Source organism: Motacilla alba, chromosome 24 (assembly GCF_015832195.1).
Source record: "Motacilla alba alba isolate MOTALB_02 chromosome 24, Motacilla_alba_V1.0_pri, whole genome shotgun sequence".
In the NCBI taxonomy this organism is placed as follows: Eukaryota; Metazoa; Chordata; class Aves; order Passeriformes; family Motacillidae; genus Motacilla; species Motacilla alba.
In genome coordinates, this window is record NC_052039.1 from 4,325,564 (window position 1) to 4,608,156 (window position 282,593).

A 282,593-nucleotide genomic window follows, 5' to 3' on the forward strand; every position below is an offset into this window, starting at 1 on the left:
GCAGCACAGGAGGGGCTTTATAAAGCACCAGTTTGCATAATTCCAATTTACTGCCTTCCCTGGGAATTCAGGGCTCATCCTTGAGAAGGGCTGAGCCTGGAGCAGCTGGCCTGGGTTTGTTTGGGGTTTCTGCTGCGGCTCAGGGCAGTGGGGCCAGCAGGGAAGGTCAGGATTCAGAGGAATGCAGAGCACTCTGGAGCTGGGTTTATTTAATTTCCAGGTGATTTTCTGGGAGCTGCTGCCACAGAAAGCACTAAATTAGCCTGGGACAGCTGAATTTAGTGAAAATTGAAATTTCACTTGAATTTAGTGAAAATTCAAGCCTGTATTCAAAGTTTGCAGTTAAATCTGGTTTTTATTTTATAAATCTGTTTTATTTTTTTAATTTTCTGTGGGATTTGGGTTCCAGTGGGTCCATGTGCCACAGCCATAAACGTTTGCTTGTCTTACCCCAAAGATTTTGTGCAGAAATATTTTGGTAGCACCTGTAGAGGGGGAAAGGTGTCAAATCAGAGTAGAAATGTGAATGAAATTAAGATTTAGGATTTATGGAAGGGGCACAGGAATATAAGAAGAAATTAAACGGTATTTTTAGCACCTCCACTCTCCTTATATGTACATGGATATGATCTCTGCCAATATTTTGATTATTCCTGGGGAACAAAGCAGCCAGGGCTGGGCATTCCAGCTGCAGCCTCCTGGTATCTTGGCATCTTTGTGTTTATGGGTCTCACCCTTTCTCCTCGGCCCCCAGCAGCAATAAAGCCAGCCCAGATCCGGCCTTTTCAGAGCACTGCCACCCTCCTAAAACAGAGGGAGGGAAGGAGGGAATGAGAGCAGCTCCAGCACAGAAAATACCCCGGGTGCTCCTCTGAAGGATTTTCTGGACCTCCAAAGAAAACCTGAAAGAAATAGGGAGAAATCTGAGTCCTTCACTGATGCATGGCACCAGCCCAGGGCTTGGGGTCCAAGCCCTCTCTGAAACACTCCAGTTCTGGCTAGAACCCACCCCATGGGGGTTTTTGGGAGAATTTCACTGGAGAAAAGTTGCCCCAAATGTTATTTCCCTGGTTTATCCTCAAGGAAATGTTTTAGTTGCAGTGGAAAACAAAGGGCAGTTCACAAGCTGGAGGGCACCTGAGGTTCTCAGAGTTTCTCCCTCCCTTGTGCCACCTCTGCCAAAACGTTTTTTTGCTTCTGAATGGTGTTTGCTTATGAATTGATGTTTGCAGCTCGGTGATTTTGTGATTCCCTCCCCGAAATCCAGGTTTTGGCAGAGGTTTCAGCTCTTGCCTCAAAGTCTGGTGTGGGACAAGGTGAAAATTTCTGCTCTGGCCGCTTTGGTTCCCACTGAGACTCAGTTTCATCTGCACATCATCCTGGCCTTTATTTCATTGATATTTTCTCCCCGAATGCACTGGGCACCTTTGGAAATTAAAGAAAGGGAAAATGGAATAAATGAAATGCTCAACACCCTCAGGGGAGCTGCTGTGCAGTGGGAATTCTCCTTCAGACCCTCAGAGCGGTCGGCACTGAATCCAGTTCATGTTTCCTTGCTGTTCTGGAGGTTTGGGGTTTTTTTCCTCCTTTCCTGGGTGTCCCAGAAAGGAGTTGGGGTGCTCAGGTTACCCCAGAGGCAGCTGGGAGTCAGTGAGGGGAGAAAGCAGTCCCAGGGCTGATGGCAGAACAGCACCAGCACACCAAAACCCTCTAGATGAGATGTCTAAGGGGTAGGGGGAAGTTTTAGGACTGAAAATCATCCCATTAATGCAGCTGAGATGTTATTAATGACATTTTATCAACTAAAAACACCACTCTCTTTTTTTTCTTTTATTATTATTTTGGTAGCAAAATGAAGAAAAAAAAATACCCAAAGCTGGGCCTGAGAGGGATGGTTGCAAAATAATTTAATAGCTGAGGTGGCCTCTCATGTGCTCCACAGATGTGCAGTCCCAAAGGTCTGTTCTGGGAGGCTGATTATGGAATCCATGCATTTAGAGCTGGCAGCAAAGGGAGAATTGATTTCTTTCTGGAGCGGTGTGGCTGTTGCTGTGCTGGAGATAATTAAACATTAGAGCAGAAGCAAAGCTGAGCTGCCAAAGGAGCATTGCTGCCCCTCTAGGTGGGAAGAACTGTGGGATTGTCTGCACTGGGGTGGGCAGAAGTTGATTTTTATTCGAGTGGAGATGCACAGATAAAGTGCATTGAAGTGCGCGGAGCCCTTTGCGGTCACTCTTGCTCTTGGTGGGAGAGATTTTGTGAAAACTCGATTTGGCTCCAAACGAAATGGAGTGAAACCAAATTCACAGAGCCACTCTGATTGTGGCGTCCAAACAGGGTTTGAACAACTCTCAACTAACTCACCTCAAAATTAATTAATGTAGTTTGTTTATCTTGAATGCTCTGGTGCAGATGCTCAAAGTCCACTTTTGATTTTATCATTCTCTCCTTGCAGTGTTGGATTTTTTTTGCCTTGCAGACTCCAAGATAATGTGCTAATTTCAGCTTTCACGAGAAAAAAAAGGTGTTGCAGAGAACATCTTGGAGAATATGAACCCCAAAGGTGTCAATATCTGAATTCAGATAATTTTAGTGTAATTTTAATCTTGCTTTTGAAAGTTCAGATCTGTAAATGCTGGGGTTTATTCTGTGCTCTGGAGGGCGTGATGGGATTTTTGCTGGTGTCCTAACTGGGAATGTGAGTTCTGGCAAGTCCAGCTGGTGGCTTAGCACTGATGATCCCATCCAAGGAGGGAAAGCAGCTTGGCTGAGGGATATCCATGGCTGGGATGAAACAAAGTCCATGGAATGACAGGAGGGACCTTAAAGCTCATCCAGTCCCATGGCAGGGACACCTCCCACTGTCCCAGGCCGCTCCAGCCTGGCCTTGGGCACTGCCAGGGATGCAGGGGCAGCCCCAGCTGCTCTGGGAACTCCATCCCAGCCCCTCTCCCAAGATTTCTTCCCAAAATCCCATCTAAACATGGAATCCTGGAATGGTTTGGGTTTGAGGGACCTCACAGCCCAACCAGTCCCACCGTGGGTCCCACACCTCCCACTGTCCCAGGCTGCTCCAGCCTGGCCTTGGGCACTGCCAGAGACCCAGGGGCAGCCCCAGCTGCTCTGGGAATTCCATCCCAGCCCCTCCCCACCCTCCCAGCCAGGAATTCCTTCCCAAAATCCCACCTAAACCTGCCGTCTGTCAGGCTGAAGCCATTCCCTGTGTCCTGTCCCTCCCTGCCTTGTCCCCAGTCCCTGTGCAGCTCTCAGGGCCAGCACAGCCTGCAGGCTCCCTGCAGGGTGACCAGAGCCCCTCAGCTGCAATTAAACCCCAGAAATGTGTGAACCCCTGTGACGGACACCTAAAATTCTGCTGTTCCTCTATTTAAGAGTGGAGGCACTTCCCAAACCTGTGATGGGTTGAGGAATGAGAATTTTATAGAGATTGGGACCAGGAAAAGCAGGAGCCTGGTGGGTTTTATTTCCCCTTTTGGGGGGCAAGCAATTTAAGAGCTCTGTGTGTGTGTCTCAGTTTCCTCACCTGTCAGTGGGGGAATTACTTCACAGGGGACTGGAAATATCATTTTAATGATCCTTGGAATGTGCTTTCATATGCTGGGAAGGAGAGTGGGAGCGTTCACATGTACCAGAGAAAAGGGAAAAAGTAGGTTAGGCCTGTCTGAGCTTGTCATGCTTCTCCTGTGTCAGCAAACTCGGGGAGACAAGAGAAAGGAGAGGAAGAGAGATCAAAAGAATACATTAAATTAAAAGGTAAACAGGCAAAGTTAAACTTAAAGCAGCCAGGAGGGAGCTGCACGGCGCTTGGCTGCGTTCATCTGGATTCTCCAGCGTGGGCCAAGATCTTGGTCATCAACAAGAATCCCACGGAAATCCTGTGTGGGGGTGCTCTGCATGAGAGGAGAGGCCTGTGCAGGAAATTTGGAGGGGTTTTCCCCTGGTGATGGAGAAAGCAGGGCCCTGGGGGAGCTGAGGTGCTCAGAGCGGCACGCTGGCTGTGATGGCAGCCAAGGACAGGGGTGTCACACCTGTGCCTGCTCACTGGCAGGGGTGAGAGGCAATAAATCTATAAATGTGGTTTTTATGTCCTCCCAACTCCTGGCAAAATGGGTTTTAGGGACTTCCTAAAGCACAGGCTGCACCTGGAGCAGCTGAGCTGGACTTTAATGTTGAATTTGAGCTGGTCTAAGTGTCCAAGGCCATGTTGGACAAGGTTTGGACAACCTGGCCTGGTGGAAGATGTCCCTGCCCAAGGCTTGAGATGAGCTTTAAGGTCCTTTCCAACCCAAACCATCCCAGGATTCTGTGAGCAGACAGAGCCGTGCTTATGTTCTATTCCCTTTAATCTGTTCTGCCTGTGGATGAAATAGGCCAAGGAAGCTTTAAATGCAGATCTCTACAGTGAATTTTCCATATAAAGTAGGTGGAGGAGAACAAAAAGCACATGGGGGAAAATTCCTGACAGGAATATGGAGGGTTAGCTGTGTTTTTACAGAATGATAGGTCAAACACCAGGCTGCCAAAAGCAATCATACCAGTTGTAATCTTCTTTAACTGTATCCAGTCAGAAAAGATGAAAAATTGTTTTTCTGCCTTTGAAGAATGGAAATATCTTTTCCCATTCCCACCCTGACCTGTTTTACTGTAAGAAATTCTGGATCCACTCACTCAGCTAAATCATCAGACGCAGAGCGCGATGGAAACAAATTGCACCGCAAAGCTTGTCCTGAAACTCTGCCTTTTGCGCCTTCAGCGGCTGGGGAGGGGTTTTATTTTTGAAGAAAAAGTGCTCGATTTGCATGCTGAGCCTTATCTGTGGCAAAGCTGGGCACTGGGAGGCCAGCTTTGTGTGGCGTAATCTTATTTTTGCACATGGTGAGGCTGTTGGGCTGCGTGTCACGTCGAGTGCAGCCTTCCTTTTGGGGAACCCCCGCTCACCACGAGGTTCCTCCAAGGGGCTGCAGAGGAGGGAGTTTTTAAACGGATTCAAGAGAAACGGGAGCGGTGGGATGGGGTAGAAACCTCTTGGAAAACCAAAAGGGGAAGATTGCCCAGGCAGCTGAGCTGGTGGCACACCTGTGGAGTCCAAAATCAGGTGAAGCAAGCACGGGGAATGTGGAGGGCAGGATTTGAGGCGCTCACGCCCGAAAAACACGAGGAGCAGAGCATTTTGGTTTGTGTGTGCAAAATCCCTGCAGCGGGAACATCTGCCTGGTGTGGCACTGGCAAGGGAATGGGGCACGGAAAGGTAGGGAACTCTCTGCATTTGTGCTTCGATTAAAATTAAATGAGGAGTAGCAAAACCATGTTAGAGGTATTTTAGGAGATCCGTGCTGTGGTGGGGCTGAGTGTCTGGGAAGGTCTGTGGGGATGTTGTGAGGAAGTAATGGCAGCTTCTTCATCTTTCAAACCTTGCAAAAAGAGGTTATTTTATTAAAAAAAAACCCAAAAAAACCACTTTTTGGGAGGCGTGGAGCAGTCATCCAAGTGCCTGAGGATTTTGTGTGTGATTTTTGTGTGTTAGACTCACATTATCTGCAAGGTGACAGAGCAAGGGGGAACAGCTTCAAGCTGGCAGAGAAGAGGCTGGGATTGGATATTCAGGAAGAAATCCTGCTCTGCAAGGGTGGTGAGGCCCTGGCACAGGATGCCCAGAGAAGTTCTGGACACCCAAAATATCCAAGGCCAGGTTGGACAGGGCTTGGAGCACCCTGGGATAGTGGAAGGTGCTCCTGGAAGAGTCCGTGACCTGATGAAGGTGACCAGCACCAGTGAGACAGAAGCTGCAGCCTGAGTTTGTAGTAAAATATTCCCCCCAGGGCTGTCAGCAAGCACTGGAGCCAGCTTTAACCCAAATGAAAATCCTGTGGTGCTGCTGCTGTAGTGCAGTTCTGGATGGAAAACCCACTTGCACAGTTTTAATTGCTGCCCTCATGGAGAATAAATTGCAATATTCTGGTGCCTTTGCAGAACAGACTAACCCAGAACCAGCTCAGGGCTCCTCAGCAGGGTAAGCAAGTTTCAGGTGGGGTTTGTAACTCCTGCTTTGATATTTAATGCAAGTCTGAGTTCTAGCAGAGAAGAATATTTAGCTTTTAATTCAGAGCTGCACGTGGCAAGTGAGTGGTGTCTACTGCAGCAAAAGTTGGGGTTTTGAGGCACTCTCCAAACCCCTTCACCTTTTGATGCCATTCCTCGGAGTCAGCTCAGCTGGTTGATTTAGTGATGCCATAAAACAGGAGCCATCTCTGGTATTTACAGACTTGTTTTCGTGGTTCCCTGATGGTGCTTAAATCTTCCTACCCCTGGTGCCACCTTCTGAGAGTGTCAGGCCATCACAGCCTGGTTCTTGTTGCTCTTTAAACCCTGTATTTTTTTGCTTTTTTTGCAAACCCAACAGCAGCCACTTTCCCTTTTCCCAGTAGTCCCCAAGCAGTGAGGAATGCTGGCCACTGGCCAATTCATTTAAACCTCTGGAATAATAGTTTGCTCTCTAATGAATAGTCTGGCTTTAAATCTCTCCATTCAAGGGTGGTGGCACTCCTGAAGTTGACAGGTACTTATGAGACGCTGAGGAAAGGTCATTTGTTGGGTGTTACTTTCATTGATCTGTCCAGAAAACCTCCTGGTCATTCCTCTGTGCTCCTTGAAGGCAATAAAAAGAGGCAAAAAGCAGGCAGAAAATCCATTCATTTTCTCATATTTGCTTCTGAAGCCACAAATAACCCATTCCAAGTCAGCAGTTTCCTATTTAAATGTCACAGAATTCCGCCTCACAGTTGGCATCACCTTATTCTGATCAGGGAAACTGAGGCACGGAACAGGGGCATTATTTTTCCCTGGCCACCAGGTGTTAATCCTGGGCTGGAATCTGGGAGCTCATTGCTCTGGCTGGCAGAGAGCTGGAGGAACACCACTGGTGGGAGATTTATTGCTCATTTCATCCTTCTTCCCCCGCACCCATAAATCAAATGCTACCATTTTCTTCCTGAAGTTGGAGCTTAATGAACCTAAAAGCAATCTGAGGAAGTAGCACCAAAACCTGGCTGTGCTAAAGCCCTGGTCCATTTACAAATGAGAACCCAGAGCATTGGTAAAGCTATTTTTACTGTAACTTGAGTTTACTTTCCACAGGGGTTGCCAGACCCATATTTCAAGGCCTGGCTTCTTGATGCCCAGGAGAATAAAGTGACTTTGACATCTCCTAAACCAGGCTGGGAGGGAATGGCTCCCACCTGGATTAATGATTGTGATGCCTCAGGTTTTAGCTTTTATATTTTCAGATTCTGGGCTGCTTTAGTGTGCGGGGCTGGGTTCACATCAGGGGATGGTGAGCTCTCTGCACAGAGCAGGGAGACAAAACAATTCCTGCTCCAGCTGGGCACCAAGGACAAATGATCCAAAGCTCAGCCCAGGAGCACAAACAGCGTGGGCTGGAGAGAGACAAACAAGCAGGATGGGAGTGCCTGGGCTAAAGCTGGAACGGGACAATGAACTGCAAGGTGCAAATGGAGCAGAACTGAGCCAAGGGAGAGACCCCGGGAGCGCTCGTGCATTTTGGGACCATTTTGGTTCATCTTGGGTGCAGCCCTGGCTGGGCTCTCGTGCTGCCCAAGGTGCATCCATGGAGGCCTTTGAATAAACCCCTGCTTTATTCTCTAGCTCTGCCCAGCCTCTGCTCCAGGCCAGCCTCACAAGGCATCAATTGCACTCCAGGGGCTTTCCAACCCTTATGATTTTCTTAATGATTATCTGCTTGCAGTGGACAAGAATGGGCTTAAATCTCACCCTTTTTGCTCTAATTCTGAATTTTTATGCGTAAAATTTTAGTGTTTGGAGGAGATAAACATGACCAGTGTTTATGCAGGGCTCTCAGCATCCATTTCTTGTGGATGTGGAGCTCCAGCTCACAAGCCACTGGAATTCTTCTTGAAAAGCTGAATTTGTGCAAGAAGAGGGTGGTGAACTGTTAAAAATTAGGCCCTTCAGAATTAAAAATGAATAAAAAATCCTTTAGCAGGACAGGTCACCACAGCAGAGAGATCTGTGGATCTTGGGAGAGGACGTTGGTACAGAAGATCTGGAAATTGGGGTAGGAAAAGGGGAAAAAAGGGGTTTGGCGTTGTAGGGTGAAAGCTGAAGTCAGAGGGAGGAGGAGGGTGTGTGAGGAGCTGCAGGTGAAGCTGGGAAGGCTGAATCCCAAGGATAAGGCAGGAGAAAGCTCGTGGAGCTGTGGGCAGAGCGGAGCCTGGCAGGAACAGGACATTTCCCACTGCAGAGAGGAGCTGGGCAGCCCAAGGTGAGGAGTTCCCAGCCCAGGGAGGTTGTTCAGGGTCTGAATTCCTGGCCCCAGGACATGGTGAAGGGAGGAATGAAGTCAAGCGTGGGCCCTCACCATCCCTTGGCTGATATTTAATATTTTAACCTTTAAAAGTGGAGGGAACTGTGCAGGAGCAGCTCTTAAAGAGGAAGGAGCAGTCCCCAGTGATGCACTCTGTGCATCCTCCATGACTTTAGCTCAGAGTGATCCCAGCAAAAATGAGCTTAGACTGAAAAAAAAAATCTGGATTGATGCTTTCCAGTTGATTCTCCAGCCCTAATTGCTCCTTCTCTCCACTTTTTGCTTGGTTTTGTGGCAGTCAAGGACGGCAGAGCGTGATCAGAAGCAAAATAATGCCTGGTTTGGGTTTTGCTGTAGCGGTTTTATTTCCTAGAGGACCAAACCTTCTGTGTTATCCCTGTCTGACCGAGGGGAGTGGAGGACTGGGGAAAGGAGGTCACCCAGCAAAACGAGGGTGTAGCCAAAAAGGACAGCAAGGTCTGCTCCTGATGGAGAGGAGCTGGTCAGACTGGAGCATTGTGTTTTCTCCAGGGTACAGGATGGAAAACCTGCTTCAGAAACGGGCCACTTTGTACATCAGAAGAGGTTCTTTGGTAAAGAAACAAAGCATTGGTCCAAAGGTGACTGGAGTCGCTGGAATTCCTTCCATGGGAGCAAATCTTTGTTTAACAGTGGTTGGAAACAGGCAGGAAAACACCCCAGGAGCTGTTTCCCACCTCAAGCTCTGCAATAAATACTCCTCACCCAGAGCATGGTCAGCTGTTGGATTCCCATGTGGAAAATGGTCCCTGTTGGTGATGAAGAGGTGAAAGGCTCCCATTTTTTCACTCTGTCATCTCTATCCATCGCTGAATTCTTTCACGAGGTCAATTCTCTCCTGTTTGGGGGAGGAAGCAAGGAAAAAAATGGAGGTAAATTGCAGCAACAAAAGTGAAAGAGAGAGGAAGCAGAAGGTATTTACTTCTCACCTGCTACAAATTACCCTGCAGCAGAACGCAGGGAGGAGGAGGAGGAGGAGGAGGAGGAGGAGTGGGATGGTGCAGGAACAAAAGGCTTTTCTGCCTCGAAACGCACCAAGGTGGGAGCTCTGCGTTTCTCAGGAGTTTGGTTTCACCAGCCAGACACATCCTTGGGAAGGGCTGGCCCAGGGCTCTGGGGGCTCTTTTTGCTCCCTAATGACACTCAGGCTTTGTCCCCTGGCCGGGAAGCGTTTGGCTTGCAGGCTAAAGTTACAGTTGGAGCAGAACTCGTTCCATATTGGCGTTTGATCCTGGGAGAAGGGGAAAAATCTGGTCAATGCGGTTCTCATTAGCCAAAAAAGCTGTAACATGCTGGAGTCATTAGTAGTTTGTTGATTGAGTTAACCGTGCAAGGCGGGCTGCAATTGATCATCTGCATTCTCATTAAATATGCTGCAGTCTCGGGGAGGTTGTTATGGAACTGCTTGGAAGGCAGGCAGGAGGAATCTTGGTTTCAGCCCAGAGCACCGGTTTTAAAATCTCTTTTGACTTCAGGCTCAAAGTGTATAATTAATATCAGAGATGGGACTGAGGTGTGACATAAAAACAATCTTTCACTGGAGTGTAACTGCGCAGGGTCGTGTTTCAGCTTGAAACGGGGAGGGAGATGGAGGCTGAAACTTGAATCCAATTTTAAACTTTCTTAGTGCTGCAAGAGGGAAGTGGTGAGGGGTCTGTGGCTGCAGGATTTCCACTTGGCCCTGTCTAGTAGGTATTTGAAGGAAGGAAGCATCGCTGTGCTTCATTTAAAGATAATGAGGTCTAATAAACCCTAACCAAAAGTCAAATTCACTTCATCTTTGCCTTGCTCATAAGCGAGTCAATAAGTGAAAAAGATCTATATAGAGAGAGGTGATAGAATTTCACTTTCAAGAAATGGGTGAACAGGAGTTGCTGAAGAGTGTTACCTTGAAAATATATCATGATCACTTTAAACCTTGTCTATGTCTTTCAGCTTTTGAAATGCTGAAGATCACATCTTGAGGGAATTTGTTGGAGCCTTTGAAGTATTTTTATGTTAGGCCCCTATGGCAGAAGATTGTACAGATCAAGAAAGTACCGAGTAGATTTATTCACAGAAAATGCATTTAAATTACCCAGCTATACGGGCACACATTCTTCATTTATAGCCTGGTGTCTGGGCTCTGAAATCCTCCCAAGAACTGAGGTCATAGAATTGGAAAATGAGCTTCTGTACACCATCCTTCTGGCCTTTGGATGTAATGGAGTCTGCACTGTGTGCTAAATTGGACGGAATTCAGAGAAGAGCAACAAAAACAATTAAGGGAGGAGAGGAACTGACTTACATGGAAAGATTAAAGCGTTACAAATTTGTGGCTTGGTGAAGCACAGACTACTGCGAGTCGCTGGAAGTTTCTGGAGACAGGAATGCAGCTTCAAAATCCCTGGTCTTGTCTGAACATGGTTTTGTTTGTCTGTGTGTTTTAAAGGAAAATCTTTTCCGAGCAATATCCTCATCTGGTGTAGCTTACCCCAGTGCCAGTGAAAACAATGGAGCCGGGGGATCTGGGCCAAATTATACTGTCTAAAAATGTGGCCCTTGCACTCTTTTAAAACTGGCACAGCAGGGGTGGAAGTGGTAGTTTAGGGAGGCAACTGGTGTTTTAACTCCTGCAAGGTAGCTCCTGGCGTATGCAGAGTGCAGAAGGGTTAAATGTGGAAGGTTTTGGGACATCTTCCTTCTACAGCACCTCTGCAAAACGCTGGCAAGAGCCAGCAAGCTTAAAATGTTTAATGATATTGGCAAATAATGGACAGAGAGGGCATTTCTGTTACCTTGTTCTTCATTTGCTCTTGCAGAAGCACAGGCAGCTTTTGAACCAGCAGAGAAAAGTCTGAAACAGTCCCAGAAACCGTGGGATGAATTTCTGAGGGGCTGCAGGTGTAACCCAGCCCTGGCTGTGCGTGGCACGAGCCCAGGGGAGCAGCGCATAAGTACCCAGGCGCTGAGTGGAGCTGGCTGGGGCAGGCACAGAGGATCAGGTTGGCAGCCCCAGGAGCCCAGAGTCCTGTCCCTGCCCAGGGGATCGGGGTGGTGGCTGCTCTGCGCACACAAGGCGCGGATTGTTCGCAGGGATTGAGTTACGGTGAGGCCGAGCAATTAAAAACGGGGGCTGGCTCTGAGGAAAATGAAGTGTGAAGCCCGTTGGACTGAGAAACGGCCTCAGAAGGGAAGTGCTGGAGGCCCTGGTGCTTGGGAAGTGGGACTTGTCCTGAGGATGGAGTGTTAATTGAGGCATGGTGGCCAGATTTGAAGCGAGAGGTTAATTCCTGGCTGCCTCACCTGCTCCCTGTTCCAGCTGGGCAGGGACAGATCCCATCCCAGGGCTGGAGCCTGGTGAGCTTGGCTGCACGGGGACTTGAGAAGCTGCCACCTTTCCCATCAGTAATTGCTTTTATGGGATGGCTGAAGCTGCCAGGGAGCAGGAGGAGGAGATGGAAAGGTGGCAGCTTCTGCGTGGAAGTTACTACAAATATCAGTTTCCTTTGTAAGTCATGATCTTCACTGAGGGTGAAAGGAGCCAAACCTCTGTGATTAGGACTAATTTTGAGTCCTAAAACCGCAAAACCCTAAAGGTCCTGTTAAGATTGTGTTGCCATTACCTCCATCCGGATTGCTATGGGTCAGGAGTGGGGAGCAGTGACTGCCCCATCCATTCCTGCCCATCCCAGTGCTGCCAGCCCAGTGGGGAGCAGTGATTGCCCCATGCCAGTGCTGCCAGCCCAGTGGGGAGCAGTGAGGGCCCCATTTCTGCCCATCCTAGTGCTGCCCAGCTCACTGGATGAGCAGTGAGTGCCCCAATCCTGCCCAGCTCAGTGGGGAGCAGTGACTGCCCCATCCATTCCTGCCCATCCCAGTGCTGCCAGCCCAGTGGGGAGCAGTGATTGCCCCATCCCAGTGCTGCCAGCCCAGTGGGGAGCAGTAATTGCCCCATCCCAGTGCTGCCAGCTCCCTGGGGAGCAGTGAGTGCCCCATTCCTGCCCAGCTCAGTGGGGAGCAATGACTGCCCCATTCCTCTCATCCCAGTGCTGCCCAGTCCAGTGGGGAGCAGAAAGGAGCAGTGACTGCCCCATCTCTGCCCTTCCCAGTGCTGCCAGCCCAGTGGGAAGCAGTGAGGGCCCCATTTCTGCCCATCCTAGTGCTGCCCAGCTCACTGGATGAGCAGTGAGTGCCCCATTCCTGCTCAGCTCAGTGGGGAGCAGTGACTGCTCCATTCCTGCCCATCCTATTCCTGCCCACCCCATTCCTGCCCATCCCAGTGCTGCCCAGCTCAGTGGGGAGCAGAAAGGAGCAGTGACTGCCCCATCTCTGCCCCATCCCAGTGCTGCCAGCCCAATGGGGAGCAGTGACTGCCCCATCCATTCCTGCCCACCCCATTCCTGCCCAGCTCTTGGGGGAGCAGTGACTGCCCCATCCCAGTGCTGCCAGCTCCCTGGGGAGCAGGAGGGAGCAGCAAACATCACCCTCCAGAGCTGAGTGTCTGGAGGAGAGGGATTCTGAGTGTGAGAAGGAGGCAGCCAGACAGGAATACCGAATGTGGGCTGAGGATGCCGGGGGAATTGTTTCCATAGAAACCCAACCATGGAGGCTCACACTGCTCCCCCATCTCAGACTTACAAATTCATGTGATTGCCTTCATGGTCACCAGAAAGCCTGGAGGGGAGGTGGGTGATGAGGAGAATTGGAGTTTGTGCAGATGCGGGAGCTGGGTTCCCTGTCTGAGGGAACTCGGGGTGGCTCCTCTGCTGGGATGTGCTGCAGTAAATCAGGATGAACTCCTGGGCACTGAATGGTGCCCCACTGGTGTCAAACAAAGGGAATCAGGCCTCGTTTCTTTCAGTTAAATGAAGGAAAAAAAAAGGGGTTTTCATTTGTTTCTTGCTGCATTGTTCTCCCACCTTTGTTGGCCAGGCCTTTTGCAGACATCATCTCTGCCTGTAAATGCACAGCATTCAGCAATGCCTCGGGAAATGCTGCTCTGAAATGTCCTCCATGGAAGCACAGGCCTCTCCTTGCCAGGATTTACGAGGGGCCCTGGGAGCCTGTTTCCTTCATTTGTTCCTGGAAAGATTTCTTCTTGGAAAATCCAAGATGTTTAGGGCTGATTTCAGTTCCTCCAGCCCCCTCAAAGAAACCAGCACCTACAAGAGCTCCCGAAAACCTCCAAATGCAACACCCATGTGGGAGAGAAATTTCATGTGGGAGAAGAGGCTAAAGGTGGTCAGAGAAACCTCAGAAATGTGGAGGTGCCAAGGGTTAGAGTAGATGGGGGGGTTGGCTTCCTCTGACCATCTCCTGGAGTTTAATTTGGGCTCAGCTGATTGGGTCTGCCTGATTTTTTAAAGCAGCAATCCACAAACTTCATCTTTTATCCTCTCTTTAGAAGAGGCTCTGGGTGTGGAGGAGAAAAGAGAGCAGGAAGAGGAGATTTGGACAATTTTGGACGTGATTTGGCCACTGTCCTGTTCTCCAAGGAATGGCTCCACAACCAGAAATTTACGTGATGTTATTTTTCTGGCTGCACATGGTAGGGGAGGGAAAATGAAGGCTGAAATTGTGGGGGAAACGGCTCCCATCTCTCCTCTTGGTTTCCCCAACCTCTCAAAAAGTTGCTGGAGACCCTGGAAGCCTTAAGAGTAACCCAGCCCTGGGCTGATCTCTTGCTAACACAGATAATGCTCCTGCAGCTCCGAGAGGAAAACATCTGAGCTTTGGGAAGGGTCAGCCAGGAATGACAGAGCCGCAAATGTGCAGGGCAATCAAAGAGCTGCAGGGCTCCACCCAGGAGAGAGGAGAGCCCCAGAGACAGCCCCAAACCAGGATTTACAGGAAGGGATGCCCAGAGAGGAGCATTCTTCCTCTCAGAGTTGCGTGAGTTCAGCGTTAGCCCCACCCATGGTTCACTTGTTTTGTTTTGGAAATGCTCTCAGGACTCAGGGCTGAGATTGTTCTTCCAGGGCTCCTCAGTTGCCTGTTTTTTGTGGGGAATTGGGCAATATTTGATATTTTCCTTAAGGACTGGATTGTGCAGTGAGAGGGCAGTGTGTCTGTAGCTTTGAGGTGCCCTCATTCCAGCTGAAACCTCTGCGTGATGCCAAAATTGAAATTCTGGCTGCAGGAGAGTTAATTTTCCTCATAGAAGCCAGCATGGGGCTGTGTTTTGGATTTGTGCTGACAACAGAGCTGATAACACAGGGATGTTTTCGTTCCAGCTGAGCAGAGTTTGCACAGAGCCCTTTTTTGCACCTCACCCCACTAGCAAGGCTGCACAGGGAGCTGGGAGGGGACACAGCCAGGACAAGTGACCCTGAGTGACCACAGGGATCTCCCAGGTCGTGCTCAACTTAAAAAAAAAACAAAACTGAGCAGCCAGTCTGGATTTCCCAAAACAAGGAGAGAAAAGGTGCAGCCTGTCCCCAAACCCTGTCTCTGAGCAAACATCTGCTCTGTCACTGTTGGAAGGACAAAATTCTTCATTTACTGATTTTTTTTTTTTTCCCTATCAATTAGTGAGGAGAGCAACTTTGTCAAGCTTTTAATCTGGGCAGACTTTCTGCTGAACTGCCTCTGCATACGAGATGGAATTGGTTCCATTTCCCACCTCCAAGACCGTTTGGTTTGATTGTGTCGGGTGATCTTTGTGGAATTATTCCTTGACTTTTATCTGAAATCCATTGGTAATGGTTATTTAAGCTTTCCCTGTGCTCTCTGCTTGTTTTAATTTCAGGGAGTCCATTGAGGAGTTTAAGTATGTATTAGTTATCATATTGATGGATCAGCCAAGCAAGGAGCATTTGGAAATGCACATATTCCTGTTCCATTGACCTGTGAGATTTGAAGGATAAGGCTCTGCATGCCATTAGCTCTTGGAGCATCCATAAACATTCCCGGGCAGGTTTCCATTTGGGTTTGGGATATTTGCAGCGAGCACATGGAGATTTTTGTTTCCATTAATCCATCCAAGGGTATTAATTGGTTTGTTCGTCATTTGTTTCACATTTTTTCACTTAAAGGGGTGTTGGTTTTGTGCTTAGCAGAGTCAGGGCTCTGCTCCTGCTAAATCAACCCCACTGAGGGCAGATAAATCCCACTGGAGGCATGAACAGCACCAATGCTTTGCTTGAGTCTGCTGGGGGTTGATACAAGGAAAAAGAAGGCCAAAATTTGTGGCCAAAATTTGCTTCCCATGATCAGGTGTAGCTCCAGTGGTGATCTTTGACAGATATTGTGATTTTCTCACTGCTTCGCCCCAACTTCTTTCAGATGTTACTCTGCTAAAATAAGTAGAAACTGGTTAAAACTTGGTGACTTGATGAGACATGATCCAAGGAGATCTCCCCCGTCTTTAATTCAGGTGATCCAGGCGTGGAATCAATATTTACACCCTCTCTGGGAGTGTTTGGAGGCTAAATTCACTCGAGGGTGGAAATCACTTCGTGATATTCGGATTAAAAACATATAAAATACACGAGCACAGGCTAGGGGAGTGTAAAGAATATTCTTCTCTTTAAAATTCCACGGGCCCCCAAGGTCTCTGCCACAGCTCCTCTCCAGAGTCCTGGTGACTGCACCAGGAGTTAGATCTGGTCCTCAGGCAGAGAATTAATCTGGATTATTCTTGCAAAAGCCATCTCAAGTGAAACTTTTGCCGATATTTTTCCCAGAAGATTCTTCTCTTTCAGTCCAGAATTTTATCAGCAATTCTTATGCTAACAGGGGTCAGGAGATGAGATGTTTCTCACGTTACACTTGAAGCTTCTCATGAATAATGGCCTGTATCACCTCTATTGTCTGTCCAAAACATAAGCAAGCAGACATAAGGCCAGAGGAGAAATTTAAAGAGTGCTGAATAAGCCAGCAGGACGGACCAAGAGCTGAGATAGTCGGGGAGTGAAACAAATACAAGGTGGAGCAGATGGTTGTTTGGGGGAATATCCCAGCAGATTAACTACCAGGGGCTGCAGAATGGGCCAGGCTCCAGCTCCAAAGTCCCCTGAAATCTTCAGAGTGAGATTAACGGGAGCACAGACGAACATCACTGTAGCCAAAATAAATTAGAGGTCATTATTCCCCGGCGAACTTTCTTAAGTGTTAAGTAGAGCACATCAGGCTTTTCACAGAAATCTGAGGGGGGTTGCCATGCTTAAAACCATCACTTGCCCCTGTGCAAGGGCAATCTGTCCACTTGAAAACAATTTTTATTGTCCTTCTCTCCTTTCCCTAATTATTCTCTTTGCCTTTTTCGTTCTCACACATATCTGTGTGTGTGTGTGCATTGTGTAAAAAAAAACAGAAAAAGAAAGCTGCAGTGGGAGCAGGATGAGAATCCCCAAAATACGTGGCACTGGAAATTCCCATCGTGGAAATTTTAGTTCCCCCCAGGCCCTTCAATCTTTTTCCTTCAGCGAGACTGCAGCTGCCATCTGATTTGTATTTATATATGCTCTTTATAGATATTAATGCAATAACAGATTAAACCTAAAGTAACTGTTACTACACAGAGACATCTCAGGGGTCTGATCTCGCAAACATTAATGCCTCTGAATAACTTTAATCTTGTGCATTGTGTATTTGAATTTAATGGGGACTCTTGCATGCCAAAGTTTCTCACATTTGCAAATGTTTGCTGCAACTTCAGACTTCCCCCATATGTTGATGTCAATTTGTTTTTGCAACCTCAATACGGTTTAGAAACCTCAGCCTCTGATCACGGTTTGTGGATGGCTGTTTTTTCAGTTCTGCTGCATTCATTGGGGCAGATTTCCAATGGGAAAAATGGGGACAATGGGAAAAATGGGCTAAACCCTCACTGCTGACCCCATCTACTGAGACCAGGCTGTATTTCCCTCTCAAGGGCTTCTCCAGGCTTTACTTTTTTTTAGCAAGCCCCTAGGTAATGAGAGTTGTGATGGGGTAATGCTCTTTCTTCCCAAACCTCTTTCTGAAGGTGAATTCCTGAAAGAAACTGGAATGAAAAACTTGAAAATAGCCCAGTAAATAAATTGGGCTAAATTTCCTTAGAGGGGCTGGATAAATACCTGGAGTGTCCAGGACCCCAGGGCACTTGGCCTCTGCTCCCTGGGGAAGGGCTCAAGGTGAACACAACACTCCAGATCCTCTGCTGGATCATCTCTCCTGTGTTTTTAGATTGCAAGAACTGTTTAGAGGATATTATTTTCATTATCTTTTTACTGAATGTAAGGTTTTGATAACAAATCTTAAATAGGGTTCATCTGGGAATGTTTGGATGGGCGACCAAAAATCTTGACCTCTCCTAGAGGGGTGTTAAAGCTCCTGCACATCCTCCAGTGAGCCCAAACAGTTGAAATTCCTCATCTTGTGCCTCTGGAGCTCTGAATCCCTCTCAGAGCAGGCTCAGCCTGTTGGAATCCACTGCTGAAAAGCAGCGCTCACTTTGGAGTTCAATAATAATGGTAATTTTACAGCCTAATGTCAGGGTAATAAACTCTTCCACCAGGCAACTACTGTGACCACCAGGAAAGTTTTATTTCTCCAGGTTCAACAGTTTCCCTGTGACTAATGTACCCTTGGAGGAGAGGTGACTTCCCTCGAAAAGGAGCACTGATATGTCTGTGTTTGCAGTTAAGGCTCACTAACCACTGGCATCAATCTGATAAGCATCTGATAGGGCCCAATTATGCCATTCCTCAGCTTTGGAGTGAATAAAATTTATTTTCTAGCCCACAGGAATGTGAATAGATTGGTTTTATTCCTGTGTCCTGGCGTTATTTAAGGTTAAGCTCCTTTTTCTGTGAGTTATCACCATATCTGCCAAGAGCAAATCTATTTGTGTGTTATGTTTAAGAGTGTAGGAGAGGGGGAAGAACAATAAGAGGGTGAAAAGCAAGGTAACAAACAGAAGGAAATCATTAGACACTTGAATTAATGAGATTTTTGTTTAGCCAGCACAAATAACATTGCCCATCACCACTGTCCCCCAAGCTCACACAATTCAAGGAATTCCCAAAACTGAGCAGTCACAAAGTTGTGCGGGACGGTTAAATACTGGCCAAGGCTTTGGAAATTTCTTATTTTCAAATATCAGAGGAAATTCAGAACTTTTATCAGCTTTTTTTTTAGCCCTGTAGGAAATCCTTATGCTCCTCATCCAAGGGCTGCACACTTGGAGAGGTGTAGATGTAAATATCTAAACATTGGGAATGCTGCTGGTCAGTCAGAATCTGCTCAGCCAGTGAAGAGAAAGGGGCAAGTCCAGAGATGGAATGACCTGAACTGCTTAAAAATTAGTTTCTTAGAAGTGTTTCCACTCGTCTAGGGAGACTTGCTCATTTTGCATCAAAATCATGAGTACAGTGTCACCTCCAAACACGCAATGCCCAGAATGTAAAAGTTCAGTAGGTGGAAGATGCAGATAAAAACCTAAAGGCTGATTAGAGATTTTTTGTGTGTTTTTAAGTAGAGCCCATCATGCTGAAAATCTTTCTAGCATCTCCGGGCACAACTTTTGACAGAAAAAAAAAAAAGTGAAAAAATTATTTTTAAAACCAAGTTGGCACCAGTGAAATATTTTTGTTAATTAGATGACTGAGGGCATGGTGCTGATGAGGGAACAGGAGCTAATTGCTGCTGTCTGGCTGAGGATGGACTCTGAGGGCTGTGCAGGGTGCTGGTTCTTGCTCTCAGCAGGAGCAGCCTCCACGTTTCCTTGGGAATCCTGCTATGGTTCAGGTTTCCACCCCTCCAGAAGGAGGAATGAATCCCCTGGGTTCATTCACCCACCCCAAGCCCTGTGGCTCTGAGCAGAGATCCCCGCAGGGAGATTGGGAGAGGGCGATGAATGAACTCCTTTTTGTGCCTCTCCCTTCCCTCAGGTGTGTCCTGATCCCCTTCCAGGTGGGCCTGGGGAGCTGAGCTCATTCTGGAGCACCCTGGCATGGGCCGTTCCAGGCTGGGAGCTGCATTTTGGTGTAAACTGAGAGCAGAAGTGGCCCCCAGAGATCAGAGTCCCTTCGGGCCCGCCAAGAAAATCAAACCTGGGAGCTGCCAATATTTGGGGTGTGATTCCATTGTTTTACCAGGCTGTGGAGAGAGCCCAGACCAAAACTTAAGGGATTTTTAAATTTCATGGCATGGTGAGGAACAGGAAGCTGGGATGACCCCTACCCCACCCTTTGACTCCTCAGCCCATTGTCATTCCAGTTTAAAGAGTCCCCCTGTCTCCTTGAGGTGCCTAGAAAATACAGAATTGTCCTCACATCTGTCCCTCCCTTTATTTAAGAGCCTAAACCTTGTAATTCCATGCACATCCTCCAAATACTTTAGCACCTGGCTGACACTGAAGGTCCCTTTCCACCCAACCCAACTTGAATTCTGTGATCTCACCCACCTTCAGGTTTTCCTCTCATTTTCTCCTCTACCTTTCAATGATCTTGTGCCGTGAGAGAGAATTGTTTGCAAAAGGCAGACATTGAAATACTTTTATCTGGCTGGGAAGGGACGATTGCAGCTCTCTGGATGTGGAGAAAGCCGAGATGGGCTCTCAGATAAGGAGGCACCAGGGACATTTTACAGGTGCTGGCTGAGGAGCAGAGCCCTTGTTGCATTGATTGCTTTAATGCTGACCTGTAATTGTTGTATTAATCATGGGCAGGAGCACCAGGAGCCTGGAGAAAATGTCTTTGCAGTGGGAAGAAAGCAAAGGAATACTGACTATGGCAGTGCTGGGATTGCACCTTGGCAGCTGAGCTCCCAGAAATGCACAGGACAAAGGGCTGGCCCCAAAGCTTGGGCTTGGCCATGGCTTTGGGCAGTCCAGGGAGAGAATTTATTCTCTTGGGATTTTTGGCTTTGGCCAGTCCAGGTGGGGATTTTTTGCTCTGGGCAATCCAGGTAGGGATTTTTTGCTCTGGGCAATCCGAGTAGGGATTTTTTTTTGCTTTGGACAGCCCAGGTGGGGATTTTTTTTTTTTTTGGGCAGCCCAGGTGGGGATTTTGTTACTTTGGACAGCCCAGGTGGGGATTTTTTGCCTGTCTGCCCAGAAAGAAGGAGGTTCCTGGCTCTGCTGGCTGGGCCCCACAGTTTTTGCAGACAGATGCTTCACCCCACCCCAGAAGCAGCCTTTGCCCAGCCCTGAACAAGGCAAACAGTTAGAGAAGTTCTCTTCATCAAATTAATTTGCACCGATCACTCCCCGAGCTCCTTGGAGAGAGAGGAGGAGAAGGAGCCTGAGAAAACCTCCCAAAAGCTTGTCCAAACCTAATTTAAAAGCAAAGCACCCAGAAAATATCAGTGTGCAAGTCTGTGTGACTCTAGAGCAGAGGGAAGCAGAGGGAAGCAGGGCTGCCCATGCCTGGTGAAGCTCCTGGAAGGCAGCCAGGGCTGGAATCATGGCTGGAGGCAGCAGCACCCTTTTCTCCCAACAGGACATTTGGACTTTATTGAGCCTTGCAGTGTGATGGTTGGGAGTGAAAAGGTAAATTGAGGAGCATCTTCTGGATGTAGTGGAATGTTGAAAAAATATTTTTTTTTAAGTTGATGACAACAAGAGGCTAGTTTTTTTGGAATTATTGAAAGAGAGGGAAGTCTAGGCTGTAGAGGCTTTATGTTTTCTGTGATCTTGTTGATCTTCTTTAGGTCGTGGAGTAATTTTCAGGAATTAGAAGTCTTTTTATGAATGGCAAAACACCTTCTAATTATGATAACATAAATGATAACATCCATATTATCTCAACCCTTCTCATGAAACTCAAAATAAAATAAAGGTCGTTAAAACACATCTCAGTCACCCCACCTCAAGATCAGAAAAAAAATATTACCCAACAGCAGTGGGCAGGGCTCTGCTCAGAGCTGGAGGGAGATCTCCAGGCGGGGATGAGCTGTGGGAACCCTGTGTGATGGCAGGAACAGCCCCCCAGCCCTGGGACTGAAGGCACCTCCCTGTGTGGGGCTGCTGACGCACTAAACCCACCTGGGTTTGTTTTTCTGTGGGCCAGCAGTGGTGCTGTGGCTGTTCCTTGGAGGTCACTGAGGTGTGGGGGCTGCCCCCGAGCTCCAAAATCTGCTCCTCCAAAACGTTGTGGGATCCTGCCACACCTGCCCTTGTGTCTTTGTGTCCCCTACAGAGAGAGGACACGATGTGCTGATGTGCAACATAAATATTTTGCATTTGCCTTCCTATTCAAATTCCCTTCCAGCCTCTCATCCCAGATTTCATTTTTTCAGATTTCTTCAGCCTGCATTCAGCTCTCCTGTTCTATTGCAGAGGGATTGCCTCTGCTTCCACATGATTTATTTATTTATTGTTCTTTGTCTGGCCACCTCAGCCTGTGCTTGAGTTGCAGTTATTTTGCAAGTCAGCTCGTGGGCACAGTCCCATTTTGCTGTTGCTGCCCTGGAGTTCCCAGCTCCCATCCTGGGTGCTCAGCCTGTGTCTGCTCCCTGTGTGTGGCACAGACAGGCACACTCAGCTGCAGCGTTCACAAAGCTTTCTTCTTGTCTTCTTTCCTTTGTTTTTTAAATTTTTTTTTAAATTTATTTTCGAGCAGCTGCCGAAATTTGAAATTGCTGAAATTTGATCGTAAAAGATGCCAAGAGGCAAAGCCAGAAACGATCCTTTAAGGGCACTCTTTGATATTTGGGGAAGTGAACCTTGAAAACCTCCCTTGTTTCCTGTTGTTCCATTCCTTGTTTTCACTCATAAAGTTTTGGGTTTTTTTTCCTTTTCTGAAGACTTCCAAAGTACACAACCTCCCTGAAAGTCTATTGCTCCCAAAAGAAGGTCTTACTGTAGGTTTTGACCCAGGTCCATCTCCTATCCCAGCTGCAGCTCCTTTTGCTTTGAGGTGAAGCCAAAGCTGCTGAAATTCATGTCCGTGCTGGAGGCTGAAGAATTATCCAGCCCAGAGGAAGGGCTGGGGCTGCTGGGGACATTTCACCTCCAGCTTCCTGTCCAGGATGATGCAACGGGATCCTTCTGGAGCCAAGATTTGTCTCTCGGCACTGGAGAGCCACTCTTGTCTCCTCCACATCACTCCTTCCTTCCTCGGTGGTGAAGCCCCTGGGTTCGAGTTCAGTTCTCAGAGGCAGCATTTTGTAAGCTGGGCATTTTAAGGCACAAAATCTACCTTTAAAGAGGACAAATTTGCAAATTAGCTCCTTTTAATCACGCCTGTGTTCTGGTGAGCTGCACTTTTCCCTTGCCCGTAGCTCCCTGCTTCTCCAAACAATCCCCCCAGCGCTGCAGGAAGGGAATTGAAATGTGCTTGGCAGCTCCCTTCTGCAAAGCCTCGACAATTTTTTGTCATCGATCCAAAATATCTTATGCCACTTCACCGACGTGAGGTCACCCTGATTTCAACCCGGGGCTGCTGGTAGAGGGTTTTTTGTGTGTGTGTGTGTGTGTCCTGCCTGCCCTCACCCCCTCCCCAGCTGGTTTTGTTGGAGGTTCAGTCGCTGCGTGAGGCAGCTCCGTCCTCGGCGCGTGTTGTGATCTGGGAATTTGGTGGCTAATTACTGAATGACTGCCTTTGCCCTGCAAAACGAGGCTGCACAGCCTGCCCTGGGACACCCTCGACCAGCCTGCGAGGAGAACAGGCTCCTCTTTAGAGTGTCTGCCCGGAAAATGCTCGGTTAGCAGCAGAAAATATCTGTCTGCAAGAGAGACTGGGCTGCCTTGAACCACCAACAAAAAAACCTGCGTGGCTCCTGCTCTGAGCAGGGCTCGGGCTGACACCCAGCCTTGTCCGGCGTGGCTTCAACATCCCCCAAAATCTCGCCAGGAGGATGAAATTTTCTTTTCACTTCCCTTTCTGGTCACGTTTTAGCAGTGGAGTTACTCAGCGAATTAATAGGTATAGAAATGCAAAGCTCTTTTCTTATTACACGCCATCGATCTGATTGCAGTGTCATTAATTGAAAGACTCGGGAAATGTGATGGATGGTTCAGTTCAGGATTCCACATTCGTTTTGGCATAGCCCTGCAGGAGAAAAGCTGCATGAAGCTGATTGAAGGGCTCTTTTTGTCTGACATGAATTATTCTTTCATTGTCAAACCTTGTAACAGCATTCAGACATAGGGAGATTTACAATGTGAAATCCTAAATGGGGTCTATTCTTAAAATAAAATTAGAAAAAAAAAAAAAAGGAGAGAGAGAGCTTTATCTTGCAACGTTGAAAATAGCTATGTTTAAAAAAAAAAAAAAAGACAACCCCACAACTATTCCTCCAAATTAAATATCTTCTGCAAAACCCGAGGGGCTGATGTTTCTCACTTAATTTTAAATTATTCTGATGGTGAGGCCTTAAATGAATAAAACAATTGCTTTAATCACATAACGGTTGTCAACATTTTTATTACATTCAAATATATTTGTTTGTCTGAGAGGGTTTGTTTGTTCTCCCCACTGCTGTCATTTCCCCAGCTGAACGATTTGTCCGATGAGCTGGGAATCCTGCTCGTCCTGGAAAATTGCACGAGGCTTTCCCTTCTCTTCGGGGAAAACCTAGGTGGACGCTGCCGAAATGTTTATTTAAGGAAATCATTCTGCATTTTAGAAAACATTAAAAAGGAAAAAAAAACCCACAAAACACCAGCCCTGTGTGCAAAGATTTCAGCTTTTCCCAGCTGCTGGCTGCAGGCAGGTCTTATCAAACGAGCTTTGGTGGGATTTGGGTAAATAAACCCAATTTTTTTATTTTTTTGCTGTAGATCCCGTGCAGCTCCGTGGTTAAATTCTGCGGGTTCTTTTGTCTGCATCAAAATCCGTGCCAGGCTCTGAGGGTTGGGAGATGCAGCCACTCCAAAGCAGCAGAGAGGAGCAGCCCCGCTCCTCTTCACACCCCCAGATCGCCGCGCAAAGTTGATGAAGAGTTTGGAATGCCAAGCAGCCACCCAACTTGTAGGCTCATTTAAGAATAAAAAAAACACTGAACTAACATTATCCGAGATGGGAATCAATGTCATGCCTGTTACAAATGCTGGAGCTGGGAGAATAGCGAGATTACACAGAGCAGGCAGATTAGATGAAGAAGAGTATTCGATTACATTCCATCTGATTAGTGCTGTCTATTCATCTGCGCGGGGCTTTTTTTATTCTTAAAGAAAGCTGGCTTATTTTATGGGAACGGGGTGTGTTGAGAAAGCTAAAAGCTGGAAGAACTGGATGTGAAACAGTGGTGGGAATCGGCAGCTCTCTGTTTTAACCATCTTCCTCCCTCAGCTCCTTTCCCATCCCTGCATCTGCGTGCCGTCATGTCTTAGCAGGCAGATCAGCACAGAAATGACCATTTTTGACTATTATTTAACCACTTCTCACCCCCAGGAAGGCATCGAGTGATCCCTCTCTGCCTGACCCCTCAAACAAATGCCCCTTCCCACCTGAGCTGGACCTTTGCAGGCAGCCAGACCGGCCTGATGACCGAGAGGAGCAATTCCCATGAAAGTGGGGAAAGAGCCTTTTTTCCCCGAGCCTGAGGAATAAACGGCACTGATGGGAAATGTTGTCCTCATCCCCCGCCCCCTCCCCCTGCCTATCTGCATGGAATACCCTCCCGAACGTGGATTTTTTAAGGTCTCATTGTTCGGCGAGAGGGTTGAGATTATTTTTGTAGGTTTTTTTTTTTTTTTGGTTTTTTTTCGGGAGGGTTTTCCCTGCTCCTGCCGGGGATGCAGAGCCCGGCCACTGCAGGTGCTGCTCCTCCAGTTCTCCTGCAATTCCCAGCAGCAGAGTTTGGGAACGGAGCTGGGTCAGAGCACGACACCCACCGAGCAGCGGGGTTTTTCCAGCCCCTTCTTGCTTCATTTTCAGGCTCAGCTCTGGGATGCTCCCACCCAGGGCTTCTCAGGCTGTTCCTGCAGCTCTCCTTTAATCTTGAGCACCTCCAGTGTCGTTAGCAGCTCCAACCTTCCAGCCACTGGCTGTTCCTAAAAGGTGAGGGAGCTGGGGAGGGCTTGCTTTCATTAGGTATTTAAAATTGAAGATGATTTAATTTATTTTTTTTTTTTAATTTATGCTGTCTCAAGCTAAATAAACTGAGTTCCTCCGAGCCCAAAAAGCAGCGAGGATATTTTGCCTTTGGTGTCACTAATTAGCCTCCCATGGAAGCTGAGATCAGGAGAAAGGGACACAAGGAGAGAGTTTGTGCAGCCTTGCAGGACTCTGAGCGTATTCTATAGAAAGGGGGAAAAAAAATGTTTATTCTCAGCCCCAAACTCTGTGAAAGCGCTTCATTTTCGGAGTTCCCCGCGCTCCGAAATGCGGGCTGGATAATTTCTGCAAATTCAATTAGAGTTTGGAGCCCGTGGCCGCTCTGATCAAATCTGTGTAAATAACATTGTCCCCAGCCTGTGTTGTCACCTCTGAAATGCTCTCTGGATCGCAGCCTAGCTCTGTCTTTTCTTGTGGTGGAGTCAGGGTGGTGCTGGATTTCGGAGCTTTTTTGCATTTTATTGCTCTTGATGATTTTTTTTTTTTTAATTAATTTTTTTTTTAGGGTTTTTTTGTCTCGTTTCTTTCTTTAGTCCGTTTTGACTCTGACAGTTTTTAAAGGTGAGGCTCATTTTTTGTGAGGTTAAGAAGAAGGAGAGAGTAAAAGGTACCGTATCTTTCTTCTTAATTGTTTGGCTTAAGTCTGAAACATCTGAAAAAAAACCACCCTTAAAATGATCTTAGAAGTAACAGTCGCTTAATTAATAAAAAATAATAACAGATTTAGCTTACCCTCTTTATGGACTTAACTTCAGGAAATTAGGCATCCACTCTGTCTCCTCTGCAATAATCAGTTTCTTATCTAACAGATATGAAACGACCAAATACATCTTACATCATTCGCATCCTTTAACTCAGGAACAATTGCTCCAAAAAAAAAAGAGAAAAAATAAAAAAAATTGAAGCACTGCTACAGCTCAGAGCATCTTTTACTTTAAACCCTTTAAAGTCCCCCGTTTATTCCCATCCCAGCTCAGCTTAATTCCCTTTTATTGTGTCGTTGGGCTGCAAATATACAGTGCCATGCCTAATTGTGCTGCAATTCCACATTAATAACCTGGAACTTTGCATCCCGACCAGCGAGGAGCACGGAAAAAAGGCAGAAACAGATGCAATTATTTGTTGCTGGCTAAGTTACTGTACGTGACCCAGGTGCTGGAGGACTATTTGCATGTGTTTCTCACCTTTGTTCACCCAGACACATGGGGATCTCGAGCTATTGCTGACTAATTGATAGTTGTAGTAACTGCTATAGGCTCCTTAGATTAGAAATGCATGCAGACGTGTGTCTTGATTCAAACATTAAGGAACACACACACTCTCACTTACTTCCACGGGCAGAAAGTCTTCATACTATTAGAGGTGTGTGATGGAGATAGCAGGACATAAAACAGAAGAGAGAGAGACACAGGGAGAGAGAGAGAGACAGAGACAGAGAGATGGCATGCAGCATATATACCCCTACAAATAGTTCTAAAATGCGTTTGCAAATGCAGAAGTCTTCAGAACCATCCAACAGTTCAGCACAACCCTTTTTATCTCTTCTCCGCGGGACGTCTCCATCCAGATTACTCGAAAAAAGCGGAAAAGGTGAGAGCTCTGCCATCTTAGCTCTGAATTCATCTGATTTCCTTTTTTTTTTTTTTTTCTCTCTATCCCCCCCCCCTCTCCCTTGTATTCCTTATGCCATTGTCCATTCTTATGATGGCAGCCGCCCTTGCTCTTGAATGCAAGTGTCACAGCGGGAGCAAAAAGGGTTCAGGGCTGCATTGTCAAAGCCATGGTTGCCTATTGTTTCTTAGCCTTTCACTGCTCTGCTTTTCCGAGCCTCTTTCCCTATCAGTGGCCCCTGTCAAGGGGAGGAGTAGGGAGAAAATTGCAAGAGTTAGTCGTCCTTTTTATTGCACACTGTTATGATAAACAGCCCCAGCAATACATCCCACAAAATTAGGAATTATAACGACGGGACGGGGGGAAAAAGAAATTTCTTTGTAGGTTTGCGTTTGGCGCTGCCCTTATGTCAAAAGCTTGGTTTTCTTAGGAAAGACTTTTGTATTGGTGGTGTTTTTGGTTTTTGTTTTTTTGTTCTTTTTTTTTTTTTTTTTTTTTTTTTTTTTTTGCCCAGCAAAAAAATAGAGGCAGCTGCAAAGTGAACAGTGAGCTATTTAGCCACAAGGTAAAAATTTCCTGTTGCTATTTGGATACTGATGCTTTTCAATTTTAAAGGTGTGTGTGGGGGGGAGGAAGCATGACTGAAAGCATTTCTCTAGCTGTCCATCCATCCATCCATCCATCCATCCATCCATCCATCTCTATTTTATGTTTTAAAGCAATTGAAAGCGGGTTTTAAGAAGGCCAGGGAAGCTGTTTGCAAGTTGGTTTTCTTTGGGGGGGAAAAAAAAATAAAACAATCTCTGAGTGCAGAATGAGGTTTGTGTTTCAGCTGGTTGAATCTTGTGCTGGGAGATGAAGGGGGATCAGTGTCCTGCTCGTGCCAGAAAGTGCTGCTTTGTCAGGGCATTCCAAGTAAAATCTTGTCACAATTTCTTCCTTTGGTGGAGGGGGGAAAAATTAATACAGACATGAGTTTACTTGACATTTAAGCATGTGTTTGATTGTCTTGTGTGCACAGGCCAGCTCTGCCCGTGTTCAAAACTTCAGGGAGGTTACAAAGTCACGGCCTCAAAAGTTTTTTTGTTTTACTGCGTTTGAGATGGAATTGCTGAGAGGAGAAAATTATTTCTAAAAGGGGGCTGCCCAGAAGAGTGCAAACCTATTTATGCATTCCAGCTGTAAATATTTCACTCATTTCACTTTAATTTTTATTTTTGCTTGCGTTAAAAAGAAAAAAAAAATCAAACAAAGTGAAAGAGAAGCAAATGCAATTTGGTTTGTGCTTTTAACTGTTTCTGTAAATCTGAGCATCATCCTTTCAATCCTTACATTTTTGCTCCCTGCCCTCAGTGTACAGGATATTTAACAGTCTGGGGGTTTAATTTTTGCAAGCCTATTATGATGTTCTTTTGGCTGAGCTGTTACATGATCAGAAATTATTAAAAGCAAACACTGCAGACCGTTCAAATATGTGCTGCTTGAGGCTGAATATCTGAGCCATTGCAAACGTCTCGTGCTATTTTATCATGTCTAATAATACCAGGCACAGATGTAAATATGGTTTAAGTCTTAAAGAAGCTGGCAGAGAAATTCTCCTCAAACTGCTTGGGTTTGGTTTTGGTTCTGTGGCAGAATATCGAGTCGGCCGAGCCTTTCAAATGAGAGGTTTTGGTGGGAATTTAGAAAAGGGGCCAAGATATTTCACCTGGGTTCCCTCTTAACTCTCAGGATGCCGAAATAGAAGTGATTTGAGGACTGAATTCTCCCAGCCCATCCTGCAGACAACTGTCTTTGCCTTTTCTCCCCCGTGCTGGTGCTTTTTACACTCATTTATTGTCCCGCACCGCCAAGTTCTAGGTCAAGTATGCGCCTGTTTGGAATATCTTTATGTTTGAAACTTTTTTTTTTTTGAAGAAATGATGAAAGAACTCTGGCCTTGTTTTAAATCAAGCTCTGAATGCAGTCGAGGCCACCCTGGGAGCACAATGTTTAATTTCCATTCGACATCTGCCTTATATTTACCATTGCAGCCCAGGGTCTGCGTGGAAGGAGCACTTATCGTTGATAAAAAGTTTGGCATCTCTTTTGTCAGAGGTTGTAATTTCTGTTCTCTCAATCTGGACTGTCATTTTGTAAAATCTTTTGTCACTGGAGCTGAATGGAAAACCTGGAATGTGCGAGAGATTAAAGAAATGGGGGAAGAGGATTCAAATGTGCACAGCAATTCTGGTCGCTTCCCTCTCTGAGACAGATGGTGCCTAATCCTGATTTTTCCTTATTCCAGTGCAAATTCCGAGCTGTCCCGCTGAATCCACAACTGAATACTGATGAATCGGGATCAGGCCTGGCTCATTTCTTTGCTTTTTGAGGCTGTGGGTTTATCTGGCAGAGCTTTCTGCAGGCACAGCTCTGCTTTGGCACTCCTGCTGGGAGGTGCCCACTGAGTGACTCCACCACACGGGTGCCAGCCCCGAGTCCCATCCTCCCTCCTCCTCCTCCACTCTGACCTTCCAGATCTAGGAATAAATATTTGAACTGAGGTGTTGTCTGTAGGTAGGTCTGGGTAGGGAGATCTCAGAGTTGAGGGGGAATTTGGGGTGTCTGGGCACTCCAGAGTGCCAGGGGAGTGTGGTGCTGCTGGCTGAGGTGTCAGGTTTGCCAGGGGGGAAGAAGAAGTTTTTTCAGAGCAAAGGCAGAAATATTTGGCCCCAAGGATGAATTTTGCTGTAAAAAGGGTGATTCAGGGGGAGAGGTGTTCCAGTCTGATCTGTTTCAGGTAGAGAAGGGAAAACTTTACTCTCAAAATTTATTTTGTCTCATTACTCAAAACAACTTGTGCTCACGTTGCTTTTAATATGAGAATATAAAAATTTTTTTTTTTTTTTTTGCCCCAGATTCTGTTCTGTAATCTGAAGTTCTCTGTGTGGTGTCAGCTCAACTTCCAGGCTCCTATTTCACTCTTTCTTGTGGGATTTCAGTGAGCAACCCTTACAGTTCTGTTCTACAAAGAAATAAATATATCTCTTCTTGGGTTTTTTTTTTTCCCCTCTCATAGGAATAACTTCAGTGGGAATTGCTCATGAAGAAGAGAAAGGATCACCTGGATTCTTCTGGAGCTGGGAGTCAGGGCCAGAAATCTCCAGGAAAGACCTGCTCAAGGAACAAGAAGAGGATCCCACCTCTCCAGAGCTCCATCCCACCTGGAGCTCCAGGCAAGAACCATTTCCCTGCTTGGAGCTTCACTGGTGAGTCTTTACAGGTTCTCACACGCAGAAATTGTCTCAGGGAAGTTGGATTGCATTACGATTTGATGAGAATTTGTTGTGTTGATCAGGGATCTTGTCCCCTGCCATGGCCAGTGTGCCATTGCACACTTGTGGAGGGTTTATAGAGTCCAAAATGCAGCAAGAGCGACCTCAGAGAGCTGTCTCAGAAACAGCTGGACTTGGGTTATGAGCCTTTTGCTAATCCCAAATCCATCTCCTGTCACCACTTTAAATCACTGATTAGGCAGCCCTGTGCCTTTTCAGGATTTTGGGGGTTGCAAACCCCCAGAACTGAGCCCCTGCCATCAATTTTGTGTCCAGGTGGGCTCTGCATGCCAAGGGCAGCACCTTCCCAGGGGATTGCCACTGCTTTCCTTCTTCTTGTTCATGGAATTTATCCCTTGCTAGGAGCAAAGCTTGGCAGGTAGAAAAGAGATTCTTTAAAAGTGGAAGAGTCTGAAATCAGGCATGACAGAACTTCTCTTCCACTGGGAAAAGCCTGCTTGGAGAGACTCATTCGGGCAGGGCAAGCTGTGGGAGAAGCGTGGGGTGAAACACCAGCCAGGCAATTATCTCCTGATGGAGGAGATGATGATGTTGGTTTCCAGGAAATCAGGGCAAGTTTGTGGCAAACTCTGTGTGCTGGAAGGATTCAGGATGCAGGGGGTGTGCAGGGCCAGCCCCTCATCTGCTGGAAGCTGTCACAGCCTCAGCTGGATGGCAGGTGGAGTTCCTGAGTGGGAATGTCAGGGATCTGTCCTGCTCGGGCTGGACTTCCCCGAGTTCAGGCAGTTTTGTGCTGGCAGATTTCACTCCTCCTCATTCAAAGCATGTGCCAGGGTTTAACCAAACCAGAGCTCTGAGAGTGAGCACAGCAGAAAACTTTCATGTGACGATGTTGGCAAGAAAGAGAAAGAAGAGTTTTTGAATGGTTGTTGTTTTCTTTCCGACTCGGGCCAATTGCTCTGGTTTGGTGTTGTGGCAGAGGTGCCTCGTGTGCTCAAATCTGTCTTAATTCACATTTCAGAATATTATTTCCCTTTCCCACGAGGTGATTTGGGTGGGAAGATGACTTGTGGTACAACTTCAGTTGTATTTCTACACCTGCAATCTGCTCTACTGCTTTCATCAGGCAATGTGTGGAATTCCCACTTTTATTGACAGGAAAGCATTTCCTGAGCCCGGCTGGAAGCGTTGGGCAGCTCCTGAAAATTGTGGGCATTGCTTTCTTTCTTTACACTTGCTTTGACTATGAAGGGCTCAACCTGGGTGTGAGCTACAGGTTTAAAAAGGGAATTTCACAGATTGTGTTTCCACCTGGGTTTTCCAACGGTTTTTTTTTGGGGTTTTCCAACATTTCTTTGGGTTTTCCAACATTTCTTTGTCCATGGTTTGAGAAGGGGCACTTGTGTGGTGTTACCTTTCAGGGCCTGGTTGCTTTTTCAGTTGCTGCAGCACTTAAAGGCATTTAGAGACTTTGAGATGGGATTTTGGGGAGGAATTCCTGGCTGGGAGAGTGGGGAGGGTGCCCAGAGAAGCTGTGGCTGCCCTGGATCCCTGGAAGTGTCCGAAACCAGGGGCTTGGAACGTGCTGGGACAGTGGAAGGTGTCCCTGCCCATGGGATGAGCTTTAGGGTGCCTCCCAACCCAAACCATTCCATGGTTTCTGTAACTTGAAGAGGCCTGGCCAGGCCTTTATCAAAGCCAAAATGAGCTCTGCACTCTTGGTAGTTTTTCCCATCCTTCACAACTTCTCATTTTCTTGTCCAGCTTCATCCTGGTTCATGTGGCAAAACCAGGCAGGAACGAGAGGAAGAAGGTACAAACAAATCCTGGGTAGGACTGGCTGAGGAAACCCTGGCACAGGAGGGACCCAAGCCCTCAGGAATGTGCCAGTGTTGGCTTGAAGATCAATAAATCAGTCCCAAGCCATGCTCTTCTTCCTCCAGAACTGTTTCTGGTTCTCTCTGCCCCCGTTCTGCTGTTCTGATTTCCATCTCGGGTTCACATTCCTGCCTGTGCAGAGAAAATCCTGCCAGCTTTCTGCCAAGTCATCACCTTCCCGGCATGCAAATCCCTCTAAAACCTCCCTCTAAAACCTCCCTCCTTCAGTACTGACCGCGTGAAATGATTTATTCTTCTGAAGAAGCTGCGTTTTTGTCAGGGCTGAGGAGACATGAGCCATCTCCTGAGGAACTGGGTGGTATTTCCACCGTAACCATGGTTGTCTCTCCTCAGTTCTGGTTGGGTTGTGAAATGAGCTGGAGTTAAGGCATCGTGTCAAGGGATTTCAGTTATTCTTGGGACGCCTCTTTGAATTCTGCGTAAATAATGGGCGATTAAATAACAAAAAAAAAAAATGAAATTGATTCTGGGCTGCATCTGCAGCTCAGAATAAAAACACCCAGTTGGTTTTAAAATTCAAGAATGGCGAGGGAAAATCAAAATGGTGGTGGTGATTACCCAGAGCAACTGGTGTAATCCAGGAATTAGATGGTTTTTTAGGTTCTTTCCCACCTTTCAGGGATTTCATGAACACCAGTGGAGGATTTTCTCTTGCTGGGAGCCACAGGGTGGATGAGGAATGGGATAAAACCCAAAATAGTGTGGTTGGATCCCAGGAAGTTGCACCAGAGACCTCCTGAGGTCCTTTCCCACCTGATTTGGCTCAGAACCTTGGGTGGAGTCACAGAAATTATTAAATTAATCTGTTTTTTTTTTCTCTTTGGACAATATTCCTGTATGTAAAGGTCCTGAAATCTGCAAATGCCACACTGCTGCTGTCTGCTTGTTTGATAAAAATGCATTTTTCCATTTGCTTGTGTTATCTTTCAGTAGGATTTTTTTTTCTTTTTTGTTACTGCTTGTGTTCCTCTTTGAATTATTGGGCAACATATAATAACAATAATAACAGTAATATTATTATAATAATAATAATAATAATAATAATAATAATAATAATAATAATAATAATAATAATAATAATAATAATAATAATAATAATAATTTGGATATAAGAATACCAGGTAGCAGAAATGTTCTAGCAAACCCCAAATGTCTCAGAGAATCTCTGGCACAGATCCTATAGGACAAGCTGCAGCTTTGGGGCTCCTCCAGGAAGAAACTTGTCCAAACTTTCTCTGACCTGTTCTATTTTAGCCATTCCTACTAAAATCCTAAAACCCCAACCTCTGGAGCTGCAGAAAGTCCCTTCTGTCCATATTTTTTCTTCCTTTTTTTTTTGGCTGGTGGGATTATTGCTCTCTTTCCACACACAGGGGTGGGGAAGAAGGGGTCCCACAATGAGATTACATCTGGCAGGTTGCCTTTTATTTTTTTTATTTGTGACTTGTAGGAATCAGGCAGCTCAATCTTGCCTCTTCAGCCTCTGCTGCTTGGTGCAAAATGCTCAGATTTGGCTTTCTGGGAGAATTCCACTGTCACAATATCACAATTCCACAGTTCCACAACCCTCTGAGGCTTTAGGAAACAGGTCTGGGTCATGGAACATTTCTCCACTGTAAGAATATATTAGAATATATTTCTAGAATATATTTCTAGAATATATTAGAATATATTTCTATTCTAAATATAAATAGGATATTTTCTTCTTCTATTCTAAGATTCCCTTAGAATATATTTATACCTTTTTATTATTTTTTAATTTTTATTTTGCACCTGTAGAAGCTGTGAGCAAGGAGAAAAGGTTTGTGTTTAGCAGTGGGTTCAGTCTCAGATAAAATCTAAGCCCTTAATTTCAAGCAAAAGCTGATGAGGAGTTTTTCACTGAGACATTTTTCTGTTGAAAGCTGTAATGGCTCAGTGAGTTAAATCCTGGGAGAGGTTTTTGTTTTTTTTTTTTTTTAAATATCTCCTCGCAGAGAAATGGAGAAGGAGTTCAGTTCTGCTGAGGTTTTCAAAACTGCTGGAAGAAGCACAAATACTTTTGTGTCATCCCACGTGATTTCAGATGATCCCAGAGCTTTGTAAACTTTCCAGGGCTGACTCAACTTTTGGAGGTGCAAGGGTGTAAAGGGGAAAATGGGATGGGGAGACACCGAGTGGAAGGAGGTAAATAATCAGGTTTATAGTTGAATTCAGTCATTAAAATAATGGAAAATAAAAGCAGTGAGAGTTTAGTGTTCCAAGCCAGTGTTGGATGGGTGTTATTTAATTTTGTGACAGAGAAATCAAAACTTTTGGAAGTGATATTTGGGATCTTCTGGGCCATCTGCTTTGGGGGCAGTGTTGAGAGCAGCTCAGGCCCGGGGCTGGGTGACAAACCCTCGTTGTCCTGAGGTTTAAACCAAACTTGTTGTGGCTGCAGATGACAGGCCGAGCTTCCCAGAGTTCTTGTTGTCCTTTCAGTGTGTGCTTCATCAGCCGGGCTGTGATTAATTGCAGCAGAGCTGCTTTTAATTGGAAACAGCATCTCAGGCTGAGCTTTCCCTCGATGTACAGATCATATGTGGGCTGGCTGGGATTTGTAAAAAATATGTATTCACTGTACATTTAATTGTGGAACTAGATCTATCAAATACATCTATTTATGCATCGAATCAATAGATCTCTATCCATTTAAATAGGTATTTGCTCTCTGATTCAGCCAGAATCTCACCGAGCTCTGCCACGCGTGCCTGTGCTGCCGTGGCAGTCCAGCTGAAGCCCCAGGAGCTCTGTGTGAGTTCAGCTGCTTGTGGGACCCCCCTGGAACGTGCCTGATGTGTGTCCCCTTGTCCTGGCAGTGCTGCTGAGCTGTGTCCTGCCCTTTCTTGCACAAAACCAGAATCTGAGGCCTGTTTCTCCTCCAGCCTCCCCAGGGACTGCATTTGCTGCCCGTTGAGCTGGGTCTGACCCCTGAACCCAGCTCCCCTGGCTGGGGGGCTCCGAGGTGGGGAGAGCAACCTGGAAATGGCTTGGCTGGGATGCTCAGAGCAGGGCTGGTGTGGATGCAGAGGTTAATTACACCGGGTTAATTAGCTGTCTCCATGGAGCAGTGCTGAGCAGGGAGGGCATTGTCCCTCTGGGAGGTCACACCTTGAGTGCTGTGTCCAGCCTGGACCTGGAGGGGCTGGAGAGTGTCCAGGGAAGGGAATGGGGCTGGGAAGGGGCTGGAACTCCAGGAGAGGCTGAGGGAGCTGGAAAGGGGCTCAGCCTGGAGAAAAGGAGGCTCAGGGGGGATCTTGTGGCTCTGCACAGCTCCTGACATGAGGGGACAGCCCCAGGTCGGGCTCTGCTCCCAGGAACAGGGACAGGAGGAGAGGGAACGGCCTCAGGCTGGGATCAGCAGGAATTTCCCCATGGAAAGGTTGTTAAATACTGCCAGGGGCTACCCAGGGAGGTTTGGAGTCCCCTGGAGGTGTCCCAGGGAGGCCTGGATGTGGCACTCAGTGCTCTGGTGGGGACTGGGCACAGCTTGGACTCGGTGATCCGGGAGGGTTTTTCCAGCTTTCCGTGCATCACTGGAGTGCCCAGATCCAGAGGAGCTGTCTCTGTCTTGGCTCTTGGACTTGGAACCTGCAGCTCAGGCTGGAATTGTTGGTTTAACTCTGGACCAGTCCTGGGCCAGCTGGACAAAGCAGCTGTGACAAACCAACAACCTGAAATGCCCTGGGCTGCACACCGGGAGATTGAAACCTTATGAACTACTAAAATGATTTCATTTCTGTGACACTCCAGGCTGATTTTAAGAGGAAGTGACTTCAGACATCTTCATGAACCATTCCACCCTAAAGATGGGCATTGATGACGATGCTCACCGGGTTTTTTACAAGAGGAACAGAAACAATAACCCAAATTCTCATCTCTCACTGCTTTGTCCCCCGTTGTGACATCAGTTCAGTTCAGTGGGATGAAGCACAGGCTCTAGAACAGGGATATCCCAGTGATGGCAAAGGAATATACGATTTTGTGGATAATCATGGAACTGCTGAAAGCTGTGAATGTGTTCTTGGTGATTTCTGTATGGATTTCAGTGAAGTCCAAAACTTGGGAGGTGATTCTGGCTTCAGGAAAAGACTGACAGACACTGGCAGCACGTGCAGACCAGAAACACAGAGGAGGAGATTTGTGTCAGGATCTCTGTCAGGCACAATCTGAGCTGGGATGTTCAAATGGAATTAAATCGTTTGTGGGGGAAATTCACTACAGGAATGCTGGGCTGGGAGCTGATTTCACAGCCAACAGACTGCTGGGAGAATTTCAGGGAGCTCCAATGGATTTTTGGGTCCAACCCTTCCCAACATTTGCGTTATCCTACCTTCACTTATTGACAGTGAGATTTTCACCCCTCTAAAGAAGAAGCTGCTGGCAGAACTCAGCCCCTAAACGGCACAAAGTGAGCTCCCTGAGGCAATTTCAGTATTTTAAAAGTCACCAAGCTCTGGGTGACTTTTAAAATAGTTCCTCTCAGCAGCGTGGTCTCGTGTTCTGCACGGCTGCTGCTCCCAGCCTGGGCTGTGCCAGCAGAGGCACCCTCAGCTCAGCAGCTTTCATTTCCTATTGAGCTTTCTTGGAGAGTTCAGGAGCACTCACAGGAGCTCCAGGAATCCCTCAGCCCGTCCCCTGAGCTGGTGTGGCCCTGACAGAGGGGGGTAATTCCCTTAGCTGGAATTATGAAGGACTTTGTTACCATTTCAATGAATTCACTGAGTGCAGCGGGCTCAGGGATGGGGCTGGCTTGAGCAGGAGCCCCTGAGCACCGCAAACATCCTTCCTTCCCCTCTGCAATTTCTTCTCCTGCTTTTCTGCTTCCCCTTGACTCTGGATCTTCCATATTCCTCAGAACTAAGAATTAGCCTTGTTGATTTATTTATAGATTAGTGCAGCCCGGTTTTAAAGTTGGAGAAGGAACCAAAGAAGCAGAATTTGCTCTTCATCAGCTTGAATATCTCTTCCTTTGCTCAGATAAGCAGCTCAGCCACAACCAGAACAGCAGATATGGACATAACAGAATAGTTATGATAGAATTTATATTCTTATTAAAAAATGACAAAAAGCACTAACTAACCGATAACTGAACTGCGTTGCAGTTACTTTATAGATTAAAATAGGGTAGAAATGTGATTGTTTTCCCTTGGCTGTGGTCTCAGCACTGATCCAGGAGCTCTGCACTTGTTGCCAAGGCTTGGGACTGGCGCGGCTGGGATCTGGATGTGGTGGCACTGCAGGGCTCCTCCTCGGTGGCTGCAGGTGAATTCCTGAAAACAGCAATTTAAAAAAATGAGATTTAGGAACCTGTCCTTGAAAATAACACAATGCTTCAGCTCAGGAGATGGCAGTAATTGGGGGCAGCCAATTCCCATGGTGGCTTTCAAAGTTTCTTACTCTTTGTTGATGCTGAGCTTAGCAAATCACCCCCTGGTTGGGTAAAACACCCCCTGGCTGGGTAAATCCCCCCCTGGTTGGGTAAAACACCCCCTGGCTGGGTAAATCCCCCCCTGGTTGGGTAAAACACCCCCTGGCTGGGTAAATCCCCCCCTGGTTGGGTAAAACACCCCCTGGCTGGGTAAATCCCCCCCTGGTTGGGTAAAACACCCCCTGGCTGGGTAAATCACCCCCTGATGGGTAAAACACTCCCTGGTAGGGTAAATTTGCCCCTGGTAGGGTAAATCATCCCCTGGCTGGGTAAAACACCCCCTGGTTGGGTAAATCCCCCCCTGGTTGGGTAAAACACCCCCTGGTTGGGTAAAACACCCCCTGGTTGAGTCAGTCACCCCCTGGTTGAGTCAGTCACCCCCTGGTTGTGCTTGGTGCCTCCTACACGTGTAGGAGTAGAAGTAAAAAGCCCTGGATAGTTATGGGATGGGTCACAGGGGCTGTGTGCCCGTTTTGCAGGTCATTTCCAGTCCCTGTGGTATGTTTTGTACAGGCAGAGATGAAAGACTGGAACCTTCCCTGTCCCAGCTCCTGGGGTCTGTCCAGTCCTTCTGTCCTGCTTTAGTTTGGTTGGGAGCTCCTCCTGATGAGCTCCTCTCCATCCACCGTGTCCTGGGCTGGCTGTAGGCTGGAATTTATCCCAGCCTGGGCTGTTGGTAAGCTGGAATTTATCCCAGCCTGGGCTGTTGGTAAACTGGAATTTATCCCAGCCTGGGCTGTTGGTAAACTGGAATTTATCCCAGCCTGGGCTGTTGGTAAGCTGGAATTTATCCCAGCCTGGGCTGTTGGTAAGCTGGAATTTATCCCAGCCTGGGCTGTTGGTAAGCTGGAATTTATCCCAGCCTGGGCTGATGGTAAACTGGAATTTATCCCAGCCTCAGGTGCCCAAAGGGCTGCAAACTCTCCAGGCCAGTGGCAGCACAAGAAGCTCCTGCTGGACCCAGTGACCACAGCAGAGCATTTGTGAGGCCACTTTGGCTTTTGTGCAGCAGCAAAAGTATCAGTGGTATTTTAAGGACAAAACATCAGCAAAATTCCCCTGCACAAAGAGCCCAGGGAAGGAAATGAGCCCAGGGAAGGAAAAGAGCCCTCTTTTTGAAGCTCTGCTCGCTTCCCACTTTGCTGCTCAGGGCTCAGCTGCCTTCAGCTGCAGGAGGAGGAAAGAACTGAGAGAACAGGCCCTGAAATGATATTTCCCTCTGCTTAAAAGGCAGATGAGGGCTTATCCATCCTGCTAGGCCTCCAGGTTTTCTCTATTTGCACATTTCAAGTGCCTTTATCTGCTGTTGGCCGTTACTTCGGGTAGGTGCTACCTTTTCCTCTTTCCCAGGAGGTAAATTCTGCATAAAAGGGAGGCACAGCAGCATCTGGGGGCACCAGCAGCTCCTGGATGCTGTTGGTGACACACTGGTGGCCCTGCCTGCTGCCACCTGAAGGGCTCTTGACCAGCACAGCTTTGGGGACAGGGAGGGGGGGGACTTGGGCCCACAATATTATGTCACAAAATAGAAACCACCCGAGCCTACAGCAGCTGTAATGGCATAATAGGATAAGTGCAAGGGAGAAGCAGCAGGGTATAATAGGTACTCAGCTGCCTCTGAGATGGGGCCTCTGTATTTACCTGGCTAGAAGAAAGCTGGCAAACTAGGCCGGCGTGGGGACAGTGACAGTGTAAGTGCTCCAGGAGGTGGCTGTGGGTGAAGAGAAAACGCGGCAATCCCAGGTGTTATATAATAAATAATAATAATAATATTTGTGCTCGGGCTGGCTCGGCCTGAAAGGCTTCACCCAGCTCGGAGTGCTGCTGGGGCCTCTTTGGTGTTGGGTTTCCTAATTCCCTCTCCCCTCCTGGCTCTCTAAAAGCCTCTGCGTGGTGGTTTTGTGCTTTATCATGGCTGGAGCGGAGAGCAGCTTTCATCTGCCTTTCCCTGGGCAAAACCAGCCCTGGGTTTCAGCTGCTGGCAGGGCAGGGAAATGTGGGTGCCTGGCCAAGGCTGTCCGTGTGTTCCCCACCCCTGGAAAGGTCCAGGGCCAGCCCGGAGCAAGCTGGGACAGTGGCAGGTGTCCCAGGGGTGGGATGAGCTGAGATTTAAGGTCCCTTCCAACCCAAACCAGTCTGGGATGGGGAAACAGGAAACCAAGCAGGGGAAATCCCAGCATTGCCTTCCTCACCCTCCCACAGGAGGGATTTCGCTGCAGGTGGCAGAAATCTGGGCTGGGTGATGCTTTGCTGCTGGAGTGTGGAATCTTTCAGGCCAAGACATGACTTTCTGGCACTCATAACCATTTTTAAGCTGGGTTTTCTCTGCTGCTCTTTGATGTAGGCTCAGCTTTGCTCGTGGCTTTGTGGCTTATCTACGTCCCTAATTTCACTTTTCACTTCTTTGCTGACTCGGGTGAAGATCCTCCCGTTTAAGTGATGAGTCATTTTGACTTGGATGAAAATTTGCATATTTTTTTTTCCACAGGGGCACTTAGGAACAGGTTAAATGAAGCATTTAGATGATTGAGGGAGGGAGATGCCAGGGGAAGTGGAAATGTGTGCTCTGCTATCTTGTTCCTCTTTGCTTCAGATTGCTTTTATTCATTTAATTCCTGAGAGGGGGATTGCTGAGCAGTGCCTCCCTCAGCATTGCCTCCCTTTCCTGGATTTCTTGGGCTGAATTAGTTGGAATTCATTGATGGGTTTGAAACTGTGGTTTTCCCTCTAGTGCTGTGCCATCTAACAGAAAAATCCCCATCATAATTCCAGGAATTGCCAAGGTGGACTGAACTGTTGAACACGCACAGAAAGATGCATGTCGGAGCCTTTAGGAATGAAAGATGTGGAGTTAAAAAGTAGAGAATGAAACTTTAAAATGCAGATTTTGTGTATTTTCTCAAGTGGAGCCAGTGGTTTTTAGGAGGAAAATCTAGTTTAAAAAAATCCTAAAGTAAGAAACGTAATGAATGTTTCCAAGGGGAAGGGGATACTTCCAAAGCTTTTGTGGGGAAAATTTTTTTTTTTTTTTTTCCCATGATGTCCTGAAGTACAGGTGGTCACACAAGTTACAAAGGGAGGAGCTGAGGGGCATAACCTGACTTTGAATCTGAAACAAGGAAGGGAGATTTGTTCTTATCCCAAAAGATAATGCTGTCACCTGCCAGTTTGGAACGAGAGGTTGAAATAACTGAACCATTTTGAGTAAAGATCATTTGTAAAACTATCCCCAGGCCGAGACTGTCCTGCAGAAAAAGAAGGACTTGTTGAAATATCACCTATTGTGAGTTTGCTGCTTTTCACTCGTAGTTAATTCTGAGTAAATGGTGTATTAATAATTGGGTTAAACCAATTCTTCCCATGGAAATGTAGGTTCTTGCCTGGCCTATTTACTGCAATATCAGGGCTGGCCTATTTTCCAGGAGTGTTCCTCTCACAGGATGCATAAATCCTGTCTCACAAAAGGGAAACTGAGGCACGGAGGGGACAGGTGGCCTGAGAAAGGATCAGCAAGGCACTTTAGTGACTTGAAGGAGGAAAATCCCAAATGGGATTTGGAAAATCCCAAATTTTAGGCTCAAATTCCTCAGCTATTCATTCTTCCAGCCTCTGGCTTGCCCCCGGTCGTTGATGGATGATTTGGGTGGGGGTGAGCGCACACAGAGAAATGCACATTTAGGAGCTGGAACAGTGAGGGGGCACTTAGGGAAGCGGGGTTTGTTATTAAACACCCTCTCACACAACGAGTGCCTCCCCAACCCCGAGCTCTCCTCCCGTTTTGGGGCGCCCAAACCCAGCTCCATCTCCCCCGCCCATCCTCCAGCGCGCAGCGTCCCCACGACCCCAAAGCCCCGCGGCTGCCGAGGTGTCACTGGGGGGTTTTCCATCAGCTCCAGCCCTGCTGCAGCTCATTTAAGGGAGATACAGGCTGGAATTAAGGGAGATCCAAGCTGGAATTAAGGAGGAAGTTTTCCACAGGAAGAGTGGTCAAACACTGGAATCATCTGCCCAGGGAGGTGGTGGAGTCACCATCCCTGGATGTGGCACTGGGTGCCATGATCCAGTTGAGATGTTAGAACATGGGTTGGACTCGATGATCTTCAAGGTCTCTTCCAACCTAGAAATTCTGTGATTTGCAGCGATTTGCTCGGCGGGCCGGCCAGCCGGGGGTTTTTAGCATTATCGATCCTCGGGCCGTGGGGATGCGGGGGATGCCGTTGACCCTGGCACCTCGCCGGGGCAGCCCGGCCCGACACGCCGCGCTGCCCGCCTTTGTCCTCGCTCCTGTCGCACTCAGCAGATGGCTTTTGTTGCTGACAAAGATTGCTCATCCGATTGTCCGGGGTTAGCGGGTGTGCCCCATCCCGCCCCGGCTCCCGGGGCTCGGCCCTTCCCTGCCAGACTTTCCCCCTCCTTCCCCCAGGCTGGGAACACCAGAAGGAGCCTGCTTTGCTTTGCTTTTTCTATTTTTTTTTTTGCCTTTTTTTTTTTCTTTTTTTTTTTCTTCCTCCTCCTTCTCCCCAGGGGTCTGCCTGGATTATTTCTGAAGCTGCTTTCTTTCTTCTGTGAAAGTAAGCCAGGGAAAATAGATTTAATTTTTTTTCGGTAGCTTTTCTTGGGCAACACCTGGGTCCCACCTTGGCTAAATCAGCATCAATCCTTCCTCAGTTTTTGATGTAAATCTGGCCCACAACATCTAAATGAGGTTTTTGGGGGGATTTTATTATTATTTATTATTTTTTTTTAATTTGATTGCATCAACCTGCCAGAAGGGATGGGGAAAAAAATTGAGGGACAATGACAAGGATTTGCGTGGCAGCCTGCAGGATCTGGGTGCCTGATCCACTTCTCTCTGGCGCCAGAATCTGCTGAATTCAGCATTCAAAGGCAGAAAGGCAAATCCCTGTAAAGCAGGAATTGCACTCTTTGGTGGCCTTGGGGGTGCACTGCTGCCAGTGAGAATTTGGGGGCGCTGGAAAAGCAGGGATGTGGCGGCTCTGGGGTGTCCTGGAACGCCTGAGTGAGGAACGCGGGTGCAGGGGCAGGTGCAGGGCAGCAGACAGGGAAGGATGACTCGTGAGGCTGCAGCCTGGGGCAGGGAAAGCTGATCAATTCTTAATTGTCTCCTAATGACTACGGAGTTCAAGGTTTTCCCTTGAATTCCAGGATTCTGGCGGGATGATTTGGGACTTTTGCTCCTTGTGGGGTGTGTCAAATCCAGGCCAGTCCAGGGCTTGGCTTCTGCCCCACTTGAGGAAGTTTCTGCCCTGTTCTCTCTGAGTGCTGTGTCGTTGTTTCTCCCTCCAAAATTAAGAAAAAGAAGAATGGATGTGATTTCTGCACCAGCCCCCCCAGCCAGGCTGTTTGTCAGCATTTTGCTCCTTTATTGGAACTTGTGGAGAGAATCAGGTCCACAAGAGCTGCTCAGAGGCCCATTATTTTCCATTATTATTCCTTTTTTTGTCCAGTATTACTTTTTCTCAGGAAGCATTTTTTTTTAATTTAGTGTGATTTCACTTAAACCCACACTTTTCCTCCTAAAACCCCCATAAATTACTCTGTTACCACCTCGCCTCACTGACTGCAGCTTTGTTCACGTGGGATTCTTGGAGAGGAGGGGATTTTTTTTTTTTCCCCGTCACCGGTGGGAATTAGAGTGGGGAAAGGGCAGATTTAAATTAATAAAAAAATCTGTTAAAGGAAAACTGCTTCTGGTGCTGCAGTCACCTTCTGGTCAGCCCTGTATGTGATCCCCCTCTTCTGGCTGGCTGCGGAATTGGACACGGAGGGAAGCGGAGACGAGCACAGACAATGGGATTTGGGCAAATCCCGTCATTTTCATTCTGCAGGTCGAAAGAGCTGCCTGGAATGAGGGAGCAGGATGTGCTTTTGCTGTGTTTTGGATTCAGCCCGCTGTGAGATGTGCTCCGTGGGAAGCTCACCCCAGTTTTCTTTGACCTGGCTCTTTTTTCCGCGTCTCTTGCAGCTGGGAGAGGTCAAGGTGTGAGATGTGAAATGTGAAATGTGAAATACTGCCCACGCGGTTTGCTCGTGCTTTCCATTTTATTTGTCTGCATAAAAATCCTGGTGGGAAGGAAGCAGCTTTCGAGGCAATCCCTCTGAAGGGAGGATACCCTCAGGAGGGGCTGTGTGAGGCAGGAGTAGAAAAATAACCGAAAAAATAAATCCCCTCAGGTGCTGTGGATGGTGCTGGTTGCAAGGAGCAAATCTGTGATGGAATGTGGGGTGAGGGAGCGAGGTAGGACATCAGGTTTGGAGCCTCTGGGCTGGAATTAGTGCAGAATTTTTTCTGGGTGTAGGAACAGAGATTTTATTTCAAAGCCATATTTATATCCATGTCCCAGCCCCATCTTCCAGAAACTGAGCCTGATCATAAAGGTCATTAAGCTCAAACGAGTTCCTGACTAATTGAACGACATTTGCCATCTTGCTCCATGGTATTCCCTTTTTTTTTTTTTTTTTGCAGCAGGAACCACACTGGAGTTCATAACCTCTACCCAGATGTTTTTGAGGAGGCAGGAAAATATTCCAGGGAAGGTGTTAAATTACAGACTGGGGTTGGATGGGAGAGAGCTAAAAGCAGTGAGAGAGCTCAGAATTCCCTCCCCTCCCAGCTTAAGGAAGCAGCATTCCCTTGCTGCTACCCATCCTTTCCAGGGACAACCATGAGCTGAAGAGTTTTCTCTCTTCTTTTGTCATTCCTGGGCTCGATTTACTGCAGTTCCTGGTGCTCGAGATTGAATGTGGATGTTGCACCCACTGCTGAGCAGAAAACAAGCCAGGGAATCTTCCTGGAGTCCAGAATCTTCTGGGATAGAAAAGGAATAGAAAAGTCTCCTCTGTTTATCAGGGCTGTAGGCAATGCTGACCCTGGAATGGGGTGGAAGGAGGCTTCTCCTGAGGGCTGTAGGCAATGCTGACCCTGGAATGGGGTGGAGGGAGGCTTCTCCTGAGGGCTGTAGGCAATGCTGACCCTGGGATGGGGTGGAGGGAGGCTTCTCCTGAGGGCTGTAGGCAATGCTGACCCTGGAATGGGGTGGAGGGAGGCTTCTCCTGGCTCTCTGTGTGAGCTGCTGGTGCTCGGGGAGGTGTCAGACGGGGGAGACACGTTTTCCTTAATGCAGTGGGAGATGAGTTTTGAGATGTGTGAGTGCCAAAGCATCCAGAACGCTCTGCAAGGCAACTTTGTCCCTTGTGCCCCCAACAAAAGTGTCCCCTCGGCCTTGGCTGGGAGGAAGCAGCTCCAGGCTGATGAATGGACTCAGGGTGACGAGATGATGTCATGAACGTGTTTGACATCACCTCACCCCTCTGCTTCTCCTTCTCCCTTCCCCTTTCGGTGCCCAGCAACCTCAATAAGAAAATCTGGGCCAAACTGTGCCTCTGGGAAATGCCACCATGCCAGGAGCACTGGGGTCACCCTCAGAGCTGGACCTGCTGCTCCTAAATCAGGGGAGCAGCGTGGGAAGGGGCGACTCAAAACCCGCTGCAACCACCAGGAGATCCACCTCCCTTTCTGCTGGGAACTTTCCTAGGAGTAATGAATTCCCTCTGGCTGTGTGCTGAGTGCAGCATTGATCAGCCTGCAGGAGCCGGGGGGATCAATGGGGCGCTGGGAGCGCTGGAGGCGCGGGCAGCGCAGCCCAGGCATCCTCCGGCCCCTGGCCCTGCTCCTCCTCCTGCCCCGGCCTGCAGATGCCTCTGGAAATTGATTTTTTTATGAAATCCAAAGGTGAAGCGTGGCATTCGGCAGCTCGGAGCCATCTGTCTGCTCAGGGCTCCTGTTGGTGGGGGTTTTGGGGTGGATAGTTGTTAAAAAACCCCAGAAATTGCACCAGAGGTGTTTCCCTCTGCGTGAGGGAAAATTTCCTTTGTTTTCCCTACAAATCCCATCAGGTTCTCCTCCCCTGACGGGGAAATCAGAGCCACACGTGTGCCGCACACGTTTCCCAGCCACCCAAGAGCCAAGGTGCTGAATCATTCCCCCTAAAAACCCCCCAGGCACCTGCAACATCCCTCACCCCGCAGGGAGACAGCCCCAGCTCCCCAGAGCCAGGGCTGGCTTGGAAACAGACCCTGGAAATGAGAAAAGAAAGCAACAGATGCTGAGTCATCAGCCAGAACTGCTGCGGCACCGTGTGCACCCCAAAAAGCTGGGTTTGGGCTGGGTTTCCTTAACCTGGGAAGCAGGAGAGGATGGGAGGGCATGGGAAAAAAAAAGGGAGCAGAGTTAAGGTGGTTTTGGTAACCTCTGTGTGATTTTCAGCACTGCTTTGTTTTTGAGTGTATATATATACGCATATATTTAATTTTTATTATTTTTCTCTATTTTTTTTCTCCATTTTAATCTCAGTTACTGCTTTTTCGTTTTGTTCTTCTCCTTTCATCTTTTGCTGCAGCCTGCAGGCAGCCCCTCAGCCGTGGCACCGTCATGTAAACTGCTCTGAAGTTAAAAGCAAAAAGGGCTCACATTGTCCTCCTCCTTTATTTCACGGCTGCTCGCAATACCTTGAAGAAACCACCGAGTTTTTTTCGGAAGGGATTCAACCCCCAGCCTGCAAACGGGGCTCTTTGCCTTTCCAAGGGGCGAGCTGCATCTTCCTTTTCTCATCCCAACCTTGCACCTCTGTTTCGAGATCCTGACAAAGCCCCACAAGCCCCTCTCCTCTCCCCGAAGAATCAATCAACCCCAACTAATACTTTAATGACTCCCTTTCCTACCGAGGGAACAAATTCAGGAGCGCGCACACACACACACACACGCATGAACAAAAAAAATTCTATTTTTTTTTTTAAAAAAAAAGGAGCTAGAGGCTGAGGAGGACCTCGTCTGGTCAATGAAAGAAAGAGACGGATGTCTGGTGCCATGGCAATGGAGCAGGGATTACTTTGCACTGGAAAATAGGTTCTTTTTTTTTTTTTTTTTCCTCTTTTTTTTTTTTTTTCTATTCCAGTTTTTTTTTTTTTTTTTTTTTTTTTTTCTCAAGCAGCTAAGAGTTGTCACCGAGTCTGAGAGGCCCATTTAGAGGAAAACGAGCCTCTGAGGAGAATTGAATGCTTGCTTTCAGCGGCTGCTGCTTGAACAGTCTGCTTTGCTTTTCGGGCAAGGCAGGATGCAAACACCCAGATTTGTTTGGAGCGCTCTCCCCATCCCCGTGTGTGTGCATATGTGTGTGGAGAGAGCCATAAAAATCCCAGCAACTGGGAGGAACACACATTAATAACAAAAAAACTGCATTTCAGTGCAAAAGCTCTTTATCCTGCCTATGATTCCAGGAGAATTTCTCACTTGATTCTCGGATTTTTGGGGTGTATTTAGCATTTTCTTGCCATTAGGCTGAATTTTGACTGAGATTAATTCATTCCATTGAATAGAAGTCGAGATATTTTGTGACAAAAGGGTTTTTTTTCGTGGAAAAGGCAGATTTGTGGAGATTCTTCACTGGGAACATTTTCCTTCTGTGCTGCTTCCTCCCTACCCCCAACTCTGAATATTTGGGTGTTGTTTGAGTTTGTTTTTTGGGCTTTTTTATTTATTGTTTTGTTATTTTAACTAGCCACCAAGTTCCAACCTGAAGAAAATATTTTGGCCAAGACTCCCATTTTTTTGAAAATTCATTTTATTTAACAGAGAGATTGGCCGGTGGAAACAAACCAAAGGGATGCTATTTCTATTTTCAAGTGGGGTTTTTATAGCTGCCTTTTTGAATTTCTCAACTTTTAAATTTTTTTTTTTTTTTTTTGGCTGGGTTTTTCTCTTTTTTTTGGTTTTTTTTTTGGTTTTTTTGTTACCTCTTGGGGTGAAGGAAAGGCTCCTTGCCTGTCTGCCAGCCAAGAGATGAAGGTGTTCTCTGATCTGTGAATCATCCACCCACCAGGCTCCAGACAAGCAGATACCAAGTAGATTATTTAAAGCAGGTAAAATGGAATAAAAGACCTTTATGTGACTTTGCTGGGCTCGGCCAGGGAGTCCCAGGTGACACCTGAGGTAGCTCTTGGTGAATTCCCCTCAATTTCTCACCCCGAAATGTTCCTTGCCACCACACGTGGGGTAGATCAGGGGATAATTCCACTGCAAAATGGCATTTTTCAGTGCTTTGAGCTTTCCCACCTGCATTTGGGGAGAATTGGGTTGATTTCTCCCATTTTAAGCACCAGAAAGTGCATTAATTTTGCAGTCTGGATCATTTAAACACACATTTCACTGGCAGCAGCAATGACACAAAGTTGCAAAATATTTATTGCCGTGCTGAGGTGATGTTGCTTTTTCCCATGGTAAAGCTCGCTTAACAAATGAGCCAAAATATGTTTTTAAGTTATGTTAATCTTGCTCTACATGTGCCCTGCCTTTTGCCTGGCAGGGCCACATGAAAGCCTTGAAATCCTGAAATTTTTCGTGCTCTCTGTCCTTTCTGGGCTGAGCTCTGTTGTTGTAAATGGAACGTGTCTCCGTTCTCCTGTCTGCAGTGAAAAATAGCTCCTCTCTTTGATCTTCCCATCATTTGCTAAAAAGTAACCAAAAATAATCCCCCCCCCCTTTTTTTTTTTTTTATGTTGGGGGGTAGGTGGTGAAATGTGCCAAGATTTAAAAAAAAAAATAAATGTGACCCTCCTTTTCAGCGATTCCGAACTGTGAAACAGAAAATCTCTGTCCAGGTAAAAAATTTGAGTTGTCATAGCAACAGCAGGATGGCTATTTATTTTTGGATTTCCATTTTCACTGATTTATTTAACACATTGACAATCCATTTATAATGAAGAGGAATTCAAGAAGGTTTTTGTTTCTGCCCGGGTTTATAGCCAGCCAAGGTTGGCTTACTTTTCACCAGAGAAAATAAGCAAAGATAAAAGAGGTAAATAAAAAGGAAAGCTTGTGGCTTTTGGGGGCTTTTCTTGTAGGCAAATACGGGCTCACAGGCGAGTGAAATCATGACTGACTTGTTTATTTTGTCTTTTAGTGCTGTAAAACAGAACAAAGCTTTGAGCGCAGGGCAGCTGCGAGGCACAGCAGCCACAGATGCTCACCTCCACCTGCCCTTGCTGCGTGCCCAGGCTGCCAGGGAGAGGTCAGCAGAGCCTTTGGAAGCGATTCCTCTGCTCCATCTCCCTGCAGGAGCCACGGAGAGCCCCCAGGGCAGGGATCAAATCCAAATTTCTCCTCCTGGTGGTGCCCTCTGTGCTCTGAGAGCTCCCTCAGGCTCAGCCTTGCCGGCTCTCTGCAGTGTTTCTGTCCAGCCAAGGAGGCTTGGGAGGATCTGCTGCAGTTTGGGGAGCCCAGGCACTCGTTCTGCTTGGGTCCCAAAATTATCTAACTGGTCTTGCCTCATTTCGGGGTTTTTGTGCCAGAATGGGCTGTGCTTTGTTCTCAGGAGGGGACGGTTTGCCAGGCCAGGAGTCCCTCAGCCAGGGGATGGTTTTGTGCCTAAAGAGTTGAGCCATCCCTGGATCCAGCTCTGGATCCAAGCACCCACAAAGTCAGAGGAGCCTGGGGATTTTCCTGCCTCCCAGCAGTGTGAGAGCACCTGGGAAGCAGGGAAATGCAGCAAAACACCCAGGAAGTCCCTGGAGTTTAGGAATTCTGTGTACCTTCCTCCCTGGAGATTCAATTTCCGTGCATGTCCTTGCCATCACATTTACCTGCCACATTTAAACCAAACCTTCAGCATTTGGCGACTTGAAAACCTTGGAAGACTGGGAAGTTTGGGGCAGGTTTTGCAGGAGGGAGAGGTGGAATCCAAGAGGAATAACCCAGGAGAGCAAACCCAGCAGATTCCTGCTGCAGGAGCTGTCTGGGAGTGTGGGGATGAAGCAAATCTCTGCCTGTCCTTTCTCCCAGCCTGTGTCCCTGCAATCGCTCTGCAGATTGGCTCTTCTGGGATGGATTTGGGAGACTGAGATGGATGGCTTTAAAAGAGCTCGGTGGAAATTGTGGGATGCTGGGGGAAATCTCCAATCATTTTCTCCCATTATCTCTGGTTGTGGCATCAATCCTGGCTGGCTTTCAGGACAGCAGGGCAGCACCTGCCCAAAGCGTTGCACTTTTTGAGGCCAAACCTGTTCGTTTCTGAAACACGGGCTTGGTTTTGAACCAGACACTCCAGGAAAAGGTGAGGTTAGGAAAAAAAATCAAATCAAATCAAATCAAGTGTTATTTCTGGCTGGGATCTTGAGCCTGGAGGGAGGAGAGCGTCCATCAGCACTTCCCCCTTTTCTCCTGGCGGAGCATCCAGCTTGCAAATTGTCTTTTGGGGGCTGGCAGTTGTGGGGGGGAAGGGTGGGAAAACCCAAGGAATCAACTTCCAGACATAAATACAATATGGACAAGTCATAAACATTATTAAAGCAAGTCTATCCCTGCAGGGCAGGTTTTTGCTCATAATGCTTTCCTGATTGCGCTTCCGCAGCGCCGGGGAAGTGAATAGCGGGCTGATTATCCACGGCCTGATCTACAGCAGCGGAAAACTGCTCCCTTTGTGTGCCAGGGGGGAACTTTGCATATTTACTGCCAGGGAACAGCCATCCTGGACATCCACAGCGGGGCTGAGCTCAGGGAACAGCCGTCCTGAGCCGCCACAGCCCAAACCGGCCACGGGGGTTCTGGTGGGGCTCTCCTGGTCTCGCTCGTTACCCCAAAGCCTGCCAGTTTTTTTGGCAAAACAGTTTGTTTGGTTTTTTTTAAAACCTGATGCCTCAGGTTTTAGCTTTTCTATTTTCAGATTTTTCAGATTTTTTTCAGATTCTGTGCTGCTTTAGTGTGTGGGGCTGGCTTCACATCAGGGGATGCTGAGCTCTGCACAGAGCAGGGACACAAAACAATTCCTGCTCCAGCTGGGCACCAAGGACAAATGATCCAAAGCTCAGCCCAGGAGCACAAACAGCGTGGGCTGCAGAGAGACAAACAAGCAGGATGGGAGTGCCTGGGCTAAAGCTGGAACTGGACAATGAACTGCAAGGTGCAAATGGAGCAGAACTGAGCCAAGGGAGAGACCCCGTGAGCGCTCGTGCATTTTGGGACCATTTGGGTTCATCTTGGGTGCAGCCCTGGCTGGGCTCTCGTGCTGCCCAAGGTGCATCCATGGAGGAGATCCTTTGAATAAATCCCTGCTTTATTCTGTAGCTCTGTCTAGCCTCTGCTCTAGGTCACAGCCCAGGCTGGGCCACCAAACCCTTTGGATCAGTGGATGGGAGCTGTTGCTACAAAGGCAGAATATGGGGGAAAATAATAATAATATTCATCATCATCATCATCGTCACAATCACGATAATAATACTGAAAAAAGACTCTGTGACATATTAACAGAATTGTCATGAATTTCTTTTGAAAATCCCAAAACTTGGGAGAAATCCAAGTCTTTTTACATAACGTTTTCTTGGAGCCAGTTGTCCAGATCATCTGAGGTATCCTGGAATATCCTGAGTTACAACCCCATGGAGCAGAAGTGCCACTGATTTTGGTCAATATTCCATCTACAGTGTTCCACTTCTCACTGGGAGACTAATAATAATAATAATAATAATAATAATAATAATAATAATAATAATAATAATAATAATATACTCTGTGACCTAGTAACACAATTGACACTAATTTCTCAAAAAAACCCAAAACTTGAGAGAAATCCAAGCCCTTTTACACAACATTTTCTTGGAACCAATTGTCCAACTCATTTGAAGTATCCCGGAATATCCTGGGATGGAAGAGACCCACGAGGATCAAAAGTGCCACTGACTTGTTCAATATTCTGAACTGCTCCCAGGGGGAATCCAAATCAGAATAATAATTGGAAAATAATAATCAGAAAATATCTGACTTTATAATCAGGACAAATCTGACTTCATACAAAGCTTGGTGTTGGCAGAAATAGCCAAAAAAGACCCCTTGTGCTGGATCCAGTCAGAGCAGCAGAGAGTTTTTAAGCAGATGCTCAAGGTGCAGTCGTTTCATTATTCAATTATGACAGAATTCTCCCCAACAACTTAATGAACATTCATTTGTGATGTATTAAACCATTTTTTCTGTTGAACATAAAGATCAGTGCTAGGAGCTATACATTCTGCAAGATAATTGCACCGTGTAATTCTGGTGCTTCAACAATTTATACTGAAATATTGATGGATATGTTCCAACATTCTTCTTTTTTTTTTTTTTAATTCTTTTTGCGAGCATATTTCATAATCTTTTAAATATCTCTCCCCTGAAAACTTTAATGTAAAGTACAAATCCTCTTATGTAAGAGAGTTTAATGCGTCTGGATATTGCTAAGCAAACAAAAGTATTTCAGAGCTGTTTCTGTTCTCAGAAATAAAAGAAATTGGTAACAGAAGGTATTGTAAATATGAATTTATGAGGAATATGCAATAGCAGAAAGGCATGACTAAGAAAAAGTTCAGGGTGTCTCTTTAATGTCAGAAATACAAAATATCTTTTCGGGTTTTTCATTAGCATAACTAAGTAAAACACCCTTCCATTTTCAAATAGGAGTTTATGCTAAGTGACATTTTGCATAATCTCCTTAGGAGAGGCCCTGTGGAATTTTGCTTTGTGTGGTTCCAGCAATGACCCAAGACTTGAATCGAGACATTGAGATGCAGTGGGGCTGTGCAGAGCAGTGAGGAGCATCTCAGAGAAGGAACCTTGCTCAGAAATGGGGTGGAAGAGTTCGTTCAAAGGGTTTGAGTGTCTGCTGAAAAATCAAACTTCAATCAAGTTAATAAGTAGCCAGGATAAAGGATTTTGTTGTGAATGTATATAAAGTGTGCTGAAAACTCTTGGGTTTGCTCTAGGAGGAATGTTTTAGAAGATTGCTGGGAGCTTTGCTTTACCCCGGGGTTAATTGGCACAGAAAATTTGAGGGTTTACCTCTGACGTGCTCTTGGTTCCTGGTGTGGGAACAAAACATAAATTGGAGAGAAGGACCTGTGAACGCCACAAAATCTCCTGCAATTTGTCACAGTGTCCTGCTCAGGTGTGAACTCCCACCGCAGTTTCTGTCTCTGCTGATCTGGGTTTGTTGTTCTCCTGAGCACACATTCCAGGATGGGTTTCTGGGTGCTCATTCCCGCTTTTTTCTCTTTTTTTGGTGCATCTTTCCTGCACTTTTTCTCTGCCCCATCTTGGAGTGCCCAAGGCCAGGCTGGGTGCAGCTCTGAGCACCCTGGGCTATGGGAGGTGTCCCTGGCCAAGATCACCATTAAGGTCCCTTCCAACCCAGGCCATTCTGGGCTTTCTGCTGAGGATTTACGTACAGCTCATCCAGACAAAATTTCTGAACCCTCCTGGTTGTCTCCAGCCGTGTCCTGGAAGTCCCCTGGCTGACGATGAGCCATGGATCAGCCTTTTTTTCCCTTCAGCTCCTTCCCTGAGCCCACGGGGCTGGATACTCACTGTGAGGATGATGACATTCCCTCACCAGGAGCTGCCCCAGCCCCTCATTCCATGTCACACAGGTCTCCAGCAGGAATCAGATCCTAAAGAGTGCCAGACCAGCTGCAGTGTCCCAATCCCAGTGTCCTGAGCCCATTGTCCAACAGAGTGTCCCAATCCCAGTGTCCCGAGCTCGTTCTTCACCAGAGCTGCAGTGTCCCAATCCCAGTGTCCCAGTCCCAGTGTCCTGAGCCCATTCTGCACTGGAGCTGCAGTGTCCCAATCCCAGTGTCCTAATCCCAGTGCGCTGAGCCCATTGTCCAACAGAGTGTCCCAATCCCAGTGTCCCAGTCCCAGTGTCCCAGTCCCAGTGTCCTGAGCTCATTCTGCACCAGAGCTGCAGTGTCCCAATCCCAGTGTCCCAGTCCCAGTGTCCTGAGCCCATTCTGCACCGGAGCTGCTGGGCATTGCTGCAGCCTTGCCCTGGCAGCAGAGATGTTGCCCAGGCAGTGCCCACCCTGGGCTATTCTCCTCGGGCTGGCTGCCATCCTTTCTGGGCAGGGGTACAGATCATGTCCTGAGCTGTGCCAGCCTCGCCGCTTGTGCCTCGTTTCTGCGTGTGAGCCTGTCTGAACAGAAAAAGGAGCTCTCTCTATATATTTATATCCGTACCGGGGGGTTCATGGATCATCTGACACCTCGGGATGGTCCTGGGGGATGACAACGAGACACCCAGTGCTGCACAACGTGTTTTGGCAAGCAGGAAGGGGTGGGAACCCCGTGCCCGCCTTTCCTCCTGCAAGTCTTCGTGTTTCTTTTTGGCACATCCCCGCAAAGAGGAACAAGATGCAAAATCCTGCCAAAGCTTCTCGTGGAATAGATGACATTTATATTGTTATGCAGTTTGCTGATCTAAACATACCATTGCCTTGCCTTGATAGCCCAGGGCAAGTGATAATCAGCTTGTTTGGTGGGCACCCTGCCATCTGAAAGGGGGGACACAAATAGAGACAGTTTGTGCATCATCCACCAGCCTTGCAGGAACACGGTTCCCAGCTGAGAGCATGGAAATGTGTCTGTCTCCTGAGCGTGTGCATGTTGGCATGGAAAAGAGAAGTGACGGCGTTAAATAGAAAGGTTTTGGAATAAATCAGGGTTGTATTTCGTGGCTGCTCCGAGCTGGCTCTCACTATGTAAGCCACTGGTGGAAACGGTGGAAGATCTCAGAGCACCAGATTTGATCAGCTGGGCTGAGACCCCGTGGGACTGCTCTGCCTGAGGAGCTCTGCTTCCCTCTTCATCCTCTGGGGCATCTCCAAAAGATCTTTGGTCTCACAGGTAACAGGGGAGATGAGGAATCGGGCTTCCTGGATTCCCTTCTGGGCAGTTTGCCCTCTCTGTGTGCCTGGCACCACCTCGTGTGTGTTCCAGGACTTGGATTTCCCTGGTGTTTCGGGATTGAGGACTTGAATCAGGGTTTGCTGGAAAGGTCTGGATTGCTGGGATGGATGGATGGATGGATGGATGGATGGATGGATGGATGGATGGATGGATGGATGATGGATGGATGGATGGATGGATGGATGGATGGATGGATGGATGATGGATGGATGGATGGATGGATGGATGGATGGATGGATGGATGGATGGATGATGGATGGATGGATGGATGGATGGATGGATGGATGGATGGATGGATGGATGGATGGATGGATGGATGGATGGATGGATGGATGGATGGATGGATGGATGGATGGATGGATGGATGGATGGATGGATGGATGATGGATGGATGATGGATGGATGGATGATGGATGATGGATGGATGGATGGATGGATGGATGGATGGATGGATGGATGGATGATGGATGGATGATGGATGGATGGATGGATGGATGGATGGATGGATGGATGGATGGATACATGAATCCATGGATCCATGGGTCCATGGATACAACTCTTTGACCAAGGCATCCAAGGAAAACAAGGAGAATGGGCTGTGTTTTGTGCTCAGGAGGATCTTGAGGCTCAGGAGCAGAGTGGGGAGGGTGTCGTGGTGGTGTCACCTGTGAGTGACCTGATTGAGTGAAGCTGCCTTCAAACCGCAGGAAAAAACCCTTCTGTCACTCCAGGAGAAGTTCTGGTTGGGTTTAAGGAGAGGAGGACCCCCAGACCTGGGAGAGTGGTGCAGCTCGGTGAGGCTGTGGCATCTCTAACCCTAAGGATCTTCAGAGCTTGTGTGGACACCAGCAGATTCCATTTGAGTTAATCCATGACTTGAGTGATGGTTCAGGGGACTTCCAGACATCTTTTACACCCTCTGCACTTTTGTTCTACAAACCTCTGTGGAGATTTTCTGGATTTGCAGTCAGATGAGGAGGAGCCTCTCCATCTTCCTTCCAGCAGCATCTGAAGTGCCCTCAGTGCCATTCCCCATCTTTTTCTGGCTGTTTGATGCACATCCCTTCCCTGGTTCTGTGCGCCCCTTTCCTATTTGCTTGTTTATCCCTCAGAGTGGATTTTCAGGGCTGTGTTTTAGGGAAAACTCGCCCTGTGGGTGTTCCACGGAAGCAATTACCTTTCAAAACCCCTGAAGATGGGCTGGAAGTGGATACTTACATGAAAGAAAGGGGGACTTTGGGTGTACAAATAGAACTTGAGTTCTTTCTGGTAATCTGGCCCTCATCCCAGCCTTTTGGAAGGATAATCATCGTTCCAAGAGAGGTTTTCATGGACTATAGCATACACTTTATATTTCACTGTGTAATGGAACCTTCCCTACACTCAAGGAAAACAATTTCCAGAGCTAATTGCTGAACTCTGCAGATATAATCCTTTAAGTGGGTTCTGTTAGATAAGAGTTTATGTTAAAAAAGAAGAAACGTTCCGGAGGAAAATTATTGTTTAGGGAACATTGATTTGCATGAATTAATGTTTTCACTTCAGCTGAGAGTTAAAAATGGATACTTAAGCTAAGCCCCATTTCAGTGTAACATCAATGCTTCATTAGTTCTGGTGCGAGCTGAAATCCATTGTTTGTTTGCTTTTTTTGTGCCGTCAAACTTCAGCTGGCACGGGGTCAAACTGTCCCCAAGATTTCATTTTTTGAATTAAACAAGAAAAAAGAATAAAAAAATAAAAGCCGTGCATGGACTCTGAGAGGGGAGGATGGCTCAGAGCTCTCTTTGTTACTCACTGCTTCAGTTTAGACATTGCTCTCCACCCTCCTGTCTCAGCCTACTTATCAGGGAAATTAGGGGTGGTGTTAATGATCTTACCTGACACGGTTGTGGCAGGAATGAACTGATGAATATTTGCACAGTACAATATTTGTACAGAGGTGCTGCATCACTTGTGCTGCAGGAGCAGCCATCTGTCACATCTCTCACCTTAAAGTCTGCAAGGAGCCTTTGGGGCCGGGGTAACTTTTACGCCACTTGGGGTTTTGATTGCTGTTTTTATGGCTTAGGTTTTAATTCAGAGCTCAGGCCAGGTCTGAGCCTGCTGCCAGTTCTTTGTAGTCCCTAAAATCTGGGTTATGGCACAAAGTGAGCGGTTCAGTGCTGTTTAGGAGATGTTACGAATGAACTAGACACAGTATTTAATGTAATTTAATTTAATTTCAATCCCTTTTCTCCCATGTAGTGCTGGCGGCAGACTGAGGGAGAAGGAATAACCCCAGCCCTTCAAAGCCACTCCGTGGAACACAGGGTATGTGGATTTGTTCTCCATCGTTTTTTTTAATTATCCTGCAATTTCTGTGTTGTGCTTACCTCGGTTATATTCAGGGGAAGATTTCAGAATCAGGGATCTCCAAAGAGGAAGGAACTAAGGAAAATATTCACATTGAGGCCACTCCCAGCACGTGACCACAGCTGGGCTCTCCAGCACTCAGCAGCTGAGGAAAATCTGGAGTTAGTGTCTAATTCCACCATGAATTCCCTTCTTTTGCAGGGTCTGCCAGTGCTGGTGAAGTCTTTTTTGAGAAGCACACAGAAAATCTGCCATCCTAAATCCACCTCCTTCCCCCTGGCCCGCAGCCTGAGCAGGAGCTGTTTACAGGTGAGGTGCTCCATCCTGTCACCCGGGGGGATCAGCCCTTTGCTCCTTGTGCCAGCTGGGAACTGAACTGAGCGTTAAGAGCTCAGGAACTTTTAGACTCGGATTTATTTGTGTAATATTTGTGGGGTGAGATATCACACAAACCCATTGCTGCCACAGGTTTTTAAATTGAAATTAAGGGGTGTGAAAAGGGTAATCTTTAAGGACCCTTCCAACTCAGAGAATTCCATGATTCTGTGCAATTCCTGGGAATTAATATTAATTAATATAATTATATTAATATTAATTTCCACATATTAAATAGAAAGCAGACTCGAGTCTCACTGGGATCATTTAAATCTCCTTTTATTTTTTTTTGACACCCACCATCCTGCTTGGAAAACTGGATTTCTTTTTGAAATCCCTAATTAAGGGTGGGAATTTCATGTCAGGCAGACGCTGTCACTTTCTCCCAGCCCTTCCAGCAAAAATCCATGTGCATTTTGGTGCCTTGGGCTCTGAGACAGGTGGATGACTTTGAGAAGCATTTCCCTCCTGGGAGCTGCAGTCAGACGAGTTGCATGGGCCAAGTTTAATCCCAAAGTCACCACACAGGAAGAACCCCCTGAAAGCACCAGGAATTGCCACAGGATTTGGGCAGTAAACACAGGTTGGGACACTCTGGGTATTTGCTTTAACCCCCTCTGCTTCTATTTTGAATTTGCTGTGTTCTTATTCACTAAACCACTTTCCTTTTTGGCCCTGTTTGCCCGTGGCAGAAGGAGCAGGGATGTTTTGGAAGCTGGAGAAGTGCCACTAATTCCTGCAGGGTTTCTGCACCGAGCCCTGCCCCTCTCCAGCACTGACCCTCTCTAGGATTCCCCACAGAGGTTCCCCGGCCTCCCACGAGGCAGGTGACGGGTTTCAGGTTCCTGAAGGTCTGAGAGGATGAGGGAGTTGGGATTTAGGGGCTCCTGCTCCCTTAGGCTCAGCGGGAGGGATTCAAAGAGCCTAAATATTGTCAAAATATTGCCAAAATACGGCCAAAAAAGCAGGAGCGAGTGCGTCCTTGAGCTGGCTGGAGCTCTGAACAACCAGGGGTAGTGGAAGGTGTCCCTGTTATGGAACTGGATGAGCTTGGAGGCCTCCTACATCTATTCTGGGAATTCAATGAGCCTTGATTTATTATTATTTTTGTAAATTATTTTTGTTTCCTCCCAGCAGAATGAAATATTCCGAGGGTCTTGCTTCAGGTCTGCCACATGGTGTGGTTCAGCAGGAATTCCTGGGGGGGAAAACTCCAAACCTGTCACAGAGCAAAGCCTCTTTTTTGGAGGAATAAACAAATCTCGCTTCTACTTTTTTTTTTTTTTTTTCCTTTTCCCTTGAGCTGAAATTTGGGAAAGACATTTCACATCAGCTGGTGAGGCTTGGAACAAGCAGGAAAAAGAAAAACCCCTCTGGTGTTTCTGGTTTCTTAGGTGCACCACCGTGCCCGCAGCTCCTCTCACCACTCCCAGAGAAAGTTTGTGTGAGTCCTAAAATAATTCTGTGCCTCTGGCCCACCAATGTCCCCACTTGGTCAGCCTTTTATAGAGTAATTACTGTTTGACATGGCGCTGCAGCTGGGGCTGGGCTTATTTTGGGTCAGGAGATATAAAAAGCTGCTTGTGAAGAAAAACCAGAAATAAATAAGATGCCTGTGTTTGTTGATCTGTCGTCCTAAACAAATGAGGGCAGGGAGTTGTTTTTTTTTTTGTTCTTATTCTTACTCGCTTCTTCTTTTTGATTTATTTTGCTGTAAGGGTCATTTGTGTGAGGATTGGTTTGGTACTGAAGGTATCCAGATCTGTCTCTAATTACCAAAATTCTAATTACTCTAGGTTGTGGTGACATTGGGACAGTTTCACGGGGTGGCACAAACCCAGCAAAAGGGGTCAAAGCTTAACCACGGGAAATTCATTCTCCTGAGCAGGTGATGGGTGGGAAGAAGCACCTTGAGGGGAAGCTCTGTCCTCCAAATCCTTGGATTTCTGAGCAGGCAGCTCATTCCCACAGCTCTGCGTGGTGTCAGGAGCATTTTCTGGAGTTCAACATCAAAGTCCCTTCTCATTTCAATACCTTTGATATGCACTTGGGTGTTTATGCAGATGGAGTTTCTATTCTGGCCATGGATGGAGGTACAGGAGTGCAGCCAGGGAAAGGGAAAGCAGGACCATGCACAAACACGTGTCACTCCTTGCCTGCCCCCAAAATACAGGGGCCTGTGTGGGAAACAAGCTGTGAAGCTGTTTATGGGACCAGAGCTCAGGGAGTTGGGATATTATATCCCCTTTCACAGTTCCCATGCTGGGCTGGTTGTTTTGCCTCAAAATTTAGGCATCCCACTCGATTTCACAGAAGATCCCAATATTTTTAGTCATCCTAGGAAACAATGTTGTCCACTGGGATGGAGCGAGTGGCTCTGGATCAGGATCAGGGCTTTGATTGTCTTTTTTCTGCTGTTTTTATGGCCTGGGACAATGCTTAGCACTCTGCTGCACCTCTTTTTAACAGCAAAGTGGGATTATAACACCTTGCCCTGAATTCTTTCAAGATGAAATTGCACTTTGGAGAGATTTTGGCATCAGAGGAACGGAGCAGTTATGAGAACTATTCCTGTGGTTTGGCTCTATGAACCATCCCGGCTTCTTGAGGAGTTGTGTCCATGGAATGGGGCAGGGGAGCAAACCAGGAGCAGACAGGCAGGGATCAGATCCCTGCAGGGCAGTTACACAACAAAGCAAGGAGGGCTGCAGCCCTGGCTTGATTTGTCCTGTCAAAAATCCCAAAATTCACGTGGAAAACCATTTCTTAGAACAAAAAAAGACGAGACAGCTGATATTTCAACGGCTGTTGAGACACGGGGGATGTGAAAATAAATACGTTGGGATTTTATCTCTTGAACTGGGAATCTGGAAGCAGAAGGGATCTGGGAACAGTCCTTGGCTCAGGAATGGCTCTCAGGTTTCTTGGCTCCTGTTCTCCATCAGCTGTGCCAGGCAGGTGGGGAGTGGAATCCTGGAATCCTGGGCTAGAGGCAGATCCATCCTGAAAAGGGGAACAGAGCCATGGACACAATTTTCCCTCTGCTGGGTTGGGGTTTCCTGTCAGGTATCCATCACATCAGGTAATTATTGTCAATATCCATCACATTATTCCTCCTATTCATCTGCATCTCCTTGCTGTTTCTCCAGGTGCTCCATCCCAGCTCTGACTTCTGCTGGATATTTCCATATTCCTGGTAAGAATCTGATTTTTTTCCCCCAAATACAGCAAATCTAACATGTCCAGGTAAATGTTCCTGTAGGGAGTAACAGGAAGGAGAAAAATTTGCAGCCAGGCTGTCAGGGATGGAATCTTTTCCATCCTAAAATTACTCTGAGAGCTTTCATTTTATTTAAAAGGCTTTTATTGATCAGAAAAGCTGCATTCAGAGGCTCCGTCTTGAGTAGCTACAACAGGTTTAACTCACAATGAAGTTCTTATTCGAGTTCATTTTATCATCCTGGGTTTTGTTTAGTTTCATGCTTCTCTTCAAGGCAACAGGGAAAGCCTCACACAGTGCAGAGGAGGAAAAATAAGTGCAGCTTTCCTTCCAGCCCATTAATTCTCTTCCAGGGAGCTCTGCACCAGTGTGAGCACAGGACTGGGAGGAAGCACAGGGCAGACATCTCCACATTGCAGAAGCTCAAAAAAAAAAAAAAAAAAAAAAAAGTGGGTTTGTTTTGAAGCTTGGTTTAATTCGTTTGTCCGAAGTCGTGGCCGGTTTTGGGAGCTCAGAACATTCTTGCTGCTCTGCCTCAGGATGAAACTCAGATCATAGGAGCTGCAGAGAGATCCCAAAATATTTGAAGCTGTTGAAGTGACTGTAGACCTAATTCAGAGTTCTTTGCTGAGTGAGGCCAAGCAGGGATTTGAACCTGTTTTTTATGCGCGCTCTTTTCTTCTCTCTCCTCCTTTCAACTCCAAGTTCCATCTTATATTAAAGAAACCACCCCTGGGGATTTCATAAAAATGCTTTATTCAGGGCAGACTTTATTTTTTTTAACTGACCTGGTGTTTTGTGTCCAGCCACCCCCACCCCTGAAACAAATAAATAGGTTTAGCAGTGGAAATTTTCTGAGGAAATTTTCTTGTCTTGATCAACAATTTGTGTCATTTTACAAGCCTGGGTTAGAACTCTGCCTAACTGTGGAATATAAAGGACAGAGAGCAAGGAGAATGCCCAGGATGGGGAAATCTGGTATTTAGGGGACAGTGTCCATCCAATGGATGGCTCCGCTGGGTTCATTGACCTCTTGCTGTCCTGGACAGAAAAGGAAACTCCAGTTTTTCTTCCTTAGTCCGGATGCTGACTCACCTGAGTGGGGAAAGCAAACAGCCACAGGGCTGCTGTTCGCTGGTGTCCCAGTGTGCCTGGGGACAGCTCATCAGCTGCTTGGCTTTGCTTTTTCAGTTACTCACCCCTCTCCTGGTGCCCCAGGTCTCTGTCACCGCTGAGTAAGTTCTTTCTCCCGGTTTGTTCCAAAGCCAGGGGCAATATTTGGGTGTTTGGTGTTTCCTTGATGCCCAGTGTCAGTCCCAGCCTGTTTTGCAGGGTGCTGAAAACCTGTCCAAACTCCCCTGTCCCTTCCCTGTGCCTGCTGCCAAATCCTGAGCTGCTCTGGGGTGGATGGATGAGCTGTCCCAGTGCTGCTGTGCTTCGCTGCCCACCGCCAGGCTTTTCCTGTTCCCACCTTTCTGCAGCCTGGCTGTGCCCAAGCAGCACACACAGTCACCAGCCACCCTGGTCCAGCCAGGGAAGCCTTCTGAGGCTTTGGGGTATGTTCCCACACTCTCTGCTTGCTCCAGAAGGCTTCCAGGTCCCTTCAGACCGAGAAACTTCCTAAAATCTCACTGCAGAGGGCATCACTTTCGGTGCTGTGACACTTCCCCTGGTGTCCTGGGGACACCAGTTCAGCCAGGCTGCTGGGAAGAAGCTGGCTCTGAGCAGTGCCCAGGCAGGATGCTGATGGTCCTTGAGCCCTGCTGGCTGTGGCACTGCGGGTACCAACCCGCCACCCGTGCTGGCCTCCGTGGGCACGGCTCACTGGCGCTGCTGGGAGTGCAGAGACACGGGCGGGCAGGGCTGGAATGCAAATGCAGCCCTGCACAAACTATTGATTCCGTGGCTGGCTGGCTCTCCCCTGGTAATAGGCCATAGGCAGAAGGCAGCAGGGTGAGGAGGAGGAGGAGGAGGAGGAGGAAAACCTGTCACGATGGTTCGATGCGGCTGCGGAGCCAATGGGAGGAGAAAGCCGTGGATTGGGCTGGCAGGGAGCAGGGCTGGGGGGGCTCTCTTAGCAACAGCAGAGAGCAGCTCTGCCCCCTCCCAGCCTGCAACCAGGCTGGAAAGTTCCTGATGATGGCCCTTAATGTATTTGTCTCGCTCGTGCCAAGTCCGTACGTGATCTGGGTGACTTTGCTGGCTCATCCCTCTTCCCTGTGGCCCTCTGGAAAGGCTGGAAGGGAACCTTTCCTTTATCTCTCTGCTAAAACCAACAAGTGAGCTCAAGGTAAAGAGATCAGCTGCTGGATTCGCTGCTGTGTGAGCCCTGAGAACAAAAGGGAGCTTCGCATTCTCTCTTTGTGGTTGGTGTCTTCCTCTTGACACCTTCAGGGCTGTCTGGTGCCACTTTTGTGCCAGTCTCTTGTGCCAGTGGGAGCTGGACACCTGGACTGTGTTCCCATCTCTGCCAAAGAGTCCTTGCAGGAAGCCAGGTGAATCCCTACCCTTCGAGATCCAGGTCACTTTGGTCATTCTCAGTTAAACCTTCCCTGTGACCTGTGGGCTGACAAAAGCCCATCCCGCCCTGCCCCTCCTGTGCCCTACAGCAGGAATTGCTCTTTGTGTCCCTCTGCCTCTCCCCTGCTCAATCTACCGCTTTAACCAACCAAAAAATGAAAATAACAGCTGGATTTGCCCAAACCTTCGGAACATTTCTCAGAGACGGGCACTGGCACTTGCAGCACGGCGACCTTGGCTGTCCTCCCCTCACCTGCCGCCTCCTCCTGCTGCTCAGCCTGGCCACGTTTCTGGCAGGGTTTGCCGGCTGCTGGGGCTGGTGGCCCTGCATCTGTGCAGACGGCGGGGACAATAATAGCAGCACGGCGGGACCGACGGGGAGCGGCCCTCGGAGGGTGGCCCAGGATGGCTGGGTCAGGGAGCCTTTCACGGCAGGCTCAGGGAATTCAGTCAGCTGTCATCGCTTCTTCATTAAAAATAGCTGAGACTCGCTGACATTCCTGTGCTGTGTGCTGGCTCGTTTGCCACCTTGTCCTCTGCTCCGCAGCAAAGCCCCCGAACACCTTCAGGAGCAGGGAGAGGGGGAAATTCCCGTGGCCGGTAAGGGGAGCAGGCAGCAGAAAATCCATCCTGTGGCAGGTAAGGGGAGCAGGCAGCAGAAAATCCATCCCGTGGCAGGTAAAGGGAGCAGGGAGCAGAAAATCCATGCCAGAAGCTGCCCCTTGGGTCAGGAGTCGAGCAAGGTTCAGAGGGAATGAGGACACAGAATGAAATGTATATACGTTAAATTTATTTAGATGTATATACCCATTTTATATTTATTTATATACATAAAAGCTCCCCCAGGAGTGTCAGGAAAAAAATCATACTGTGCTGGGGCTACAGGAAAATTTCCTTGTGGACAAACCAACTTCCATTTTTCCATCTTGAATTTCCAGCATCTTCCTCTGGCTCAGTGCTCCCAAAAAAACCAATTTTTTTCAGCCCTTTCCTAGGTACATAAGTGACTGGATTCCTAATTCCATGCTAAATGGCATTTAGTGCTATCTGTGATTGCCATCACCTTCCAGTAGGTTTCACTGATTTGTCTGGGATGTTCCTGAGGGGACAGCGAGCTGGGAGGTTACCCAGAGGTTCAGGAGCTGCAGAGGGAAAGAAACAGCAGGCTGTGATATCATTACTGAGGGAAAATGTATCCCCCTCCTCCTGCCAAAAAAAAAAAAAGGATTTACTGCGATTCTCACTAATGCTCGGAGCCAGGGGACACTTTTGGCACGCTGAGAACTTTTTCTGGCTTCCTTTTTCCAAGTAAATCAGAGGTGGAAGGGCATGAGGCTGCCTGACTTCCTGAACTGGAAGTTGCATCCGGATTAGCATATTTAATTGCCTGGGATTGGCCTAATTTCCATGAATTTCACTAATCCATTTTGGAAGCTGGGTGTGTGTTCAGCCTCCACGGCCCTGGGCAGCGCTGGGTTCCAGCATGAAATGGAATATTGTTGGGAAAGCCCATCCAGGATGTCCTGTACAACGCCACCAAGCTGCAGGGAGGGAAGGGATGGCTCCTGGATTTTGGATTTGCTCATCCCAAACTGGGATAACTCCCCTGAACCTCCCAGGCTTCACCACCCAGTGACCAACTGGGACCAGTCTGAGCTCCCAGTCCCGCTGCTAAAAGGGGATTTTTCTGATTTTTTCTGCCCACCCAGTGATCCCCCTCAGTCCCTGCTGACTCGACTAAAGATCCAGAGATGGATATTCTAACACCAGTTTTATTTCCTGCACAGGGAAATTTCACATGCAGCTTGCGGGATACACCTGGTTTAATTAATTTATTATCTCCAAGCTATTTTGGTTTTTTTTCTGAGTCTGGTTCAAGAAAGCTGTGGAAGAGTTCGTAGGGATAAACAGGGAAGTGAACTGATTTGTTTGAGGATTTTAAGTTATTCTGAGGTGGGCTGGAGCTGAAAATCAGAAGCAACAGGTAAAAGCTCATTTGGAGCCCAAAGCTGAGGACAGAGCTCCATGTTAGTCGAGACATTTTCACTGCAGAATCTTTTATTTTTTTTTATAAACTAATTAAGCTCTGATGACTTCAGCTGTATTTTCAGCCTCTGATTAAGGGCATGATACTAATTAAACTCTTGAATTATTAAAAATGCAAATAGTCAGACCTGTGTGCAGCAGCAGACTTGCTTTGCCATGCTCCAGGACAGCAGCAGCAATATTTGACAGAGTCCCTTGTGGTCACAAGTTTTTCTTTTCTCTTTTCTTTTTTATTGATGGCTGAACTCCACTGCAGAACTAAAAAAAATTCAGCTGCTGGGGTGTAAATGTCTCCAGTGCCTTGCAGCTACAGAAAGAGCTTTGATGAAAACACAGCAAGTTTGGGGAGGAACTCCGGGTTTTTTGACATTTTGGCTGGATGGGCTGTTGGGATTGAAATGCCACCCAGCCCTTGGAGATGCTCCCAGCAGCAGCACTCCTGGAGCTGCCTTTAAGCTCCCACTTTGATGTCATTGTTCGAGGTGTGATCTAGCTGTCCCCTCAGCTCCTGTCCCCGTGACACACATGGATTTTCAGAGAGGTGTCCCCACCCCAGGAGGTCTCACTGTGGCCTTTCCTTCATCCTAGGTGTGTTTTAAAGGGCAATTGTGGCTTTTCCTTCATTCCAGGTGTGTTTTGAGGTCTCACTGTGACCTTTCCTTCAGCCCAGGTCTATTTTTGAGGTGTAAGTGTGGTGTTCCCTTCAGCCCAGGTGTGTTTTGAGGTGTAACTGTGGCCTTTCCTGCAGCCCAGGTCTATTTTGAGGTCTCACTGTGGTGTCCCCTCAGCCCAGGTGTGTTTCAGGTGTCACTGTGGTGTCCCCCCATCCCAGGTGTGTTTCAGGTGTCACTGTGGTGTTCCCCCATCCCAGGTGTGTTTCAGGTGTCACTGTGGTGTCCCCTCAGCCCAGGTGTGTTTCAGGTCTCACTGTGGTGTCCCCTCAGCCCAGGTGTGTTTCAGGTGTCACTGTGGTGTCCCCCCATCCCCAGGTGTGTTTCAGGTCTCACTGTGGTGTCCCCCCATCCCCAGGTGTGTTTCAGGTCTCACTGTGGTGTCTCCTCAGCCCAGGTGTGTTTCAGGTCTCACTGTGGTGTCTCCTCAGCCCAGGTGTGTTTCAGGTCTCACTGTGGTGTCCCCTCAGCCCAGGTGTGTTTCAGGTCTCACTGTGGTGTCCCCTCAGCCCAGGTGTGTTTTGGTCGTGGTCCTGCCGAGCAGGAGGGCTCTGAGGGATGTTTTGGTCTCTTTGCTGCCACATCTCAGCAGGCACCAAGCCCCTCTTTTGAGGAACCCTGGTGTACAAACACGTCCTAGGAAGGGTTTTGGGATCAGAAGTGGGGCTCCTCTCCAGGTGGAGAGTCCTGCAGGGGCACAATGAGCTGGGCTTTCAGCTGAGCTCGGAGTTGTTGCCCCTGACTGTCCCCGGAGTCACCCTGTCCCCAGACCACGGCAATTTCTGTGTTTATTATAAAAAATATTGTGCTGTGCCAGAGCCAGGAGCTCCAGTGCTACCTTGAGTGCCACTTCTGCATCTCTGCTGTGCCCTGGTCACCCCTGTGGGGCCGTGGGACTCGTGCCTGTCCCCTCCTGAGCCCTTTGCCACCCTGGAGGCTCTGCTGGCCCCGGCGGTGGCTGCAGCCAGGACCAGCGGGGACACTGCAGGCATTTCAAGGAGCCAGTGCAGCTGTAACCTGCCCAGAGGGGATTTTCTTCCTCCTCGTGCCTGGTTACTCCTCACAAAGACACAAAATAAGGCGCAGGGGGTTCAAATGCACGTCATATTTAATAACCTGGAAATCTCACCGGGGTGAAGTGACAACAAATTACTGGAGTCACTTAGCAGACAAAAATGACCCAGTGGCTGCAGCTGAGAGCAGCTCAGTGGCAGGTGAGGGGGCAAAGCCACGGGTTTTTTTGGTTCTCCTCCTGACTGTCCTTTTAGTGGTAAGACAAAGGAAGAAGTGGTCATTACTTCACCTATGACAAGGGGTTTTTTTTCCCCCTCCTCCTGCTCTAATGGGCTGCAGGTGTTTCACAGCCAGCCCAGGCTAATCAGGACAGACTTTCTGGCCACAGGCCAAAATTATAAAACTGTCCAGGGAGAGAAGAAAAGACAAGGGGTGGGGGGGTGTGGGAAGGAAAAAAAACCCAACAAAATAATAAAGCAAGTGAGGGAGTCACTCCATGCTGAGATTTTGTACTTTTGTGTCTCCTGAAGTGAATACATCAGGAATCAAAGGTTTGGAAAGTCATTCAGCCTCCCCAAAGGAGAGGGGAAACCATCTGCACGCCAGGATGGAGCTCCCTGCTCCCCGTGGCACTGGGGTAACCCTGGAGCAGCTCCACCAGAGCTCCCAGCAGCTCGGGGGTCTCACTGGCTGGGGTTTATGTGCAAATCACAGGCAGGACAGGACTGCTGGGAACAGGCCTTGAGCTGTTTGATTTTCCAGCATCAGCCCCATTGCACGGCTGTGACAACGGGAAGGTGCCAGCAGCTCACATCCCAGGCCCCAGACAAAGAACTCAATGTCACAACTCACTTTAAAAGTGTTTTGCCCAATCACACAGAGCAAAAGCACACTGACAGTGGTTCTATAAGCACAGGTACCTTCGGTTAAAACAATTCTTGCTTATTTTGAATACCATACCTGCTTGGGAGCCTTCAAACACAATGCACAGAGATCCATTATTAAGCTTAGAACTTCCTAATATCTCTCTAGATAGATTTTTCTGCAGCTTAGGGAGTTATTCTAGACAAGCATTAATACACAGACCATTGTTCTGTTTGTCCTTTTCTACTTCTTACATAATTTTTCTGCTGACCAATCTCACGGCTGCTGCTCAGCTCCAATCACAGCTCTGCTGCCTCTGAGGCCTGCCTTGTGCAGCTTTCCCAAACCCCTCTGATTTTATGGATTCCCGCAAGGGGGGATGTGGGATCCTGGCTGGGTGTGGGCATCTTCCTGCCAGGAGAACGTGTGGGACCAGCCCTGGAGTGCAGGATCTCCATAGTGACAGCAGAGCTGCCAGGGAAGCGCTGTGGGCTTGCCCACTGGTCATTAATTAATCCCTTTTCAGCAAAATCGGAGCTGCAAAGACGAGGCAGAGCTCTGCAGCTCTCGCCCTGCTGGATTTCAGTGCTGAATTGCCCTGAAGCCCCACACGGACAGCAATCCCCTGGTGTCTCCTGGAGCCTGGGGAAGGGAAGATGGGCTGTGAGAGGGTGGCAGCCCCTGTGCCCTCCCAGCTGGGCAGGGCTGGACCTTCCCCAGGTGCTGCGCTCTGGGGTGGGAGCAAGGAGCAGCCAGGAGGAGGGAGCCCAGGGAAAAGCTGGATCTGAGGCTCTGGCTGGCTCCCAGCAGTTGGTTTGCCTTGCCCCGAGGCGCTGTGGCTAATGCTGAGAGCTGGAGCCTCCAGAGGAGCCCCTGTGCCATTGTGGCAGTGCCCTGGGGACGCCCCTCACCTTCAGCTTCCTCAGGCAGTCCCTGAAGGTAAGTGAGATGTGTCCAAGCCTCAGGGCATGTCCATGGGAGCTGTCTGGGCTTGGGGTCTGAATAATGAACACAGCTGAGGGGAGTGAACTCACAGGATTCCATCTGACAGAGCCCAGCCACGAGTCTGTCACCCAGATCTGTTCAGGGCCAGGGTTTGGCTGGGGCCAAACGCTTTGTGCTGTTTGTTTATCTAAGATATGGGTTTGGATGCTTAGCAGGGAAAAAAAAACCCAACCAAACAACAAAACCATGAGTGATTGATGTGAATTATTTTCATTTCAGATCTCCTTTTGGCAGCTGGGTGAGGAGGGAATGCCAGGGAGGGATTACCAAGGTTCCAGCTGAATTCCAAGGGAACTCGAGTTGTGTGTGTCACCTCTGCACCAGGTCAGTGCCTCCTCCCTGGCCTCACTGCCAGAGCTCTGAGGAGCATCCCTGCTCCCTCAGGCTCTGGAGATGGTTTTAGGGGTGATCAAAATGGAAATGCCCTGGTGTCAGGAATTACAGAGTTGCAAGGCTGAAATGATTCAATAAATTAGATTAAAATTGGATTAGATCAATGGTTTTTTTCTTATAGGAAGCAAATGGCTGGTGAAAAGTTTCAGGAAGTGCCTTATAATCAGGCAGAGTGAGTCAGTTTTGAATTTTGTGCTTTTTTTTGCATTTGTAGTTGGTTGGAAAAGTCTGAGCTCTGGCTTGTTGTTTGCAGAGTGCTGAGAACACCGTGACTTTCTGAAAACGCAAATAATGGGGGCAGTGAACAGTAGCTTATCAAACCTTTTCTGATGGCTCAGAAATCCCTGGATTCTTTTATTCTCCACCCTCGGAGTATCCTGTGCTTCAGTTTCCGGCTCTGGGTGCCAGCAAAGCACAGCTGGGGCTGTGGAGATGGGACACAGAGCCACGCGGATTTGGGGTGGCAGGGACATGACTTCATGTTCCTTTCTCCTTCAGCTTATCTGAGGGGAGGAAACTGGGGACCTTATCTTTTTCTGAGTGGAAAAACTGATTTCAAGTGCACATGTTTGGAGCTGCAGCAGTGAGCCAGGTTGGCTCGACTAAACCACAAAATCTGACTGAGCCTAATTAGAAACCAGGATGCCTCCCAGCACTTAAAGGTTGCTTTCAAGATTCTGATGAGCTGACAAAACAGATTAGTGAGAGGTGGGATTGGTATGAGCCATGTTTGGCATTTTCCTGCTGCGTGGCAGCAACAAGAGGCCCTGTGTGCAGATCAGAGCCCCCCGTGCACGAGCCTGGGTGAATTCACTGCAAGAAAATGCACAAAGCTCCCGGAGAGGATAGGCTGGACTCAGCTGGACATGCTGCTGATCTTAGAGCTGGATGTTGTTCAGTTTTAAGCTACAGGAGGAGAGATTTAGATGAGATGTCAGGAAGGTGATCAGAGGGTGGGCAGGCCCTGGCACAGGGTGCCCAGAGCAGCTGGGGCTGCCCCTGGATCCTGGCAGTGCCCAAGGCCAGGCTGGATGGACCTTGGGGCACCCTGGGGTGGTGGAAGGAGTGCAGGGGTGCACTGGATGGGCTTTAGGGTTCCTTCCAACCCAAACCATGCTGGGATTCAATGAAGGGCAGTCCTGAGAGCCCAGGCTCTGAGAACTGATGCACAGAGAGCAGGCCCTGCAGCGTGCCAGCTCCTAAACCCTGCTGGGTTGCCTGTGAGCAGGGGGGAGGATTTTGGGAGTTCAGGGAGGGCCCTGCAGTATTTTCCACGCGTTTCTCTCCGGGATTTGTTTTGCAGTGCTGGATCCCTGTGCTCCCCACGCTGCTCATGGCGTGGCAGGGCTGGGAAGGGGCTGTGCCAGCCTGGTGCTGAGGGCAGGGCTGCTTTATCCTGGACACCACTGCCAACCTCCCAGCTCAGGGCCAGCAGGTGCTTTGGCCATCCAGGCCCTGCCAGGCTTCTTCCTGCTGCTCTCCTGAGCTCCAACATCCATCTTTGCCGTTTCCAATCCCCCTGTCCTGCCCTGCTCAGGGTTTGCAGTTCCCTGGAGCCAGGGTTTTCCCTGACGGCGCCCGCTGGCCCCGAGCTCGGAGCTGAGCCACCCCTAAAGGTCCCCCTGCCTTCCCTGCAAGCACATGATGAGAGGTTTGAGGCTGAGCAGACAGCTGGTACGCTCTCCCAGGGCAGCCTCCGTGTCTGGGCCTCCGTTGTTTTTGTCCAAATCCCTTCTGACTCCTTTCCAAAAGTGGTTCAGTCTGGAAAACCAGACCAGGTGCCTTCGGTCGGGCTCATTCCTGAAATACCAGCTAGGAGCAAAAAAGCAGCTTGGATTGTCTTTAAATAAGTAGGAAGTTCATTTCAAACTGGTTTTGGCTTTTTTTTTTTTTATTTTTTCCCCCCTCACTTAAAGCATTTGAATCTTTCCTTTCCAGACAGAAAACTGACCTTGCTTGGACCAGTCCCTGGTTTCAGACCTGATTTATTGCATCCTCTTTTAGGAGAGCTTCAAACTCGCTCAGTGCCACCCTGCAGCCTCTGAAACCTCACCTCTAAGACACATTCCCTGCACCTTGACCTCTCGGGTGTTTCACAAAGAGCAAAGCTCCCAGCAGGTCAGATGGGAGGTTTTGCTTTCCCATTCCACTCCTTAATTTGCCAAAACAGTGAGGGGGGGAAAAAAAAAAAAAAAGCCTAACAAACCTCAGCAGCCAAACTTGGTGGAAGAGTTTAAAAGCTCTGCTTGCCTCTGAGCTTTGGTTCAGTTCTGCATCCCTGCTCCCTGCCAGGCTCTGCCCCCAGGCTGCCCTTCCTCCAGACAGTGCCACGGGGCTGCTCCGGGGCTCTCGATGCTGCCAAGGAGATGGGCCCTGATTCGGGAGAGGAGCTTTGCCAACCTTCTGTGCCGGGGCCTTTGCAAACTTCCCCGAAGCATCTGCTTTGTTTCTGCTGCTGGGGCTGCCCTGAATGGTCCTTTTGTGCGCTCTGCCCGACGGCTCCAAGCGGCTCTGGAGGAGTCTGAGATAAATGTGACAGCTCCAGCTCTGGACACGCTCCCAGCGCGTCCCTGCCGGTGTCACCGGTGATGTTCGTGCTGCTGTGTCACCAGAGAGGGGCTGAGGGAGAGGGGACAGCTCTGCTGGGCCTCTGCTCTTGGGGACACAGACGGGACGAGCTCTTGGAGCTGTTTACCCAGGTCAGAGCCACCCTGTGCCGGGGGCTCATTGCAGGGGCACGCGGAGGTGTGTGTAATGGCAGCAGAGCTGTGCTCCTGCAGGCTGGCACTGGCTGCTCCTCCGCACCCCCGAGCAGCAGCTCTTTGATGCTCAGAGAAGGTTTCCATGGGATATTTTGGAAAATTTGATTACTATGTGAGCACAGGGTGCAGAAAGAAGTGGTTCTGCCTCCTGGACTCACAGAGCAGCTGCTGGAGTGTCCCCAGTTCCAGGCATCACCCAGAGGGAGCTGCCGGGAGCTGCCCTGGCTGTCTCTGGACAGTGTTTGGCTGCTTTTATCTCTCCAGGCTGTCTGGGGGAGTCGGGCTCTGTGCATTGCTCACATCTAATCTGCACTGCTGGACCCAGCAGGCTCAGGGGGCCAGCAGGGAGGGAGATAAGTGGGAGGGGGAAAGGTGGGAGTGGAAAATCCCATCTTTGAGGGGACAGCAGGAAACCTGGGCACGCTCAGGGAATTGGCATGTCTTGGGAATTGCTCAGGACGTGGCCAAGTGAGTGTTTCCCGATCCCCTCTTTTACTTTTTGCCTATTTTTTTTCTCCCTCTGGAAGACCAGGAGCAAAAGCTGCCTGGAAGGGCATGGCTGAGGGAATGCCAGCTTGGGGGATGACCTTAGCAAATGTCACTAGAAAGTGTCCCATCTAGGTGGAACCTTGATCCACCTCAAGGAAGATCAGTTGCAAAGATTTTCTTTGTATTCTTTCCCTTTTTACCTGGATTTCATCATCACCTGCTCAGTCCCATCCTTGCCTACACCTGGAGAGGAGATCTCTGCCTGGAGGATGTTTCAGTTTGTTTTTTGTTGCTTGCTTTTTGCTGTGGACAGGTGACTCCGGGGGGACACTAAATGAGGTTCCTCAGTGAGGGGAAGAAAGCAGGAAAAATTTCCAACAGATAAAAGACATTATTGCTGGATGAGAGGGATGGGAGGTGTTGTTTGAGAGGAGAGGTGGGGCCGTGGAGCAGGGCAGCAGGGGGAGGTGATCAGCTGGGCCCTTTCAAGTGCTCACCCTCCAGCATCAAAGTCCCCTCGTGAATGTGGATGTCACACACTGCCCTCCATTATTAAATGTGGGGATGTGCTCACCCTTCCAGAGATCAATAACCCCACACTCCGTGCAGGCAGAGCTGCGATCACAGGATGCTCGTGGCACGTTCCTGTGCTGCAGGGATTGCTGCTGTCTGTTCTTTGTCTGCCCTGGTGAAATCAATAAATGCCTCTGCAGGCACCTGTGTGGCAGGTGACGAGCTGAGCTGCTCGAGGTCGTTGAGGAGGGCACCCAGCAGCCTTTGAAAAAGAAAAGGATTTTGATCCAGAATAGTCCTCACGTCCTACTTTCCCAGTCCCTTGGGCCACCTTGTTCCTAGAGCAGGGCTCCGAAAGCAAAGAGAAGAGAATTGTCTCCTCCCAGGGATGATCTGAGGAATCTGGTGTTTCTGCTGCCTCCAGTCCTCTCTGTCACCTGTTTTGTTCCTCCTGTGCCTCTCGTTAACATCTCGGTGACCATTAGGTGAGGGATGGCGTGGCAGGTTTATGATTTAGTTTCTGGTTGCTCTGGGTGCTCAGGCATTGATGGAACTGTTGGTATTTGTGTGATCCCAGTGCTGCTTCATCAAGGTGAAAAGAAATTTGAGTTCAGACCCCTCTGCCTTCTGTCACCGCTTGAAACCCAGCTCGACCCCAAATGGACCCAAATTTTCATGCAGTACACATCTCCCCTGCATTCAGCCCAGCCCAGCAGTGGCACAGGCTCATTCAGGGCCATGGAAACAAATGCAAATCCCTGTGGCCTGGTTTGTGCTGCTGGATTAGCCCATTCCCCCCGGACTGATGCAGGGGCATTCGCAGGTGCTGTCTCTGCGGCAGTCCTGGCATGCAGGGGGTTGGAAGGGTGGCCACTGTGGGCTCTGGCACTGCCAAAACAAGGGTTTTTCCCAGGATAAAGGGGTGGATGCAGAATCCTGACCCTTTGGAGCACAAATCCCTCCATCCCTGGGACCCTTCATCATTCCTCCAACCTTCTTGCAGCTCTCGAGAATTCTCACCCTAAAATAAAGCAGCCCTGGTAGGATGGGCCTTTAAATTTTATTTTCTTTTATTTGATCAGGGGTATAAAAATCCTGGGTTTTTTCTTCCCAGGATAAAGGGGTGGATGCAGAATCCTGACCCTTTGGAGCACAAATCCCTCCATCCCCGGGACCCTTCATCATTCCTCCAACCTTCTTGCAGCTCTCGAGAATTATCACCCTAAAATAAAGCAGGATGGGCTTTTCAATTTTATTTTCTTTTATTTGCTCAGGGGTATAAAAATCCTGGGTTTTTTTTCCCCCAGGATAAATGGGGAGATGCAGAATCCTGACCCTTTGGAGCACAAATCCCTCCATCCCTGGGACCCTTCATCATTCCTCCAACCTTCTTGCAGCTCTCGAGAATTCTCACCCTAAAATAAAGCAGCCCTGGCAGGATGGGCTTTTCAATTTTATTTTCTTTTATTTGCTCAGGGGTATAAAAATGGTATCCTGGTTTTTTTCCCAGGATAAAGGGGTGGATGCAGAATCCTGACCCTTTGGAGCAGATATCCCTCCATCCCCGGGACCCTTCATCATTCCTCCAACCTTCTTGCAGCTCTCGAGAATTATCACCCTAAAATAAAGTAGGATGGGCCTTTAAATTTTATTTTCTTTTATTTGCTCAGGGGTATAAAAATCCTGGGTTTTTTTTTCCCAGGATAAATAGGTGGATGCAGAATCCTGACCCTTTGTAGCCAAAATCCCTCCATCCCTGGGACCCTTCATCATTCCTCCAACCTTCTTGCAGCTCTCGAGAATTATCACCCTAAAATAAAGCAGCCCTGGTAGGATGGGCTTTTTCAATTTTATTTTCTTTTATTTGCTCAGGAGTATAAAAATGGTATCTTTTAACCTGTCAGTTTGCATTTACAACCCAGCTGAGGTTTGAAAGAGGCTGTCCAAAATGAAACCCAAGAGTAATGGGAGTGTGTTGGGAGAGCCAGTAGGCATTGAATAGTCTCTGTGGTGGCAGAAAAGCCTTAGGCTTCAACTGATTGCTAATTATGTGGCTTTATTCCTTTTTAAGAAAATACCATGCAAGGTTTGTGAAGGAGGTAAAGCGTGTTAATCTGTGCAGAGTTACCAGTTTTGGGGTTGGTGGTTTTTTTCTTTATTTTTTTCCCCTTTTTATTTATTTATTTTATTTTATTTTTTTTAATTCCCATGCCTCAATTTGGTTTTACGGCCTGGTTTGAAAACGAAGCCACATTCTCAAGTCCTGCCACCCATCTCTTAGAGCCCCTGTGTAAAGGGCACGAGTTATTCCACCTTAAAAAGAAAAAGGGGTAAAAAAGAAAAAGGGGGAAAAAAATAAAAAAGCTCAAAACCCACGCTGTGCAGAGAGGGAGAGAGTTACAGCAAGTGGGCCCCCCGCTTTTCTCCGAGGGGGAATGTAAGCAGATCCTGCCTGAAACTGCTTCGCTCAGCAGTTTTCAGCTTGTTTTAATTGGCCTGGCCTGAAAGAATTCTGAATGCTGTACCTGTGCCAATGAAAATGCAAATGTTTCCCCAGCCCGGGCTCCAGGGGCCTGTCCCCAGCACAGGGACGGGCTGGGAAACGGGCAGGGCTTGCCCTCACCCAGCTCTGGGGGACAAAGGGCTTTGGAAAATCCAGTGTGAGCAGGGAAAAGGCTGGGTTTGTCCAGGGGTGTTGGAAAATCAAGTGTGAGCAGGGAAAAATGCTGGGTTGGAAGTCCAAGGGTGTTACAAAATCAAGTGTGAGCAGGGAAAAGGCAGGGTTACCTGCTGGAAGTTCAAGGGCTTTGGAAAATTGAGTGTGAGCAGGGGAAATGCAGGGCTGGAGGTCCAAGGGTGCTGGAAAATCAAGTGTGAGCAGGGAAAATTCAGAGTTCCCTGCTGGAAGTCCAAGGGCTTTGCAAAACCGAGTGTGAGCAGGGAAAATGCTGGGTTGGAGGTCCAAGGGTGTTGGAATAACAAGTGTGAGCAGGGAAAAGGCAGGGTTACTTTCTGGAGGTTCAGGGGTGCTGGAAAATCGAGTGTGAGCAGGGAAAAATGATGGCTTGGAAGTCCAAGGGTGTTACAAAACCAAGTGCGAGCAGGGAAAATTCAGGGTTACCTTCTGGAAGTCCAAGGACTTTGCAAAACTGAGTGTGAGCAGGGAGAAGGCAGGGTTGGAAGTCCAAGGGTGCTGGAAAATCCAGTGTGAGCAGGGAAAATGCTGTGTTACCCGCTGGAAGTCCAGCAAATTCAGGAGCTTTGTGTTGCCTGGCACTGGGCTGGGGGATCCTTTACTCCTCCCTTTCCACCTCTTGGGTTGTCTGTGTAGTTTTCCCGGCAGGAACGTGCCCTGGGGCAGCCCTGCAGCCCTGGGGGTGCTGCTGCTGGGTGTCCTTGGAAAAGGCAGCTCTGAAACTGGCCCCAGGCTCCAGAAGCTGCAGGGAGGAGCAGGGGAGGGCCCAGTTCCCATTCCACCCCGTTGGATAGGAACTGTCCCTGCTTTAGGGTGTGCCTGTAGGGCACAGGTCAGCACTGCAGCCCCATATCCCGTTTTTATGCTGTTCATCCCCTGGAGATGCTGGATTGTTCTTCATTGAACCCCAGAATTATTTGGGCTGGAGAGAACTTAAAAATCCTCTCCTCCCACACCTCCCACTGTCCCAGGCTGCTCCAGCCTGGCCTTGGACACTTCCAGGGGCAGCCACAGGGCTCTGGGCACCTTATCCCATCCCCAAACTTGTATTTTTTATGCTGTTCATCTCCAAAAAGAAGCTGCATGAACCCCAAAAAACCCCAACAAACACCAAAGCAAGCTAAAGCAGCAGCAGTTCCTTTGAAAGGAGAGAGTTTTGTGTGTTTGCTGTGGGTTTACACACCCCGATATTCCTCACAGATGGGAGCTCTCCTTGTGCTGGGCATCCCTCAGGGTGACCATCCTTCGTGCAGATAACTCCACAATACAAATATTGCAAATTAAAAGCACGTTTTTAGGCATCCACAAATCATCCCTCCTCCTAAAGGGCACATCCTAAAGCTCTGGAATGAGGGAATAAGAAAAATTACCCGGCTCAGCTTCTTCTTCTGCCTCGTGTCAAATGACAGGAATTGGGAAAAGAATGAATTTTCAATAACTGGTTGATCAATTCTTTTCTGGTTTTGCAATTCCCTATCCGGTCATGAATATGCATCCTCTGCATTTTCCAGAGAAATATCCAGCATCTGAGGGTATTTAAAATTAGATCTGTATACATTTACAGAGTAATGATTATTCTGAATTTCATCCGAGGCAATTAAAAAAGCATCATGATGACATTTAAGGCGATATTTTTCTCCCCCACGTTAAATAATTATAAATAATAATAATGATTAAACAAATTATTCTGTTCCTCCCAGTCTGGATCAACCTTTAGGTTAATAATCTAAATCATTAAAATTCATCTGTCTCTCCAAGGATTGAGTAGTTCAATAAAATTGGAGGAACCTTTCTGCAGAAGGGTGATTGATAATTACCAAAGAAAAGATGTTTTGTGGGTGAAAAATGGGGCAGCTCAGCAGATTGCTTGGGTTTGATCCTGGTCAGGTTGAGGTGATGTTTTCAGCGAGTAAACTCTTTCCTTTATCAGGTTTATCAGCTGGCATCCTCTCCGGGAGCTGATGCAGGGGTCAAGTCCAGCAGGCAGAGCCACGGGGTGACCTCAGGTCACATTTTTGGAGATCATTTGTTAATTAGAATAGCAGTACCTGTAATTTCTTCTTCTTTTTCCTCAACCTGCCTCTGTGAATGAGATTTTTCTTGACTCGTTTCAGTGGTTGAGACTGGCAGTGTCCATCAGTTCCTCTGCTTCAGCGGTGGTTGATTTCCCCTCAGAGCTGCCTAAATCTAATCTAAATCTCTTTATTTAGGATTTAAAGCACCGAAACGAAGAGTTCAGAATGGAAAGTCAACTTTTAGGGCCCAAATGGATATCCATTTGAATATATATATATATATATATATATCCAGAATATGGAATAAATATATAGAATATACCTATATCCAGGTATGAAATATGAAAAATATTGAATAAATATTGAATAAATATATAGACTATACCCATATCCAGATATAGAGTATCCAGAATATGGAATAAATATATAGACTTGACCTATATCCAGGTATGAAATATCCAGAATATTGAATAAGGATATAGAATATACCTATATCCAGATATGAAATATGAAAAATATTGAATAAAGATATAGAATGTACCTATATCCAGATATGGAATATCCAAAATATTGAATAAATATACAGAATATACCTTTATCCAGATATGGAATATCCAAAATATTGAATAAATATACAGAATATACCTTTATCCAGATATGGAATATCCAGAATATTGAATAAAGATATAGAATATACCTGTATCCAGATATGGAGCATCCAAAATATTGAATAAAGATATAGAATAAACCTATATCCAGGTATGAAATATCCAGAATATTGAATAAGGATATAGAATATACCTTTATCCAGATATGGAATATCCAGAATAGGGAGTAAATATATAGAATGTACCTATATCCAGATATGGAATATCCAAAATATTGAATAAATATACAGAATAGACCTTTATCCAGTTATGGAGTATCCAGAATATGGAATAAATATACAGAATATACCTATATCCCCTTCAGAACTGGGACCAGAAACATTTCCTATATAGAAATCTAGACTAAGGATATAGAATAAGCATATATGAGCAGCCCATTCAGAGGAGCTGGGACCAAATGGGTTCCCTATGTACAGAATATGGAATAAGGATATAAAATAAGGGTATAGAAACACCCCATTCAGAGGAATTGGCACCAAATGGATTCCCAAAACTCAGGGAATATAAAATAAGGACATGGAATATAGAGATATAGAATAAGGGTACAGAAACACCCCTTTCAAAGGAATTGGGACCAAACAGATTCCCTAAATACAGGGGTATTTAGGGAATATAGAATAAGGGATATAGGGATATAGAATAAGGATATAGAATAAGGATATAAAATATAGAATAGGGATGTGGAATAAGGCTAGAGAAACACCCCTTTCAAAGGAATTGGGACCAAAGAGATTCCCTAAATACAGGGAATATAGAATAAGGATATAGAATAAACACTCCTTTCAAAGGCATTGGGACCAAACAGATTCCCTAAATCCAGAATATGGAATAAGGATATAGAATAGGGATGTAGAATAAGGATATAGAATAAACTCTCCTTTCAAAGGAATTGGGACCAAACAGCTTCCCTAAATACAGGGAATATAGAATAAGGATATAGAATAGGGATATAGAATAAGGATATAGAGTAAGGATATATAAACATCCCTTTCAAAGGAATTGGGACCAAACAGATTCTCTAAATGCAGGGAATATAGTATAAGGATATAGAATAGGGATGTAGGATAAGGATATATAAACACCTCTTTCAGAGAAATTGGGACCAAAGAGATTCCCTAAATGCAGACTATGGAATAAGGACATAGAAACCCCACCTTCAAAGGGATCAGGACCAAACAGGTCCCCTTGATCTGGAATACAGAACCCAGACAAAATCTGGGGGACTACGAAGTTCCATCTGCCCTCGCTGCACACAGACCTGGCTGGGGATAACTCTCCTCTGGCTCCCTCTTTTTTCCCTATTTTCCCCTTTTAAACACGTTTTTATGCTCCCATCTCCCTCCTCAGCAGCCTGGGTGTCCCCCTGCACCCCAGTGCCGTTATCCCAGCTCCTGCTGGAGACCCAGGGATTCTCCTGAGCCCAGCCCCTGCTGCTGCAGACAGACAGACAGACAGACAGGCTGCCATTCCCTGGAGAACAGCCCTGCTCAGGAAATGTAGCTATTTCCGCTCTGCCTGCAGTCAGGAAATGAGGAGGAGGCAGCACTGGAGATATTTTTTGAGTTTGACAGGATTTTTTTTTTTCCTCGTTTCAGAGCAAGGAATGCTCAGCCTGGCTGGGCCTGCAGCAGGGGGGGTGGGTTGGAAGCCACGGGGGTGGTGTCAGATTTTGGGGTCATGCAGGATTTTGGGGTTGTGTCAGAGCCAGGTTAAGGTCTGGGATTTGAAAGCAGAAAAACGGGATCAAATGATCCAAAGATCCCAAGGCAAAAGAGTAAACGTGACCTCATAAAGCGTCTCTGCTTTCCCTTGCTGACGTCCTCACTGGCTTGTTTGACTTTAAGCTGAATTTTTTTGAGTTGGTTTTGGTTTCAGTGTTTGCTTTGACATGGAATTAAATGATTTCAATTAAAATGTAACCGTTTTAATTCTGTCCAGAATCCAGAGCAGCACCTTTTGGGTGCTGCACGTGTGGAAATTCCCGTCTGATCCCACATTTTAATATTGGCCCACTTTTACATTCATTTTAAATAGACTTTCTTCAAATTAATCTCGTGAGATTGTAAAGCAGTCAAGGGTGCTTTAGTTTTAATGGAAGATGTGTGGCTAATTCCCTAGATTGTTTTAAAAATCTCCTTCTTATTATGGGAATATCCTGGAAATTCCTACTGCAAGCAGTGCTCAAAACCCTGCAAGTGTTTCCAGTGGAGGCGGAAAAATAGAAATGGTGACCATTTAATGGTGTTTGAGAAATTTGTTGATTTTAGAGTTGAAGAGAAGATAATTCTTGCAAAATATTTCAAATTTAGCTATTTTCAGAAACAGGCCCAGACTTTCTCTGAAGGAAGGTTTTCCTCTTTTCTTCCTAAAAAAAATCCATTTGATCAGAATTTGCCATTTCAGCAAAATAATGACTATTTTAAAAAGGCAATATGCATTCACTAGGGATGGATTAAAAGGATTCTGCATCGACACTGGATTTTCCTTTAATATATGAAAAAACAAGAGCAAAGCTATAGTCAAGCCTTTGTAGAAGTGAAACGCAAAAAGTGATTTTTACTGAGAGATAAAACATTGGTTTGGAAGTTTTTGAATGAAGTTTTACAGGATTTAAAGGTTTTTCCTGGTGTTATTACCCACAAAAATGTTGTTGCACCATTATCCTGATTTTTCCCAGGGTGCTTCCACCACTCTGGGAATCTTGTGGGATTATGGCTGAAACATGAGCTCCATTTGTTGGTGTTTTGGAAGCAGAGTCCCAAAGCAGAGGCCAAAATCCTGCCATCACCTCGGGAAGGGCCTCTGCCCTGAGAGTGGCTATTCCAAGAGTTCCTACTAAGCAGACCCTTCATGGAGCAGCTGGATCTGCACCCCAGAGCAGCCAGATCTCATGTCTCTCCCCCTGGAGCCCCCCCGGTGGTGTTTAGGGGTTAGAAATGTGTGCTTGAACTTCCAAACTGGATCCCAGCTGGATTTTCATGCTGCAGATCCTCGGTGTTTTTCCTGCAATCCCAAAATCTGCTTTGGTGTGCCACGCTGTGTTTGGCTTCCCACAGGTGGAATCGTGGAGTGGTTTGGGCTGGAAAAGACCCTAAAGATCCTCAATTTGTGTTGAGGTTGGCAAAGGAAGCTGAGTGTGCTCCTGGTGCAGCTCAAAGAGCAGCAGAGCCACGGACTGTGGGTCTGGAGAGGCAAAAAAGAGGGAGAAAAGGTGAAATAACTTTCTTGTGGTCATGTGGAAGGAAAACGGGCAAAGATAAATCTGACCTGTGCTGCTAAGCTTGTTCCCTCAGCACGCAGTGCCTCCCGAGCCTTGTCCCAGATCCCTGATTCACAGAATCACAGAGTCACAGAATCACAGAGTCACAGAATCACCAGGTTGGAAGAGATCTTCAAGACCATCGAGTCCAACCCAACCCCAACCCCTCAGCTAAACCCTGGCAGCCAGTGCCACATCCAGGCTGTGTTAAACACACCCAGGGATGGTGACTGCACCACCTCCCCGAGCAGCCATTCCAGAACTTTCTCACCCTTTCTGGAAAAACCTTTTTTCCCAATATCCAACCTGTATTTCCCTTGGAACAGCTCGAGGCTGTGTGCTCTGCTTCTGTCAGTGCTGCCTGGAGACAGAGCCCAGCCCAGCTGAGCACAGGCACCTTTCAGGAGCTGGGAGAGTGATGAGGGCAGCCCTGAGTCTCCTTTTCTCCAGGCTGAGCACCCCCAGCTCCCTCAGGGCTCCTCTCAGGGTTTGTGCTCCCAGCCCCTCTCCAGCCTCGCTGTCCCCTCTGGATGTGCTCAGTGTCCCAAGGTCCTTCCCAAGCTGAGGGGCCAGAGCTGGGCACAGCACTCGAGGTGTGCCCTCAGCAGTGCCCAGTAAACTCCCACTGAGCTCAGTGAGGCCAAGGAAACACAAACATTGCTCCTCACACGTGGAGAGCAGCTCGGGTGCCCACCAGCCATCCACCTCAGCCCCATGAACAGCACCCATCACCCCGGTGGGGTCTGCAGGCTCCACGAGGCCCTGGGGATTTTGGCTGGGGCCTGCAGGAGGAGCCTCCAGCAGTGTTTGGTTTGGGGTTTCCGTAGCAGAGCACAAATAATGTTTGCTCATGAGGCAGAGCAGGGACACGGTGCCAGAAATAGGGAAACAGAGGCTCCTGATGATCCTGCAGGATGTGCTGGGGTGTTATCATATGATTCATCCACTATGAGGCTGAACAATCGCTAACCTCAAGGCACTCTCACTTTCACGCCCTCTGACACGCATTCCACTGAGGACAAATATCCTCTGCATGAGTAAAAACCTCAGGACTGGGGTTTTTAACTCATAAAGGTCACTTTGTGAGTGTTCAGGAGTCGAGTTTGAGCTTTGCTGCCCAGTTCTTGAGTGTGGGGAGGGTTTCTGTGAGTGCTGTGACGTGCTGGCTTAGAAAATCCTCTTTGGATGCTGATCACAGTGATGGCTGCGGAGAGGGACTCCAGAAAGCCCGTGCTGGAAACCACTGAAATCAATTACAAAGTGAATAAATTTGGCCCAGATGTTGTGATACAACTGAGCTGAAGGCAGGAGGGAGTTGGGCTGAGGAAGAGATCCAGGAAAGCTGGAAAAGACATGGCTGGAGACAGGCAGGGGCTTGCAGGAGGGTTCTTCTCTTGAAAAAAAAAAAAATCTTGCTTGGTGGCAGCAACACCAGCTGGTACCAGGTGAGCAGCTGGATTTGGAAACTTTCAGTTTCAAACTTGCGCGTCCTGAACGTCCCCCACCATGGAGGACAGCTGGATAATGGAGGAGCTTCTGAGCAATTCCCTCTATTGGAAGTGCTGTGTTATTGTGCCATGGCTGAGGGCCACCAGTGGCTGTGCACTTGGTGGTTCTGTTTATTTAGCGGGATTTAGTTTACTCCTGGACCCCCTTTCCCAGCTTGGCTCTTGCTGGTGGTGGCCCCTCCAGGCCCGGGCTCTTTTCCCTTGCGAGCTCACAGCACTAGATGGCAGTGTAATGGCAAAAACCTGCCCTGCTGGGGAGGAGAAGGCCAATTTCACCCCAAAACCACCCGGGCTGAAATTTCAAATTTGAACTCAAAACAACCAGACCTTTAAAACACCTCTCCAAGCTCCTCTAATTCCCATAACAGGCTCCTGTCCCATGACAGGACAAGGTCTTCACTGATGACCCAGTGGCACAGGAGTGATGCCAGTTCATGCCACCCACAGATTTGGCCCACAGCAGTATCACAGGCAGACCTGAACAGAGTATTTGGTCAGGAGATTTTGGGTGAGGTCTAAAATGCAGAAGCACCAAAACAAACAAACATGATATTTTTCTTCAAAATGAAGCTCATAATTCCTTAGCGGGAGCATGTTTGGAGTTACTTGCAGCTCCAGAAGTTACGGTACAATAAATTAAGCTGTGGGTCGTCTCCTTTCTGATCCCTGCAGGATTCAATCCCAATTTTGTGGCCCCAAAAGGGGATTTAGGTGGTGCACAGGCTTGATGTTCTGTAGGGAAAATTCCATGCCATGGAAGCACATGGGGTGCGCGCATTTGTGTCTGTTTTCTTAGGGCTGGATTAGCGCCCTCATTGATGACCAGGCCTTTAAAAAAAGGAGGAAAATGTCACAGTATAGAAAAATAAACAGGGTAAAAATAAATGGCAGAAGGACCACGCTGAACATGGCCCTTTCTGGACGTCACCAAGACAGCTGCTGGCCCCGAGTGAGATCTGAAGGTCTTTGTTAGGAAACGTTATTGCTGAGATTTTCACTGTTTGGATTTCCTGTTTTCCTCACTTCTGGACCCTTTAACTTTTGTAATCTAAGCAGGGTCAGGTCTGGTCATCCGTGGGGAAACAGGCTGGCCGTGAACAACAAGTGCTGCTGTAGGTGAGCGCTGGGGAGGTGCTGGAGGCAGCCAGGATCCTCAGCACAGGCTGCTCTGACCTTCTGGGCACTGCTGGCCAAAAGACTTCCCTGTCGGCATGAAAAATACCCAGCCTTGGCTGTGAAATGTTGAGTGATGGAAATCCACCCACTGGCCTTCAGGAGTGCCTGCAGGGGGGAATTGCCTCTGGCTGATAAAAATGAGCGTCTTGGTTTTGGTCAAAACCTACTTAGGTTTAATCTACCTGTGTGTTTTTCTCACGGAAATTTTTTGAACAAGTCTTTGATGCCCTTAGATGATGACATGCTTCAAAAGATGTTCCAAGAGCCATCATCTCCCAGAAAAGATGTGAAAGTCTGATAGGAACCAACTGATGTCTCTCAAAAACCGTAATATTTTTAGGATGTGCCAAAATCCATCCAGGTCTGACCATCCAGGAGCTCCCCAGGCAGTACTGGTGTCATAAATGCTTTTAGCAGTCCTGGGCTGGGGTGGGGATCTCTGTGTCTCCATTGGCTTCACATTGGGACAGCAGTAATTAAATAATTAAATAATAAATAATTAGTAATAAATAATAATAAATAATTGAATGCAATAATTAAAGGAAATTCAGCTAGAAGGGATGAAATGAAAGCAGTGTAAAGGTGCAGGACTGCAAATAAAGGTCTAAAAGTCTCACCCACTTGTTGGCAAGGGATTATAACCCCATTGTGGTAGGGGCTGGTGTGTTGCTGTGTGGGATTCTTTGTCACCGTGTAATATTGAACAGTTTCTGAGTGATCTGTACAACACGGCCAGGTACCAGGTGAGCCTGGGAGTAAATCTGTCTGTCAGCTTGGAGTGGAGTCTGAAGGAACAACTGCCAAGGTGTGCTGAGCTCATTTTCCCCCCTGGGCGTGCTTTTGGTGTAAGATAAACTGGGTCCTGTGTCACCAGCCCTGGGGGATGACCAGGAATTCTGCTGGGTGCCATCAGCATCCTTCTTTTCCTTTCCACCATTCATTTCCTACCTCAAACACTGATTTTGGCCGGTTGGGTCTGCTCTGGAAGGTGATCTTCACGTGGCTAAAAAGCTTCATTCCCTTCCTGATTATCCATGGTCCATTGCCTCAGTTACCCATTGGCTTTTCTCAGGGTCGTGGTGGCACAGCTCATCCAAGAGATCTTTGGGACAGTGAAATCTTTCTGGCTACAACTGAAATTAGGTTTAATTAAGAAAACTTTCACAGGGTTGGATTTATCCCAGGACTTCCACCCAACATTTTGGTTTTCACCTTCAAATTCGTAGGTGTAATTGATGCCAGGCTGGTTTTAGGGCTTCTCTTCTCATTTGTGGGGCTGTCCTGAAGGCAGGCAGAGAAATCACCTGGGGGTTGTCCAAGTACGAGGAGATTTGGGTCCGTGGGTTGCTGGATGGGCAGGGTGTGGTTCCAGCGAGGTTGTCAGGGATCTGAAGGTGTTCAGGGCACACTGAATTATGAATTATTGAATTCTGTGAGTTCTTTGTGACAGTGAAATCTTTCTGGCTACAACTGAAATTGAGTTCAACTGGGAAGATTTTCACAGGGTTGGATTTATCCCAGGACCTCCACCAACATTTTGGTTTTCTCCTTCAAATCCATAGGTGTAATTGATGCCAGGGCTTCTCATTTACGGGGAAGGCAGGCAGAGAAATCCTGGGGTTGCATCAGTGTTGTCCAAGTACGAGTAGATTTGGGTCCGTGAGTTTCTGGATGGTCACTGTGTGGTTCCAGCAAGGTTGTCAGGGATCTGAAGGTGTTCAGGGCACACTGAATTATTGAATTATATCTGAGTTCTTTGTGACAGTGAAATTTTCCTGGCTACAACTGGAATTAAGCTCAGTTGGGAAGATTTTCACAGGGTTGGATTTGTCCCAGGACCTCCACCAACATTTTGGTTTTCTCCTTCAAATCCATAGGTGTAATTGATGCCAGGGCTTCTCATTTATGGGAAAGGCAGGCAGAGAAATCCTGGGGCTGTGTCAGTGTCATCCATGTACGAGGAGATTTGGGTTGCTGGATGGTCACCGTGTGGTTCCAGCGAGGTTGTCAGGGATCTGAAGGTGTCAGGGCACACTGAGTTATGGATTATTGAATCCCGTGAGGAGCAAGAAGACGCAGGGTGCTGCCGTGCTATGGGGACAGCGTTCCCATCCCTCCTCCTCCTCCCGAGCAGGTGGAGCGGGCAGCCGCCCCATCTCTCCCACTCGCTGACCTCCCGGCAGCGCTGCTCCGACAGGACGTGGTGATTTACAAGGCCAAGGGCCAGCAGGAAATTCCGACCTCCGCCCCCCCGGAGGCCGGAGGAAGCCGGGGCAGCTCCGTGACTCAGAGCCGCTCCTGAGTCACCGCGGCCGCGGCTCCGACCCTGCCGAGCCCCGCTCGCCATCCCCTGGGTCCGGCTGGAATCCGCTGGGGCTACTGCAGGGGGAAATGCGTGGTTTAAAAAGAAAAAAAAAATTTAAAAAGCCCGATTTGGTTAATGCTATTCTTTAATAAACAACTTATGGCAGGTGCCTGGCAGCTTATGATAATTAACGGGTATTTGCTGGGATCAGAAAATGCGCTGAGCTGAACAAGTCTCTCGCCTGTCCTTGGCTCGCTGCAGCGGGATGGGGTCATTGGCTGTCTGGCTGCAGATAATAAATCAAAGGGCTGGAGAAGCTGCAGGAGAGAGGGCATGAACTGCCCGAACATTCGGCTCATTGTGGCAGCGAGCGGAGCTTTCCCAGGCGCGTTTTCACTTCTCTCCAGCGCGGTTATTCCCTGCGGGCGGCTGAGCTGTCCGAGTAAACAGAGGTCGCTTTACCTTGCCTAAACAATGACTTTGCTGTGGCGGGTGCCAGCTCTGGAGCGGCCAGAGCGAGCTTAAAGGCTGCCAGGGAGAGTGGATCAGGCTGCCGCGCTTGGGGCAGGATTTGGGATGCTCAGGGATGCTGCCGCGCTGGGATCAGCTGATCCTTGAGAGGGGATGGAGCTCGCAGAGGAGCAGAGCGGCTGAGGAGGAAACAGCCAGGAGCTGGGGGAGTGGAGAAGGGATGACTTTCCTCTGATGTCAAAAATCCCATCATTCAGTGCTCGCCGTGGAAAAGGCGAGAGGAGAGGAATGTGGAGAGAGAGAGAGACAGGGAGAAGAAATGGAGGGAAAGGACAGGCTCGTTCTTCTCCTGAATCTTCTAGGCTAAGCTTGCCCTCCCTGGCAGGATGGAGAAATCAGGCTGGTCCCGAGTGCCAAGCCCTGCAGAGCCCTGCGAGCCCCAGGGATTGTTCCCAACCCCATCCCGATCTGGACTTGGTTAGTACTGCCTTGGTAGGAATGATCAGGGAGATAAAAATTGTCCCGAAACTTACAGCAGTTTCCACAGGGCTCTCTTTGCCTTAGCTCTCATTGCTGGCAGTTGGAATTTCCTGCTGCCTGTGTTCGTGCCTGATCCTCGCAGGATTTCTGCAGGGCTGGGAGAAAGGATCAGGGCTGGATGGAAGTGAAGAAGCAGCAGAGCTGGAGCTGCCCTGGAGCTCTGTCCAGGTTCCTATTTCTTCCTTCCGAGGGGCTGAGTATCAAAAAAGGTGCCAGGTTTTATCCTTCGTGCATTTTGCTGTGTGCCTGTAATTAGTTTCTCAACTGAAAAAGCTTTCTCAATTGGAAACAAAAAATAAAAAGTGCAAAAAAAAAAAAAAAGGCCGGAAAACCAACCCCCCACATTTTTGGCAAGGGGTTGTTTTTCTAAGCAATTAATTAAGAGTTGATTTTAAAGGAATTTGAATGAATCCTTCCACTCTGTGTCAAGCATGGATTTTGTATTAATCACCTCACTACTCGCTGGCTGAATAATGACTGAGAAAAAGATGCAGGGAGTAAAAATTTCCTCAGGAAATGAATCAGACGAGGAACCTTTGCCTCATCTCGCCTCCTCCAAGTGAAGAAAGAGAGGATTTTGTCAATGGTGGGTCAGTTTACAAACGCGTCCTTTGCAGGGTGAGTCAGAGCCAGCGATGCATTTCACAGCAGTGCAGCTGCAAGCAGCGCTGCATGGCAGCCAAAGATGAGCAGCAGGGAATCCTCGAGCCCATGATGGCCAGGAGAATAAAAGTGCAGCCTGTCAGATCTGCTCGTGTGTCAGCCAGCTCTCCCTGCATTTGAAACCGCTGTTAAAATTCCCTCTGGCTTCCATGGGAGCCGGGAAATCCCTCGTGGTTTCCATCTGGTAAGGGAGAGATGTGGATTTTATAAGCTGGAGCTGGTGGAGGATCCAGTTTTTTCACTGGAATTTTCAGTGGGATCCAGTGTCCCGTCAAAGGTGGGTGCTCCCAGGTGGGCATCACCCCTTTGGGATAAAAATCAGGAGCAGGTGGGAATCTGTCTGTGGAGCTGGCTGCAATGCATTACAAGTTTGGAGTTTTCCAAAATGCTGGACAAATATTTATGTTTTTTCCCCCCCGAGCACCAGCCTTTGTCAGCGTTGGAGCTGTTAAGGGATGTGCAAAAGCTGTTGTGTAAAAGCACCATCAAGGTTTGTTGTTGATGTTTTGATAATGACATTTAGCTGAGAGTCTGAGCTGAAATATGAAAATTTTCATCGTTCTCCCCGGTGCCACTTTCCCCAGTGTTTCCCGAGACTAAACCTTGTTCAGTGTGTTAGTCCTTGTGGGTTTGGGGTTCTTTTAGTGGGTTTTCTGTAGCTTTCCAGGCTGTAAAAGTGTTGAGGCAAAAGGGTGAAATGTTTGGTGGGTCAGCGGTGAGCTCACAATTTCTGCTGGCTGGGATTGCTGTCCTGGAGTGGGATGAGAGGAATGGCAGCTCTTTCTTTGGGATAATGCTCATCCTCGGAAAGATCTGTAATTAAACCTGCATTTAATGTGTGTTTATCAGCGCGGTTTTTCAGCCTCTTAGCTCAAAGACCATCCCGGTTTGTAAATGTCAGCGAAGTGGCAACACTGGGGCAAAAAAAAGCTTGGGAAGGAGGTGGAGAATGGCAGACCTGGAGTCAAATTTAAATTTTCGAAGTGCTTGGCCAGCACTTCAACCACGAGTCCTCTTCTCTTTCGGGTTAAACGTTTCCTCTTAGAAAAAGAGCCAGAGGCTCTTGATTATCCATGCAAAACAGGCCAGGGCTTTGATTTGTAAGGTTTTGTCTGCCACACTTTTAAAGGGATGAAGCTTAATTTAGATTCCCCACAAGAAATCCAAATTCGACGGCGGAGACACAGCCCCACTTTCCCTCTCTTATCCCGAGGCATCATTCCCCACCCATCCCCTTTTTCTCCTCCCAAAAAATAAAAAATAAAAAAAAAAAAAAAAAGAAAAAAAAACCCAAAAAACCTGACTTTGAACGGAGCACATTTAGGGGATAGGGGAACAATTAAAGCAATGATGTGTGTGTTTCAAGGAGAAAAGCGAGCTGCGGTAGCTGTGCTTTGACAGGTCTTTGGAGGATTTCAAGGAAGTTACACCCACTTCATTCATGATAATCGGCTGTTTAACGCCGAGCAGCTCAGTGTTATGAATGAAAAGGGAGCGTGTTTTGGCTTGCAGAACAACTCGCAGATCTAATGCTTCCCTCGTCAAATAACCAGCCACGTTCACCAAAAAAAAAAGGAAAAAAAAAATAAATCTTGACTTCATTCTTGATATTAATGGGAAAAAAAAAATAGCCTGTAACACCTAAAGGTGCATCTTCTTTTCTGTAGGGATCCAGAAATGTTTTGCTTCCCTTTGCCGTATTTGTAAGTCTTTGTGGCTGGGTGAACTGGGGGAGAAAATGCAGCCTCTGCTGGACTTTGATGCAGCTAAAGCCAGGTCCTGGTGGCTTTTTGTCCATTTGATCAGAACATGCTGAACTGTTGGATTTCCCATCATTTTGGAGGCAAAAAGAAAACAGAAGGGAAGAAAGGAAGGAATAAGTTTTGATTTAAATGGATTGCAGAGGCTCTGTGGGCTCTGTGCTGTGCCTGAGCCGACTCATTGATTTGGAATAAATTGATTTTTGGGGGTATTGAAGCTGGATTTGTGGAATATTGTGATTTCCTGGTGCTGCCAGGTACCTTCATCCCTTCTGCTGTATAGACTAGGATGCCACTGGGAGGTTGTAGGAGGTCAGGATTTGTTGAATTAAAGACAAAAATACCTTGAGGGAGCCTTTCTACCTTCCCTTATTCCCAGTTCTTTGGGAATAAAATGGCTTTTTTTTTTTTTTGGAGGAGCAGCGTGCCCATCCATGGCAGTGCCTCCTCCAGCGGGAGGGAAGGGATCTGTGCCTGGGCAGGAAGGAATGCAGCTCCTTTGATCCCACAGACACCCACAGGTGCTTGCAAAACGCTTGTCACGGAGCTGAGCTGAATCTTTATTAATTGGAGCTGAGGAAGGAACGCGTGGAATCGTTTCACACAGAATCACAGAGTTTCCAGGTTGGAAGAGACCTTGAAGATCATCGAGTCCAACCCATGTTCCGACACCTCGACCAGATCATGGCACCCAGTGCCACATCCAGGCTTTTTTTAAACACATCCAGGGATGGTGACTCCACCACCTCCCCGGGCAGATGATTCCAGTATTTGACCACTCTTCCTGTGAAAAACTTCCTCCTTAATTCCAGCCTGTTTCCCTCAGTCTGGATTTGGGGTGGAAGTGCCAGCTGGGATGGTTTAAATTCGAGCAGAGGTTGACAAAGCTTTAACTGGTGCGTCCATCGGGGGCTGTGTGTGCTTGCGGAGGTGACCTCTCCCTGAAAGGGGAATTTTGGTCAAAAGAATCCCAAAAAAATCAGCTGGGGAAAGCACAGTTCCAGCTGATGATCTTCCATCTTGGGTCAGCAGCTGGGAGCCTCGGGGGGAAGGTGGGAAAACAAATTTCCCTCGTTACTTTAGCGCTGAAATAATTCCCAGAGCAGCGTGTGGCCCAGGGCAGGATCTCACTGCAGCCCTTTCCACTTGAACTGGGGAAAAAAAGGGAATTTTGGGCAAAAAGGGCAAAAAGGGCTGAAGGCAAAGGTGGGTTGGATGGAGCCTGGGGTGGGAGGGAGGGTGGGCATCCCTTCCTCATCTCCTACACAATCAATGAACCCCTTCTTTCTTTTCCTCCACAGAGCCGTGCTTGGGGGAAGCCAAGAACTGAGCAGATCCTTTTTCATTTCCACTCCTGTTCAGGGTGAGTGAATCCTCCTGTCTCCACTCCTGCTCTCGTGGCCTGCGCAGCTCCAAAGTGTGCCTTAAGGTTCAGGGGAAAATTTCTCTTTTCCTAATCTTTGCACTGATAACTCAGAGCTTAATTTAGCAGCAGTCAGGCAGAACGTTGGGATTTTGTCTTCCATTTCCAAAACTATTGTTGGCTTCTTATTCCTTTGTTTCCACACACCACCACCCCCAGCTCGTTTCAGATTTACATTTTCTTGGAGGTGCCAAAAGATAAGGTAATGCCAACTTGATGATTAATTAGCTAATACTTTCCTCTGCCCTGAGATGGAAAGCCTTTATCTGAGGCACCTATTAATTATTATTTTATTTATTGCTGCATGGGTGCATTCGAAGGGACTCGAGTTCTCCCCTCTTGAGAAATTTGGGCAGGAATTTATAGGAACAGGATGAGAGAAAGCCGAAGGAACTTCAAGTTGTTATCAGAAAATAAGTCCTGATGTTGAGATCAGGGCACTTTTTAATCTACATTTTGCAAGCCCCGAGCAATATCAGAGTCTTATTGTCAAAGTCACTGGAAATACAGAGTTCTGAGGCTTTCCAGTGTCCTTAGAGATGCAAAAATCAATAAAAAGCTGGATTTTCCAGAGGCTGTGGGACTCGGCCTACTTGCCTGAGCTTGGAAAAGCTGTGGGAAAAAACTCACCTGGGGCACTTCCAGTGTGGAAGTTTCCAGAAGCTTGGTGCTGGTGCACATCCCTTTGTTTTGGGAGCTGGGAAGAGGCTGCAGACATCTCCTCCCAAGTCAGAATCTTTCCAGTGGGATATTTGGGATTCAGGCTGGAGCTCAGCCCCAGGGGATGGTTATTCAAGGTGCCGTAAATGCATTCACACAGGAGCAGGAAGAAATTCAATTTAATAACGACAAGAAAGGGGCAAACTGGGGTTGCATAACGATGATGAATTTATTGGTGGGTGGGTTTGGTGACCTCATTCTCCTGAGATCATGATGAGGGTGAGGTAAGTGCATATTTTATGGCACTGTGGGAGCCCTGCCCGTGGGCAGGAACGAGTGCCACGCACGGGAGAGGTGCTGCACACCCAGGGGCAGTCCAGGAGGGCACAGCAGGAAAAGCTGGAGGCTTCCAGGAGCTCTGTGCACAAAGGTGAACCACCCAGGAAATCCCTCTGTAAACCTCTGGGGTCTGAAACTGTGAGGGAAGAATTTCTTCTTAATAGCCAATCTAATAATAACAATATTCAATCTAATAATAACAATATCCAATCTAATATAATAATAATAATAATAGTAATAATAATAGTAATAATAATAATAATAATAATAATAATAATAATAATAATAATAATAATAATATCCAATCTACACCAAATGAAGCCATTCCCCCTTGAACAATCCCATTTCACTGTGGGAAGGCTCAAGGCAAAGATTTTTTGCTCTGAGATCCAGCTCTGTCCCTCCTTCCCCACTCCGGGATGTCCTCAAAGAGGTGCCACAGGTCTGACTGATGTCCCCAAGTGCAAGTTAAATATTCAGTGTGGAGCACCTGTGGCTGGAGACACCATGATATTATGGTCTGTGTGCTCCTGGAATTGCCATCCCTGCTCAAATCCAGGTCCAAATGCCTTTTTTTTGGGCCTTAATTAAGCCCTGGGCTTGGTTTTCTTGTCACCTGTTAATCTGCTGGACTCAGAGCCTGAATTAGAAGTGCTTGAATTAGGAATTTTTAAGTTAGAATTAAAACTCAGAGCCTAAACGAGAAGTTTTATTCTGGATTAGAATAAAATTTCCCTTGACTTCAGCGGGGTTAATCTGTTCCTGGGGCTGTTTTAAGGAGAAGGGAAGAAGGAGGATCAATGGGAGAATTGGGAAGTTAAGAGACAAAAATCTGCCCCAAAAGAAAATCTTTTCCCCTCACACCATTATTTTTTTTTCCTTTAGGCTTAACATAAAATCTTTGCCTTCCCAAGGCAAAATAGGACAGTGATAGGGGGAATGGCTTCAAACTGAAAAAGTGGGTTCAGATTGGAGTTTAGGGAGAAATTCTTCCCTGGGAGGGTGGTGAAAGGATGGAATGGATTTCCCAGAATGTTGTAACACCAGAGAAGCTTCCCTGGATCCCTGGAAGTGCCCAAGGCCAGGGTGGACAGGGCTTGGAGCAGCCTGGGATGGTGGAAGGTGTCCTTTTATAGGACAGAAATATTTCTAATAGAATATTTTAATGTCTATCTAATAATCTGATAAAATATTTCTAATATTATGGCCATGGCATGGAATTAGAGGAGCTTTAAACTCCCTCCCAAGCCCAGCCATGCTGGGATTTGATGGAAGTTCAGCTCTCAGGGCTGGCTTTGGCAGGATGAGGGAGGAGTGGGAGCAGCAGTGTCTCAGTGTGGTCACCTCAGATGTGGGACAGCCTGCCCTGCTTCCCTCCCTTCCTGCAGGAAATCTGAGCCCCAGGCAGGCTGCAGGAATGTCTGAGTGCTGAATTCCAGCCTGCACTCATGCTCTGCTTTGCGTGAACAGCCGGGACTGGCAGAGGCAGCTCTTGCTGCAGGTACTCCCTTCCTCTTCCCCCGGTGGCCCTAGGAAGGCTTGGACTGGTGAACTGTTTCATTTCAGTCCTTATTTTTCGTGAGATCATAGCTTTGAGGGCCGATTGTGCATTTTAGTTGCTGATTCTTTACTGCAGGAGCAGGGAGCAGAGCCCAGGTTTCCCCTTTTCCAGGTGAGTGCCAAAGGCAGCCCATCCGTGAGCAATTTTCAGTGCACTAAATCTATTTTTTCCCCACAGAAAACATGAAAATTCCATCTTTCTTTCCCCACAGCTTCAGCAGGAGCTGTGGAGAGTCAGGACAGCTGGCAGCTGGGTGTTGAAGGCACTGAGAGCCTGCATGGGCAGCACATCCTCCTCTTTTTCTTGGTCTTTTCCCACTGCTCTGCTGCAGAAATGGATCATTTTCTAGGACTTTCCGTGTGATTTGCCATGGCCACTGCCCTTCGTGCCCAAGGCTGGGGGCTGAATTGAGTCTGACACTTTGGGAATTTCCCTCCTGGGCACCTCAGATCCCCAAATTTCCCTGCAAGGAATCCTGGACCCTTTCGTGGAGGGAGCAGATTTCTCCCTGTGGGAGTTTTACCTGCAGGAGCTGCAGCCCCTGTGAGGTTTTCCTGGACCTTGTGAGCTGCAGAAGAGGTGAGGGCTGATAGCAATTCCCTCTCTCCCACACCCAAAGGGAATTCCCAGCCCAGGCAAAAGAGCATTTGTGGAGCAGTTTCCTAATTTAGAGCAGTTGCTGGATGTTGAAATGTTGTGCCAGCAGAGCAATGTCCAGCTCTAAATTTGGAGGGCATTAAGCTGCAGCCCTGGGCTCTGTGTCCTGGTGCCTGGCATGGGGAGTGCTTCTCCAGGATTGTGGAGCAGCTGGAGAAAGCAGGCAGATCAGAGCCAGTGCAGGTGACAAAAAGCAAATGTCACTTGAGGCTGAGGCTGGGGGGAAGGCATAGGGATGCTTGGGGAGGGCACAGAGCCCTCAGCTCGTGTGAGGGCAGGGAGCTGCAGAGAGGAGGGAAAACAAAGAGGAAACAGAGAGGAACGAGGAGCAAAGTGTCAAAAAAATCGGAAGCCAGCGGGTGGAGGAAGGTGATGTCCCACAGATGGATGGGGTTTGGTCAATGTGTTCCTCCCCAGAGAGGTTTTTTGTTTTTTTGGTTTTTTTTTCAGAGGGGTCTTGACCTGGAGGGAGAGGTGGAAATAGCAGCTCTGGGTCCTGCCTCTCCCTCCTTCCAGAGGGATTTACCTCTCCAGCTCTGTGCCCTTCCACAGGGCCCTCTCCTTTTCCCCTCAGCCTGTGCTGTTCCCTGGAGCCCCCAGCTCTTTCTCCAGGCACTGAGGCTCAGCTGAGCAGGTCCTGAGAATCCCAGCATGGTTTGGGCCAGAAGGGACCTTAAAGCTCATCCAGTTCCACCCTGACACCTTCCACTATCCCAGGCTGCTCCAAGGCTGGCCCGGCGTGGCCTTGAGGACATGCAGGGATGAGGAGCTGTGCTCTGAGCAGCTTCTCTGTGAGCTTTCCACTCGGGAAAGTGTCCCTACAGGTCTGGAGAGGATGAGTCAGGTATGGCAGCGGGACAACACCTTCACGGACAACATCTCCTATCCAGCTGCCTTTGAAATGGAACCCAGACCTTCCAGCCTCTGCCTGCAGCCCAGAACTGAAGGCAGGAGGGGCTCCAGGTTTCTTTGAGCCCCTGCTTGTGCTGCTGGCAGTGCTCTGCTCCTTTCCTTCCCTGTTTTCTGTTCCGTTTGCTGCCGCCCTTCCCTCCCTCAGCGCCCTCCCCACACAATGGGCTCCTTTCTGCAGTGAATCCCTGCTCCACGCAGACACTGCTGGCTCCTCTCTTTGGGATGCCTTTCAAAGGGGAGAAGAGGGGAAAGTGTTCCTTGTTCCCAGAGCAAACCAGCACTGGCAGCCTGGGTTATTTTGTCGGACGTGTGGCTTTAAGTGACGCCTTTGCCATCTGTTCCGTCTGCTAATTATGAATGCAAAACAAACGGAGCCCACAATTGCTTCATTTAGAATAAGAGAGATGGCAGTGACCAAAACAGTTTTATTTTGGTGTCAGATGCTCTTTTTATTTCTCCTGTCTCTTCCTAATCCAAAGCAGGGCTGGAGCACTTCTCCCTCTCCCGTTTGCAGCAGTGGGGGTTGCTCTGGCAAACGGGACCAACTTCTGCATTCCCAGCCTTTAGAGCCTTTAAGAGACAATCCCACAAGAGCAAGGAAAGAGGAAAAAAAATCTTCATTTCCAAGTGATTCCAGCTTTTCTGCTTTCAATTCAGCTGTGCTGGGCTCAGACCTGCAAAGAGACAATCAGGGAACCTGCAGAGAGTTTGCCAGCAGCGTGTGAAGCCCTTCCCCAGCCTGTTCCACCCCTGGCTCCTCTCACCACAGACGAGTTTTGCAGCCAGCCCGGGGCAGGAATGATGCTCTCTGCTGGGGCTGTGTCCAGCAGCCCAGGAAATGTGGTTTTTTTAGCTTTTGGCTGTGAGTGAATCATCCCAAAGTTGGTGATCCATCTCCTTTGGTGACCGGGCTACAAGGAGCCCCCTCCATTTATTCATTGGGTGCTGTCAGGTCTTTAACATTCCCAAAATTGCTGCTGGCTTACTCCAAACCATGGGAAATCGTGGAGGTACCCCCGGCAGCACAGATTGATGTGACCTAGCTTGGGAAAATGGACACTCTCTTCCTCCTGCTTCTCTCCCCCCAGCCATCACTCTTGCTGTGATAATCAACATACATTTAATTGTATTTTCTGGCTGCCTCTGTGTTGAAGGGCACTGGGCTGGCAGTGGTTTTATGCCATGTTCTGGGCAGTAGAAGATCTCCCTCTTTCCTCCCCACAAATCTCCATGAAAACTTTATTATTTTTAAATTATTCTTGCTACCATCTGGTTTTCCTACAGTTCCCATTCAATTTTTTTTCCCCAGTTGGAAAGGAATGGCTGGGGACACTCTGCCAGTGAGAAATTGTGTCTGAAAAGTTCTCCCTCTCCGTTTCTAGCTCCCAGCAAACCTCCCTAGCCCAGCTGAGGCAGAAATAAGTGGAGGGCTCTGTCATGAAATGTCCAAATCTGAGGTGAAACCCAGCGTGGGCTCGGATCCCAAACTGGGCTGGGTTCCTCCAGCCAGATCAGGATCCTGCCCCAGCTGGAGGCCACCTCTGCTGTAAAAACGATGGGAAATGATTCAGGAGGTTCCAGCACGAGGTTAAAGGGTCTGCTGGTGTCCCAGGCCTGAGGGATGATGTTGCGGTTTAAACATTTGGACTGGAACCAAGAGATGTGAGAGAAATTCCAGGCTCTGCTGGTCACTTCCTCTGTCAGCTCCTGGAAATCTCTGCTGCTCCTTTTGCTCCCATCTCTGCCGGTGACCTCTTCAGTAGGGGATCAAACTGATAATCCAGGTAATTTTCTGAAATCCTTCAATTTAGGGCTAAAATATTGCTCCATCCCCATGTGCCTACGAGGTGGAAACGTTTTAAAGTTGGAAATTAGGGACAAAAAGGTCAGGAAGTTTGAAGGACAAGGATGAATGCCCTTTCCTCAGCCTGGTGACAGTGAGGGACAGCCCGGAGCAGTGACTGGGGGGTGGCAACACCAGGAAACCAAGGCAGGGTACATTTTTCCCTGGCTTTGGTTAGATTCCCAAAGAATGAGCGTCCACGAGCAAGGCTGAAAGGATCAATGTGAAGAAGAATTAATGTTGTGCCTCCAAAGCTGTATTTAGTAAGTCATGGTCCCTGAAATCCACTTAATTGGATCAGTTCTTCGCCAGTGTCACAGTCTGATGGATGAAGGCTTGTCCTCCTGGTACCTGGCATGTCAGGAGGGAAGGCAAGAAGGAAGGACAATTTCTGGATACTTTCTTTAGGTGTGCCAACATCTATTTTCTGCTAAATTAATTTATACTTGAAGATTTGTGTGTCTGGAAGAGTTACAGCATCAGCTGCCCTGGTTTGGTGTTAAAGTTTGCCTTTACCACAGCTTTAATTTCAAGCTGGAGGAAGGTAAATTTTCTTTTCTCTGTGGGATTTCTAAAACAGGGCATGTAGAGGTCAAAATTTCTTGCTAGAAAGCCTTGACAGGTGTGAAAAATTTAATCCAAACCATTCATAAGTCATGATTCTCTTCCCTGCTTGATGCATTTAACTGCTCTGGGACAGCAAGTCAGCTTTTATTCCAAATATCAGCAGTCTTGGGTCAAATTTGGGCTGTTGCTTGTCAGGAAAGGAAATTCTGCATGTCCTGGTGGTGCTTCGTGGCCCCTCTGAGTGTTTGCAGTTTCAGGCACCACTCCTGCTCTGCCTCAGCCTGAACCCAGAGCTGGAGAATTTGGATCTCGTGCTTCTCTGCCCGAATTGTGGTGCTCAAAACAAAAACAAAACCAAAACAAACAAACAAAAGGTGTGGTTTACCTGCTGTAGGAAGAGATTGGAGAAAATCTCATTTTCTTGGTGATGAGGCAATAAAAACCCCCATGGCCAGCAGCAGCAGCAGCAGCAAGGTGGAGTTTCCACGAGGGAAACTGCAGAAGGAAAAGGCTCCCAAAATTCAGTGACCTGAGCTGCATTTGCACCACATTGTAGGAACACCTGAGTGGGGTTTTCTCCTTTTCTGGGGATTTCTCTACTCTTTGGATGCTTCCAAACAGTTTTATTATTTTCAATATATTATTAGATGTTATTATTTCCTAGATATTATTAAATATTATTAGATATTATTATTATTTCCTAGATATTATTAGATATTATTAGATTTATTATTATTTCCTATATATCATTAAATATTATTAGATATTATTATTATTTCCTAGATATTATTAGATATTATTATTATTTCCTAGATATTCTTTTTTCCTACATTTCTTTTCCTTTCATTGGGATTCACCAGCTTGTTCCAAGTGGCAGGTATTATCCCAAAATATTTGCTGGAGGGGAAACAAGTCTCAGCCCCCCTGCAAGGATTTTATCTCTGGTTTAAATTCCCCAGATCAAATGCACGGGGAATGACACTTGCAATGATGCTAAAATGGAGTGTGGCTGCGTGGAGTAACGTTTAAAAATAATGATGCACCTCTAAGTAGGTCTTATAAAAGGAAATCTTAAACAGCTCCAGGGAAACAGATGCTTTGGGGGACTTGGGGATAAAAATAGTGGCTTCCAATTGGCAACCAAAACAAAAATGTGGCCCCACTCAGGCAAGCTCAGCAGCAGAAATTCCTCTGAAAACCTCAGGGCCCAAGAGTGGGAAGGTGTGAAGAGCACCTGGTGCTGCACCTGCAGTGGGGTTTAGCATCTTTTTGCCTCTTCTGCTTCTCACCAGAGAATCCTGGGGTGGTTTGGGTGGGAAGGACATTAAAGCTCCTCCAGTCCCACCCTGCCACCTTCCACCATCCCAGGCTGCTCCAGCCTGGCCTTGGGCACTGCCAGGGATCCAGGGGGATCTGGGCACCTGCCCACCCTCCCAGGGGAGAATTCTTCCCAACATCCCAACTAAACCTCCTCTCTGTCAGTTCAAAGTGATTTTTTCTCAGCTTTCTCTCCTTTGTGGTGTCTTTCACATGCTCGGTGCCGTCGGGAGCTTTGCCCAGGGTTCCTTTTTGGGGCTGCTCAAGGCTCGGTGCTTTTCTGGGATGAGAAAGGGCGGAGGCAGCCCCAGCAGAGCTGGAGGTTTCTGCTTGGCAGGGTGAGGCTTTCAAAGGAGAGCTGCAGGTGGCTGGCTGGAGGCAAGGGCAGGGAACGAGCCCTGCTCACCTGGGCTGGTTGAGGGTCTGCAGGGACCAGAGGTGTGTGGGCAGCCCCAGTCCAGCTCAGCGTCTGCTTAGGTACCAATTTCACTGATTTAAAGTTAAAATAACTGGGATTTCATGGACATGAGGATGTGTGGCTCCATCCCTTCTCCTGGCTCTGCTGTGGAAGAGAAAACCTTCTTCAAGAATCCCTCAGCCTCATTCCAGCTTTGTCCCTCATCAGCCTCAGCCACCCCTCAAACCCCATTCCAGCTTTGTCCCTCATCAGCCACCCCTCAAACCCCATTCCAGCTTTGTCCCTCATCAGCCACCCCTCAAACCCCATTCCAGCTTTGTCCCTCATCAGCCACCCCTCTAACCCCATTCCAGCTTTGTCCCTCATCAGCCACCCCTCTAACCCCATTCCAGCTCTTTCTGGGTGGACCTCAAGGCAGGTGCCTCAACCCCACATTTTTGGGTTTGGGACAGAAAGCCTGTACGAAGGAACTGAGCAAGCTGAGGACAGGGGAATGTTTATTTTGTGTGCTTTCGTTTATCTCAGAGAAACACTCCAAAGTCCTGGGTTTGTGATGGTTTCTGCTTTTAGGGCAAAAGCCGAGTCTCAAATGAACAGTTTTAACTTGTTGGTTTGGTATTTTTCTTTCAGGTGGGTTCTCCCAAACCAAGACAAGCAGTCAGGTGAGTCAAACCTTGATCCCTACTCCCAACTCACGGAATATTTCTCCTGCCTGGGGTGACATGGACAGGGAACCCTCTGAGGCTGAGCACAGGGAATTCCCTCTCCCGTGCTTTTGTCCTGGGTAGAAAGCAAAGATGATGCACCTTGGGGAACTTTGGGTTCCTGTCATGGGATGTGCTGCCTTCAGGACAATCCCTCACTCAGACAATCCCGGATTTGATGGGACTTTAAAGCCCACCTCATCCCTGCCCCTGCCACGGGAAGACTTTTCCTTGGGAGCTGCAAGTGGGACAATGCTCCGAGGTACAGCCCATGAAATTGGCTTTTCCCATGTGTGCTGCTGCTGGTTTTGTGGACTCCTGGATTGATGGAAATCCTCGTCTCCCCCAGTGCAGGGCACAAAAGGAGCAGGAGAAGCAGGTGTTGAATGATCCCACTGAGCTGTCCATCAGCAGGAGAGGATTTGAGATGGGCAAGAGAGGGAAGGAGGCCTTAAAGAAAGAGATGGATTTCCTGCATCCAAATCAAGGAACAGCAAAAAAAAGAGAAAACCCCACCAAGTTTAATCCTGTCCCAGACAAGGTCAGCAGGCACCACGCACAAATAGCTCAGGCTTTGATTTGATCTGCCCCTTCCTAAAAGTGGAAGGTGAAAATATTACATCCAAGTGAGTGCTTTGGGAACGGGCAGGGGGGGAGAACCGAAGCGGGGAGGAAAGAAAGGTTGTTTAATGTGGATATATGACCCCAGCGTGCTGGGAGAACGAGCCCCAGTGTCTGGTGGCAGCCAGTGGGTCGGACATTGTTAGATCTGGCAGGGATTCAGACATCTGCCAGGGAAGGGGGATTTTGTCAGGAGAAGTGGGAGAGGAGCGAGAGGGAGAGACGCAGCGAGAGCCTCGCGGCGTTCTATATCTGCCCGGATAACACTTCCTCTTTAAAATTCCCTTACTAAGCTGGGCTCCTATATTTTATATTCAGCAGCGAGGTCTCCGCCCCCCCAGCCCTCCCCACCCACCGCCACCCTGGCTGCCTTTAACTTGTTAAGTTTGAAAGATGATCCAGAGCCGCGCTCTGCTCTGCCAGGCAGCCCCGTTTAAGGCCAAGATTAATGCAGAGCATTGGTGCAATCGTGCCGCAGTGCTGCGTGATCGGAATACGAGATGCAATATGGGGGGAAAGGCCACAAATGTGCCTGGATTCCCACTTTGCACAAGTCTCCTTAGCAACTTGTCTGATTATTTTCTTCTTTTTTTTTTTTCCTCATTTTTTTTCCCCCCATACATGCGTGTGCAGCAGCGTTGTCCCAAATCTCCAGCGAATAAAACATTCCCCGAGTTTTTCAACCGCTTCCGTTGATGCTCTTGGTGTTGTTTTGCCTTTTCCTTTTGTTAAATTAGTGGCTGCATTTTTTATTTTCATTTTTTTTTCCCTCCCCCTGCAGCGAGTGCCCCCCTGTACCCTCCGGGAAGGATGGCAGAGGGGCTGGGGGTGGGGGCACTGAGATAGTTTTCATTGTGACTTCCCCAGAGTTGGTTCCTTTCCAGTTGCTCACATCTCAGCATGTGGAATTATTGTGCTTTCTCCCGATTTGCCACAGAACTGGCACTGGCCTGACATTGTTACTCATTGGAATTGTATTTGGAGCCGGGCTGATTTTCTTTTTAATTTTTTTTATTTTTCTCTTTTAACTTATTTATTTATTTTAATCACCCGCATTATTTTTTTTTCATTTCATAACAACCCCTTTGATTTTACAAACAATACATTGAACAGTCTGTAAAATGGAGGAGAGGAGGAAAAAAAAAAACCCAGCAGGGTGAGAGGATTGTGGCAGTCTGTCCCTGAACCCCATATTCCCCTCCCCGTGCAGTTTTTTTTTAGTTGCCTCCTGAAGAACCCCCTCCCTCCCCGTAGGGAGTGGCCTTTTAGGGATCAAGGTACGTTGGATTATTTTTTTTTTCCCCGTTTCTCTGATACTTTTTTAATAGCATGGGGCAAGAGAGAGAGGCTGAAGGGTGGGGAGAGCAGGGGAGGAGGGTGGAGAAAAGCAGAGTTCTCCTCCAAGCCCTGTACCTTGAAATAACTCAAGGGGAAAAGAGTTGCAGCCTCACTTGAGCTGTTTCAAAATCTTCCTGGGTGCTTTTACTTTTTCTTTTGCTTCTATTTTTTTTTCTTTCTTCCAAGGGGAGGGGGTAGAAATAGAAAAGAAAAAAAAAAAAAGAAACTGAGCCAAAAAACATTTTGAAGGCTTGATCTTGGCTTCTATACAAACAGATGTTGCCTGTCATTCCGTTGTTAAGCAGGCAGCAGATTGGAGCAAGCAGCAGCAGTTTAGGGGGAACTGCAGCAGAACTGCAAAGTGGGAGACACAGAAATATAGAAATATATTTTTCTTTTGTTTTTTTCCTATTTTTTTGTTTGGATTTTTTGGGGTTTTTTTGTTCTACACATAAATATTTTCCCCCTGGAATTATCTGTAATTACAACAGGTCTCTCTTCAATTTTTTTTTAAAATTCAATTTTTTTTTTTTTTTTTGTCATGGGCAAAACAACCCCAAAACCAAATGGAAAAGCAGTAGGAACTCCCACCCAAATTTTACTGAAGCAGCTATTTTTTTTAGGGCTGGTTTTGAGGGCTTTTTTTTCGTTGTTCTTTCTCACACGTGTAGGGAAGGGGGTTCTCTTGGAAATGCTTTGGCATTCTCGGTAAGTGAACGTTTGCCATCAGTCAGGTCAGGGATTTCTGGGATTTCGGGGTTCTCCTTGCTGCTAGCCCTGCTCCTGGTGCTGGAGGTGCAGCTCTGGAGCTCCAAGGCCTTTCTGTCTCCTCCCCAAGCTTTGGGAAGGCTGCAGGACCAGAACCTTGCTGTTTGTCCTGCAGAAATTCTCCTGGAGCTCTTTTGTGCTCTGCCTGTGCTGCTGGGGGTTTCATCCCCCATCCTTTTTACCCTCTCAGATTTTTTCCTCCCCGCTCCCTTTTTCACTTCTCCCCTCTGATTTAATCGCTGCCTGGCTGGGAGGAGAGATGAAGCAGCGAAACTCAGCAGGCTTTGAGCCGAAGGAGTTAAAAGTTTCTTGGCACCAAAGCAGCAGTTTAGCAACAGATCAGTTCATTTAAATGAAAGAAATCACAGCCCGAGCCATCTGATTTTGAAATTTCACATCTTCTGCTTCCACTTTAGAACAAAGCTTCTGTTTTTCTTTCCCCCTTTTATTAATTCGCGCTGCTTTTGTTCTAGACTCGGTGGGTTTGCACAGAAACTTCGGATTCGGGCTGGGTTTTCCCCTTGAATGGGAAATTGGGGGGTGCCCCCATCATCTCCTGGATGGGCTGTGTGCCCCTCGCTCCCGTTTTTGGGATAAAGGCTCCCTGAACAGCGGGGAGCTGAGGAACCGAGCGGGGATTTTCCCTGCCCACATCTGGAGGTTGTGTCCCTGCAACATCTGCAGCACCCAGTGGTTGCTCAGGGTTCCATTTTCCTGCGCTTTATGGCGTGCACAGAGCGTAACCCCCGTCATGCTTTTCATATTCCGGCCCAAAAGGATCACAAACAACTTTTTTTTGTTGCTGTTTGTTCATTTAAATGCGCTCGAGCTTTGGCACTGCTCCCAGGAGTTTTGTTTCTACGTCAAGGAAAATGAAATAAATCAACTCCTCGGCGGTGAAGTTGGGGATTTAAAAAATAATAATGGTTTTAAAAAAAATTAAAATTTAAATAAATTTTTAAAAATTAAGAAAAAAAAACAGGAAGAAAAGGAAAAATTTTAAAAAATTAAAATTGATCTGTTGACAAATTATAAAGAAATTTTTAAAAATGAAATTCAGTGGCTTACGCTGAAGGAATGTGTTTGGAGGGAGATGGGACAAGAGGTTTTTCCGTGGAGCTTCTTCCCGGTGGCATCGCATCCAAGAAAGGCCGGGATGTTTGGGAATGGCTGAATCCTGGCAGGGAAGAAGGGAGGGGTGGGCTGGGAGGAGGTGTGCAGGGGGGAATCCTCCTGTCAGGAGGCTGCTCCCCGAGCTCACCATCCCTGCGCCCCCTGATGAAGCCCTCGGTGGCGAGGGATGAGAAATCGAGGTGGTGGTGCTGAGGGGGGAGAGTATCAACCTCCACCTCTGCCGTGGCTGCTCGTGGCTCCGGCTGGTTTTGGGTTTTATCCTTCCCTGGTCTCCTGGCGCTGGGGGAACGCCAGGACCGGGAGCCGGCCCGTCCCCCTCAATATTGGGAATATTTCTGTGGGTGTCGTTGTGGTTACATCACAGCGCTCTCCTTCCTCATCTCCATTCTTGTGCAAAATTCAAATAATTCCCCCCCTCCCCGATAGCAGCTGTGCATGGGGGTTTGGGTTTTGGTTTTTTTTTTTTTTTGGTTTTTTTTAAGTCGCTCTTTAACGTTGCGAAAGGAACAATAAAATGAAAGGCAAAACCGGCATCTTAAAACTTGGCAAGTGAAAGCAGCTTGGACTGGCAGCCAAGAATCCTGCTGTGGTGCAAAAAGAATAGCATCCACGGAGCCACCACAACCCGGGGCTTCTCCTCTTTGCACAATCGCGTCGGCTCCGAGAAATAATTATTCCTTGTATCAGTGTTAAAAGAGTCAACAAGCTTGAAAAAGCTTGCTTGGTGAACCTCCTCCAGAGCAGGTAACGATGCTCCTCTTTGATTCTGCTCGCTCCAGCTGGACTTTTGGGATGAGGATCTGGAGATGAGAACTAATCACTTGCAGGAGTTGGTGCGTGCTGCTAACTGCCAGGGAAGGCGTTCGCCTCGCCGCTGCTTTCTTTTCCTGAATGGATTTGGTGGGAATGGGACTGGCAAACTTCTGGAGTGGTTCTGTGACCAGGAATGTTTTATTTCCACGGGTTTGGCGCGGGGGGAGAGCGCGAGTGGGTTGAGCCAAGGTGGAAGACGGAAAATAACCGTCCAAAAACAATTTAAAAATGAGGATGTTGGGAGGTGGGGAGGCGTTTCTCTCGTAGGAGCTTGGCTGTTCCTTTTGCTCCTAAAGCTGTAGGCTCTGGGTGTAGGAAAACAGCATCCATTCCTTGAAAATATGCCATGAAAATATCCATAAATATTTTGTCTTCCAGAGTACGTTCCCGAGGAGTTGGGCCTAGCAATATGGCAGCGCACGTTCCATAGGAAATCCTGCAGAATGCTGCTGCTGCTGAGGTAATTTGGATTCTCAGTCAGTATCTCCCTTTTCCTTCTAATTCCTTGCAATTATTTCAAGCACAGAAATCCTTAAAAAGTTGCTTTTTGAAGCTAGGATAGAATGCATGTGTGTGTGTGTATGTATATATAAACATTTATATATATATATGTATTTATAGGCCTAATTACCTTGGGGTTAAAACTGGGGAGGAAAGAATGGGAATCATTTCACAGTTGTGTTTCTTATTTGCCTGAATTTCGGGGCAGAAGGACGAAATGGCTGCAAACAGCTTTTTGCTCAGGCACACAATGCATCCCGTGGTGATCGATTTCCCTGGACAGGGCATTTCTGCTTTGTGGTTTGCAAGAAAACCACCCACAGACCAAACCCCAGTGCTAGATCTTTAGAGATTTTGTTTCTCCATATTTCCCTCTGTATTCCTTTGGATATAAATCTCTAAAATAGCCGCTTTTATATTGGGTTGTTACTGACAAAAATATTCTGTATTTTTGGCTGTCCCACGTGCCAGAGCCTTGTTGATCCTGGGATCACTGATACTGTAAAATTAATAATGAAGCAAAGTGTGCTCAGTGTAAGGATCTGAGAAACCTAAATATAAATCCCTCAATGTACAGGTGGAAACTTTTTATTTGTCACCTCAGCATTCGAGGCAAATTCAGGCTGCTGCTGATTGATTTGTTTGCCTCTGATGGATTTTCTGCCACTGTGTATATGTTCATCAGGTTTTCACAAGGTACAATGGCTCTGGGATTAATCAATGGGGGGAAACGTTTCCAACCCCACATCTTGGCAAATCCATGGCTCTCTTTCAATCCCCCTGAATATATTGGATACAAGTGAAATTCCTGTTTAAAAAGCAGCTCTCATTAAAAAAAAAAAAATCTGCATTTTTCAACAAACGAAACTGATGCTTTGCTGCTGTGTTTATCAGTTTGCTGCCTTAAAGCTTGTCCATGGGTTTGTTTTCCAAAAGGAGCAGCTTGGCTCCGGGATATTTGTCATTTGCAGCCCACAGGTGCCATGGAATGCCATCCCTGTGCCCCATTCCTGCAGGGAATGCACAATCCCGTTTATAGTGGGGATTTCTTTAGAGCTTTCCCAGAGATGGCTCTTGCTGCTTTTCCCCTTTTTTCTCCCGTTTTTCCCCCTCTGAGTGAAGCTCTGCTGATGGATCCCAACTCTCCTTGCTCCCTTTTGTGCTGGAAAAGCCAATCAGGTGGGGAGTGGGAGGTGCAGCGGGGAAAAGGGTGGGTTTTCCCAACAATTCCCAGATTTCCTGGAGCACGTGCAGGGCTCCTGGAAGGTCTGGCTCTGGGTGTCCCCTCCAGGCAGAGCTTGGGGACACGTGTCATGTGCAAAAGCCACCCAAATTTTACAGCTTGCTTTCTTTCGTGGATTTAAGCTGTCCCAGGGAAAGGAGATTAGCCCAGGAATTAATGGGAAAGGGAAAAAAAAAAGGGTTTGGAAATAGATAAAGTGAGGAAAATGTAACCTCATGATGATTTCAGCGAGGTCATCTGATATGAAAAAATCAAGTATTTCTCGGCCAGAGCCACTCAAATTAGCTCATTTCATGCCCATAACTGAATGTAAAGGATATTACACGTCAGGTTAAGCTTTTTTTTTACTATCCTATTCTAGAACATTTCTAAATCAATATTTGTTACCTCAAAATTGACATGCAAATATAAACCTTCTATAAAACCCATATAAACCCTCTCTCATAAACCATACCATACAGACCTCATGCACCATATACACCAAACCAAACCTTCTGTAAACCATACCACACAAACCTTCTATTCAACTTCTCAAAACTCTCTCCAAACTCGTTTCCCACAGTTAGGGTTAAGAAGAATATACTGAATATGAAGAAAACATTCTGCCTGATGCAGTTTTGCACGGCCCTGTGAGGCCGAGGGCAGGATTCCCTGTTACAGGGAAAAATCCTGGTGCTCCCGGCAACAACTGACCCTAAAATTGTGCCTTGAGGCCCTGTTGGACAACCTGGATTTTAACCTCAGGTTGCCTGCAATAAATGAGCTTTGTGGTGGAGGGCTGGGGTTATTTTTGGCTGGCTAACATTTGTTGTGTTCCATTTGCAGCTCTGTTCCCAAGGAGGGCACAATCCCTGCCCCGCTCCAGCCTCGACCGCTGCAGGGACTGAGTTTTCTCCACCCCAAACTCTGGATTTTCAAAGATGCCGCAGCACGAATTTTGGCTGCTGAAAACTTTGGGAAAAGCCGGATGGTTTTAAGGTGAGTGTCAGCAGAGGGATGTGAAGCTGGAGGATGAATTTAGATAACCTTTGGGCAGATGGTGAAAGCGTAACATCTATAACAGGAGTGTCTTGCCACCCAACGATTCCAAATAAAGGAAAATTGTATTTTATAATTGCATATTTACCAGGCTGGAAAGGTTGAAGTGATTTATTTTAAGAACCTGAACCCAAAAATAAAAAAAAAAAGAAGAGGGAGAATATTCGAACAGCATCCAAACAGCAAAATTCGTTTCCAAGTGGTGCCTGTTTGATTTTACAGAGGATAATGTTAACTTTTATAATTATTAACATTATAATATTAATGGAGTTTGTCTCCTGAAGGAAAAGAAGGGGAAAATTGGTGACACTTTGAGCAAGTGATTTTTCCCCACCAGCTCCATGTGGAGCTCACAGCCAGGCTGCTTTTCCCCACCAATAAAATGGGAAATATTCCTTCCACAGGAAAGAAAACTTGGAAACCTCGGGGGAAGCAGGGGACACCTCCTGCTTGCGGTGGCAAAACTTTGCTTTTCCAGCTTTATTAGAAAAATCCTAAAGAACTTTTATGTTTGTCTGTGCGGAAGAAATGCAGGGTTGAGGTTAGGGGGAGTTGCCAGCTTGTTCAGCAGGGTGACAGGGGTTTTGTTTTTTGCTTTAAAAATAGAATTAAAGTAGAACCCCAGCCCAGTAATGACTTCTCTGAAAGTTAAAACAACTCTCAGGCAGTTGCTTCCTCTGCCAGGCTGCCAGAATGGAAACAACTTTTTGCAGGGTGGGGGGATGGCTGTGTGTTGGAATTATGTTTTTATCCCAAAATTTTGCTGTTGGATCATTTCCTACCCTGTTTTAGTGATGTACCTCCAACGCCGCTTGTTAATTTAATTCCTGTTCACCTCAGTACTGTGTAAAATTCTGCCCAGCAGAGTGCTTGTGAGGAAGAACCCTAGATCAGCTTTCTTTTGGTTGGTTTAAAGTTTTATTTTATTTTCTTTCGCTGATTTTCTGAAGGCTCCCATGGGAGTGCAGGAACCTGTGGCTTTATGTCAGAACAAAATCAATGATCCCCTCTGCCCCCCACCCTCCAAGGAGGGGCTTTGAGACAACGAAGACTCCTGGCTAACACTCAGAAATTCCACTCGCAGAAAGGTTTTTCCTCTTTCCATCACCCCCCGAAAGTGACCCCAAACCCTGTCAGTGCCAGCAGGAATCCCTGCCTGCTGCCACAAACCCGTAGATCCGAACTTGTGCTCATATTCCACACAAGCTTGTATCTATAGGTCTGTGGCTGGCTGGCAAGTGCACCCTGGGTTCTCTCTCTCCTCCTTCTTTTCCCCCCTCGTCCCTCTCATATTTTTATGTCTTTTTAATTAATTTTGTTTGGAGGAATATAAAAGCGGAGCTGCAAATCTCTCCCCTCGTGCAAAGGGGTGTTGGCTGGGATGCTGCTGAGGAAGAGGGGATGGGGGGAATGGATTTGACACCAGGGATGAAGAAATGAAATCCCACCCATGGCCTGCCCTGCTGATGGGGACGTGACAGCGAGCATTCTTGTGTTGATTCTGGAGCAGACAAAATAATTTCATTTCTAAAGTAATGTGGAGTTGTTCTTTCCTCGCTTGGTCCAGGGATTTGTGAGAGGAACAATCGCTTCTCCTCCTTTTTATCCAGGAACTTGGAATCCCTTCTCTGACACAGGAGGGGCTTGGCCCTCCAGCTCCTCTCTCAAAAATCTGTTTGTTATAGAGCCCCATTCCTCCCAGTTTCGTGGTATTTGCGTCTTTTCAAATGGTTTTTAAGAGAAAAGAATCATGCTGGAAAGTCCAAAAGAAGCGGTAGGGCAGGAAAAACCCATGGGAGCAGGCAGTGCAAAGGCTGCTGTGGAAAAGCAACCTTTAATGCTGGGAGAGGGGAACAATTATTTATGAAGAAGTCACTTTTAAAAACCCCAATGTACAGATTCTATATGAAAATGGTTAGGCTGTAAACTCAAAATAAAGTCTGACTGTTTCTTTCCAGCAGCTTTCAGTGTGAATTCCACCGGCCAAAAAAAAGGGGTTTTTTTTCCCTCTCTTTCCTGAATTTCCAGGGTTTTCTCTGTGTTTTCTATTTATTCTAGAAGTTTTCTATTCATTATATTAAAATGAAGTCAGGGAAGTCCAACCACTCTTCTGTGAGCTGAAACTAGGATTAAAAACAGGGGAAAAAATTGCATTTTGGTGTCCTGTGTGATGCAAAGTTGGTATAAAACCTGCTCCTGAATATTCCGCAAATGTTTGGATGGGAAATCAAGGAGTAAAAGCTGATGAGTCGTTTCCAGCAGATCTTTTGCTCCTGGCCTGTTCCGGGGTGGGATTTTACCCCAGACAGGCACCTGGAGCCAAGCTCTCCTTTAGGGTTTTGACCCATCCAGGGTGGGATGAGCAGGGGCTCGATGGAAGCAGGAGGAGATGGGGACAGTAAAAACTGGTTTTCCCCGGAAGATCTGTGAAGAACCTGGGCTGCTTTGGGGTTGGTTTTTTAAATGCTGTGAATGTTCATCGCCTTGGGTTCCCACGTGCTGGCTCCAAGGGGAGCATGGGCTGGTTTAGGCTGAGCTCCAAGGAGAAATGAGCTGGTAAATCCCAATAAAATCCATATTTCTGGAGGGTGGTCTCTCCTCTGTGAAGCCATTTGGGGTAGAATGGGCTGAGAAAAGCCTGGAATTTGTCAAGGATGTTCTGGCACTCCAGGTGACATTGCTTGGAGAGTGCCAGCAACCCCTGGCAGGGGAATTGGGTCAGACATGTCCCAAAATGAGGTACCACCATGTGGTTTGCTATTTTTTTTTTAAATTAGGAAATCAATACTTGAATCATAAAAGAGGAAAGACGAAACAGATTTCTTTTTTTCTACTCTGTAAAATATTTTAGTGCGATTTCTCTCTGAATAAGTTGGGACCTGCTAATCAATATCTGATTTTCTTTTTTTTACCTCCTTTTTGGTGAGAGGCTTGGTCTAAACACAGCTGGATGCTTAGAAAGGAAACTTTAGAGAAGTGGCAACAGAAGTGGGGCGAGCTGCTGGGAGGAGGAGCAGGGAGTTATTTGTGAGGCTGAGCCTGTTTGCTGATTGCTCCTGGTTTTTTGGGGTGAGTTTAGGGTTTGCTGTGGCCTCAGCTTTGTGGGACAGGCTCAGGGAGGATGGAAGGAGGGCACCTCTGGGAGCACCAGCAGCTCAGCTTCTCTGAGCTCAGCTTATCTATAAACCCAATCAAACCTGTTCTCACTGAGTTTTAAAGTGCATTTCACTTTAATGTGCATGTCCCATGTTCGCTGATTGCTCCTGGTTTTTTGGGGTGAGTTTAGGGTTTGCTGTGGCCTCAGCTGGGTGGGACAGGCTCAGGGGGGATGGAAGGAGAGCACCTCAGGCAGCAGCAGCAGCTCAGCTTCTCTGAGCTCAGCTTATCCAATAAACCCAATCAAACCTGTCCTCACTGAGATTTCAAGTGCATTTCAGTTGGTCTCCCGTTAAACTGCCCCCAAATTCTGCCCCTTTGCTTCCCAGCCCTTTGAAAAGCCCTGCATTGTGTTTCCAGCCCTAATTTGTATTTCTTTGCTGCTGCCTGTGTTCCCCTGCGCTTCATTAAATTCTCTGGTGAAACTGGAGTCTGACAAAGCGATGTGAAGAGCCTGGAAATGTGTCTTCCTTTGAGGGTGGAGGGGAATAATTGGAGCCTGGGCAGCTCCTACCTGTGCTTGCAGGTTTTAAATTATCATTATTATTTCCCCCTTTTAAAAATTATTCTTCATGATATTCATTATTTTATAGTCATTATTATGAATATAATTCATTATTATGCATTGTATATAATATGTTATATGTGATATATGATACTTATGATATATAATATATATTATATAAAATGTAATATATATAATATAATATATATAAAATATATAATATATAATATAATGTATTTATAATACATTTATAATGTATAATGTATAATATAATATATAACATATAATATATAATATATTATATATATAATAGATAATATATAGTATATAATATAATATATAATATATTATATATCATGTATCATATATCATATATAGTATATAACATAAAATATAAAATATAAAATATAAAATATAAAATATAAAATATAAAATATAAAATATCAGCTACTGCGAGCAGAGCCCTTCACCCACCTGGAGGCTGCAGGGGGACTTAAAGATGCCCTGCTGGGATCAAACCAGAGCACCTGGACATGGGAATTACCCCAAACTGTCCCAATATCTTCTCCAAAAACCAGTGCCTTCACTAGTGCAGCTCCTTTCTCTGGAAATGGGCAGAGTGGCTGCTGTGGAGGTTAAAAACCCCTCCTGTGTGGCTGCATCTGGGGAGGTTCTGCTGGGCTTGCTTCCTTTGGCCAGAGTTAGACTTGAAAGCATCCGAAGTTCTTCTTTGAGGAAGCAAAGCTTGCCTAAATCTCCTCTTTTTTTCCCTTTATTTAAAAAAAATAATATTTTAATATTCATATTTTAATTATAATTTTTTTACATATTTAATATTTTACTACATCTTCTTTTTCTCCCTCAAAACATCCCTGTGCCATTTCTCACTGACCATTTCTCCCTCCCGTGGCTGCCTGAGAGCACCTGTACGGTCTCCTGCACCCAGGGCTGCCTCGTGGGGCTGAAAAAGGAATTTATTTGTGTGCTCCCTCCTTCCCCAGCCTGGTGAGGAGCACAGTGAGCCCTTGTCAGCAGAGGAGCACACAATGGCACTTGGGTAATTAGAATAACCATATGCAGTGGCAAATGGGATTCGTGCTAAGCAGAACGGAATTGTGCGCCCTGGAATTTGAACCGTATCCAAATACTCTTATTCAGATAGTCAAATCTGGTTAAACTCTTAAAAGGCAGATAAATTTCACTATTCTGGTTATTTCAGTAATCTGATTTTTTTTTTTTTTTCCCCTCACCTCCTCCCTCTCTTTTTGTTTATTTGCTTCTAACCAACAAGGGAGGAGATAAGGAGAGGATTTTTAGGGGAGGGATCCAAGCCACCTGCCCTGGAGCCAGGACTGCTGCGAGGCTCAGGAGCGTTGCAGGAGGGGCATTCCCTGAGCTGCCAGTGCTCCAGGCGGGTTGGGGGGCCTCTGGTTGGATTTTTGCAGGTTGATGGTGAAATCCAGCCCCAGCAATCCACCCTGGAGGTGGCACCAGGTGTTGCTTCAGCTTCCCATCAGTTCCTTCCTTTTTCAGCATGGGGGTGAAACCAGCCTTGGCTCCTGGTCCACATCACTCTGTGCAGGGTTTCAGTCACAAAGCAGGCCTGGCATAAGCCAAAAAATCCCCCCCAAAAAAAGTTTGGGGGTCATTTAGAGTCATCAGGACTTGTTGCTTGTGCCACTTTCCCCCCTTAGATCAGCACGGGGTGTTCAGGTTCTGTTGTGTCACCCAGAGCTGATGCTCCAGCTCCTCCCAAAAGCCACATTTGGTTCAGGAGTGAAAACCCAGCCACCTTTCCCCTAGAAAAGCCCAGAGACTGAAATGTAACATTGAGCAAACCTTCAGATTGCTGCAACCCCGGCTAAAAGTTGAGGCACGGTTTTTGTCATGAGTCGAAACATTTTGGAGAGCTTTCAAAATATTTCCTTGCTCTGGATTTCAGCTGAGCCCAGATGAGGCTTCTTCCCCTGCTTTGCAGTCTCTTGGACTTCCAGCCCATTTTAGTGTGTTTGCCAGACTTCTAGGAGAGCTCTCTGAGCTGGGGGTAAACCTTTGAACCTCTTGAGGTTCCTCGTTACAAGCAACTTCTAAGAAAGTTTCACCCAATGAAGCTGAAGGAGTGAGGTGAGCAGCAGGAATCATGTCAGCATTTCCTCTGTGAAACCCCCTCATGTCTGAAAAAAAGGAGAAATGATCACTCCAGGCTGAAATTTGGCAAAGGGGATCTCAGCCCTTCAGCTGCGGCACTTGGAGTTTTTTTGTATTTGTGGCATTTGTGGGTTTTGCATTTATTTTTTGCTCGATGACTTCAGGAAATGCATTTGCTTTGGGAGTATTTTCTGTTCTGCCACCCCCTCCTTGGCAAGCCCTGCCCGGGATCTGGGAGGGAAGGTGAGCTCCTCCTCCTTCTGCATCGTCCACAACCCGAAAGGTTCAGAGCCAAAGCTCAGCTGATGATTTTCCTGATTATAATGGGACAAAAATTCACTTTCCCTGCCCATGCACAGTGAGTGCCCACTGCTGGAATCCTGTCCAAAGTCAGCAGGTCTGTAAATGCATATAAAGCGTGATTTAGGGCAGGGGGTTAATGCATGAATCACTGTTTTGTGGCATTATTTGGGAATATTCTGCCCTCTGCACCCCTCAGCTGATGATTTTCCTGATTATAATGGGACAAAATTCAGTTTCCCTTCCCATCCACAGTGAGTGTCCACTGCTGGAATGCTGTTCAAAGTCTGTAAATGCCTGTAAAGTGTGATTTAGAGCAGGGGTTTAATGCGTGAATCACAGTTTTATGGCATTATTTGGGAATGCCAAATAATCTGGGTTCTGCCCTCTGCACCCCTGCTTTTCTGTGTGACTGAACTGCTGCTTTCCACTGTTTGAAAAGAATGGGATATTCCAACCAGGCAGCTCCCAAAAACCAGCCTTGGCTTGGGATTCTCACCTCACTCTTGGAGAAGGTCAGCAGGAAGTGTGGGAAGGGGAAGGAGCTTTGTGGATTTTTCTCTCACCTGAAGCCAGTGAGGGGAACAGGCAATTAAACCAGTGAGGAGTGAAAACTTCCCAGTCCAGGCTAAAGCTTGGTGTCTCCTGAGGTCAGTGGCGTGGGCACGGGGGAGCTCCAGAGCTGGAGAGCCTGAGAAGACCTCTGCTCCAGTGGAATTCTGTCTCTTTTTGGAAAGAAATATTCCCTGGATGTGAACCCCAGCATTTCCGTGGTAGGGCAGCAGCTGGAGTCGCGTTTCCTTCAGGAATCAGAGAGTTACAGGGAGAGAAAAGACACGATTTTTTAATTACACTGGAGCTTTGGAATAAGGCTGGGCTGGGCCAGAGATTCCCTTTTGTCCCCAGAAGGGTGAAATCATTTCTGGGATTCTGAAGCAGCAAGAGGCCTGAAAGGGGTCCCGGACAAAAGGCGCTGGGGCCCCTGAGCTGATTTAGGAGCACAGAGCCCCACATGTTCAACAGGAGCTTCCTGACATCGATTTGGTATCGCAACATTGTCATCAGATGACAGATTCGCCCTAATTGCGTAATTAGGTATGATTGTGCTAATTGGGTAAAGACGTAATTGAGAAAAATCACCAGAAAACAAACAGGCAGCTCGGTGCCGCCACGGGGAAGTGCCACAAGGGCTGTGCCTGCCTCTGCTCTGCTCCTCCCCAGGCCAGGCAGGGACAGGGGACACGAAGGGGCACAAATAATGGCACAAATAATGGCAGAAAAAAATGGCACAATGGCAGAAATAATTGCACAAAAAATGGCACAATAATGGTACCGACAATGGCACAAATAATGGCACAATAATGGCACAATGGCACAAAAAATGGCACAAATAATGGCACAAATAATGGCACAATGGCACAAAAATGGCACAAAAAACTGGCACAATGGCAGAAATAATGTCACAAATAATGGCACAAAAATTGGCACAAATATTGGCACAAGCATTGGCACAAATAATGGCACGAATAATGGTGCAAATAATGGCACAAATAATGGCACAATGGCACAAATAATGGCACAAAAACGGCACAATGGCACAAATAATGGCACAAATAATGGCACAAATAATGTCACAAATATTGGCACAATAATGGCACAGTGGCACAAATAATGGTACAAAAATGGCACAAATAATTGCACAAATAATGGCACAGTGACAGCAGAACTCGAATGCCCGGCACTTTTTCCTGCTGGAAATTGCAGTTCCTCTGGGGTGCAAATACACCTTCAGCTGTCCAGGCTTGGAGGGAACAAAACTCCTGGAGTGGGTGATGAAGCCGTAAATGGGGGGAATTCGCCAGGATAATTTGTGCAGCAGGATGGGGAGGTGGCTAGAAGTTGACCCCAGAGGCTGAGATGGATGTCAAAGCCTGGGACAGAAATTTTTCTGGTGTTTAGAAAGTTCTTGAAGCCTCTTTGTGGAGATGGAAGAGCAGCAAGGACAGGTAGGGAGTTATTAGCATTGGCCAGCCTGAGAAAAATTGGGTTATTTTGGCCTAAATCTAAAGTCAGGAATTGATCATTGTAATTTATCCATGGAAAGACCTTTGCTGAGTATACAAATGAAACAAAACTCTGTACCCCTCCCTACCTTCCGTTTCAGAGCAAATTATTGGAGAGTTTTTTGGTTTTTTTGCTCAGCTCTGCTTTTAAATACCTGGTGTGCGAGGAGTGCCTGTGTCAGTGTTGGCAGCACCTTCTCAATAAACTGATCAGATACAGGTAATAATTGATACATTTTCAGTTGTGAAATGTTGGATGTTACAAGATTGAGATGCAAAAAATTCTTGCGGGGATAAGTTGTAGAAAACGAGGGGTTTAGCTGCAATGGTTTAGTTTATAAATGTGAAACAGGTTGGTTTTGGAAGTCTGAGGGGGAATTTGTCTTCTCCGTGAGCCAGAGGTTGGGGAGGATTTGGGATTTTCCATCAGCACACAGGTTCACTCCCTCCCATAGAACTACTTGAGTTAAATAATTGGGTTTCATGTTGGACAGAAGCTGTTCAGTGCACAGGTATGACGGTGCTGCATCGAGGAGTTGGACCCAGGATGTTTTTAGACAAGGATAAATCTCCTGGTTGGAGTTCAGGGCCAGAAATCCGTGGTTTCCTTACCAGAGCTGTGCTTTGGTCACTGCTCCAACTGATCAAACAGTTAACAGAGCCTGTGCTCTCTGCTGCTGACTAAAATATGCTGCATTTCCACTCTTTGGTCAAAGTAAACTTTACTAAATATGGAATCACGAGAAATTGGGATACCATCAACATCATGGGCACTCAGACATCACAGAAAGATTATTTTGCATTTTTTCCAACGTGTTCTCCTGCTGTTGCAGGCTGAACTCTGAGCAGTGATGCTGCTTCCCATCTTCCTCCTCTGTTTCCTGCCAGTGTAAAGGCAGGGCAGCGCCTTTTCCACCATCAGAAATTCTGCCTTATCTTGGGAATTCAGCAGAGCTCAGTGTTCAGCCCTGAGGGTTGATTCCCTTGGAATCCCCTTCCTGTGCCAGGGGCTGGATTCACCTGAGGGGCAGCTCCAGCCCTACCAGCACATAATGACAATAATAACAATAACAACAACAGCAACAACAATAATAATAATAATATTAAAAAACAGGCAGCCTGTGCTACCTTGGTGGGTGCTGGGTGAGTCACAAGGAGAACATCCTGCTCGTTTGGCTGGGAATAATTCGAGTTAAAAATGAGTGGCTTGTGAAGGGAAGGTGGCTGGCTGCTGGGGGAGGCTCCCTGGTACTTTCCCAGAATGGTTCTTTTGGACCTTTTGGTGCAAGGGTCAAATTCACCTCAGGATTTGTGTCCCTTCTGCTGTTCTCTCCCAACCCCACTCCTGCACATCCTTCAGACATCCAGGAGCCAAGGTCGAGGTGGTGTGTTCAGAAAGGAAAAGACGTGGCAGGACAAATTTCACGCTAAGCCTTCTTTAAATGCTTTTTAATAAAGAAATATTTCTGTGTATGTTCTGAATCTGCTGTGGAAGGGGAACACCATTATTTTGGCCAGGGAAAAAACTCCATCTCATGTGAAAACCTCCATGATCTTACCCAGATCCAGCAGGAATAACCCTGGCTTGTCGTGTCTTATCACATTTCCATTGTGGCGAGCTGAATTTGGGCTTGGCGTCTTTCCCCCGGCAGTTTATTCCCTCTAAATTAAACCACTGAGGATTTGGAGGCCTTTTTTTTTTTATTTTTTATTTTTTTTGTGTGTAAGTAGAAGCCCCTGAGGTTATGAATTTTTGACTGCATGCATCCAGGTTGAGGTAGTAGGTTGTATAGTTTAGAATTACACCAAGGGAGATAACTGTACAACCTCCTAGCTTTCCTTGGGTCTTGCACACACCGGCGTGAGGAGCGACCAAAAATCCTCAGCACTCTTTGCTCTGGACACCTGGAACAGGAAAGAGCAGGTAAGACCAGCTGGAAAACCTTTTGAAATCCTTCTGCCTCTCTAGAATTATCAAAATGTTGATTTTATAAGCGTTTTTTTTTTCTACTTGTTGGTGCTGTTTTATTGAGTTTGTAGCAAATCCAGTGATGTTTGTCTTCCTTCATTAGCCCTCGAGCAGCGTGGTGTTAACATTCCCAAAAAAGCACCATGGCAACCTCTCAGTGTTCCTGCCCGCATGGTCAGCAAGCACAAGCCTCCAAAGGTAAAAATATCCTCTATTTTTTTTTCCCCTATTTCCATTAGTCTTTGATTGGCTCAGTTAATTCTAGACTGGGAGTTAAACAAGGCTGGTGATTCCAGATAAACCTTGGAGGTTTTATCCATATATTTATTCCAGATAAAGCCTTGGAAGCTTTATCCAGACATTTATTCCAGATAAACCTTGGAGGCTTTATCCAGACATTTATTCCAGATAAATCCTTGGAAGCTTTATCCAGACATTTATTCCAGATAAAGCCTTGGAAGCTTTATCCAGATATTTATTCTAGAAACATCCTTGCAGGCTTTATCCAGATATTTATTCCAGATAAGCCTTGGAGGCTTTATCCAGACATTTATTCTAGATAAAGCCTTGGGAGCTTTATCCAGACATTTATTCCAGATAAACCTTGGAGGCTTTATCCAGACATTTATTCCAGATAAAGCCTTGGAAGCTTTATCCAGATATTTATTCCAGATAAGCCTTGGAGGTTTTATCCAGACATTTATTCTAGATAAAGCCTTGGGAGCTTTATCCAGATATTTATTCCAGATAAACCTTGGAGGCTTTATCCAGACATTTATTCCAGATAAATCCTTGGAAGCTTTATCCAGATATTTATTCCAGATAAACCTTGGAGGCTTTATCCAGACATTTATTCCAGATAAACCTTGGAGGCTTTATCCAGACATTTATTCCAGATAAACCTTGAAGGTTTTATCCAGACATTTATTCCAGATAAAACCTTGGAGGGTTTTGGTGAAAGTACCTAAATCTACAGAGCCCTCAGGAGAGCTGGTCCTTGGGAATATCCAGTGGGGAATACACCCAGCTGAAATGGGGGTTTTTAGGGGTTTTGTACATTAAAATTGGGAGGTTTGCTTCTCCCTCCCAGCACTTTGGGCGAAGGAGATGGGGAACCCCCCAAATGCTGTGGAGAAGCTGTGAGACCAAAAAAACCCACATTTCTGGTGTGGTTTACAGGTCTAATCTGCAGGGAACTGGGGACGTCCAATTTACCCAACTGCTCCTGAAATCCATGGGTTTATTTGCCTGAATATTGGAGAGCTGAAAAACCCTTGAAACTCTCCTAAAGTTGGAGCAGAAAAGTGAACATTCTGATGTTGGCAGCACTCAGGGTTCAGGTCCTCTGGGGGCCTGCGTGAAGGTGGTGGCCACAACCCTTGGTCAGGGCCCAGGACCTGAACTTAAATCTTTTCACTCTCTAGATGAGTAATTCTGGCAAGGTTTTCTGAGTTCCCAGAATTAAGAGGCTCTGTCTCTTCCTAAACTTGTTCAGTTGGTGAAGAAAAATAAAGAGCAGGCACTGGGTTAATTTCATTAGGTTAATCCGAAAGTGTGAACACGATAATGATATTTCAAGGTTTCTAAATAACCCAGAAAATTGCTTTTTTTTTCTGGTAAAGTGGCCCTTAAAAACTTGAATATCCCCAAATCCCTGTTTGCTGAATGCAAAGAGAAGGCGTGAGGGTCACTCAGGGCTCTCTTATGATTTCTTCCAAGAGTGGATTAATGGGATTTTATCCCATCTTGCTTTCAAAGAGGTTCCAGGTACCACTGCCATGGTTTACAAGGATCTGGGATAACATAAGGCTGCTTCTGTGTTTCAGGAAGGCACATGCCCCAAGCACATGCAGGTAGTTAAAACATGAGGAATCTTCTTGGCACATTCCAGGCACTACCTTATTTCCCCCCCATAAATCTTTCTGCAGATGGAAGTGCAAATTTTCAGCTGCATTGATTCCCATCCAACACAGAGGTCTTTTTTTCCATGAGGGTTGAGTTTTTTAACCTGTTTGGGACTTCTTTAGGAGCAGCTTTATGAATAATCCCAAATAAGAACAGGTTCTTCTGTTTTTGGGATTCTTTCGGTGGTTTTTTACCTGTTTGGGATCTCTCTAGGAGCAGCTTTATGAATAAACCCAAATAAGAACATGCTCTTCTTTCTTTTTCTGTATTTTTTGTGGTTGTTTAGGACTTCTTTAGGAGCAGCTTTATGAATAATCCCAAATAAGAACAGGTTCTCCTGTTTTTGGGATTTTTTGGGTGGTTTTTAACCTGTTTGGGACTTCTTTAGGAGCAGCTTTGTGAATAATCCCAAATAAGAGCATGTGTGGGGTTTTTGTTTGTTTGTTTGTTTGTTTGCTTGTTTTGTGGGGTTTTTTTGTGGTTTTTTAACCTGTTTAGGACCTCTTCAGGAGCAATTTTGTGAACAACCCCAAATAGGAACATGCTCTTCTTTTTTTGGTTTTTTTTGGGGTGTTATTTTTGTGATTCTTTAACCTGTCTGAGACTTCTTTAGGAGCAGTTTTGTGAATAATCCCAAATAAGAACAGGTTCTTCTGGTTTTGGGGTTTTTGGGTGGTTTTTAACCTGTTTGGGATTTCTCTAGGAGCAGCTTTATGAATGAACCCAAATAGGAACATGCTCTTCTTTCTGGGGGGTATTTTTGTGGTTTTTTAACCTGTCTGGGACTTCTTTAGGAGCAGTTTTGTGAATAATCCCAAATAGGAACAGGCTCTTTTTTTTTTTTTTTTTTTTGGCGGTAACATTTCCGATTTTCTCCTCACACTCCAAGCTTCAGGAGGCTCAAACACGATGATTATTTATAACAATCCCGTCGAGCCCAACTCGATGCTAACGCTGGGAGATGCAAATGAAAAGACCCATCCCGCTCCAAAACCCAAGGAATCACAATTAAAAAGGAGAATGGTCAGTGGTGAACATAATTCACTGTGCATATTTTCCCTCTGAACAAAACAGCATTCCAGCTCTCCCCCTGATGAGAGGAATGTATTGTCAATTAATTAGACTCCCATCATATGTCCTCGGATGCCCTCCCATCATATGCCTTCCATATGTCCCCGTGTCATATGCCTTCCATATGCCCCCTGTGTAATTAGGCTCCCATCATATGGCTTCCATCATGTGCCATTTAAGAAGATTTCCAGGAGAACGCGGCACTGTTACAGTTCTGGACCTCTCGCAAGGAGGAAAGGAACAGCTCAGGAGCTGTAAACGAGGAGAGGAGGAAGCAGAAAGGAAGGTGGCTCGCCCTGAGAGCTGCCTTTAATTGCTGGTTTTGTTTCTCCCAGCTTGAGCAGCGCGGGCACAAAAGTGTCCTGTTTTCCTTGGGTTGCAGTCCCAGTTTTTATTCCGTTCAGCCTCTGGAGAGGCAGGGAGATAGCCACTGTTTTTCAGGGAATGTTTCCACTGGGATGGGAAATGCGAAAACAATCCGCCTCCCAGGAAAGTGTTTGTCCTGCGAGAGGGAAATGGAAACTTGGTCCTTGTTTTGGGGCCCTGAACGTGAAGTGAAGGACCAGAAATAGCCTGGGAGGGAATTCATGGAGAGGGGATGGCACACCCCACTTGCACCCCTGCTCTCCCTCATGGACCACGAGTGTGGAGGACACTGAACTTCCCTTGCCATGAGGAGGCCTTGGGGGATAACGGATGGATTCCAAATTTACTGGGATTTATTCGGGATCAAGACCAAAAAAAGGCACTGATGTTTGCACGTGTGATGAAGGAAACTGCAAACATCCAAGGAATTATGGAATGGTGTCCAATGAAAGGACAGCTCGTGTGTCTCGTGTTCAGTCGAGTCTCTGTGCCTTCCTTCATCCCAACAACTTCTGAGGCTCCTCTCTAATCCCAAACCTGCTCCAATCCTGACAGAAGAGCAGTGCCTTCCAAGGGTGCTCTGCTCCTTCTCTGCAGGAATTGCAGAAATCCCAGCCATGCATCCCAAAATCCCAGCCCTGCACCCAGAAATCCCAGCCCTGCACCCCAAAATCCCAGCACTACGCCTCAAAATCCCAGCCCTGCACCCCAAAATCCCAGCCCTGCACCCAGAAATCCCAGCCCTGCACCCCAAAATCCCAGCCACACACCCAGAAATCCCAGCCATGCACACCAAAATCCCATCCCTGTGCCTCAAAATCCCAGCCCTGCACCCAGAAATCCCAACCATGCACCCCAAAATCCCAGCTCTGCACCCAGAAATCGCAGCCCTGCACCCCAAAATCCCAGCCACACACCCAGCAATCCCAACCATGCACCCCAAAATCCCAACCCTGCACCCAGAAATCCCAGCCATGCACCCCAAAATCGCAGCCCTGCACCCCAAAATCCCAGCCACACACCCAGCAATCCCAGCCCTGCACCCAGCAGTCAGCACGGAGGTTGAAAGGACACAGGGAAGGTAAAATAATCATTTGTGCTGAGGTCTCTCAGTTAAAAAAATCAGATTATTTTGTAATGTCCCAGTTTACCTGGATTGAATGGCAACAGCTCAAAGTGCCACAGGCTGGGAACCAGTGTGTCCCTAGAAACTCTGCATTCCAGCTGCTGGAGCTGGTAAAACCCAATATTTGGATGTGCTCTGCCCAGACTGAGTCAGTATTGACCCCAAAACCATCCTGTATTTGCTGTGCAGGCATCCCGCGCTGTTTGCAATGCAGGTGCGTTCCTGACAGACAGGTGACAGCTCTTGCTCTGGCTTCATCTTTCATTTTCAACTCAACCCTCATTTAAATCACACACATCTGAAAGCTTTAGGTCATTAGGGAGATGATTTGGGAAATATTTTGTGGTCTTGCACCGTCATTAGTTTGCCGCAGTTGTAAAGTGCACATTAGGGGAAGCTTTTAAGGCTCTTGTAGAGCACCACCGGAATCATCTGCCCAGAATCGCTACTCAAGTGTTGCATTCTGAAATATTTTATTCTGCTGGCTTGCTGGGCAGCAAGAAAATCGTCCCAGCAAGCCAGAAGAATAAAATATTTCAGAATGCTCATGTTTTGCTTCTCTGTTCTCACATGGCTCCGCCGCTTGCGGAAAACGAAACTTCCGTCGTTTGAGGGATTTTTTTTTTTCCTTCTTTTTTTTTATTTTTAACTTTTGAGTTCCATCAACTTCTACCCCCTCCTCAGTCAGAAGCGTGAAGCAGGGTGAAATTTGTGCAGGGGAGTTCTGTGGGGACTGGGATGAGCTGGGGTGCAAGGCCAGAATGAGTCGTTGTTTCCTGAAGAAGGCCCTGAGGGTTCCATGGGTGCCGTTTCCAAACCTCTGTCACATCTGCCACAGCTGGAATTCCAAGCACAGCAGCCTTGGGAGATAAATGATGATGATGATGATGATGATGGTGATGATGGTGATGGGGTTCTGCATGATTTCATCTGGATTCACTGATCAGACAGTTAAAAATAAGATCATTTCATTGCCCACACTCAGAGCCGCTCCTCACGCCTTTGGGAATGCCAGGAGAGGGAAGTTCTCTCTCTGTGTGTGTTGGAATGTATAGAATTTTATATAAAATTATAAATAAATTAAAATATTTAAACAAATAAATTAAATTAAAATAACAACAACAAAAAATTATAGTTCAGAAATGCTGTTCCTCATGCCTTTGGGAGGGACAGGAGAGGGAAGTTCTCTCTCTGTGTACGTGTGTTGGAGTTTGAAAATATAGACTTTTATTAAAAAAAAAATTAAATTAATAAATCCAAATAATAAATAAATAAATAAAAATATTTACATAAATCAAATAATTTCTATAAAATTTTAATCTGTGAGGGACACAGATGTCCTTTCAGCGAGATGGGGACCTTGCGATTCCCAGTGAAAGGATGAGCTGGTGTGGAGCAGCTCAAGGTTTGGAATTGCACAATCTGAGGCAGAGATGGAAGTGCACATCTCTCTCTTTAATCAACTTTTTCCTGCTCATTCCCACTTTTCCCTCTCCACAGCTTGGGGGTTTAGGTGTGAAACAAAGTCTCACAAGTTTTTGGGGTGAGTTCTGGGTCCACCCAGGCGTCAGACGGGGACAAACTCATAATTGTGGTGTTGGACTTGCAGGGTTTCAGCAAACTGGAACAGAAAAGAAATCTCATGTCTGGAAATTTCCCTTAGCAGAGGAAAATCCAAAATATTTGGGAATGCACCCCTCCTTCATTTGAATTTGCTCTTTAAATAAGACAAAACTCCCGGTTGCCCTGACCTGCTGGTGCTCCAGGCAGTGCCGCTCGCGCAGATTTAGATTTATACATTCAAAAAATCAAACGTATTCTCTCCAGGCAAATAATGTGTGCATGCCGTAGGGTGAAATCAGCCTCTTTGTGCAATGTCGTGGCCCTGTTTCCTGGGGAAATAAGTTCAAGAATCAGGTTTCTGGGGCAGACATGGAAAGAAATTGAAATTCTTCCTTCTGTCTTACCAGCAGTGGCTCCTCCCTCCCATCGCCTCCACTCCAGACCCTTCTTAAGGATCATTGAATTCTTGATGGGCAACCAGATTTTGCTGTTTGTCTCATATCCAGTAGATTTATAACTCGAGCCATGAATTTTAGTTTTTATGAACATTTTAGGCCTCTTTCCTCATATAAAATGGGAGTGGATAAACCCCTGCTTAACACTAAAGGGAAATTTTGGGGTCCAAAGACACTAAGATGACACTAAGGAGCTGTTCCACCCAATCTGAGAGGACAAAAAGTGGCTAAAAAGTGCCAAAAAGCACTTTTCTCAGCAAAAAGCAGAGATAAATCTGAAATGGAGGCACTGAGCCATGCCCATCAGAAAGGAAAAAAAAAAAAAACAAATGGATGTTCTAAGGAAAAGAAAGGATGAGGAGGGACACTGGGAATCTCTCAGTTTCACAGAGTGCAAGGAGTGAAATTAAATAGTGACAAATTCAAACTGCTTTATAAAGACATTCTATTTCCACCAGTATTTAAAAAAAAAAAAAAAAAAGGAACCTAATTGCTTTTAGAAGTTAATGGGAACTTTGCAAGTCTAGAACAGATTAGATACTTGAGTTTTTAATACCCACACTCAGAATTATGGGCGTTCATTGTAACAACTCTGGAACTGAGCTTAGACTCCAGAAGGTTTGGGATGAAAATCAGCAGCTCAAGAGCAGGGAAAATCCAGTGGGAAGGGCAGATTTGGGCTGCCCAAAGCTGCTAATTCTGGTCGCTGCTGGGGGAAAATGTTGGGGAAGTCTGGAGCTTGGCCCAGTCTGTGGATGGCTCCTCCAAAGGATTGAGCACAGAATTTCCCATTGGGAAATAAGAATTAAGGATGTGGATGGCTCCTCCAAAGCATTGAGCACAGAATTTCCCATTGGGAAATAAAAATGAAGGGGGAAATGGATGTGGATGGCTCCTCCAATGGTTTGAGCACAGAATTTCCTGCTGAGAGATAAAAATGAAGGGGGCATGGATGTGGATGGTTCCTCCAAAGGATTGAGCACAGAATTTCCCACTGGGAAATAAAAATGAAGGGGGCATGGATGTGGATGGTTCCTCCAATGGATTGAGCACAGAATTTCCCACTGGGAAGTAAAAGTGAAAGGGGGAAATGGATGTGGATGGCTCCTCCAAAGGACTGAGCACAGAATTTCCCACTGGGAAATAAAAATGAAGGGGGCATGGATGTGGATGGCTCCTCCAAAGACTGAGCACAGAATTTCCCACTGGGAAGTGAAAATGGACGGGGGGTGGATGTTTGCCCTCCTCACAGGCTGAGCAGCTGCAGTGCTGCAGTGTTCGTGGCAATTTTCAAATGGGTGGCACTGAGTAATTCCTGTCCAGTGCCAAGGAGAGCAGAGGAAGGGGAGCGATGCCCGAGAGCATCATTGGAGGGCTGGGTACAAACCCCAGCTCGCTCAGCCACAGATCTGCACCCAAACATGGGCTGTGGCCTTTTTCCCCCTCAGGAAATGAATTTCCTGTAAGCCTGGCACTAGCAGAAGTCACAGAAGTTTCAGGAGCAGTGAGGGTCACACCTGGCTCTGCTTTCCCAGCCCTGTTTCACTGTGAGGTCACTCCCAAGCCATCCTGGCTGGAGATTTTTGGTGCAGCAGCCCAGGCTGGTGTGAGATTTGGGGTCACCACCGTCCCTGGTGAGTGCAGGCAGCCCCTTTGTGCTGCCCAGCTTAAGGGAGATTTAAGGAATTGCTGCAAGCAGCAGGTCAAACCCATTCTGGGATTAATGGCACTGGTGTGGCTTTAGTGAGAAGTTTGTTTTGCTTGTGTTTGAAGTGGCCTCTCATCTCCTGTGACAACAAACAGCAGCAGTGGCACCCCAGAGGGGTGTCTGCAGCCTGGCAGGTGCCTCAGCTTCCCCTTGGATCCGCAGCTCCTTCCACAAAGGATGTGGAGGATGGGGTTTGAAAAAAGAACGAGGAAGAGGCGGGAAAACAGGGAGGAAATTGGAAGGGAAGAAGGGAAAACACAAAGGAATTGGAAGGGAAGGGAAAGCATGTAAGAAATTGAAAGGGAGGAAGGGAAAACACAAGGGAAATTGGAAAGGAAGAAGGGAAAACGAAGGAATTTGGAAGGGAAAGCAGGAAGGAAATTGGAGGGGAAGAAGGGATAATGGGAAGGAAATTGGGAGTGAAGGAGGAAAAACACAAAGGAATTTGGAAGGGAAGAAGGGAAAACAGGAGGGAAATTGGAGGGGAAGAAGGGAAAACAGGAGGGAAATTGGAAGGGAAAACAGGAAGGAATTTGGAAGGGGTACAAGGGAAACAGGAAGGAAATTGGAAAGGGAAGAAGGGAAACAGGAGGGAATTTGGAAAGAAAGAAGGGAAAACAGGAAGGAAATTGGAGGGGAAGAAAGGAAAATACAAATGAAATTGGAAGGGAAGGCTCCGCTGCTCTCTGCTGCAGATCTACAGCTGATTTTAGACAGTGCCCTTCCCTTCTGCAGTGGGAAAGGAACTGATTTTCCAAGAGCCCTGAGATAGTTCAGTCACGTGCTTGCCTTCATTTGCATGTGAGAATAATTATTGAATGAGGAGTTAACCAGGAGAGGCGCTAATGGGAAAAACACAATCAGTGTCCAGAGCATTCCATGTCAGTAGAGATGTCGTGAGGCTGCTGAACCAGGGCTGGTTGGAGGTCTTAGGATAGAAGTCACTGCTCAGAAATATCATATTTATTTTTGTATTATTAATATCTAACACGATAAATTTATAATACAAGAAAATATAGTTTGCAATGTATAATAAATACGGTATTTATAATAGTATATGGATTTTTATTATTGCTTAGCTCTCAGCAACAGGGAACTCTCAATCCATACTCAAGGGTAAAATGTTTAATCCATAAATTAGTGCTGGGAATCAGGAAAAGTCTGCTTGGCAACTGAAATCACAAGGAGCTTTTATTAAGAGGAGCTGGCTCCTGGTTTAAATTGCAAAGGAAATGTCTCCAGGTGCCATTCCCGTGGATTCTGCTCTGATTTTTGGGCATGGAACCGATGTCATTTGGTCACCTCCTTGTCCCTGCCCCTAGCTCAGCTCTTCAACAGCATTGCCTTCAGCCCCAGGAGTGATGAGCTCTGCTGGAAATTCACTTTTTTGTTCGCTTCTTACCCTGAAATCTCAATGGGTTCAGAATCCCAGCATGGTTTGGGTTGGAAGGGACCTTAAAAATCATTTAATTCCACCCCTGCCATGGCAGGGACACCTTCCCCCATCTCAGGGGGCTCCAGCCTGGCCTTGGGCACTGCCAGGCATCCAGGGACAGCCACAGCTTCTCTGGGGAAATCCATTCCAAGGCCTCCCCACCCTCTTAGGGAAAAATTTATTCCCAACATCCCATCTAAGCCTGGCCTCTGTCAGACTGCAGCCGTTTCTGGAATGACAGCAAGCACAAAAGCAATCTCTCCTTTGCCTGGCCGGGGGAGCTTTGAAAGCCCCGAACAGGACGGAACTCCCTTGGGAAGTTGCAGGGCTGTAAAGCAGCTCCCTCCCTGCCTGCTGCCACATTGCATCACATCTGAACAGGGCTTTTGCATTATATATCAGCAGAGCTTTGTCCTCAGATACCCTCCTCTGGAGAAGACCGTTTTTAAATCTTTAATAGGGCATTAGAGCAATTTGCCTGTGATTTAGCTCTAAGTGGGCAAGGAGAGTGGTGACAAACGAAGCCGGGAGGCCCCTGAAATTCTTTGAATATTCCATGTTTTCCTGGAACTGTGAGGAGAATGCTGCCAGAGAGGTCTTGGCAGGTTTTCGAGGTGGCTGGCCAAGTCTGAAGCAAACGTGGATGGTTAACAGGCTAATGCAGCTCCTCTTCCAAGCTCAGACGTATAGAACATACGTTTTTATTTAAGAAATCCCACCACATGGAGGAGCAAATGTAGTGCTAATATATCCTCCTGAAGGAAAATGGCAAGGGGAAGAGCAGTGTCATCTTGCCACGATAAAATAAAGGTTCCTTTGCCCTTGCTTTTTTAGGGCCTTGGGGCTGCCAGCTGAAGGAAATGAAATCCAGTGGCTTTCCCACGAGGGCCCCTTATTAATCAGGAATGGCTTATAGAGCAATAGTTTGTGTCTGAGGGAAGAGGCAGAAGTTGTTCAAAGAATGGATTTCCGTTGCCAGATTGACTTTTTGTTGTTGCCATGCGAGTAATTAAAACTGGCAATTAAGCAGGAAAGTGATCAAATAATCACTCGGGAGCTGCTGCTGCGCTTGGCTCCACGTGGAGCAGCAGCTCCAGCGAGGAGCAGGGACCACCCATGGGGGTCAAGCAGTGACAGTGAGGGGCTGTTACGGAATTGTCCCAGGTGAAGGTGGCTTTGGGAGGGATTTCTCTGGGAATTGGTGTTTCCGGTGGGAAACACGAGTTTGGGTTTCCTGGAGACGCCAGGTGAAGGAAGGTTGTCATTTCAGTCTTGTCCCTTGCCTGTGTGCAGCTCAGGGGGCTTTTCTTGTGTTGTTATTGACGGGCGAAGGCTGCACAGCCTCTACCTTTAGACTGAAACCATTTCTTTTTCTTTATCAAGCCCTTGTGCGGGCCCAGAAGTTCTGCTGTGGACTCCCTGTGGGGTCTGGGATGAGTCACTTATTTTCCTTTGGTTCTACTCCCTGCCTGTAAAATCGAGGTCCTTGTTCCTCCTGAGGGAGCTGTGAAGGCAGAGGAGCTGATCCTGAGTGAGCTGTTCAGAGACACTCACGCTGGAATTGCAAGGATCGCACTGGGAAGAAATGTTTCTGACGGGCTGTCTCTGTGCTGACACCTTTTTTAGCTTTACACTGATAAGATTTATCACCCAAAACTATTTTTGTGCAATCGGCTCGAGAGCGTTATTACGGCACATTAAAAACCCCAAGTGACGTGATTTATTAGCGCAGTAACTAAGCTGAAATTCAGATTCTTCTGCCGGTTTTCTTCACGTTGCATCTCCTGGAAGTGTTCAGGCTGTCTCTTTGCATTATGGCCAGCAGGAGCTGTGAGTTTAGGGTGGAGCAGAGCCTGCAGTGAAGCCATGCAGAAGTGCAGAGGGGCACCGGGAGCTGCGCCTGCCTCCCGCTGCTATTTCTGGCACGCAGACACTGAGCAGTGGCTGCTGGGCCCAGAGGAAGTCCTGACACTCATTCTGTCTGTCACATCCCTCTCCAGACGTGGCTCCTTGGTTTTTAATCCGCTCCCAGCACCAGTGGAGTGGCTGAGCACGAGCTGGGTGTGGAGCTCTCTGCGTCCAGAGCCACAGAGAGACCATTTTCCTTTTCCCTTGCTTTACCACCTTAAGATCCGATCATTTTATGGCTTTCTCACCTCTATCATTTCAATTTTTCCCTGTTATCCAGGGAGCTGGAGCTCAAGGAGAGCCTGTTCCCTGCCCGGAGAGCCCAGAGCTGTGATTTCTTTGCTAGCAGCACTGAAATATCTCAGCATCCCATTTTCCTTTTCCCCTGCTTTACCACCTTAAGATCCGATCATTTTATGGCTTTCTCACCTCTATCATTTCAATTTTTCCCTGTTATCCAGGGAGCTGGAGCTCAAGGAGAGCCTGTTCCCTGCCCGGAGAGCTGTGATTTCTTTGCTAGCAGCACTGAAATATCTCAGCATCCCATTTTCCTTTTCCCCTGCTTTACCACCTTAAGATCCGATCACTTTATGGGTTTCTCACCTTTATCATTTCAATTTTTCCCTGTTATCCAGGGAGGGATGGAGTTGGAGCTCAAGGAGAACCTGTTCCCTGCCTGGAGAGCCCAGAGCTTTGATTTCTTTGCAGCAGCACTGAAATATCTCAGCATCCCATTTTCCTTTTCCCCTGCTTTACCACCTTAAGATCCGATCATTTTATGGCTTTCTCACCTGTATAATTTCAATTTTTCCCTGTTATCCAGGGAGGGATGGAGCTGGAGCTCAAGGAGAGCCTGTTCCCTGCCTGGAGAGCCCAGAGCTTTTTTTGCAAAGCTTTTTCTTGCAGAGCTTTTTTTGCAAAGATTTCTTTGCAGCAGCACTGAAATATCTCAGCATCCCAGAGTCTCCCCTGCGAGGAGAGATCCCTTTTCCCCAGGAGTTTGCAGCCTGGGTGGATGAAGCAGGCAGGAAAGGGGAAGGGACGGTGACATTCAGAGTGTCACTGGGCGTGTGGAGCCACGGGGCTGGGAACCCTCAGTGCTGGTTTGGGATTCCTCTGTGCCAGCTCCTGCCTGTCCCTGTGCAGGGATTGCAGGGATCAGTGCCTTGCACCCACCACCAGCTGGAGAGAATATTTTGGTGTCCTACCCTTGGGTTTCATTCTTAAGCAGTGCCTGCAACATGTTTGTTTGATTTTTTTAATTATTTTTTCCTTGCAAGAAATCTGTTTTGGGGTTGTTTTTTTTTTTTCTTCTTCAAATTACGTCAGGTGTGGTAATAGAAAACCTGGGGAAGGTGTCTTTGTTTCACCTTTTAGGGAGTTCCACCCTCTCTTTAAGAAGGCAGTGCTGGTGAGGAGGGTGAGGAGCCTGACAGGAGCTCTGGGGGATGATGAAGGATTTTGGCACTCGGAGGCTCCTCAGGTCCCTCTGATCTCTCAGGGCTCTTCCCAGACATTAATTATGGCTCAGGCTCCCAGCTCCCCTCTCAGGTGCAGTAGTTGAGTTATCAAGGGTTGAAAACAGCCCACAGTGAATTTCTGGAGGAGATGGCAATGGATCTGTGGACTTCAACCTGGGAATCACAATCTTCATTTTCCACAGCGACCCTAGCACTCCTTTCCTACTGAAATATAATTCATTCTAGCTCTTCTCTCAGTCTCACGGATCTTTAATTTCATTTTTCCACTTTTCCTGCCAGCTCAGATTCCCAAATTGCCCCTAAACTTTCTGCAAGTTGAATTTAGGTTCAGCAGTTTAAGCTCCAACTGAGCAGCCTCAACAGGTATCATTTTTACTGGCTTTTCTGGAAGGAAGGAAGGAAGTGGCGGAAGGAAGGAAGGAAGTGGCGGAAGGAAGGAAGGAAGTGGCGGAAGGAAGGAAGTGGCGGAAGGAAGTGGCGGAAGGAAGTGGCGGAAGGAAGGAAGGAAGGAAGGAAGGAAGGAAGGAAGGAAGGAAGGAAGGAAGGAAGGAAGGAAGGAAGGAAGGAAGAAAAAGAAAAGAAAGATTTGATTGAGGGACTCCACCATCTCATGCAATTATTCCAATTATTCTATTGGGATTTGAATTAAAGTTTAAAAAATCATTAAATGTTGACCAGACTTTTTTCTTTTTTTTTTTTTTTTTTTTTTGTGGCAGCCTTGCGGGGTAACATATTCCTACAGCTCCATCTCTTAGTAACTGATGTATTTCAAAATTTGCCAGACTTCAGAGTGAAACCTCAAACTTTAAGAAATTAAATCCCCAAACCCAAATCTCAAATAAGAATGAGCTTCTTGGAGCTTTTTTTTTTGTGTTCTGAATTAATCGAGTCTTAAACTTTTGGTGGCCCTGAACCCACGTGAAACCTGAGGGGTTTGGGTGCTTTGTGTGAGATGGAATGGGCAAATCATGCCGGAGCGATGTAACAACTCTTTGTGTGGCTTCTTCCATGGAACTTTGGGTTTCACCTTGAGTTTCAGTTTAGTTAAATCCATTTTGTTTTAGGAGAACTCGGGATCAGGGCAGGTTGGGATCAGGGCAGGTTGGGATCAAGGCAAGTTAAATCCGTTTTATTTTAGGAGAACTCGGAACCAGGGCAGATTAAACCCGTTTTGTTTTAGGAGAACTTGGGATCAGGGCAGGTTGGGATCAGAGCAGGTTGGGATCAGAGCAGGTTGGGATCAGGGCAGGTTGGGATCAGAGCTGGATAAACCCATTTTGTTTTAGGAGAACTTGTAACCAGGGCAGATTAAACCCGTTTTGTTTTAGGAGAACTTGGGATCAGAGCAGGTTGGGATCAGAGCAGATTGGGATCAAGGCAAGTTAAATCTATTTTGTTTTAGGAGAACTCGGAACCAGGGCAGGTTAAATCCATTTTGTTTTAGGAGAACTTGGGATCAGGGCAGGATGGGATTAGAGCAGGTTGGGATCAGGGCAGGTTGGGATCAGGGCAGGATGGGATCAGGGCAAGTTGAATGCATTTTGTTTTAGGAGAACTCGGAACCAGGGCAGGTTAAACCCATTTTGTTCCAGGAGAACTTGGGGTCAGGACAGACAAAACAGAAATTCCAGGTTAAATATTCCCACTTCTCGGATTTTGGATGAATCAGTCTTCATAACCTTTCTCTCCAAACCCCTCTGTGACACTGGCTGGATTTTTGTTGAATTCTTCCCTTTCCCCTAATCCAGGGTTTCAGTCAGTGCAGAATCCCAGAGCCTTTCCCACTGCCTCATTTTCCTTTTCCCTTGCTTCACCACCTTATGATCCAACCATTCCTTGGCTTTCTCAGCTTTATTATTTCGATTTCTTCCCCATTTTCCAGGGAGGGATGGAGCTGAGGCTCAAGGAGCACCTGTTGGCAGAACTGGGGGATGGGAGGAAAAATTCAACCACCACTTTTTAATGCTTGGGGGAGGCAAAATCTGTTGGTTTGGAGGGGAAAGCTGCTGGGTGAAAAGGATTTGGAGGTGGTGAAATGGGACTGGGATGATTTTAAACCATGCTTTGTCCTTTCTGTTGAATACCAGGGGGACAGATGAGGGTGACAAAAGCAATGTGGACACTGCAGCTTCTTCCAAGGGCTCACAACCCCCGCGGGATGTGGTAAGTGTTGTCCTGATGGTTCTGTAGTTTCACAGAATATTGATTTTATCAGTGATTTGGTGTGGAACTGGTCTGCAAAACACTGAGGCTCAAATTGGAAGCTTTTGCTTTGGCAAGGTCACCATTCTGGAAATGTCCAAATCATGACAACTTTGCCCAGCTTTGCTTTCCACTCTGAATTTCACCTTTCCTCACATCATTTGAATTCTTAATTTCTATTTCTGAATGTTTGTTTTTTTTTACTCCCCTGAAGACGTTTTATTAATTTGGAAACGATTCTCATGCATGCTGTCCTTACAGCTGAGCTGCGAGCATTATTTTAAAGATATTTCCTAAATGATCTCTGTCCACTTTGCCCAGAGTGAAGTTATTGACTGCTCTCCAAAAGGCCTCAAGGTTTTATATTTAATGCTGCAGTCCCTAAAGCTTCCTCCTTGGCTGAACATCCCTTCTCCTGTGTGTCTTCCCCTTTGAATTGCTAATTCCAATTGATCTGAGGGGAAAAAATATTGTAATAGTTTGTATTTACTCTACTTTCTGCTACAGCAGCACCTACCAAGGTCTCTCCTTCCTTTGATCCCGTCTCCACGATTGAATTCATTCTTCCTTTCTGTTTTCCAGCTTCTCTCTGCAAACTTTCTCTCTCTGTTTCTGCAAGAATTTCCTGCAAGCCGTGTCCCTGAGAGGGTTAGCGGAGGGGATACCAATTTTATTTCTTTTTTATTGATAAATGGACTGCAGAGACTTGGCCCCTTTTTAAATATGAGAACAATTTTCAGGCCTCTTTCTGTTGTGGTTATTTCACTCCAGAAAAAAAAGAAAAAAAAACCCAAACCCAACAAACCACAGAACAATAGAGAAATATGAGAAGTTGTGGAAACCCCTCAAACTTTCTCTGTTTCAGTTTTGAGTTCCTGGTGCTCACAGGGCCAGGTGATGCTGCCAGTTGTGGGGTTTTTGTGTAGTGCCTGGCCCGGAGCAGCAAGTTGAGTTAAATGCAAAGCTGGGATCAAACCAAACAGAATGACACCTCTATTTCTTTATTATTTTTATTTTATTATTATTTTTCCTTTTATTATTTTTTGCCAGGCCTTTAACGTTTTGGAATTCGAGTGTTTGCAAAACAGGCTTGCTGGACTGCAGTAAATGAAGTGTCTGGATGGTGGTGATTCATAAAAGCAATTAAAAGAGGAAAGTGCTTTTCCTCTGAGCTTAACGTCCTGCTTGAGGATGTCCTTAAGTGAGTGTGAGCTGCTCGGGCAGTGCTCAGGGGATGGGGGCTCTGTGTTCCAGGCCATGGATCTGTTTCCAGCAAACGCGTCTTTATCGCGTGCCGCTGCCGATTAAAACAATTTTTATTTTTTAATTTTTTTTCCTCACAGAGTCCCAGAGCGTTTGGGGTGGGAAGGGAGCTCTGGAGGGCCCCCAGCCCAACCCCCCTGCCCAGGCAGGGTCACCTGGAGCAGGGACACATCCAGGTGGGGCTGGGGTGGCTCCAGACAGGGAGAACCAAAACCCCCCTGGGCTGTTCAGGGCTCTGCCACCTCCATGGGAAGTTCTTCCTCAGGCTGAGGTGGAGCTCGAGTTTTGCTTTGTGGCCATTGCTCCTTTTCCTGTCACCAAAACCAGTCTGGCACCTCCTCTGACACCTGCCTCGGGGACATTTGTATGGATTCAACTACTGAATAGTATTTAGCTTCTATTTCAATATCTCAGTATTTCAATATTTCAAATATTTCAATATTCAATGTCCCATTTCTCCCTACTTAAATTCGAGGACAATCCTCCTGAGGATGCAGCATTTTCCGTGGGAGAAATGCAACATAAATACGGGTGACGATGGATAATTGAAATTCATCAAATGTGATCTTTTTTTTCCTCCACCTAGCGCAACTCCCTGGCATTTCTGACCCTCCCCAAACACAGCACACCCCATTTGTGCAGCTCTGAAGTGATTTTCCAGGAGCAAGGTGAGCTCGGAGTTGCGCTCAAGGATCCATCAGCCCAGCCACGTTACCCAAGGCAGAAGCAGACCCTGAGGCGCTCCCTCAAACCCCTCACGTGCCTGTTCCAGCCTTCCCAGCCAACCTGGTGGCTTTTAGGGATGGTTATGCTGGTTGGGATGGTTATGGGCTTTTAGGGATGGTTATCAGGCTGTCCCAGGGCAGGCGCTTCCAGTCTCGCTCCCTTCTCCGAGGGGATTCCTCTCCCTTTTTTTTGGAGTTGCGCCTCCCTCCCTGCCCTTGGTTATCCCATCGAAGGGAGGCAGAAGAGTTTTCTGATTTATCACGGATCATTAGGTGGAAGTAACTGTTCTTAAAACATCAGGATGGATACAATAATTAGGGATGTGCTTTTGTTAACACCGCCAGCCTCTACCCTCTTGTACAGTACCCTTGGGTACTAAATAATTACCCACTTTGTGTGGTTATCTAGCTCACTAATTACCCACAAAAATTGGGGTCAGGTGTTAACTGCTTGAAATAAGTATCCTCCAAAGGCTCGGCTAAAGTGTGTAAAGAAATTATGTGTTTGCTGCAAAACTTTGGGGAAAAAAAAAATCAAACTTTTTTTTTTTTTCTTGGGAGGGAAGATAAGGAGACAATGGGTGCGAAATGCTCTCAGTGATGGCAAAATCTTGCAGAGGTGGTGAGGGGCTGTAAAGGGAGTGAAAGGATGGTTGGCACATACAGCCACTGATCCAGACTCTTTCTCCCAAAGATTAGATCCTTCAATGCACAGGTTTGATTCTTCCCCTATCTAGGCTGATGCCAATCAGGATTATGCCAGTATAAATGAGAAAATTTGTACCCGTGGGTTCCCAAACTGACTTTGCTGCATAATCCCCCCCTCTTCCACCGCCCAGAGACTTCTGCACTGCACCCAATAATTTAATTAGGGACTGCATATTTATTTCCATGCGTTTATTTTAGCTGTCCCCAGCTCCGTGTGCATGCAGAAATTCATTCTGAGGCTGCTGCTCATAAAATGCAGTTTGCTTGGAGCAATAATTTGATTCCTGTGCTCAGGGAGTTACCCCAGTGAGTCAAAGATTTCTAGATAGCCCCACCCTCCCCAACTTCCCGAACACTCACACTGCAGCCACTTTCTCTTTGCCAGACCCACACAAGCTGTGTAACCAGCCAAAAATCCCAAGGGGCGATCCCAATCTCCTGCTTCCCGTTTCGGCCCCAGAAAAGTGGGAAATAAAGCCAGGGCAGCCCTAAAGCCCTTGAAATACCCGGCACAGAGGGATGTTTAACAGCCCTTCTTCCCAGCCTGGTGTCTTGCAGAGGTGCTCCCTGCCCTCGGTACAAAGGAAAGGGATTTCGGGGGGAGCTGGAAGGTGTTCCTGGCGATCCTTGTGCCTTTGGGTGCCCGGGTACCTTTAATCCCTGAGCGTCTGCGCGGTGCTCAGCGTAACAAAGAAACCGCCTGCATTTCTTGCTGTATTTTTGTGAGGTGCTTCCTCTCCTCCACAGCCAGAGCCACCTTCTGTTCCGTTCCTACAAGCACCTTTTGAAGCCCGGGTGGGTTCAGGTATCAGACATCAGCATCCCCGGCGTTTGGGGGAACGGGGGGGGGGGGCTGGGGAAGGCCCCAGGGCGAGGCGTGGGCTCGGGTTTGGGGCTACCTGCGCCCCGCATTGTGCGGAGCATCCCTGGGAAAGGCAGGGCTCAGCCTCCCGAAGCACAATGCAGATTTAGTCGTCATCTTTGTCTCTCCCCCCGCGCCCCCCCCCGCCCCGCTCCCCGCTGATGTTAACTGTCTGTATTATTATTTATTGTTATCAGGGGATTTGGTTTGATCAATGAAGTGTATGTGCGTCTGACGGACATTCGGGGAGGAAATGCTTGCAGAATGAGTAACATGTCTGCAGTGGAGGGTGTGTGTGAGGGAGAGAGAGAGGGAGCATCGCTACTAGAAACATTGACTGATGAGTTCATTTTAAAATCCAAGGGCATATAGCTGGTAAATTAGCACATATTGCAAATATAGTCTGGTGCGAGAGGCAGCGGCGCTGCCATTGAGCGCAGGGGTGGGTGTGGAGGCGAAGGGGGGGTCGAGGAGAGGAGGTTGTCAGCTCTAAAGTCATCACGGGCATGAGCCAGGCAGTCTGCCTGCCTCACTGCAGACGTGGGGCGTGCGATTTCCACGGGCGGCTGCGGGCTGCGGCGTGGCGGAGGGGGGGAGCGGGGGGCACCCGCGAGAGCCAGCGCTGCGTTTTATTGTTTTAAAATCCGCCGCCGGCCGCAGGGATGAGAGGCGAAGGGCTGCAGCCCCTCCGCTTGCCCCTCTGCTCCCCCTTCGGCCCCCTGCACCCCCTTAGGGAGGCGGAGGGGGAGCGGCAGCGGCCGCCCGGAGGGTCCCGGGGCTGGTACCCGGCGGGGATGCGGCGGGGCCGGGGATGCGGCGGGGATGCGCCGGCGGGTTTCTCCCGGAGCTTAAGGGATTATTGGGAAGGGTGACCGGCAGTGGTGTGTGTGAGCGTGTGAGTGTGTGCGGGGCTGGCGGCGGGGGGAGCCGGGTCCTTATTCTGTTAAAGATTTAAGTAGGCATGCAAGGAATCTCTAGGATAGTTGGCAAAGGGCGAGGGTGGGGAGCGGGGGGAAGGATCCAAAAGAGTCTGTAACCAGACACTGAAGCTTTCCAGGAGTGAGAGTGTGTGAGAGAGAAGGAGACAGAGCGAGAGGAAGAGAGGGGGCAGTGTGGTCTAGTACATTTTCATCTGGTCGTTGATTTGAGCCTGATGCTTGCTGTCCCTCAACAGCCTCCCTTGCCTGGATTTTTTCTTTCCCCCTCTCCTCTCCTTTCCCTTCTAATTCATCGAAGCCTAGGGGAGCCAGGAAAGATTAAATGTGCTTTCGAAAAGGCAGCCACTTCATGCAGCTATGTCTGCTTCCCCCCCACACCCCCCAGCCACCCCCCCACTCCCCCTTTTTGAAATAAAAAAAAAAAAGAAAAAAAAAGAGGGGGGAGACAGAGAGGGGGAGAAGGAAGGAGGAGGAAGAGGAGGACTATAGTTTAATGATGTCGGGACTGGCTGATCCAGAAGGAGAAAAAAAAAAAAAAAAGGAAAAAAAAAAAAAGAAAATATTTGAGCTCCTGGACGAGGAAGGACTTTGGTGAATGGGCTCAGACTCCTGAGGTGAGAAAAGGACGGAGTGAATGATGATGATGATGATGATGATGGTTCCGTAATGGTGCCTGTTACCGCTGCCCCGGCCGGGCGGCGGCGGGGCCGGGGCCGGGGGGGACCTGCCTTCGGCAGCGCCGGATATTTTGCATTTTTAACCTCGGGCCCTCCGGTACGTTTCGCCTTCTCCCCGCTCATGCCGCTGGGCCTCAAGCGGTTCCCGAGCTGGGTGGAGGGTGCGGAGCCGTATTATTTATTTGGGCGGGGGGGGTGGGGGGGGGAAGAGGGAGGAAAGGGAGGGAGGGAAGGGGGAGAAGAGCGGAGGGAAGGAGGTGGCAAGCTGGGGACGAAATCCTGCTCTGGGTTATGGCCGGCGTAAATTTCCATTGGCTGGGGGTGCACAAGGTGCTCGGAGAGAGGAGCCGGTGCAGGATGGAGTCCCTTTGTGTGTGTGTGCCGTGTGCTGTGTGTGTGCGGGGCTCGCACCCTCCTCTCCCGGGCGAGCGGCTTTTTCTCCAGGTTTTCCTTTGAAGCCCCGGCCGGCGGCTGGCAGGGGAGGGCGGCCGGGGCTGCGGCGCTGCTGCCCGCGCCCTTCCTCCCTCCTCCTCCTCCTCCTCCACCTCCTCCTCCTCCTCCTCCTCCTCCTCCCCGCTGACAGTCTGGGGCTCGCTCCGGCACCGGGCTGGCCCCGGCTCCCGCAGCCCCCCAGCCCCGTCTCTTCATCATAATAATAATAACAACAGCAGCAGCGGCGGCAGCGGCATTGCCGGGGAGCGCGGAGGGCGGCAGGCGAGAGGAGCTGCGGAGGAATTCGGTTCCTTTTCCTTTCCTCCCCCCACCCCCCCAACCAACCCCCCCACCACCACCGCCTCCTCTTTTTTTTTTTTTTTTTATTTTTTCCCCTTTTCCTTGCTATATACCCTATTTATTTTTTTTTTAACCCAAAAAAAAAAAAAAAAAAAAAAAAAGAGAGAGAGAGAGAGAGAGGAAAAAAAAAGAGAGAGAGATGTTTTAAAAATGCAAGCGGCTTGCCCAGCTGCACACACCCGCCCTCCCTCGGCCGCCTCCCTCCCCCGGCTGCGCACACACCGCACGCTCGCACCCGCTCGGGTGTCAAACCCCGCCGGGCACCCAGCCTGGTGCGGGCACTGCCCCGGCCCCCCCGGCCCTTCCCAGCGCCGCCGACCGGAGCCTCCCCCGCTTCCAAATGGTGAGTTTCTACCTGGTTTTGTGGCGACTCGGGGTTTTTCTCCATCCCCGGGGCTGGCGGAGGGGGCGGGGAGGCAGCGCCTTGCTGCTGCTGCACGCTTTGTGCCAGGGGCCGGGAGCGAGCCCGCAGATTCCTGCTCTTATTTCTGCATTCCTTCTCGTTGAAACAATGAAAATAATTCCGTCACTGCCCCAAACTTCCTCTTCGTTATTTAAATGCGGAGACTTTTCGTGTATTTGTCGCAAGCGACCTTGTTGGGAGCTGTAAGGAACCTGCCGCGCCATGTCATTGTGTTTTTTCTTGTATAAACGATTAAAAATGGAATGTATTCTCTCAACAGAGGGTCCTTAGAGAAGCTCTTTCCTTCCACCTGTGTGTCCTGTTTTGTAATCTTGAGCCATGAATTGAACTTGCCTGCTATTCTTTTCCTCTTTCTCCTTTTGATCTTTTTTTTATTTTTCTTATGATTATTATTTTTTGATCCCCGTTGGTTTTGGTATTTTTATTTTTTTAATTTTTTTCTTAATTTTTTTTTTTTTTTTTTTTTTGCAAGGACTAGTTTGTTGCGCCCCTCTCAATCCCTGAGACCCTAACTTGTGATGTTTAGCTTTTAAATCCACGGGTTAGGCTCTTGGGAGCTGTGAGTTGTGCTTTGACATCTTTATTTTATTTTAGAAATATATCCTCTCTCTATGTGTATTTGTGTGAGCGCGGGTGCGGATATTTAGAGCCGTATACACACACATACAATAATGTTTAGAGACCTTTTAAGGAAAAAAATAAGTCTATTTCTCCTCCTCAGCCTCCCTCGGCTGATGTGGGGCGGTGGTTATGGCCATTTTCTGTATAAAAAATCAAATTAAAATCAGCGTTCGTGCCGCAGAGATTTTTTTTTAATATATTTTTTTAATTTTTTTTTTTTAATGTGTGTGTGTATATCCACGAGATAATTTTCCAGCCGATGCAGATACGGGGGTGTATGTGTGTACACACCGAGCGATTATTCTATATGTGTAGATAAGATAGACACGATATGGATGCGTGTAAATACAGTTCTCGAGCTGCGCGTGGCGATCCACCGGCAAATTCCTGAATCCAGGCAAATAAAACCACAAATCTCGATATTTCAAAATGGACGAATATGAATATCACGCCTGTGGTAAAAGAGGGAGATTTTTTTTTTTGCTTAGAGCATCTGAATTTTGATTTTTTTATAATTTTTTGCCTTCCCCCCCCTCTTCTTGAGAGCAACACAGAGTACCCTGAGAGCGTAACAGTAACAGCTCGGTACATTGGTGCTTGACCTCAGCTGAAATCCCAGCATGCCTCATGCTTCCAAGTTTAAAACTGAACGATTAATCTTGGAAATGTGCTCTATGGACACACCAAAAAAAAAAAAAAAAAAAAAAAAAAAAAAGGATAAAAAAATAAAAAAAAAAAATAAGAAAGAGGAAAAAAAAATAAAAAATAAAAAGCCAGGAGACGGGTTGGATTTTATAGGTCGGAAAAATAAAGTGCAGAATAAAATGGTTGCGTGTATTAATGGTTGGAGAGTAAAAAGAAATGCTGAAGTTTTCTTTGAGTCCTTTTCTAGAACTTCCAGCTTTGCTGCTTTTCCGGGCAATATGATATGTAAATGATGAATCAGAAATGTTCGAAATGTTTCCTGCTGCTGCTGTTTTTCTTTATTAGATTTTTTTTTTTTTAATGTTGCTGTAAAATTAACTCTGGTTGGAACTGTATTTCTTATCTCTGTTCTGCAAGGCAATTTCTCATGAAGTTACTGTACCTTGTTATGGCACCGAATTGCTGTTTGATATTTGAATGCAAATGCTCGAACTTGATGCACCAAAAATTAATTGACGGTGTAACATTTTGCCGTTTAAGAGCTTTAGGATACGTTTGCTGCTTCCCGTTGTTTAACAGTTCTCGAACTGGAAAAGGTTGCTTGTTTAATTTTGATTTTTTTATTTTTTAAATGAATTTTAGCTGCTTTTTCTTGCCGCTGTAATTTCACCGAGCGTTTTACCTCCGAGGGGGTGGGGGGAGAAAAAAAAAATGCCGAGAAAGCCTCGTCCTCCTGAATTTCCATATTATTCCAAACGTTCTTTCATTCCCAAGCGAGCCGCATTTATTTCGCTCCCTGCTCGGCGCTGCAAATCGCACCCCGGGGCGCCGGAGCCGCGCACCTTTGTCCAGCCCTTACCCCACCCGCAAAAAGTCGCTTTTTTGGGGGGGGGCGCTTTTCACCTTCCCCCCTCAATTTCCCCAGAGGGGAAGGGGCCAGCGCTTTGTCTGCGAGGCTGGCATGGCTCCCCCGCGCACCCTGCGCTCCTCGGGGGGGGTCCCCTGGTCGGGAGCCCCCCCCCCCAATGTCCCCGTTGTCCCCTCCCCGGGGGTCGCTATTGTGTCCGCGCAGCTTGCGCGCTGCGGGGCGGGGGTTGCGCGGGGCTGCGGCAAAACAATGGGCGGGGAGGGACGGGGCGAGGGGGGGGACGGAGCCCCGCGCAGGCTCCGCGCCCCTGCGCGCAGCCATCGGCGGCCGCTGCGGTCGCTGCCGCTCCGGACTGGCCCGGCCACAGCAATTCCAGCCCCGAAGGGACGCGGCGGCAGCGCGCAAGGGTGGTGACCCCCCCCCCCCCCCAAATAAAAACCCCAAAAAAAACCCAGCGGAGGGGATGGGAATAATTCGGGCAGAGCGGATTCTGCGCTGCCCTCCCCCCCCCCATCCCGAGGGTGGGAAAGGCGAGGGGAAAAGGAGGGAAGAGCGGCTGGAATAGAAGAGTCCCCCCAGCCTCTTCCCTTCGCTGCTCCCCGCTCAGAATTGCAGGCGCAGGGCAGGTCCGGGGCCATTCTGGAGGTCCAGGGGCATTCTCGAGGTTCAGAGGGATTCTCAAGGTTTAGGGGCGTTCTCGAGGTGGATTCTCAAGGTCCAGGGGGATTCTGGAGGTCCAGGGGCATTCTAAAGGTTTAGGGGGATTCTCAAGGTTTAGGGGCATTCTCGAGGTTCAGGGGATTCTCGAGGTGGATTCTTGAGGTGGATCCTCGAGGTTCAGGGGATTCTCGAGGTTCAGGGGGATTCTCGAGGTGGATTCTCAAGGTTCAGGGGCATTCTCGAGGTTCAGGGGCATTCTCGAGGTTCAGAGGGATTCTCGAGGTGGATTCTCTAGGCTCAGGGGCATTCTCGAGGTCCAGGGGGATTCTAAAGGTTTAGGGGGATTCTCGAGGTCCAGGGCATTCTCGAAGTTCAGGGGATTCTCGAGGTTCAGGGGGATTCTCGAGGTGGATTCTCTAGGTTCAGGGGCATTCTCGAGGTTCAGGGGGATTCTCGAGGTTCAGGGGATTCTCGAGGTTCAGGGGCATTCTCGAGGTGGATTCTCGAGGTTCAGGGGATTCTCGAGGTTCAGGGGATTCTCGAGGTGGATTCTCAAGGTTCAGGGGCATTCTCGAGGTGGATTCTCGAGGTTCAGGGGATTCTCGAGGTTCAGGGGATTCTCGAGGTGGATTCTCAAGGTTTAGGGGCATTCTCGAGGTCCAGGGCATTCTCAGCCACGGCCGTGCCCCGGAGCTGCAGAGATGTCAAACTCGCTGCCATTCGGAACGCCCAGCCCGAACGGTTTCTTTTCGAGCAGACAGAACTCGATGCAGAACGATTCCTGCAGCGATTTTTGCCTTCTGCAGACAAAAGGAGGGATTTTGCACTTAGGGGTTATTTGATGTATTCCTGCGGCTCCAAGGCTTTCTTCTCTCAGTGTTACAGAGTTTTCCTGATAACAATTTCATCAGTTTCCATGGTTTTATGTTTTCATTAGGAAAAAAAAAAAAAATCTGTGGACGAAAAGACTTTTTTTTTTCCTCTTACAAGGAAAATGGAAGAGAAAATAAATATTAGGCATTCATTTAATCAATAAATAGAATAAGCGAAGCTTAATAAGGATTGGAGATCTTTTTTGGCACTAAAATAAAAAGCACCAGGCTGGAACAAGTTTCAATTAAAAGTATATCTAATATGCTGCCACTATATTTAATATAACACGTTGCTAAATATTCTGTGCAATATGTGATGCAAATAATTAAGAAGGAGAAAGACAAGCGGATGAGATTTTTTAAAAATATAGTTATTTTTAAAACATATATATTGTAACTTTTGCAAAACTCTGGTGTCTGGGAGTTTTGTCTGAGCAGCAACTGGAGCTTTGAGCTCGGTGACTTTGACCTCGTTGTGGCCGAGTTGGAACTTGCTCTCCCAAGTTGAAAGGCACAGGGGTTTGGGTGGCAGGAAAAGGTAAAAATAAAAGGTCGGAGGCATTCTGCAGTTTTCCATTGTTGCTCTTTTATTTCCAGGGGTTTAACAGGACCTAAAGTTGCACGGTGCTGCAGCTAAAAAAAAAAAAGAAAAAAAAAAGAAAAAAAAAAGGAGAATACTTTTACTGCCTTTCTTCCCTGAATCCTTTCCAAGGTACTTAAGGATTTATTGGGCCAGCTAGCAAATTGCAGTTGAGATGCTGTGTAGTGGCCAGTGCTGATTAGATGATTGATTAATTCCTGATCGATTTCTGATTCCGAAGCTAAATCACATTATAAATGCTCGATATTAAAATGCAGTTTGTGCCGAAATCTGATTGCAAGCTCTTCACCGAGTCGGTCGAAATGCCAGTTGGAAATACCATAATATTCCTATTTTTTTGCTGGATTTGTTAACCCTTTCGTTCCTCTGGAAGGGCGTGCTTGGCCATACCTCAGTGCTTTAGAGCAGTGAAAGGTTTATTCACAGGAGCTTTGTGCAGAATCCCTGGAATAACAGCAGACATGCAATTCCCAGAGCATCAACTCCACCTTCATCTGCACCTCCGACCACCGCCAAACCTTTTCGATTTTGATTTTTTCCCCCTCATTTTTACGCCCTAAATTTTGTTCTCTTCTCTGTGAGCGAGGAGGGGGGGAGGCAGGCAGGGTTGAGGAGTTCAAGGCGTGGGTTTCCCAAAGGTACAATTCCAGTTCTGCACGAGGCTGGAGCTCGGGGAGAGGAGCCTCGGTGCCAACTGTGCCGCATTCCTGCTGCCCTGCCTTTTTCCCAGGGCTCCCAAGGAAAGAGCATCCCAGTTCTTCCTCACTCTTGGGAACACACACATTGTTTCAATAATCCAGGCAATAAATGCTAATTAGTAATGCTTAAGGACCCTACCAGTCAGAGTAATTATCATAATTTACCTCTTCCTTGGTAAAAAAAAAAGCATTCTTTGCCGATTTTTTATTTTTAATTTTTTTTTTTTCCAAATGGTGTTTTCTCCCTTTTTTTAATTCCTTCTGGAAAGAATTCCTGGTTGGATTAGCAATAAATATATAGCTTTGAGAACACGCTTTGTGTCTGCCACAGGCAGCTGGAGCTGAGCGTGTGTAAAGATTTTCCCACACGTCAAAATTTCTTAAAAACCTGAGATTTTTTTCCCTTGGCCTCCCCTCCTTCCCCAGCACCACCAAAAACCACTTGCAGAGGGAGAACAAAGGAAATCAGGAGCTCCAAAGCGTCATTAAGTATGAAGAGCAACAGCAAGACAGAGTGTGATATGACAACATATTTTTATGGCACAAAAGTCGAGATAATTAAATAATTCAGCGGTATTCTTAGCTAATTAGCACAAAGATCTTTCAGAAGCCATCAAGAAAATGGATCTCATCAAACCTAATAACACGTGGGGTTTCCCGAAGATCCTGTGTTTTCCAGCGTTGCTGCTGCTTCCCCACCTGGTACCGTAACACCCAAAGAGTTGCACAATTTAATTGGGCTCTTCCTCCAGATAATATTTTCCATGGAAGGGGATCAGGTATTTAGAGGAAATGAATATGCAAAGCTGGAATTTTCAATATTAGTCAATAGCAGGGGAGAAGCCAGATCTGTTACGAGGGATCCATTTAAAAGATTACATTTTCAGCCAGGAGCCTCTCCTGGGTTGATTGGGATGGGGCTGGCATTTGGAGCTGCTGGATGAGCGCTGGAGTCCCAGATCTTTTTACAGAGTTAATTTGGCTCCTGGATTGGCTGGTTTCAGCTTTTTTTGGGGGCATTGTGAAATGTGGGGCCAAGTCCAGAGCAGGTTTGGGACCTCTGGTTTAACCTGGGCTCTCATTCCAAGGCCAAAACCAAACTGGGAAGAGCTCCATGGTCATCTGTGGAGTTGTTTCAGGTCTTCAGTAGGATGGCTACAACTCTCAGGCCATGCACATATATTTTTATTTTGGATTCGTGAGGTTTTTAACCTGGAATCGGTGGCTGCTGATGCTCCTGAGCTCAATCCAGGTTGGCAATCCACGGATCCCACCCATGGGCAAGGACCTGCAGGGCGTTGATGCTGCTCCTGGAAATCTCAGTGAGGCACGTTCTCAGTAATTAGGGGCATCAAATATTGCTCAGAATATCTCTCTGTTTTATTCAGAATATCTCACTATGCTCCTTTGGTCTGAACGCGTCCCCAAGTTCACGAGAGGCATTTGCAAACTCCCGTTCACTGTTTGATTCATTTGGGGTTCCTTTTCCCTCTGCCAAACAAAGGAATGCCTGAAAGCTTGACTTTGCCAGCCAGTTAAAAACCTCCTGCTTTAAATGACGGGAGGGGAAGTGCATCAGTCTTGGATCCAGCAATAATTCTGGTTTTTCCCCTGGGCCCAGACTGAACTTTCCTCCTATGTTACAGTTTTGGTGCTTTTCACTCCGTGGATACCCACACGAGCCATGCAGTGGGGTAAGGTCTAAGTTTGGGATTATTTTTATGCATGGAGGGGAAAAACCTCCAGGCTCCCCTGAAATTGTCCCTGGAACATGGAAACGGATTTTTCCCTGCCCAAAAAGAGGTGGAGACTCATTTGTAGAAGGTAAAAGGAGGGAATGGGAGGGGGAAAGGCAGCCAAAAGTGCTTTGCCCAAGGAAGCAAAGCGCATCAAGGTATTTCTGTCTCCTGGTTTACAGGGCTGCTGTTCTTTAAGCACAAATTCTTCCTCTCTGGAACATTCCTGGTTGGGAATGAGGTTCTGACCTGCCAGGAGAGCTCTGGTGTACCCCCACGTGTAACAATGGTACTTCTGTGAACAGGTCATGCCTTTTTTCTCTTCTGTTTTTCTGCCGTTCACCCGATGCTCTGGCACTGTATTTGAATATATGAGGGCATTCCAACCCATTAAAAAAAAAAAAAAAAAGTACAATTTCCAAGATGAAAGAGGAATCTCTGCTTTCCTTGGTGAGCCTGCTTGCAATTGTTTTTCTTTAACAGCTCTTCCCACACTGCAGTCAATGAATCTCTAATCTCCTGGGCTGAAATGTCTGACACTTCCAGAATCATTTATTTGCTGCCTCGACTCGCAGAGCTCCACCTACAGCAGTGTCTCGGCAGTGGGCTGGTGGTGAATCTGATCGAAATGTCTGGTTTTTTGGGGGTGGGAGGGAGGGGGGGATGGAAGGATGAGCAGGGGCTCTGCTGTGCACCGTGTGCCTCTCACACCGCCCTTCCAGCCAGGGCTGCCCCAGCAGCCGCTGCTGAAGGCTCTGAGGGACAAGGAGTGGATGAGTTTATTCCTTGCTGCTGAATAAATTGAGTTTATTCCCTGGCTGCTCCTGCCAAGCACCGACACCGCCCAAACCCTGGTGCTCTGTGCTGCTGCATCCCTCTGGAAGGTGGACAGAAGGGCAAGGAGGAGAAGCTCAGCTCCTGACAGAAGTCTCCAGATGCTGCCTCTGGCTACCCCAAGAAGCTGAACTCTCCCTGGAAGCTGTGTCTGGTGCTGCCTTCTCACTTCACTGCCCTGCTGGTGGCTTCACCTTGAGGATGAATTATGCAAGAAATGCTGTGAAGCACCAGGAATGCTGAGGGCTGAGAAGAGTCCTCTCAGTGCACGAACTTACTTGTGGATAAAGTCACGCTCACCTGGATTGCAGCTCCTCCAGAAGAGGCCTCGAGGTGTGGGAAGGATCACAGATCAATCACAAATTAATCACAAATTAATCAGTGGACTTTGGTTTTGCTTTGGTGTGCTTGTATCATGTCTGAACATGCAAAGAACTTGGCTTTCCACAAGGAATCCAGTAAATGGCACCTCTGTCAATCAGTCACTTGGAGTGTGTTTGTCTCTTTTGCTCACCCCTTTCTCCCCTTCCCACCAGGGCTTGCAGAGCACCTCCTTCCCCGCATGGAGTGGTTGGGGCTGGCTTCTTCCCGGGGTTTGGATGCCAGCTTGGGAAGAGGGTTGGTGGGCTCGTGGAGCACCTCACACACCAAATTTGCCTTTCCATTGGATTGTGTTTTCACTCCACCAGTGTCTGCTTGTTGCATCTCACTGCTGAAGGCCCAAATAGGGAAAAAAAATCCCGAAATCCGGATTTTTCTCTCCCCTGTTTGATGGATAATTCAGAAATAACAGCGCAGCTTTGGTAGAATTCCTGTTCTCCTTCATCCCCCTTTGCTCTTTTTCACATGGCCTGGCCTTCTGTGTGTAGTTTTGGGGGATAGTGTGGATTTTGGAAGACGCTGCAGCAAAATTGTAGCAGGAGGGAAGCCCTGGTTTTGAATTAGTGCTGTCCTTCTTGGTGTCTTTACATCAGCATCCAGTTCCTTGTGGAATATATGAACAGACAGCTTAAAAACAGTGATCAAAACCCAGAAGAAACACAAGATTTTGGTTCAATTGCTAGAAATATTCAACAAGGAGCTGAAGTCCCCACATTCCTCAGGCAGCCAAATGCTGCTTTTCCTTACAGCCATGGCACTGCAAAGGCAAATAAAAAACAAATTAAAATTGCTCCTGTCCCCCAGCCTCTATTTTGGGATATTTTAGGAGGGATTTTCCCCAGATTCCAGCCCAGCAGAGCACAGCCTCTATCTGTTGAGGGGAGGATCTGTGCAGGTGTGAATTCCCTGGGAGATGGGAGGCAAGAGGAGACTCCAGGGGCACAAGCAAAGCTTCCAGCAGCTCCTTGTCCTGAGGGATCTGTCCCAGTCCAGTCACGGCACTGCAGTGGCACACTGGGGGAGGTGTTTCCACATTTATCTCTTCAGCTGAGATATGAAGCCCAAGGTCTCTGTTGTTCAGGGACAGATGTCGAGGGAGAAGTTTTGTTCCTTTGGCACGTGCTGTGTGAAATCTTCCCTTCTTATTAAAAAAAAAAAAAAAAAAAGAAATCCCATTTTTGGTTTCAAAACCCCAAAAAGAGACAACAATGCTGTCATCTCAGAAATTAAAAAAAAAAAGACAAAATATTCTGGGAAGTGTTTGATCCTCTGCAGGTTGGGATGGACAAGGCTGCTGGAAAACAACACATTGTTCTAAAACATAGCTAAGAAATCCATTTCTTAGAAATGTCTGAGTGTGTTTTGTTCACATGTGATGGCCCCTCATTCTTTTATCATGCAGCCCTTCCACAGCAGCTTCATCTTGGAGCTCCAGCCACCTTCTGCCACCTCAGTTCACTCTCACAAGTCCCTCTGTGAGGTGGGTATGGGAATGTTCCTGATCCTGATCCTGATTCACACAGGAAGAGAATCACATCCCTCATTTTTGCCACTTTTAACCTCTTTTCCTCACTTTGATTTTCCTGATAACATGGAGTACGATTATTGATTTTCAACCCAGCTATTGAAAATATTTACCAAGCACAGTAGTATCAAATATAATCTGATTTAATGGAATCTTTTGGGGTTTTTTAAATCTATTTTTCCCTCCTGGATCAGGAGGGGAGACTGGCTTTCCACGCTGAGGGTTTGCTTTGCACAAGGCATGGGATATGTTATTTCTGTGGGGTGAGGAAGTGCTGAGCGCCTCTGAAAACCACCCCAAACCTAAAAGCACTGATTAGAAAGTTTGGCTTAAGCATTTTGCCTGAGATGGCAGGGCTGATAATTGGATTTCAGCTCGCTGAGCCCCAGTCCATTACTGCAGCTATAAATCACCGTGCCGCAATCACTCCTCTAATGCACCCTCAGTTTTCAAATATTTCCTTTACAGCCTTTTCCATCTGTGCCTGTGAAGACACCTCCAGTATAGGTAATGGAGCAGTGGGGGGACGAAGCTGTGCCCTCAGCAGCTCTGAGTGCTCTGAAAGTTGTCGACTCCCACCCTTGGAGCAGTTTTGGGGTGTTCGGAGCTGAGTGTGCTGCACTTGGCAGCTTGCACAGCTTTTAGGAAAGATTTTCCTCTGTTAACTCACCCTTAGTCAGAAGAAAAGTCACACAGAAAAAAAAAATTGCACAGGCAAATCTTGGCTCAATCAGGACTTCTTGAGATGCTCAGGTTGTTTGGACCTCAGGAGTCAAAAGCTGAGAAAGTCCCACTTCCTAATTTATTTGTTTTTTAAAATAGATGATGATAAACCCCTCACTCTGCACGTATTTCCCTCTGTCATTAAATTCTGCCTCACACACAGCCAGGCCTCATCGCAGGTAAATTCAGCAGCAGGGAGGTGGGGCTGGGAACAGCGGGATCAGGGAATTCCCTGGAATAAAGCACAGGGTTTGCCATGGGAAGCACTGGCTCTTTTGGGATCCCTGCACTTCACAGCTCCATCTCCACCACTGACTGCAGAATTACCTTCAAGGTAATTGTTATAATTTTCCTATATTATATCTATCTATCTATCTATCAATCAATCTATCTATCTATCTATCTATATATATATATAGATAGATATTTATTTATTTAGTTAGTTTTTATAATTTAATCTTTCATGTAAATCTTGCCAGGAGGCCCAGGAAAGCCCAGCCCAGAGGGGTTTGGAAGCTGCAGCTGGGGGATTAACCAGGCGGGCAATTCTGTGAGGGAATTTCAGATTTTGATAGCAGCCTTTCCCTATTTTTACATCACATGGGCCAGAATATCCTTTCCTTTCCTTTCCCTTCAGCTTTTCCCTGCTTGCTGCTAAAACAGAAGACCAAGGTAACAGCTCTCTCCCAATCAGCAATATCTCAGCAATTAATCCCTGCAATCCTCAGCATTGGTGGTGCCTCCATGTTTCTTCCACAAACCCAAACATTTTTCCTACCAGAGGAGATGCAAAAATAGAGCTGTTTCACAGAATGAGCACTTAAACCTGCTCTTTTCTATTTTTAAATGAATCTCTTTGTGACTTCTAGCTTTTTCTCTCTATCTGCTGCCCTCAGAGCCTTGCCTTGCTCCTCAGAGCTGCACTGTGGTGGGTTCGAAACCCACACATGCCCTGGAAGGAATTCTTCCCTGAGCTGACCCTAATGTCATTGTCAGAATTGCACCAGGCAGCACTGTGACCCAGGGACAGTAGGATCAGATGTTAAAACACTGAACCAAGGGCTCAGCAGCAGGAGGTCCCGTTCCTGCTGGGATCACTCCAGCCAGCCCTCCTAGACATTTTTTATCCATATCAAGAGGAAGTTTGGAACTAGATTTAATCTGTTTCCCAGAAGCTGCTGATGCTTTCATGTGGAATGAAGAGTTCGCTGTCAAGACGGGAACAAATTTTTTGGAGCCATCGTGGCCCTTTCCCTGCTTTGTGTCCCGAGGAATTGAAGCAGTTTGGCTCAGGGTGGCCAGAACGGTGAATGCTGCCGTTCAAAATACACATCTCGAATTCCCTTCCCACCTAAACACGCCCTGAGCCCCTGCCCCGCTTAGGAACACAAGAAAAGGAGAATTAGGCCACACCTGAGCACTCAGTGCTCCTAAAGTGACCCAGCTGAGTAAACCAAAGGGATTGCAACAAGCCTTTCATCTCCTAATGGGGTCCCTTTGTGTTGATTTTAGCACTTTCTCCTCCTGGCCGAATTAGAGAATCCACTGCACTAACACGAACCTTTTGTTGTTGTGCCACGTTATTCATGAATTATTCCAGTTTCAGGGTTATTTTTGCTTTGGCTCCGAGCCTTATCCTAAAAGATTTGTCAAACAAAAGACAGGAGCATCGTTTTTTTCCCATTTCCTGTCTGTCTGTCTGGAGCTGTGGGTCCTGCAGCCTCCAGCTTGGAGGATCCACCTGATAATTTATGAGGATTGGGATGGTGTGAATCAAGAACTTGGCATCCAGAGACTTGCATGTGTTCTAGCCCTGCTCCTCATAAATTGTCACTGCTGACCCATCCCTACGGAATGTGGGAACACCAAAATCCGTGTCCAGAGTCTCTTTAAACTGCGGGCAAGATCTGGGCTTGGTTTATCCTGCCAGCCTCTCTCTCTCAGGAGGCTCGGCAAAGGGTGTCAAGAACTTGGTCTCACCTTTGATGAACAAAATCTTGTGACTTTCAGATCGCCACTTAAAAAGTGCAGAACACAGAGGTAACATCAGAACCATGAGAGAAGGGAAAATCCCCTGCCCCCTCATTAAAAACCAGATCAGACCATCTAATATTGCACAAACTGACACCTCTTTCCTAAAAATAGCTGTCTGCACATTCAGTCAGTGGGCTAATCCAATTGCCTGAACATTCTTGGGTGCTTTATCATTTAAATTGCAATAAATCACAGCGTGCCACGAGCTGGATGGAGCTGCATCGAGTTACACTCCACCAAGAACATGCGGGGACCAGATGAAATCAGGGTGACATGATGTCATTGAGCTGAAAATTCAATGCATGCCCTGTTTTGTCTTTAAAAGTTGGCTTGAAGGTCTCTTAAAAATTAGGGGGATTTTCCAAAAATCGCTGCTCCTGTCACATTTTGAGTCACTATTTCTTCCCTTCATTTATTTTAAATAATGAGCTCATGGGGCCTGCCTGTAAATCCATGGAACTCTATTGAAAAATTACTATTGATTCCAGATTCGGACCTGCCTGATCAGGAATTTTGCAGTAAAACTCAGGAAGAAAAACCATCATGCATATTTTAGGGCAGCTGAACTAACACACTAATGCTCCCATGAGCTCCTCAGGAATACGCTTCCACAAACTAACACCCGCCATTGTTCAGAAAAATTGTGTTAGATTTAGTTCCCCCTGGTTTCTTTCTAAAGAAAAGGTAACAGGATAAACCAATTTTGACTCAGAGCAGCATTCCCCTTGACCACCTTAACGAATCCCCTCCTCTCCTTGGTTTTGTACATCTTTCAGATATTTACACAAGATGTATGAACATAAAAGGATTACCCATAACATTATTGTTTCTGAAACAGGGGACTAAAGCTAAACATAATCTGGTTCAATCCCCAGCTGATGTAAATATTCCTGCTCTCCTGGAAGGTGCTGGATGCTGTGCTCCCAGCCAGGAATTGCTTTCTGCGGGGACGGGAGGAGGGAGAGCACTGGGGGAAACTGGTGGAAACAAAATCAGGTCGCCTGTGGATGGGAATTCATCCCAGAGTTTGGCTCTGCTGCCAGGGGGGAAGGGGAGAGGAGGTAAAGGTGGGGTGGAAATGCAGCAGCACAGAAATGAGCCTGACCCAGTTCCCTGGATAAGAACCCAGAGCCCTTACTCAGCTCCAGCCCAGGAATTGCAAATTATGTGGTTTAGCTCCCTCAGAGCCAGGCACATCTCCCGCCCTCCAGTGCTGTGCACTTCAGCCCTGCCCAGTTGTGCCGAATTTCCTGCTGCAGGGTTTCAGAGGCCAAAGAGAAGGCCCTGGGGATGGGCAGAGCTGGGGTGGAGGGATGGGGAACTCCGCACCTGACTCGTTGTCCCCAGTGTAAAAGGGAGATCGATGGGGGAGCGACCTGGTGAGAAAGATGATGAGGATGGAATGGGAAACTGAAGGAGAAAATGTGGGGAAGGGGGAAAATAAACCAGCAAGGCTCTGTCTCGCACTATAAACCCTGTGAAAGGGAAGGTGCTGGCCAGCATCAGCCACTGGGAGCAGGTCACATTCCCTGGGCATGGAATAGGTCACTGCAGGGCAAATCCAAAGAAGGGCAGAACTTTCTCACCTGCCACTGCCCAGGGTGCAGCCCTGCCTCCCCTTGGGAGCTCAGCAAGCTCCACTGCGCCTCAAACCATCCTTTTTAATCCCAAACTGAGACGTGGCAGTGCAGGCACATTCAGTGGGAGATGGCACCCCTATCCCCCTCCACTGGAAGCTGCAATGAGCAGCAGCTGCTGAAAATAGCCTTGGAGAGAAGCTCTGCTGCAGTCAGAGCACACGAGAAGAGCTCAGTGTTCCACCCTTCTTTCCTCACATACTTTAGAAAAGTTAATTAAAGGAGGCTGGGATCTGGGAAGTGAGAAGCACCATTGCCAAAGCAGCTCCTCCGTGCTTCTTTTATTGCTCCTCTGACCTGAGCTCGAGCACAGACCTCATTCCTGCTCCTTCCATGCCATATTTCCACAAACTTAACGCTTACAATGTGGGAAGCAGCAAGAGATTGTCAGATGCCCAGATAAGATGGACCTAATGGCTGAGTTGCAGTTTATAGGGTAAGTACAATCATTATTTAAGCCCCCCCCCCTCTTTTTCAGGCACAGGGAAATCGAATTATTCACCCCAAATTTCACATGAAGTCGTTCAGAGAGCGAGGGAATTGGCCGAGGTAATAACATGTGCAGAGTTCCTGTGATAACGAGAATATGGAATTGAGACCAGTGCACCTTCTTTTCCTGCACCAGATGGGTGTTCATGGCTATCACCTTGTTGTGGAAGAGATTTTCCCTCTCCCATCCTGTGAAGTCCCAGCCAGTTACGATGTACTGAAGCAGCAGAGACAAAATCTTTTAACAAATGGGGCCAGGAAGGAAACAGCTTTAATTCCTTGGCCAGAAAGCCTCTCTGATGAGCAGTGGTTTACATGACTACACAGAGACAAGAACCCTCTGGGCTTTTTTTAAAAGTCTTGTGGTCTTCATATTTATAGGAGAAAAAATGCCAAGAAATATCAAAGCTGTATCTTGTCTCGCTTTGTTAGCATGATTCCCAGTCTGCAGAGTTGATTCTTTTCATGGGACATGCAGGATCCCCTCTTTTCCCATCTGTTTTCAGTGAGGACCATCCAAGCTTGGCACAGAGACCCCCCCAAAAGCTTTCAATAAGGCCTTCAGCCTCTGGCCTCGACGCTGAAAGTCACCATGGCCCTTTCATGCTTCAGTTCCTGGTAGGAAGTTTGGTTTTCATGCTTTACTATGGTTTTCCTCCCAACTTTGATCTTCACTCTTGGGAGCCTCATTTACACTCAGCTGCATCCTCATCTCTGGCCTTAATCTTTCATAACGGAGTGCCCTACTTATCAAAGTGTGACAGCTCTCCTAACCCCCCACCCACTCCCCAGTGGAGATGCAGGAGCCTCTCCAACTGTTATGAAAACAGATAAGTTAAATTGCCTAAGCTGCTTCTTGTCATACTCCAAATATTTGGGCTCCTCTGTCAGCTCGAGGCCTACGGCTTGAGGCCTTCAGCTCTCCATCAAGAGTCCCCAAATCCAGAGCGGCTGAGGGGTGTTTTTCAGAGTGTTTCCATGGATAACTGGTTCATTTTGGCTCATCATTTTGCTGGACGCTGATTTATTCTTGAATTGTAGAATTATAGGATGTTCTGAGTTTCAGGGATCATCAAATCCCACCTTGTGCAAACGCTCCCGGAGCTCTGGCAGCTCATTCTCCACTCCCTGGGGAATGTTCAGTGCCCCACCACCCTCTGGGGAAGGAACCTCTTCCAAACACCCAACAAAACCTGCCCTGATACCCCTCCCAGCCCTTCCGTCAGCTCACAGAGAGCAGAGATTGAGGGCCACCTCAAAGAGTGAGAATTCCCATATTGTCACCGTGCTGCTCCTGTCCCTGGTCACAGAGAGCAGAGATTTGAGGGCCACTCAAAGAGTGAGAATTCCCATTTTCTCACCGTGCTGCTCCTGTCCCTGGTGAGAGAGAGCAGAGATTGAGGGCCACCTCAAAGAGTGAGAATTCCCACATTGTCACCATGCCTGTGTCAGCATGAGTCAGCAGTGGCATCATTTGGGATGTGGTGCGTGAGTAATCAGCCTGCCCCTCAGCCACCCAGGGCAGGACAAAATCTCCTCCTGGGTCTGTAGAAAAAAGAGTGGTTAGAGGTTGATGAGCAATGACTTTTTTTTTGGGGGGGGGGGAAATAAAAATCTGAGAGACTTGTTTGTTCTTTTATTGGAGAGAACTGAAGGCTGAAAGTGAAACTTGAAAATGGCATCAAAGGGAGAAGCAGAGCTGGGAGCACATCGTTCTCAGTGTCCACTGGAGATGATGCCCACCAGACAGCTCTGGCATTCTTCTCAAAGAGAAAAACTCTCTTGTGCCAGCTCCATCTGACAGAGAGGGGGTCTGCAGGCCTGCAGGGTGTAATACATTTTGCCTGCATTTGCTGGCCTGCTGGGGGTTGGTGACAGGTTTTTTCCTCCTCAGCAGTCCATTTAGAAGTGGCTCATATTTTGTTATTACCTCTGATGGTTTTGCAAATGACCGTATCTAGGAGTTAACTCCCATTTATGATCTCCTCAGAATGATAAAGTGGTTCTTTTAAGAGTCCTGCTGCTTGCCAAAAACCGATTATTGCAAAAGTCTGAAGCCATTTCTGAAATAATTTATTGGACAACTGCACTCAGAGCAAGAAGCTCTCATTTCATACCAGTATTTAAATACATTTTAATGTACCCATAACCAGAAAACCCAGATGCCATGGATATAAGCTTAGCATTATCTTTCTCTCCAAAAGAACCATTTTCCCCAGTCCTTACTAAACGTTCCGTTCATCCCTGAAGCAGATTTCGGAAAGGACACTTGGAGAAGTTTGCTGAGCCAAGGGATCTCCATGAGGAGGAAGCAGCACAGAAGGACAGACAGGTGCACAGACATCAAAGCTTCTCCTGCCCGTGTCCAGGGCTTCCCAAAGGGAGCAGGCTGGGGTCTGGAAGCTGTGCTGACATATCAGGGTCAATAAAGCAGGGCTGGAGCTGGTTCCCTTCCCCAGCTGAGGGGTGCAGGACCATCCAATGGCAATGAAAGGAAGCTTTGCACTTTCCCAGAGACAGCTCTTACAGGGGCTGCCCGGGGGGTCAGAGCATGCAGGGTGGGTTTGGGCCCAGCTGCAAAATTCATTTATTATATAAAGATGTGTTGCGTTATTTCACATTTATAACTCATCCTCTCCCTCAAACACCCAGTCATTCACAAAGAGGAAAGCCTCGCTGAGTTATTTCCTTTCTGTGGGTCTCATAGATTAAGAATTAGTTGAGTTTTTCTTTCTTTAATTTTTTTATTATTTTTGTTTTAAATCACATGAGTTGTGTGACTCACGAGGGCTGTAGGTGGTATTTGTTTTGGTGTCTGGAACCCCAGCGTCAAGCTTGTCTTTGTCGGGGAGATTGATACAACATTGGTTTTGGCCGGGAGCAGGGGAGGAGAAAGGACATCACTTAGCAGATACTTAAAATGTGGTCAGGCTCTGAAAAGCGACTCTTATAAAATGACATTGTGGTTTTCCACATTTATTTTCTCTCAACAGCTTCCAGGAACAATCTGCTGAGCTCACAAATCCAAAGGTGATTTGTTGAGCTGTCACCTCTCCGTGGAGGGGTTTGAAAACCCCGCTCTTTTCCAGGGGCCTCTTCCATCACCACTGTTAATAAGGATTCCAGGACTGGAAACTGCCTGACACGCTGCTGATGGATGCACAAGGCTGAGTTAACTCCAGCTTTTGCTCTGCCACTGCTTATCAGGGATAAGAAGGAGCCACAATTCAGCCTCAGCTTGAGTTAACACAGAGGAGCATGGAAGGAAAATTAAAAAGCAGGATGGTCTAGTGGGTTAGAACAGCTCTGAGGCCTTAATTCAGTCCCAAATTTAAAATAATCGTGGTGGCTGTGCTCTACGTGCCTCACCCAACCGTGAGAAAAGCAGTGTAGAATTAGTCAAAATTATTAATATGGCGATAATTTCTTCTAACAGGATTGCTTTTTCTGACCAAAGCAGGTAGGAGCATTTCCCAAGGTTTCAAGGAGCATTTCCCAAAAGGTTTCAAGGAGCACTTCCCAAAAGGTTTCAAGGAGCATTTCCCAAAAGGTTTCAAGGAGCACTTCCCAAAAGGTTTAAAGGAGCATTTCCCAAAAGGTTTCAAGGAGTATTTCCCAAAAGGTTTCAAGGAGCATTTCCCAAAAGGTTTCAAGGAGCACTTCCCAAAAGGTTTAAAGGAGCATTTCCCAAAAGGTTTCAAGGAGCGTTTCCCAAAAGGTTTAAAGGAGTATTTCCCAAAATGTTTAAAGGAGCATTTCCCAAAAGGTTTCAAGGGGTATTTCCCAAGGTTTCAAGGAGTATTTCCCAAAAGCTTTCAAGGAGCATTTCCCAAGGTTTCAAGGAGCATTTCCCAAAGGGTTTTCACAGTTCTGCCATGAGATTTCCCAAATGGTGAAAGGCTTTTGCTACATGATGGGGAAAAGTAGAATTGATGTGTGGTAGCTGCAGAAAGGCTGTAGTCTAATGTGTTATCCAAATCTCCTGATTTGTGGGAATTAGTGACTCAAACAAAGCAGAACTCATTTTCTTCCTTTCTCACAATGCACAAACAGGAGAATGCAGAGAGGATAGAAAAGGGAAATAGAAAAAAAAATTGAAATAATAGAAAAAGGAAATGTTAAAAAAACCCTAAATACTACAAATCCCTTAATAAAAACCCTTTTTGCATTGGACAAAACCAATTTGGGGTTACCAGATGATCAGGAGTAACACCTTCACATATTATAAATGCAGCTGGTGACAAATTCTAGCGCAGATTCCTGTTGCCTCTCAAAAACTGAATGGAAAAGGAGGAATAAGCCAACTTTCACATGCAGGGTTTGGAAACAGCTTGCAATAAAGACAAGTTTGTAATTGCCCTGGTGACCACTTGCTTGGATGGAGACTGGAGGAGCAGCCAGAGCATTCCTTCAACCCCAAAAACCAAAATGTTGGCTTCCTGATACCTGTGCAGGAGCTCAGCTGGAACGTGGAGATGATCCAGCTCCAAAACTTTGTGTCAGTGCATGAATTGCCACGTTCCCTCCCAAAACACCCAGAGCTAATTAGCCCATGTGGAACGAAGCTGCTGCTGCTGCTGCCAGAGCTAGCAGGGGCTCCTCTCCTCGGTGCCACGCAGACACAGGCGTGGGGTGACAGCCAGGCAAAAATAAATCAGCACAACTGCAACGTCCTGGGCTTGCCATGGCAAAAAAGCCAATCACACAAGTGATGATATTGAGAAAAATCACTTCATTTCTTCCATGGAAAATATTCAAAGGCGGTCAAGATGCCAAAAAAATTAAGTCATTCTTTTATAACGTTAGACTATGGAGAAAAAGGAGGGATGATCACTTCCTTTAGATACCTTAAAAACCAGGTAACTGACTTGCCCATGTAAAAACATGCATAGGTTAGGAATTTTTATTTCCAGAACATGTCATCCCTATGACTTACACGCTCAGAGTATAATTTTCCTGTGCAAAGGTGGAGTAATTTTGGTTGGGCAACATTTATTGCTTTGCATTCTTTTTTAATTGAATTAACTAGGTTTGAAATCAGTGCTTTCAGACTAAGCTCATTGGGAAGAAATTTGGCCTAATGAGACCTGAAGCTGTGAGCCAGGAATCCAAAGTCCTTTTCTCAAGTGCTGTTGAAGCCTGGTCCAAAGTGAAGGAGGAGGAAAGAGTCCCGTGGACTCTTCAAAGGCTCTGACTCAGGCAGATTTTCTCGGTGGCGGTTTCCTCATCTTCAAACTTGGCAGAAACGCCAATTTCTGAGGTGCAGGAGCCTAATGATTCACCCACACCGCGCGAGGATCGCGGGGAGCTTCGCCTGAGGGGCTGCAGAGAAATTACAGGAGGTTTCTTTTATCAACAGCTCTTCCACAAAACTGCAGGAGTGAAGTTTAATCTGCGAACCCAGGAGGTCAGGGAGAGAAGACATCCGTAAAAACCTCTGGAGGGAATGGAAGAGGGTGAAACACGAATGTTGTGAGGTCTCAGGTTACGGGGCTGAGGAAATTTGCTACAGGTTTAGTTCCTGGGGCTTGGGCAGGCCGAGGTTTTGGCTCAGCTGGGAATATTTTGAGTTTGTGAAGCCATTTACACCGTGCATCTACAGCCGAAGCTTGGCAGCTTGGGTATTTTTTACAAACCCAAGGCTCATGTGTGTGTGTTGATTCTGTTTGATTGGAATTTATGGGTACAAAGGAGACAATTTTAGCTCATCTCCAGAAAGCCAAGCTGAACCAAGCCCAGGTACAGCCATCCTGGGGTTTAAATTTGATGCCAGGTTGGAGTTGGTGAACTGCCCCCTCTTGAGCTCTTCCGCTTCCAACCTTTGGCTGAATGTCCCCAACTTTGTCCCTGTGAGCCAAAACCAATTCCCGTGGGGATGGCTCTGATCTGTGAGGACTTCAAAGAGACTTTCCCAGGCCCAGGTGAAGCCATTGGGTACATCCTTGGGGGATTTTTGGGTTGGTGGGATCCTATTTAGCCACAAAATGAGCGTTGCATCCCCACCCTCAGCTCCCAGCCGAGTGGGACTGGGAGAGCTGCTGGGAGCAAAGCTGCAGAGCCACCTCTCGTAAAGGTGAGTGCCCTGAAAAGTACTTTTTAAAGCTTTTTTTTTTTTTTTCCTACCCCCACATTTCAGGAACAAAGAGAACGGTGGGGAAAACAGAGCTGGGATCTTATTGACAAATGATAGCTGCAACTGCAACCCAGACGCACACAGCGAGCACAGATTACAGTAATTTTAATTGCTTGTAATGCAGCCCCCTCTCCCCCTCCTCGCTCTCTCCTTCCTCCTCCTCCTGTGCTCTCTCTCCCCCCGCCAGTCCCCCCCCCCCTCAGAGTTAATCTGTCGCTCGATTCTCAGCTTTTCTTTTGCTTCTGGTTTCATTTTCAGATGACAAAATTCAAGGCACACAGCTCTGCTGTCTGGTTGCCCTGGTAACGGCAGCCTATTATCGTACCTTGTCATTCATCAAGAAAGAATTGCACTTGACAGAGATAGACCAAAATGCCTGCAGTCTGCAGCATTAAAAAAAAAAAAAATAAAAAAGGGGAAAAAAAAGAGAAAAAAACTGTTTTCTTTTCTTCCAAGTATGTTAAAGGCCTTTAATGCCTATTTAGCTACATGTTTTATTTAACATTGCTTATTATCCACTAAAGTGATTGTCGAAACTCGTAGAAATAGATATTCCCTCCTCAAAATTAGATTTAAGTTGAATTTGTCATTCTGCCCGGCTTTCAAACCCTTCTAGGCTGGTGCACCATGTAAAGGAAATGGTTAAATGATAAACGTTTTGCATGTTGGATTCACCAAGTGACCACACAAATGCTGCCTTTCTGCTTAATTATGGCTTGTGTTGGGCAGCTTTTCCTGCTCTCTTTATGGAGCTTCAAAAATAATTAGCAGGGTATGTAATAAATAATTGAATTTTATCTTTAATTAATCCTGCAAGTGTTATGGGCTACAGATAAGCGGATGGCCGTAAAAAGTACATGTGTACACATGTGTTGTATGTCTTGAGGAGGGAGAGGTTTCTCTGAGCAGAAAATCTGTAATCACTCTTTCTGAAGTTGGACCAGTTCCCAAGTTCATTGTTCTTCAAAGGCAGGAAAAGGTAATTGCTTGTTATTTTGCCTACCTCATCTCTGCCATCTGAATTAACCCAAATTAATTCCTGAAATCTGTGGCCTCGTACCTTTTGGTTGGTTTGGTTGGATACTGAAACTCCCAGTTTTGTGATTTTTATTTTTAAAATCTTGGTATTTTTCAGAGAATTGTTGGAATAGCTGCAACTGAGGGTTGAGGTGCTGGGGGCTGTTTTATACCAGGATTTTGAGCCAGTATTTTTTTTTTCTTTCAGTGGTCAATTTGCTTGTAAAAGGTGAGATCTGCTGTAAAATAGGTTTTACTGGCCATGTGGCATTTTAAGTACATATCCTCCTTGCTCGGTGTTTGCACCTCTGATGGTGGAATCTTTTGTCCAAAGAGATGAGAGGAAAAAAAAAATTAGGAAAGGGAGAGATAGCAGAGGAGAGGAGGACTGAGTGCACCTAAAAAAAAAGGGAGAAAAATAAAATTCCTTACACAGATCCTGGTGCCAGCTCTGTTTATTTTCCTGGAGCGTGCCAGGGCGTTGTAAGGAATTTTGGGAGCTCACTTTGAAAATAGAAACCTGAGTGTTGCTCCCTCTCCCTCTTTCTGTCTGCACAACCTCCCATGTGGGAAGGGATCCACGGGGAGCAGGAAGGGCTGGGCTGGCACCAAAGCTGAGGAAGAGCTTCCCATCAGCGGGGTCGAGGCACAAACCCAGGTTTGTGGGGTTCATTTGGAGAAGTGACAACCAAGCCAATCAAAATTGTCCCAAAAACTCAGCAACAACAAAAAGAGCAGAGGCAGAGGGAGAAGCCCTAAAATTTGTATGAATCCACCCATTCCTAGAGCCACTTCTGAGCTTTCTTCTTTTGTTCCAGAGTCACAAATCCAGAGTTTGTGGGATTTGTGGGGAGAAGTGACAACAGAACCAACCAAGAAGCCCAACAACAATAAAAACAGGGAGAGAGAGAGATGCTATGCTCCTAAATTTGTATTAATCCAGCCATTCCTAGAGCCAGTCCTGAAATTTCTCCTTTAATTCCAGAGTCACACCCCCCAAGATTTGTGGGGTTTATTTGGAGAAGTGGCAACAGAACCAACAAAAAACCCCAACAACAAGAGGAGAGGGAGAAACCCTAAAATTTGTATGAATCCAGACATTCTTAGAGCCATTCTTGAACTTTCCCCTTTAATTCCAGAGTCACAAATCCAGGGTTTCTGGGGTTTATTTGGAGAAGTGGCAACAAAACCAACTAAAAAAAACCCAGAAATGAAGAGCAGAGGGAGAAGGAGAAGCTCCAAAATCTGTATTAATCCATTTATTTGGATTAGTGACAACAGAACCAACCAAAAAAAAACCAAAAAAAACCAAGAGGAGAGGGAGAAACCCCCAAATTTGTATGAATCCGGCCATTCCTAGCGCCACTCCTGAACTTTCTCCTTTAATTCCAAAGTCACAAATCCTGGGTTCCTGGGGTTTATTTGGAGAAGTGACAACAAAACCAACCAAAAAAAACCCCAAAAAAACCAAACCAAAACCAAACCAAAAACCAAGAGCAGAGACAGAGGGAGAAGCCCCAAAGTTTGTATGAATCCAGCCATTCCTAGCGCCACTCCTGAACTCTCTCCTTTAACTCCGCCGCGCCACCAGCGCTCATTTCCTGCCCAAGCCCCGTCCCACCTTTTGATTCTGAAATCTCCCTAAGGCGAGGGGGTTTGGGCAGACAAAGGGCTGAACAGGCAGAAACAATTAAAGCAGCAGATACAGTGAAAACCAACACCACGGCACCGAGGCAAGAAATTGCGCCGGTCCGACGAATTCTGTCGCGTATTTGATGTTTCAAGGGTCGCTCTCATTCCTGCAGTTTCCTCCAGCTTTCCTCTGGGCTAAAGGAACTCTGCCATCCCTTAGGACCTCATAAATACACAGAGGCACTGGAAATTATATATATTTTTTTTGCTGTGTATTAATATTACATGATAATCTTGCGTTGGAGGGGGGAAAAAAATAAAACGCCGGAGCTCGATCTTCTCCCTTCAGCTGCAAAATGGCTCTTTTAAGTCCCTTTTAAATGCTCACATATGTCTCGATGAAAAATTGGAATTTGGAATGTTTATACAGCCCTGAATAGTGCAAGTGAATATCCTTAAATTAGCTTTTCAAGTTGATTTACAGCCTGAGAATTCTGTAACAAGACATGAGCGTTATCTGGTAAGGAAGGAATAGGTTTTGCTGTTATTGTCTGGCTCTGCTGGGAAACAAAATGGGAGCCAAAACGCCAGATCAAAAATGAACTTCCAGGAGGAGAAAAGGCTACGTGGGAATTAGCAAAGGAAGGCATGAACTTGCTCAAAAATTCAAGTGCTGATTGATTTTCTTAAAAAAAAGGCATTCTAACTAAGATTAATTGATCAAATCTCACAATAGAAGGGAAAAACCAAATCCCTGGGAGTTGATATTTGTTTTACTTGAGAACATCCATCAGCTGTATCTAATTAATTGCTGCTGTCTATTGATGTGTGTATCATTTATCTCATTGATTTTCCAGCCTCTTATTTGTTAGCTCTATTTCTTATATCTTACATATCTTACGTATCTTATATATCTTATATATCTTATATATCTTATATATCTTATATATCAGATATATCTTATATATCTTATACATCTTATATATATCATATATATCTTATATCTTATATATCTTATATATCTTATACATCTCATATATTTCTCTTGTATTTTTTGTTATATTTTTTATTTCGTTATATTTTAGTTTTCAGTTCTATTTCTGCAACCCGAGTTGGTGATAGATCAGAAAATAAGGGCAGTGGATTTTTGGATTTCTGAGCATTTTTAACCCTGTGGACACCAAAAAGTTCAGCGACTGGAGCTTCAGTTGGGTGGATGGAAATGTATTTATTTGGGGATGGTCAGGGCATGAAAGACCCTCAGAAAAGGAGAAAAAAAATGAGGAACTTCACCCAGGATTCTCTACTGAAAGTGTTCCAGCAACTCCTTCAGCTTTATTTATTTATTTTGTCCCCTGGCTCGTGGGGGGCAGCTGATTCTCCAAGGCCAAGTTTTTAGAGCACACCTGGCACATCCCTGGGGTTTGGAGTCACCGTTCCCCTCCAAAGTGGAAGTCAAAGAGATTCCTTGTCTGGAACTCAGGAAAAGCCCTGTCCTGGGAGGGAAGCCCAGGAAAAGCCTCCCAAAATTACCTCTGGAAGGTGACGAAGGCCTTGGAGGAGCTTTGTGTGTGTGAGAGCCAGCTGGAGGTTTGATTGAATCCAGCCTTTGGGTATCCCCACAATAAAACACCTCCTGGAAACCAAACTTTCTCCTCTCTCTCCCCTTTTTTTTTCTTTTTTTTTTTCCTTTTCTCCTTTTTTTTTTTTTTTTTTTCATTTTTTTTCCCCCCCTCTCCCTTTCCTCCTCCTGCAGTGAAAATTCGAGGAATGCTGTGAGGAAAGCAGAGCCATGGCACAGCGTGTGCTTATCTAAAGTTCAGGCAGAACAGAGGGACTCTCCTCCCTCTGAAGATGTCTGAAATTAAAATGCCACGGCTCGGATTCCCACTTTAGCTCATCATGAGTTATACCCTGGGCTGCAAATCTTCCCTTGCAGTGACCCAGGCCCTGCAGGAACTGAGAGGAGCAACAAGAGGAGAGAACTCCTTGTCTCCTTTCTCCATAAAATACATAAAATATACATTTATGGTATATAAAATCGACATTTCTGGGCTCCTTTTCATGCAAAATCACTGCTTTCAGGAGCTCCACTGAAGGTTAAGGTCCAGATCCACCTCTTCTCACTCTTGTTTCAGTGCTAACAGCTGAAATATTTCTCTGGAAGCATTAAAACCATGCATTTTGAATTATTATTTATTATTGTGCATTTATTTTGATGCGTTTTAATTATTATTGCATGAAATATACATTTATGTTATATAAAACCGACATTTCTGGGCTCTTTTTCATGCAAAATCACTGCTTTCAGGAGCTCCACTGAAGGTTAAGGTCCAGATCCACTTTTCCCACTCTATTTCAGTGCTAAGAGCTGAAATATTTCCCTGGAAGCATTAAAACAATGCATTTTTGAATTATTTTCTTTTAAATCAGTTAAAATGCAGTGTAAAGCACTTGGAAAATGTAGCTGGACAGTTGAGAGGTGCCAGTGAAGGACAGTGTGGTGACAGTGGCTTTTTTATTGAGCGATACCAAAACATCTCAGCTGTGCCATCCTGGCAATCCAGGATCTGGTTGGGATTATTCTCCTCAAGGAAAAAAAATCTGATTTTTTCTCCCCAAGGAAAAAAAAACCCTGATTTTTTTCTCTACTTTGACTATTCCTCTCTGAAGTACAACTCATTTTAATCTCATTATGACCTGCAGGTTTTAATTTCAATTAAAATTATCAGGTTTTAGGTCTGATTTTCAGCCATGGCTGTGCCAGTGATCGATGAGGAATTTCTTTCCAGGATGGAATAATTTATCATTTTCATTTAAGGAGGGGACATTGTGTGTGTCCCTAAGGTTTCTGCTCACTCTAAACCAATAAATGAACCCTGGATCTGAATCCCTCAGTCCAGCCTGGCTTGGAATTGTCTTTTTTTTTTTTTGTGCTGAGGTTGGTGGGGAGTTTTTTTCCTGGAATCTCTCACATTGGAGCAAAAGAGGCTGCTGGAATCCCCTTTCTGCCAAGAATTGTTGTGAAAAGCAGTTTATTTCTATTCTAATTGCAGGATTAGCATCTTCAGTGGCCTAAAAATATCTGAAATTAGGAAGTGCTAGTGAAAGGCACTTCCCTAATTCCTGATTAGATTTTTCCTGTATGAGGAGAAGTGGCAACAGCTTAAAAAAAAAAAAAAATAAATGAGGATTTCGGACTGAGGAACTCAAATGATCCATTGTAAACTGTCAAGGGAAAATGTGGAATTTCCAAGCTACACTTATACTGTCAGAAAGAGCTTCAAAAGCTGAAATAAATCTTCCCTTCCACGTCAAAACCATCTTTGTCCACCTGGTAGATTTTTTTGGGGGTTGTTAAATCCATAGAAATACTTTAATTTATACACTAAGACAACTTTTCCAGTTTTTTCAGGCTTCTCCCAGGGTGGGTTTGAATTTTAACCGAATGAAGACGATAAGGGAAACTTTCTTTCGTGCAGCAGGAAAAACCAAAGGGCCCCATTCAAAAATTTTCTTGAAATTTGCTTCCCAGTTTCCGTCAAGATTAAAAATTTCTGGATGGGGAATTGGTTTAATCATTAGGTACAACGTGTGGAAGCATCAGTGGGTCTTTGAGGTCTCTTTTCTCAATTAAATCAGTAAAAAAAAACCCCAAATGCTGCTTTTTTTCATTACCAGTTAAGTGTTTTGGCAAAGATTTCAGGCCTTGCACCTTTTCCCCTCAAATTCTTGCAATCGGTCTGTTTTAAATGCTATTAATTGATTAATTCTCTTTTAATTTCACCCAAACATTTCTTCTCAGAAGCAAAAAATGATCAGAACCACGCCCAGCACAGTCACCCCTAAAAGCTCCTGTTGAGAAAATGAAGCAGAAATCCAAAATTGGATGAGGATTTCAATTGTGGGGGGGAAGAAAAGGAACATTATAAAAACACTTTGAATGTTTCCTGTTTTTCCCGTTAGTTCCAAGCAGATCATTTTAGGCCTGGAAGTGTGCAGGACAGACATTCCCCACCACCAATAAATGGGATGCATTAAAGGAGTATTTAGCAGGATTTTACCCCCCAGCTGCTGCTAAATACTCCTTCAGTTCCTGATTTAATGACCAGGATGGGTTTGAAGAGGAGAAAAAGCAACAGAAGGAGGGGAAATGTAGAAAATTTCCTTTATTTGTGGATGCCACGACTATAAATAAAGTGCACCACAGCCAAAGGGGGAGCGTGGCAGTTTGGGTTGATATTTTAGCATTAATTTTTAGCAGCAGCCAGGCTGCTGGGTTTTGATTCTATTTTCCCTACTTTCTCAGGAAGCAGAAATGAAATGAAATGTTGCGACCTGAAGCAATTCCAGGCCCGAGTGTCAGGTGCAATCCCGAGTCTGAAAAGCAATTAGAAAGGTAACACCCAAAACTCCTCATTGCCTTCTACCTTTTGAGATTCTTGGTTCTCTTTGAGCTTTTTAACCAGATTTTCCTCCTCAACCACGAGTGCCAAAATCCCCTTTTTACGTCCACGCTTCCTGTTGCTATCCCAGCTTTCCCCTGATGTCAGGAGCTGTTTCATGGATAAATATTGCAAAATTAGTGGCCAGGCCTCTATTGCTGGAGAGCTGGAGGTTTCTGAGATATAAACAGAATTTCCAGCCGGTGGTTGGGGTGAAATATTGCAATTTTTACCTCGCTGGGCTTGGCTGGGAGCTGCTGAGGGCTGGGATGGGGACAGGGATGTGCCCTACTTAGGAGAGGAGCTGGCAGGGGGTTGTTTTGTTTGCTTGTTTTGATTTGGGAAGCCTCGAAACAAAGGCAGCTCCAACCAGGCTGTGCTCATCACAAAAGCATATTTGTAAAGATATTTACTGATAGGAATTAAACAGAGCAGAAAACACATTTTATTAGGGGTTTTTTTGGTGGTTTTTGGTGTGTTTTTCTGGTGGTTCAGGTGGTTTTTTTCTCCCACTGCCGTTGCTGCACGTGAGAAGCATTTGGATGTGTTCAGTCCATGATTTTAAGGCAAGATCATTTTCTTCTTCAGTTTTTTAAAAAGAAAAAGGAGCCAATCCTGTGCGTGGCAGCAACCAGGGGCTGATCTCACCATTCCAGGGGATGTAAAACCTCCTGTCTGAGCATTTCTGTCAGAACCCCTTGGGGAAAGTGGAGGGGAAACCGGGAAAAACAAAAAGATAAAAAAAATTCCATTTTGAAATGCCTTTTAATGAGCAACCCTGCTAAAAGCACCTGTCATTTCCTCCCAAATAAGTGATCCTGGAGGTTTGGTGGATGGTTTTGCCAGGGTTATTTGTGGTAGAATGGATTAAATATAGTTTTGGCCGTGCAATTCCAGCAGAAATCCTATTGACCCTCCTTCTGGAAATAGAGATTCCTCGCAGGACCAGCGGATTTGACCATCTGTGGGTAAAAATCACCCCCCAAAACTCCAGCTCATTGAACAAGGTCCCATTTGGGCTCAGCTCTGACAGCTCTGTGACCAGCCACATGTCACTGCTGGCTACAAATAACCAGCAATTCCCCAAAAATCAGACCTTGCTGCTTCTTTGTTGGCCAGAGAAATTGGTCACTTCCATGTGAAACAACAGGAGAAAAACGGGCAGGCTCCAATCTTCGTTATTTTTAATAATTGAGCTGCAGACAGGTAATTATTCTTAGCACTGAAAAAACATCAATGTACACAAAATCTATATTTTTTCCAAGTGATTCGATCTCTGGTGGAGGGAAAGGGAGGAATTTGTGGAGAGTTAATGTGCAGAATTTTAGGAAACATTCCTGGTGCAAGTCCTGTCTCTAATAACCTGCAACAACTGAGGTTAATGCCTGTGTTTTCACATGAATAAATACATCCAGGGAAAAACTCCGTGGAGGGGGATTTTTGGTCTTGTTTGAGCACACCTAAAAAAAAAAAAAAAAAAGGAATAAATTCTTTTTTCCTCTCTTTTTAGCGTCTTCATTTAAAATAAACCGCCTCGAAAGTATGATGCTGAAAAAACAAAGGAGAAAGAGCAGCTCTTCAAGGAAATGCTCTTAAACATAAGGATATGAGATAATGAAACGGGCTACTGGGATAAGCATATTTATTGGGTTTGTTATGTATCAAATGTAACAAAAGTAAAGTGTCTGAAGAACTCCATGTGTGGTTCCTTCACACTCTTTGATCACACAATTCCCCCTTTAATTCAGATGCAGTAGAGCTTAAGTGGCTTCATTGATGTGTTAAGTGTGGAATGATTTTTGTATAAAATAAAAAAAAGAAAAAAAAAAAAGAAGAAGAAGAAGAAAGAAAAAAGGGGGGAAAAAAAAAGAGCCCATTATGTGTCCAGAAAAGCCTTGTGTGCACTTGTTTATTGAGACAGGAAGTCGCTTTCCCACACCGAACAACGGTGCTGAAACACTGAAAAATTGTGTAGGGGAAGAAAAGTAAAGGAAACTTAATTTTCTACCTGGCAGAAATCGGCCTCCGGAGGAAGAAGTAGACAATGAGATTGGCCTTCAAGCGAATAATAGAGGCTGATTGATTTTAGGAAAATGCTCCCCACCGTTTATGGAGGGGGTTCATGTGCTGCTTTTGTGAGGAAAATGGGAGGCTTTGGTAGCACTTTGTGGTGAGGCTGCTGCTGCTGAGGAGCAAACCCCCAGCAGAAGGGCTGGCAGGTACAAACACAGCATTTCAATGGATATTAAAAGGGAAAAAAAAAAACACTTTTAGGTCGTTCCTTCCTGGTTTATCACCGGCAGGGATCTACGTGAGGCTCCCTGGAACAAAGCCTGGGATGCTGCAGTGGTGTAAAATCAGGAGAGTGGTTTTTATCTGAGACAAAGGAGAGACTCCCTGCTCCCACACCTGATACCCAGGCCTGAATTTTAATATCTAAACCAGCATAAATAAGAAATCAGATGGGTTCTTTTTTAGGCTGAGGGTTAATATGGATTTGCTCCCACCCAGGAATTCTAACAGGAATAATATCAGCCAATATTCAGATTATCTCGGGCTCCTCTTTGGTCAGGGAGCGCTGTGGGCTGGAGGTGAAATAGGGAATGCAGACATTTGTTGGTGTTTCAGGAGCAGCTGTGAGTGCCCACAAAGGTCAGGAGTGCAGCAGGCCCAGAGCTGTGGGCTCAGAGCCCAGAGCTGGAATCGGGGGAAGAAACCCAAGGTCTGAGGAGCAAGAGTGGCACAAAGACAGGGATTGGCCCACCAAAGGTCACCTCATCCACAGGCAGCAGAGACCAGGCTAAAAATCAGAATTTGCAGGTTCTGTGTTGCTGTATTTTCATATTTCCTGGCTTTTTTTCTGGATTTACTCAGCAAATAATGCTCTGCCACCGCTGTGTGCTTTGTGCTCAGCGCCGAGGTCTCTCTTCACTTTGGAATCTTGTAAAAATGTGTGGTTTCCTCAGCCCTGCTGCCAAAACCAGGGCTATTCAAACCAAACAAACACAAAAGCCCTCCAGAATGCAGAGTGGGCTTCGTAAATATTACCTTGAGGTGGATTTGTGCAGAATGGTCAGAGGGAAAAATCCCAAATCTTCTCTTCGCCCCAAACCGGGTCTGCAGGACTCGGGGACAGCCACCCTGGCTGTGTCCCTCCGACTGCAGGGCACTGGTTCCTTTTACCTGGATGCCAAATCCCCTCCCAAACGTGTGTCCTGGACTCCAGGGTTTTTCCCAGCCTCTCTTTAATCCTTGGAAAGCAGGGCTGGCAGGGGAAGCAGCCAGTTCTCCTGCCACGCGTGCTCCTTCCCGCTGGCGCACGCAGCTCCCCCTTCCCTAACCCTGCTCTGCCAGAGCCTTTTCCAGCCCGTCCAAAACTCTCCTTCCTTTCAGCACCATCTCCCCACACCCAGCACATTCCTTTCATGTGCTCAGCCCCACGGCCTTATCTCTGCCTCTCGCCCTAATTATGAAATGTGTGGTATGTTGCTGCTCCGTGAGAACAGAGAGAGCTGCAGCTGGGCAGAAGTTAAAGGACTCCTCTTATTACTCTTCAGGCAAGTCAGGGTCAGGATAAACTGGCAGTCCTCGGTTGTTTGGGTGGGGTCTTTAATCCCTTTTTTCCTTGAGAATGAAAATAAATTGAAATTACCATTAAACCCGCCAGCTAAATCTTGATTTTGAGGATGGCTGAAGGGAGGATTGAGCACCGACTGGGGGTCTGAAGTGTCACTCACACCTGACAGACACTGAGACAGCCCAGAGGGTTGGATGTTGAGCTCCTGAGCTCGACCTGGGGCTCTGGCTGCCGTGGCCTCGCTGCCTCTCTCCATCAGCACGGATTTTCCTCTCTGCTCCCGAGAGCTGCAGGACCTCGGTGCAGAGCAGAATTCCCGTGTCTGGCAGGCATGTGCTCCTTAAAATGCAACTGTCAGACTCTTTGCAGTGGGCTTTTCAGAGACGATGGCTTCTGGCTGATGTCTGCTTCCACCAAAACTGGCTGGAGCAGCAGGGCAGGAGATGAAAATGCCGTGGGTCGGGGAGCTCCTGGAGCTGGGCAGAACGCCCCTCTCCCCCAGTTATGTGAGAACCCAGACTGCATTAGCCTGGTCATAGAGCAAGAACAGATTCGTGACCTGCCATCATTGCTGCTCCTCCTGACCCTCCCCCTAGCCCCACTTTGTCAGCCCTTAGTGAACCAAAAACTGGCTTTTCTGATTTGAGTCATGATTCAGCCTGATGCGATTTGAAATGCCTGAATTCTTAACCCCCTGCATGATGGGATTTTATCTAATGGAAATGCCAGCAGCCTTTAAGTCAGGCATGGCAGAGCCTTGCCAGCCTCTCTACCCAGCATGCTAAATAAATGATAAATATTGTTGCACATATGTTACATCTGTCAGAAGTCTCAGCATCACGCAATCATTGTGTGGCCTTTATAAGGTGATGAAAGGAGCAAAAACAACAACAAACCCTAATGCAAACATCAGATAGGCGTTCGAGATTCCCTGACAGTGCAAATAAAATTCCCAGTTGGTGAAATAGGCTTTGAGGAAGGGGGATATCTTTGTTGGGTGAGGTAAAGAGCTGGAAACACTGGATGTGCTGTGGATTTAGAGAATTCCCATCAGGTCAAGTAACCCCCAGCTCCTCACACTGCAGTGGGGATGGTGCTTTTTTTTCTAACTATTTTCAGTTAAGAGGCCCCAAGTTCTGCTTTTAAACAGCAGGATCAGGTGCGAGAGGAGAAGGGGAGTAAATAAAGAAAACTCTTACTGGTGTTACTGCTAAATGTTGATGTGTAGTCTCCCATCAGCCTGCTGAAGGTTGGGAAATCCAGTTTTGCTCTTCCCCAAGGCAGGAATTTTTAGCATCCCCTGCTCCAGAAGGGGCGTTTGGGAGGCAGGGGGAGCTGGGATCAGCCCTAATGCCAGGAACCCGCAGAGCCCGTGTCTGTCTGAGCCTTGCCAGGGTCACCTTGAAGGGCAGCCCGGCCCCGCAAAGGTCCCGCTGTGCCTGGGGGAAGGAGGAGGCAGGAGAGGGAGGAGAAGGCTGTCAGTCTGCTGAGCCATGGCTGTGCTGCTGTGCGCCAGCTGAGCAGGGATGCTGCAGTGCTAATGCATCCTCCTCCCCTGCAGCAGAGCTGCAGATCCTCAGAGGAGCATTTCAGAGGCTCTGTCCCTCCCCAGGGCAGCGGTGGAGCTGCTCCACCTCCCGCCCAAGGCTCTGCCTAAGGGCAAAATCTCAGCCCAAGAAACGAATTCCTCTCTGTCTCCCTCCCTCCCTCCTGAAGAATGAGGGTCACAGTGGCATTTACCTCGAAGTCTATTAAAAAACATTGAACTCCCAGAGTGTGGCATGTGTGTTTCCTATTAAGAAGGCAGTTCCAGACTAATAACCATTTTTAATGGCTGTCGTCGTGCTTTGCACTAAATGATATCAGCCATTATTGCAGGAGAAAGGCAAAGAAGCCTGGAAAATTAAATGAAATCCTTCTGTGGAAATTTCAAAGGGGATCAAAGATGCTCCCCAGGTTTTTTTCCCTTGAGCCCAGGTGTTCTTTTCCTTGTTCCAGTGTGAGGTGGGGAAACCCTGGAAAAGCAGAACACAGGGGTGATTTTCCTTTTCCTCCTTTAAATCAAGGAACTGTTGGAAGTCAGGTAATTTTCTTAGAACTGGGCCCACAGAGGCTTGGGAAGGTCAGTGGATAGTGGCAGAAAGCAGAACGGTGTTTGGTCAATCCTTATTTTGCTCTTCCCATCCGGTTGTGCAGAAATAAATTCTCCTTTAAAATAAATTTTTTAAAATAATTTCTCCTTGTAGGATGCGACCCACCTTACCCTAAACTGCCGGTGAAAACGATTCAGTGCCCCAAAAATGGCTGTTCCTCTTCTTTAGCTAGAAGGATCCAAGCATGATTCGGTCTGAGAGCTCACCTTGAGGAATTGGACAGGAAGGAGAGGCAGGGACAGGTTTGTTGACCTCCGCAATGTGTTTTGAATTACTTGTAGACTACGACCCCAAGATGAGAAAAATTCAAACCAGCCTGGTGGTGCTGAAGCAAGTCAGATTTGGCTGAGGCCTAATGGTTTGTAATTTAGTTTAAGACCATGACTGTGAGGCTTAAAAATCCCAAACAGTGGGGCTTGCTGGCACGTCGAGCAACTATTAATGACATGGCAGTGAAAGTAGAGGGTTTTTTTTCCTCAGGGCTCAGTCCTGCCAGGTTCTGAGCTGCCCAGACCTCCCACTATTTCTGTGGGAAGGGGAGTTGCCCACAAATTCGTAGGATCTGGCCCTCACAGGGATAAATTATCCTTGTCCCCTAATTCCAAGGGAGTTACCTCATTCAGAGAAGTGCAGAAGTGGCCTGGTACCTAGAGGGAAACTCTGCAGGTCAGGCTGATCCATTTAGATTATCCTATTAAAAAAAGATGCAGCCTGTTTTCCAAATGCACACAAATCTAACTAACTTCGTTGCTCTAATTAGCCCCCGCTGCAATTTCCACCATGCTATTAAAATAAGTTATACTCAAACGCAATGAAATGCCTGTAAATCAAGGGAGATTAAAAATCCCCCTGGCTGCAGGGATGTGTTTATCATAAGGGCTTTAACATCCTGAATTTTAAGAGATGCTGCACACTGAGGCAGCCTGGGTTCACGGGGAGGAGCAATCTGTCTTCTCGCATCCTCTCACGGAGCTGGGAAACCAAGATAGACACTGCCATTGTATTTTCCTTGGTTTTTAGCACAAAATATGTGCAAATTCAGTTGTTCAGGCTGAAGGTGGGTGTTGTTTTGTGCCTGCTCAGAGCCTCCTCTCTGGGATTTATTTCCCAGTTGATGGTTGGGTTGGAATCAACCTAGATCTGAAAGGGAAAACTTGTAATGAATTTGGTGTTAAATCTTCTTTTTTTTTCTTGAAGAAAATATTTTGTTAAAAAAGAAAGGAGTGTTTTTAAGTTTTAAACTTAACTTTGAAGTTAAGTTTGCATTTGACTAAGGACGTGACGTAGAATAAAAATTACTTTAGGTCCTTTTATAGAATAAAAATTACTTTAGGTGCTTTAAGGCTACTTCAGCCAGGCTGGGGTGTGCCAGGTGAGAACCTAATCCTTGCATTTGTGCCAGTCTTCACTCACTGCTTATTAAGCTTATATTTGATTCCTGAATTCCCTGTTTTTCTCCTCTGTTGGGTTGGATTTCCAAAGGCATGTAGTGCTAGGATGACAAGGGATGGTTTGAAGCTGAAGGAAGGTAGATTTGGATGGAATATTGGGAATAAATTCCTCCCTGGGAGGGTGGGCAGGCCCTGGCACAGGTGCCCAGAGGAGCTGGGGCTGCTCCATCCCTGGAAGTGCCCAAGGCCAGGTTGGATGGGGCTTGGAGCACCCTGGGATCGTGGGAGGTGTCAGGGTGGAACTGGATGAGCTTTAAGGTCCCTTCTGACCCAAACCATGCTGGGATTGTGGGATCTGTTTGGTTGCATCCCTCCTCACTTACATTGCCTGCTCTTTTCCCCTCCTGTGTAAAATCCACAGAGAAAATGGACCCAATCTGTTTGAAACACACGAGGAGCTGATAAGATTTGTAAGATTTATCACGAGGAGCACCCTGGCATAGTGGGAGGTGTCAGGGCGGAGCTGGATGAGCTTTAAGGTCCCTTCTGACCCAAACCACGGGTTTGTGATCTGTTTGGTTGCATCCCTCCTCGCTTACATTCCCTGCTCTTTTCCCCTTCTGTGTAAAATCCGCAGAGAAAATGGACCCAATCTGTTTGAAACACACGAGGAGCTGATAAGATTTATCCTCGGTCCAGTTCCAGAGAGATTAATTGCCTGGCTGAGAATCACTTGGGGAAGGCTGTGGCTAATCTTCAACCCAAGCTCCCTTCCCAAGCTCACAGGAGAGCACAGCAGTTATTTTAGGCTGTTGCTCCTGGTGTTTATTCTGGCTGAATCCTGCATCCCTCCCCTCCAGCCCCGCCGGCAGCGTTGCCATGTCACTGCAGAGCCTTCCTCTCCCCAACAGCCGCGCAGAAATCACCTCTCCTCTGCCTCTGCTCCTCGGCAGCAGCAATTTGTTATTCCCCAGGAGCAGCAGCAGCTCAGCACCTGTCGTGCAGCCCGAGAGGAGCTGCACAAACAGAACTTCTGCTCGCAGCACCGGACCGGCGTCCGCTCGCGTTTTCTCCCCCGACAGAATTCTCCTTCTGTTTTACCAGACAAATAATCTGTTGCGACTCTTATTGCTTCTTATCTTTTGCAGCTTGGCCCGGTTCCATGCACCATTTTGTTCTCAGAGATGCCTAAGCTGATTCTTCAGCGCCAGCCAAAACAAATGAGAGTCTTGGCTGGCGGCGTGGCGGCAGCAGCTGGTTCCACCGTGGCTCCTGAGCCCGGCACTGGGGCAGCTCGGCCTTGGATTGGGATCCTTGTTCCTCCTGAGGGGTCTGGGGAGCAGGCAGCAGGGAAGGGAAGTCTTGTAATAGTTGGGTGGGTGATCTGGATTTTAGTGAAACAGTGGAAGTCTTTATTAGAGTCTTCATTAATCTTTATTTATCGTGCGTTGGCCCAAGGCCTTGGTCATGAGGGACACGTGGGGACAGAGATGGGAATTGGGAATTACCCAGGACCTGTCCCAGACACTCCCCTGCCCTGTCTCTGTCTCCAGGCAGCACTGACAGAAGCAGAGCACACAGCCTCGAGCTGCACCAAGTGAAATACAGGCTGGAGATCAGGAAAAGGTTTTTTCCAGAAAGGTGATAAAGTTCTGGAATGGCTGCCCAGGGAGGTGCTGGAGTCACCATCCCTGGGTGTGTTTAACACAGCCTGGATGTGGCACTGGGTGCCAGGGTTTAGCTGAGCTGTTGGAGCTGGGCTGGACTCCGTGATCTTGAAGGTCTCCTCCAACCTGGTGATTCTGTGATTCCGTGATTCTGTGACTCGGAGCTTTCCCTGCCTCGCCCCCTCCTTTCAGGCTGCCAGGGCACCACAGCGGGAGCTGGTGTGGCTGCACAGCCCCACAGAATCAGGGCCTGGTCCCAGCTGGCCCCACAGGCACTGCTAATGCAAATATCCCTTCATGGTTCAGTTTAGCAGCCCTGGTGCATGGAGGAGATGTACGGCACCCCCAGGAGACTGTCAACACCCACAATGACCACAGTTTGAATTAGAGAAACAATGAGAAGCTGTAGAACCGAGACAGTGGTTAATGAATAAAAAGTGCAAGAAAAAACAAGGTCCAGCAAGTTTCTAAACTTCTGAGATTTGGGATCCCGCCTCAGTCTGGATCTGAGCTTGCTGCTGCTGCTCAGGTGTGAAGCTGTGGCAGGAGCTGGATGAGCTCTCAGCTTCTGTTTCACAGACTGAAACCTCCTTTTCCCTTTTTCCAGTCCAGGTGAGGGGCTTGTAATTGGGCAAACCAGATGGGTTTGGGGACTGCTTGTGACTTTGGGCAAATTCCCTGGTGTCTCACTGATTCTCCTTAAAGCCCATCTTTAATAACATTTCCCTACAGCTTCTGTGGGGCTTTTGTAGGATAAAGATAAAATTATCAAGGTGTGTGGCTGTGTAGAGACTGGGAAATGGGATTGGATGGATGGATGGATGGATGGATGGATGGATGGATGGATGGATGGATGGATTTATAGATTTATAATAAGGGAAGGCCAAGCTGGTAAAAACCTTGTAGCCATGCTGTCTCTGCTGAGACAAAGGAACATTATGTCACTGTGAAAATGCCACGCATTTTATTTTAAAAGGACATCATGGCAAGGCTATAATCAGATCCCTCAGTGCCTTAGACAGCTTCAGAACCTGATTCAATAAAAACATGGCTGGACTCCAGCAGGATGAGGAGAAGCAGGCTCGCTGTGGGGACTTATCTCTGCCTGCAAATCCTCTGTTCCGGAGCACTTGGGAGCACTTGAGCTCCTCTGGGTTGTTTGCTCTTGAACAGGGAGTTTCTGAGGGGGGACATCAAAAAATATTATGTTTGGGTGGGGAGAGCTAATTGATTTGACAGTTAATCAAAAAGTACTAAGGGAAAATCAATATAGAGTAAAACAATCTAGTCTTCAGTTCTATATTGTATTCCCAGTGGCATTGTTGATTGTATAGCATCAATGTCATCTATTTTAGATGGAAATGTTACCAACCATAATGCCACTGTTGATGTTTCAAAACGCTTCTAATCTCATTTCAATAATAGCTTCTGTCTCTCTCAGTGACACACGTGCCATAACATTCCTGGCTAAATTGACAGCACTAATAACACGCTGGGAGTTTTTATTATTCGGACCCCTGGCTGCATTTTTGATCATTCAGGGGCTTCTGCAGCAGGAAGGGTGGGCACCTCCCTGAAATCCTCAGGTGGAGGAGTGCCTGGACATTCCCAGGGCACCCTGAGGATCAGGGGCTAACAGGGATCGGCGGGTTCAGGGGTGAACCCAGAGCTGGGAAGGTCTCAGAGGAATTTGGAAGGGCAGGTTTAGGACTGAGCTGGTGGCCAGGACTGTGGTTTAACTGCTGGTTTAACTGTGCTGCCTCCTGAGGTCTTGGCTCTCTTCAAGTGGACTAAAAAACCCCCCAGGGAAATTCCTTGCTGGTTTTTTGGAAACTCTTCCTTTGAATCAAAGGCTGACACACCGAACCCAGAGCCTCTGGTGTGGTTTTAGGGCTTGTTTTGTTTTCATCCCTCTCGCAAGCCGTGAGTGAAAACTGGAAGTGGCACCAGCCCAGATGCTGCAGCGATGGCCAAGGGTGAGAGGGACAGCTCAGCATGAATCAGACCCCCCAGACAAAGCAGGGAGCTCTCAGTTCCTGGATGTCTCATCCCAGTGAAATTCAGAGTACAGCTCATAATCCTTTTTGTGATAATTTGACTTGAAAACTTCAGGAGGTCTCTGGAACTTTTTATGGGGAAAACTGCAGCACATTCTGTGTCTTCCCAGCCTCCTCCTGGACCAGGCTGAGCAATAAAAGCTCTGACCAGGCAAAGCACTTCAGCAGATGCTTTTGCTCCAGACTTACTTTCAACTCCACTGACCTGGACTCAGGCTTAAGTTTTACCCAATAAAAAAAGTCACATTGGAGTGAATGGGCTTGAAGCCCCGTGCTGAATTTTAAACTCAGCCTTTGCCAGAGCCCTGCACTTGAACCTGTTTCTGGAATACACAGGATGTAAGTGGGGACACAGAAACAGAATCTTTCCAATAGATCCTTCATTTAAAACAGCTTTCCTCTTCGATTATCAGCAGTGGATTCAAATGGGATGAAAATTCAGGCCTTTATTTCTGATTTTATCTTTTCTTTCCTCCATTCTTTCGCAGAGGAATTTTCCCTTTATTAACTTTTTGAGCATAAAAGGCAGAAAATAAACGAACAAACAAAACCTGGAGCAATATGTGAGATCTTTAAACCAATTCAGGCATCGTTATTACTGACATCAGGAGAAAGAAATGCAAGAACACAAATCTATTGCTTTAAGCTGGGATTTTCAGAAGAGCCTGTTGGAGTTTGGCACTCAAATCCCATGAAATCCCCTTTATACTTTTCACTTCTCTTTCTTTTCTTTTCATTTATTTTTCCTCGACATGGGAAAGGGCCTGGTGCGTTTTAGGGGGGGTTATTACACCATGTTGGGGATCGGCATCCAGGATTGGAGCCAGCTCAGAGGAACAGGGAATTCCTGCTCTGAGCGGGGCTGGGAGCTTGTGGGGCCAGATTTAGCTTTTGTCACGTCACCTGTGAAATGCCCAGAGGAGCTGTGGCTGCCCCTGGATCCCTGGGAGAGTTTGGAGCAACCTGGGATAGTGGAAAAAAAAAAAAAAGGATCATCTTGAAAATCTCTTCCAACCCCAACCATGCTGGATTTGTGCTAAGGAAAAGGGAATCAGGACACAAGGGTGAGAGGATGAGGAGGGAGCTGTGCTAGGGGACAAAGCAGCTGAAATAAGGCCCAGAGGCTGCAGTGTGGAATATTGATAAATTGTAGAAATGTCCAAGGGATTCGGGGTTTTTCAGCCCAAGGGGTCGTTGTTTGCAGGTTCCTCCATGAATTCCTTCAGCCACAAGATTCAGCTGGTTGCCATCAGCCACCTGAGCATGGAATTACTGATCTTCCTTGGCAGATGGACGCGCTGGACACGAACTGTTGGTGACCCTGCTCCTTATGCAGGGCTCTGCACATCCCATATCACAATTCCTAATGCAAGGAGCAGCCCTATCCCACCCTCCTGCCCTCACCTTGCACAGGGGCACGGGGGAGCTGCTTTCTTATCTCCCAACACCCTGTGCTTCTATCCCAGGAATATTTGAGCAATTCGTGGCAAACCCCCCAGCCCTGCTGGTTGCTGTAATTAAGCCAGCCCTGAGCTCTGCTTCCCTTTCTCTTCCTGCCAGAGGAAAATTGATATTTTTGAACACACCCAGTAGAATTTGCTCAGTTTTGCTTCTCATTTGATTCCTTGAGAGCCACCTCCTCAGCACAAAGCAGGGCTGTGAACCTGATTCTCCATCCTGGCCATCAAAGCTCTGAGAGATTTCAGGACTGCAGCATATCTTGGATATTTGGTTTCCTGCTCCAGCCCTTCCTTAGGTGCTGATTTCTGACCTCATTACGGTCTCCCTCACGAAGATGAGGTACCAAAAATGTGCTGCCTGCCGCAGCCCCTGAAGTGAGGCTGCTGCTGGGGTGACCTTTTCATTATTCTGCGGTTTGAGTGACTGCCTATCCCAGCCCTTTCCCACACGGCCAGCAGAGCAGGGGAAATGCTGGATAATCAGCACAGAATGCAGAAAAGGTCAGGATAATCCACTCGGCACAAGGGGTGGATGTGCAGACAGGTAACAACAGGCACAACTCGAGTTTCCTACCTTCAAAGAAAGTTGTGTTCTCTGCCCTGTCCCCTCCCTGCCCAAAGCAGCCCACAGTGTTGTTATTTTTAAAAACGCTCTTAGGCTTTTCAGGTTTTATAGACCTGTCTGCAGGACAGGAGCAACACGATTCAGGGGGAAATAATAGAAAGCTTCCAGCACTCTCTCCTTTCAAAAAACAATTTCAAATGTCTTACCCCAGCTCAGTTTTTCGCTCCTTTCCCTTAAAAAATCTGAAAAGAGGTGAGACATGAATATTGCAAGAGGCAGCCTGTTAAAAACTGCAAACAGAGTGAGCTGTGCTCCCTTTATCCACCGGTGAAACAGAACCAGCTAGAGAGAAAAAGGAAAAATGGCAGAGATTTTGAAAAGTAGTGTTTTGTTCTGCTCCCTCAGCTGCAGGATGGAAGAGTCAAAACAATAGTGGGGTTTTTTTTCTGAATATTTTGTGGCCAGCTATTTAATATTTCTTATCATTACCCTCCTGCAGAGCAGTACAAATTCCTCAGCTGCAAGGAGATGCTGAGGGACAGCACCACTGCACTGAAGTTGAGATAGCTGAATTTATCACAGGAATTAGATGGATGTTCGAGCTCAAATTTACATGCCTAACAGCAGCGGAGGGACATAATTGAAGAATAAAATCGAAATAATCTGTGGGAGGAAGCTCCGCGTTATTACAAACCAGGTTGGTTTTCTTCATTAATCAAGCTAGAAACCAGCCCTCTCCTTTCTTGGAGGTTCCCTTCCTGAGATTCAGCACAACCCAAAGGGTAGAAAATAATTACCCACAGTTAAAGAATGTGCAGGACAAGCCAAGGTCAAGGTGAAGCTCGAGGCAACTTTCATCAGCCACTTGAAGGCAGGTGGAGAGCAGGCTCATAAACCCCCTGACCTTCATTATTTTGCTGTCCAAGAGAAACCCAGCGTTGCTCAGCGAGGAGGAGCTGCAATAAGGCCCAGAGGATGAGCAAGGCAGGGCTGCAGTGTGGAATATTGATACATTGCAGACGTGTCCGAGGGATTCTGGGGTTTTCCAGCCCAAGGGGATGTTGTTGGCAGGTTCCTCCACCAGTGTATTCCTGGTGTCATTGCTCATCTGGGATGATTTTTCGTCACAGCAAAGTTTGCTGGACTAAGACCCTGCAGACTGCTTCAAAGCGAGAGCAGAAACCCTGGGAATGGGGGTTTGTGCAGTTTTGACTCATTCACCTCTCATTTTTGCTGTGATTTTGGTTGATTTTTGGTTGTCCCTGTCCATCTGTGCTGCCTGGGATCTCGGAATGAGCATTTGCTTTTATCCCCTCAGGAACAATCCCTTCCCTCCTGGCGCTGCCAACACTTTACCTGGCTCAGGTGCCCAGCAATGCCCCAAATCCACCACTCCAGATTGTTTAATGTCTGAGTCCTTCAGGTGTGTGCACAGCTCCTTCCTGACGCCCCTGCGAGCTCATGGCCATGCCCAGGGAGCAGAAATGCAAATATCTCCCCAGTTCCTGCATGAAGGAAGGGGAAAATGGAGCCACATCCATCCCTTGGGTTTGCCTCCAGGATGGAGGGTTCTCCACCCCAGTTCTGTCCCTGAAATCAGATTTGGTGGGGAACACGCTCAGGGCAGGATTTAATCCGGATCTCCTGCTGGCTGAGGGCTGCTTTGGCCTTTGGAACTGAATATTTGAAAGCAGAATTTCTTTAAATCCTTTAGTTTAGGGATGGGATGGCATCTCTGCTTTGGATCCAGCCTTTTTTCTTCACAGAGTGTCTGAGGCCAGATCTTTTTTTACCTGGTTTGATCCATTTCTCCTTTCTTGGCTTGTAAGCCAGAGTGCACCTTGTGCTCCTCAGCTACTGTTTGTTAATTATCACCACAAACATTTTGATTTTATTATTGTTTATTTTCATTACTACCACAAAATTCAGTTTCCCATCAGTGGGAGTGCCCCAAGCCCCGGTGTGTAAATTTGTAACATCTGTAATTTTTCAGAGCCACAGCTCCTGTCCAAGGAGCAGCCTGGCTGCCTGGAGCACTCTCTTCAACACTGCCCATTATTACTTTCTCCACAGCAATAATCTGAATTTCAACAGGACAGGGATGCTCATTATTAATATGATAAATATGGCAGCTAAATTACATTAATTAAATTAAATAAACAATTTGACTTTCAACTCTGCTGCCATTTAACTATAACTGAAGTCAAAATATAATCCTGAAAGCCTCCAGAATGAATCTGCAGCGTTCTTTCTGTGACTGTTTTCATTGTTTGGAAACAATTAAATCTCAGGAAGCAATTACAGTGCACTGAACTGCTGCTGTAGCAGTCAGGTAATGGAATGTTCAGGTGGCGATGAGCTCCTTTCATATCAAAAAACCCTGAGTTTAGGAGTTATTCATCTCAGCTTGCTTAATCCATGTCATTGTCCAGGATGAAAGAATTCTAAATGCCTGGACAGCTGAAGTAAAAATTCATGACCAATTTCTGGACAGTTTGACTTGCTGTTGATCCAGAAAAGGGAAATAGAAATTATTCAGAGGGAGTGAAAAGTCCCAGGGGGAAGAGATCCTCATCTTTTCTGGTCGGGGTTTAGGCTACAGAGGGCCAGGCCAGACCCAGCACACACCAGGCCTAGTTCCACATTGTTTCCCTAGGGTCTGATCCATCCTAAAAAACCATTCCAGCAGCTTCAAAGCCACCAGAGAATATGAGATTCCAGCCTGTCCCGTTTCCCCCTCATTAAACATTAACTCCTACATTCTGAACCCATAAACACAGCCCTTCAGGAGCAGGGAATCATTGAAATCTCACCTAAATCCATGCAAAACACCACCTTTTGTGTTCCAGTCCAAGATTTTCCGCGTAGTCATGGTCCCTTAAATGCATTTATTTATCAATCTAGCTATCTATTTATTTCTGTGAGTTTTTTCTTGCCCTTGGTATTCCCTGTTCCTGCAGACTCAGGTTCTTACTCCAAGTGGGGTTTGAATTGGGTCATTCTCCCTTTCCCTTTCCACTGCTGACACCTGAAAATCTCACTTGCAAGGTGCTGCCTGTCCCACAGATCAAACTCTCAGGCCCTGCTACCTTAAGGCAAGCCTGGCTGGATTGGTTCTGTCCTTTTAATTCCTTGCTTTCTCTGCTCCAGTGGCTGATAAGCCACTTCTGGCTGTCTAGTCATGTAATCCTTTAATTTTTTAATTTCAAGGAACTGTTTGCCGTTCACCATGACTCAACATTTGACTGCAAGCTCATTTGAGGCAAGGGAAGAGTTGATTTGTGCAGTGGAGGAAGAGTGATGACGGTGAAAAATCTCAGCAGTGCCTCTTTTAGCAGATTTTTAAAAAAAAAAAATTGCTGGAAAACGAAACGTCTGAAATGGTGATTGGCCTGATGGAATTGATCCTGTAATATTTGCAGAGTGCTTGGTGCAATCTTAGCGCTGCTCACTCTGAGAACAGGGGGAAGGGATGGCTCTGAAAGGGCAGGAGTGATGCTGAGCTCCCAAAAAAAGTTGTGGAGGGGAGGGGAGCTGTGAAGTGCAGGAAATGGAGACTCACTGAGCAGTCATTTCAGGGCCAGCCAATGGAAAATTATTGAGAAAACGAAGGTAATTGAACTGAGTATCTGTTCACACCTAAAGGGTAACAAGGAAGAAGAGACAGTGGGGATTTGCTGGGCAAATTGTGCCTGAGCTGGGTGAGATCCTGTTCTGGGAGACCCAGAAGAAATCCAAATAAAATTGGGAGTTACAGACAAATTTGTGGGCAATTTTGGGGATACTTCATACTTTCATGGCATGAAGATGACAGAAACACCTGCCTTCAAACAGAAACCTGTGCTTGACTGCATTTCACTGTCAGCACAGTTCAAGGGCCTGTTCTTCATGGTGAAAATTGGGATGTTTGTACCAAAAATCACCTCCTGAGCCACGGATCCCTGGGACAAACCCAGGGATGAGCATTTGAGAGCCAGTGATTAAAAAAACCCAACCAAAGCAAGACTGGCTAAACCAGTGAGTTCATTCTGAAGCGTTTCCAAATGGCCACACATCTTTGTTTTGGTGCTGAAAATCCCTCTTTAAAAATTATTTTATTTGATCAATTAAATGCTACCAATTTCTGGATGCCACTAACCACAAATTTGCTAAATTCCTGAGCTAATGAAAGGCTGGCTTGCTTTGACATGAATGGGAGTTTTGTTTGAGTAACAATCCAATAAAGACTTGGCCCAAAGATAGCAAGGAAAACATTTAGATGTTAAATATGTATTCAGGAGACCTTTCTGCAAATCTTTTCTCTTGCAGCAACAGCACAGGAATTGTGTTCTCCAGAAGGGACAGTTCAGAGAGACGTCCAGCACCTCTCAGCATTTAGCAGAGAGAGCAAGAAACTATGCAAATATTTTAGTTTAGAAATACTTGTAGCTCCTTTTCAAACAATGAAAGCCTCAATTAAAGCCAGATCTCTGTTATTTAAAAATTCCAGGCAGCAACTGAGAGGGAGAGAGAAAGAGAGAGTGAGTTCCTTTTTTTTTTTTTCCCTCCTCTCTCTCAAACATGAAGTCCAAGGTATTTGAGAGTCAGGAAAATTGTGTCTAACATTAAAACTGTGAGAGCTGAGAAGGCTGGAGCTGTGATTCTTATCTTCTAAAGAGTTTCTGCAGTCATCAATACCTAAAGCAAGCTGGAGTACAAGAAATAGGTGACCTTAATAGATATAACTCTGTATGGGTTCATTGTAGCATGAAATTAAATTTTTAATCTGAATTGATGAACAAAAATGCTGGTTTGATCCTCCCCACCCACACACAATAGTTTAAATAGTTTGGTAACTATTTCACTTCCAGAATGGGGCTGCACAAACAAGGTCAGCAGCAGCATAATCCACTCCACGGGCACTGGGCTGGGGTGAGCCAGAAACAAAAAGCTCTGGGAGATTATTTTTGCTTTGTTAAATAGCTGCAAGCAAGGTTCGGGATTACTGGGAAGGTAAAATGATGTTCTTTTGCCTCTGGTAATTAAAAGCATGGGGGTTAATCCAAAGTCACTGAAATCTGTGGGTGCTGAGCCTTTTGATGGGCTTCAGTTCCAGGCTCCTGTTTTTAGGCAGTGGAAGCCACTGGGTTTGTGTATAAATCACATTCAGCAGCACCTTATCCTCTGAGCTCATCCCACTGCAGCCAGCTTCCCCCAAAAGGGATGCAATTCCCCCCTGTGCACCTTTAAAATGCTGCCAGGCTGAATTCCAGGCAGATCTGATGGCTAGGAAGGGATTGCTAATTGATTTTGGGGTCATGGCCACAAAAATGCTGCTACAGGTTGTAGAAGCTGAAATTAAAGGTATTAACAGAAAATCACCTGCATAAAAAAACTCCAACAAGCTGGTAACCCCCTAAAAAAAAAAAGCAAACAAAAAGACTTTATTTTCATTATTTCATTTTTAAAAGCCAGCTCCTTTTCCATTTATTTCAAGTTCATTATTCCCTAACATGACCCTCAGCCCATCATCTTATTTACTGCTTCTTCTTCTTCCCCTGCAATTGCTAACAGAGATTTGACAAATACAAACGAATGGGGGGCAAAAATTTTTTTTTAAAAATCCTCTTTTCATTGGACCAGAAGCTGAACTGGGATCTGTTGGTCAGCTGAAGCTGTCAGGAGGGCTGGAGGAATTATCTGCTATTATCTGCCGAGCAAACACCATCCCTGAGTGAAAACTGATGCCGTGGCATTTTTCAGAATGCACCAGGCCCTCGCTCCTGACTATTGGAGCCAAATGTTCTGCCACGGCCCTGTACAATGGCCCTGCCTGACAATAGCTCAGGCTTGGGGGTGTTATGAAATCCAGGCTATTTTGGGAGGGCCCTATTGTTCCTGGTTTATATGGGCTGCAGATTTGTCTCGGGAAATATGGGATTCATTGCGGAATCCGCTGGAAAAATGAAGGTTTGGCCCCCACTGAGAGGGGAGAAGGGTCCCTGTGTTTTAATGTGTATATATAAATAGAAATGGGGCAGATATCCTCTGCCAGCCAGCCCTTCAGGTCTGTAGGATCATCATTCCTTCCGAGCAGGTTCAGCTCCTCGCCCTTTTGCAATCATTTCTGCAAGTACCAACGGAGCTTTCTCACTCTCTTTGATGCTTCTCGGAGAAATATCTGATTTCTCACCAGTCCCTGAAGGAGGAGGTACACCAGGAAATGTCCAGCTCGTGGAACTCTTGAATTTGCTGCAATGGGGAGGGTTTGTCCCCATAATGGGGCTGACTCACTGCTGCCATTAAAGAGGAGGGGCTGCTCTCTCGTGGCCTGGTTCTGCCCTCCTTTCTCTCCCAGCAGACAAGGTCAGGCCAGGAGATTTAATAAAATGATTCATCTGACAGGAGAGGGACATGAGCTGATTGTGTGCCCTCCTATTTTCACCACAGAAAGCAGGACCCTTAGGGAGAAGTGACTGCAAAGTCAAATTTTGCTGGGTTTTTTGCAGTTCCTGGGGATGCCCCATTGCTGTTAGAGTCCCTGAGCGTGTCCCTGTCCCAAAAACGCCCCTGTCCCACTGCTGCCCTGGAATGAGTCAGCTCCTGCTGGAGCAAAGCTCAGCTGCCTTGTGCTGGCTGAGCACCAAGCCCAGACAGGCGCATGGATGTGGTTTCCCTGTTTTGTGCAATTTGTTTTGGAAGCTCACCTGCCTAAATTTGGAGAGCTCCCACGTGCCCACACTGCTCCGGGTGGGGCACAGCTCACCTCCTCTGTTGACTGGAGCAGTGCAGCCCCAGTTGTTTAAAATACAGCTGCACTCTGCAACATCAGAGCATTTTATGTCCACTTCAAGTGCTCCATTCTCCAAGGAAATCCTTTCTCTTTCCTCCCTCAGGCCCCTGGCCCAGCATTTAAGCCCAAGGAGGCAAAGCCTGAAGGGTCCCCGCCTCTATCTAATCATGGGAACTATGGCTTAGTATTGATATTGCCTTATTAAAGCAATTAGCCGAGCATTTCAGAAGCTTGTTAATGCTTCTAGAGTGACTTCTAATGAGGGATAATGATAACAAGCATGGAAGGTCTCTGGTGAACTTTAGATAATGATGTAAATCTGAGAAAGGTCAATGGTATCCGTGGATTCGATGATGGCCATTCCATTTCCGTTCATTACCTGGTTCAGCTTTTATTTTCCCTTCCCAGGCCATTTCCATCTGCAGGAACCTGTTCCTTATCCAATCTAGAGCCCCGGCACTCCAGCCCAGATTGACTTAGCCATGAAATAAATGATGCTGAGCCTTTAGTGCTCCTTGTAATGAGCTCAAGTCTAGACAAGAACAAATCAATTAGCAAAAGGAAAGCAGGAACAACAGGAGGCACCACGCAGGGACAGTGTTTGCATTTACATAGCAAAACATTCCCCCCGAGGATCCCAAAACAGGGGGCTGCACTACCAAAAACCAGCCTGGGGAGAGGATAAGGCCAGAGGGAAGGGAGATCAAACAGAGAGATAAAAAAGGGTCCTGGAGGGAGGCAAGAAATGGAGCAGCTTTGGCAGAGCTGGGCCGGGAAGTTCAGGTGTGACAGCGAGGCCTGGAGCTGTCACACCTGAGCTTTTTATTACCTTTACAGCAAATTTTAAATCTTGATATTGCTATTCTGGCATGGAGTATCACCAATGTGGCTGTGCTGACAGAGTTCTGGTCTGTCCTTATCCCTGTGTTTTAATGTGGATATATACACATATATATATATGTTTGTATATATATATCTATATCTATATATATATATATATATAAATGGGGCAGATATTCCCTGCAGGCAAACCCTGCTGTGATAAACCCAAACCAATAAATCACAGCCCTAACCCACAGCCCAGGAGGGCAAACCAGGGGTACAAAATCCTGGAATTGAGCTTGGAAAGGCTGGGGGGATCAGAGCAGACACAGCTCGGGGCAGGTGGCATGGGAGGCTGTGGCTGGAGCTCTTGGAGGAGGCAGAGTGTGGGCAGAGTGTGGGCATTTCCACCCATGCCAGGCTGTGATTCTGACATCAACTTTGCTTTCTGAAGAGGTCTGAGGGGTGAAGCGAGGGTGCCTCGGTGGCAGACTGAAAGAAGAGTTGATTTAGGGAAAAGGATGGGCAGAGATGGCTGGATTGCTCCATGCTGGCACTGCCCTGCTACACTCAGGAGATACCAAAAGGCCATTTAATCTACTGGAGATAAGCATAAAAGCCTATTACCCAGCCAGGCAAACTCCAAATAGAAATAAAGAGCACTTTTCCTTTTTTTATCCCCCCAAGAGAGGGTGATCACCCAGGGGAAGAAGCTCCTCAGTGGATCAATACAGAGCCTCTCCCAGCAGGTGTGGCTGGCCTCACCTGGGGGCTCCTCACTGCCCCCACAGCCCGATTTAAACTCAGTTTAGAGCCTCAAATTCACCTGTGCTTTGCTGTGGGGACTGCCCTGCTCTTCTCCAGATTGCTTTTCCCAGGTTAATCCTGGACTTTCTCCATCACTGGAGCACGAGCTGCATCCTTGCTCCCCGTGCCTCAGTTTCCCCCGCAGCCCCAATTCTGCCTGGATTCCTGCCCTGCCTGGGTGCTGTTGTGAGGATTAATAATTAACAGTGAGATTTTGAAATCTGGGCTGAGTTCAGAGCCTTGTTCCGGGCTGCTACAGAAATCAAAGGAGGCACGAGGTAATTGTAAATCATTTTCAGGAAGTCGTTTCGTGCCTTTGGTGGAAAGATGTGTAGAAGGGGAAAGTATGAAATGCTTTCCATTCATCCACTCTGTGCTGAGATTTTGAGTCCAATATTTAGATCACCTTCTGATTATTAGTGCAAATATTTGCTCTTTGTTTATTATTCTGCACATCTTTGAGGTGGGAGAGGCAGGGAAGGAGGAAGGGCTGGTGAGAGGGGCAGATGGGAATTATTAAATAGGTAAATAAAGGCAGCACATGAATCACTCCAGATCCCAGCCTGGAAAGGTCCCCGAGCTGGGGAACCCCTTCCCTTGAGCACCAGGGGGCTGGAGCGGAGGGGACAGTGGGATTGGGATCAGGATTTTGATCTGATCCTGATTTTTAAGCTCAAGGTTCTGTGTGATGGGATAAACACCGCGATCCTTGGGCTTTCCCAGGTATCATTTTCAGCGCTAAGCTGCTTCCCCCAGAGCTGCCTCCGTCTGCAATTCCTTTCCTGACTGGTTTACCCCAGGTTTGTCTGAGTATCTGCACTATTTATTTACATATATATTATTTTCACACTCTCTCTGTATAGTATATATGTATACACTCTACATGTATGTCAACGCACACTATATCCATATATACACCACACAATTGGAACTTCACAAGTCCCTATGCAAAAGAACCAACCCCAAACAGCCCCCAAAACCCACCCAGCATCGCCGTGGAGCATCTGCTGTCCCCTCCCAAGTTCCTCCCTGAAGAATGGATGCAGAGTGAGAGTTGCCCCATGGTTGGGATGAAATTATGCCTCTTTATTAGGTCTCTCTTCTCGGGAAACAATTTATTAGCCACAAGAATGTTGTGTTATACTACCTCCTCCTTTTTGCCTGGGAATTTACAGTTCACACACTGCACCAGCACATAAATCCAGTTTTATTTCTCAATTTATTCACCTGGAACTAAGTGGATTAAATTTTTTTTTTTTTTTTTTAAGGAGACCAGCACTGCATTTCCACCCAGCACCACTGCAAACAACAAGCAGCCAAATTAGAGGTGGCTGTGGCCCTGCAGCCGCTTTCTACTCAAAACTTTTATGCTCGCCGAGCTTAATGGCGATTTTTTTCCTTCCCCCTTTAATTTTACCTTTAATGACCCTCTTAATAAACCGGGATTGATTAGAATTTGGCTTTAAGAGATGAAAGGGCTCTGCAATTATCTACTTGTATATGCCCTTCAGTAAACTACCTTGTCTGCCCCTCTCCCACCTCCCCTTCTTAAGAAGACTTTCCCAGGTCCCTCTTGGCTGCGGTTGAACGATGTTGGCTCATGTCCATGCTGCAACAAAGACCTGGCATTCCAGCTGTCTGCTTCTAATCTCCAGTGTCAGCTCTTGTTAATGTTTCAGCATGAAATCAGAGGGGGCAAAGCTGCATGGAATATTAAAACCATGATCAGAATTCCACTGAAATGCTGATAGTCTGCGAGAGCGCCATTAGGAGGGCCGGCAAATCGCTGCCTGGCGTTGAATAAAAATTAAAAAAAAAAAAAAAAAAAAAGAAGAAATATAAAAGGGGGGAAAAAAATATAAAAGAAAAGATTTCCATCCACGGGGGGAAGTACAATCAGTGAATCGCCGGGCTAAATTAGCATTTTTTCAATTGGGGATCGAAGTTGATTTATTGTTCTACACAACATTAATGTAACTGTGTGCTTGACCTGTTAAGGCAGCTAATTTTTCATTTAAATGGCTCCTTTCTGTATGCAAAAAGGTTGTAATCATATTTCAACTTTGCAAAGTGATCAGGGAAGTACTGGACTGTTTCAAAATTGTCTTAAGGAGTCTCTCTTCCCTCCCTCCCTCTCTCCCTTCCCCCTCCCTTCTGCCTAGTGGTCAAGGGCAAGCAGTTTGGGGTTTTTTTCCCTTAAAAAAAAAAGCTGTCTCAAGTAATAAGCTTAATTGTCATTTGACTTGAGCTGTTTTACACCACTTTGACCATGTAAAAAAAGCATCTGAGTGGGTGTAAATATCACAGCCCCAAGCCCTGCAACAGGAGCTGGGTGTACAGGGAGGGTCTGTCCCGTTAAGAATTGCAGGGTTTGCATGAAAAAAAGGGGATTTTTATCCTTCCACTTTTGTTTTTCTCACTGTCCTGAGCAAAAAGCTGCTGGATATGACTGCAGACAATTTGTGTATTCTGTAGCTATTTCAAAAAATATTAAAAAAGCTCTGATTTTTTGGGAGAAGAGTAAAGAATTATGAGAAATAAGGGCTGAGCAACGTGACCAACACAAAGCTGGGTACAGAATGAGCAGTGCAGCAATTCCTGCTGCTTTTAATCAACTTTGCACCATCCGTGCATGGGCAGAGTTGTCGTTTTCCAGTTTCCAGTGTTCCAGTTTGTTTTGCAAATGGAAGTGATGACTTACTGGAAGTGGCGCTGCCTGGGAGAAAGTGTTGCCGATGCTGACTCCGGAGAAAAATGAAGCTGTCCAGGAGCAAATTTCATTTTCTGCTCCGAAAGGCCGCTCTGCTTTGCCATTTCTAGTCTGGGGAGGAGGGAGGGATGGGTGTTCAAAGGCAGAAATCCTCGGGGTGAGGACCCTGCTGAGGCTGCCCCTTCGTGGAGGAGGGTGAGGAGCTGGAGATGGGAACCCCTGCCCCACCTGAGCCTGGTTTGTTCCTGTTCCCCGTGCCCACCCAAACCCCGTCATCCCCAACTGTTGCTGCCTGCTCCTCCAGCTTTGCCCCAACCTGGGAGCAGCCTTTGTCCGCGGTGACACTGCCCAGATGACAATGGCCCGCACCCAGAGCCTGCTCCCCCAGCACGGGAAGATAATATACATTTCCAATTAGTGCCACACATTCTGGTCATGTTCTCTTTTTACTCCCTAACTATCTTTGTTTTGCTGCAGAGCTGTTCGGTCATTAATGAAATCCTGCAGTTCTGCTAATCCTGGGTACAATGCAGCTTTTCTCTGCCAGGCTATCCCTGACATAAAACTACAGTTACCCAAGCTCCCCACCACATTAAGATTCGTTGTCATTTGCCTTTCATTACATACCTGATGTAGCACAGTAGCAGTCAAATGTCCTTGGCAGGCAAAGCAAAGTATTTAATTGTATTAGTTTCTGCTTGCTCCGCCTTAAGAACATTTTTTTTTTTCATGGGAGGGAAGGAAAAAAAAAAAAACCAGAGAGAAAAAAAAATCCCATATCATGGAAACTTTATATTTCTGTTGGATGTAAATGGAATTATACTTTTCCGAGGCGTGCTGCAGCCCCCTCCCCAGCAGCACTGTATTGCCAGTGCCATATGAAATGCCTCTCTGGCGAGGAGAACAATGAGGCATTCATCAAAGGCAACCAGTGATTAGATGTTTTTCATTTTCAGAACTTTAAGAGATAAATAGGGGCCCTGTTCCTCCATTTGATGTACAGTACTGGTGGGATTCAATTAATCTCTGCTGATAAATTCCAAATATCTGCAAGAGCCTTTCTGAGGGGGAAAGAGTGGCTCACAGAAGGGTGGCTTCAGTTCCTCAGAATAGGGGTGCTGGATTTCAATAAATAAATATATTAAGGAGGGCTGGGATGACCATGGGGCCGGGAACAGGGCTGTGAAGCTGTACAGCTTCCTCCTTGCTTTTTCCCAGCGTTTTCTTTCAGAAAAAAAAGGATATTGGATGGAGTAAGGAGCAAAACATTAAATCTCAAGCTTATGTTTTAAGAGGTCTGAACTCTGAGCCTGAACTTTCTGTGGAGCTTTTGAGTCTCTTGGTGTGTTTGTGCCCAGTTCTGTTAAACCTCTTCATTTTCTTCTTCGTCAAGATGCCGGGGAAAGTTTTGGTTTAAAACTCTTTTGAAAACCTCGAGTGCCACGGGGTTAAAATACTCAAGTGCCACGGGGTTAGGCAGTGCAGAATTCTCTACAGGTAAATGCAATTATTAAGTTGAATTTCTCCAGTTTTCATCTGAATATGCAGAATTCCAGCCAAAGGGAGGGTAAATCCTGGCTGTCCACAGCCTTTGAAAGACGAGTGGCTGGGATCACGGTCCAGGCCATGTGTGCGTGTGTCCCAAAAGCTGTCCCTTCAATTGATAATAACTCACCCATTGATGATTTTATTAATCAGATCGATGAGTGAACAGGTCTCAAACCCTGCACGTGCACCTCCTCCTCCCTGCTGCAGCAAATGGAGGATATTGATGGAGCAGGTTTGCGCTGCTGCTGCTGCTGCTGCCACGGGAGCTGGGTGGCTGCACCAAGAAAATAGGTCAGGTTTGATCAATACAGAGCTGCTTTCAGGAGGGCTGCATCTACTTTGGAGAAATGAAGCAGCTCAATTAAAAGGAATAAATAAGGTGGGGAGCTATCAGGCTTCATTTAGGGTTGAAATAAAGAAGGAATGAGCACGGTGCTGGCAGTGTTGTGGGAGTGCTCTGAAGGTGCTGCCCCTCCAAAAGGTTCCTGACTGATGTCACAGGGAATTCAGGTGACACACGAGCTGGTGGAGCCCTCTGGGGGGGTTTAAACTCTTTAAAGCCCAGCTCAGCACAATCCCAAACATGTAATGTCGTGCACACGTTTTAACAGATCTGCCTTAAATCGCCACGAGCCCTTCTGGGTCTATTTGTGGTTTTTATCACGGTCATGTTTCACTGCTAGAATTTATAATCTGCCTTTCCTTGTGATTATTCTGCACTAAAACCACACTCCGGGTGTTTTGCTACGGCACCAGCAGCCATTTGTTTAGGGTGGCACACACTGGGAAGCCAAAAGACTTAAAAAATGGTGTTCATTAGGGTTTGATCCCACTCCCATTCCCTCTTTGGAAAACCTGCCGCTGGTTTTCCCAGAGCAGAGCCAGATCCTGATCAAACACGAGTTTACCCAGAGGAAAAGGTGGGGATTTCTGGTCAAACCCTGCACTCATTTCCCAGAGCAGCATCACGGAAAAATTAAGGTACAAGTGGCAGCTGTACCTGTGAGAACAGAAATGGCTTTGGCACAAATTTTCACCTTTGTTTCTGAAAGATGCAGCAGCTCCTTTGTAGTCCCCGGGATTGATGTCAGCCTTGGTGGGGTCAACAGGAACCTCTCAAATTATTTCAAGGGCTTTGGATCTAAACTAAAGCCAAACTGCCCATAAAAAGTCAAGAGCAAGACATAGATTTGGGGAGGTCATTGGGTGAAAAAAGTGGATTTTTTTGCATTTCTGCTGGCTTTATCAGGTGCTTTCTGAATGCAGCTCAGCCCGTATTATCTACAAGATTTTATGTCACTGCAGTATCTCAAGCTGCACTGATAACAGGATCTCACAATGGATTCTTAACATAAAACATGGAGAGAGTTTGGGAAGGTTTAGTCCCTGGATTAACTGAGTGGAAAATGCCTTTCACTGGAGCTACAGATGGCTCACAACACAGGGGAGGAATCTGGAGGAAAAAATCAGAACCTCTTTGTCTTTTCAACTTCATTAGGTTTTCCAAAGCTCTGAGCAAGATTGTTCATGAAATGAGAGGAGAGATGGAGAATTATTAGTTTTCATACTCCCTCATTTGTTTTCATCTCCTCGTTTCCCTAACAGAAAGCATTAAATGCATTTCTCATTTTAAAAAATATCAGTGTGGGGGAAAAAGAATTTCAAGCCTTTTGTGTTTTTTTTTCATACATACAAGAAATTGATACTTGTAGATCTAGCTGGAAAAGAAAATGAAAATATTTTAGACCCAGTTCTGAACCTGAGGCAGTGGAAAGCAGCAATTTGATGATAATTCTGCCTTGTTTGGGTTTTGCCCATGAGGTTCTCCCTGTGAGGAGTTGGATTCCTGATGTGCTGGGGTGAGGCTGGTGAGTCCCTGCTGCCGCAGGGACACGATGACAGGTTGTGTTTCATTGGGGCTCTCACCAAAACCCAAATCACAACTTTGTGCTGCCTGCACTGCCAGTCCCGGGGGGCTGGGGGAGAGCTGGCTGTGAGAGGACAGCAGGGACAGCATCGCCAAGCTGGGGACAGAACATCCTCCTGCCCGAGATTACCTCATCAAATCAAACCCCAGCGCTGCGATCAAGAACGCCAGTGCTCCATGTGCCAGAATTCCCAATTTGGAGCAATTTTCTCTTGGATCTGAAGCCACGTGTGGGGGTGACTCTGTCCAGGCTGAAGTGGAGCTCTCAGCGCTGATGGAATCACCACCAGCAGTGTGCCAGCACCGTTCCCAGCTCTTCCCAGTGACATTACTGACACGATTCTCATTCAATTTTTCAAGCCCTTTACTGTAAAAGCCTCCCAGCTCCACGACAGAACATTTAGAAAACATCTCCTCATTGTGGGAAAATGAAAAATCAGCCCAGCCAGCAACTGCAGAGGAAATCTGCAGCCTGTGTTTGGAGCACATCAATAACATGACGAGTGACCTTTCTGGAGACAAGAAATGCGTGGAATTGATTGTCCTACCCAGGAGCTGGGCAGAGCTATAGATCAGTTATTTTCAGCCCAATCTTTGTTGTGGTCACATCTTTGGCCAGCGCAGGCTCAGTGTGGGTATAGTTTAGTCTGGTTAAATCCAAATAGAGCCGAGGAACGAGAACAATGCCTTGGTGTGGCTGCCAAAGGTGCAGCTGCTGGTGGCCGTGCTGGAGCTTCTACATTGCAGAGCTGCTCCTAAAGAAGAGTTTGTAAAGTCTCTGCTATCCTTAAACCTGCAGATTCTTGCTTTTTATATTTATAATAATATTTTTATATTTATATTTATACCCATGCGTTTTTATTTTGTTACGAGCTGGCTGAACAATGATAATTCAACCCTGGAAATTTTTAGTATTTTGGTTACTCCATACTTTACCAGGGAATAAAAACCCCAGAGCCCAATGTCCTCTTTATTTAGAATTAATCCCAAGGGTATCTCTGTGGTTGGAACAACCTGGAGGTCCCAAATCTGAGAAAATCTCTTGGTGGGTTTCTCCAGCCTGAGAATTGGAGCTTTCCTCAGTTTTACTTAGACATCAGAAAGGCTTATATCACAAAAAGCTGATATCAGAGGGTTATATCACAAAAAGCCTCTTGCCTTTTAAATATTGCTTTACCCACCCAGTGCCATAAACTCCCAGGACAAACCAAGAAATTTATTTCAGGGAGCAAACAACTGCAGGTAATTTCCCAGCTGGGTTTGCTGGGTGAGGGCAGGGAAGTGCCTGGTACCCAGCAGTGGGGTGGATGTCTGCTTCCTGCCTGTAGCCAGGAGTAATATCCAGAATCCATTAGAGGGATGCCTAATCATCTTAACCTGTCAGATCCCAACCACCCTCTTTTAAGAGCCAATTTGTTTTTCTGCCAGATCGATGTTCTTATCTGTAATTGCACAGGCCATGAATGGCACCCAATAACCAGTTAATATTCAGTTCCATTCCACAGCAGGGTGGGGAGCAGGGAAATGTCTTAATTTAAACATTTATTGTACAACTGTGAAAATGTCCTAAGTGAAATTAATTGAAGCTCGGGGAGAATAACTTATAAATCACCTTGTCTGGCTTGCATAAAATGATACAAGGATATGCTGAATTCTTATTGCGGGGCTCTGTGGAGCTGCAGAAAGCTTTAACCCTGAGGTTACTGCTGCTATTCCAGCTCCAAGACGGGAGAAATCTGACTCCTACAGGTGATGTGATAAAGGCAGGGCCAATCTAATTCATAACAAGCCACCAATTTGTACTGTTGCTCCTCAAACGTGGCTTGGGCCAGGCAATTTGAGCGTGGTGTTGATCCCCTCGGCCATCCCTGCCTTCTGCTTCTGCAGCACTTTAAAAAAAGGGGGAATAATCCATCAGACTGTGCTTTTTGTGGGACAAAAATCACCCGAAAGTGGAAAAAAAAAAAACCCAACCCCAGTGGCGTCAGCAGAGTGGGATATAAACAATACTGGCTGAAGCACAAGCTGGAAATTAGGAAGGGTAAGGGGGGATTTGAGGAGCACATAGAGATGCAAACAGCTCACAGAGAATTTATAGATTTGCCAGAACAGTGGGCCTGGGAGGGAAAAGAGTTGTTACACTTGAGGGAGGCTTGAAGAACACTTCAGGAAAAGCACAATATTGCAGAGAAATAAATGCCACATCTCCCTGTTAACTCTTCCAGGGAAGCGCTGGTGGAGCTTCGAGCACACACCTGTGATTGTGAAAGTTGTGACTGAGCTATTGACAGGAGGAAAAGGGAAAAAAAGTGATAATCCTGCTCAAATCAGCTGCTCCGTAGGAAACCTGCCCCTTTGGAGATGTTCCCCCTGCACACTGCCAATCAGCAAGGCTTAATTAAGTCCTGGGCAAAGCTGGATGAGGAGGTTATTGAAAATAGACTTGAGGAAAAGAACTCCTGGATGGGAGACAGAGGAGCCAAAGCAGCTCCTGGAGGGGAAATCACATCTCTGGAACACTCTGGGAGCAGGTCAGCACACCAGGACTGGGTGACAGAATTCATATGGACGGCAGAAAGTTTTGGGATAAACTCCCTGGCAAGGGGTGCTAAGGAAGCCCAGGGGCCAAGGGCTGACTGGTAAAGCCCCGATGTGGTTTAGGTGGGAGGAAAAAGCCCTTCCCATCCCTACAACCCCTCCAAGATGGGAGGAAATATTCCTTTGCCTTCTCAAAAATCACTGCTGTGCCCAGGGCTTTGCAGTTGCTTGGATGCGTTTACTACTGAGTTGGGAAAACGGAAAAATAAGGCAGGAGAAGTGACAAATGAGGCAGGAAAAGTGAAAAGTAAGGCAGGAAAAGTGGAAAAAAAAAAGTCAGGAAAGTGAAAAGTAAGGCAGGAAAAGTGGAAAAAAGGCAGGAAAAGTGAAAAGTAAGGCAGGAAAAGTGGAAAAAAAGGCAGGAAAAGTGGAAAAAAGGCAGGAAAAGTGAAAAGTAAGGCAGGAAAAGTGGAAAATAAGGCAGAAAAGGTGATTTTGGGGCTAAGCTGGAGGTGGCTGAATGATTTTAATGGAACCCTGCATAGTCCAAGGGAAATGTTGAGGAGCTGGGTGGAAATTCCCAGCTGGCAACTCCAAGGGAACTCTTCAAAAGAATCTTTGGACAGCCCATATCTATCTAAGTTATTGCCAAAGTGGGGGGAAAAAGAGGTCTGTGAGCGAGCAGTTCAATGGTATCACTGTTCAGGCTGCAGCAGTGGCTGAAAAACCAGCAGTGGAGTGGTAGGAAAAACCCACCAACTCCTCTGGAACACGATATTAAAATATAAGATATTATATCAGTGTCCTGTGATATCGGTCACTCCCAAGCAAAGGGGGCCAGGGAATAAATAGAAACAGCTGGGAGATGGACAACAGAAATAATTAGAGGCCTGCAAAAGTGCTCAAAAGAATAATTTCTTGAAAGAGATTGTTCAGATGGGAGAACATAGGAGTAAATAATAAAAGGAGCAGGGAAGGTGAATTGCAGTACATTGAAAAAGCTTAGAAAGAAGCGGGTTTTGTACAGTTGACAAAAACCTGTGGAGCTCTTTGTCTCTTGACATGGCTGAGGCCAGGAATCTGGTGGGATTGAAAAATTCATTGAACATTTGTACAGTGAATGGAAACATCTGCAGTGAAATGGGTGGGATGCTATTCTTAGCAAAGAACCAGCAGCAGCCCTCCTACTTCAGGGCATAGTTTAAATAGTGGCTGAGGAAAGGGGAGGGAAGAAAATTCCTCATTAAAGGTTTTCCCTTGTGATCCAGGAGGAGATAGGCACAAAAAATAAAAAAACACCAACCAAAACCCCCAAACTTTGTTATCACTTCAAAATAGGTTTGGCATTGCCTTAAATAAACATTTCAACACGTAGTTTTTATGACAGCCTGTAGTTTTTTTTTATGATGGTTTATTGCCAAGTTATCTGAAATTTTGGGAAAGGAAGGGGAATTTAAGAGTGAAATGAAATTCCTCCTCTGTGCAAATATGGCATCATCAATGCACAGCTGTACGCAGGTGCTGGGGGCAGTAATGAAACAAGTTTATTACACTCAATTAAAATTTATTGCACTGGTAGGTTTAGGCGCTAGAACTAAAAAAAGATTGTTTGTGGTTTTCCTTAATATGGAGGATGAGGCTCCTGCACAATTTGCATAGGTGGGGAAGCGCTGAAAATAAGGATGGATTTTGATTTATGGCAGGAGTTTTTTTAAAAAAAAATTAATTTAATTGAGAGGAAGCTCATCTTCAGCTGGGATGGGGGCAGGGGAGAGAAGAGGAGCCCTGGGGCAGGGCTGGGGGTCCCGGGGCAGGGCTGGGGGTCCCAGGGCAGGGCACCTGTGGTGCTTTGCCCCTAAAACCCCTCAGCTCTGGCAGGTGCCTCATCCCAGGGCAGGGGCTCAGCCCAGCTTTCCTCAGTGCCCCTGGATCCCTTCACAAAAGCGTCAAAGAAAACCTGGGGAGCCCAAAATTCAGCGGCCAAAACTTCATCCCCAGGGAAGAAAAGAAAGCAGAACAAAACAGCAAAGCCCCAGCCCAGGGGTTTCAGACAAGCTGGGGCTTGGTGACACAGGCAGTAAATTTGACAGCTTCTTGCCACCTCCTCCTGGTGGGATTTACTTTGAACTTTTCAATATAAACAGTGCTAAAACTGGGCTCAGGTAGGGCTTTTATGGCCAACTGTCCCGCAAACCACAGGACAGGGCACCGGGACAGTCCTGGGCACCTTCCCCTGGTGCAAAATGGTTATTAAATCACTGAAAATGCACATGCAGGGAGCAGAATCTGATCCCTGCCTCAAAAGCAGACACAAAACACAGAAAGAAGGGAAGAAAAGCATCGTATTAGAGCAGAAAAGAGTTTTGCTGCATTCTTCAAGTGGGATAAATAAGCATGCATGTGTGTGGATATTTATATATATTTATATATATATATATATATAGCTGGCTGCACAGGGAAATTTTGTTCTGCTTTGAAACCCAGATGAGTGCAACAGGAAAATAAAATGCTGAGCCACCACACAAACCTCTTGTCTCTCTTTTCTGTGTCAACTCTTGCTCACAGAGAATAGCATTTCGTTTCCTACTGCCGAGGCAGCAGCAACTAAAGCGAATGTTCATATGTGTGGTGAGGCATTTGTCCCTGGAAAAATAACATCTCTTCTTCTATTAACGTTTTAATTAATCCCTTTTAGTTATGAAATGTAACTTTACATTACATAAAAAAAAATTACATGCAGTCTCTTAATCTGCTAATCCTTTCTCCAGACAAGCTGGTTCTTTTTAAATCAACTGCCATTTTATCAACCCAATGGAGCAGAGATCCGGACTCAACTCTATTCAACAATACATTCTTTTCATGAGAGACTGGCCTAGCTAATATGACACCACAAAGGGCTTGAGGAATTCCAAATACCCAGCTCTTTGGATTAAAAGCATAATAATCCCATGCAGTTTTTTGTTCAGAATTGATAGAATGGTTGTATAGTGAGTCACACTTGTTTGAACTTATCAAAGTAACAATATATCAAGCATTTCGTAGGATGATATTTTATTTTCTCAGGTTGATTCAACTTCTTTCAAGTTTATTTTTTTTTCTTTTTTTTTTTTTTTTCTTTTTTTTTTTTGGTGAGCGTGTATTAACGACTGCCAAATGCCCCTGCAGCTAAACAATTAAAACCTATAATTAAGCACAGAATCTGATAGCTGCTGTTTCTGCACAGTTTTTATATAGACATGAGCATTGTTTGTGCCAGGGCAGCGAGCTGCACTCGGCTGTGAAAGCTCTTCAGGCTGCCGTGACTCCTTCCCCTGGCCATGGGCATGACTTTGCTGCGTTTCCAGATCTGGGAGCCAGGGCAGGACAGCTTTTGTGTGTCATGAGCCCCTGGGGAGGTGGCCAACGAGGCTGCTGGGACGAGCGGCCCGGTAGCCTCAATAAACAGCCCTGGGGAGGCTCTCAGAGCATCCCCTCCCTCCCTGCTCAGGATGCAGCCAGGCTGAGCCCCCAGCCTGCTCTCTGAGAGGTTTTCTGAGCTTGTTAGAGCAACCATCAGTGGCAATTTCCAGCAGAAAGGCTCCTCCCAGGGAGCTGAGGCTCTCTGTGGTAGATGCAGGCGATCCCCCAGCCAGGGAATAATGTGACTCCATGATTCTCTGCCTCCATGATCCAGAATGCTGAACAATTCTCATGAACAATTCAGAATGCTGAACAATTCTCATGGCTCTGACGCCATGATTCAGAATGCTGAACAATTGCTTTATTAAAACTATTCCATACTGCACCAATACTGCATTAAAACTGCACTGAACCATACCATAGTATTAATACTATATAAACCATGCCATACCAAAGAGACATTGTACTGTACAAAAGATGCTAAAGAGAAACCCGTGACTGTCTGGGACAGCCAGGACACAGCTTTGACCCAACTGGCCAAGGAAACAAAGCAATCCTCGCCAGTGTCCAAGAAACAAATCACTTTGGGTGAACAATCTCCGTAACGCATTCCACAGGTGCCAAACAACAGGAGCAGTGAATAGAGATAGGAATTATTTCCTCTTCTTCTCTTTGGTTTCTCACTACCTTCCCCAGGAAAAATCCTGGGAGAGAGAATTTTGTCTCTCTCTGTTCAGAGAATGTGGATGCCACAGCTCTCCAGAGGGGAGCGAGTGTTTCCATGGCTGGCGTGGTTCCTGCCAGAGCCAGGAGGACTGGGAGCACATTTGGAGGAGTCGATGGGCTGGACCTGCACTCCAGCTGCCACGGGAAGGGGCAGCACAGCTGGGGATGTGTGACGGGCTCCACAGAGTGGCCTGAGCAGGGAACACCTTGGTGGCTGCTGTCCCTGCGGACCCCAGGAGAGCAAGGAGCAGATATTCCCTTTACTGCAGCTCCAGTATTCCCATCCCAAGGCCAGGCTGGATGTTCAAGGCCAGGCTGAGTGTTCAAGGCCAGCCTGGGTGTTCAAGGCCGGCCTGAGTGTTCAAGGCCAGGCTGAGTGTTCAAGGCCAGGCTGGGTGTTCAAGACCAGGCTGAGTGTTAAAGGCCAGGCTGAGTGTTAAAGGCCAGGCTGGGTGTTCAAGGCCAGGCTGAGTGTTCAAGGCCAGGCTGGGTGTTCAAGGCCAGGCTGGATGTTCAAGACCAGGCTGGGTGTTAAAGGCCAGGCTGGGTGTTCAAGACCAGGCTGGGTGTTAAAGGCCAGGCTGGGTGTTAAAGGCCAGGCTGTGTGTTCAAGGCCAGGCTGGATGTTCAAGGCCAGGCTGGATGTTCAAGGCCAGCCTGAGTGTTAAAGGCCAGGCTGGGTGTTCAAGGCCAGGCTGAGTGTTCAAGGCCAGGCTGGATGTTCAAGGCCAGGCTGAGTGTTCAAGACCAGGCTGGTGTTCAAGGCCAGGCTGAGTGTTCAAGGCCAGCCTGGCCTAGTGGACTGTGTCTCTGCCCATGGCAGGGTTGGAACTATAAAATTTTAAGGTCCCATCCAACCCAACTCATTGCAGGATTTTCACAGCCACGCGCACAAACCCCGATCCCCATCCAACATCTCCCCGGAGCAGCAGTGAGGGACAGCATCTTCTTCTTCTCACAGCTCCCTGTGATGAATCAAAACATCCAGAACTTGTCTGGCCATCGGGGAAGAGCTGGAAGTGCTGACTGGAGCATGGCAAAACCCACAGAGCCTCCGGGGACACTCCTTCACTTGCTGGCCTCCAGATTCTGTGAACACCAGCCCTGAGAGAACCCTCCCGTGCTGTTGCCATCCTCCCCATGCCCTGCTGGAGCAGCAGAAATGTCTTGTGGCTGGGCTGGTGAGTCCTCAGCCACGTCCCTGCAGAGAACACAGAACTTCCTTTCTTTTATTTATGTTTTTGTTTTCATTGTCATAACTCTTCCCTCGAGTTCCCACCCCTCCTACTCCATATGGCATCTCACTGGGGAACAATAGAGAGCTCTTCAGGGGTTCCTACTATAACCCTTCAGAAGCAAAGGATTCTCTGAGGAGCTGGTTGGATTTTTCATCCCAATTATTTCAATATTTCTACTGAATTTCAAAACGAAATACATTCTCAGCAGAATTGGCAGCGCTCAGGCGAATATTTTTCATTTTTACTTTCGACCAACTGTGGAGTTAACCAGAACATTTTGAAATTTGATTCCCCTTGCCAATGCCTGCTGTAAAGAAGGGAAATTTGGGGAGGGTGGTGGCAGAAATGATTGCTAATTTCCCTCTTTCTTCTCTTTTCAGTTTGGGGGCCAACCCCCAAAACCAGCCAGCCACCTCCCCAGGCTAGAGGAACAAAAGTGTTAACGAGGAAGAAAACACAATTTAAAACTTCAATTCTGGAAAAGAAGGGAAAAAAACAACAAAAAAAAAAAGCAAGAACAGCCATGATTTTTCAGGCCAGACGAGTTCTCCTTCCCTTTGCCAGGGAAATATTGTTTGCAAGCCTCCTTCAAGGAGGGCTTGGTCCCTCCATGCCCCTCCAGTGCCCCTTTAAACAAACACCTCCCAAGACTGCAGCTATAAATAGCACCGAGGTGGAAATGGCTGGGTAGGTTTCTATGCCCTCCTTTGTGTTCCCATTTTTCAAACACACCAACCCTCTCCCCTTTCCCCCCACCCCTTTCCCTCCACAATGTGTGGTTATATATAGAATATTTATAATAGTTCCCTATTTTCCAAGCAATTTTCACCACTGCCACGCAGCAGGGAGAAATTGAGAAATTGCTGGTTGTTTATTTATTTATTTATTTCTCGGTGGCAATGTGCACTTAATCCTGCAGAGTGAGGCAAAATGTTCTGTCTGGATGGTATGGATGGGGACAGGAACAGCCTATAGATGGATGGAGGCACGCTTGTGTGTGCTTTTTAAATGCAGACCACATTGATTGCAATGTGGAACTTATAAAGATGGGAGATATTCTTATCTCTGCAGGAAATAAAGGGTTTTTTTGGGGGGGGAATATATATATATATATATATATATATATATATGGGCAAGATGTTGCCTGGCTCATCCACCCCATGATTCACTTTAAGGCAGGGGAGGTGCTTGGAGGGGTTAAAGTTTTGCTGGGAAGGAAGGGAGTGACAGCCCAGGGACAAAGATCCCACTGCTGTCCCAAAATCCTTGATCAGAGAAGAGCTGGGGTGGGAAGGGACCTCTGGACATCACTCAGACCAACCCCCATGGCCAGGCAGGGGAGCCAGGAACGTGTCCAGGGGATTTTGGGATGTCTCCAGAGGGGGACACTCCACGCTCTCCCTGGGCAGCTGCTCCAGGGCTCTGCCACCTCCATGGGAAGAGCTGGTTCCTGGTGTCCACAGAATCACAGAATCAGAGAATTCACAGAATTCACAGAAAGGTTGGAAAAGACCTTCAAGGCCATCGAGTCCAACCCAGCCCCAACACCTCAACTAAACCCTGGCACCCAGTGCCACATCCAGGCTGTGTTAAACACACCCAGGGATGGTGTTGAGGTGGAACTCGCTGTGTTTTATTTTATGGCCACTGCTCCTCATCCTGTCACACTGAACAGAGCCCGGTCCCATCCTCTGGCACCCCTTGGAGGCATTTCCTTGTCACTGAAAGCCAGAGGGGAATACTGGGGGATATCAATGTGCCCTGAGGCTCCTCTCCCACCCTTCCCTTGGCATCTGCTGTTGGCAGCTCTTAATGGGATATGGGGCTTAATGACTAATTACTCCACAGCCTTATTAGCGATCCTTCCTGCTTGCCACAGGAGAGGGGAAGGGGTTTAAGGGCTCAGGATTCTGATTCCATGGCAGGAGCTGAGTGTTCCTGAGGATTCCTGAGGTTGGGCTTTGAGGTTTGGATGGCTCTGAGGTCCAAGGCAGGCCAGGATGGTGCTGTGCAGTGTTTGTAGGGTAAATTCCTGTCACTGATCTTGGCTCCCTCAGCACCAAGGTTCATTTATTTAAGGTTTGCTTCTCGCTCAGGACCCACCTTGCCCCCTCAAAAAGGAGGGAACATTCAGGTGTTTGCATTTTTGACATCAAGCCCAGTGGGGTAGAAAAGGGGAGGAGAAAGGGGAAGGGCAGAACTTGAGTCAGGACTTAAGGGGGTTGGATTGAGCCCAGGTTCAGTTCTAAGCTTCGTAGGAGCTGGAGGAAACCCCTCCAGGGTTTGTGTATAAAATCAGCTGTGCTGTGTCTGGTTCAGGGTCCTTTTCACCAGCTTCCAGCCCTTAGCTGATGCTCAGAGTTCCAGGAGAATGCCAGCAACGCCTTCACAGCTCTCCAGAATGTGGCATTAACTTCTGGCGGCCTGAGTTCTCGTGTTTGCCAGCTCAGGTGGGCCTTTCTTCTCTTTATTAATGTACATGCACTTAAAATTCCCTTTGAAACCTCTCGTGCCACTGAGCTCCCCAAATTCACCGTGGGCTCTGTGAGAACCAGGTGTGGCTTTTACAAGAATTTTTTTTTCCTAATTCAAAGCAAGAAATTTTCTAGGACTGGGACTCCCCTGCTGCACGGAGAACGTGAAATATGTAACAAAACAGTAGCAGGTTTCCAGCTTTTATTTATTTATTTTTTTTGTGTCTTCCCATGATTGCAGTTGGCAAGCGCTGTCTATCAGCTCAGGGAAATGAAAAAGAGCAAGCATCCATCGCAGCCCTTTCTTCCCTGGCTACCGGGCAGAATCTGAAGGGAAGGGAAGCACCGTTATCCGGAGGATTAGAGCCCGAGAGGGGTGGCAGCGCACTGGGTGACACCGGCGGCACCTGCGCTGTCCCCAAGCCCCGCAGGGGCCGGCAGGAATGCGAGGCTGCCCCAGCGGCTTCCCTGGAATGCAGCAGGGCTGCAGAATTCCCTGTGTTGCGACTGTCCAAGGAATGCAGCAGGGCTGCAGAATTCCCTCTGGGCGAGTGTCCCTGAATGCAGCAGGGCTGCAGAATTCCCTCTGCTGAGAGTGTCCATGGAATGCAACAGGGCTGCAGAATTCCCTCTGCTGAGAGTGTCCGTGGAATGCAGCAGGGCTGCAGAATTCCCTCTGCTGAGAGTGTCCCTGGAATGCTGCAGGGCTGCAGAATTCCCTCTGCTGAGAGTGTCCATGGAATGCTGCAGGGCTGCAGAATTCCCTCTGCTGAGAGTGTCCGTGGAATGCAGCAGGGCTGCAGAATTCCCTCTGCTGAGAGTGTCCGTGGAATGCAGCAGGGCTGCAGAATTCCCTCTGCTGAGAGTGTCCATGGAATGCAGCAGGGCTGCAGAATTCCCTCTGGGCGAGTGTCCCTGAATGCAGCAGGGCTGCAGAATTCCCTCTGCTGCAAGTGTCCCTGAATGCAGCAGGGCTGCAGAATTCCCTCTGGGCGAGTGTCCCTGAATGCAGCAGGGCTGCAGAATTCCCTCTGCTGAGAGTGTCCATGGAATGCAACAGGGCTGCAGAATTCCCTGCGAGTGCTGGATGCCCGGCAATGCGAGAGAGCCACAGGGGCAAAGGCAGGGATGGGGATGGGGTGAAAACCCAAATTAAACTCCGGGTGTGTTCTGCCCTCGCTCCTGGAGGGTCTGGCTCATGCTGTCCCCGGGTAACCTGTGCTTCCAGCTGTAACGGGCCAGCCGGGCTGTTAGCATCAGCAATCGCCAGGCTGATGGTTTGACGCTGGACGCTCCCTCCACCCGCCACAAGCGCACCTGAGCAGGCTCCGGTTCTTGGTTGCAGTGGGCTCCCATCCTTTGCCTCGCCCTTTCCTGTTGTATTTGTGGGGTGCCCTGTGGCAGGAAAAAAAGATGCAGCTGACTCCATTGATATCAGAAGGCTAATTAACTTTATACCATAAAAATTTCTTTTAGACTCTTTTAGACTCTTTTAGACTCTTTTAGACTCTTTTAGACTCTTTTAGACTCTTTTAGACTCTTTTATTGTATACTTTTTATACTGTATTATTCTATACCTCTAAACTGAATCTGCCAGCCACTCAACTCCAACTGCCCAGAATCTCGTGACTGTCACCCAACTGTCCCCACACACACCCACACCTGGCCCTGACAGGCCAAGGAACCAAAACACCATCACTCTGGGTAAACAGTCTCCACATTGCATTCTGCTTTGGCACAAACACAGGCACAGCGAATGAGATAAGAATTGTTTTTCCTTTCTCTGAGGTTCAGGGAACGTGAAACCCGGAAATATTCTCGGGAAGAATCGTGCCTCGCTTTTCTCTGTGGAGAGAAATGTGGGGCTGTGCTTTTCCTCCCTTCCCACCAGGCTCGGATGAGGTTTGGTGGCTTCAGGTGTCATTCCCAGCCAGGGCTGGGGCTCAGCACTGCCTTGTGCTCGGGGTGTGAATTATCGAGCTCAGTTGCTCACCTCCAAGGTCCTTTATCAAGACTGCAACAGTAAAAGCTGTGCAGGAGGAGCCCAGTGCCCAGCACAACTCAGGAGATTAAATTCAAACGCTTTTCGGGGTGCACTGACAGATTTACAACTTAAATATTTTGCTTTGAAATGGTTTCAGGCATTTCATATCAAGGTAATATAGTTTGACCCGAAAAACAAATGTTTGCGGTCTCATTCATTAATTACCATTATGAGAGATCCAAGCTCAGAGCTTTAAATGTTCTGATCCAAATCTGTTTCCCTTGGCCTCATCTCAGCACTGTAAAATTGTCTTTCCATCTCTGCGGCGCCTTTTCCTGTGGCATTCTGAAAATAAAAATTAATTAACCCATAATGCAAATTTGCCAGAGCTGGGGAAAGAACCCCCGACTCTTCCAAAGGTATTGCTCTGCATGAAGGTCTGGGCAGGAGGAAGCTCCTGATGGTGCTGCCACGCTCAAAAATGCACCTTTCAAAGGAGTTTTTAGTAATGCTGTGTGGGCAAAGTGAGCATTCAATATTGTTCTCTTCCACAGATGGAGAAAACAGTCACCAAGTGACTAAATAATTTGCTCGTAGTCACATGGAGAAGAACACAGCGTTCCTCAGCTGGGCCACGTGACTTTCTTGTTCCTCTCCTGCATTCTCACCATGGAATGGGGAATCTGAAGGTCTGGCTCCCTGTATTTTGCAAAAGGGAAAGATCTGGGCCTCCTTTGAGAGCCCACAGTTCCCTTTGAGCGAGCTGTGCTCATGTCCTGGCGAAATTTCAATTTGCCAAGGTATTTTGGATTTTTCTAAAATTACGCTCTCGCTGTGCACGACTCTTCCTCCCTGCCGGGTTCAAGTTCACGTTGAATGTTCTGGGTTTTAAAAGGCTGGAGCGTTCCACCATCCAAAGATGGGCTTTGCAAAGTCTGGATTCCTATTTTAAATCTGGATGGGAGAGTCTGAGATGGATGTGGAGCCATGGAAATGCCACCAAGCCACTGACTTGTCTGGGTCACTTTTATTTTGATTATTATTGGTACCAATAATAAACCCATTGCAGTTGTTATGTAATAGCACCTCCAAAGTTCTTCTTGCAGAGGATTTTTAATTTTCTTTTTTTTGTTGTTGTTTTTTTCCCATACAACCTCCAACTGAAGTTTTACTGTGGTTTCAACGACTTGCAAAAACATGAAATTGTGTTTTATCCAGCTTTAGGCTTTTTTTTTTTTTAATGTAAAAACAGACTTATAGACAGAAGTTGAGATAATTCCCCACCCTTTCTGGGTGGGTGAAATACATGACGGGGAGGTGATTCCTGCTGGAGAATTTATTGCCTGGATAAATAAACCCCAGGAGGGGAACAGGTATTGTCACAGCAGGGTGGCACCCCCAGTGCTGCTGGGCCGAGAGGACAACAGGAATTCTGTGATCACAGAACCCCACACTGGTTTGGGATGGAAGGGACCTCAAAAATCATCGATTTCCAGCCTGCTGCCGCGGTCAGGGATATCTTTGATGTTTAAGGGTTTGTTGAAACCTCTTTTGGGGCTGCCCTTGCTGTTGGGGCCTCTCCCCTTCCTCGCCACCCTCGCCCACACTCCTGCTCCCTCCTCAGCACACGTGCCTGCCTAAAATTCTCCCTGGCAGCGTGCAAACAGCAGAAAAACAACCTGGCGTGTTCTCGAGCATCCCCAGCTCTCTGGGAGCAGCCACCGAGATTTTCCAGGGAGGAAAAGCTCGAAGGGAAAGAACCATGTGCAGCCTCGGGGCTGGAAACAGCACGGGAAGGGTTAAGGATTACCGGGCTGCCTCTGATGTGCTTTCCAGGTAATCAGGATCAAGGCAAGCTCATTATAAAAGGGATGAGCCGGGTGTAAAATACCAGCACCTCGAGCAGGGGGCTGGTTTCTTGGAGAGCAGGGCAGGAGGCAGGGCCGGGGGGGTTTATTTTGATTATTATTGGTACCAACCCCAAACCTGGGGCAGTTGTGATGTAACAGCACCTCCGAAGTTCCTTCCGAGTGTGGTACCTCGCAGAGGATTTGTAATTTTCTTGCTGGCAGCAGGGCTGGGGCTGCCTGCCTGCTCATTTCTTGTGTCTGTGCAGAATTGATCTGCTCCCAGCGCGGAGAGGCTGCTCAGACATCCTGGGTGTGGTGCAGGGGCTCAGCTGAGTTGTGGTTTTTTGCTAAGCTGATCCTTGTAAGTGGCTGGGATTTTTTTTTTTTTTTTATTTATTTCCCCTGCACTCCTTTCTCTTCTTCTCCTCCTTCAAATGGCTGCCTGGCTGAAAGAGCTTTGTGCTTTACATCTCGCGATTATTTTCTGTATCCAGCCTGTTCCAAAGGCTGAAATTTTGGGAATGGGCATGCCGTGCTCAGGCTCTGCATCCCAGCCTTCCCTGTGTGCCTGCAGGGCTGTGCTGGAGAGCTTTCCAGAGGGTGAAATTTTGGGAATGGACATCCCATGCTCAGGCTCTGTATCCCAGCCTTCCTCTGTGCCTGCAGGTGTGTTCTGGAGAGCTTTCCAGAGGGTGAAATTTTGGGAATGGGCATCCCAGCCTCTCCCCTGTGCCTGCAGGGCTGTGCTGGAGAGCTTTCCAAAGGGTGAAATTTTGGGAATGGGCATCCCGGGCTCAGGCTCTGCATCCCAGCCTTCCTCTGTGCCTGTAGGGCTGTGCTGGAGAGCTTTCCAGAGGGTGAAATTTTGGGAATGGGCATCCCGGGCTCAGGCTCTGCATCCCAGCCTTCCTCTGTGCCTGTAGGGCTGTGCTGGAGAGCTTTCCAAAGGGTGAAATTTTGGGAATGGGCATCCCAGCCTCTCCGCCGTGCCTGCAGGGCTGTGCTGGAGAGCTGAGCCCTGCAGAGCTCAGCCCCTCCTCGCTGTGTCAAGTTTAAACCTTTGCAGCACCTTATTTTCATGCTCTGCAGGGACTTGTACAAGAGGATTGAGCTGCTCCTGCCGTGTATTATAGGGAAAGAAAGGTTATTCCTTTTAAAATAAAAGTATTGGAGGGGAAAAAATAAATAAAAAATGCTTACAAGTGCACTACAACTAAGGATCGTGTTTCCTAGCATGGGATAAGTGCTCATTTGCTTTATAGTGCTCTCAAACCTGTGTTAAATCCTCCTGAATTGGGTGTTCAGCTGAAGACAGGGCTGGCTGATGATACATCTTCCAGTTAGGCAGCAAATACTGCAAAAGATGAGCTTTGGTCACCTTCCTAAATTAAAAAAAAAACAACAAAACCAAACCCGAAATGGTTTGGGGTTTGGGGTTTTACAGCCCTGGCAGGGGATGTGCAGAAGAGGTCATTTTTTTTCTTTTAGGGATCAGAACTGTGAGATTTTTTTCCTTTCAGGGCGCAACCTTGGGATCAGAACTGCGCTGGGCCTTTCTAAATTCTGTTTTCCTTGTGAGGGTTTTCCACAGTGCAATCCTCCTTGCCCAGAGTGAAGCAGGGCTCCCTGCTCTCACTCTCTGCCTCCCAGGCAGAGCCATGGGGAGGGAGAGATGCTGGAATTCTCCGCGGTGTCGTGCAAAAGCAAAATGGAATTTATTCTTTACGTTAAATCTTTGCAGACCTGTAAAACCTGATGGCGAGCTCAGCTCAATAGGAAACATCCCCTGGCCAAAACAGATGTTGAGGTTTTTCTTAAAAATATTTCATGATATTCTTTATTTAATACTATTATTTTATTCTTTATTCTGTCCTAAACAGGAGCTAGAAGTGGTTTCCAATACCTGGAACCCATCAGCTTTGGAGGTACCTGATTATTATGCACAATTTAAGGATGCCTGACACAATCCTGCTCTCAGAAACCAAGACAATTTGCTGAATATTGGCTTTTTTTTTGGTCTTTTCTGTCACCTCTAGATCCTTGCATGAAGAGCTAAAAATCAAATATTTCCAATGCCACGCTTTTAAAAAAAAAATAAAGAAAAATCCCTCCAACATTTCCTCTTGGATTTTCCAACCCCTTGGCCACCTCTCCTCTTTCTCCTTGCTTGACTTTGTCCTAGTTAATATTCCAACAGGTGTTTCCTTTTTCAGTGGAATTTTTTAGGCCCTGTCTCGAGAGGCCTTCAGCATAATAATGCCGTATTCATGATGTGCCTGCCTTGCTGGGAGAGAGCTTTATTTTCTTAACCCCACCATTTCCCCTCCGCGCAGGGGCTGCAGGAGGGACGGACCTGGGCTTTCAGCACCTCCAGCTCGCTGATTTCTGATGAAATCCCCCCATGGATTGGGATTTTTGATAAAATCCCCGCAACGATTGGGATTTCTGATGAAATGCCCCAAATGGATTGGCATTTTTCATGGAATCCCCAAATGGATTGGGGTTTTTGATGAAATTCCCCCCCATGGATTGGGATTTGGGATGAAATTCCCCCCCATGGATTGGGGTTTTTTGATGAAATTCCCCCCCATGGATTGGGATTTGGGATGAAATGCCCCCAAATGGATTGGGATTTCTGATGAAATCCCCACATGGATTGGCATTTTTCATGGAATAGCCAAATGGATTGGGATTTCTGATGAAATGCCCCAAATGGATTGGCATTTTTCATGGAATCCCCAAATGGATTGGGATTTTTGATGAAATGCCCCCCCGCCATGGATTGGGATTTCTGATGAAATGCCCCCAAATGGATTTGGATTTCTGATGAAATTCCCCCCCATGGATTGGGATTTCTGATGAAATGCCCCCAAATGGATTGGGATTTCTGATGAAATTCCTCCCATGGACTGGGATTTCTGATGAAATGCCCCCAAATGGATTGGGATTTCTGATGAAATTCCTCCCATGGACTGGGATTTCTGATGAAATGCCCCCAAATGGACATCCACAATTCCCAGTCCCACAGCTGAGGTAGCGCCTGCTTAGGAGGTTTGAATACAAAACCCAGAATTTTGCTGCTGCCTGCACAGATATATATATATATATATTTTGTTTTCCTAGAAAAGTGTCAATAAAAAGGTTGTGGTGTCCTGGCTGTGGGGCATTGATTGGTGGGAAAAAAACCCCAAACCCATCCTCAGCCCCTAAATAAAAACTAAACCTGCAGAGATTCTCCTGTGTCCCATGGATGCCCATAATTATATATGATATATTACATATTATTAATATACATAATTGTATAATTATATATAATAATATATTGTCATGTACCATAAATTAATTATAAATATATATTACAGTCTTGTCTGGTATAGAATATATATTATATGTAATGTTATTCTGTATATTATATAGAATATTGTTATAGATGTGATATTATTATATATTATGTATTACGTATTATATTAGACATAATATATATTATGTATTATAATAAATTATAAATATATATGATATATAGTATATAAAAATATATATAAAATATGAAAATATAAATAAATATATATAGTTACATATATAACATAATATATATAAATATATAAAATAAGTAAATATATAAATATCTATATAAATAAAATAAATATATATAATTATGTATAACATAATATATAAATATATATAAAAATATAAAATAAATAAATATATAAATATCTATATAAATAAAATAAATATATATAATTATATATAACATAATATAGAATATATAAAATATAAAAATATATATAAAAATATAAAATAAATAAATATATAAATATATATATAAATAAAATAGATATATAAATTTTATGTAACATAATATATATAAATATATATACTATATATACTATATATACTATATGCAATATAATTTTAATACATAATAGATATATACTTTTATACATTATATAATATATATATTTTGGAATATCCCATAATTGTTTATTATGTATGGCAAGGGAGCAGAAGGCAAGAGAGATGGGAGTGCTGAAGCCATAAAAACCATGAATAGATTGGGATTTTTTGCTGTAGCCCCATGACAAATGGAGTGCCCTCTCTTGTTGGGCCATTCTTCGTGCAGATTCACTTTTTTGGAAAGGTTACGGCCAAGAAACTCCCTCGGTGTTTGGAATTCCAGCATGGCAGGGATGACCTCAGCATGATGCTACAAATTCTTGGAAATCAGAGAATTGCAGTTCTTGGGAGCTTTAATATTGATGAAGAAAAAGCTTTGTTAATATTGATTAATATTGATGAAGTGAATCATATATATATATATATTCATTTATCATATCTTGATTTACTCTGTTCATTGGCAGAGTCATCAGGAAGGTAGACATGGGACTGGATGAAGAAGTGAAATTATCAGATTCAGATATTTAACAAAAACCCAAACCAACACTGCTCAGTTTGGTGGACTGGGGGCTTAGAAACAAATACGGAAATGCCGAATGTATTTAAGGGTTTTTTTTGGTTTATTCTGTGTCAGACATCAAGGGCAGGGTGCTTCAGACACTGCAGCAATTTCTGGCACTTTAATTTTTGCAACACAACAAATATTTTCACGGCACAACTGTAAGGGAAATTATTAAATATAAATTATTAAATAAAAAGAATCATGAAATCAGATTAGATTTATTCCACTTCTTCCCTTGGCTGATGGCAATTATAATCTATATTCTTGTGAATTTTTAGCCTACCCACACGTTATTTTGGTGCTTTTATCTCTGCTTCTCCACAAAGAGGATTTTTTGCTTGGTCATCCTTGTAAACACACAGATGAAAATATCTGGGGATAACTTATATTATAAATTATATAAATGGGGATAAATTTTGAATTCAGGGATGTATCAGAGGGATCTAAACTATGGGATAGCCAGAATCCTACTTGATATTTATAACCACTTCTTATTTTTTTCAGTCTCATACAGGCAGAAATATTAAAAATAAAAATTGCCACAACTCTAAATATTTAAATGGTTAAAAATATTGATCACAAAATCCTCATCTGGGGAGAGTTTTATGCTCCTGTTTCTTTAAGGTGGGCTCTGTGCTCTGCAGCCGCTGGTTTCCAATATTTGGAATGATGAGTAAATAGAATTACTCCCCCACCCCATCCTTTCTGTTTACATGGTGTAATTACCAGCCCCTCTCCATGCCTCGGAATAATTGACTTGATATTGATAAATAGATTCGCTAATACACTAAATGATTATTCCCCACTAAATGAATCAGCCTGCTTTTGACTTCAAGTGCCATTAACAATAAATGCATGGATTTGGGACAGCTTTTTGCATTTTGCATTAAGCAGCGAAAACAAAACTGGGGGGAAAAAAAAAACACCCAGAGAGCAGGAGCAGAGCCCAGGACGCTGCTCCTTCCCTGGGCTGGGCATGATCCACCTTTCCCCAGCTCCTGAGCTCCTCCCTAGCCTGGAAAGGTTTGCCTGGAAAGCTCCTAGAGCAGATATTAGGACAAATATTAGGATATTTTGGTATATTAGGATATTACGTTTTAGGATATTAGGAGAAACGTTTTGATGGGAAGGGTTGCAAAGCATTGGAATGGGAGTGGTGGAGTCACCAGCGCTGGAAGGGTTAAAAAATGTATGGATGTGGCACCTGAGGACAGAGTTTGGTGGTGCTGGTTGGACTTGATTTTAGCCATCCTTTCCAAGCTTAATCCATGATTTTATGGAGTTCTTTAAAGCCTTTCTAAGGGTCGGGACAGGTCAAGGTGACCTTCAGGGTGGATGTTCCATCCGCGGTGTCGCTCTGTCAGGTTTTGGGGTCACCACCTGCCTCTCCGTGGGTGTTTTTTTTCCCCAAAAAGAATGATTTTATCACCTTGTTGTTGTTGCTAATTCCTGTAGGACTGGTCCAGTCTGAGCACAACCAGGGAAATTGGCACCGATATATCAAATTTCTCAGTCCTGGAGCATCTGAGTCCATTCTGGGATTGAATCACCGGGATTTTTGGGTGGAGAGGGCTGCGGGCTCCCCTGTGGAGCAGCTGGCTGCTGACCCAGGCAGTTCGGGGTCCTGGGGGGATTTGGGGACCTGCAGACCCTCAGCTCTGCCTGGCTCTGGCCCGAGCTGCCAGCCAGGGTGACTGATGCCAGTTCTGGCCCTGGCTCCAGCCACAGGGGCTGGGAGGAGGAGGCGAGGCTGGCCTGGGTTTTGTGGCATCAGGTTTACAGCTACTGCCTGCATCTGGGCAGGGCAGTGGGACGCAGGGAAAATAATTTTCCTTGCCTGCAAGGAGGGTACAGAAATCTCTGGGCTTTAATTCCGCCGTTCATCAATAGGAAAATCACTGTTTTAACAGAAATAGGGTGGGATGTAGCAATGAAAATGTGATTTTTAGGCATTTAAAGTCTCATCTCTTTCCCTTCTTTCCTCTTTTGCAGTCTCTTAATTAACCTTAATCCTGGCCAGATAATGCATGAAGCCTCAAATATCAGCACATATTATATAATCCATAAATATTCCATCCCAGCCTCATTACAGCACCAGGATTAGGAAGGGGGAAAAAAAGTGCTAAAATTAATTTAACAAAATTTGAGCCAGCCCTTAAATGGATGGGAATTGCAACTTGAAGTTCCAGTTCTGCAGCATCACATCCAATTTGCTGGATGCCTGCAGCTGATTTATGTCAGGGTCCCAAATTCTGGGAGTGCTTGGCCATGGGCTGAGCTGGGAGGTAAATCATTCCCAAGGCTCCTTTTTCTGGCTGGGCACTCTGAGGATGAGTTCGGAGCTGAACTCAGAGCTCCCTAAACTTCTGCTGCTTTGCAAAGCTCCTCCAGCTCCCAGAATTAGTGCTCGGTGGAAAATTCAAAAGGTTTGGGGAGAGAAATGATGATGATGCCGTGGGGAGAGAGAGCCATGCTCAGCTTCAACGAGGGAAAAGCTTCTCCTTGCTCTTCAAAAAGAAATGGGGGCTTTATTTACCTTATTTTTCCTTAAAAAAACAACATTTCCCTTTTCTCCAAAGTTTATTGTTGCCACTTTTCTTTGGTTCATTTTCTTCCTGCTTTGGATCAGGTGTCTCCTTCAGTATTCAATATATATTCTATATATATAAAAAATTCAATATTCAATAATATAATGTCTTATATAATAATATAGTGTCTTATGTTCAATATATAGTCAATATTGAATATATATATTCAGTATTTATAATATAATGTCTTATAAATTCTGATATAATGATAAAATGTCTTATATTCAATATATAGTCAATATTGAATATATATATGTTCAGTATTCAATAATATAATGTCTTATAATGAATTCTTATATAATAATAAAATGTCTTATAGTCAATATATATAGTTAATATTGAATATATATATGTTCAATATTCAATAATATATGTGTTATAATGAATACTTAGATTAAAATTATTAATATATTATTTATATTATACTTATTCTATATATAATAATATTTATAATATAATATTTATTATTATATGCATATTCTATATTATTTATGTAATTTATATTATATTATTAATATTAATATATTAGAAGAATGTAATATCTTATACTACATTATTATAGTAATATCTATACTATCATATACTACTGAATTCTTATATATCCCAATTCTGTAATTCAGCCCTTGCCCTTGGTGATTTTTCTTTTTCCAAGTGAAAATGCAGTAAAAAAGGTAATTTTGGATATAAAAGATGAACGCAGATGGGAATGCCAGGGAAGCAGGGGGATGTGGATGACAAAACAACAGGATTGGAGCTCCCTGTGAGCACAGCGCACCTCAAAACCTGCTTTATTCATGGCCAGGTGAAGGCTGGCTGTAAAAAATAAAAGCAAAAAAACCCAGAAACTTTTGGGTATTGGCATTGAGATTTGACCTGCGTGGACAGAAGCAGGGGCTGTTTGTCCTCCAAAGGTCCCTGGGCTGCCAATGCCAATTTCCCCCAGCTTGGAGCGCGGTCTTCGCTCAGGCACAGCGTGAGAGAGAGCGCGATCCAGGCTGGGCAGATGGTGGGCAGGAAGCAGTTGCCCACAGCTGCTGGGAGCAGCAAAAATCCAGGGAAGAGCGGCCAAACTCCAGCCCCATCCAACTCTGGGACAGGGAAAGCAGAGAGCAGGGTCTGTGCGGGAAAGGGAGCTGGGAACGAGCTCGGTTCGCGCTCTTCGGCCAAAGACAACGCGCTCAAAAATCACCTCGTTGGCTTTTCTGACCCTCCCGCTCTGGGTCCCTCAGAAAATCAGGGAAAAATTAGCATTTAGGAGCTGCCGTGCTCTAAATTTTGACTGCAAAATTGACTTAGCAGGATTTCTCTAAGCAGCTGGAGGAGATGATTCCTAAGGAGCGTTTGTGTGACTCCAGGATTTCGTGTGAGCTGTTGCCTCTCACAACTCCATTCTTCACTCTCAGCTGAAAGATTTAGGAATAAAATGAGTTTTAATCTCCCCGTGGAGGTGCAGTCCCTGAGTAAATTCACCTCTGGGGAAGCCAAGCCTCTGTGGTTGTGATAAAATCAATGTTTTCTGGGGGTAGAGACACAAGAAGTCGAGACTTCCATGAAATGGCTCCATGAAATTAATGATAAGCATTGTTAAAGTAGCAATTTAACAATAATCAAGTCAGTAGCATCAGGAATTTGTTGGTGCGGTTATTAGACAACAAGGTTGTTCCTTTTCTTGGAATTTTGCAGTTATTTCTAGAAATCTGTGGATTTTTTATTGGATTTTGGTTGTTACTTCCAGAAATCTGTGGATTTTTTTATTGGATTTTGGTAGTTCCACAAACCTGTGGTCTTTGGCTGTGTTTTGTGGCGTGTGTGTTGGTTAATTGAGATATATCTAATTAAAGCAAAGAAATTTGATGTTCTGCACAGCGCTGATGGGTTCCAATTGGGCTACCAAGCAAAAAAATCAGATCTGTTCTCTTAACACAAGAGTAGCTCTTCTAAAAAATGGGAATTTTGGGGATCCCCCTCCCTTTTTGGGGATTACCCTCTGTTTTTGGGGATCATACTCTCTTTTTGAGGATTACCCTCTGTTTTTGGGGATCCCCCTCCTTTTTTGGGGATCATACTCCCTTTTTGGGTATTACCCTCTGTTTTTGGGGATCATGCTCTCTTTTTGGGGACTACCCTCTGTTTTTGGGGATCATGATCCCTTTTTAGGGGTCTCCCTCTGTTTTTGGGGATTACCCTCTGTTTTTGGGGGATTACCCTCTGTTTTTGGGGGATTACCCTCCATTTTTGGGGATTACCCTCCATTTTTGGGGATTACCCTCTGTTTTTGGGGGTATCCCTCTGTTTTTGGGGGTATCCCTCCATTTTTGAGGATTACCCTCCATTTTTGGAGATCATGCTCCCTTTTTTGGGGGTCTCCCTCCATTTTTTAGGGGATTACCCTCCATTTTTTAGGGGATTACCCTCCATTTTTGGGGGATTATCCTCCGTTTTTGGGGGATTACCCTCCATTTTTGGGGCTTACCCTCTGGTTTTGGGGGTCATGCTCCCTTTTTGGGGATCCCTGCCATTCCCTTTCCCTGCTCCGCAGTCTCACCAAGCTCCTTTCAGGAAGCTCCTTTTCTCAGCTCATTTTTGGCCAGCACAGCAAGGTCCCACCACCTGCAATTTTTTAATTCCTGGGGATATTTCAGTGCCAGGTGGGGAAAGGGTGGGAGATTGAGTCCTTGCAACAACCTCTGCCACTGGATCTTTGCAGCAAGGCAGGGAGACAGCGAAAAATAGTCAACATTATTTCAGCACAGTGGGGAAGGAGGGATGAAAGCTCTGCAAATGAATTCATTGTGACAACCTTTGTGAAGGATCCCAGTGTTTGATCTTTTAAAAGATTTAATAATTCTTCGGAGAGATTAAAGAATGAAACTGGCTGGGAGGAGGAGAGGAAGTTAACTTTCTTTTTTCCCCCCGATTCTGTCAAAATAGTAAATAAAAAAGAGCAAATCCCTAAATTTAGTTGGTTTCTCCCCACATCAACTCTTTTTTTTGGGTGTTGATGCATGTCGTGTTTGAGTCCTTGTCGCAGGGAAACACTTGGAAATGTGACCCCTCAGATAAAGATTTCGGGCAATGATCTAATGTGCTTCTATCCAATGGAAATGGATCTAAAAAGCAAAGTAATTAAATGCCTGGAAATCAGAATTTCCACCATGTCGGGGGTTATGATGTTTTACACATTTCCAAAAGGCCAGACCTTCAACCACAGGGTTGGGTTTGGCCCCTGAGTGCAGAACCCAGCAAGATCTGAAGGTCTTTGCACTGCCACTGCTAAAACACATTCATTTTTGGTTTCTTGTAGCTTAGAAAACGCTGTAGTTTAAATATTTTCTTAAAACTACCTCAGATTGCTGTGATCCAAACTGTAAATTCCTGTTATATTTTTTTTAAGTATTACATATAAAAAAAAAAAAAAAAAAAAAACCAAACCTAAATAACCAAAACTAACTCTCAGGAATTAAAACAGGTAGGCTTTTCTATCAAGTGACCTGGTATTACTCTTATTTTAAAATAAGAGAATTATCTCTGCTGAGGTTTTTTTTTTGGGGGGGGATCAAACTTTCCTGCTTTGGAGAAGTACTGATAATTTAAAAATGAGGATTTTTGGGTTAGCCTGCTCATTTTCTACCTTCAGCCAGCAAACAAATAAATACAGTTTGACTGGGAGCAGCTGCCACATACAAGTGGAGCAGGGTAGGAAGAGTTTTGTAATCATTTCTCCATCAAATACTGAACAGCCTTTCCTATGATAAGACCCCAGGGTCCTCCAGGCTGAGCCAGAAACTCCTCTGGACTGGAGCTGCACAGGAAGGGCACTCAGTGGAGGCATCTATTTCAAAAGCCACTCATAATGAAGATTAATTAGACCTTCTTTAGCAGCCCAAAGTTAAATACACACAGCCAAGGCCTTGGGCTTCCTCACACCACAGAAAGTTTCCAAGGAAAGCAGAGGAGAGTGAAAAGTGAGCGACAGAGGAAGGAGGCTCAGCTCCCATGTGAAATTACTTTAAAAATGCACCAGGATTGGCTTTTCTTGTTCACATCGTGGGATAAAATGCCTTAGGGGCACTTTGGGCAAGGCAGGGGTCACCTTCTGGGTCTGTTTGCAGCAGTGCAGCTCCTCCGAGCACCTTCTATTTCACCGCCTTCTTGGTGGCTGAGGGCATCCCGCTTCCTTCATTCCATGCAATATTCTTCCCTTTCAAAAGGCCAAACTCATGTACCTGTACCTTGAATTTTTCAGCCACAAGCTGGGCTTTGATTGGACTTCAGAGCTTTGCAGTGACAACTTTTCCTTCTTTGTTTCCCTCCGAGGCATCGCTTGGTCTTGGATGAGGTCTGGGGTGAATTTATGCTTTGATCCCACATTCCTGGCCTAGGATATGACTTAAGGCTGGACTTGGTGATCTCAGAGGTTTGTCCAACATTAATGAGTCCCCGATTTTAATCTTTTTCAGAAGGCACGGATGCAGCGCGTCCTGCAGCTGAGGGTGTTGGGAGAGGCTGGGAATCACCTGCCCTTTTCCAGCTGCAGGAGGGGCTGCGTCAGTGCAATCAGTGGGTTTGGCTTTTTCAAACCCTTCCTAGGGCCAGGCTGATCCCACTCAGAGCTTTGGCTGCCAGCATAGGAGCAGGGAAGGAGCCCTGAGTGTCCCCAGCACCTTTGGGCACACAAAATCCTCGCCGCGCCTCATTGTCAGGGCTGCCGACTGCTCTCATTAACTTCAAGTGGCATCGAGTGCTCAGCACAATGGCAAACCGAGCCCTCCACTTCTTTAAAGTGATCTTTGGGGGTTCATATTTATTTGCAAACCAGGGGCAGTGCAGATCCTGAAAGAAAAGGGTTTTCCTCTTCACCCAGAGCTGGATGTGGACACACGGAGCCAAGGCATGTTCTGCCAGCACAATGGCAACTTATGAATAAGATCATACTTGTATTTGCATTAACACGGCTGGCTTCTCCAGGCAGTTTTACATAATCTCCTTTTCAATGGGGAAGGGTGTCATTTCCCCTTCATTTCATACAGCCCCGCTTTGAAAATGTAGGGAGGAAGTATTTAAAGAAAGTCCGCATTTTATGAAAGGGAAAATTGCCGGCGTTCCTTTGTGTGTCTCAGTAGGATTTGGATAGATTACTCATACTTAAAAAGGAAGGGAGCTTTTGCTTTCTCTTCCCCTTTTTTAAAAACTTGCATTAACATGATGTATTGACATATTACAGAATCCAGGGAATGCTGGAGAGCGAATCAACCGCGGCTTTGTCCACAAGCTGCAACAAATTCTTAAAACATTGTCACCTTCTGAAATTAATTGTCACATTTTGGATGCAGGCAACTTTTATAAGGACTAAAGCTCCACTTCTGAGATAGAGTGTGTCCTCTCTCTCTCTCGCTTTTTCTTTCTGTTTAAAAATTAATTCCCTTTTTTTATTTCCCCCCCCCCCTTTTGATCCGATGAGCTGGGTACGAGTGCAGCACGTTTGAACCGTTTTCATAAATCAAGCAACTGGAATAGATTTTAATACAGAATTGTATTACTGCAGGAATGCCAGGCATGCAGGCTCGAAGCACTAACACTTCTATTAGTTGAATGGAAGCCAATCCTTTAGCTGTAAGCATATTAAAGGAAAATAATTCCCCTGCTACATCTCAGGGGTCTCTGATGTCAAAAATCCTCCCTGGAGTAACTCACAACTTTTTTCCTGAGTTGTCCTTGTCTCAGGGTGTTACAACTGGTCAGTCACACTCTGAGGAGTATGTTTTACAGGAGATATTAAAGCCCTCTGAGCTGTTCTCCTCTCTCTGACATCCTTGGAGTAAAAATAAAGTCATGGAGAAGTAGAACATCAAGGTTCAGTGCTGCAAGACACTATCAGCTCCCACAAAGGCTTTCTATTCCTTCCAGGACCTATATTTATATTTGCTGATGACTCCTTGTCAATCTGACACTTGCTAATCAACCTTTGATGATAATTGTAATTCTTGCTGAGGACACTTCACCCTAGGAGGTCACAAGGACATTTTGTACACCGAGATGCACTCTGTGCATGTGTGTGACTGAATCCATGGGCACATGTTTATATTTACAAGAGATGTTTATGCTAACACTTCTCTTTTTTGGTTTTTTTTTTGGGTAAATCTTTTATCATTCTCCTTTCCCTCATTTGCTGCTGCCTTTTTGCATCTATGAAATGTTGGTTTTTTGGGTAAATTTTTCATCATTCTCCTTTCCCTCATTTGCTGCTGCCTTTTTGCATCTATGAAATGTTGGTTTTTTGGGTAAATTTTTCATCATTCTCCTTTCCCTCATTTGCTGCTGCCTTTTTGCATCTATGGAATGCTGCTCATTGCTAAATCATTACCAGAATTTAAAAGGGAGGGGTGGACTTGCTGCTCAAAACAGAGGGGAAAACACAAAAAAAAATTAAAGGTGCTTTAGTCAAAAACTTGGTAAATATTCAGCTCTTTTTTTTTTTAAGATAAGGGTTTTTGTGAAATCAGTTGATAACATCTTCATCTAAATCCATTTATTATCTCCTATTTGAAAAGCACTTAGCTCAACAGGGCTTTGTGCCTTCACTGAGGTTTCCAGGTATCATCAGATCAAGAATCTTCAGTTAAGCATGGATAAAACATAACAATGTTTGTTATTTTCTCTCTCCAAAAAGAAAGAAAATAACTTGAGGCATCTGACACTGGTGGTGTAGACGAAGCCAATTGGGAGGCTTTTCATTTCATATTTTGGCACTGAATTTTATTCTTTTTTGAGTCCTTTTTGTCTTGACATTCCACAGGTTTTGGAGGTGTTGGGCTGACCTCAGCCTAGATCTCTGCAAATAATCAGATTTTGAGTTTCAGGGTTTGCTAACGAGTCCTGGATTTGTGGTTTGGGTTCCCAACATCAGGAATTCAGCCAAAGGATGGGTTTCCACTTGTGCGTGCCATTCTTTGGAGCACAGAGGCCTCTCCCAAGGACAGCACCACGGACCAGCTGCCAGGAGGCAAAAAGAGCTGGGCACAGGAGATGGAGCTGCTGGAGGGCACTGCCCCTGCAAACCCGCTTTAATTGCCCTGGCTAGTCTGGTGTGCCAGCCTTGGAGCGAGAATGGTGGAATAATCTGCAGGATAATCCCTTCTTGCAGGAATCTCAGCATCACCTCAGTGACTGGTACCCAGAGGCTGCTTCTGGCTCAAGAACTGACCTCAATCAGAGAGCGGGGCGAAAGCAGGAAAGCAAATTATCTCCCTGCTTCCACAGTTTGCTCCCGAAGGACTCCAGAACCTTGCATAAACAAAAACTAATTATAATACACACACACACACACACAAAATTTAGTAAAAACTCAAAGCTGTGCTCGCAGGCTGAACAAAAAGGAAGCTGGAAGAGTGAATGTCACAGTGCCATCTACTGACGCCAGCCCCGAGCCTGGAGGGAGAACACCCAACTGCAGGGGGGAGAAATAAATAAATAAGGCTGGGAGTCTTGGAAGGATTATGTTTAAAGGAAGGAGATGACTGCTAATTAATGTGACAAGAGAGAAAGCCTCACCTACTGACAGGTTATTCATCCCACAAGTGTTAGAATCCTCCTCAGCGATGTCTGCTCCTGTAATTCCTGGAGAAAGGCTCGTGCTGGAGGAACAGCTGACCAGAACCCTCAGTGCCAGCTCCCATCTTTCTATTTTGTCTTGATGAGCTTTACACCAGAGGAGAATTACAGCCTGCTCTGTGGCAAGCAATTTGAAGGCATAAAGGAATGCAATTGTGGAATAAAACCCGCTCTGTGTGCTGTGAGATAACTTCACCTGACACAGAAAATGAGCGGTAACTCGGAGGCAGGTAGGAGCAACATGTAATCCAGTTGACATAAATGAAAAGATGATATTGGCAGAAAATTGGGCTGCATGTGAGTATAAAGGCTGTTGAATAACAGGGAATGGAAAATGACATGCTCAGCAGCAGCGAGGGAAAGATGAAAGGAGCTCAGAAAACATTTGTACGGGAGAAGCCAAGCACGAGTCAACAAAGGCTGGAATTCTCTGCTCCTCGAAGCAGAGCTGAGTGCTGCAGCTTCAGCCCTACCTGTGCTCAGGCCTGGCAAGTGCTAAAGTGTCACAACAATTAGAGTTTGTTCTCTGGTTGCTAATGTGCCAGCTGAAGTGGAGGCTGAGATGTTCAGCAAAACCATTACTAAGCAAAACGAGGCATCATCATCCTCTGTGTCACTGTCAGTGATTCCGAGGTAAGAATGAAATGAAGGGCGAGCAGAGAGTGATTGGGGATGGAGAGGCAGAGGGGAAAAAAAGTCAAGAGGTGAGGAGACTGCAGCGTGTTGATTGAAACAAAAAGTGTTCTGTGCATTGTGAAGGCTCGTGTCAAGTATGAGCATTCAGGAGGAGGGAGAAGTGAGCACCTGAGCTGGGCTTGCTGAGATTCACTCCAGGTATGTGGTGGCAGATGGAGCTGACATCCTGAGAGAGGCTAAGAGGTGAAAGCAATAATGAACAGCCTTCACAAGGTGAAAGCAGAAGAAATATTAGAGCTGTTACAGGAGAGCAAGCAGGAGATGCTCAGATTTATGAGTTCTTTTGGAGAGCAGCCATGGTTTGTCTTTATTTCCTAGTAACTGGTTCTTGATTTGAGCTTCGTCGGGTCATCAGATTGGTGCCATCAGCTCTGAAAGGTTTTCAGCCCTTCCTTTGGATCATCTAGCAGGCTCAAAATGAACATGTGGAGTGCAAGCACGATCTGCTTTTGGGGGAGCTGTCCTGAAAAGCAAAAGCAATGGAAAAAAGTAAGAAGAGAGAGAGGATTTTATTATGGCACCATCTGTCTCCTCGCTGTTAATATTTCTCTCCCCTCCTTGCAGCGATTCTGAGCACTGGGTTTAAGGATGATGTTGGAGGAGGGATGGCTCCAGAAGGGACCGTGGCCGTGGCTGTCCCTCCAAAAGCAGGGTCTGGCTGAAGGGCCCTGTGTGACATTGATCTCCAAAGTAACACACAGAGCAAGCCGTGGCTTGGAGGAGGGCCAGCGAGTGAATTCCAGCTTGGTGCTCCTTTTCTTGCTCTCATTCTCTTCTTCCTTGCTTTGCTTCATTTCAAGATTGCAATGAGAGTCCAGAGCTGTCTCAGGCAATGAGCAGCACCTGGGACAGGCTCCTGCTGGATGTCACAGCACCCTGGCAAGGGCTCTGCTCTCATGTTTTTCAGCTGACCCAGAGATTTCAAACAGCAGTTTCATTTTTCCTCTTTTTAATTTAATTGGAGAACGTAAAAGGAGCTTTTGACTTTTACTGGTGGAACCTGAGGAGGACTGAGGCAGTTTAAACTTGACAGACCTTAATCGTGCAGGGCACCCTTCTAAACTTTTGTTTACCTCCTGTGAGCAGCTGAAGGGAGGAGGGAAACAAGGGAAGAAAAGGAAAAAAAAAAAAAGAAAAAAGGCAGCTTTCAGTTACTAACCCCCTCGTGGTATTGAATTCTAACCGAGTACATGCAGCCCTGCCAGCCAGAAATGCCAAAAGGAGGAAAGCTGCTGAATCAGAGGAGAATCAGGACTGGGAGGATGGTAGGGAATATGAGAGTAGCACTAGGTGAGATCATTTGATAGACTTCTTGCTGGTTTGTGTTTGCAGATCATCTGGGAGCAAACTTCTTGGGTTTTGTTTTTTTTTATTATCATCGCTGGGTTTTGTTCCTAAATTATTTAGCAAATGTTTTCTGGGAGTCACTTGCAGCATGTAGATGAGTTATCCCTGGTCTAAGGAATAAGGTCTGCAGCTCTGAGCTGAGCTTGCAAGATGCCAAATCTGTGAGCACCCCGGGCTGGGTAAACGGGGAGTTCTGGGGTTCAAATCTTATTGACGGGGTGTAGAGTGGTCACTTCAGTCCTTGTTTCCCTTCTGCTCCCCCATGAGTGACTCTCGGGGGCTTTTCAAATCCCTCACGTGGAGGCTCCTGCCACCTCCCCAGAGCCACCCTGGCATGTTGTCCCTGCTGTGGGGGCTGGCAGCACGTGGCAGGTGATGGCCACCAAGGTCCACCGTGCTGGTTTGGGGCTCTTATCTGACCTTCAAGCCCCTGCCATGGCTCTGCAGTGTCCTTCTCCGTGGCTCCTTGGGGCAGGTTGTCCATCAGTCCCCAGCTGTGAGTTTGGGGATGATTTGGGAAGTCTGCTGGGACACTTGAAGGGTGTCCTTCCCTGCCAGGGAGGAGTGGCCCTGGATGGACAGGGTGGACAAACGGCCCCACCTTTGCAGGTGCCTGGGATGGAGCCCCTCCTGCTGTGGGCTGGTCCAGACCCCCAAATTCAGCAGGCAGTCCCTTCTCTTTTATTTCTCAAGCAGAGACATCTTTGACCCAATTGACATAATCCCCATGCTGGTGGGAGCTCCAAGCAAGTGTCCCTTTCCCTGAAGACCTTATTGGGGTGCCAACAAAGTCCAGTTGGATTTTGAGGCAGCAAGCAGCCCCTGTGGCACGTTTTCAGCTCATTTATTGTTTTGAAAAATGCCAGTCTGGTGGCATTATCAGGAAACTGAGGAGATACAGCAGGAATGGCTTTGCTGAGCGTGGTTTGCTACAGGAAGCTGTGCAGTCATCAGCTGATTAATGCCAATTTATTTAGAAATAGAGTCTGGCCACGGCTGTCTGCTTCTCCAAAAGATCCTGTTGTGTCCTTTCTCCACCACACTCGCTGGAGCATGTTTGCTAAAGTTGCTGCTGCATATGCTTGGGCAATAAAACATTTACAGCTATGTCAGAAATTGCTGCAGTAGGCAGTTTTCCTCATTAATTTGACCATTCTGGATGGGATTTCATGAGGTGTGAAGGCGTGCAGAGTCGTACCTGACACTACCCCTGCTCCTGCTTGCAATGCCAACCTCCTTAAGGAAAAATGAAATCAGAAGGGGATGTCTGGGGGGAAATGGAAGTGGCAGCTCCACATCCAGGGATCAGCCAGAGAATCATGGAATATCCTGAGCTGGGAGGGATCCACAAGGATCACCCATGTCCTGCTCCTGGAAATTTACTCTGATTGTTCTTTGCTTCTTCTTGCCCAAGACTATGGAGACTTTAAAATACCTCCGGGAGCCTGCAGGGAGAAACGGGCTATAAAAATATAACAATAATGATTTCTTTCTCCCACCTCCATCTGAGGAATCTCCGAGCGTGTTTCAAATATCAAAGAGCAAGAAACCCATTGTGGTGCTGTCCCCCGGGTAAAGGTGGGAACAGGAGGCCCTGAGAGGTAGAAGGAATTGTACAAGGCTAAATGGAAAGCCAGTAGCAGATCAGGAGACAGACCTGAGGGCAGGCTTTGGGTTCTGACCCTTTTTGTGGGAGTAGTCCCCATTTTGGGGAGAATTTTTAAAAAATCTGTGCCCAAACACTTCATATCTGCTCAAGATTTGGATGTTTCCTGCAGAAAGAAGGCTTCTCTTCCATTTAAAAAGTGATGCCTGCACTAAAATATAACTACCACAGTGACAAATCAAAGAATGCTCTGCTCCATCCTCTGTCCCAGAGCTATACCTCAGCCTGAGTCTCCTGGAAATATTAAGACAGATGATGGATAGGGACAGGTCAAAGCAGAGAAGATCTGGAATTATTCTTTTCATATTCCAAAAGAATGAGCTCATGTTATTCCTCACTTTCAAATTTGCCCCAATTTATGGGGTAGATAAGGCTGGAATTTTGAAGGGCAGCATCACAAATTGCTTTTCTTATTGATCGAGCTTTTAATGTGCCAACAATGAAAACAATAAAACTTGCATTTAAAAACAAACATTTCTAGCACAGGAGCTGCATTAAAATGACACAAATTGCTTTTGTGGGCTGAATTTAACAGAACACCCATGAGGTTCCACTTAAAAACAACAAGCCAACAAAAATCAAATTGCATTGTTTTACAGGCAAACAAAATGGTGAGCACGCCTTGGGCTACGTTTTCAGCGTGTTTTCTTGGGAGATCAAAGCTTAAACCCCATTAACCCTTCAAATGTCAGCCTGGTGAGTTCCTTTCCTTTACCTCTGAGCTTCTGGTGCTGCCTTCAGCAGGGAGCCAGGGCTCTGCCTGGGTCTGCTGCTCTTCCTCCTCCTCGTTTCCCCCACCAGCATGTCCACGGAAGCACCACCTTGTAAGTGGGCAGAGTTCAAACAGCCCCTTTAGCCAGCCCACCTTGCTTCCCCATTTACTGGCTCCGAGATCTGGCCAGAAGCCAGCACTCGAATACATTTATTTTGGATTTTACCATTCCCTGTGATGCCTCCGGTTTTGGCTTTTCTATTTTTCACATTCTGTGCTGCTTTAGTGTGTGGGGCTGGCTTCACAACAGGGGATGCTGAGCTCTGCACAGAGCAGGGAGACAAAACAATTCCTGCTCCAGCTGGGCACCAAGGACAAATGATCCAAAGCTCAGCCCAGGAGCACAAACAGCGTGGGCTGGAGAGAGACAAACAAGCAGGATGGGAGTGCCTGGGCTAAAGCTGGAACGGGACAATGAACTGCAAGGTGCAAATGGAGCAGAACTGAGCCAAGGGAGAGACCCCGGGAGTGCTTGTGCATTTTGGGGCCATTTGGGTTCATCTTGGGTGCAGCCCTGGCTGGGCTCTTGTGCTGCCCAAGGTGCATCCATGGAGGCCTTTGAATAAATCCCTGATTTATTCTGTAAATCTCTGTTCTAGCTCAGCCATCGTTACCCCCCTGGCAAGTGGTGAATGAGGCTCTGTTGGCCAGCAGAGCCATTTTGGAGCAAATTAAGGTTTGTTGGGTGCTTGCTAAAGACCTCTTGGACATCAGCTATGTTGGTGATGGATAGCTGCTCGCTCATGATGAAGGAAAGCTGATTTATTTTGGGGGTTTGTCACCTGTTCCAACCACCACTGGGCATCTTACATGCTTCCTAAATAAATAAATGTCCACAAGATGCCACTTCCTGAGGGTTTGCTGCTTTCTAGAGGATAAAAAAATGAATATTTTGCACAAATATTCCTGTTCTACGTGGTGGGCCAGATCCTAATCTGCCTTCACCCTCATTTCCCTGCTCTGCTGGGACCTTGCCTCTTGTGTAAATACGAAAAACCTTCCAAGCATTGTTCATTCCAAATATCTGTGAGTCCACACACATCACAAAGCTCAGGAAGACAGAGCAGGTGCAGCACTTGGGGACTGGTTTGGGAGCATGGGAAGGCTGGGGAGCAGGGAAAGGTTTGGGGAGCATGGAAACGTTGGGAGAGCAGCAGCTTGTTCCCCTTTTGGAACTGGTTGGGGGAAGCATGGAAAGGTTTGGGAAGCAGCAGCATTCTCCACTTTCTGGGGCTGGCTTGGAGGCATGGAAAGGTTTGGGGAGCAGCAGCATGTTCCCCCTTTTGGGACTGGTTTGAGAGCAGGGAAACATTTGGGATCATGGAAAGGTGGGGGAGAAGCAGCTTCTTCCCCTTCTGGGACTGGTTTGGAAGCATGGAATGGTTGGGGAGCATGGAAAGGTTGGGGAGCATGGAAAGGTCTGAGAACATGGAAAGGTTTTGGGAGCAAGGTTTGGGGAGCAGCAGCATTTCCCCCCTTTTGGGACTGGTTTGAGAGAAGGGAAAGGTTTGGGGAGCAGCAGCTTCTCCCCTCTGAATTCCTGGGAGCTGTAGGATTTATCCACCCCAGCCTGTGCTGATACTGAGAGTCCCATCGGATGCTGGAAGCGTTTGGAAACTTGCCAGCAGAAAGGGGTCAAAAGGGAGGATTTTTTTTGCATGAAATCCAGAAAAAAAAAAGTGCAGAAAGGAAGGGGAAGAAGGAGGCTGAAGTGAGGAGCTGTGGCAGAAGGTGGATGTGGCCCGGCTCACCCAGGAGCAAACTGCACTTCCCCTTGCAGGGCCCCCTGTGCACATGCCAGAACTGACTGCAGAAATGTGCAGCTCCAGTGCCAGCCCACAGCTGTGTGCAGCTGTGTCCAGCTGTGCCTCCCAGCCCCTCACAACTGGATTTTCACACAGGAACAGCCCCTTTCCAAAGGGCTCCCCCGGCTCGTTGCTGTGGAAAAGCCTGTTGTTAGCACAGCCTGTTTTGGGGAGGCTTTTACACCCCCAAATGACTCAGTTTGGGTTTTTTGTTCAGTCCCACACCCTCCTGCCCCCATCCCTTCAGGAATGCTTCACCCTTGCTCTTTCCAAAGAAAAATGAGAGCTCACCTCACTGTGCTTCCCTTCTGAAGGATCGGGATGTGAAGCCCCAAAGGGCAAGGACACAAACCTGACCTGTGACGAGGGACAGGACTGGGGGAACCGCTGGAGCTGTGTCAGGGAGGTTTTGTTGGGTTTTAGGACAAGATTCTTCCCCCAGAGGGTGTCAGGCACTGAGCTGCTCCCCTGGGAATGGGCGCCAAGGCTGCCAGAGCTGCAGGACAATGCTCTCAGGGCCGGGGTGGGATCTTTGGGATTGAGAAGAGCCAGGAGATGTTCTGGATGACCCTTGTGGGTCCCTTCTCACTCAGGATATTCTCTGATTCCATGAAATCACACCCCCAGGGGTGTGTCCTCCTAAACACCTGCAGGAACCCTCTCCCATGGGATGGCAGTGCCCGTTTCTCACCCTACAGTGCCCATGTTACATGGCAGAGTCCCTAAACCCCTAAATCTGTGCTGCAAACATCAGACACAGAACAAAATCTCCCTTTTCCCTAAATCTGTCCTACAAACTTCAGGCACAGAATAAAATCTCCCTTTTCACCCTTGATGTGCAGGTGCTTCACAACAAATGCCATAAACCCAAGGAAAATGAGAAGGAAGAAAAGAAGGAGAAGAAGATTTGAAAGGCTTTCATTATTTTAGAGGCTGGCTGATGCTTGGATTGGGTGATTTCAAAGGTCTTTTCCAAGCTGAATGATCCCATGAAGCTTGCTGGATAACATTAAAGGAGAATCTCTCACTCAGGAGCGGAAGGTACAGAAGTTTTGTTATTTTCACTCCTATTTTTACTTGATTCTAAATCCGTGAGGAGGAAAACTGCATTTTATCATGGGTGGGCAAAAAAAAAAAGAAAAAAAAAAGCCCAGCCTTTTCCACTGTCTTTATTTCTGGCAGTTTGGGGATATTTAGGAGTGGCAGAGGTTGTTATTGCATATAGGAAGGTTTTATTGCTTCCCCTTCGGTGCAGACTGGGTTGTGTCTGTCCCCTCAGTTTCCCCTTCTGCTACTGGGACGAGGAAATGAAGAGAAAGGAGGGAAACACCAAAAAAAGCAGCACTGGTTTCCCTTTCAGAACCTGCACATGTCCTTTGGGGGAGAGGGGAAACCAAAATGCATCTCCAGACAGCTGATTTTGCCTTCTCAGGCACGACTTGAGAGGAGCTGGGAGGGGACTGCCTGTGCCACCCTCTGCCAGGGGTTTTGTCTCTGCAGCTCTTGCAGCTCTTGCAGAGACTTGTCCCAAAATGTTCACATACCACAGCCAGACCTGCCAGGACGTTGCTTTTTCCTCAGTTTTCCAGGGGATTTCAGGAGCGTGGGGAGCTGTCTCCCAGCTTCCAGGGAGAATTCCCCTGCACAATGGGTTGTATTTAAAGAAGTTTGCTCCAAACACAGCTCTGTGGCCGAGTCCAATTTCCAACGTGAAGCGAGGTGTGATTTTTAATTTAGTTTTGTAGGATTTTTCCCCCCCCCCTAATCCCACCATCATTTTTGTGCTCTGAGCCCCTCTGCCAGAGGCTGGTGCTGGTTTGAAATGCAGCTCCTTGCCCTGGTGCCAGCTCGCATGGAAGAAAGGCTGACCTGGGCACTGGGTGGCCGTGCCCAGCACTGGTGGCACGATGCCAGGATTCCCAAAATCCTCTCAATCCATTCCCTGCTCTGAGGCTGCTTTTCGATGAGTTGGGAATATCCCTGCTTTGCCCTTGCTGTAGGATGATGGATGTTGTTTCCACTATGGAGAATCTGGATTTTGCTTCCATCTGCGTGTCGCTGCGATGCAGCACAGAAACATCACCCCCTCATGGGGTGCTGGTGGTGCCTTTGGGGCGGGAACATGGGATCCCACCCCTCTGGTATTCCCACAGGGTGGTGCTGGACTCTCCTTTATCCCACAGACACGCTGAGCTTGGCCAAGCTGAAACTCTTCCCTGGCTCCACGTTCCCACACGCCATTTCTGTACAGGAAAGTTAATATCTTGGCTTTTTCCTTTTGGGATTGCCAGGAAGTGAAGGCATCAAACAAGCAGGACCTGGCGGGCTCCAGAGGCATCCTGGAGGCATTAGATATGGCTGGCATTTGATCCAACAACTGAGGCTTTCCTGGTTTATTGATTCCCCCCTCTTTGCGCCCGTGCGCGCACAATGGGCCCCATTATGAACCCCGGAGAAGGGCAGATGTTTCCCACCCCAAAAATTCATTCCTCTCAGGCTGACACACAGAGAGGCCTCTCCCCAGGACCTCCAAGGCACAGAGGTGCACGTTTCTGGGGGTTCATGCCCATTTGGGGAGCAGCAGAGAATTCCCTCCCTGCGCGGTTTGCTCACGTTCCCAGCAGGAATAAAAGCTGGGATGGTGGAGGAGAGCGGCTGCTCTCAGCTGGAGCGTGCTGAGGGCTCTGGCATGGACACCTGGACTTTGGGAGAGGTTTTTTTCCCATTAAAATCATTTCCTGATCATTGGTGTTGATGCTTCTCGGATAAAAATCGCTCTTGGAGGGGACGGGATTGGTGTGCAAGTGTTTAAAGAGGGATCTCTGGGTCTAAAAAGGGAATTCGAGGTTTAAAAGGGGTTCAGCTGGGTCTAAAAGGGGATCTCTGGGTCTAAAAAGGGAATTCGAGGTTTAAAAGGGGTTCAGCTGGGTCTGAAAGTAGATCTTTGGGCCTAAAACAGGATCTCTAAGTCCAAAAGGGGATTTCTGGACCTAAAAGGGGATCTCTAGGCCTAAAAGGGATCTCTGGGTCTAAAAGGGGATCTCTGGGTCTAAAAAGGGAATTTGAGGTTTAAAAGGGGTTCAGCTAGGTCTGAAAGGGAATCTCTGGGTCTGAAAAGGGACCTCTAAGTCCAAAAGGGGATTTCTAGAGATCTCTAGGTCCAAAAGGGAATCTCTAGGACTAGAAAAGGATTTCTAGGCCTAAAAGGGATCTCTAGGTCTGAATAGGAACCTCTGGGTCTGAAAGGGGATCTCTGGGTCTAAAAAGGGAATTTGAGGTTTCAGAGGGGTTCAGTTAGGTCTGAAAGGGGATCTCTGAGTCCAAAAGGGGATTTCTAGGCCTAAAAGAGATCTCTAGGTCTGAAAGGGAAGCTCTGGGTCTAAAAGGGGGAAAAAAGGCAAATTCTGATATTTTCCAGGTGTGCAAAATGAGATCATGTTCTCCTGCAATGAAGTGAAACAGAGAACACTTAATTTCTAAACATTAAGCCATCAAAATATTGATAAAGGGACCTTTTCGTTTAAGCTGTTGCCTCCCTGTGAAAAATTATTGTTTTGGAAAAAAAAATCCCAATTTATTGACTCTGTTTCAACCCAAGGTGGAGCATTCCTGAAGTGGAGGTGTGCTTCCAATCCTCTCCCAAATTAAATGCTCCATTTTTCCATTTGGAAATTACCCTTCACTCCATTTTTGTACAGCACGAATGCTTTTTTTTTTTTAAAAAAAAAAAGGTCAAAATAGAAATGGCGTTCTTTGGATTTCAGTTGGAGCTGGGGCGGAAATATTTTGTGTGGGAACTGAGAGGATCTTTGAGCATCTCAACATTTTGAGCCCTCCTTCTTCTGATTTTTCCCAATTTTGTGTGGAACTGAGAGGATCTTTGAGCGTCTCAACATTTTGAGCCCTCCTTCTTCTGATTTTTCCCAAACACACCTCAAAAAATGTGGGGGAAAACAGAAACCCAGGAGAGATTCCAGCTTACAAGGAGCAGCTCAGTGTGAAGGTCAGATCTCCATGTTCTTGCACAGCACGTGCCAGAATATTTCACTGCTGGGACAGAAAGTCTGTATTTAAGCAGCAATAACTCACACGAGGGATTGACAGATTGGAATGCACCTGGTTCAGCCTGTTGGTCGCTAATATCATTCCCAGTTTTCCCTGCTGAAAGGCAGCTGGGATAGTTTATGGGATGTCCAGCCTTTCTTAGGGCTGTTTTACTTAAATATGCCCCCAAATTAAACTCGTGGGGTGGGACCCCTCGAGGGACAGATAAATTCGGGAGCGTGCTGGAAAAGCCTCCGTGTTTCCCACGTGGCTGTGCCAAACTTGTCCCTTTAAGGACACCCAAAAAAACCCAGAACCTCCCCAAAAATCACCGGTTGCTTCTGAAAATCGAGGCCAAGCTCCCGAGCTGGCAATATTGTTGAAAACAATGGGGCTCGATGAGATGAGAATTATTTTAACACTTCGGAACGCTGCCAAGTCATTTCCTTCTCCTTTATTGATTTTTTCCGTTGCCAGTAAATATATCTGCGGCAGCAGGATGAAAGAAGAGGGGGGGAAAAGCAAAGTGTTAAAAAGGAGGCTGAAACAAGATATGTGCCCTGAACCTCTGGGAAGGAGGAGGACATTTTAAGGCAGAAGGAAGCAGGGGATTCATGGAGGCATTTCACGGGGTTAGACGTGGTAGCAGACAGCCCAATATTATTTTCCTTGCCTGATCCTTTACTTAGATTGGCTCCTGTTTCTTCCCCTCATTGTGCAGTCCCTGCGTGAGCCGCTCTCCGTGTAAAGACATTCCACCTACATTCCTTTGCCACCGGGTGAGAGGAGGGGGGAGTGCAATTATGTGGGCAAGCGAGACACAAAAGGCTCTGCTCCACAGCTCAAGCTCATAAACTTCAGTTAACTTTCCCCCTTGAAAAAAATAAAATATTTAAAACCCCTCAAAAAACCAACCAAACACAAAAAAAACAAAAACCCACCAAGCTCTGTTCCTCTCCTACCAGCCTGCAAGTGAAGGGTTTGGAGCTGGAACTATCCCACCTATAAATATTTCCCTCCCCAGCACTCTGTAGATCACCACAGAATAAATGGGTTTTAATTTTTTGGCAGCATCCACACTTCTCCCTGTTGGTGTTTTTTTTTTTTTTTTTTTACCTGCATCTTCTCTGTGCTAATCACAGAATCCCAGAATGGTTTGTGTTGGGAAGGACCTCAAAGATCCTCTCATCCCACCCCCTGCCATGGGCAGGGACACCTTCCGCTGGAGGTGGGAACAGATTGAAAAGTTCCTGGGATGAAAAGGCCACAGGTGAATGATTTTCCAGGGGTATTTATGTCATAACATTTATTGGGATCGAATGGGGGCCATCATGGCGTTTATCCAAGAAGTTTCCAGGCTACAGGTGTGACCCTGCTTTTCGAGTCATGTCACCATCCTGGGAATGTCCCACCACAGGCACCCCTAGAAGGGAAGTGGCTCTAGAAGGAGGCATGGAGCTGCCTCTGAAAGCCCTGGGGGACACACAAGCCCAGCAGTGATGAAATCCTCCAGCTGAGGAAGCTGCAGTGTGGAACAAACTGTTTAGAAGTTCACATGAACTGGACCTTTTCCAGGTGAACATCCTCACTCAGGGCTGGGAGCAGGGCAGGGTTTTGTTCTCCCACTTGTGAGCACTGAGCTTCACTAGCTGGGCTCTGTCCACGTGCAGGGCTGTGGAAATGCTGCTGCCCTGCTCTCCCTATCGATTTCTGTGCCCCTGCACTCCTTCTTCCCATTCTGTCTAATAAGCAAATTTCATTACCTGACTTCACAATTTTTCCTCTGGGCCATTAGAATTGCTTGACTGTATTCCTGGCAGAGCCCTTAATTAGAGATGGATCAGAACTGATGGCATCGAAGCGATCCATTAACCACACTCTTCCTTTGATTCCAAATGCAGGTGGCTCACAGAAAATGTGACCTGGATCCAAATGGCCACTGAGTTCGCTGTGCTGAGCCCCAAACCTCCTCAGACAGCCAAAGATGGAGAAGAAAAGTCAAATTTAACCTTCCACAGATTGTGCCTCAGTTGTCCTGACACAGGAAACACCTCTGGGTTTATCCTGCAACCAAAGCATCTGTGATGTGTAACTGATTTCGTTTCTCACTGTGCTTTTTAGAAGGCTGGGTCCTTACTCCAACAAGGTAAAAATGTTATAATTTTTCCTCCAGTCACATAAAAAATCTTCTGAGACACAGATCTTCTTCTTTAGGTACCCTTGAGAACTCTCTGGAAGCCAGTCCAATTTTGATATCTCCCTATAAACCCCAATTAGGTTGGAATCCATATGCTGAGAGAGACATTTTGGCTTTCTGCTACCCTGCCCAGCAGCCTGGCACTTGCTGAAATAAATTACAGCTCTTTTTCGAGCTGGACATGGCCAGAGGTGGACACAGAGGAGCTGAACACGATGATCTCAAAAGAGATGCTCTGAATTAAGCAGGAGGTTGCTAAGCCACGAGACTGCTGCAGTCTCCAGCCAAAGTTACAGCGCTGAGCCCTTGCACAGAATGGGGTTTTCCAAGGGAAAAAAGTCTGCAAGGACACAACCTGAGCTGGTTATGGCTGGAAAAAGCTCCTGAAGTCACCAGGATTTCATTTTGCACCTCTTACAGCATCCACAAGCAAAACCAGAGCCTCCCTTGCCCCAAAATCTGGAGCCTGAGCCTGAACTCTGCCTGGTGCCCTGATTATTTTATTTATATGGACATTAAAATAAAAATAACGTTTCATTTTCCCCATTCCTCTTGCCCCAGCTTTTCCCCAAGGATGGCTCAGAGCACATATCTCACATCATCATTTTGAAGGCTGAGACTGGATGGGCTTTAAGGCCCCTTCCAAGCCAAACCATTCCAAGATTTTGTGATCTTTCCACCAAGTTTTTCCCACCTCTCCACCAGCCAGAGAGGGTTAATTTGGCCTTTCCCTGGACCTAACAGGGCAGCACCTGCTAGCAGGGTGGGGTGTTCCCTTGCACAGCTTGTCAGAGGCAGATTATTATTATTATTATTATTATTATTATTATTATTATTATTATTATTATTATTATTATTATGTGAAATAACACGTTCCTTTGTCCGTGTCCCACAACCTTCAATCGAGCCTCGCTGGTCTCTCAGCCCTCGCTGCCAATTTTGCTGCTCTCCCTGTTTGCAGAAACCTTAACTCTGTGTTTGAACTGGCCTGCAGGATGTGTTTGAGGAGGGCCAGAGACTGAACAAAAATGGGAGGCTCTCATCCCCCCAAAAAGAAGTGTAATTTGCCTTTAAAGGCTCTTAAACAGCAAACACATTCTGTCTGATCCTCCTTAATAAAGTATCCCAGCAGTGCTACAGTGCCTTATTTGAGGTCTGTGCAGTCTCATTAAATTTGATGTGTCACAGAGGGCTTGGACATGTGAAAAGGAGGCTGCAGGAACCAGGATTGAAGTTTGCCAGATTTGCTAAGGAAAAATGATTCATTATGGCTTTTCAAAATGGACACCCTTCAGGCTTCCCGCTCCATTGATTGTGAGAGCAGCCTGCCGATTTAACCCTTATTAACAGCTGCTTCAATTAAGGATTCGGTTTGATCTGGGGACATGCGCTCACCCTCGCGTGCTCTGAGTGAAGGAAAGGAAGGTTATTAAAGATTTAAGGGCTGGATGGTGCGGTGGGAACTCGGGGAGGAGGGCGGAGGCTCCAGGGTGTGCTCAGGTGCTGCAGAGTCCTCCGTGAGCCAGAACAGAGGCTCAGAGCAGCATCCTCCATCCCACAGCCCTGGGAAAGGGACAGGAGGTGCTGGGAATTCGTTTTGGGCCACCCCTGTGGTGTAGCTGTGGTTTGAGACTGGAATGTGCTGGTGCCACAGAGCTGCACAGGGACCACTTTGGTGGGGCAGTCTCCTCCTCTTTGTGCAGAAGAAGAGATTTCCTTTCCTTCCTTTCTTTCCTCCCTTTCCTTCATTTTCTTTCCTCCCTTTCCTTTTTTTCCTCCCTCTCCTTTATTTCCTTCGTTTCATTACTTTCCTCCCTTTCCTTTATTCCTTTCCTTTCCTTTCCTTTCCTTTCCTTTCCTTTCCTTTCCTTTCCTTTCCTTTCCTTTCCTTTCCTTTCCTTTCCTTTCCTTTCCTTTCCTTTCCTTTCCTTTCCTTTCCTTTCCTTTCCTTTCCTTTCCTTTCCTTTCCTTTCCTTTCCTTTCCTTTCCTTTCCTTTCCTTCCCTCTCTATGCAGGGAGATTTCCTGGAGATCTGCTTTCATGGATTTGTGCCTTGTGGGGCTCAGTAGATGATGCCTCTGGGGCACAGGACACTGTTGATGCTCTGGAGCTTGAGTTCCAGTCAGTTCTCGCCCAACTGATGTGGATCATCCCCTTAAGAGCTGGACCCTTCTGATGCCTTAAGGTTGAGCTTTGACATTTTCCAGGCTCTGCGCTGCCTTAGTGTGTGACTCTCAACTCCACGCACAGTGTCAGCAGCTCAGTCCCACAGAACAATCCTTTTCCAGCCCCAGAACCAAGGACACCGCTGCAGCTGCAGCCCAAAAAGTGCAAACAGCAGGGGATGGAGCAACCTGGGAGGGTGGGACTGCATCTCTGGAGCTGGAATTGGACAATGAACCCCATATGGAAATGGACCAAAATGGATAAAAGTGTGAAACCCGTGACTCAGGGCCCATCTCGGGTGTAGCCCTGGCCAGGCTCCTGTGCTGCCCAAGGTGAATCCTTCAAAAACCTTTTAATAAATCCCTGCTTTATTCCTTTTTAACTCTGCCCAGCCTCTGCTCCAGGCAGCCTCTCAAGGCATCACCTCCAGCTCTGAACATTCTGTGATCTGGGAATAAAAGTGGCTCAATCCTGAAAGAAACATCTCGGGTCTCTTCCCTGTGCTTTGCTGGGAGCAGAGCCAGGGCTGGGCAGGTTCTCTCTGCACCTTTTCTGTGCTGGTGGTGGGTGAGGAGAAGGGAGGGGAGGAAAGGTGAGGAGAAGGGAGGGATGGAAAGATGAGGAGAAGGGAGGGATGGAAAGGTGAGGAGAAGGGAGGGATGGGAAGGTGAGGAGAAGGGAGGGAAAGGTGCAGCAGGGATGGTACCAGCACAGGGTGATGCCATTTTGGAATACAGCAGAGACAGCTTAGGAGGGACACCTAAAAGGAAACTGAGCAGAGCTGGATGCTGTCCTGGGTCAGTGACTGCAGGAGCAGCGGGAATGAGGGAATTTAGGGATTCTCACACTGCCCTTGTGGTGGGAGCAGTGGCACAGCCAGGACTGAAGGCATGGGAACCCTAACCTAACCTCAAGGTGCTAACCTTGGGCAAGGGGCTGCAAAAATGAGCAACGGGCTCCTCACACATTGCATCCCCTTCCTCTCCCTCCCCTCTCTCCGAGAGCCTGCAGCCTAAAATTCACAATAAAGCCACATTTCAAGTCAGGACACCAGAGGAAAAAACAAAAGGAGAGGCAGGAAAACTGATCCAGGGGATCCATGTCTATTCCTTAGGATAGCAACAAAAAGGAGCCAACCCACCACGGGGGATTTCTTGATGCTGCAAAGAATTCTCCTGATTTGTGGCATCTGAGTGAGGGGGCCAAAAAGAAAAAACATTTGTGCTTTTAAAAAGGTTGTAAATCATGCCCTGAATGTTCACCATTTACATTTTAAGCGAAATAGGATGTCAAACCATTTTGCTTTATGTTTATTTTCAAATACTGTACGCTTTACTGTCCACTTTCTCCAGTGCCTGTGCCATTTAAATCATATTGTATATAGCCCAAGATGCAGGGGAATATAAATCTCCCAGGGTGTGTGTATACACCAATTATTCTTGGGAAATGCAGCCAGCCAGAGTTCACAGTACCTGAGACACATGAATACAGTGGCAGTGATATTTCTGGGCGTTTTTTGGGGGGGATTCTTGCCCAGCACAGATTTAAGAGTAACCAGGTTTGGTGGTGTGACACAGGTAAAAAAACGCATGCAAAATGAGATCTTTTAGTTTTAGGGAGCAAATTTCAGCTGCAGGCACATACAGATGCTGCGTGATAAATAAAGTCTCTCAACTGCATATTTAAACAAAGCATTAAAGCCTTCACACTTCCTGTTGGAGAAGTATTTTATTCCTTCCCCTTTATTTATACAGCGTGGCAGCAAGAGCAGGAATAAATTTCATCAGCTTCTCGCTGCCTCATCGCCAGCAGAGACGCACAGGAACAAGATGAAACATTGTTCAAATAAAATGTAAATTTAACTCGCATGCCTTGTCCAGTAAAACATGGCTGGACTTGGCGAGGGAGAGGGGCCAGGGAGGGATGCTCTGGGAGTGGGCCAGCACTGCCTGAAGTGGTGGGGGTGTCAGGATGCAGGCTTTGGGCTCAGCTCCATCCCTGGGTCCATGCTGGGAGCAGGCACAGCCATTCCCTGGCTGCTGCTGCTGCTGGGCAAATTTGGTTTCTGGTGGAGCTGTGCTTCGTTTTTGCTCCACTCAGCCTTTAACAAGGTGAGAGCTCCCACCAGGGCTGCTCTGTGCTGTCCCATCTCTGGCCTTCCCTGAGCTCGTGTCTTTTCAGCTGCTCCTCAAAGGTTTGCTTCTGGACCAACCTCCCCAGAGATTGAATATTTTGTGGGTGTAAATCCTGCTCTGCCTTTGCTCACGCTGTGACCTCTCGTGTCTTGCAGGTGACACAGGATCGAGGTGCGCTCAGTGTGACCTCCCTGCTCTGCAGGAGCCCCCGGCCACGCTGCTGGGGCAGAAAGGGCAGGATCTGTGCCCACTTTGGGCTTTTGTGACCTCCCTGCTCTGCAGGAGCCCCCAGCCACGCTGCTGGGGCAGAAAGGGCAGGATCTGTGCCCACGTTGGGCTTTTGTGACCTCCCTGCTCTGCAGGAGCCCCCAGCCACGCTGCTGGGGCAGAAAGGGCAGGATCTGTGCCCACTTTGGGCTTTTGTGACCTCCCTGCTCTGCAGGAGCCCCCAGCCACGCTGCTGGGGCAGAAAGGGCAGGATCTGTGCCCAGTTTGGGCTTTTATGACCAACCTGCTCTGCAGGAGCCCCTGACCATGCTGCTGGTGCAGAAAGGGCAGGATCTGTGCCCACTTTGGGCTTTTATGACCAACCTGCTCTGCAGGAGCCCCCAGCCACGCTGCTGGTGCAGAAAGGGCAGGATCTGTGCCCACGTTGGGCTTTTGTGACCTCCCTGCTCTGCAGGAGCCCCCAGCCACGCTGCTGGGGCAGAAAGGGCAGGATCTCTGCCCAGTTTGTGCTTTCTGGACAGAGGAACTCGCTGTGTTCTCATGGAAAAATATTTCCCTACCAGCAGCGTAATGAGAGGTTTGATTGCCTCGCCTTGAAAAGAGAAACAGGGCTCCCCTGAGCTCCGGGGGGAAAATCCATGTGGATTGACATCACCTGAGCTGCTCGGGTGGAAATGGCCAGGTGAGGGGCAGAGCAGCACTGGAGTCATCCCTGTCCTCTACAACCCCAGGAAAATCAGAGGCATTGGGAATTTGATGTGCTCTGCCTTAATTTGTACCCGTGTGCCTCGCAGTGGAGCTGGAAACTCAGCTCAGAGGCCGTGCTCGATCTTCCCTGAGCCACCCTCCTGGTTAATTAAAAGATATTCTCCCCTATAGCTCCTAGCCCAAATCCCATTTACCAGGCTTTCTCATGGGCAAAGAAAGGCTGAAATTCAAGCTGTAAGGGCTAAATAGATCCACATTGTGCTGCGGAAAAAGAGAAAAAACCCAGCCCACATCCCAATTCAGTTAGCTGCTTAAAACGCTGCCTTGCTTATTGCCATTGTTAGAGAACCTCATAAATCATGAGATTACTTTCTCAGGGTCTGTCCTCGGAGCTGTCCTGAGGGTGCAGAGATTTAGGCAGCGCAGGAAATCGGGATGTTGGCTCAGCACACGTTCAAATCAGTGGCCAGGAGAAAATCCCCCCGGTCCCAGAGACCTCCAAGGCCAAGCCTTGCACACCAGGGATTTGCACAGGCTGAGGATTGTGGAGCCTCCAAAGCACTTTAGGGAGCTTGCAAGGCTCTGCTGCTTTTGTGTCCTATATTTAGTGTGGCTGAAGAGGCTTTGCAGTCACCCAGATCTGGGGATGCTGCTGAAATTTGGACACATTACATTTTCCTGCCTTATATTTTCTAAAGGACATTCCTCAGCTCTTCAGCATCCCGAGGCCTGGCAACTCTTGGGATTGAAACTGGAGTAAGAAAGATTCCTGTCTTGGACTCGGTGCCTGTGTTGTACTTCCAAAATCCCTGTGACTGAGGAGTTCTCCTTAACAACTGTACAGGTGCACATGCTGAAAGAAATTATGGGTTGTCATTCCAGCCCAATTTCTGCTTGTGTCAGAGGTGATGTTTTGATAAACAGCTGATGGGATAAAACTGGAAAGGATTTATCCCCACGAGGTTAAATAATGAAGCCCTTCCTCTAAAAATCTCATTATTTATGAAAATCAGGAGGTTTTGTTCAGAGCATTCCTGTTGCTTTAATCTGTTGCATTCTGCAGACACCAAGCTTGAACCAATATCCCCATTTTTCTACAGAAATGAGCTGATTTGAGCTGAACGTGCCCTTCCCCAGCAGTGGGACAGGACTGCCAGGGCAGGATTCTCCTGGAGACACCGGCGTGCCAGTGGGAGAGCTCTTCCCAGCCCTGCCAGTGACCTGTTGGGTGGCTGGGGCGAGTCTTTTAATCTCTTTTTTTCTGCTTTCATCTGCCTGCCTGGCAGAGGCTTTGAGGATGAAACGTGCTCAGTGTGTGTGTGCAGTGCTGAGCACCACGGGCTCCTGCCCCACGCTGGGGCCGAGGCTCGGAGCCCACGGGGCTGGCAGTGAACCCAGGATGGCTCCAACCCCTCCCTTGCTGCCAGCAGCACAGCACCTGGGCCTAAATTTAGCTCCAGACCTGCCACACTCTTCAAGTCAAACTGGGACAACCCTGATAGGAGCAGTTCAGAGATAAAATATTCCAGGTCTTTCTCATTACAATTCTCCTCATGCAAGATTATCTTTGATTTTTTCCATAGCTCCTCCACGCTGGCAGCCAGAGGCTTTGTTTAAAACACATCCATCATTATCACTGTAATGTATTATTATTATTATAACTTATTCATTCATATAGCATTTTTCTCCCAACAACCCAGGAATCAAAGTGGTTTACACTCTTGCTGTCTGAAAGCAATCTGAAAGGAGAAATTAAGGGCGGGGGGGGAGTGTTAAAAATACCCAAATAAATCTGTGAAGCTGCTCTCAGGTTCACAGGGAAAACTCCAGGTCTAAGTAGGAAGGCAGAAAAATAACGGTGAGGAGCCGTGGGTAGCTGGGAAAGAAATTTTGTTGTGTAACAAGATATGAAAGAGAATTTAGAAGAGACTTTGCCTCGTCTCTGCCTTGAAGGATGTTCTCCAGGTAGCTGTGTGTGATACACAATAGAGCAGCTCCGAAGCAGGAATCCAGAGCTCGCTTCAGCACGGGGACATCTGGGAGTTCAGGTGGAGATTTATGGCATAATTAATAAGGATGGAGGCTGATGCAGAATTCCAGTGATATTCACATTTTAGGCTCTACAGGTCTGGGCTTTCTTTGCAGCTATATTTAAAAAAAAAAACAAAACTGGAAAAAAAAAATACACAAAAAAAACCCCAACAAAAAACCCCAAATAAATGTGAAGAAGGGACTTGTTCCTGTGCGGGGTTAGCTGTAAAAGAGGGGCCGTGAAACCCAAATGAACCCCTAATTGTGCCCTTCCAAAGATTCAAACCACCTCACATCTGCCTCACTCCAACAAAACACAGCAAAAGACCCTGAAAAGGCTGTGTGACATCTTGATTTTAGAGCTACCCAGACTGGAGAACCCTGAGGCCTTCAATAATTCATTGTTTTCTCCTCCGAATTTCCTTCCCTGCTCCGAACGTGCCCCGTGGATTTCTTGCTCAAGGTTTAGCTCAAGGTGATTCTGTTTGTGCAGCTTTCCCGTGCAGCCTCTTCCCTTTTTAATTTTAATGCAGCGTTTTGAGTTTGTCTCCTGCAAACCTCGCTGTCTGCTTTGTGGAGTAGCAGGAAGGCAGGAAAAGATATGACTAAGGAAGATTATGATATCATTCTGGTTAAGTGCAAATGCATTTTAAAAAATGCTTTGGCTTCTTACCAAGAGGAAGTGACAGATGATCTTTGGCAATTTTATTAATGCATCTTTTCTGTGTTGTTCTGCATATCCCCATTAGTTTCTAGAAGCAGACAAGGACCAGCATTAATTTTCTAAATCTTTGCTGTCTTCTCTCTCAAAAACCTTGTATAGATATGGAAAACTCCATCCCAGATCTGCATTTTTTTCCCCCTTTATGTATATATGTGAAATCCTTATTTGAATATCTGCCCACCGGTTATTTTATATCATCATTTGCATAGTTCAGCTTCCTCCTGACTCCTCAGCAAGATTTAAATATAACAGCCACCATCCCAGCGTGTATTAACAGGTCTGGGAGTTCACCTGCATGTCTTCAGAGAGCTGTCACGTTCCCAACTGCAAAATAAGGAAAACAGCCACAGTGGCCAAGAATTTCCTGGACAACTTCCTAAGCAATTCTGGCAGCCAAGGAGCAGCTCCTCTGCCACCACCACCTCTCTGATGTCACCCCTTAGGGCGACCTCTGAGGCGACCAGCAGTGGCTGCTCTGTAAAATCTCTTTCTTGCTCCAAACCAAGAGTTTTATCCTTCTTTTCTGCCCTGGCTTCCTTCCCCCACGTGTCCAGAGCCTTTTCCAGTGGGATTATTTAATTCTAGCATGAAAGTATGGCCATAAAAGCAGGTGTCCATCTGTCCAGGGGTGTAGAACGAGCCCAAGTGTCCCGTTCCGAAGGCCACGTGGTGTTTTTGCCACAGGAACAGACAAGGGGCTAATTACAGGATCAGGGAAATGCTGAGAGAGACGAGTCAAATACAAAATATTCAATTCATTTAATATTCCTGATGAATAGGCAAATTACTCTAATCACATTAGTTATTCTATTCATTTATTAGCTAAGAGTGATTAGCAGTGAATAGCTGTAAGAGGATCTTCCAGGTGCAAAAATTAGGCATCTATAGTTTCATGATGTTTATTTTCAGCGGAAGATAATTGTCTCTTTAGCTCCTCTCAGACACACACACACACTGCCACACACAGACCCACTCCCTTTTGTCCAGGCACGGGGGAAAAGGTAGGGAAAAAACCCACACAGGTGTGGAGAGATAAGGCCAATTCCCTGCAGAATTTAACAGGATTTATTTCAAAACAGTCGGGAAGAGATTTCTCCAAGATTAGGCCAAGTTAATGCGGAGGGATTTGGGCGGCGGTTCCCACGGAGCGCTCGGATAATGCCATTTTAAGCACCAGGCTCTGCTTCCTTCATGCTTGATTTGATTGTGCTGGAGAGCAGGAGCTTGGCTGGATCTGCAGCACAAACAGAGCCCAGGTCCCCCGTGTGACAGTGGCACTGCCACCCTGCCCAGTGGCTGCTTCACCAGATTCCTTCTGGTGCTGTTCCCATGGGGTAAATGCCGGATCAGGGGCTGGTTTGGGCTGGAAGAGGTGGTAAAGTCCATCCAATTCCATGGGCAGGGACACCTTCCGCTATCCCGGGGTGCTCCGAGCCTGCCTGGGACACTCCCAGGAGCTGCAGTTTTCACTGCCAGCTCAAAGCACTGGAAAGGCATGAGCCAGCCTCGGCCCAAGTGGCTGAACTCAAGGCTGTGGCCGTGGCACTTCAGGAATTCTCTCATTATTGCTTGATAATTATACAGTGTTACAAACGATGGGTTTCTAATGGTTGTTAGTGACTTTCTCCAACAGCTCTCTGTTTCAGCATTCAGCAGCTCTCTGTTTCAGGACCAAGAAGGACCTTCAGGGATGTCAAAGAAAACATCTCCAGTCAATGAACCTTCTCCTGAATCTCAGCTGCTTGGACTTGAAACAATGCGCATTCCTTGCATGGTTGTTTGGGTCTCTTATATTGTGAACCTTGTTTTAGTGATATAAGTAGATATTCTTCAGGTAAACAATCTTCTTAACACATTCCACACGTGTAAAAACAACGGGAGTAGAGAACAGAGATAAGAATTGTTTTCTCTTCTTCTCTCTGTGCTTCTCTAGGAAAAAAAAAACCTGGGAGAGAGAATAATCTCTCTGTGTGTTCAGAGAATGTGGATGCTACACCCAGGGATCCAGGGGCAGCCACAGCTTCTCTGGGCACCCTGTGCCAGGGCTTGCCCACCCTCCCAGCCAGGAATTCCTTCCCAAAATCCCACCCGACCCTGTGGTGATTAATTTACAAATAATACACAAGTCTCTAACTCTTCCTTTTCCAGATGACTCCAAAACGTAAGGAAAAGAAACAAAACTGGCTGGAATTCTGCCTGGAATAATTTCTAGGAATCCAACAAAATATGAGGAAAACTTGTCAGGGTGGTTGCCCAGCTCTTCCTGGGATGGGAAATTAAGGACCAGCAGACACATCCAGTGGGGGACAGGTAACAAAAAAGCAGGCTTGAGTGGGAAAAGACCTTAAAGATCATTCTGTTCTACCCCCTGCCATGGGCAGGGACGCCTTCCCAGAAACCCAGAATGGTTTGGGTTGGAAAAGAACATTAAAGATCATCTCATTCCAACCCCCTTTCCATGGGCAGGGACACCCTCCACTACCCCAGCAGGCTCCAAACCCCATTCCAGCTGCCCTGGGACACTCCCAGGGATGGAGCAGCTCCCCCGGGCAGGGTTAGAGCGAGGGCAGGTGAAAGGGAATTTCTGCGTCCCTAAACTTTGCCTCTTGTGCTGCCTCACCCCTCACTTCACACCTCGTGGCTTGATGGAGGCCACCAGGGCTCTGCAGCAGCAAATGCAGGATGGAGAGCTGGGACTGCAAGGCAGGCATTTCCCTGATTTCCCCGAGAGGGAAATCGATGGGCGGCAGCGTTTGGAGAGCAAATTGACAGCAGCATTTACTCCTGGATGGCGCGCGGCGCTGCCGGGGCGCCCTAATTCAATGTTCTCAGGCACTTTCAGGATGTTATGCTAAGCAAAGGCTGAGCTGTCATTACATTTTTATGAAGTCAATGCAGTTTCTAACAGCTCAGAAAAAAAGAATTTACAGGAATTGATCAAATATCTAATTTTTCTAAGGGAATCTGCTCCTCTGGATTTCCCTGAGCTGTCAGCTCACGTTGATATGATCTGATTGATGCTGTTTGCCACATTAAGAAACGTTGGGAGCTAATCTGCTTTAATCCCATTCTCTGTTTTTAATATAATACTCTTGAAGGTAACTGAAGGTTATTACTTATTTTAAATAGCTTAAATATTTGTGTCAAAACATTGTCCTCAAAGGTTCAAATCCAGCCTTTGCCACACGGCTTGAGGGAGAGAAAAAAATAAAAAAAAAAAAAAAAAAAAAAAGAAAAAAGAAAACCCCCAAACCAGCAATGCTGAGACCATTTGGAATGATCTAATCCACGCTTCAAATCCCTTTGTTCTCCTGTTCCCTCGCAGTGTTGGAGAGTTTGAGCTGAATGCCATTTATTGGATGGTTGGAGGGGGTGCTGGCTGCTCAAGGAGTTTCTTCTCCAGGCTCTTTGGGGAGGCTGCATTTTTGCAGCTCCCACTTTGCTCCCAGTTTGGAGGAAAGCTGCCGTATCACAGGGAACTTTCTAATAGAAAAAAACTGAGAATCCACAGGGAAAACTGCTACCTTTATTGCTGGGGGAGAAAGCTGTGCTTTTTCCAGGATTTTCAAACCAGTATTGGGGGGATTGATTAAAAAAAGAAAAAAAAAGAAGTTCTGGGGTAATGAGAGTTGTACATTACCTTAGAGGAATAATTTATCTCTATGCCAGTTGTTTAGCTGGGTTTGCCACGCTTGAAAATTTAGATTTATTGGTGCCAGCACCAGCAAAGGAAGCATTTAACGGGCTTGTGCTCCATGGAGGTGACGAGGAAAGGCAACCGAAAGGTGGATGGGATTGTGCATCCATGGCTTTGGTTTGGTTTCTCAGGAATCAATTCAGACTGCTGAAGGAAATGATGATTTTTAGGAAGATGGGTGCAAGGTACTGGACATGGTGTGGCAAAATGAATAAGCATTTCATTGATTAAATTGCTGGCATTTGAACTTTAAGTTTCACCTTTCCTTGCCTGTGCTGGGGCAATTTGCTGTGGTCACTCAGCTGCCTGTGCCAGAGTAAAACTCCTCTCCCTTTTCCAAAGGTTCTGGATGGGGGCCCCCACATTTGTGGCCTGCTGGGGCTGCTGTTGCTTACCCCACACGCTCAAACGGGGCTCGCAGTGGCCTTTTTTTGGTTTGTTTTCTTAGGAATAAATTCAGATTGCTGAATGAAATGATGACTTTTAGGAATATGGGTGTAAGGTACTGGACATGGATTAGACTCCAGCATTTCATTGACGTCAGGGCTTACATTGCTGACACCTTTCCTTGCCTGTGCTGGAGCAATTTGCTGTGGTCACTCAGCTTGGCTGTGCCACGACAAGACTCCTCTCTGTTTCCCAAAAGTTCTGGATGGAGCACCCCCGCGTTTGTGCCCTGCTGGGGCTGCTGTTGTTTACCCCACACGCTCAAACGGGGCTCGCAGTGGCTTTTTTTTTGGTTTATTTTCTGAGGAATAAATTCAGATTGCTGAAGGAATACATCGTTTTTAGGAAGATGGGTGCAAGGTACTGAACACGGATTAAAATCTATCATTTTGCTGATGTCAGGACTGACATTGCTGACATTTGAACTTCAGGCTGCACCTTTTCTTGCCTGTGCTGGGGCAGTATTTTGTGGTCACTGAGCTGCCTGTGCCAGGACAAAGCTCCTCTGCTTTTCCCAAAGGTTCTGGCTGGGGGCCCCCGGAGCACCCCCACGTTTGCTTGTGCTTGTGTTCTGCTGGGGCTGCTGTTGTTTACCCCACACGCTCAAACAGGGCTCGCAGTGCCTTCGCAGGAGCAGATGTGAAGCACAATCTTGGACGCCTTCCCAGCGCTCGCTCCGAGCGCCCAAGTGCTCAGTATTTCCTGCACGGAGCCAGTCTAGTCTGACACAACGCCAGCTGCACGAAATGTGCTCTCCCACTGAATGCTCAGTGTCTGGGTGGCTCGGGGCTCTCACACAGAACCACCATTCCCACCTTTTTACCCCGTTTCCACCCCGTTCCCACCCCGTTTTCTGCCCGAGCCTCCTGCAGCACTGCAGGGAGCATCCCCGAGCAGCAGCGTTGGGTGAAATGAGGGTTTTGTGGCCAAAATCTCCCCGTGCACCTGCTGCTGCTGCTGCTGCACATCCTGCAGCAGCTGCCACTGGACCTGTGCTGACCCAGCACAGCCCCCGGCAGAGGCTTTTTGGGCTGAGCTATCCCCATGAAAGCACCGCCGTCCAAAAAAGGGGATTTTTCACCTGCTTTTGATTAAGTCTTCAGCCTCAGAGCTAACAGCTCCACGTGCACTCATGGTTTATGTAGATCAAGCAAAGTGGTGAGCACTGAGTCCCTCCCTGCCAAGTTTTCCCCTTGCCGCAGCACAGAGTCCACTTAAGAGCTACAATCTGGTTGCTTCATTTGCTTTCAAATTCGCCTCCCATTTGTTCCTCCAAGACATTTGGGTAAGTGGCAGCATCTGTCTTGTGTTTGTGTTATTCACACTGAATTTCCAAATGGACATTTCGAATGGGTGCAAGATGCTGCTCTGGCTTGGAAATCAGACTTCTCCAGGCTGTGCTTGACTTATTAGATGTTAAACAGGCTGGGGCTGGATGTGGGGCTGGATGGAGCCCCCCAGAGCAGCACTGCAGCCTGAGCAAGGAGCGTTTTCCTCTCTGAATCTCCATCATCCCGGGGTGCTGCTGGAAGGGACACCCTGTGCGAGGTCACCTGCGCCGCTCCAGGGATGGTGGCCAGGTCCCAGCCCCGGGCGAGCCGCATTCCGCTGGCCCAGGGGCCCTCTAGTGGCATTCCCGGCTGGATCTGCTCAGCCTGGCTCCTCCCTGGGTGGGCGATGTCCCTGCTGCAGAGGGACCTGGCACCAGCTGGCCCTGGAGCAGGGTGCCCATGGCTGTCTGCACCCTCCCCTGGCACCTTTCAGAGCCAAAGCCCAAAGCGGGCTGTGAACATTCATGTTCTTCACTTCATCGTTTTTCCTTTCTTTCCCTTTTTTTTTTTTTTCCATTTCTCAGCCTTTTCCCATCATGTCTTTCCCCAGTTTCCAGGCTCCCTTTTCAGTCTGCTTGTAAATAAATCTCCTTTCATCCATCCCCTTTCCCCTCAATCAATTTTTGGAGGTGTCAGAGAAACGGTTCAGATGTTCCCAGCAGCAAATAGAAGCTTTAAGTTGTTCCCTGATGGTTCTACTCCTTATCCCTTTCATTTACAGTGGGGGGGAAGCACAGATAATTGCAGATCCTGTACATCTCAAACTGTTTGTGGTGATAGTTACAATTATCCAAAATAACTGGCAGAAAGATTTGTGGCCTTAATGTGCCGGGCTAAATTAATACTCTTAAAATGCTAGAATTTTAGCAGCCTGTGTTTGTGCCATCCATGCTGGATCTCCTAAAATGGGCTAAATTGGCCATGCTGGCCATAAGGAGGCATAAAAAGGTTGCTGGTGTCGTTTTAGATTGGAGTTTATCTGAGCAGCTATTAGGGAGGACAGGGAGGAATATCACTTGCACCCATAGGAATCTGGTTTTTTCTCAACTCATCCCTCACAGAGTTTAAATCTGGGGGTTTTTTTGTTCCTCAAATCAGCCCTCGCAGAGTTTAAAAAGAGGCAAAATGTTCATGTGCTGAGCCATGGCCAGGTTGCCCAGCCTGTGCTCAGAGGAAGCCAATCCTCAAATCCTCAGCAGTGCTCCTGCTCCAGGCTGCCAGACAAACCCTCCTGTGGTTCCTCTGTCTCCATGGGAGGTACGGAACAGCAGCAGCTCATTTCTGGGAGTTTCAGGGAGAGGAAAACATCTGGAATTCCTGGGCAGGGCATTCCCCTTCCCTGCAGGAGCAGAGCTGCCCCACTGCTGGACCCCACCACTGTCCCCAACAAGAGAAATGTTCCTTTGGGGAATCCTAAACCACTGAGTTTGGGATCAGAGTCAGCCAGGGTCAAACTCTTGCGCCAATCTGACTTTTGAGGGGCGTGCTCTTTGGATGGAGGAAGGGCAAACCTGCAGAAAGGGAGCTGGGAAGGGGCTGGGGGTGCAGACAGAGCTGGGGACACGGCCGTGCAGGCGGCTCAGGAAACAGACCCAGGCTTGGCTTCTGCCAAGAGACCTCACCCCCCCAGCAGCCAGACTGCGGCGAGAAAGACGTTGGGAGTGAAGGGCTGACAGAGACTGACAGAAGCTTAGCACCCTGCTGGATGCAGCCTTTGGAAAAGGGCGATGAAAGATAAAATCCTGGTCCCCGGTGCAGCCCTTTGTCTGCAAGATGCCAGGGAAGGCTGTGCCAAGGTGCTTTTCCCTGACCATCTGCCTCATGAGCCCACATGCCAGGCTCGATGCAATCCAAAGCCTGATAGCACACAGGCCTGCTGGTTTATGAGGATCCATTCTGCAATTAAAACAAATATTTAGGATTTCTCCTAAATGAAGGGGCCAAGTCCTCGCGAGGGAAGTCTGGCGAGTCTGAGGCTTCCCTTGCTCTCCTGACAGAGGCAAATTGCACCAAGATTCCGGTCCAGAGGTCGTCTGTGTCATTTAAAAGCCATGCTGGACTTAAAGAGAGAGAACTATAGAAAGTAAAAATGCAGATGGAGAGGGCACTGTCTGGGTAGGAGGCACATCCTGGGTAGGAGGCACATCCTGGGTAGGAGGCACATCCTCACCCTTCTGCTTGGCTGGGATCGCCACAGACAGGCAAGGCAGGAAAGGTGGGGTCACCTTGCTGTCAGGGGCACTGATTTTGGCTTCACTTCTTCTTTCCACAGGGCACCTGCAGGAAAAAATCCCTCCTGGCTCAGCCTGGGCTGTTCTCCCGAGCCTCCAGGGGCAGGATTTCTTGCAACAAGGCTCGATGTTTCCTGAGCTTCCTCCTAGTGCTCCCACCATGTTAAACAAATGCATATGCTTCCTGCAGATCCTTGGCAGTGCACTGAATCAATCCTACATGGAAATGAGGAGGTCTGGCATGCCACTGTGCAATCCAATGGTCTCACACCCCGACAGAGCTCAGCTGCAGGTCATATGTTCCCCTCTGAACCATATTTTCTGATGAAAACCTTTTTGGCTGCAGCCTCAGAACCAGCTTGAGCTCAGCCAGCGAGGCAGAGGAGGTGCCTTGGCCAGGATGAAATGACAAGTTGGGAGCAGGGCTGGGACCAGAGCGGGCTCTCCTGACTCTCCTGGTTCTTCGTGGCTGTGGTTGATGGGCACAGGGGGAATTCCAACCCATCCTTGCACACCTTTAGCTGCTCAAACCTGCCTGAGGGGCAGAGAGAAGGACAAAAATGAGCTCCCCTGTGCAGGGATAATCCTTGGGCTCGTGGAGGAGCCTCCAGGGTGTCAGACCTCCCCATCCTGTATCCCACCTGGTGTTAGGTGCTGCCTGCTCCCAGTTTTTAAGCTGTGCCATAAAAAGGAGTGTGGGACCTCTTTTTTTTCCCCCTGCTGGCGGGGTTCTGGCCGTCATCCCCTGTGGATGGTTTCTAGACACACATTCCTTTGTTTAGGAAGACCCTGCATTATGTTGACACAGCAGCATGTGGCACTGGAAAAGGAAATAGAAAAGGCTTTTGAACACAAACTGGGCTGGTGCTGGAAGAATGCAGGGTGTGAAAGGGGATTCGGTATTAGGGAACAGTTTTCAGCTGGAGCTGAAAATTCAGATTTTCCTCTTCACTTCCTGTGCTTTTCCACTTGTAGGGCATTTACCAGAGCGGGCAGGTTCAGTGTGAGTGCAGTGGGTAAATTCCAGCAGGACGCTGTGTGGATGCTGTGGGCACAAGGAAACCCTGCGGAAGCTCTCTGGCTTCTTTGCCTTGTTCTTGCATCGTGGCGCAGCAACTCCCACTCCCCAAGCCTCAGTTTCTCCCCTGGGAATATTAATGCTTATTGGTAGAGTGCTTTCAGGGCTTGCCCATGAATTTTTAAAACACAACAGAATTGCCAAAAAAGAAAACAAAACAAAAAAAAAAAATCTGCTGTTTGGTTCCAAGTCAATAATTTCCCACCCTCCAAGGACCATGTCCTCAATCAAAACACATCTGTCGCAGCCAGCGAGGCTCCAGCAGTTTGTAACACCTGTGTCAGAAGTTATTCAGAGCTGTTCCGTGGATTTCTGTCTCCCAGGTTGTTTCCTGCTGGATATTCCGTGAAATATGCCTTGCACATCCAGGGATCTTCCCTGGGATTCTCAAGCATGGATTTAATTCCTTGTCTGGCAGCAAACTCTCCATGGGGCTGCGCGGCCTTTCCCCAGTGAAAGTAGGGACATATTTTATCCTCTGAAAAGTCTTTTTAGGAAAAAGCAGAGAGTAAAAGATCCTTTCAGGGCATGGGACTTGGGTTTAATCTCTCTGTGCCTCAGATAAACAGGGATAACTGATATTGTTCGTGTGGCTTTGCTGGTTTGGATTATAAGAACTTTCAGGGCAGGCATTTCGGACCTCCCCTAATCTTTTGGGGTGCCTGGCAGGGCTGTACCCCATTCCAGCCCAGGTGGGGTGGCAGGACAGGGTGCAGAATTCAGCCCCCAGGTTTCCCTCTCCACGCTCGGCCTCCCCGTCCTGGTTTGTTTATCTCTTGGGGCCTTTCTGTTTTCAATTCCATTGTTCTTCACCTGGGAATTTCAGGCTATTATTTAATTTCCTTCCAGCTCTCAGCCCTTCCCCCTGTGCCTCCCAGGTCTCCTTGGCCAGCCCCAGCCCCTCTGTGCAGGGAGTTTTTACTTTTCTGCCCCTCGGTGCGAGTCAGTTTTCCTTGGCTCCCGCAGCATCTCCTCTTGTCAAGGCATTATCCAGTGGGGAGCCTGATTATTTAGATTCCTTCAGCTTCCCCTTTTAATATATCTCCTCTGTGTCCTGCAGCCTGACCCCTGCCAAAGGACCTGCCACGAGGGTTGTTTCTCCCAGTCTGGAGCCCTCCCCCAGCTTCCCTTTCATCTGTGTTTTCTGAGAGCTCTGTGCTTCAGGCAGCAAAGTCAGAGCAGGGTTTGGGGCCTCTGGGTCCAGCGCTGGATCCCTCCCCCATCACCTGAGAAAAGGCAAAAACCCCTTCCAGGGCCAGCCTCGGAGGGGGTGGGGAGCGGCTGAGCCCAGAGAGGGAAAGGAAACCATTTAATCCTTTTTTTTTTTTTGAATTTGCAGCGCGGTTCCTAAGGCTGCAGCACTGTAGGCACTCTGGGGCAGATCCTCTGCAGAGGGCTTTTAGGGCCTGGGAGAGGTGAGGAGGTCCCTAAAAATGAGGAAAGAGGTGGCATTGATGCCAGGCTGCTGCACCTGTGGGTCCAGCGTGCCCAGTGGAACCAGTTTAAAACCCTCCATGGGGACTTTAGGGGGTCTCTCTCCAGGTTCAACACGAGGAACAGATGCTGGCTGCTGTGATTTGGTTCCCACCCCACAGAAACCTCCCTCTCAAGAACATAAAGGTGATTTTTCCTGCCCTCTGCCAGCATTTTGTGTGTAAAATTGCAGCAGGAGGAGGAGATCCATGGAGATCTCCAAACTCTAGACCCCACACCCAATAAAATATTGCTAGAATGCATTTAGCAAAGTGAAACAGAGAGGGAAGGGTGGGAAGAGGGAGCTGGCAGCTTTTGAGGGTTTCTGTGCAGAGGGAAGAGTGTTTGGGGGAGGGCTCCCCGTTTTTGGCTCAGGTGAGGTGGAAGCCACACCCAGAGCAGGTGGTTTTCCACACAGCATTGCTTCTTATTCTTAAAATATCCTCAAATAGGCCTCCAAAAGGGGTGTAAAACAGATTTTCAGGGGGCCATGGTGTTGTTGGACCTCTTTAGCTCCCACCTGTGGTCCCTCTCTGCAGCATCCCATGAGAGATGGATGATTCGACCCTGATTTGTGTGGGGGGTCCAGCACCTGAGCCTGGTGTGGATGCTGAGAGCTGCTGTTCTGCTCTGCCTTGGCTGGGCTTTTCCCTCCTGCCTTCCCAAGGAGAGGCAGGAAAGCCTTTGGAGTCAGCCAGGAATGGCTGTGAATTGTCACTGTCTGTCCCATCTATCACCCAGCACAAGGTGACACCTCAGCCAGGGAAATTCAGAGAGAAGCAGTTTTCTGTCAGCTCCAATTTACCAATAAGGCCTTTGAGAGCAGGGCTTGAAATGCCTGCATTCTCCAGGAAAACCTCTTTTGGGAAATGTAACAGGACTTTTTTTCTTGCCAAAAACTCAGTTAAAAGAATTCCCCTGCTTCTTCTACCATCGTTCACCCCCTGGGTAAAGAGCACAACAAGATTCTGGCTTTTTGAGAGTCCTGAAATATTGTCCCTCACCTAGGCAGGTGTCTCAGCACTCATCTGAGCCCGAGCATCTGAGCAGGCCCTTGCTGAGATGCAAATTAAAAGTTATTAACTTAAAGCAGCAGCTCCATCACTGACATTTTCAAGGGGAGATGCTAAGAAATATGAACCCAGAAAAATATGTACCCAGAGCTAAGGACTGTTGCAGCCAAAATTGTACAGATCCTTCCAAGTGCTGGATGCTCCCTGAATTGCTGAAGTTCATCCTGCTCAGACAAAGTGCAGATTTGGGCTGAGCCTGCTGCAGTTACAGGCTCCATGCCCCTGTTAAATGCATTGATATCATCCCCAATATGTTCTGTGCTCAGACATTTGCTTCCAGGAGCAGAGCAGCACTCTCATGTGGTTTTGAGTCAACCCCGTGTTTCTCCAGGCCAAAACCTGCACACCAGTGATGTTACAGGAAGCAGAGATTTGACACCTGCATCAGAACTGCAATGGGCTTCAAATTCCCCTGCCATGAGCCTCACCCTGGGGGCTCCAGGTGCTGAATTGTCCCTCCTCTGGGCAGGCTTTGTGCTCCAGAGTGCACAAAGGGAAAAAAAAACCCCACCAGTTCATGTGTTAGAAGGAGAAAAACATTTTCTCTGTGTTGTTGTGAGGTGTCTGACTTAGGGTTTGGGCTGTGGGGTTTGTGGAGGTGTCTCCATCCTTATCCACCTCCCTTCCTTTGGGTCACAGGGAGCCCCCAGTGCTGATCCAGCAAGGGAAGGGCAGGAGGGAAGAGAAGAGGGGCTGAAGGTGTGAAAGGAACACAGAATCCCTGGTTTGGAGGGGTTTCTGTCATGTCCTGGCCCCATGAGGAGTCCAGCAGTGATCCTTTTCCAGAGCACAGATGAACTCAGAGCTCCAAACTCCTTATTTTCCTTGGCGTGGTGAGCGAGGAGAGCTTACATGGCAATCATACATTATACATGACACGGGCTGAGAGACAGAAAGCAAACAGAACTGAGATCAAATGCCCAGGAAACACAGCAGCCCAGGGCTCAGGGGGCTGAGAGCAGCTCCCCCCTGCACCTTCCCTTCAGGATCCCCAGGCAGGGGGAGAAAAAAACCTAAACCCAAATCCTTCTCCCTCCCAGCACCCATCTACGGGGAGGAGAGGGGGAAATGGAAGACTGGATGCTGGGGGTGTCCAGCCTGGAGAAGCGAAGGCTCTGGAGAGATCTTAGAGCCCCTTCAAGGGCCTAAAGAGGCTCCAGGAGAGCTGGAGAGGGACTTGGGATGAGGGATGGAAGGACAGGGCACAGGGAATGGCTCCCACTGCCAGAGGGCAGGGATGGGTGGGAGATTGGAAGGAAATTTTTCCCTGGGAGGGTGGAGAGGCCCTGGAACATGTTGAGCAGAGAGTTGTGGACTCCCCATCGCTGGAAGGGTCCAAGGCCGGGTTGGACAGGCCTTGGAGCCTCCTGGGGTAGAGAAAGGTGTCCCTGCCCATGGAAAGGGGCTGGAATGAGATGACCTTTAATGTTCTTTTCCAGCCCAAACTGTTCTGGGTTTCTGTGCCTAATTCAGACTCCTACAGTGGCTGTGGAGCACCTGGCTTGCTGCTGTAACCAAAAAAGAGATAAAACCATTTGGAAAAGTCACTTTTAAGCCAGACTTGTGCTTTGGCCCTTTGGCAGAGCCATTTTGTCCAGAGGGGGATATCTTAGGGCTGTGCCAGGGATTCAGCTGCACATCCCTGAGGGAAATTTGCTCTTCCTCAGTGCATGGTCCTTCCTGACGTTTCCAGCAGGATGGGGTTTGGGTGGGGATCTCCTTTCCCTGTCTCTGTGTTTGGGTCTGGGTCAGTTCATCAGGAAGCAACGAGAGATGCAGACCTGGCCGTGTCCAGGTGACCAGCAGTGACACCAGCTCTGTGTCCCCAGGGAGAAAGGGGGGTGTTCCTCAAGCAGGTAAAAGAAAATGCCAAAGTTTCTGCTGGGAAAATGAACTAAAACCCCCTCTTGTATTACCCTCTGATGGTTCTTCAGCTGTGAGGGGCGTGTGTGTCAAAAAACAAATTTGAGGAGAGACATAATCTTGAGTAGACTTTAGCAAAGGCACGGAAAGTCAAAGTATTTCTTGAGCCTTCTTTGTTTAATCCTGACACCGTGATTTATTCCCCAGTAACACATCCACCATCCCCCTCCACACACACACACACACACGTCCACCAGGGCAACTGCTCCAAATTTTATTGGAAAAATATAAAAGGGCTTTGCATTCTTACCTTTATTTCAAGACCTCCTACAAGAAACAGGAAGGGTAAACATGAAAGATCTGTTTCCTTTAAATTGTGAGCGTGGGGGAGTTTTCCTGTAGTGAAAGGACTGTTTTGAAAAGCCCTAAATGCTTTTGAATTGAACGCATAGAAGTAATGTACACACGGTTTGAATTTACAGTTCTGGGTCTCCTATCCCCCTCCATATGAATCCTATAAGTCAGACGTGTTGCTACAGTGATTCCCACAGGGAAAGTCTGGACCTAGACTAGGAACAGCTGTAGATCTACAATCCACCAAAGTCGGCTTCTGAAACAGATATGAATTATTGGTTCAGTCAGATAAATATGGCTTTGCCTTTCCCCCACAGGCAACCACATATGGCACTTGGAAAGAATTAAAACCTTTACCCTTGGCCAGGTCTGGTTAAATAATGGCTCTTTCTTATACTTTCCCCCTCTCTCCATTTCCTCTCATTCATTCTTCTTCTCATTTTCCTTTCATGATCTTTTTGGCACCGCCATCCAAAATGTCACCTCCTCGAAGTGACCCCGAATTTTCCAGTGTCACCTACGGGGCTGCGGGTGGGAAAACACGGAGCTGCTGTTCAGAGGGGCCGGAGCTCTGAGAGGAGGAACAAAACCACCTTTCTGCTGCTCAGCATGGCTGTGTGGAGCCCGCGAGAGCCTCTGAGGCTGCTGCTGCATTGTCAGCTGAGCTCGGGCTTGTCCCAGAGCCCCAGTTCACCACCAGCCCACGGGGTGTGGGCAGGAGGCTGCTCTGCTCCCTTCATGGGGTCCCCTCCTATGCCTGAGGGGTTTTCATGTGCTGCAGCTCGTGTTGAACAGTGAGGGATGGTCTGGGGCTGGCACGGGACGGGGAGATGTCGTAGGGGAAATTGTGGTGCCAGCAAATTACTGTTGTTATGATTGTTACAGTAATATCAAGGTGAAATGCACATCCTCTAGAATTGTTTAGTTCGGGAAGGACCTCAGAGATCATCTCGTTCCAACAGATTCTCAAAGATCATCTCGTTCCAACAGATTCTCAAAGATCATCTCATTCCAACAGATTCTCCTCTGCTCTCCTTCTCATCTCTGAGACCCCTCTCCTATTTCTTTCCATCTCTACTATTATTATTATTATTAGTAGTAGTAGTAGTATTAATTATGATTTATTTTTAATTATTATTATTACAGTAATATCAAGGTAAAATGCACATCCTCTAGCATTGCTTAGTTTGGGAAGGACCTCAAAGTTCATCTCGTTCCAACAGATTCTCTTCTGCTTTGTCCCTCTCTGAGACCCCTTTTCTATTTCTTTCCATCTCTACTATTATTTTATTATTATTATTATTATTATTATTTACATTTATTATTACTATTACAGTAATATCAAGGTGAAATGCACATCCTCTAGAATTGTTTAGTTCGGGAAGGACCTCAAAGATCATCTCGTTCCAACAGATTCTCTTCTGCTGTCTTTGTCTCTCTCTGAGACCCCTTTCCTATTTCTTTCCATATCTACTATTATTTTTATTATTTTTATTATTTATTATTTATTATTAATAATATTTATCATTACTGTTACAGTAACATCAAGGTGAAATGCACATCCTCTAGAATTGCTTAGTTTGGGAAGGACCTCAAAGATCATCTCGTTCCAACAGATTCTCCTCTGCTCTCTTTCTCCCTCTCTGAGACCCCTCTCCTATTTCTTTCCCTCTCTCTTTTTCACGTTTCTTGTTAAATAAAATCCACGTTAATAATCCTGGACGTTGCCATCACACGGTCTCATTTGCACCCCAGTTCAGGCACGGGCACCTCTCCCTAAACCACCTGGAGCACATCCCTGCCCAGCCTGGGGGGGATGAGGGCTGCGAGGGTGCCCCATTCTCTGAGCTCCTTCCCAACCCCCCGTGCTGCTCCTCCACCAAACCCAGGGCCCCCAGGTGCAGAGCAGCATCCATCAGAGGAGGGCTCAAGCTCCCAGCCACAAAATGCTCTCACCTGCCCCTCATGAGCTCCCTGCTCCTCCCTCCTGTGCCTGCTCCTCTCTGCCACCCTCAGCCCCACGAGCTGCCCTCCAGCCAAGCCCTCCACCAGCTCCCTTGCTCCAGCCACTTCGCTTTCAAAATCTGGAACGAAGGAACCTGTGAGTTGCTGCTTTATCTCATTATCTCCTGTTTTGCATTTTAATGTGCCTGCTCTAAAAAAGCCCTCATTGATATTCCGGTTCGGCATGTGTTTGTTTGTGTCTCTTGGGAAAATTGGCTACAGATATTACTGAGTCAAAAAACACACACGGGAGAGTTTGCTGCATATTTTCCTTTCCTTTTTATTTTCCCTTCTTTGAAAGATGATGGTATTTTCTTCACTTTCCTGACTAGCAAAAGAGTGGCAATGGTGGGATTTTGAGGCAGCTTGGGGTGTAGGGTGTAAGGTACTGATCTTGGAGCCTCCAGCTCTGTGACTGGAGCTCCTGGGCTCTTCCTCCCCACCCTACAAAAGGACCTTTGAAATGCAGGTCCCTGTGCCTGGTGTCCTCCTCCAGCCTCCCAACCATGCAGTGCCTTTTCCCAAACCCTCAAAGCCAGAGGGATCCCAAAGCCAGGCCTTGGGGATCCAGGGTGAGGACCCAGAGGCGACCCCAAAGGCTGGGTGAGGACCCAGAGGCGACCCCAAAGGCTGGGTGAGGACCCAGAGGCGACCCCAAAGGCTGGGTGAGGACCCAGAGGCGACCCCAAAGGCTGGGTGAGGACCCAGAGGTGACCCCAAAGGCTGGGTGAGGACCCAGAGGTGACCCCAAAGGCTGGGTGAGGACCCAGAGGTGACCCCAAAGGCTGGGTGAGGACCCAGAGGTGACCCCAAAGGTTGGTGAGGACCCAGAGGTGACCGCAAAGGCAGGTGTGCACCCAGTGGTGATCCCAAAGGCCATTGTTTCCTGCCAGCCTGGGAGGGTGGCTCTGGCACTGTCCCCCCACAGGCTGGGGCTCTGGGGAATGTGCAGAGGGGCCGGGAGGGGCTGGGATGCTCTGGGGGTGGCTGGGGAAGAGGCCACGTGAGCAGAGGCTGGGACACTCCAGCATCTCCCTGGCTGCAGCTCCTGGAAAGGCGGAGTGGAATTCACTGGGATGGTTTCTCTCCACTTCTCACTGCTCCAGAAAGGCATTGCCTTGGCTTTCCTCTCCCTTTTGAGGTGAAAAATGAGCTTTTCTGCCCTCTGTGCAGCCATGAAAATCCCCCTGGTGCTGCTGTTGAATTGTGGTTTAACTGCAGCGCTCCTGACGTGTTTCCGTGCTGCTTCTGCCCTAATCCTATGGTTAGGGGATTTAGGGTGGGAGAAGCAACCCTCTGGAGGCAGTGATGCCTCTGCACTGCTTAGACAGGGAGCTTAAATAGCTGCTTCAGACTAGACATTTAATTTTTTAGGGGAATAAAATTTACATGAGGTGAACCCCAGGTTGGCTGCTTGGGAAATCTGTGTCAAGCGAATCTTTGAACAGGTTTTTAAAAATGCAGCTGTTTTTGCTGGATCCTTGAGAATCATAAATGTTGAAACGTCTCCTGCCAGCCTGGGACTCAGCACTGGGGCACTTCTCAGCTGGATCTCCCAGGTTTTTGGCAGGTGGCATTTTTGGGGTGGGAGGGGAGGATCTGAGTTAAGAGAAATGAGGTTAGTGCTGGGTGTGCTGCTTTAGTTGAGGTGTTAGAGCATGGGTTGGACTCGATGATCTCTAAGGTCTCTTCCAACCCAGTCATTCTATGAATCCTTTGTCAGCTTTAGGGTTTGCCCTGGCCAGGGGATGATCTGGAAGGACCTGACAGAGATGCTGGATTAGCCAGCAGCGGTGTGCTCCCACCCAGAAGATGTGGTCACCTGCCCTGGGCCACCTTCCTTGGTTGTTGCTGTGGTGAAAGCAGCGATGCAGGGCCCCAGCTCCGTCCCGCTGACACGCCCAGGTGTCCCTTGCTGTCACCTCTGCTCTTTCTGCAGCTTTGAGCAGTGTCCCCGGCTCTTTTGGCAGCCCCTCGCTCACCCCAGAGGTGTCAGCAGCAAACAGAGGCACTTCAGCAGAGCTGCTCCCTGTTCCTGTGAGAGCAGCTCGCTGAGGCTGAAGGCAAAGGCTGCAGGGAACGACTCCTCATCCTCGTTCTTCTTCAGAGGCCCAGTGCAGGAGGCCAGGCTGGCAAATTCCACACAGAGCCTGAGCTCCAGCACTGTGGGTTCTCCCAGCCACCATCCAGAGGCACATCCCCGTGCTCAGGGCGCTGCACTGGCAGATCTCAGTGCCAGCACAGCCTCTCCCTGCGCTGTGCCCCTTCTGGAGCCACTTCAGCTCCCTTCTGCTGCTTTTGGAAGGTGTGGACTCACCAGCTCCCCAGAATTGAGCTTCTTTGTGGCATGTCTGCTAAATATTGAAACCCAGGGCTGCCCTCCCCTGGCAGTGACATTCCCTGTGCGTGGGGGTCCCAGTTGTGGGTTCTCTGGGTTGGGATTGAAGGCATGTGAGGCAGTGGTTCGTGTTCAGACTCGGGTGTTTATTGTTTCTTACCAGTGAAACAGCCTCATGCTGTGAGTTCAGCAGCAAGGCACAAAATGGCCAACAACCTCTTGGTACAAGGTCTTTTAACGCTAAACTGTCCAATTAAGAGCTGACACCTGGAGTATTTTCCCTTTTAACCCAATAACTGATCCCACAGAGCCCAAATGGGGACTGTTCTGCCCAATTCCAAAATGCCACCCAAACCCATGGAGAAGAAGGAGGAAGAAGAAGCATGAAGAAGAAACCCAGGGTGACACCCTGTGCCCTCCATCTTGCTGCCATCCACAACACACTAAAAACCCCAACACCTCAATTTCTCCCCAAGTGACACACCTGCACTGCTCTCTGTAATCCATTTCACACCTTTGTGGATTCCAGCCCATCTTGAAGTCCAGGAAAGTTTCTCCATGAATGAGGGTCAGAGTCAGTGCTGCCCTGGGGGTCAGGGCACCCCAGAGCAGACAGAGAAATATTTCCAGTGCCCTGGGTTTCCACATCTGCTCACCCAGCTGTGCCCTCTGAGGCTGGCACCAGCGCAGTTCATTCTCCCTGGGCTGGGAATCAGCAGAATCCCTTGTCCTGGGAAGCTCTGGGTCTGGTTTGACGCCTTGAGCTTCTTCTCAGTGAGATGCAAAGTCTTGGAAAGCTTCTCCATGAATGAGGGTCACAGTCAGTGCTCCCCTGGGGTCAGGGCACCCCAGAGCACACAGAGAAACATTCCCAGTGCCCCGGGGTTTCCACACCTGTGTCCCCAACACGATTTGTGTTTGCTGTGAGGTGCCTGGGATGGACCTGCGAGCACCTGGAAGTCCTGGCAACATTTTGGCCCCCAGCCCACACCTGGGGCCAGGTTTGGAGCCAGCCCCTGGCAGCACCCAGCACTCCCTGCCGCGATGTGAGGCACCATTGTGCTCTAACATTTCACTGCCAGGATTCCTACCTTTTTATTTAAGTGTTGTAGGCGCTTTCCCCCCCCCCCCCCTTCTTTTAACAACCTTTTTATTTTCTTTGAGTGTTTTGATATTTCCAGCGGGACCCCTGAAGGCAGTGCCTTTCTGTGCTGCCCACCCTGCCACCGGAGCTGCTGGGGGCACGAGGGGAAGAAAGGGGAAGCGCAGGGGATGGAATGGCACTGCTGCCAGATGCTGCAGCAAGGAAACACTTGGGGACCCTGTGATTTGTCCCTGCTGTGTGGCAGAGGCTGCTGCTGCACCAACAGCACCCCAGCCACGCACTTAACTGACTTTAAAAGCAACCGAGGTGAAGGAACCCTTCTTTTTAATTTTATTTGATTTTTTTTTTTTTAAATATCCTGTGGTGCCGAACTGAAATCGCAGCCAGCTTCTATTTTCAGAGGGGCTCGGCGAGAGAATGTTTTTATCTGGAGATACAATGAGTGTGGCCCTGTAGCCTGCAGTTCCCAGGCTGGTGCTGCCAGGGCCCATGAATGCGTGCTTTATGAGCTGCTCTCGCAGGTGTTCGGGGGGCATGTAATCACTAATGAATGCTGGGGACACACAAACTCAGGGCAGGCTCTGGCACAGCAGCCAGGCCAGGCAGTTGTTTGGTTTTTTTTCTTTTTTTTTTTTTTCCTTCATTCTGTGAGAAAAAGCAGGGAAAAAAAAAAAGTCCAGAGTTTTTCCTTCAAGAGTCGTCCCAGCCTCTGCCCTGCTCGGTGGTCACCCATCCTGCTTGCACCCACCCAGATGGGAATTCGGGCACAGAATCCAACATTTTGGGGTTAATTTTGCCTCCCTCCGGTAGAAATCCCAGGGTGGGCAATGTTTCTGTCCACATGGAGGTTGCAGGAGTTAATCTTGAGGATTTTGTGCACAGAATTCAATATTTTGGGGTTTCTTTTGCCTCCCCCTGGGAGAAATCCCAGGGTGGGCAATGTTTCTGTCCACATGGAGGTTGTAGGACTTAATCTTGAGCGCTTTGGGCACAGAATTTGGGCACAGAATTCAACATTTTGGGGTTAATTTTGCCTCCCTCTGGGAGAAATCCCAAGGTGGGCAGTGCTTCTGTCCACATGGAGGTTGCAGGAGTTAATCTTGAGGATTTTGTGCACAGAATTTGGGCACAGAATTCAACATTTTGGGGTTTCCTTTGTCTCTCTCAGGGAGAAGTCCCAGGTTTGAACAGGTTTGTAAAAATTAAAACAGGTTTTAATGGCAGTGCTTCTGTCCATGTGGAGATTGCAGGAGTTAATCTTGAGGATTTTGGGCACAGAATTCAACATTTTGGGGTTTCTTTTGCCTCCCTCCAGGAGAAATCCCAAGGTGGGCAGAGCTTCTGTCCATGTGGATTTTGCAGGAGTTAATCTTGAGGATTTCGGGCACAGAATTTGGGCACAGAATTCAACATTTTGGGGTTTGTTTTGCCTCCCTCCAGGAGAAATCCTGGGTTTGAACAGGTTTGTAAAAATTAAAACAGGTTTTAATGGCAAAGCTTCTGTCCACGTGCAGTTTGCAGGAGTTAATCTTGAGGGCTTTGGGCACAGAATTTGGGCACAAAATTGAACATTTTGGGGTTTCTGTTGCCTCCCTCAGGGAGAAATCCCAGGGTGGGCAATGCTTCTGTCCACGTGCAGTTTGCAGGAGTTCTGGGTGAGAAATAACAACAAAAGCAGCCCCAGCGAGGCAGATTTTAAAAAAGGGGGGAAATCTCTGTAATTTTTAACAGGTCCAACACAACAGCCCAGAAAGGAGGGGAGCTCAGCCCAGTCTATTCTGTGATTCTCAGCCAGAGTTGTTGGAGTGATTTAAGCCCAAGCAGAGCTGAGCTGAGCTTTGCTGAGCCCAGCCTCTGGCTTGGGATTTGGTCTGGGAGGAAACAAGGATTTTCCAAGCTGGGAAACACCAGAGTGTTCCCACAAAATTGACTTGGAGCCGCTTTTGGCTTGGAGAAGCTGAGCTGCAGCTCAGCCGTGGCTGCCACAGGTGGGGTGGAGGTGGCCACTGATTCCAGAACTGCTGGATCTCAGTGTGGCCAGAAAATCCAGGAGCACAGGCTGGGTGTGAGTCCTACCTGGGCAAAGTGGCAGGATTTCCTCTGGGAAAACTGCCAGGGATTTATCATTACTTTTATCTTTATTATTTATTAATATTATTTTGTCATTATGATTATTTTGTTTATATTATTGTTATTATTATTATTTAAATTATCTGTGGAAGAGAACAGCCCCCAAATAATGATCACTTTTATCAGTCAGTGTCAGGTTAACAGTTATCCATAAAGCAATATATCCTTCAGAAAGGAAGACACTGTTTTGGAAAAAAAAATTAAATCAACATTCAGAGTGTGCAGCCTGAGCCAGTGGTTTCATTTGTGCTCAAATTTTTTCACTGCCTTTCTTTTACACCTCAAGGACACATTTATGATCTCCTCATGGTATTTCGCTTCTGAGGTGATGGTGATGCCTTGAGAAAAAACAGATTTCACATTAATTTGGCCCCCAAAGCCATTGGAGCGCTGGTGGAGCAGGGACGTGGGAGTGCAGCTCTTGGATACTTGGTTGAATTTATCAGGAATTTGCCATTTTCGTGCTTTATTTCTGCAGCACCGGTGCCCACAAAGGCCTCTTGTTGGGGCAGCAGAAATTTTCCTTAGAAATAAAGGCAGAGGGAAGCATTCCCTGCCCTGCTGGACATGGCATCCCTCCAGGATTACCTAAAAATCCTAAAATGCTGTCTGAACCTGCCAGGGAAAATAAAACTTCAAGTGTTTATAGGTGGGGGCTTTACCCTGCAGAGGAGGAAGCAGAACTGCTGAGGTGATCTGCTGTTAAATGAGGATAATTAGTGATGGGGAAGGTTAGACCCTGCACTCCCAGAGTGCCTTTCTCACTAGGGACTGGGCTGGTGGTGTGGTGTCTCCTCTGGGGCTGAGAGAAACCCAAAATCATCTGCAGAGTTGGTGGCATGGTAGGAGAAAATATTCATCAACGCTCCAAGTGCCAGAAGATGCTTCAACCCCCAGCAAATGCAGCTTTGTGGTTGAATATTTTTAATTTTGGGGTTTTTTTTGAGAGCACTCTGGCTCTTTGAGGATTTTTCAAGCAGCAGCACGGCACCTGTAAAATAGCAATTATCCCAATTTCCATGAGGGAAATGACTCGTGCAGGGAGGAGAACCCCACACCTTTGCCCAGCTCTGCAGCAGGAGGCTGGCAATAGTCTGGACCAGCAGACAGGAATTTCAGGAGGCACACAGGGATCTAAACTCAGGGCATGAAATTCCCAGTGAGGACAGAGCTACTGGAGCCCTCTGTCTTGACATGGACAGGGAATTTCTCTGTGGTTTGTCAGTCCTGGCTTTTCTTGGCTCATTTGTGGAAAAAAAAGCACCCAACAAGCAAAGACAGACAAGATTTGGTTGAGGGAAGGATGAATTTCCCCAGCCTGCATGGTGGCACCAAACCTTTGCTTAAATTTGAATTTCCCACTGTGCATTGTGTCCATTGTCCAGCCTCCCTTGTCCATCACCTTCCCAGGATGTGAGAACCCTTCCCCACCTTCCTGCAAGCCCCATCCTCTTCCCTTAGGAAAAGAACAGGAATGCTCCAGGCTCTGCCCCAGCCTGCTCAGCTCCTCACCCACTGCTGCGTCCCTTCCTCATCATCACCCTGGCTCTTATCTGTGCTTTGGAATATTCCTGCCTCTGTCCAATATCCCATACTTTTACCCCTGTGGGATTTCAGCCAGTTATTTCAGACGATTTTTCAATTTATCCGGATAATTTTGAAGGCTAATTCTGACCTTACCATGCTGGCAGGGCTCTCCCAGCTCCGTGCTGTCCACAAATTTAATAAACCTCCTCTCTGTCAAGGTCAGCATGGAAAACACGGAATGGAAACGGAAGCACAAAACTCTGCTTAAATTTGACACCCACCACACCAAAATTTTCCTCAAATTGTGCTGGTTTCAGCATGGAGGGAATGTAATTTCTGCCTGGAAAAATCCCAAGCTTGCAGCTCTCCCAGATACTTCCAGCTCTGCTTTGTTGTTCTCACCTTAAAGGATCTGTGTCTCACCTTAAAATTGAAACAAAAAGTCCCCATAGGACTGCAGCTTTTTAAAAAGCACATTCCCACTCCCCAGAAATGGGACATAAATCCTGGGGATGACATTTCCATTGATAAGGATCTCCAAATCCACCAGAACTCTCCCTGGAGCATTTCCCTACCTGCAGGACGAGGTAGAGCAGCCATTTTAATGCTGCCCCATTGAAACCCCCACACGAGCCGTGGGGTTTGGGGTATTCCGGGGAGCCACAAACTTCTCCTGCCATAATCAGTCGCTTCCTAACTCGAAGCTGCCTCAAATTACAAATTGCTCTCCCCTCACCAGTGCATAATGTGGTGATTGATGCTATAGAGGAAACTCTGGTACAGTTTGCACGCTCTCAAATATAATCCTGGTGCAGGTGGGGGACTGAAGCATGGGGTAAATGCAGCTGATTAGATATTTTGTCTCATTCAGGAGCCTTTTCTGCCAGCACTATATGAGTGAATGCATATTGCATGAGGGGCCTGTTCCAAAGTCCATTGAAATGGAGTGAAAGGCTCCCGTTTTTCCCTGGGCGTGCTTTGGAGCGGGGCAGAAACACTGTCAGGCGCACAACAGAGATGTTGCCTCGCAGTTTGAGGGGGGACTGGCTCTCCTAATGGCAAAAACAAATGTTTTCCCCGTGATGTGTGGAGCCCTTAACGACAGCAATTCCTCGGAGAGGCCCGGGATTTGCAAATATTGAATGGATTTCCATTTTGTGGGAATTGAAGGACGGAAAATTAGAGGAAGTGAACAGGTCCTTAGAGAAGAGCTGGAGTCTTGACCCCTGCTACAGGCTGGACATGCTGGGATGCTCATCCTGGCAGCAGCGCAGTGGGGATGGGGCTGGGATCATGCTCCTCACTCCCAGTGCCATTCCTGCTTGGGAAACGCCCTTTCCTTGCACGTCCAGCCAGGCTGGTGTTGGTCCAGGTAGGGAAGAGCCTGTGCCTCGCCAAAAGGCGGCGTGAACTGGGAAAAGAGCAAGGAAAATACAGTGCTGGCGTTTTTGGGGTCTTTTCTGGGGACAGCCCCAGCAGGACCCTCATCCTTTACTCCTGTCCCAGCAGGGCTGCACCCTCAGCTGGTCCAAGAGCAGAGCCCAGGAATTCCCCTGGGAGGCCAGCTACGAGGTGTGAGGGGAAGGAATTGCCAAGCTGCGTTGATTTTCCTCTGCATTTCCCAACCACGGATGCAGATTTTTGTGTTTTCCACAGAAAAAAACACGCTTTCCCTCACTTGCTGGGGAAGAGCAGCTCTGCCTGCCCCAGGGCTGCCACTCCTGCCCTGCAGAGCCTCAAGCCAGGCACAAAAGGCAGGGATTTAATCCCTTTTTGCGGGGATCTGAAGCCCGCAGGTGGGACAGACGTAGGGTACGGCTGCCGAGGCAGGAGGAGGATCCTCACCCGCATCCCTGCGAGCATCTCGGGGTTTTTTAGCATCAGGGTTTTTTCCTGCGAGCATCATCCCTGCGAGCATCTCGGGGTTTTTTAGCCTTGGGGAGGGATCAGAGCCAGCTCTGTGTGCCCTGCCAGCTTCAGCTGCGTTTGTGCCTGTGCGTTTATCCGTGTGCTGGTTCTCCTTCTCGTTCCCCCTTTTTTTTTTCCCCTCCTTCCTCTCGCCTTTTATAGTCACGGCTTCGAGGGAGCCTCCGACCTGCGCTGCCAGCGCCCCAAATTCAGCAGCACCCGCTGCATCCCGAGCCTGGCAAAGGGATAAATAATGGGATAAAGAGAAATAAAGTGGCGGGCACCTCCAGCAGAACTGGAGGTGCAGCCACCCCCTTGCAGCCCTCACCGGCGAGCAGTAAATGGAACTTTGTTCCCTCTCCGAAGGGTTTGGTTGGTTTTATTATTTTTTTCCCCCCTCACTTGCGGGTTTCTAGCGGTGCTCGGGACCTCCAAGAGGTCTGGGCGCGGATTGCAGCGACTTCCAACCTCGCTCCGGCTCTTTGTGCCAGTTATCTGCGGCTTTCCTTCTTTTCCTTCTCCCTCTTTCTCTAAAAAGCCATAAAACAGCGAGGACCATTCAGTGATTAAGATTATTTGGGTTCACTTCAGTCCTGGCACGGTGCTAATAAAATAATAATTAAAAAAAAACCAACAAACAAACCTAACCCAGCGTTAAAGGGTTTGTTCTCTCGTTTGCAGAAGAAACCGTCTCACTATGGGAATGAACAATTAACAGCATTTAAATGAGCTGAACTCGGTCCTTTTCTCCCATTGTCTTTGTGCCTTTTGAATCATCTGGAATTGGATTTTCTCCGCTGTCTGTTTTCCGGTGTGCTAAAATGTTTTACATAAATCACAGGGACCAGCCCCGAGCCGTAACCCCCTCGTCCCCAAAGCAAAAACCACCGAAATGTTGTGCTCGGTCACCTGGAGCTGTTGCACGATTACAATCTGTGCAGATTAGGATTTCATTGTCATTCCCTGCCATTTTTATTTTATTTTTTTTCCTTAAAGGAAATACAGCAGAGGGATGGGGAGGGCGTTCTCTCCCTGGTTCCGTATCCGCAGGCACTGCTGCCTTCATTAATTAAAAATGATAGCGAGGAGGAGAGCGAGCAGAGGGGTTTGATCTTTACATGGGAAAGGCAGCGTGTAGCCTCGTCTAAAACCTTTTTGGCAACGGATTTCAGCTCTTCTCTCACTCTGCAACCTCAGCAGGCTGCATCTGTATATTAAATATATATATTTATTTAATTTTATTTTTTCTGGGGTATATTGAGTATGTAAGGCTATTGAATGTATAAATATATTCAATATATGTGCACATTGATTATATAAGTATATTCAATCTATAAATATAGTCAATCTATATGTACATTGATTATACAAGTGCATTAAATATCTAAGTATATTGAGTATATAATTATATTGAATATGTCAGTGTTTGAGTACATTCAATGTATAAACATATTCAGTGTTTATGTATACTCAATATATTTACTCTATATGAAGAATATTCAATATATTAAGTATATTCAATATATTAAGTATACTCAATATATTAGTAGATTGATTATAAAAGTATATTGATTATAAATATATTTAATACATAATTATATTCAATATTTAAGTAGATTGATTATAAAAGTATATTGATTATGAATATATTTAATACATAATTATATTCAATATTTAAGTAGATTGATTATATAAGTATATTGCTTATAAATATATTTAATATATAATTATATCCAATATATAAGTATATTGATTATATAAGTATATTAAATATAAGTGTATTAGATATATAAGTGTATTTAATATATAAGTATATTGATTATATAGGTATATTAAATATATAGGTGTATTAAATCCGGAACTATATTGACCACAGAAGAATACCGAGTACCCAACACCATCCATCACCCCAGCGCCGGGATGTGACACGGACACCGAACAGCCCGTGGCGCTCGGAGCGCGGGGCGGGTGATGCCGGGGGCGGGATTATCGCAGCGGGGCAGCCCGAGCGGCGGCGGGGGGAGCTCGGGCGGGGCTCGGGGGGCTCGGTGCCCCGGGCCGGGGTGCGGGGGCCGGGCCGCTGGGGCCGGGCGCGGCCCCGCCGCCGCCGCACCTCGGATGAACCCGCCGCCGGCCGCCCCTGTTGCCAGGGCGTGGCGGGGAAGGAGCGCGCTGATTGGCTGAGGCCGCGCCCCTCCGGCCAATGGGAGGGCGAGGAGGAGGGAGGGGCGGGGCGCGGCGCGCGCCCGGGGCGCGCCCCGGGTCCGGCCCCATCCCGGGAATGGCGAGATATCCCATGCCGGGAATGGTGAGATATCCCATCCCGGGAATGGTGAGATATCCCATGCCGGGAATGGTGAGATATCCCATGCCGGGAATGGTGAGATATCCCATGCCGGGAATGGCGAGATATCCCATGCCGGGAATGGCGAGATATCCCATGCCGGGAATGGTGAGATGTGCCATCCCGGGAATGGCGAGATATCCCATGCCGGGATGCGGTGAGATGTGCCGTCCCGGGAATGGCGAGATATCCCATGCCGGGAATGGTGAGATGTGCCGTCCCGGGAATGGCGAGATATCCCATGCCGGGATGCGGTGAGATGTCCCCAGTAATGCTGAGATGTCCCGGGAATCGTGAGGTGTCCCCACTAATGCTGAGATGTCCCATCCTGGGAATCAAGAGATATCCCCGGGAATGCTGAGATATCCCTGGGTCCAGTCCCATCCCAGGAATCGTGAGATATCGCCGGGATCTTGGCATATCCCCGAGAATCCTGAGACATCCCGGGAATGCTGGGGTATCCCTGGTCCTGCCCCATCCCATCTGTGGTTCTGTGATCGCTGCCATGAATTCTGTTAAGTTTTCCCCACATGAAGGGAAGAAATCTCCACTGTGCAGCAGCTGCTCCATGATGGACAATGATGTTTGGGGTCCTTTCTAACCCCAACCATTCCATGTTTGGGTTCCTTTCTGACCCCAACCATTCCATGTTTGAGGTCCTCTCTGACCCCAACCATTCCATGTTTGGGATCCTTTCTGACCCCAACCATTCCATGCAGGAGGGAGGAGACAGGAGAGCAGCTGGTGGGAAAGCTCAGTTCCCAGCCCTGGAGAAAATCCACCAGGCTCAGGCTCAGTGCAGAGCTCTTTCAGCAGAAAGTATCAATTTTTAAGAGTGCAGCTGAGCAGGACCCCGCTGTTCCAGGCCCTGGCTGTGAGGCTGCCCCTGTTTGTGCTGTCAGCAGCGACAGAGGAGCAGCCAAGTCAGCAGATTTGCCTGCCTCTCCTCCTGAACCCTCTGCTGTCACCGTGCTGCCACAGCAGAGATGGTTTCCTTACATAACCACCCAGCCATCCCCCTCCCCACGGGAGCAAAGCCCCTCCTGGGTCACCCAATCCAGCCCGCTGCTGGCCAGCAGCCACAGCCCATCTCCGAGAGGGATGGAGCTCCCTCTCCAACCTCCTGGGGCTGCTGCCTCTTCTTGTCATCTCCTCCTACTCATTGCTGTTCCTGGAAAGTCATCCCAGCCTGTCCCTCGGCAGCCAGGAGCCCCAGCCCTCCATGGGGACACAGGGGTTGCCTCCTGTGGCTCTGCAGTGGCTCCTGGACCCCCTCTGTGGCCACCCCTGGGGTGCCCTGGGCGGTCAGTGGTCCAGTTAAAAAATGATGGGATTTTGGGGGTCGGAAAGTTGACGGTGGATTCCATGGATCCCTGTGGGGTGCAGGGTCACAGAGCAACTCCTGGCTCTCCTCGTGAGTCTGGAGCATCTCCGTGGAGCTCCACATGCTGGAGTCGCCCTCTGGAAAGGCAGCAGGTGCCCCGTGGGCCAGCAGTAGCTCATGTTAGACGCCTCAGGTGGCCGAGGAGGTGTCAGGGCTGTGGGATGGAAGGAACCTGCCCCACCCTGCCTGGCACAGCTCCTTCCTCCCCTGGAGGATGGCTCTTGGCTCCACCAATTCATTCCTACCAGCCCAGAAGCACCAGGTCTGACCTCACCAACTCCCCTTTTCAGAGCATTTGCATTCGTGGCCCATGTCCAAAATGTTGTTTTGGTTTTTTTTTAATTTTCTCTGTGTAACCAGAGCCTGTCCCTAAAGCAGCCAGTTAACCCTTTCAGTTCTCTGTCCTCCCAAAGCAGAGCTGGTTTTGGTGAGTTTGTATGGATTTCTCCAGAGGGTGAGGTGTGCTGAGTGTTCTGTTGCTGTTGGGGTGCACATGGATGTGTAGGGACAGCCCAAAGCTTGCTCTGGCTGTCACGGAGCAAAACCCTCTCCTCATCCCCATCCGTCAGCCACCTCTGGGCAGAGCCCACGGAGCTGCGTGGCTGGGGGAAACCAATTTCCAAATTCCCCACGTTAAAATAAATGTGATTCCACGTAAGAGGCTGTGGGGGTGAGGAGATGGAACGCAGACACACAACCTGGGGTCCTTCTGCGGAATGAGGGCAGAAGTCTGGCCTTGTTTATCCTCATGTAAATTCAGAGTAAACCCAGGCGATTTTGTCATCCTGGGCTCTGACGCATTACTGTAAATCCTACTTTCGTAACTCTGCCATTATTTATGAGCCCGACTGCAGTGCTGTGTGAGATCAGGGCAGAGTTATGCCTGGTCACGTGGGTGTTTTAAGGACCACAGCTTGGACGTTTGAGTAGAGGAGACAAAGGCAATCGATCATCTTCATTTTACAAATAGGGGCGTAGGATTACATGATCTGCTGGAGAGCTTGCAGGAAGCCGGTGTCTGGTCTGGACAGGAAACCGTTTTCCTGTCCTGAAAAACTTTTCCTAGTAGAGGGGAAAAAAAAAATAATTCCTGTTTGATGTTTGGGGTGAAGGGTTTTGAGGGCAGGAAAATGTGATCAGAAGCTGCCCGATGAGGGTTTCAGATTTGCCTGCTCAGCCCCTGGTCTGCAGGGAGCAGAGGAGGGATGTGGCCTTGCAAACACTCGCTGCAGGTCAGCAGCTTTCCCCTGGTTGGGGGGGATTTATGGATCATCCCGTCCATCAGTGCAGGCGGATTTTCTATCTGTGATCAATGCTGATCACGTGAGCAGGATGGATTCATGCTCAGCACTTGAGGTTTTGTCTCTGCATCATGTTCAGAGCACGATGGAAACAGTAAATAAATAAATAAAGAAGGGTTTTGAGCAGGTCATCACCTGGCAGGACAAAGGCAGTTAGAGGAAGGTCACCAGATGGAAGGCTCTAGATGTGCTCTGTACAACATCACCCATTCCATCACCTTACGCCTCGGCTGAGCATTCCCATCCCCTGCCCTGGCTCTGGCTGGCATTGCCCTTTGTCTTGGAGCTTGGGAAGGATTTCCCTCATGGCCGTGCCAGCTTTTCCATCTCCAGGCTGCCAGCCTGTGCTCCCTGCTCCTCACAGACTTGTGCCTCAGTGGGTTGTTGCATGCTGGTATCTGTTGCTGCCGTTCAAGCACTTCCTCCTCCTGGGTTATTTTCCTGCCTTGAGCTGGAGGACTGAAATCACAGAGGACAAATGTAAATCCCTTCCTTTCTCCGAGGAGGTCACTTGGGCAGCATTCACGCTGTCCCTGCCTCTCCTTAATCCCACATGTCTGCCCAGCTCCTCACCCCCTGTCTGACTTCTCCATCTCCAGCCACAGCACCTGCTCAAACCACATCAGGTAAATGCAGCGCCTCAGTATCGACCCAGGAGGGGAAAACGACTTTCTAATCTGTTGGAGAGCAGTGTTTCCTTCTCAAATCAGCCTCCTCCTCCTGTGCAGAGCCCAGGAGGGAGGAGGTCTCAGCCCGTGTATTGCAGAGGAACAGCCTTTGTTGTGTGTGGGTACTGCAAAATACTTGGGGGAGCTGAGCAGGTATCTTTCTGAGGGGAAAAATTGTTTTAAAAAAGGCAATTAATTAGACTAAATAAACATATATTAGGGTTCAAAATATGCGTAGCCAAAATGAAAGTCACATTCTGGTTCATTAAATCTGAAAAGACTTTCACACGTTTTAAACCTGTAATCATATTCACAGATGCAGCACCCCCTCCCCAACCTGCCCCCCACCCCCTCCTGCAGATTTCACACTTTGGGAACAGCTATTGTAAAAAAAAAAAATAAAAAATAAAAAAAAACCACAAAAAAAAGGAGCAGGAGAAGGTTTTCTGCTTCAGGGCACGGGCAGGAAAATCAGTGTTTGCTGTGGCATCTCTGTCACGGCAGCACCGGGCTGGGTTCAGGTGCTTGAGGAGGAGGAAGCACAAAATCTCAGCTCCACTCTCCTTCCCCACCCTGCTCCTGCCAGACCCGGGGTCTCTCGCCGAGTTCCCCCCCTGCTCCCAGGCTCTCCCCCTCCCCTGGAGGGTGGGATGTTACCAGGGAGCTGAGCTGCAGAACATATGGAAACGTCATGCGTGTATATATAGAAGAGGAGCGAAAATGGATGCTCTTGGGTACAATAAACATTAGTGTGTCTGCAGGGGGGGCAGAGAATTTCAGCTATTTGTGCTGCTTTGCTGGGTGTTTGTCGGGGGGGGTTTGCTGCTGTTTGTAGCCATAAATGCATACATATAATTTATTTGAATTAGGAAGTCTGTGGAAGCCAGGAGTCATTCTTTACATGGAAATTCTGCTTTATTCCGAAGCGGCGCAGTCAGAAAGGAGGATGTTGTGACTGCGCGCCAGCAGATATTTGTAAGGAGACATTTTGAAAATCTGAAGGGATCAGTGTGAACGTTTTCAAGATGTTGGGGCTTGTTCTGGGATACCTGGGTGATTCAGTGCTTTCTTCTGGCTTTAGGTAAAATGAGAACAAAATTCAGATGTTTCTGGTATGCAAAATCTCACCAGCAGCTTCGTGTACCCATTCATTTCTTTTAGTATATTTTTTTTTCTGATTTTTTTTTTCCTTCAAAAGAAACACTGTCTAGTGAAGGTTTCTCTCTGCTCCAGTGTGTTTGTGTGTTATTCAACAGGGTTCCAGCTCCCTGGGCTGCAGTTCCCTGCATTCTCCTTTTTCAGGGAAGCAATCCCAAGGAATTTGATGCAGTTACTGGGGAAAGTAAGAAAGCTCAGCATTAGGTGCCTTTCACAGAAACCTGGATATCATATCAGGCTTTCCATGCCTGGATATCTTGATCAGTTTAAGCTGATTAGAAAAGCTCCTCGGTTCATTCTTGGGCAAGCAGGAAAACGATCCCTGCTTTGTATAATGAAGTATGTTATCTATCCTGCCCTACAATAAATCCAGAGCGGGGCTGCAGGGGGATTGGCATCTGGTCTAAATTAGCATTGCTCCACTGCTGTCGGTGAAGCCCTGACAGTGCTCACCAGGTGAGGATGTGGCCCATTTAGGGAGCTCCCGTGGGGTTACAAAAGCAGCATTGAGGACCTCGGTTTCAGAGGAGGAAAGAAGCCAAGAAAGGAGCAGGACAGCTTGCAGGGAATCTTAAATGACATTAATTGAAATCTTATCACTTCCTTCATCTTAAGGTGAACCCGGGGCACAATAAAGAGCAATTATCTGCCATCTTCCTTCATCTGTCCCAAGTGCGAGGAGGGGAAGAGTGTATCCATCACTCTTTCTGCTCTACCTTTTTTCTCCCGGAGACAATCCGATATATTTACAGACCTGTCACCCCTTCCAACCCCTCCTTTCGCAGGAGAGCTGAACAAAAGCAGGTAAAAGCAATGGAGCTTGGAAAAGAGAGGGGATCTGGAAACTGGAACCAAGTGAAAACAGGGCTTCAGCCCTCTGAGAAGCCACTAAGGGGACTTGAGTTACCCATGCCAGGGGAATGGCCAGGAGAGGTTTGGCTGGAGGGTTGTGAGGTGGCAATAAATAGAGCTGAGCAGAGGGCTGCTGCTCTAAAACCTGGAGCAATACTTGCTGGAAGCTGAGAGAGGCAAGGAATTCTTAGCAGGTCATGGAAATTGGTGCAGCACCCAGCATGGAGAGCGCTGGCAGGTTTTCCCCAGGTGCCCTCCTTGTGAGGTGAGATGGAGCCCATGGTCCCATGGTTTAAAGCTTTAGCAGGGCAAGCAGCAACCCCTCAGCTCTTTAGAAGAGACCCAGAAGCTGGATTTCATCTTGGTGGAGCAGGAGGGAGATGGTTTATGCCCTGTCCTTTTATGTTTTCTATCCATTCTGCAGACACAGCAAGGACAGCAGTCCTGGGGCTGCTTACTCTGCACAACCAACCCAGACTTTTGTTCAGGCAGCAGGGAGGGGATTTTCTCAAATCGCAAGAGGAAAACGTGACCGAAAGCTTTGAGATGTCTGAGCTGATGGGAAAGAGGAGCAGAAGGAGCTGCTTGCTGCCCAGGTGTTTCCATGGGGCTCTGTGTGGGGCCATGGTTTGTGCCCCCACTCTCCCCAGCAGGTTTGAGAGGAGCAGGAAGGGGCAGTGACATCTGAAAGGCCGAGTGCAGCCCGTGGAGGGAGTCAGGGTGTTCCAGGGGCTGGCTTTGGGCTGTGTGTACAGAAACTCCAAGGCCATGTTGCTTTCTGACAGCAAATCGATGCCGCTGTAAACACGAGAACAAAGGAGCTCGCAGAGGAGAGGGGGAAGGAACACGGAAGAGGGAGAGATGGAGAACTGCTCCGCAGCCAAAGCTGGAACAATGTTGGGAAAAGCTGAATGACTTCAGCACCTATTCATTCCCTGGCCAAAGCTGGTTGCTTGCCCATTCCCAAGGCCAGCGAGGAAGTGGTGGCCTCGAGTGGCTGAGGTGTGAGGGCACCAGCCGGGAGCAGGGGGTGACCCGGCTGCTCCCGATCCCTCTCCCAGGGCTTAGCAACTGTTCAGTGCCCGAGGCCAGGGGCTGGATGAGGCAGACACTGTACATGTGCAGCTGGTTAGGGCTCAGCGTGCCCCTCCCCTGTGCAGCCTTGTGTCTCATGATGGATATCACTGGCAGGGTGAATTCCCATTCATTTGTCCCGTGGCTTCGGCACTGCGAGCGGTTTCCATACAGATCCCGCTGGAGAGAATACCATGGAAAAATGGGGGTTTGGGAGCCAAGATGCCGGGATGTTCTTCTTCCCAGCTCTGCAGCAAAACAGACGATCTGGGGCCCGGCAGGTCTCAGTTTGGGACAGGGTCTGGCTCCTGACCCAATGTTGGGGTCAGTTGCTACACGGGTTTGGGGTTTAACCCATTGCAGGCAGGATGGTGAGGGGGGTATTTAGGGCAGAATCACAGCATTATCCAGGCCCTGTGCCCATCCACCTGGCAGAAACACGGTTTTCCACCAGAACTGAGGGAGTGGGAATGCAGTCAGATGCTTTGCAGGTACAACACGTCATTGGGAGGCTCAGCCCTGGATGAAAGCAGGTTTTCTTGTTTAGTTAGGGTTTTAAGTTCAGCTATTTTCTCTGGTTGTCATTGGGAAAGCCACATGGAAAAGCTTTAAGGACCCATCCAGGATGGGGAGAGGGAAATTTGGAGCACACAACTCAGCCCCTGAGCCTGCCCATCTGTAAAGAATCAGCATAACAGTGCTTAATGTACTTCCCCAACATGGCAGTTGTGGGCCTTAATTAAACTGTGCAGAGTGCTCGGAGATCCTCAGATTAAAGGCTGTGTGTACAGTGAATTACAAAAGCAAACAACATGAAATTTTCCATGTGTTGTGCTAGAGCTGTCTTCGTTTACCAGAAACAAATCATTTAATGCACCTCTTACATGGAGCTTGTTTATATGAGATGCGCCTGTTGTTCCAGTAGGAGGGAAATCTGGTAGTTTTGATTATTGTTTTTTAATACTTCATCCAAAAAAGGCGTAAAATTTGAATATGATAGTAAAATAATAGGGTAATAAAATGGGTTTTTTAACTATGTATGTGCAGTTAGCCCTGGGAAACGCCGTCAGTTTTAACAGGTCTGAGAGATGGTGGGAGGTAAATTTAATATAGTATAAAAATAAAGGTAATCCCAGCAAAAGACAAGCATGGAGCAGTCGCTGGAGTCACCACAGGCAGAGACAGAACATGTTTTGTGTCCAACAATAGCAGCGTACGTGACTTGAAATGCTCTTTCCTTATAAAACAAAATACCCACTGGTTTGGCTTATTAGTGCTAATCTTCAAAGGGAGAAGCAGTGCTGAGGTTCCTGGTTCAATTCAGAAGTTCAGCCCCGCTCTGGCAGCACTGCCTTGACAAAGTGCCATTGTTGCCCACGGCCGGGGCCGTGTGTGTGAGGTTTAACCTTCTGCATTTCCCCTTTTCTGCTGCACGAGGAGTGCCCAGAGCTGCGCGGAAAAAATGTCTCTGATGTGTGGTTTACACGTGAAAATGCTGCATTTGAACTTGCACTGACTCTGCCCAGAGTGGATCGGGTTAAATGGACTATTACAATGGCGGGAGCTCATCTGGAACTAATAATTTTTGAGGCCACCAAAAGTAAAAAGTGAAAAAAAAAAAAAAAAAAAAGTGGGGGGAGGAGGAGGAAGGATCCTTTCGAGTTTGGTGGCCAGTGACTAAAGCTTCTGCTGCCATCTACTGCACATGGGTGGCAGTAGGGCCAGCTGGGAACGGCTCGCTTTGGACTGAACCGGCCAAAAAAACAGGTTAAAAAGTGAGTTATCGGTTCTGGCACGGACAGAGCTGCTTCTCAGCTCTACCCTCCCATGAGTGTATCTGGGGTCTGGCTTGGGGGGTTTTAGGACCAGTGCAGAGTGTCTGGAGGGGCTGTGCAGAGGGAGAGGAACGTGGTGCTTTAATTGCCGCAGGTTTCGGGCTGTGCCCTTTGGCATTGCCACCCCATGGCTTTGTCACTCTTTGACATTGTTGCCTCATGGCTTTGTCACCCCATGGCACTGCCACCCCTTGGGATTGTCAGCCCCATGGCACTGTCACCCCTTGGGATTGTCCCTCCATGGCATTGTCACCCCTTGACATTGTCGCCCCATGGCACTGTCACCCCATGGCACTGCTACCCCTTCGCTTTGTCACCCTTTGACGTTGTTGCCCCTTGGCTTTGCCACCCCTTGGCTTTTTCTCCCCATGGCATTGTCGCCCCAAAGCTTTGTCACCCCATGGGATTGTCACCCCATGGCTTTGTCACCCCACAGCATTGTCACCCCTTGTCACTGTCACCCCTCACTTAGGATCCACCACCGCCACCACGGCGGAAGTTTTTGGCTCCAGTTCTGGGGGTTTGGGAGGGGCAGTAAGCAACCCCTGATCCACGGTGGGCGAGGAGGGGCTGCAGCAGAATCCCCTGCAGCACGGGTGCGGGGCGAGCGACATCTGGTTTGTCTCAGCACGGAGCAGCGGGGCCGGCCTGGCCCCACCCGCTGGAAGCGGCTCAGGCATTACCGTGCTTGGCCAGACAATAAAAGCAGCCTATTTATTTATGATGCCTGGACCCTTAGCAGGTCACTGGCACGGTCTCCAAGGGCGGTGCATTCGAATCCCGCTCTGGATTTTCCCTCTTCCCATCTCTCCAGGCTGCCTTCTATTCTTTGTGCCTGCTCTCCCGGGAGATCTGGGCTTGGAACAAACAGCTCGCCATCCCTGTGGCTCTTGGTTGCGAGGTTAAATAAGTTTAGGAGGGAAAAGTACATTTGGAAATGGTGTTGATGCAGAAGAACGAGCCAAACACGCTATTGTCTTCACCAGCTCTGAGTCTGGTAATTTGCAGGGTACAGAGACAGGCTGGCTGTGGGCTCCACACAGCTACTGCAGAGTGGAGCTGGACAGGAAACCAAGCTGGTCCCGTGACTGAACACACAACTGGGATTTGGCCTCCAGGCTTCTGTTCCTGGCTTTCCGAGGGATCCTGAGAAAGCCCTGGCAGGGCGAAGGAAAGCTGGGTCACTTCAGAGCCAGGCTAACCCCAAAGAGGCCAGCAGCCTCCAAGGGGGAGCGGGAGGGTGTTGGAGAGGAGCTGCGGCACTGCTCTCCGCTGGAGCTGGGGCAGGGCTGCTAACAAAGAGGAGATGTTTGGCCAGGACTCCTCTGCAGCCTGCAGGGTGTGTGTGCTTCAGGAGCTGCCTGGCTGCAGGGGGGATGTTCTCACCCAGACCTCGGGTTTGGGATTCGTTTCACGTAGGCTGTGGTGTCTTACAGTCCCAAGGCTCGGCGTGAGGCAGTTGCCATTGAGTTCTCTTTATAGCAAAGAGAGTCTGACCTATTTTAGGATGAGGGAAGCACTCGCTGAACTGCTGTGCCTCATCTTGGCTGCAGACGAGGCCTGGAGTGACCCTCTCAGCTTGGGCAGGGATGAATCCTGCCTGCTGTTACACAGAGCCCAGGCCAGGAGGAACCTCCAGCCTCTTCTCCATCTTCTCATTACCCTTTGGGATCTCTCTCAGGCTTGGGGAGTTACAAAATGCACGGGCAGCCATTCTCCCAGTGCACAAAAACAATTGAGAAGGGCCCACTCAAACCCCAAACCTCCATTCAGGTTCCACATTCCTCCTTGGAGGGCATCTGCTTCCCTCCACTGGCTACAGAAGGATCCAGGGAAAATAAGCCTTCTCTTTTGCCCAGGCCAGCCTGGAGATGAGAGGCTTGGTGATGTGAATGTCGCTTCTTGTCCACCTCTGCCTCAGGTCCTCCACTCTCAAACATCCCCCTCCTGTGCAGCCAGTGTCAGGTTGTAGCTTCAGGATGGATTTCATGACCTCCTGCTCACTGAGTGTCTTTCCCAAACTGCTGTCTAGCTCCTTTTTTATGACCTTCCATCACTCTGGGATTTTTTCCAGCACAGCCCCACACAGGTGCTCTGAAAAATAAGAGGTCAGGTCTACTCCCTAAATCAATCCCAGGTCTGCAGAGCCGGGGCAGAGAAAATCTTCTGGGCATGACGTCAGCCCAGCTCTGAGAGTTTGAGGTTGTGTGCTTCTGGATGCCTAGAATTTACAGGAAAGAAATAAACCTCACATCCTGGAAGATGCCATTTTTCTTGCATCCCACACTTGGCAGGTTGGGAGGTTTGTGGTAGGAGCCAAGATGTTGATGGTTACCATGAATCTTTCCTTCCCACAGACCTTCTCTTCCTTCCTTCCTTCGGCTGGGCTATCTGGGAGCTCTTGGCTCCTCCATCCCGAAATCCAGCTTGACTTCTGCTGTGCAGTATCCTCAGTTATTTTATCTTTCCAGCTGAGAAAGGCTAAACACAATCGTTCAGGAGTCTGGCACAAGCACTGGGAGTGCTTGCTCAAAGGGGGAGCAGTGAGCCAGAACTTCAGCTGCTCTGAACATCAGAGCCCATCGATTCTGTTCAAAGCTTAACCCGTGGTGGGAAGGGATTTTTTTAGCTGTATTTCCACCTGAATTCCTCGCTCCTGCAGGCAGGATCCACATCTTCCCCTCCCTGCGGTTGCAGGAAGCAGCCCCTGATGTTGTTTGGGGGAAAGAGGTGAATTTTCAGGAGTGGCAGAGTGAGGGGAACCTGGATGCAGCTCTCAATTTTCCTGATTCTCATCGCCCTTGTCCTGTCACTGCCGCTTGATCAGGAGCACTGAGGGGATGGGAACGGCTTCAGACTGACACAGGGCAGGGTTAGATTGGATATCAGGGAGAAATTCCCGTCTGTGAGGGTGGGCAGGCCCTGGCACAGGGTGCCCAGCCAAGCTGTGATGGGTTCGTGCCTTGTGCTCCATCCAAAGCTCCTCCAGGAACTGCAGTCTTCCTCTTCGAGAGGTTCTCATCATAGTGGGGAAAAAAAGTTATAACTTGGTGTGGTGAAGGCTTAGGGTGGCAATCCTCCCTATCCATAGAAACCTCCAGGTTTTGCTAGGAGAGGAGGCAAACTTTTATTCCATTAAAGTTTTCTCGGTGACAGCGCTGAAGGCTTCAGAGTCACATCGGTTCCTCCAGCAGAAAGTAGGTGCCTGGGAATGAGGTGGAACTCCTTGTGCCTCCCGGGGGGAACAATCTATTCCAGCAGCACTAGGAAACAAAAATCAGCTTCATTCACCACCGAGGGAGGAAGGAACGACTGTTTGTTAACGTTGCCTTGAGCTAAATGTTAATGAAGTGCAACACTTAAGATGCTCGCACGCCTCAATTACATCCACCAAGATCACATGTTGCCTTTCCAATTATCTGGGCTGGGAAATGAGGACGTGTGAGGAGGCTGCTGCCTGCTCATTACCTTCCCTGCCAGCAGAAATCCTGCTGGATTTCGGCTGCTCAGGTGCGGGGTGTTCCTGCACACACCCCAGGCAGGGGTGGGATTGTCGTGGAAATGGGTTTGGACGCGGCGAAGAACGCCTGAGGTGGTGCTGTGCAAACGTGGAGGTGAAGCTTGGACATGTTGGGAATGGTGTTTTGTGTCTGGGGGTGTTGGTGACCTTGAGGGAAGGGACAGGCAGACGTGACTGCGTTAGGAATGAGGGTGGCACCTGCCAGGATCTGCACCAAGCTCAATT

At 47.2% G+C, this 282,593-nt stretch overlaps 1 protein-coding gene and 2 long non-coding RNA genes across 3 annotated transcripts; 2 read left to right on the forward strand and 1 right to left on the reverse strand.

Moving 5' to 3' along the window:
- The first annotated feature begins 29,697 nt into the window (after window positions 1–29,697).
- LOC119711275 lies at window positions 29,698–149,801 on the forward strand. The gene is made up of 11 exons (XM_038161231.1): window positions 29,698–29,759; window positions 30,069–30,228; window positions 56,637–56,702; window positions 56,946–57,053; window positions 90,978–91,039; window positions 100,004–100,035; window positions 105,130–105,211; window positions 107,321–107,473; window positions 117,778–117,872; window positions 132,780–132,855; window positions 146,468–149,801. The coding sequence occupies exons 1-9, from the start codon at window positions 29,698–29,700 to the stop codon at window positions 117,797–117,799; spliced, it is 747 nt and encodes a 248-aa protein (XP_038017159.1). The 3' UTR covers window positions 117,800–117,872; window positions 132,780–132,855; window positions 146,468–149,801.
- Window positions 149,802–189,352: 39,551 nt separating this feature from the next.
- On the reverse strand, window positions 189,353–191,474 carry LOC119711380. Its single transcript, XR_005259718.1, has 3 exons — window positions 191,443–191,474; window positions 190,807–190,926; window positions 189,353–189,806 (listed from the first exon to the last, which is right to left on the reverse strand). It is a non-coding gene; the product is annotated as an uncharacterized LOC119711380 (long non-coding RNA).
- Window positions 191,475–224,811: 33,337 nt separating this feature from the next.
- LOC119711378 lies at window positions 224,812–228,349 on the forward strand. Its single transcript, XR_005259717.1, has 3 exons — window positions 224,812–225,140; window positions 227,463–227,559; window positions 228,235–228,349. It is a non-coding gene; the product is annotated as an uncharacterized LOC119711378 (long non-coding RNA).
- Window positions 228,350–282,593: the final 54,244 nt, after the last annotated feature.

Coding starts and splice junctions, on each gene's coding strand:
- LOC119711275 (XM_038161231.1), top strand. CDS start 29,698: ATGAATTTTGCTGTAAAAAGGGTGATTCAGGGGGAGAGGTGTTCCAGT. Junction 29,760..30,068: donor TCCAGTCTGATCTGTTTCAG/GTAGAGAAGGGA, acceptor TTGCTCATGAAG/AAGAGAAAGGATCACCTGGA. Junction 91,040..100,003: donor CATTTCCACTCCTGTTCAGG/GTGAGTGAATCC, acceptor TTTTTCTTTCAG/GTGGGTTCTCCCAAACCAAG.